This window comes from Panthera tigris, chromosome F3 (genome assembly GCF_018350195.1).
Source record: "Panthera tigris isolate Pti1 chromosome F3, P.tigris_Pti1_mat1.1, whole genome shotgun sequence".
NCBI lineage: Eukaryota > Metazoa > Chordata > Mammalia > Carnivora > Felidae > Panthera > Panthera tigris.
Window position 1 is genome coordinate 39821864 of NC_056678.1, and position 251362 is coordinate 40073225.

At 42.4% G+C, this 251362-nt stretch overlaps 4 protein-coding genes and 1 long non-coding RNA gene across 12 annotated transcripts; 4 read left to right on the forward strand and 1 right to left on the reverse strand.

The window, feature by feature from the left end:
* Positions 1–47148: 47148 nt before the first annotated feature.
* On the forward strand, positions 47149–159249 carry CAMSAP2 (calmodulin regulated spectrin associated protein family member 2). Of its 5 annotated transcripts, none has more exons than XM_042975498.1 (18): positions 47149–47581; positions 69153–69412; positions 107334–107495; positions 119402–119485; positions 128990–129022; positions 131822–131963; positions 132274–132413; positions 140090–140186; positions 142198–142291; positions 145627–145709; positions 146570–146639; positions 147036–149238; positions 150522–150658; positions 151008–151228; positions 152386–152458; positions 153231–153346; positions 155185–155303; positions 156058–159249. In XM_042975498.1, the coding sequence occupies exons 1-18, from the start codon at positions 47443–47445 to the stop codon at positions 156361–156363; spliced, it is 4479 nt and encodes a 1492-aa protein (XP_042831432.1). In that variant the 5' UTR covers positions 47149–47442; the 3' UTR covers positions 156364–159249. The 5 variants fall into 5 exon arrangements, with proteins under 5 accessions (XP_042831432.1, XP_042831433.1, XP_042831434.1 ...); XM_042975499.1 differs by having other exon boundaries at positions 47150–47581; positions 140090–140183; XM_042975500.1 differs by lacking the exon at positions 128990–129022 and having other exon boundaries at positions 47150–47581.
* On the reverse strand, positions 132446–153312 carry LOC122235734. Its single transcript, XR_006213750.1, has 3 exons — positions 153224–153312; positions 146538–146597; positions 132446–132853 (listed from the first exon to the last, which is right to left on the reverse strand). It is a non-coding gene; the product is annotated as an uncharacterized LOC122235734 (long non-coding RNA).
* A 12669-nt stretch (positions 159250–171918) lies between the features above and the next one.
* GPR25 (G protein-coupled receptor 25) lies at positions 171919–174036 on the forward strand. Its single transcript, XM_042975503.1, has one exon. It carries the CDS (start codon positions 172018–172020, stop codon positions 173119–173121), a length of 1104 nt encoding a protein of 367 aa, XP_042831437.1. The 5' UTR covers positions 171919–172017; the 3' UTR covers positions 173122–174036.
* Positions 174037–194502: 20466 nt separating this feature from the next.
* INAVA (innate immunity activator) lies at positions 194503–213563 on the forward strand. Of its 2 annotated transcripts, none has more exons than XM_042976120.1 (10): positions 194503–194678; positions 200911–201059; positions 201804–201928; positions 202440–202556; positions 203280–203502; positions 207958–208011; positions 208844–209054; positions 209278–209451; positions 211317–211974; positions 213302–213563. In XM_042976120.1, the coding sequence occupies exons 1-10, from the start codon at positions 194518–194520 to the stop codon at positions 213392–213394; spliced, it is 1965 nt and encodes a 654-aa protein (XP_042832054.1). In that variant the 5' UTR covers positions 194503–194517; the 3' UTR covers positions 213395–213563. The 2 variants fall into 2 exon arrangements, with proteins under 2 accessions (XP_042832054.1, XP_042832055.1); XM_042976121.1 differs by lacking the exon at positions 194503–194678 and adding an exon at positions 197818–197999.
* A 2310-nt stretch (positions 213564–215873) lies between these two features.
* On the forward strand, positions 215874–247156 carry LOC122236030 (maestro heat-like repeat-containing protein family member 7). 3 transcript variants are annotated; one of them, XM_042977040.1, is made up of 23 exons: positions 215874–215915; positions 217207–217322; positions 219137–219201; positions 219613–219735; positions 219857–219936; positions 220344–220473; positions 221132–221218; positions 225173–225280; positions 225761–225899; positions 226682–226770; positions 228289–228438; positions 230171–230325; positions 233654–233798; positions 234302–234474; positions 234986–235123; positions 235198–235312; positions 239096–239236; positions 239772–239948; positions 240295–240453; positions 241530–241631; positions 245050–245152; positions 245570–245629; positions 246954–247156. In XM_042977040.1, the coding sequence occupies exons 2-23, from the start codon at positions 217229–217231 to the stop codon at positions 247100–247102; spliced, it is 2682 nt and encodes an 893-aa protein (XP_042832974.1). In that variant the 5' UTR covers positions 215874–215915; positions 217207–217228; the 3' UTR covers positions 247103–247156. The 3 variants fall into 3 exon arrangements, with proteins under 3 accessions (XP_042832974.1, XP_042832976.1, XP_042832975.1); XM_042977042.1 differs by having other exon boundaries at positions 234398–234474; XM_042977041.1 differs by having other exon boundaries at positions 225764–225899.
* Positions 247157–251362: the final 4206 nt, after the last annotated feature.

The window sequence follows — 251362 nt, forward strand, 5'->3', positions numbered from 1 at the left end:
TCTTAAGGTCCTCATGACTAAGGTTTTACTAGACAGTAGTAAATGACCTTATCCTAACAGCAGCTAGCTCCTCAAGGTCCTGAAAACCTTGCTTCCAAATTCCTTAGAGATTTTCACTATCCCGAACCCCCTCCCAACTTGAAGGGATGTGATCAGTCAGCCCTCGCAACCCCAGTGCAGCTCTTTCTGCCCACAGGTCCTGTCCCTGTGCTTTAATAAAGTCACCTTTTTTGCACCAAAGACATCTCAAGAATTCTTTCTTGACCATTCACTCCTGAACCCCAACATTTCATATCAGATAGAAAAAACATTTCATGATGATAGAAAAAAAAAAAAAAGAAAAGACAAGAAAAATAGAAACCCCAATGAGTCATCTTTGGAAGATGCCAGAGAACTGTGACATAATAAGACATATGTACTGGGTCTGTGCACTGGGTTCCTGGCACAGAGCTCGAAATCCCTGGAAATTTCCTGAGTGATAGGAGAAAGAGAAGCATCTTTTGTTCTTTAAAACAAGCCCTTTTCAATGACACCTAAATTGATGTTAATGATGTGGCTTTGAAAAACCCTTACCTATGGGATTTCGGAGGACTGGTTGTCTGGGGAACCAACCACCTGATTAGAGGGTCATCCCCCTGGCCTAGGGGGATGAGAGAGAGGCTGGAGATGGGCTTAATTAGCAATGGTCATTTAATCAATTACACCCGCAGAATGAAACCATGATTAAAAATCTAAACAACAGGATTCAGAGAGCTTCTGGGTTGGTGAACACACCAAAATGCTGGGAAAGTGGTGTGCCCAGAGACGACATGGAAGGTCTACACGCCTTCTCCACACCCGTTCCATTTAGCTGATACTCAGTTGTATCCTTTATAATGAAACAGTAATAGTCAGTGCTTCCCCGAGGTCAGTGAGCCACTATAGCAAACTATCAGACCTGAGGGGAGGGTTGTGAAAATCCTTGATTTGTAGCCATTTGGTCAGAAGCACAGGAACTGTAGCCAAATAGCATGAGTTTCCTCCCTGGTGAGTCACAGATAGAAACTACACTAGGTGAGTTATCCCACAAAGGAAACTATTTGCAGCAAATAAGGAGATCACCAGAAATAACTTCCAAAGCTGCTGTGTCTCCCCAAACAGGGGTAAAGGGGTTCTTTGTATTTAGGGTTACGATGAATATCTATCTATCTATCTATTTATTTATGCATGCTTGAGAGAGAGAGAGACTGAGAGAGAGAACACAGTGGTAGAGGGACAGAGAGAGACAATCCCAAGCAGGCTTCATGCCTAGCATGGAGCTGGACACGGAGCTCGTTCCCACAATCCTGAGATCATGACCTGCACTAAATCAAGTGTCAGGTGTCCAACCAACTGACCCACCCAGGCACCCGTAGGATGAGTATTTAGATAAGGGAGCCTTGTCATCATATATAGAGGTGGGCTTAAGGTTGCACACGAGCCTTAAGGAAGCATGTCTATTACATACATTGTATGTTATGTAAATGAGGCTTGCGCTCTCCCTTGGGCAGAGATTTTAGTATTATGAGGAGCTAAAGGGAATTGTGGATCATTCCAGAGGTCACTGCTTGGCCCATCTGTGCAGACACAGGTTGGGGGCTTAGCTCAAACTAGTCTGGGAGGTCTGGGCCCCCAGAGCTCTTTCTTCGGGCAGTCATTATTGCTTGAGGGGAAGTTTCAGTTTCCATCATGGGACGTTGTGCCCATAGGGTCTTTTGCCTGAGTTAAGAGATAAGTGGGACAGAAGAGCTTAAGGAAAAATGTGGGACAAAGGCTGGTGGGTACATGCAGGTGAGCACAGATGTTGAGTCTTAGAGTCTAGCTGGTAATAGTACCTGAAATTTGCATTTAGTAGCTGAAGTTAGGGACAATCTTGTGGGACTGAGCCCCTAACCACCGTGTGCCAACTCTGGGTAGTTAGCGACAGAGTTCCCCCCCCTTCTCTCCCCACATTTAGCCTTGTTGAGAGTAGAAAGAGCAGTATTTTTCTTTTAGGAACCAACTTATAATTCTAAAACCTTATAAATAAGAAAAAAAATCAAACAATTGCCTGTCTTTCTTGTACAAACCATACATGAGGGCAACCATTCGTTGATGAAATAAAGTTTCCTTTCAATAAATGAAGCAGGCATAATCTAATTAGAATATCACGGTGTGGGGACCTCTAATGAAATAATGGACGTAAGAAAAGATCATCAACCGCTCCTAAAAGCATTAGGTGAAAACCTCACAGAGAACGTGATAGTGCATGATTCACTGGCTTTGCCTGAATCTGCTGATCAATCTTAGCACCACAGAGAGAGACAATCAAATACTTTGTGCTTTCTGAAGAAAGTACACAAACCGCTCACAAAATGTTCATGCCAACAAATCGAACCTAAATCTGATGGAGCCTCGAAATGTGTTAGTTTACAGAAAATATAAGAGACAGAAGTTCTTTGAACAACATTGGTAGGATGCAATTAGCAAAATTCAGATCTTAGGGGGGAAAAGGAAAAATGACAAGGAAAAGAAAGGGAGAACAAGAGAAACAGAGGAGGAACCCAGTCTAAAAGAGATGGATAAACCAGAAGGAACATGCAACCCTTAGTTGGTTCTTGATTTAAACAAACTGATTGTAAGAAACAAAAATTTTAAGAGCTGCCAAAATGGCTGTCCCTACTAAAGACAAAAACAAGATCACAAGCCCACCTACTCACGTTGACTTTTGCTGGTGTAAATCCTATCATCAAAAAAGGTGTACCTCTTGGTTAACCCTTCTTGTCCAGGGTAGAACACTCCCAAAAGTCAGCACTCCCAAAAGTTCTTAGGTTTAACTGAGTTTGTGAGCTCATTTTCCCAAGGACAGGCATCAGTAAAGGACCGAAGTCTTAAAGATGATGATCTTTTGCTTAAAGTGCCCAGAAAAGGGGGGTCATACAAAGAAAGGGAAAACTCCAAAATGAAATATCACCAGTTTCACAAATTTACTGTCGTCCTTGGGCTTTAGACATTTGATTTTTCATACAGTCAATTCCAGATAATAGGCTAGTAGAAGTGGACTGCAGCACAGCTTGGATTGAGATGGTGACATTTGGTTTTTTGTTTGTTTTGTCCTTGGGTTTTTTTTCCCCCCAGAGTGTTTTAATATGAATAACTGAGAGATTACAAGACCAAATATTTCAAACCAAACAAGGAAGCCATTTTGTGCAGTTTTAACTCCAAAGCAACAAGAGAGCCTCCTGGCCTCCCAGCTAGCCCCAGGGTCACTTTTCAAGTGGATATGAATCTTAAAATCCAAATTAGAGGTGGAAAGGCATAAGCCCCTTCGACAGCACCTCTCATAAATAATCATCCATTCTATTTAAACACCTCCCAAAATAGGAAATCTCAGCCATATTCCATTTTGGTGAGGTTTGTTATGAAGTTTTATTGTTGCACAAGAACAAGTCTGCCCATCTCCCGAAACAGCACTTTAATTCTTGAAGACAGCTTTCTCATCCCCCGCTAAGGCAGCAACTCTCACCTGGAGTCTAGCAAATGTGGAAGCAGAATGAGGAGAATGCCCTCCTTTCGGACAATATCAGCAACTTAGAGCAGAAAAGGCTAGTAGTTTTGAAAAGTGTTAATTCCTGTGATGCCTCGTTGAAGTTAAAAATTTATTTCAGTGGTTAAAAAGAGAGCATGCGTGCTAAAATCTTTTAAAAATGGTTGTAAAGCCATTATCTTAAGTCTTCCCCTGATTAAACATTTCTTGCTCTTTGAAATGTTGGCAACCTGTATTAATATATATTATTATAATATTTAATAAAGTATATTATTTAAAAATATATAATAAATAACATATATTATATATTATTAGCGTAACTATATATGTAACAAATATATATTGATATAAAAGAGTAAACTAATCCACTTTCCCTTTTAGGATTTGACATGGAAATTGCATACATCCCTTCTACTTGCATCTTATTGGTTAGAACTTTGTGACATGGCTACACATACCAGTAAGGGAACTGGGAAATGTAGTGTTATTCTGGGTAGCCATGGGCCTGGATAAAAATTCCCTTAAGAATTTGGAAGAAGAGGGGGCGCCTGGGTGGCTTAGTTGGCTAAGCATCTGGCTTTGGCTCCAGTCATGATCTCACGGTCCATGAGTTCGAGGCCCCTGTCAGGCTCTGAGCTCTCAGCACAGAGCCTGGAATCTGTGTCTCCCTCTGTCTCTCCTCCTCCCCTACTTGCACTCTGTCTCTGTCTCTCTCCCTCAAAAATTAATAAAACATAAAAAATTTAAAAAAAAAAGAATTTGGAAGAAGAGGAGAATGCATAGTAGGGAACTATTGACGGTCTTTGCTCCAGTAACTCTAAATAAAAGCCATATATCACACCATATATCACAATGATCGTGTGTCCTAAACTAAGAGTTTTAGTGAAATACCCAAATACAGGTAATATATATGTGATGGACACTTGTTCTTGGCTGCCTAACAGCACTCACTCTACTTCCCGTAACAATTCTGGTTTTTATTTGGGAATCCATTCTTCCTTTCAGTCCATGTAGTTCTATGGACATGCTTCCATTCTTGAATCCAGGGGTGTCTTCTGACTTAACTAGCCTAGCTAGTTAGAATATCACATTCCTTAGACAACAATGACTGGTTCAGGAATGGGCACATGATTTCATTTCAGCCACTAGAAAAGCAGACTCTCCTTTAAGTCTGCAGCCATCTTGCTACATGGAGTATGATGGTCAAAACCATTTTTTTTTTTTTTTTTAAGTCTAGGATCCAGCCATGTTTGGAGTCTGTTGTACACTGGGACTTCTAAGCTACGAGATCTAGCAAATCCTCTTTTCCATTTTTTTTCTTTTATTTCTATCCTTATACTAGTTTGTAGTGGGTTTTCTGTAACTTGCAATAAAAACAATCCTAACTGATGTAGGTGAGACAATTTCTAAATCTCCAAAATGTCAAATTATACAATAAAGAATTAAAATAATTTTTAGTTATTTAAAAAAATGTTTTAATGTTTATTTATTTTTGAGAGAGAGACAGAGTGTGAGCAGGGGAAGGGCAGAGAGAGAGGGAGACACAGAATCCAAAGCAGGCTTCAGGGTCTGAGCTGTCAGCACAGAGCCCGACGTGGGGCTTGAACTCACGGACTGTGAGATCATGATCTGAGCTGAAATAGGACGTCCAACCAGCTGAGCCACCCAGGTGCCCCTAAAATAATTTTTAAAAATCAAGTAAGATATCTGACCAGTTCATGTATTTCAATGAGTGAGCTATTATCACATAGCAAAGATGTCACAAAGCATCATTGTTCCACACCATACTTGCAGAATTTGAAGCACTAGTTTGATTACAGGCTTCAAGAATTCTTTCTCATACGTTACCAACCAACTCATATTCCTGCAGATTCAAGAGCTTAAAAAATTTGGTGATTATCAAGAATCATCCTTAAATCCTTCCGGAATGAGGTGGAAGTATAAATAAGTTTTCAGAGGTATCAAGCAATTTCTTTCTCTTTCTAGTAGCTTCTTTTCTAGGCAACCAACTCTCTTTTTATACAGACTCCGCAGTCTCATTCTGTGGTTCTTAAAAAGCACCAATAATACTTCATCTTACCACTTAAAGTGAATAAATAATTCAGAATAAGATAGTACCAAATGTAACATAGGACTAATCGCATTTCTTCCACATCCCTTGAGAAATGTCTTCAAAGGAAAATACTGAAGGACGATTTTATGTATTCCTGTATTGTTTCCAATAATGTCAAAATAATAAGAAGCACTCACACTTCTTTCTGTCTGTTTGGAGAAGTCCCATGTGATGAATGGGGTGGTGCTATAGTTCAGTAATGCGGTCTCAGCCTAGAGGGCTCCTGCAGTGTGCCAGACCAAAGAATACAGGCTGAAAGGTCTTCTAGGACATCTCCTCTAAGGTCTGATTGCATCAGAATTACCCTAGAAATAAGGGATTTTTTTTCTCATTTTAAAGATTGGCAGAGAAAGGACTTTCATTCTTTTTCAGTAACCCATGTCAGTACATAACAAGCTTCACAAGAAATTAATCAACTATATTTTATCCAAATCCTTTGAGCTGAAATTCTTCTGTTCTGGAAATAAGAAGCTGCTGATGGCTGTCATCAGCGTGAGAGCCCTTCATATATTTGGACACTATAATTAAAAGCCCTCCTTTTAATTATTTTTTTTTATTTTTAGAGAGACTGCATGAGCTGGGGAGAAGGGGAGGGGGGGGAGAGAGAGAGAGAGAGAGAGAGAATCTTGAGACCCTGGGTTCATGACCCAAGCTGAAATCAAGAGTCGGACGCTCAACTGTCCGAGCCACCCAGGCACCCCTAAAAGCCCTTCTTTATGCTGACTATTTTAACTCCTTCAACCCAGTCATTCTCAACTGAGAGTGATTTTACCCCCAGGGGACATTTGGCAATGTCTGCAGATTTCTTTGGTTGTCACAACTGGAGGGAAAATGCTACTGGCATCTAATGGGTAGAGGCCAGGCATGCTGCTAAATATCCTGCAATGCACAGGAGGGTTCTACACACATGCGCATACACATGTACACACACATGCACACACACGCACGCACACTCAGAAATACACTACACCCCAAAGAATGATCACAAAATGCTAACAGTATCAAGATTGATAAACTCTACCTTTTCTAACATAGTCTTCTTTTCCAGACCTTTATAATAATCATTAAAATTTTCTTTCGACCTCTGCTCAAACTTACATCATCCCACTTAGACTTGGAGCTGTTAATTACGTGTGACTATTACTGAAAAGTAAGAACAAATTCCTTCATAATTGCTTCAGTCTGTGATATATGTTGAGGAATAACCTGAAGTGACACGTCCTGTGTGACGATTATAAACACAGAACTTCGCTGGAGATGTAAAATGACCCGCCTCAAATGTCTGTAGACACTTGTATGGACTACAAGGGCCCATGAAAAGTTCTACTTAAATAAGATAATTGGAATATCTCAGCCTGATAGAAAAGGAAAGGAGCTGAGAGTGTGGGCAAGAAGAGGATGATCTTCCTGAGCTGTGGCCAAAGCAATAACACACAGTGATAGAAAATGGAAGAAGGAGGTCCGCGAGTCCTGCTCTTACAACTCTCAATGTAAGCAACCAAAGAGAGAGGCTAAGCAAGGCCTCCTAGCCACAGATACGTTTTACTGTGACCTAGGGACATGTATTTAAGATATCTTTCGGTAAATTCTTAAACTTCTGTAACTTTTCCAGTATCTGTTTATTTGTAATCCCCTGTTTCTCAATGTGTAGCAGTGAAAACCCTTAAAATGAAAAGACTAGTGTGTTTGCTTCAAAACTAGCTGGAGTACCCCCCTCTAACCTTGGCAAACCTTGGGAAAAAAAGATTTCTGGAAGAAAAACTAGACTGGTCATGGCTAAGAAGAGAAGCAATCTGGGGAAGTCCTGAGATCCACAAGAAGAAATTTGGGATGTATGCGGGACTAATGCTGGGGTTGGAAAAAGTTCTTCAGATTTTCAAAGATGGATGCTGAGTTCTGTTTTATATAGAGCCTCACTCACGTAATACATGGTTTTCTGATTTTGATTAGCATTTTGCTCCTAACTACTGCTCTTAAATTCAAATTATAGCTTTCCAGAGGATACAAAAAAGAAGAAGAGGAAGAAATGTGCTGAGGTTTGCACACAGATCAAATAACCATTCCATTCTAAAACCATAGATTCTGCCATTTGTCAAGATTTTCTGCCAGGTTTGACATTTCTCCTGCTTGATGTCTACATACAAATATTCACATTGGAAAGTCTAAACAAAAATCACTTGGTTGGCTTGAGTTCTCTGAGGGATATATAAAATGTTCCTTGAGGGGCGCCTGAGTGGCTCAGCTGGTTAAGCATCAAGCTCTTGGTTTCTGCTCAGGTCATGATCTCATGGTTCGTGAGTTCACTCAAGGTTCATGAGTTCAAGCCCTGCATCAGGCTTCACACTGACAACACAGAGCCTGCTTGGGATTCTCTCTGTTCCTCTCTCTCTCTGGCCCTCCCCTGCTCACTCGCTCTCTATCAAAATAAATAAATAAACTTAAAAACATTTTTTTAATGTTCCTTGAAATTATAGTTCCAAGTATGTTTTTATGTTTAGATAACTCACAAAGACTTTCTTTCTTTCTTTCTTTCTTTCTTTCTTTCTTTCTTTCTTTCTTTTCACAAAGACTATTTTCACACTATCCGTTTAACATGAAAGATGATCTGGATGAGTATGAAAAGCTAATTAATTTCAAATTTATGCGAGGGAAAGATAAAGCCTGATGTCTCTGACATTCCCTCTACTTCCAACTCTGCCTACATTCCAACTTCATCTGCTAGCCCACTTGGGAGGCAGGAGGGACCTGGGCAGTGGGAATCAGAGGCCTGAGGTGATGCTTTCTGGACTGTAGGCAGGAAAGAAGCTGGGGGGCAGAGTGGGGTAGTCCTGATGCAAAGACCTGAAGATGGTAGTCCAACTACCGAGGAGGGGTGGTTGGACTTCTTGATGGTGGTGTCATGATAGAGCTGGCCTACCAGCAGGTTGATTTCTGCCCTGCTTAATTGTGCATGTTCTCCATGACCCCAAGCAGCTGGGGAGGAACCAAACTGAGGCCAGGAGAAGTTGAAGAGATCAGAGAGCAGGGGGGCTTCTTTCGTTCCTGAGGACATGTCTGCCACTATGCCACCATTCGATCATTGACCGCTTCCCTTCCACGTTCTCAGGGCCACTGATACTTTAGCTGTTCCCAAGAAGCTAAATCCCAAAGAGAAAGCACAAATCGCACAACCAAATTAAGTCCCCTTACGTTATAGAGAACTGCTGGAGCAGACAGCAACTGCACGGCAAGAAAAAACTAATAAGGACCCTAAGGAGATCTAAGTGCAGCATAAAAGAGATGCTCGGAAGATAAATCAAACCATGATTGTCAGACTAAAAATTTAATAAAATGAAGGTCGTTGTTGGTATTCAGTGGAAAATTCAGTGGAAGAAATATCTCAAATGACAGAGCAAAAGTATAAAGAGATAGAAGTCATAATAAATCAATAAACTAAAAAGATAAGAGGTTTGGAGTATAGAGCCTAAAGGATTGCTTCCAGAAGGAGGAAAATAAGCACTTGGGGGAGAGGTAATAATAGGAGAACACATTTTTGTGTTAAAGAAAGACCAGTGTCTGCAAATTCAAGAGGCTTACTAAGTTCCAGGCATGATCAATGAGAAACATATCCTGGCATCTACTGGTAAAATTCTTGAACTTCAAGAGAAAGGGAAAATCTTGTACGTTTCCAGGGGAGAAAAAAGGTAAATTATAAAGAAGAATAATCATACAGGCGTGTGACTTATCTTCAACTTTGGAGGCTAAAAAACAGTGGAGTGAACTACAAAGTACTGAGAAAAATGTCCAGAAATTCAAGAGTTCTAGAGGCGCCTAACTGGCTTAGTCTGTTAACCGTCTGACTCCTGGTTTTGGCTCAGGTCACAATCTCCCAGTTATGGGGTGTGGAGCCTTCTTGGGATTCGCTCTCTCCCTCTCTCTGCCCCTCCCCCGTATCAAAATAAATGAACTTACTTTTTTCAATGTTTATTTATTTTTGAGAGAGAGAGAGTGTGTGTGCACGTACAAGCAAGGGAGGGGCAGAGATGTCAACACAGAGCCCGACCCAGGGTTTGAACTCACTAACTGAGAGATCATGACCTGAGCAGAAGTTGGCGCTTACCTGAGTGAGTCACACAGGTGCCCCTCGAAATAAATAAACTTAAAAAAAAAAAGGAATCCAAGAATTCTGGATCCAGGCAAGTTATCATTTACTTGTTAGTTTGGAACGGTATTTGTAACTACACAAGCATTCAGAAAATGTATCATAGACATACCACCGGTTGAGGAAAAGACCTGAGAAAGCACATGAACAAATTAATCTGAGGAGACCTCAGAAGCACAGTGTTAGTTATCTATGACTGCATAACAGATTACCCCAAAACGTGTGGCTTGAAACAACACTAAGCATTTATTATCTCTCACAGTTTTCATGGATCATGAGTGGCTTAGCTAGGGGGCTCTGGCTTAAAGTCCCTTAAATGTGAACTCATGATGTGGGCCAGGGATGCAGTCCTTTGAAGACTTAACTGGGGCTGCAGAATCTGCATGCAAACTGGGGGTCTCACATGGCCAGCAAATTGGTTGGCTATTGGCCGGATACCTCAGTTCCTTTGCACATCAGTTCTTCTAGGACTGCTTGAGTATCCTCATGATATTGACGCTGGCTTCCCCCAGAGCTACTTATCTTTTAGAGAGGCAGGTGGAGCCCCAGAAGTCACACAGCATTATTCTATTCATTAAAAACAAGTAACTAAATCCAGCCCGCATTCAAAGATAGGGGACTTCGGAGAATCGAGAAATGCGTGAACCACCACATAGATAAAATAAAAGCTAATGGAAACACAAGGAAAACCTCATAAAAATTCAATTATGTTGAGATATTTTAACATATCCTTTTCAGAATGGAACAAAATGAACAAAAATAAGGAACTTAGAGGAAATGAATCAATATACTATTTTGAATATACATACATAGACCCTTACATTCCTCAAAAAAAAAAAAAAAAAAGAGAGAGAGAGAGACATATATCTTTTTTTTTTAATTTTTTTTTTTTACATTTATTTATTTTTGAGACAGAGAGAGACAGAGCATGAACAGGGGAGGGTCAGAGAGAGGGAGACACAGAATCTGAAACAGGCTCCAGGCTCTGAGCTGTCAGCACAGAGCCTGATGCGGGGCTCGAACTCACGGACCGTGAGATCATGACCTGAGCCGAAGTCAGAAGCTTAACCGACTGAGCCACCCAGGCGCCCCAAGAGACATGTATCTTTAATGATGAAATAATTTTTTAAAAAAGTGACTCGGAGTAAAAATATCTAGCAATATATGTGCAGGCATTATTTAAAAATTCATTATGTCAGGAACTGTTCTAAGTACTTTACATGTAATAATTCATTTCATTCTCATAATAATTAATGAAGTAGAATTATATAACTACTTGGAAATGAACAAACACACCCCCACGCCCCTAGATTATCTTTGGTCCAAAGAAGGAATAAAAACTGAAATTATGAATGGGAGTGGATATTCATTCATGTGCACTGATAACGGCTCTATTGATGTTAATGGCTCTCATCCATCCTGATTGGTAGGTGCTCACAAATACTGGTTGTTCAATATTTTTAATATCACTCCCATCACAAACTACCTATTCTTTTTTTTTAATATTTATTTATTTATGAGAGAGAGAGAGGGCAGAAAGAGAGGGAGACAGAGAATCCTAAGCAGGCTCCACTCTGCCAGTGCAGAGCCCGATGTGGGGCTCGAATCCATGAACCGTGACAGCCTGACCTGAGCTGCAATCACGAGTCGGATGCTTAACTGACTGAGCCACCCAGGCGCCCCGTATCACAAACTTATCTAAAACGCTTTGAAAAGAACACTTCAGAACAAAAGCTAAGAAATTCAGCAGAACCTGAACTCAGAGGCAAACTGAATGTCCTTACTATTAAAGAAGAGAAGCAAAACTGAAAGAACAAAATTAGAATTAAGAAATTCTAATTAATGAGTTAATTTAAAAATGAACTAAGAAATTAGAATAGCGACTGAATATACCAAAGTACAAAGATGGAGTTAATGTGAAGATATTATAACTATAAAAAATAATATAAAGCTGAACATAGTGATTAGAAAGAGGACCAAGCAGTTCATTCGGCATCAGTCAGACAAACATATCAAAATTAGGTGCAACCGGAGGAAACCCAGAGGCACTGACAAGAGGGTGCACTGACAAGGGCCAGATCTTGAGGTCCAACATGGGTTATGGGAGCAGCAGGAAAACAAAGCACACACTGTCCAGGGACTTCTGCAAATCCCTAGCCCTCAACATCACTGAGCCTGAAGTGTTACTAATGTGCAACAAATCTTACTGTGGAGATTGCTCACCACGTCTCTCTCCTCCAAGAACCGCAGAACCGTGGTGCAAAGACCAGCCACCCAGCCCATCAGAGTCAGTAATCCCAAAGCCAGGCTGTGCAGTGAAGAACATGAATAGACAGCTTCAGTGCATGTCGTGTTTGTGTTAATAAAACCATAAAACTACAAAGAAAAAAAAACACAACTCCCTAGAACGCTTCAACAAAATCATAGGATGCATGATGACACTAAAACCAATCTCATTTCCACATGCTAGCAATGAACATGAAAATGAAATTTAGAACACAGTATCACTTGCAGTCACTCCAAAGAAAATGAAATACGTATGTATTTTATTTTATTTTTGAGAGAAAGAGAGAGGGAGCACAAGTGGGGGACGGGCAGAGAGAGAGAGAGAGGGAGACAAGAATCCGAAGTAGGCTCCAGGATGCAAGCTGTCAGCACAGAACCTGACGCGGGCTTTGAACCCACGAACCGTGAGATCATGACCTGAGCCAAAGCCGGACGCTTAACCAACTGAGCCACTCTGGTGCCCCATGAGGCATATGTTTTTTAAAAGTGTGAACAAAAATAAATAAATAAATAAAAATTAAAAATAAAAATAAAATAAAATAAATAAATTTAAAAAAAAGCGTGAACATGATCTGTGTTCTGAAAATTATGAAAAGTGGTAAAATTTTATAAATCAAAGAAGATCTAAATAAATGAAGTGGCATATGGTGTTTGTGCACAGAGAGACTAAACACTGTAGAGATGTCGCTTCTCCCCAAAGCTTCTCTACCTGATAGTAAGGCTTGCAAAATAGCTGTGGTAACTATGAGAGTGTGGTATGGATGGAGGGAAAGACACACAGTTTAGTGGTACAATGTAAAGAACTGGAAATAGACACACAAATATGCGCAAGTGAGTTTTGACAAAGATGCAAAAGAAATTCACTGGATGAAGAATAGCCTTTTTAATAAATGGTGTTGGAACACACAGATCTGCAAAGGAAAAAAAAAATCTGGACTTAAATCTCGAAACATGATACAAAAGTTACTTCAAAATGGATTTCATGCTTGAATGTAAAATGTAAAATTATAAAACTTTTTGAAAAAAAAAAACAGGGAAAAATCTTTGGGACTTAGGGGTAGGCAGGGTTCTCACACTTAACACCAAAAACATGAACCATAGAAGCAAAAATGAATGAAATTGACCTCATCAAAATTAAAAAAAAAATTTGCTCTCCCAAAGCCTGTGTGAAGAGGATGAAAAAGTCAACTACAGACTAGAGGGAAATGTTTCAAAACCACGTATCTAGTGAAGGATTCACATCTAGAATATATTAAGATCCCTTTGAACTCAGTAAGAAATCAAACAACCCAATTACAAAATGGGCAAAGATATGAATAAACATTTTACTAATGAGGCTCTATAAATATCAAATAAAGCACATGAAAAGATGTTCAACATCATTAAGCATCAGGAAAATAAAAATGAAATCTGCAATAAGGTTTCGCTACAGGCATCTCAATACTGCAAAAGTAAAAATTACTGGTAACACCAAATGCTGACAAGGATGTGAAGAAACAGGAACCCTCATGCATTGCTGGTGGGAATGTAAAATGTTGCAGCCACTCTGGGAGACAGTTTGGTAGTTTCTTATGAAACTAAACATGCAATTACCGTACAACCCAGCAACTGCACTCCTGGGCCTCTATCCCAGAGGAGTGAAGACTTATGCTCACACAAAAATTTGTATGTGAATGTTCAGAGCAGTTTTACTCCTGAGAGCCGAAACAACTGGAAGGAGCCCAGATGTCCTTCAGTAGGTGAACGGTTAAACACACTGTGGTACGTCTATACTATGGAATACTACTCAGCAATAACTAGGAATGAACTCTTGGTCTGTGCAAAACCACTTGGGTGAAACTCCAGGGAATTATGCTGAGGGGGAAAAAAACCAGTTCCAAAAGATTACATATTATATAAGCCCATGTGCATTCCATTTTTGAAATGACAAAATTACAGAAATAGAGAACAGTTTAGTGGCTCCAGAGGCCAGGGAAAAGGAGGTGGCTGTGGTTATAAAAGAGGAATATGAAGGATCTTTGTGGTAATAGACTTATTCAGTAACTTTTTTTTCCTTTTATTGAGTATCTTGACTATGATAGTGGCTGTAGGAACTCGTGTGTATAATAACATTGTATAGAACAAAATATACACACACACATAAATAAATAAAGGTAACACTGGGGAAATCTGAATACAATTGGTGGATTGTAGAATGTCAATACCCTGGTTTTAATACTGTGCTATATAGTTTTGTACTATGTTACCATGGGGGAAACTGGGTAAAAGGCATGCAGGATGTCTCTGTATTACAACTGCATGCAAGTCCATAATTATCTTAATTAAAATTTCAATATAAAATAACTTCAGATTTTGTTCAGTATCTCAAAGGGCACAAAAAATATGAGAGAAATAAATGTGTAGTTTTTTTTCCTCAAAACACAAAGGGTCTAAATGAAGAAAAGTAAAAATCTTACTGAAGGACTTAAAACAAGATCTGAACAAAAGGATAGATTTATCACATTCTTGGAATGGGAAGACATTTTTAAAATGGCAACTCTCTGAAAATTAAGATACATATTCAGTGCAATTCCAATTAGAATTCTAACTAGATTTTTTTAAATGAGTGTGAGAGAATGTTGGGTCAAAATATCTTAGAGCTCATATGGAAGAATAAAGCTCTATACACACAAAGAATAGTGACAGAGAACTTGCCTCATGAAATGTCAGAATGCCATCAAATTTCTGTGGCATTGGTGTGGGACCAATCAGGTCAGTAGACCATCAGAATCCAGAAAAAGTCCCCCAGACATGTGTGAACTTAATACAAGACAAAGGTGGTATTTCTATTTGGAGGAAAAGAATAGTTTATTACCATATGGTGTTAGCATGACTGGTTATCCATCTGGAAAAAAATACAGACATATCCTGTGTCAGACCACATGAATTATAAAACAATAAAAATTATACAAAAATAGCCAGGCAATGACGTATGAACTTAGAATAAAAGATCTTCTGAACTAGGATAGGAAATTCAGATTCCAGTTTTCTGGGTTTTTAAAAAAATTTTTTAATGTTTGTTTATTTTTGAGAGAGGGAGAGAGAGAGACAGAGACAGAGACAGAGCATGAGTGGGGGAGGGGCAGAGAGAGAGGGAGACACAGAATTGGAAGCAGGCTCCAGGCTCTGAGCTGTCAGCACAGAGCCTGACATGGGGCTCGAACCCCCAAACCGTGAGATCATAACCTGAGCTGAAGTTGGATGCAGTGGCTCCGACTAAGCCACTCAGATGCCCCCAGATTCCTGTTTTCAAAGACATATTTGGAAATATAAAAATTAAAAACTTTTTGAACTAGAGCAAATACCAATTTAACAAATAAATGATGGAGTGGGCAAACATACGTTGCTTATGACAAGAACAGGGCCAATGTCTATAACGTGCAAAGAACTATAACAAATTGATAAGGAAACCCTCCAACACACACACACACACACACACACACACCTGCCCCAAGTGGGCAGACAATGTTCATAGAAAAGAAAATGCACAATGCCAAAAAAATTCTCAGACTCACTAAGGCTCAGGGAAATGCAAATGAAAATAGCCATGAAATGCTCTCTTTATTAATTAGACTGTCAAAAGTTAAAAGGAGTGATAATACCTATTTTTGGCTGGGCCTGGGAGAAAGAATTACTCTCATACATTTATGGTGTGAATGTAAAGTCTTTTGGAAAGGAATCTGGCAATACTGATTAAAATTAAAACGACACACATCTTCAACCTGGCACTCCTTTTGGAAATCCATTTCTTAGAAATAAAAGTCCCCAGGCTATATGCACAATGGTGTTTACTGTAGCATCATTCATAGTTAAAAATATTGAAACAAAGTGAGAGAGGAATGGATGGGTATATTACACGCATTCAGACTGTGAAATATTATGCAGCCACGAAGAAGAACACATTCACATTCTGCCAGTCCACATAAAGAGATTTTTTTTTAAATGTTTATTTATTTTAGAGAGAGCGCACGCACTCAAGTCGGGTGGGGCAAAGAGAGACAGAGAAGGAACAGAGGATCCAAAGCATGTTCTGTGCTGTCAGCACAGCATGTGGGGCTCGAACTCACGAACCGAGAGATCATGACCTGAGCCAAAGTAAAACACTTAAACGACTGAGCTACCCAGTTGCCCCAAGATAAAGAGATTTTGGTAAGGTTTTATTGCATGATAAAACTAAAGTAGGAAAGCAGAACATATAATATAATATCATTATTGCAAAGCAAAAAATGATTTTTAGATCTACATAACTATGTACAGTTATATGAGTCTGGAGAAAACATAGAAAAATATGCATCATATTGTTCATACAAGTTCCCTGCAGGAGAAAGTGGTGAGACAGAGGAAAGGGGAGTAGGGGACGAGACAAGGAGAAAATGCAAATAAATAGATAAAATGGAAAGACTAAACAAAATTAACATACTTTAGTATATATGGAGTAAACTCTTCTGTGTAAAATAATGTGTGTGTAGGAAAGAGAGGTTATGCATAAATTAGAAAATATTGTCATAGATATATATCTACTAACTTGCAGAGAAATCTATGACAAGCTGTCAAATGAAAAAATAAGTTAGAACGCACAGACTGAGGGCACTTTAAAAAAATCAGGACACAGTATTAAATCTTTGAAAATCTGGAACTGTATGGATTTTGTTTATATTTGTAAATATATTTCTACATTTCTTTACAGGTAAAGAAATCCCAGTGTATCTGGATATATATTTGTATATGTGTTAACAAAATATTAAAGTTGGTTACCCCAGGGGAGTGGCAGTGAATAAATGGTATTTGGGCAGAGGTGGAAACAGAGGGGATAATTAGCTTTACCTTTTTTTTTTTAAGATTTTGTTTTTTTAAGTAATCTCTACACCCAACATGAGGCTCAAACTTACAACCCTGAGATCAAGGGTTGCATGGTCTACTGACTGAGCTAGCCAGTTCCCCAGCTTTATCTTTTATATATACGTTTGTTCCATGCTATTTCACTTGTTATTAGAACTATGGGCTACTGCTGTATATTCAAAAAATCAAATAAAGCATTTAAAACAAAATGTAAACCCCAAGTTTTCCCACATGATACCTCAAACGTATGCAATAATCTGCTTGGAGAACACATAGCAAAGAGGAATACACTAAATGTTCATTTTGGAGATAGTTGACAGGCATCATTGGCTTAAAATGGATTTACTTTAAGGAACATAAAACTCACAGGGTGAAAAGCCTAGCCAGAGGTGCCCTTGGAGTTGGAACAAGGAGAAAAGGCAGCAGTGGGAGCGTTCTGCTATTCTGGGGAAGGGGCATCCATTCTAGAGTAAGGATGTGCAATGTTTCCTATGGGCCAAGTGGATACCATGCAAAGATATCCTTGAAAGAACTCCATCGAACAGAACTGTCTGCCTGGGTTAGAAGAGGCTGTGGGTGACACACCAGAGGATGGAAATGATACAGGCCGGACAACAGTGCTGCGTCAGGACATCCAGTGGGAGTTCCAAAGACCTTACTAATGTGCTCTGCAAGAGCCAGCATTGGATGCCTGCCATGCATTAAGTAGCCAAAAAGAATTACAAACATCACCAGATGTGAGAAACAGCCTTTGCTTCTTTTCCTCTAATCCCTTCTGCACCACTGTCTCCAATCCTAAAGAAGTCAAGGGCAGTGGTGGGGAGGAGGTAGAACTAGAACAGACCAGACCTTCACCCACTATGGGTCTGGCCTGAGCTGAGGGCAAGAGAGGAATTCTAAATTGAATGAGGGATTGGAAGGTTTACTGAGATTTGGCAAAAGCCCTAAATTTGCCCTGAAAACTATGGACCCTGCTCAAAAAGTTACTTAAGGGGCGGAGAAGAGAAATCCTACTCTGAGTATGCTTTAAGGAAGTGCTGGTATGTAAAAATCATTTCCTAATTGCACCCATCCAAGTTCAGCCCATTGGATAGCCGGGTTATGCCCATGAAGTCCTATGTCCTTAGCCAGCATTCAAGACCCTCCATCACCTGTCCCTGACATATCTTCAAGTTTATATCTTAATTACTTATTCCCTCTATTCCAAACAACAATTACGTATAACTTCCCACATCCTTGTCATCTCTGCTTTTCTTGATATGCCTTCCTAACCTCCTTTCTGTTTGGTTATACTCCAGTGTTCTTTGAAAGCTTTCCCTTCAAGCCCCACTTCCTCCACAAAGTCTAACCAGCCCAGATTCTTAAGAGCCATTCCTTTCTCTGAGTTCCATATTGCTGATTGGCAATAAAATAAGTTCTTCTGCCCATAAGTACTCTTAGATCACACACCCCAGTTTTCTTTGGAAAATGTGTTCACCGTACACCTAGCCTCACTGCTTTATATTGTCATTTATTTTCATGTTTAGGCCCCACCTCTCATTACAGTCTCCTCAAGGGCTGTGTTTCTGTCATGATTATTTGTTTGGTTTATTTATTTTTGTCCCATTGGATCTCCAGACTTCGCAGGCGATAGATTCTTAGTGAGTGTTTGTTAGTGGGGTTTATGTTGCTGATGATTCAGTGGTTGCCCACCTCCTTTCTATGGTCCTTCCCCACTTCCTGGGGACCTCTCTCAAGAGCTTATTGCCCTTAAATATCTTCTGGACTTCCCAATACGAACCAGAAAACCGGATTAGTCACTTAACAACCACTTCCAAAATGCTAGAATGAGTAGACCTTATATCCAATTAAAAAAAAAAAAATTCCCAACTAAATGCAGCACAGAAAGAGAACCAGAAAATAGAAAACAAGGCATCTGGTCATTTCATGGGAAGCAGGGCAGAGATCTGTATAATTCAATGAACCATGAATCAAAACTGTGGACTCGTTTCCTATTTCACCAATGATCTATGGGCTAGGTTTCCAAAAGGGGCTTGTACCACTTTTTCTATTTTTGAAATGGGAACAACAATCTATTTTCCTCTACATAATCAATAAACATACTGAGGAGATGCCTGGTAGAGCACGCGACTCTTGACCTCAGGGTTGTAAGTTCAAGCCCCAGTTTGAGAACAGAGATCACTTAAAAATAAAATCTTAAAAAAAAAAATCAGTAAGCATACTAGTAGAACCAAATGAGATGATGTGACCTGCTTTGCCCTATATAGGTAATTATATATCATTAGCCCTTTGCAAGGTCATCTCTGGACAGATATAGAAATAATTGCTCTAAAAGCATACTGGTTTCTCAAAGGAAGACTTTTTATACTGTTGTCAATTTAGAAATCAAAATTTTAGTCTTTGAAGGAGCACCTGGCTGGCTCGGTCAGTAGAGCATGTGACTCTTGATCTTGGAGTTGAGAGTTGAAGCCCCATGTTGGGCATAGAGATTACTTAAAAATAAAATCTTAAGGGGTGCCTGGGTGGCTCCATTGGTTAAGCGTCAGACTTAGGCTCAGATCACGATCTCACAGTTCATGAGTTTGAGCCCGCTGTTGGGCTCTGTGCTGACAGCTCAGAGCTTGGAGCCTGCTTTGGATTCTATGCCTCCCTCTTTCTTTGCCCCTCCCTTGCTCACGCTCTGTCTCTGTCTCTGTCTCTCTCAAAAAAAATGAATAAAAAAATGTTTTAATGAAATAAAATAAAACAAAATCTTAAAAAAATTTCAGTCTTTCAGTAATAAAATAGCTGGACCATGAATCAACAGTGATTCATTTCAAAGACTTAAACAATGTAAAGAAATCCTTAACTCAAGGTCTTCTTCAAACTTTAGGTTGAAAATCATATCCTAACTTCCATTTTCTGACTTTTTTTCTCCACAAAGAACCTTGTGTGCCCTACGACAGCAGAAGGCAGTTTAAGCACAAAATCAACATTTGCTTCCAAAAGAAGCAAGTAGCCACAGTTTATGCTGAGAAACTACTACTGTATGGAGAAAAATGAAAGATGATGAGATAATCTAGATCATTCAAGAAGACAAGCCCAGAAACTGAATTGTCCAGATTATCTGCCATCATCTGAATCTGCATTGGCTTATTTCACGGATCAATCAGCCAACCCTTCATTTTTCCCCTTGGTTCTTGAAAACCAGTTTAGAGTGTCTAGAGCAATATATTTTTCACAGAAATAGAACACACAGTCTTAAAAATTTGTGTGGAACCCCAAAAGACTCTGACAAGACAAAGCAATCTTGAGAAAGAAGAACGAAGCCAGAGTCACCATGCTCCCTGATTTCAAACTGTGGTAATCAACACAGTACGGTATTGGCATAAAAGCAGACTCATTGATTAATGGAACAGAGTACGGAGCCCAGAAATAAACCTATGCATGTATGGTCAATTAATTTATGACAAAAGAGCCAAGAATTTACAATGGGGAAAGGCCAATCTCTCCAATAAATGGTGCAGGAAAACTGGACAACCAGATCACCACTTATCTCACAATATTTAATCCCTTTAGATACTTTCCAGTCCTGATTTCACTTGAGCCCTTTGCAGTGCTGAATACCACTGACTGAGCTCATTTTGAAATTTTCTCCTTGCTTGGCTTCTGGGGAGATAATACAGAGCTGTGGCTTAAAAGCACAGGCTCCGGAGCCAGACTACCTAATTGTGAATCTTGTCTACACCTTACCAGCTGTGCCACCTGTATCAAGATTATTGAAACGTTCTCTGCCTCCATTTCATTATCTTCACAATAGAGATAATAATAAGCGGCTCCCTCAAAGAGCTGTTGTGAGATGTCATGAATAAATACGTGTAAAACACCTAAAATAACCCTGGCACATACTAAAGAGCATGTGTTTGTTACGATTAGTCTATTCATATTTCTGGTTCATCTCTGAACCCCTCGTTGGGCCTCAGTTGTCCTTGAAGGTTCCGCCTTTTTCTCCCCAGTTCCCCAAGGTTTTTGTTTCCTATGATTCTCTGCTGTGCTTCTCCTCACTCTAGACACTCTCCCCAGGGCAATAGCATCCATGTCTCTAGATTAAGTGAGCATTTACATGGTGGAGGCTCCTTAGCTTTATTTATTTATTTATTTATTTAAAAAAAATTTTTTTAACATTTATTTATTTTTGAGACAGAGAGAGACAGAGCATGAACAGGGGAGGGGCAGAGAGAGAGGGAGACACAGAATCGGAAACAGGCTCCAGGCTCCGAGCTGTCAGCACAGAGCCCGACGCAGGGCTCGAACTCACGGACCGTGAGATCATGACCTGAGCCGAAGTTGGACACTTAACCGACCAAGCCACCCAGGCGCCCCGGCTCCTTAGCTTTATTAACCACCCTGATCTCTCCTGGGAGCTCCAGAATTACATTTTGTAACTGATTACTGAACAGCTACCTCTACAGGTACCACAGACACCTCAAACTCATGATATCGAAAAGTGAATTAATTCCCTTCTTGCCTCCAGCTTCCTAAACCCTCACAAATTTCCATAGTCAATGGAGAAACCTAGCAATTAGGGTAAGCACTCTTCATTGTTAATAGCAAAGGGTATTGCAATGTTTACCCAGTCCAGAAAGAAGGGCCAGGTGCCATTTAAAGTGTTTCAGTGGTAGTCATCCCTCATAGACCATATGAAGGGTTTTAGAACAAAATATGTGTGTCTTCAAGATAAATTTTGAGATACTTAGAGAAAAAGCATATGGCAGTCCAGGGCAGGGAAACTTCCTCTTTTGTCCTCCCACACTCATCTGAGCTAAAGCTCACTCCATCCCCTGTACCCAGCCGCAGAATACAGAGGAAGAGGAGGACTTGACCTGGAGCTTAGATCAAGGCTCTACAATTTAACAAACACATAAGAAGACTTGATTTTTTTAGGAAGAAGTGGCACATTCTAGAAAGTGGGAAGGAAGTAAAGACCATCAGGAGGGGAAAGAGTTAGGCCAGAGGGGGCTGAGGTGGGGAGAGAGCAGGGTAACCTCAGAGAAAGTGGGAGTTCTCAACTGGGGACACTGCGAGGATCTGAAGAGCAACGCCCCGTGCTCTTACTGCCTAAAAGGGGCTGAACAAAATGGGTCAGGGGCACAAAGTCTGTTTTTCAACCCACTCCAAACCCAATATGGTTTGGATTTATCACTAGTGGCTTTGTGTAAAGAACTATTTACAGGTTCTTCAGAGCTTAGTATTTGTTTATTTCAGGAAGCAATTTTCCAAAACAGAGTCTGGAATAACGGAAGGGACCACCTCCCTTTTGCCTGAGTCACCAGCAGCAGAGGTGTATTTACCATGAAGATAATGAAGCTTCAGCTGTGGGGACACCCTTGAGCCCTTTCCAAGGCCCTTGGAGAGGCAACATACGCACCTGGTCAAATGTTTTTGTAAAATTAAACAGGAACATATTTTTGTATTCTTTTTCCCTCTCCCAACTGCCTACTTCCTGTGCCTATAAAATTATAGAAGCTTCAAGCTTCAAGCAACGTAAAACCTGAGTTGTCTGACTCTCTCGCTGCCCAGCCCCCCCCCCCCCCGCAACAGACTTTGAAAATGACTCCAATATGGACTATGGAACTGTAAGGAATTAACAACTCCCCTAGAGAAACAATAACATTAATCACTAAAAATATTTCCCTTCTGAGAGAATGACTTATAGACACATCTGTTTGGGGCAAAAATAAAAAGCAGAACACCTGTTTATCACATGGGGTTCACTGATATGGGTTAATGGCCCCACATTCCAACCAATCTCCCTTAAAGGCCCCCTTCCTCACCTCATATCTGTCCAATTGTTCGCTAGGTTTTATCCATGCTACCCTAGAAATTTGCTCCCCTCTCTCCACCTCCATCAGGCTAAGAACAGTCAGAACTAATATCAGAGCTCATCATTTTTCCCTATGCCACTACCTTGGTCTCCACATGTATCTTCTTGCTTTCAGAATCAATACCTTGATACTCCATTCTCTAATATGATCTCTATGTCTAATATGATCTTTCCAGAAGCAACACCTGATTGTATTACTCACTTGCATAAATATGTTCAGTGACTACCATTAACCACAGGTCAACCTCAACGGCCACTCTGCCAAACGGTGTTACGTTTCAGCTAATGCCAAGATTTCCCAAGTGCATGTAGAGGATGTTAGGTTATTTTAATTATTTGTCACGTGGATGAATTATTTCATTTTAATAATCATTTTAATGTGTGCTAGGAAACTAAAACTAGCATATCAAAGCCATGATTTCATGGATATCATTGCTTACAAGGGAGTTAAAGCGGGCATCGCAATGGTAACCTGCCTGTTACAGAAGTTATAGACCTGGCACTCAAGTGCCAAGGAATAAAGCTTTTACACCAGAGGAAAATGAATGGATGTTCATTTTTTATATGTTTTATACTCATATCTGATTTACCAGAAGTCCCCCCACAAGATATGCGTGATGACCCAGGAGAAGTACATCGTGAAGCAGCTCAAGTTGTAACATTAGGATATAACGGCTGAGCACTTTCACTACCAAATAATGAAAGACATGAATCCTCAGATTTGGGCATCAAAAGAAGTACTAAGAAGGTTAAATAAAAATGCATAGAAACACACAACACACCCTACACATAGAAAAGATGTTCAGGGGTGCCTGGGTGGTTCAGTTGGTTAAACATCCAACTTCAGCTCAGGTCAGGATCTCACAGTCCGTGGGTTCAAGCCCCACGTTGGGCTCTGTGCTGACAGCTCAGAGCCTGGAGCCTACTTCCGGTTCTGTGTCTCCGTCTCTCTCTGCTGCTCCCCGCTCACGCTCTGTCTCTATCTCTCAAAAATAAACATGAAAAAAAGATATTTAAAAAAACGAAGGAAGTGGAAGAATACATAGAAAAAGCAGAGTAAATAGGGGGCACAAAGTAAGATGGTAGAAATAAATCTAAACATAAATGGAGATAATCTGCTCAAATAGCAGACATAGATTGTCCAGTGAGACTTCAAAAATCAATTTGATACAGCGTATAAGTGTTGGGCAAAGTAACATGGACACACGTGTTATAAACTGAATGCTGTGTCTCCCCCCCGCCCCCAACCCAAATCATACGTGGAAGTCCAACCTTTGGTGGAAAGAATAAGGTTAAATGAGGTCATAAAGGTGGGGCCCTGGTGTAATAGGATTAGTATCCTTAGAAGAAGAGATAGCAGAGAGCTTACCATCTCTCTTTCCCCGTGTTTGTGTGTGTGGGCACGCACACACCAGGGAAAGGTTGTGTGAAGAGACAGCAAGAAAGCTGCTGGCTGCAAGCCAGGAACAGAGCGCTCACCAGAAACTGAGTCAGCAGGAGCCCTGATGATGGATTAAAAAAAAATAAATACATAAAATAAAATGAAATAAAATAAAATAAAATAAATTTTTGTTGTTTAAGCCAGTCAGTCAAGTGTTTTGTTATGGCAGCCTGAGCAGACTAATTAGACCACTAGCTACACATGATGTAAAATTAAAGTATTGTTCATTGAGGAAACGTAGAGGCAGAGAGCAGCGGAGGGTACATGATCTTCCTGTCTTTCATTATCCCACAGAGACATGTGTGTAAGTGGGGGCATTGTAAATGTGTTGCTTAAAAAATCCAAAGACAGGGACTCCCTCTTTATCATTCATATCCTTTGTCCATTCTAGTTTTAAGTTGTCTTTATTCTACTTCGGATTTTCCTCTGTGGATTGTGCGTGACAGGCATGGAATTTTATTTTATTTTTCACATGACTGATCAGTTTTCCACCACCAATCATTGAAAAGTTCATGCTGGGGCGCCTGGGTGGCTCAGTTGGTTGAGCGTCTGACTCTTGGTTTCAGGTCAGGTCATGATCTCATGGCTTTGGTGGGTTTGAGCCTCACATCACTGCACTGGCAGCACGGAGCCTGCTTGGGATTCTCTCTCTCCCTCTCTCTCTCTCTCTGCTCCTCCCCGACTCTCACTGTCTCTGTCTCAAAATAAGCCTTAAAAATTTTTTTTAAAAATTAAAAAAAATCATTCTACATGTTTCCAGGGAAGCTGGAAGGAGAGACATTGAACATCTAGTTGACGATAAAACAATGGGGGCTTTTTTTAATGAAAAAACACTTTTAAAAAAAAAAAATTTTAACATTTATTTATTTTTGAGACAGAGAGAGAGAGAGCATGAACAGGGGAGGGTCAGAGAAAGAGGGAGACACAGAATCTGAAACAGGCTCCAGGCTCTGAGCTGTCAGCACAGAGCCCGACGCGGGGCTCGAACTCATGGGCCGTGAGATCATGACCTGAGCCGAAGTCGGACGCTTAACCGACTGAGCCACCCAGGTGCCCCAAAAAAACACTTTTTTAAAAGTAATTTCTACACCCAATGTGGGGCTCAAACTCACAACCCCCAGATCAAGAGTCACAAGAGCCAGCCAGGTCCCCTGGGATCTTCTTGATTGGACAAATGAATAGATGAGGAAGAGAAGCTGGCATTACTGAGGAGCCGGCATCAGCCTGAGCTCTCACTGAGCTGTTTCACTGAGCTGTCTTCACAGCAAGCTACCTCATGTAGGGAGGTAATGAGCCTCAAGGGTAGCCTCCTTGTCTCTTGTCAATAAGCAAGAAACTTAAAATATAAGGACACCAAGTTTGAAAAGGTAAGATGAGAAAAGATATGCCAGGTAAATGCTAACAAAAAGAAAGCTCCACAATCCAGCCAAAAAGCGTTATTGGGCACAAGGAGGATAATTATCCAATGTTAAAAGGAAATAATTTTCCAGAAAGACATAATAACTCTAACCTTGTGTGCGCCTAATAACATAGTCTCAGATTATGCAAAGCAAAAAGTGGTCCAAACTACAGGGAGAAACTGAGAAGTCAACAAACACAGAGGAGAAATTTTAATATTCTTCTCTCAGTAATTGATATATAAAGCAGACAACAATTAGAAAAACTACAGATATTTGAAAAACCCACACAGCAAACTTAATCAAATGGATATATGAAGAATTCGTCATCAGTTATTATGGGGCATCCCGACCGGGTGGAGGCCGGTGGCGTGGGTGGTGAAAGAATTCACTCAGGGCAGAACAAAAGAGAAGTTTATTGGATACAGTGAGGTGGGCAGGACAGCAGAGGAAAGACTGTCTGTGACAAGGTGGTGGTGAGGGGCCACAGTTATAGGGTGGCGTGAGGGAATATGGGAACATATAAATTTTCCCCTTTTTGGTAACCTTAGGAACTGTGCCTGGTTGTACCTGGTCAGTTCAGGCCTACAGTTATCTCCAGGTGGGTTGCTTAATGAGCCTGTTTGCATGCAGCTTGGTGGTCAGCTCAGGCCCTTCTGCCTCGATCAAGTTTCCATTGCTCAAGCCTGTTGCCTAAAAATGGCCTCTATGATAATTAGATAAATTTCATTCTTTCCAAGCATATGTGAAACGTATATAAAATACATCGCAGGGGCGCCTGGGTGGCGCAGTCGGTTAGGCGTCCGACTTCAGCCAGGTCACGATCTCGCGGTCTGTGAGTTCGAGCCCCGCGTCAGGCTCTGGGCTGATGGCTCAGAGCCTGGAGCCTGTTTCCGATTCTGTGTCTCCCTCTCTCTCTGCCCCTCCCCCGTTCATGCTCTGTCTCTCTCTGTCCCAAAAATAAATAAATGTTGAAAAAAAAAATTTTAAATACATCGCATAGGAGGCCACAAGAAAAATCTGAGCAAATATCAAATCATCAACATCATACATTGGATGTACTCTGAACACAATGCAGTTAAGCACACATTGTTAATAAAACGAACAACACCACAAAAGTACAAATCTCATACATTTGGAAATTAATTAATGTTAAGATTTTATTCTTTTTTTAAGAAACTTTTTTAAGGTTTATTTTTGAGAGAGAGAGAGAGAGTGCAGGACGGGGAGGGACAGAGAGAGAGGGAGACACAGAATCTCAAACAGGCTCCAGGCTCTGGGCTGTCAGTACAGAACCCGATGTGGGGCTTGAACTCAAGAACCGTGAGATCATGACCTGAGCCCAAGTCTGACGTGTAACCGACTAAGCCACCCAGGCGCCCTTTAAAGATTTTATTCTTAAGCAATCTCCACACCCAACATGGGGCTTGAACCCGCAACCCCGAGATCAAGAGTTACATGCTCCATGGACTGAGCCAGCCAGGCACCCTTACACTTGGAGATTTAAAAACACATACCTGTATGTTGGGCAAAATTTTGATAGACTTTAGATGTCATTGTTCATTGCATGTTAAAAATGTTTCTTAATAAAAACACCCTTCTAAATAATTCCAGGGTCAAAAAAGTAATAACATAAAAATACAATTCTTATAACTGAAAAATAATGAATATATTACACATTAGAATTTGTGGGCCAAAGACTAGGGAGTTCTTAGAAAAAAATTTATAACCTTAAATAGTCACATTAAAAAAGAAAAAAATTTAAAAGTGAATGAATTGGATTCAATGAATAAAGAGAACAATAGTGTAAATCCAAAGAAAGTAGAAGGAAGGAAAAAAAAAAAGAACAGAGATTAACAACACAGAAGACAAAGAGACAATAGATCAATAAAGACAGAAGTTGGTTCCTAAAAAGATTAATAAGATAGCTATGTTTCTGGCAAAATTGATTAGATAAATAAGAGAAAAAGCACAAAGAAGTGTTTTGGAAACAAGAAAAAAGACAAATACTGAGAAAGACTGAAATAATGAGAAAATGCTATGAGGAAGTCCATGCCAATAAATTTAGAAAACATACATGAAATGGAAAATTTTCCCAGAAAAACTTAACTGATCAAAACTGATTCAAGAGAAGTAGAAAGCCCGAGTAGACTTTCAACCTTTAAATAAATTGACTCGAAGGTTAAAATTCTTCCTGTAAAAACACTCAGTCATGGACAGTTTCACAGGAAAGTTTTACGAAATCTTCAACAAGAAGATAGTTCTATTTTACACAAACTATTTCGGTTACTAGGAAAAGACAGATGCATATGAACACAATTTATAAAGCTGAGATCACCTTCATGTCACATTCAGACAAAGAAAGAACAAACACAAGGAAAATGTATATAATCTCAATCATGAATATAAATGCAAAAATATGTAAAAGTAGCCCTTATAAAAACTGATAATGTTCAGTCATTCTTAATTAAAACAAATCTAAACTACAAGCTCTTGAAATAAAAAGGAACTTCCTCGATCTGATAAAAGTATCTAGCAAAATTCTATGCCAGCATGGTCCTTAGCTGTGCAGATAGAAACATTACTTTTAAAGTCAAGAACAAACCAAAGATACCAGCTATCACAGCTTACAGTCACCATTGTACTAGAAGTTCAAACCACAGTAGTAAAGCATGAAGAAAGAGACAGGTAAAAAATTTTTAAAAAAGAAACTAAACTGTAAAAGACTGCACGTGATTAATTATCACAGTTATAGAAAATTCAGAGCATCAGTAAGTTATGAGAACAATAGAGTTTTAAAAAAGTGAACTTTATTTCTCCGTAACAAAAAAAAATAGTACCCAAATCCCTGAGATTCTTAGGAGTAAACCTTGCAAAACATGTTAGGGACCTTTTAAGAAAATAATCTGAAACTAATTGAAAGAAGTAAAAGAAGACATGTGTAAATGTAGTGATATATTTTACTCATTAAAAGATTCAACATTGTAAAAAAAAAAAGTGTTCAATCGTTTCCAATTAATCTCTGAACTCACTGTCATTCCAACCAAAATCTCTATAGCGTTTCGACAAGTAAATCCTAAAACTTACATGAAGAGATGTTTTGAGGCCAAAGAACAAAATAAAGTAAGTTTCCCTCCCATGTAAGAAAGTGTATTATAAAGCTACGGTAAGAAAGATTGTGGCTATTAGAGTTAATGTTAGTTTAACGATAGGAAAATAGATAAATAGCAAGAAATAAAGACTTGCAAAATAGAACCATTCATAGATGAAAAACGTATAGGGCATTACACATGAGTACATGAGTAAAGAAAGCACAAACTTTTTTTTAAGTTTATTTATTTATTTTGAGAAAGACAGAGACAGTGCAAGTGGGGGAGGGGCAGAGACAGAGAGAGAGAGAGAGAGAGAGAGAGAAAATCCCAAGCAGGCTCTGCGCTACCAATGCAGAGCCCGATGCTGGGCTCAAACCCATAAAACCGCAAGATGAAGACTTGAGCCGAAACCAAGAGTCCGATGCTCCACCCACTGAGACACCCAGGTGCTCCAGCGTGAACTTTTCAATAATTGGTGGAGGAAAAATTGATCAGTCATATGAAAAATAAAATAAAATTCCATGCCTATCACACACAATCCACAGAGGAAAATTCCAAGTGGCATAAAGACAACTTAAAACTAAAATGGGCAAAGGATATGAATAGGGAAGTCAAAGGAGAAATTCAATTACGGTGAACCAAACACACAGAAAACTCACTTGTAATCAGAGAAATACAAATGGTACAAATGCAAATTATAACCAAGCTAGCATTTTTCACGTATTAGGTCAGAAAAAAAAAAAAAAAAAAGTGAAACCCTGTGCTGGTATGGATGTGGAACAGGAGACACATACACTGCCGGTGGGAGCCTGGATTCGCATACTTCTGAGAGCAATTTAGAAATGCATATTTAGGTTGAAGGGTGCACCTTCACAATCCTCAGCAGCTCTCATACACATGCCTGAGAAAATAGGCAGAAGAATATTTATTCTAACACCTTTTGCAACAGTGAACAATTAGAAATCACCTAGATATCCGCAAACAATAAAATGGATAAATAAATGGTGGTATATTCATACGAAAAAATGCCATACAACAATCAAAATGAATGAATGTGAGCTAAGCAAGTGAACATGGGCAACTCTCAGCATTGAAAGACGGCATGATATCATTTATATAAAATTAAAAAATGTATGTCAGTACTGTATTTTATTACATATTCATATGTAATAAAACTATAAAAAGACACAGAAGAAAAACAGTTGGTGTGTAACTGCATCCGTGGGAGGCAGAGGGTGAGGATGAAATGGGGATAGAATATATAGAAGGTTTTAACTGCATCTGTAACATTGTATTTTTAAAAAGTTGAATCATGACGTGACTGGCTGGCTCAGCCCAGGAAGCATGGGACTCTTGATCTCAGGATCCTGAGTTTGAGCCCCATGTTGGGCATGGAGCCTACTTAAGAACAAAAGTTTTGGGCGGTGCCTGGGTGGCTCAGTCTATTAAGGGTTCAACTTCAGCTCAGGTCAGGATCTCACAGTTCGTGGGTTCAAGCCCCACATCGGGCTCTATGCTGACAGCTTAGAGCCTGGAGCCTGCTTTGAGTTCTGGGTCTTCCTCTCTCTCTGCCCCTCCCCCACTCGTGCTCTCTGTCTCTCTGTCTCTGCCTCTCTGTCTCTCTCTCCGTCTCTCAGAAATAAACATTAAGAAAAAAATTTTTTCAAAATTTTAAGTTGAAGCAAATATGGCAAAATATTCAAATTTGACAAACATCAGTGGTCAGCACTTTATGGTATTATTTTCTGTAACTTTCTGTTATATTCGCTGTAACATATTCCTTAAAATCCAGTAGGAAAATATTTGGAAATAAGGAATTTTTTAATATAGTAAAACCAATGTTGCCTGATTTATAACTTTGAATTGTTATGTTAGTTACTTAATATGATAACTACATATTGCATGATGTTAGAAATATTATTCTAACATTTTGAACTTGAGTAACGATGCGTCTTATACATTGATTTCCTAACAGTGTTTTCTACTTACAGCAAATGAAGAAATCCTTTAAAATCAAACAGTGCCTTCTGAAATTGCTTCACTAGGGTAAAAGAGTGAAGACAGCAGTATTTAATGAAAATGAGGGAATGATAAAGGAAATTCAAACAGGCTGGTGTAGAAAATGGGGTTAGAGAAAGAGGAATCTGCTAAGGAAACAGGAGACACAAATAAGAGGAAAGAGGAAAAGAATTTAAAGACCAACAATAAAGGGAGTAAATTGAAAAGTAATGGAGTGGGTAATTCTTTATGTAATTATAGAAATTACTTGAACAGGCAAATGTAGATGCCAGATGTGATTTAATTTCACTGAGGCCACAGAATTTTACAGTTACTAATGTCTTCTTCAACACCCTTATTTCAAGATGGGGAGGGGTGCCTGGGTGGCTTAGTTGGTTAAGCTTCTGACTTCAGCTCAGGTCATGATCTTACGGTTTGTGGGTTCAAGCCCTGCATTGGGCTCTGTGCTCACAGCTCAGAGCCTGGAGCCTGCTTCAGATTCTGTGTCTGCCTCTCTCTCTGTCCCTTCCCCCCCCCCCACTCAAATATAAATAAAACATAAAAAAATAATAAAATGAGGCATGTTTCTTCTGCTTTAGGTATTTTAATAGATAAGTGACATGGGGAACATAAAAATGGAGAGTTGAGAACTATTGTATTAATCCATTCTTGTGCTATTTCTATTTCTGCTTTTCCAGCAGAACATTCTCTGTAACACATTCCTTAAAATCAAGTAGAGAAAGTATCAAAGAAGAATCTTCTCTAATTAGGCCCTAAAATAAGCTTGCAACCCACAAAGGAGGAACTTGCCTACACACAGTTCCATTGCGATTACTGTGATTTTTTTTTTTAATTTAAAGTGAATTATATCACAGTTAAACAGCAAACCATTTTTTTTTTTTTTTTAATGGTTGTTCGATTTGTCTAGTCAGGAGGTAGCTAAAGAAAACCAGCAAACAAAAGTCAGCTTGGTTGGGGGATACACTGAGCTTGAAGTTTCTTAGTTTTGCTGAACTGTAAATGCACCTTATTACCTAATGAAATAAAAGTGCCGAAGTCATGTTGGAGTTTTCCAGATAAACTTCACTAGCAGCTCCGGGAACCTTATGCTTAGCTGGTGACAGACTGGAACATTAAGTGGCTGACAAGACTCATGAATGCCTCTTTGTTTGCACAGAGTTGTGCCCTAGTGAGGACGCTGTCCTGCCCAACACTTGCCATTTAAACCTCCCTTTGCTGAGGTTTATAACTTGGCTGGAACGCTTTATTCATCATACAGCCTTCTGTCAAGGGATTAGGGTTTTTTTCTTTAAATATTTTTAAACAAATTCTGAAAGCAACACACACCAAGTAAAACAAACCACACATTTTATGTAGAAACTGATTTTCTTCCTTCACGAATTATGTTCTCACCTTTTATTCTAAGACTTTTGGGGAACGGATGCAATTGGAAAAGTAGGTGCTTCAGGAAGATCTTTGATCAAAAACCAATCATACTCTTGGCAAGTATTTGTTACATAGTGTAGTTTTAGTTCTAGATTTGGAACCTAGGAAGAGCTATGACATTCCCTTTGGGAAAGTGTCGTGATTTGTTTCCTTTTAGAGAGTTTTCTATAAGAAAAAGTATCTGGGATCCTAGAGAATCAGTTTAAAAAAAACACCTTGTAGTGAAAACTGCATAATGTTGTTCTGAAACTACAACTATTAATATATATGTTTTAAAAGTTGATGACAAAATAGTTTTTTAAAAGTTCCAGGAAATTGTGCATAATCACGGAAGTGTCACAGAACTCAAAGATTCGACAAGGCTTCTGAGGCCACTTGGCCCATCTTTCCTCCAGGCAGGACTGTTCCCTTCATTCTTTTACTCAGCACTTTCTCCAGTCCCTTTGGAATGTCTAAAGAAACACAATACAGTCCTTTGAATTACAATTGTTATTTTAGCATTTCATCAACTGGGGCAGCTTTGAGTAGAAATGATTTTTCTAAATTGAATGTTGCTTCTAATCTTCATTAGATTTAAATTTAAGGCGGTGACACTCTTTTTAATGTTGGAATTCTGTCTGGGGATGCTTATTAGCCTGGAAGGCAATTTATAGACTAAGTATTAGTTCCAACATTTACTGTGATTAGTTACCATGTTTCAGAAGAGACAGTTCTGTGTAGAGTCATGCTATAATGAGGTCATCATATTTTTGAGTTTTTATTGCTTTATCACATGCAATTATTCCACAAAATAATTTACTATCCATTTAGATGTTCAGCTGGAAGTGTCTGGTGAAAAAGAGTTTCTTGAAGGAAAGAAATCGAGGCACAAAACACGTTATAGCTGATGGATCCCCAAGAGTATTTGCCAAGAGAGCTATTTAAAAAAGTAAGAGGCACCATCACCTCAGATCAGCAGGCACTCAAACTGAGACTTTCCCTCTCAGATTCCAGCCCCTGTACTCAAATCTGTGCACAAAAGTGGGCACAATGATAACAGCAGAATGAAGCGACCCAAATGTCCATGAAGATGGTAACATTAACTCTGTGGAATATTATGCAGTGATAAAAGGAATGTGCTGGTCTGGGAACATTTCCAGCAAGCATATAAAGAACAGTACATGCAGCATGATTCCAATTACTAAACAAAATGAACCTCCACCACCCCCCGCCCCTCCCCCCACCAAAAGTAAGAGAGAGTTAAAATGTTTTATTTGTGAGCAACAGGAGTAAATAAACAAACTGAAAATCTTATTATCACTTAAACTACAAACTACATCTTCTGTCTTTTATAACTATTGCTCTTGGAGAGAGAATCCTCCACGTGAACCCTGCTGCCATGTTGTGAGGACACTCAAGCAGCCTTGGAGAGGCCCACCTGGTGAACAACTGAGGCCAAGAGAGTTCTAAGTAGAATGGACAACCCTATAAGCAATTTTACCAAAATCTCAAAATGCAAACTTTCTGAAAAGTGGGACAAATAGGCTTTACTTCTGTGTTTTCAGTGATTCATCCTGTTGCTGTCAGCAAATTTTCTTCTCGGAAAAAGACATTTAGGGCTGTGGATCCATTCTTTTAGTTCTATTCATCAGTAAAAACCAAGTATCTAATTAGACTATCTAGAATCACTGTTTTTATGTTGTAGTTGTTTTTATTATTTTTTTAATTAAAAATTTTTTTAGTGTTTATTTATTTTTGAAAGAGAGAGAGAGAGAGGGAGAGAGAATGAGGGAGGGAAGGACAGGAAGGAGGGAGACACAGAATCAGAAGCAGTCTCCAGGCTCTTAGCTGTCAGCACAGAGCCCGATGCTGGGCTTGAACTCACAAAACTTGAGATCATGACCTGAGCTGAAAAGTCAGACACTCAACCGACTGAGCCACCCAGGTGCCCCATATTGTAGTTGTTTTTAAATATTCCCTCAGCTATAAATAAAATAGCTATTTCCTAAAGAGTTCATTTGAAATTCTGTGGTGCCCATCCACAATGGGCACAAAATGAATAAACATTCTAGGAGGATTGGGAGGAGGGAGGAGAAGGAGTATCGGTCTATCACATATAAATCTGTGTTTATATAAGTCATATAAACCATGGAAATGAATATTTCTTAGAGGGAGTAAAATGTAATCCTCAAAGCTTTTTTCTTCTTACCAAAGATCCACAGTGGTTTATACAACCCTTCCCATTGCTATTTGGGAAGATAAAAGGAGAGGGAGGGAGAGAATGTGGAGGGGAAGAAGGATAAGGATAGGAGGGTAGAGAGGTTGAAAGTAGAAAGCGTGTAGAGGGGGTTGGAGAAGCAAAACAGAGAAGAACATTTGCTATAATGTCATTGGTGGAGAGCAAATCACTCCCCAGGTCCCATCTCCAGGAAGACTTTAGTGACCCCTCCCCCAATGCACTGTCATATCCTTTCACTATTGCTGCATAATTGATTAACCCAAAACTATCTCATGCAGTTTCTCAGGGTCAGAAGTCTAGGGAAAGTCTAGGAGTCACTATGGCTCAGCCTCCCACGAGGCTATTCACTTTCTCTGATGGCCTGCCAGGGACTGGTGGGTGAGCTTCTAAGATGGCTCACTCACATGACTGCTAGCAGGCAGCCTCAGCTGTTCACCAGGTAGACCTCTTTATAAGCTGCTTGAGTGTCCTTACAACATGGCAGCAGGATTTCCCCAGACCAAGAGATCCAAGAGAGAAGAAGCAGAAAGCTGCAATGCCTTTTATGACCTTGTCTCTCCAATGATTAGCTTATGGGCACTGTCCTTTGTGCTTTTTTCTTATTCTTTAGAATTGAGTCTCTTTTTTCCATCCCAAATTCAAGGGAAGGGGAATCAGGCTCTATCTTTTGAAGGGAAAATTAAAGAATTTTGAACATATTTTAAGCCACCATGTCACTTACTCTCCTTGGGCTGGCAAAGGCGTTCTACTCTCTGCTCTCTTGTGTTGTATGGTAGGTATTACATTTACATCACTGTGACCCCATCATTCTTTTATTCAATTCATAATGAAAATTACTAGTAGAAATAATAACACACACACACACACACACACACACACACACACACACACACAGACTATGGCCTGGACTGCACACAAAGTTGTAATGGATAAAAAATTCCTTAGAGAATCACATCTTTTTAACAAAATTATAGGTATAAAAATGTGACTCAGGGAAATTGAACCTGTTAAAAATAATGGCCACAGAAGAAAACTTACAGTAGCAAGTTGCTGTTAGAATTTGATATAAACAAGAGAGTCATACAAAAAAAAAATCTTGGTTGTAAATTTACATGGAAAAGAACTAATTCCGGTGAAAATAATCTCAGGAGAACATTAAAAAAAAAAAATCGAAACAAAATTGGGAATGGTTTAACTACAGAGCAGAGACAGTTGACCAAAGAACGAAATTAGTCTAATGACACTCTCTCTGAAAACACTATCTTCACAATCAGCATTGTTGGTATAATTCTGATTAAAATGTTTGTGTTGGTACATAGAGTAAAATGTTCTGAGATCAAAACAGTGGAGGCTCAATATTTCTGCAGACCAAACACCTGTGACAGGGGAGCTTGGCCGGCTCAGTCAGTAGAACGTGCAACCCTTGATCTTGAGGTCGTGGATTTGAGCCCCACATTGGGTGTGAAAATTACTTGAAAACAACAAAATGCCTATGACAGTTTATCTACATTAAATGTCCTTTCGGTGGGGTGGCAGTGGATGAATAGCTTTTTAAAGTTTAACATCTAAGGCAGAAACTGGAAATGAAAAGATTGACAGAATTCACTACAGAAAAACAAGTACATCCAAAAAATGCAGTAATTAACATTACATCAAAAGAGAAATGATCACTTGGAAAGATGACTGTATTTGACAGAAAAAGAGTTAATATGTTTAATGTCTATCTCTCACAAATCAATATGAGAAGAAGACAAACACCCTATAATAAATCTTTGGCACAATCTTTCTGAAGGGCAGTATAGCATATATATCAAAAGACATACAAAAATGACTTGGCAATTCACATTTAATTTATCCATACCTAAGAATAATCAGTGAAATAGGCAAAAGTATACTTTTGAGAGCATTCCTTATAGCAGTATTCCTAAAGACAAAAAATATAGAAATAACAAAAATATCCTATAATAGAGGCTTGGTTAAAACCTAAAAAGTAGAGGTGCCTGGATGGCTCAGTCCAAGTCATGATCTCATGCTTCCTGAGACTGAGTCTTGCATTGGGCTCTGCACTGACAGTGTGGAGCCTGCTTGGGATTCTCTCTCTCTCCTTCTTTCTCTGCCCCTCCCCCACGTGTGCTCATTCTCTCTCTCTCTCTCTCAAAACAAATAAAAAACCTAGAAAAAAGTTTTTAAAAATTAAAAACAATACACCCATATGATGAAATTCTATTATGCATTAAGTTGATGTTTTAGATGAGTATTTATTAATATCCCTTGATATTAATATCAGGGTGCTTGGGTGGCTCAGTCAGACTCTTGATTTCAGTTCAGGTCATGATCTCATGGTTCGTGAGTTCGAGCCGGCATCGTGCTCCAGGCTGGCATTGGGGAACCTGCTTGGGATTCTCTGTCTCTCCCTCTCTCTCTCTCTGTCCCACCCTCCCCCTCTCTTTCTCTTTCTCTCTCTCAAAATAAATAAACTTCAAAAAATAATAATATTAATATCAAGGTCTATTAACTATAGTATTACATAAAAGAAACAAGTTATAAGTGGGATGTACAATACAAGCTCGTTTTAGTAAAAAATGAATGAAAGGATAAACAAAGCCTGTCTCTAGGTGATGAAATTATAAGTGTTTATTTTTTCATTTGCTTTTTGTTTTCCTTTGTTTCGTTTCATTTTTTGAGAGAAAGAGTGCTCATGCACAGGAGAAAGAATATTAAGCAGGCTCGATACCCAATGCAGAGCCCACTGTAGGACTTGATCCCACGACTGTGAGCTGAGCTGAAATCAAGAGTCAGATGCTTAACCAACTGAGCTACCCAAATGCTCCAGCTTTTTTTGTACTTTTTGTATTTTTTAAATTAAATTTTTAAGAATGTTTATTCTTTGAGAGAGAGAAGAGAGAGAAAGAGAGAGAACACAAACAGGGGAGGGGCAGAGAGAGGGAGACACAGAATCTGAAGCAGGCTCCAGGCTTTGAGCTGTCAGCACAGAGCCTGACGCAGGGCTCGAACTCACAAACTCCAAAATCATGACCTGAGCCTAAGTCGGACGCTTAACCGACTAAGCCACCCAGGCGCCCCCATATTTTTTTTTTTTAAAGAAATGACTGGATTCCTTTTATCATGAGAGAAAAATTGTGTTTTAGGTATAAAAAATGCACTCACTTGCAATTAGAAGGATGTTTTCTAAATTTTTTTTGTATTGAGGTAGTGTTCCTTAAGTTATTTATGGTATTTTCCTGCTTTTAATGAAAAGAAAAAAACATACTTAAAAAAAAAAAGTGCTGGCCAGGATTTGGGAACAGGCTGTGGTTACATCCACCTTCTTCTGATCCCGCCCCCACATTTCTGCTCCCATTTCCCACTCCCACCCCAACTCTAAAAAGTTAACCACACTAGCTAAAGTGGCCCATGGAAGATAAACAATAACATTTATTTCCAGTGAAATAAAAACTTAAATGGTGTAAGGGTATCCAACCCGCTTGAACCAACCGCTCTATGTGGATATTCACAAAAACATACAAGACTCAGTGGGGGAGATAATTGTTTCTATTTGCACACATCCAGGTGGTTCCTAGTACTTCCAATTCCAAACAAATAAAATATTCCATTTTATTTACAAGTGGTCATTATTCTGAATTATGTCCACCAGTGTAATATAACAAGAAATGTTTTAAAATACAGTAAGAAATAGGTTTAAGCAGATTTTAAGTGGATCAGCGAAAGCACGAGAGTATTGCTTCTATTTTAAGGAAACCTCTTTTATTTCGGAATGGTGGACGACTTTCTCAGCACATTTGCTTTTCTTTCCTTTTCAATTCCAGCTTTCATTTTGAATCACCTAAAAGTGAAATGTTTAGGGCAAAAATAACATTTTGACTTCTCTAGCTTCCATAAAGAATACCATTCTGCATGCCACAAGCTTTTGCCTTTTCTAATTCCCAAGTCAAGCTGTAATTTTCCTCTTCTAGTTTTATCCAGAACCTTTAAATTAGCAACGTAAGAAACTAAACAGGAAGTTACATTTCTCTGATCTGGAAAGTTAGGAGGAAGATGGGCAACAGATGAGAAAACTAAAGTAGGAGAAGGAAGCCACCATATTTTGTTCCCGTTAATCAAAATCATACATTCAGAATTCTCCTATTATCCTGACTGAAAAGACCAAACATCAGAAAGAAGTACAGTATATTTTTTCAGCTGTCTGTAGATCATCATGAAAGGAATGATCATTGCCTGTGTCTACCAATAGTTCCAAATCTATTTTGAAAGAGGTCCACAAAAGTTTAAGCATAGCTAAGTAGTGCTTTAAAGGAAGATTTGATTTACATATTTAGTGGCCAAAAAAAATCCCACAACAACTTAGCCTTTAGGCCATGACTTGTTCAAATACCAACATGTTTGAAAATACCAACATATTTGAAATTACAATAATAACTGTTTCCATAGCAAATATGATACACAAAAACAACAGATTTTGGCTTTGTTTTTCTGAATGCTGTTTGGAGCCAGTTTTGTTTAAGAAGCTAATCTGGAAGTTCAGTTGACTAGAGCCGTGGCCTCCAGACTTTGGGGTTTCACAAAGCAGCCAAGTTTCCTAAATGAATGAATAAATAAATAAACTGGAGAGTAATGAACATAGGGTTATTAACCTTTTATTTTACCAATGAGGATACAATAAAACACCATCGTAATCAACGATCACCATTATTTCACAAGAGAAAGGACATTTTAACAGGAAAAAAAAAGCAAGAAGGGACTAACCTCATAATAAAAAAAATAAAATAATCCTTAAGAGGAAAAAATTAGTTTTATGAAAAAATTATTACATTTTCTCAGTACATATTTTAATAAAACATAATAGACTAGTATTCAGGAACCCCTGAGAACCACTACAGTATTAAGGAGATCAACTTTCCGTTTTTTATTCCCATATAAGCTAGTTACATTATATTGATCTGTTCCACGGGTCTAGAATGTGTGTTAATATATATATTTTTTTTGTCTGTTAATTTACTGATTCTTTCAACTATTCAACAAATACTATGTGTGCTCTATTATATATTAGGCACTGAAGGAGATTATAAAGCAGAATAAGATTGTCTCTTCTCTTACGGTACACAGAAAAAAATTTTAATTCGAGCCCAAACATACCATAACAGAGCACAAATAGATCAGGGAAACCTAGGGACAGAGGGCAGGGAAAGCGACACGGCACAGGTGGCATTTAAGGTTTAATTGTAAGATGAGATTTTGATGGCTTATGTTGGTCTGGTGGAGGGCATTACGGAGGAAGGTGAAAATTATCCCAACCAATAAGGCTTGGAAAGGATCAAATATGTTGAAGATCTTGAGAGTAATTTGGCTTGCTATGAATAGGAGAGTACTGGGGAAATACGGATAGGCTATTTTGCAGAGAATCTTCAAAGTCAAGGCAAAGGTTTAGACTACATCTAGTAAGCAAGGCATTGCCACCAAGCAGATGAACGGGGATGGAAAGACTACTGAACTTGAGATCAGGAGCTGTGACTTTCAGTGTTAGCTGTATTCTTCCCATGGAGGCTTGAGAAATTCTTTTAACTTCTCGGAGCCCCTATTTCCCATCTGTAAAATGAGATTAATCCCCATGTTACATGCTATTTTACATGCTAATGAAATTAAATATGATACAGTATTTGAAAGGTCTAGGACAGCACTGGACGTGCAGTCTGCAACCATTAAAGTGAATATTGTTGAATCATCAAAATTCAGGTTTAGGAAGATGATGAGTTTGAATGTGTGGGTTCAAGAAGAGAAACAACAGAACAAACTGATGGTTGCCAGAGGGGCGAGGGTGGGAGATGGCAAAATGGGAGAAGGAGAGTGGGAGGTACGGGTCTCCAGTTATGGAAAGAATAAGTCACAGGGATGAAAGTATAGCAGAGGGAATCTAGTCAAGGGTATTGTAGTGGTGATCAGTGGTGACATATGGTAGTTACACTTGTGGTGAGCACAGGGTAACATACAGACTTACTGAATCACTATGTGGTATGCCTGACATAATGTAACATTGTGTGTCATCTATGCTTCCATAAAAACAGTAAAGAGAGAGAGAGAGAGAGACACTGAATGGGAGTGAAAGAGAGGGGATGAGAAATTTGGGGGAAGAGAAATGAGTAAATGGAAGTGAGAGCTATTTGGATGGCTTGCATGGATGGGATGAGAGAGGAGAGCTTCAGGATGATGACGTTTAAGCATGGAATGGTGCTCTTTGCAGAATTTGGGAGACTGCGGCCAGAAGCCCTGTGAGAGGGCAGTGTGGGGAGTTTGGTTTTGATTGTTCAATTTGAGGTCCTAGGGCTGTATCTGGGTGGAAATGGCCAGCAGGTTTAGGAAGTTAGGAGAGGAGTGAGAAGTTGAGACATAGATTAGGGAGTCACCTGCATAAGGATGAGTGAGAATTGAAGCCATAAAGACACCATTGCAATGCCAAGAGCGGAGTGTCGAGGAAGGTGGGGACCAAGGACTGAGTTTTGAGTAGCTCCTCTACTGGCTGGGTGAGCAAACAGAGAAGGTGCGGAAGGCAGCAGAGAGGCGAATAGGAAAGAAAGACCAGGGTGAGAAAGGCCAGGTGTTCCCAGGAAGGCCATGGTGCCCGAGGGAAGGTAGATTTAAGAACAAAGGAGCACTCATAAGTGCCACTTGCCACGGAGGCCAAAGACACAAGAGCAGAAGGATCAAAACAAGGAGCTCATCAAGGACTTTTGTGAGAGCAGTTCAGTAGTGTGGTAGGAGCAGAAGTTACACTGCAGGAACAAGTGAAGAAGTTAGCTAAAAATATATGCTAATTTGTATTTTGAATAAGTAATAATGCTTATGAATCAAAAGCTACCAAAGCATAAAAAGAGAAAACTAGGTCTCTCGACTACTCCTCAGTTTCTTGTGCATTCTTCTAGGAATATCCAGGGTAATTCCATGAATACATATGACTTTTATTTTTTTATTAAAAATTTTTTAAATTTTTTTTTAATTTTTGAGAGAGAGATAGAGAGAGAGAGAGAGAGAGAGAGAGAGAGAGAGAGATGTCTTGGAAATCTCTCCATTTGTTGCAATGGATCCTTATGTGAAGGGTCGCTCCCTTCCTCTACTGATGGGCATTCACATTTTTTCCATCAAGAAGTTGATAACCCAACCCCAAATCTTCCTGGTTGACTAGGTGATACTCTACAACTCTAGATCTTGATGACTTAAGTGGTAGGACTCCTGTATTTACTAACAAACAGCTACATCCATCCTCTTCTCTCATCCCAGTGTTGATTTGGTTCTTGCCTTCATGGAAGGATTCCATTTCCTGCTCTGTAACCCCTCCTAGCTTTTCCCAATAGTCTCATCATAAAGCTTTCTGGAAATAAAAAAGTCACCCCTGCTCAAAAGATTTAAATCCTGAATTCGAGGCATCTGATTGATTTAGCCTTTAGTTATGATCTCGTAAAGTATATCGATGCCAGGCTCCCACTGAAGACTGTTGGCCCTGGAAGTATCTTAGAAGTTGCCCAAACCCACCTCTTTGTTTTACAGCAGCGGGAACCAGAGAGCAGAGAAGTGACATATGTTCCCCCAAATCATATGGCAGAACAGTAACGGAACCCAGGGTCTTTACTCCCAAACCAGTGTTTGACCCCGAGCCAGACCTTGGTTTAAGTAGGGGATACATAAAGGAAAAATGTCTTTGGGATCTGGGAAAATATAATGCTGTGCCTGGGAATGTGAGAGCCAGCGTTCACTTTCCAGTTTGGACTGATTCACAGCATTGATTTGGGGAAGTCATGAGTTTCAGTTGCTCAGTTACACATTTGGCCTCATACCACACAGGCCATGCAGAAACTGTTGTGAAGGTTGATGAGGTAATCCTTATAAAATTCTGTTAGCTATTCAGATGGAAGCCACAACTGTGTCCAGAAATGATAGAATGCTGGATATACAGCATAAACTTTTCAGTCCCATATTGGTTTATCAGATGCTGCAAAACTTCAGCCAACCAAACATCTTATTGTCATCAGCTTAATCTTTTCTCCCCCTCTATTTGGTCATTCATATATATATGTTTATTTACTTATTTTGAGAGAGAGATAGAGAAAGTGGGAGAGGGGCAGAGAGAGAGAGAGAGAGAGAGAGAGAGAGAGAGAACTCCAAGCAGGCTCTACACTGCCAGCTCAGAGCCCAATGCAGGGCTTGAACTCATGAACCATGAGATCATGACCTGAACCGAAGTCAGATGCTTAACCGACTGAGCCACCCAGGTGCCCCTCTTTGGTCATTAACCTGGTTGATTGCGCACCTGGATGCTAAGAATGCAATGTTGAACAAGACAGCCGAGGAAGCAAATTTTAAATGAGAAAATGTGGGGATCTCAGGGCCAAGCAGCCCAGCTCTCCTTCACTGTCCTGTCTCTATCTCTACAGGCTAGAAGCCTTGTTTCTTCACTTATTGAAATCTTCAGTGTGTCCCCTCAAAAACAAAGAAACAAAGTACTACAAAGTTATTATTATTATTTTTTACTTATTCTAGTTCCTTGAGTTTTGAAATCACACAAGGTCCTCACCATTTACTCAAATCCTCTGCATCTTGGTTTCTCCATTTGCCAAATGAAGATATGTAGATTGTGGTGAGGATTCCGCAAATGTAAAAGTGGGCCTGATACAAAGTACTCAGTAAGAGTTACCCTCTATCGCTGTAACCATTTGAAAGCGGATGATAGTATATGTAAACATGCATTCAATTAAAAAGTAACTTTGTAGTGCCTAATGGTTTCTTTGTTTCTTTGTTTTTGAGGGGACACACTGAAGATTTCTTTTTCTTCAAAAAAATTTTTTTTACATTTATTTATTTTTGAGAGACGGAGAGACAGAGCACACGTGGGGGAGGGGCAGAGGGAGAGGGAGAGAGAATCTGAAGCAGGTTCCAGGCTCTGAGCTGACAGCACAGAGCCCAACACAGGTCTCGAACTCACAAACCGTGAGATCATGACCTGAGCCGAAGCCGGACGCTCAACCGACGGAGCCACCCAGGCGCCCCTGAAGGTTTCTGTAAGTGAAGAAACAAGGCTTCTAGCCTATAGACATAGAGACAGGACAACGAAGGAGAGCTGGACTGCTTGGCCCTGAGATCCCCATGTTTTCTCATTAAAATTTTGCTTCCTCGGCTGTCTTGTTCAACATTGCTTTCTCAGCACCCAGGTATGCAATCAATATTAGCTAATGAATGAATGAATACATTTATGAAATCTGTCCAAAGCCAGAGAAACGGAGGATGGCCACAAAGAAGAAAGTCTGGCTCACATCATAGATTTTTCCAGGAGAAAGGAAATAGAAGGAGAAATATATATGTAGGAATAGTGTAACTGTTGCCTAATGGATAAAGAGTCAATTCCTGGAGATAAAAAAAAATAAATAGCTGTGCAGTTGGACATGCTGGCCCAAAGAATCATTGGGTTTGTTTTTGTTTTTAGTGAAGTCAGGTATCTTAAGAAGGTAGTGGAGAGCACTCGATTTTGACAGTGGTATTCTGCAGAGATTTCCAATTTTTAAAAGAGATCATTCTGCAGGTGTCACAAAGAACACCCTATTAGAGTGTCTGTCTCCCTGAGAATGAATCCTTCTTCTTTGTACTCAGGGTGTTTCTCTGTTAATAATAGCCTCCTACGATGACCCCAAGTTTCACAGCCTCCCTGAAAGTAAAAGCTGCTCTTTGTGTAGGCTGCCCTCCCCCCCCCCCCATTCCTAAACACACTCCTCCCCAACTGGGGTCATGGTAATGCCATTGCTACTAAATGTATCACCACTGAATCAAAGGACAAGTCAGAGCAACTGTCTTTGTTTCCTTCTCTACCTCATCATGTTTATTTAGGTTGAAATGGTTTTCAATAAAATTTGACAAGCATTTACCCAGCACCCATTGTGAACAAAGCACTGTGCTAGGTCACATATGCAACATAAAGTCAATTAGGCATGGTTTCTGGCCTTGAGAATCTTGTATTGACTTGCAGATTATTATGACTGGCAAAATGTTTCAGTATCTCTCTTCAACATGTCCAGGCTATAGGTTTCTCTTAATTTGATTTGTTGCTCTAGAATTCAGTTGAAGGTGAATTTGAGTACATTGGATTTAACAGAAGTCTTGAAAAAAACCTTCTTGATCCCTCAGCTAGATGTTCTCTCTGCACTTTATAACTCTTATAGCACTTAGCTCTTTTACATTGTATTATATTTATCTATGTACATGTCAGCCTTCATAATCTAGGGAGAGAACAGGAACCGGGAAAGGTGCCCAAGGAGTGGAGCCAGAAGACTGGTGCTTGTTTGGGAAGGCAGACCCAGATATGAATCAGCCATGAAATCTTAACCTCTATGACCCTCATTCCTGCATCTAGAATTGCAAGATAATAATAATTCCTATTTCACAGAATGGATATGAAAATTAAGGTAGTTAATGGGAATGTGCTTTGTAAACTAGTACTCACACGTTAATTTTCTTATCCCCTATGGGACCTAGCAAAAGGCCTTGCCTATGAGGAATATGTTTTTAACATTCATTAACTTATTACAAAATGACATCAACCACCTTATGGTGCATTCTCCTTCTTACATTCATTTCCTAGCCCACATTATTAGCAGGACTTATCGGTAGTGCTCTAGTAGGTTTAGGGTGGGGTAATTGCAGGGATTAAATGGGATCAAAAGGGCCTGCTTGCTGGTGGAGCTACCCTTTTGGATTGTGGGGTCCAACGCCCTTCCCCTCATACTTTATATGTCTTGTTTCTATCTTAAGGGCAGGTAATGTCAGGGAGGCCCTAGTAGTTAAAACACGGGCTTTGCAGAAGGACAGTCCTGGATTCAAATCTTGGATCTGCCAGTTTACTAGTTGTGCGTTATTGGCTAATTTTTAAATTTTTCTGAGCTTTGGTTTTCTCACCTGAAAAATGAAGAACGCAGGATTTTTCAGTAATTAAAATTAGATAATGTTTTAAATGCAAAATGAGGAGGCATTAGTGAGTCACATCACCTTAAGCGTTAACTGCAAAGACATCCATCCTTAGTCTCTAAATGTTAATTGAGCAACTACTATGGGGGCTGAGCAATGTACAGGTGCTGGCGAAAAACCCTGTCACCAGTAGGAAAGACAGCCCATGAGAGCAGGGTGCTCTGGGAACAGTAGGGGAACCTATGTGACAGCTCTGACTGGGATGTGTCAGGAGCTGTCCGGGAAGGCTTCTTGGAGGAAGTGATCACTGTGAAGAGGCTTGTCAAGTAGGAGTAAGCCAGGTGGACAGAGGGACCACACCGAGGACACGGAGACCTGAGAACACGTGCCCTTCTGGGAAAATGGAGAGCAGCTCTGACAAAATGAAGCCATACAGGTTTGTCGATGCCAGGTCACGGTGGGTGGCAGTTTGCTGTGTGAAAGAATTCATGCTTTATTTGGAGGAAACAGAGAGGCATTGGCAGACGCGCTCCCTCACCTAGAGAGAACGCTTAAACGGAGAGCATCGAGTCAAGAAGAATATCCTGATGTAATGAAATTAACACAGGTGTGGCGCCTCGCAGGTTCTCAATCCTGGCGAAGCCCCGTCCGTGTGTGACTGCATCAACGCAGTCAACGCCATTCATCTCTATAATTTCGTGGTCAACCAGCGAGGACACCTAACCCTGTAGGGTCACCTCGAGCTCCAAACGGGCTTCATGCACCTCAGCTTCGCAGCAGGCTGTGTGACCCATAACAAGCATTTTAACGAATGTCAGCGCCCTTTGCCTCACCACTGGGTCGCTAAAGTACGAGAGCTATTGCTAGGCCTTTCCCTCGCCTCCCTTCCTTCCCTTTCCTCTTTCAGCGGTGTAAGCAGCAGCCGCAGCAGCCAAACGCCAGGGACGAGGAGGATGTCCACTCAGGCGAGCGCTCCTAAGCGATGATTAAAAAACAGCCGCACCGAAGCCGGGGCGCGGGCGGGAGCGAGGCTGGGCATGCTCAGAGCGCCGGGCTGGCGCGCGGCCGGGATCTCCGCGGCCGGAGGGAAGCGGGGCGGGGGCGCAGGCCGGAGCGGCGCCGGCGCGCATGCTCAGTGCCCGCTTCTGCTCGCTCCATCCAGTGCGGCAGCCGGAAAACCGCAGCGGCGGCGGCGGCGGCGGCGGCTGACGGGGAGCGACCGAGCCGGGCGGCAGAAGGGGGGAAAAAAATACGAGGGGGCATAGCTGATAAGGCAGGACTGAGAGCCCGGGATTCACGGCCTCTCGCGGGCCGCCGCCTTCGCCGTCCGCAGGGAGGAAGGCCCGGGAGGCGGCGGCGGCGGCAGAGACGGCGGCCGGAGAAGGAGGAGACGGCGACGGGAGGGGAGCGCAGAGGAGGGGCCGCGCCGCCGGCGGCCTGGGAGCCGCAGTGATTTTGACGTTTTCCTCCGCTCGGTCTCCGGCGGCCCCCGACCGGGCTGCGCTGCGGGGGGGACGCCCACCCCGTCCCGCGCGCCCGGCTCGTCCCTCCGCCCGCCGGGGCCTGAGGGGGTCTCCGCGCTCCGCGGGAAGGGAAGGGGGAGGCGGGGGCGTGCGGGCACGGCGATGGCGGGGACATTTTCCACAACGTGATTGTTAAAGCCTCCCCCCCCCCTCCTTAAAATTCCGGGCCCTTCCAGCCTCCCCCCTCCCCCCCCCCAGCCCGTGTGACTAAACGGAGACAAAGGGGAGGCGGCCTCGCTCACACGCGCGCTCGCGGGGCGGGTGGCTCGGCGGGGCGCCGGCGCGGGGCGGGCGGACGGACCGACGGACGGACGCTGCGCCGTCACATTCCTATGCCCGGGAGGAGCGGCGGCGGCTCCCGCGGGAGGCGGCAGGCTCGCGGCGCGGACAGCTGAGCTTCTCCTCCCTCGTCGCCGCCCGGGCGGGCCTCGCCCCGGCCCCGATGGTTTGAGCCCTTCCCTCGTCCGCTCCCGACCCCCGCGGCGGCGCGGCCACACCATGTGAAGGTTAGAGCCCGGACCTGCCGACGAGCCGCCGTGAAAGATGGGGGATGCTGCAGACCCCAGGGAGATGAGAAAGACGTTCATTGTTCCAGCCATCAAGCCCTTTGACCACTATGATTTCTCCAGGGCCAAAATCGCCTGCAATCTGGCCTGGCTGGTGGCCAAAGCCTTTGGGACAGGTAAGTGGCGTCTTCCCTTCCGTCTTTCTCCTTAGGATGTACACATCCCGGTTTTTTTTTTTTTTCTTTCTTTTTTTTTTTTTTTTGGTTTCCGATCATCGGATGCCCCCTCGGTGCGTGTGTTCTCGCACAGGTTCAGGGAGATGATGGGGGACTGGGAAGACAAGAAAGAAAGGAGAAATTAGGCAGGTTTGGTCTTCAGCCAGGTGCTCCTGAATGGTCAGGCGGGATTTTACCCAGATTTCTTTTATTGGGTAGCAGAGGTGTTTTGTTGTGTCCAGTAAGCTGTTTTGTCTTGTTTTTACTTGGGGCGGTTTTGTGGTTATTTGCCTCGTCGTGCTGCGTACATTTTCCCCTCGGTCATAATTGTGATTACACCACCAAGAAATCCGAGCTCGTTTCTTTGATTATTGAAGGACGTGGACGGCACATAGTACTATATTGATTTTGACATTTGTAATGATGGCTGCTGTTCAGGCTTCCTAGAATGTAAGGTGGCCTGTGTCGAAGTGCAGTGTTGATTTTTGTTGTCATTCTTAAAGCCTGTATCATCCTTCCCTACACATTCCAGGCTCTATTAAACCAGTTATTTAAAACCAATATTCAGCTTGCTGATTGTGGGATGCTATTTTCATTTCCTATTATCAGTGAGATATATTCCTTTTACCAACGGTATCTTGGTTTCATAAATTAAGAGAAACAAACACTCCCTACTATGGGATTTTTTTTTTTTTTTAATAGTAGAGTTTCTTTGAGGGCATGTGCTGTTGACACAGATTGTACAGTGGGGTAGCAATTAAACATTCTCTCCGTTACCCAGTCTTTGCAAAATAACAGGAAAAGGGCCTCCTGTTGTAATTCCTTAGCTGTTGCTTCAGGAGCCCATGTTGTAGAGCCCTGAAAAAATCAGAGAGCTTTTCATAGGAAGATGCTCGTGTAAGGAAATTTCCTCTGATAACTTCAGGAATCATTTTGTAAGGTTTCTCTGCCCTAGTTTAAATAAAGTTTGGATGTGTAAAATATTGGTTGAAAAGTTTCTCAGTTTTTGCAGATATTTCTCCAGATGTTAAATAAATCTGTTTTTGTTTTTTTTTTTTTAATTTTTTGCGGGAGGAGAATGACTTATTTCCACTCTGAAGGCTGTGAAAATATGGGGGTTAATGCTCTCGTTCATTCTTCTTAAACATCATGCATAGCTGGATGTTTTCAGAGCTGCACATTTTAGTTAACTAGCAAAGGAATCTCAGTGTTTGGGAAATTATTTTAATTCATTTTGAAGGAAACTTTAACGTGATTTTATGTTTATGACAACTTTGTTTTATTTAAATTCTCATATTTTGATATTGAAGTAGAAAGATGTTAAGGTTTTAAAACTGGCATCAGGAGTAAGTGTAATTGAAACTCATCTTGAAATAGTTTACATTTTAAAGATTTATTTGGAACTAAATGTGTAGAGTAACACATAGGAAGGAAGAAGCACAAAGTGTCCGTGTATTTTTATTTTCTGGCACCATTGATATCAGCAATGAGAATAATAGATGTATTTTGGTTTTAACGTAAGCAGCATGCTGAAGCTGATATCCATTTGGAGGAGAAATGAAAGCTGTTTAAGTATTTTGGAAAGACAGAGGGAAATTTACGTGGCGACCTATGTGGAAAAGCAATGTGTATGAAATGGAAGGTAGGGGAATAACACGGATACTTTCTTTCCTTCTGAAACTGAGAGGATGCTTATAGTACAGATGTCAGAATGTTGCCCTCGATTCACAAAGGCTACTAACCAGAAAGTGGCCTACTTTCGGGATATATGTCAGGCAAGTTTGCCAGATTCTGGACCGCTTGAGGAACACATATTGAACACACTTAAAAAGAAAGGAAGTGAAAGGAATCTAATATCAATGGAATCTGTTGTGTGCCAGGCACTCTGTTAGATGCTTTGCATGAAATTATACATTAGGGATTCACAGCAAGTCTGTGATGTAGGTAGTTTGTTCCCCATTTTTAAAAAATGAGGATGCCAGTGCACAGGGAGGTTAAACAACTTTCCTATGATCACACTTTTAGTAAGGGTGGATATACGTTTTCATTTGACTGACTCCCAAGGGCATGGCATTGGTGGGGGCAGGGTATACCTGCAGTATGCCTAGTACTTTAAGTACATTGCTTCATTTACTCCTACAGCAACCCTCGAGGTAGATACTGTTCTCATTTTACAGATGAGGGAACAGGTTCAGAGCTTTTACTTTGTTTGAGATTAAACATCTGGCAGGTGGTGGATTTTGCATGCCAGCTCAGGTCTTTCTGACCCTGAAGTCTTTGCTCTTTATACCACTGTGCAGAGTGTGAAAGATGTGCACATAGTACATGTTAGAAGTCTTATTTATTTATTTTTTTATTTTCTTTAAAGAGTGGGCAGATCTTAACATACTCTCCGAAGGCTTAGATGAATATTATTGGTACTTGGTTACATTTGCCTTGGCAACAGTTGGAATGGATAAAAAGATCATACTCAAAATGGAATGAGAACCAAAGTTAGAAGACCTTAAGAGGGTGACTTAGTAACAGAACTTAATACGTTATTGAGAATGTTATGTTTGTACATTTTGTTTATTCTTTAATCAACAGACTTTCAAAGTATACATTTATATGGAGTGAACAGAAGAAAAGTCACTTCATTTTTTTTATGTAATTTTTTTTCTTCATTTTCTGCAAACATTTAAGTGGCAAATGTTAACAGACAACGTATTTCAAAAGTATTAGACCTAAGGGTATTCAGTTAATCTTTCAAAAATATTAGCCTGACTTGAAGTTGTGATTTACCAAATTGCTTCTTTAACGATGATATAAGAATCTTCAGTTATTAATTTAGTTTTTTTTTCCCTATGAGAAACTTTTTAACTTTTGATATATTAAAAAGTAGTCAATTTTAGAATCATATGTGTTGGAAAAGTCATTTAAAATGATAGCTAGAAATCAATGATGGACATAGAATGAAGTTATTGAACCATACAAAATAAATAAAGCACTAGTATTGTAATACCTAGAAAGCAGTTGGAGGTTTTACTTCATTTGAAGTCTTATTTCTGAAGCTTTGAATTATATTCTTCTCATTACATTGAAAATAGTCCAAAGAGCCCAAGTCTTAATAGCTTATTTTGTAGAATAACACAGATACAGTTTTGATCAAATGAAGAATAAGTTTGTTTAGATGAATTTTAATAAACAGATGCTCATTACTTGAAGCAAATTCCAAAAGGGCAAGTTAAGCTGTACTGTCTCTGCTGTATTTGAACAGCTTAACCCATTTAAGCAATGGTATTGCTGAGTTTGCTTTAAATGTTCTGCTCCTCTAAATCTTTTAGGGAAAATGATGGGTACAAAACCTCTTTATGAAATTCTTGAATTTGAAATTCTTAACATGGAATTTAAGGCCCACTTCCTAGTGTTAATATATCATTTCAACTTTATCAACTATCATTCTCCCTTTTTAAAAAAAATTTTTTAAATGTTTATTTGTTTTTGAGAGAGAGAGAGAGCGAGAGAGAGAGCGCACAAGCAGGGGAGGGGCAGAGAGAGAGGGAGACACAGAATCTGAAGCAGGCTCTAGGCTCTGAGCTGTCAGCACAGATCCGATGATGGGCTTGAACTCAGGAACCGCGAGGTCATGACCTGAGCTGAAGTTGGACACTTAACCAGCTGAGCCACCCAGGTGCCCCTTATTCTCTCTTTTTAAAAAAAAATCATTCTCCTTTTCATACTGTTTAGTTTAGTAGTATAAAATCATTTATCCAAACACATTTTGCTGTCAAAATCCTATGTAAGCTCTAATTTATATACATGTGTAGGTTGTGATGACAATGGGTGGCATTGTGGTTAAGAAAGACTAATAGCAGAGAGGCCAGTTAGGGAAGTTATTGCAGGAGTTAAGGCAAGATATCAAGAAAGCTTATAGTAGAGTGGAAATGATAAAGCTGCTAATGTTTATTAAGTACTTGCTGTGTATCAGGCACTTTGCATGTATTACATAATTTTAATTCTCATAACAGCTTTTAAGAGATGGAAACTATTAATCATTCCAATTTTACTGATGAGGAGAATGAAGCTCAGAGGTTTAGGGAACTCATCCAGAGCCATTCAGTTTATAGAGCTGGGGAGGGACACAGAGAGAGATGGAGACAGAGAATCTCAAGCAGGTTCCAGGCTGTCAGTGCAGAGCCCAACTTGGGGCTTGATCCCACGAACCATGAGATCATGACCTGAGCTGAAATCAAGAGTCTGGACAGACTGAGTCACCCAGGCAGCCCCATGTTGCCCAAATATCTTATCTGAGAAATCCAATAAAGTAGGTAGCTAATAATGTAGATATGGAGTATGATTGGTAAGTTGAGGATAGAAATAATAATTTCAGGGTCTTCTGTGCATAAAATGTAACTGAAATTGTAGTAGATGTGAGGGTGATGGAATGTAGGGTAGTGAACACTTTACTTTGAGAGGGGGTGCTGAAGAAAAGGAGGCAGAGTTAAAGCAATCAGAGAGTTAGAAAGAGAATTAAGAAAGTATAATAATACTGAGGCCCTGGAAGGAAAAATTTCAAGGGGGTGGTCTCATTAACAGTGTCAAATGCTGTAGGTTTTTATTTTGTTTTTATTTTTTTAAAGATTTTATTTTATTTTTATTTCTTATTTCTTTTTTCTTTTTTCTTTTTGTTAAGTACGCTTCATGCCCAGTGTGGAGCCCAATGCAGGACTTGAACTCATGACCCTGAGATCAAGGCCTGAGCTGAGATCGAGTCGGACGCTTAGCCGACTGAGCCCCCCAGGCACCCCTAAAGATTTTATTTTTTTAACTAATCTCTACACCCAGTGTGGGGCTTGAACTCACAGGCCCAAGATCAAGAGTCACATGCTCTACTGACTGAGCCAGCCAGGCGCGCCTATAGGTTTTTAAACCATGCATGCCGTTCTGATAAGGGAGATGTGATACAGGTTGTGACTGTAGTAGAGTTCAGGAAATATATAAGGGCCATGTAACTGGAATGGTGACATTCAGAGGGAGGGAGAGGTAAGGGAGGGGGAAAGGGTACCACCAGCTTCAGTGATCTGTGAAGGAAGACCTCTGAAGTGGAGGTGGTAGTTAGACTTGATCCTGAGGTGAGTCAGACTGAATGGAAAGTAGGCATTGTAGATGCGGAGATAGTTTGTGCAGGCATGGAGTTCTGAAACCAACATAGACCAGTAGGATTGGGGAGGTTTATGTAATGAAGTGTAGTAGGAGATCCAGCTTGAAAGGTAGATTGGAACAGAATTGTTTGAAGAGCCAGGTTAAGGAATTTGGTATTTATTTTGTAGATAAATTATTCTAAGCATATTGGATTGAAAAAGTGCTATGACTAATTTGTTAAACACATACTTTGTGCTAAGTACAATTTTGAACATTTTATATTTATTATTTCTTTTAATTCTGAGAATGACCCTATTAAGTGGAAACCATTTTATTTCTTCTATAACTCTAAAGCAAGGTTTCCCAACCACAGAACTATGGGATGGGTAATTCTTTTTTGTGGAGGGCCATCCTATGCATTGTAGGATTTTAGCAGCATCCTTGGCCTAGTTGATAGTAGTATTCTCCACTGTCATTTCCAGTTGTGACAACCAAAAATGTCTCCAGACTTTCTCAATGTCTCCTGGGAGGCCAAATGACCCCAGCTTGAGAACACTTGCCATAACAATTTTAAGATATACATGCAATTTAAAAAGGGTTTTTGTACATTAAAGTCCAAATTAATTGTAAGACATCCTGATTTCAGAAGTATTCAAATGGAACATAAGAATTTAGGAAATTGGATAGTTTGCCCTTTTTGTTAATGAGCAAACAGGTTTAGAGGGCTTAAATAACTTGCCTTTGATCAACTTGTAAGTGGTGGAACCTTTATGATACTAAAATTTGTATTTTAACCTCTATGTTATATATGCTTTCTGTAGTTCATCACAATTTTATTTTTTTAATGTTTATTTATTTTTGAGAGAGAGAGAGAGAGAGATTGAGTGCAAGCAGGGGAGGGGCAGAGAGAGAGGGAGACACAGAATGCGAAGCAGGCTCCAGGCTCTGAGCTGTCAACACAGAGCACGATGCGGGGCTCGAACCCATGAACCACCAGATCATGACCTGAGCCAAAGTCAGATGCTTAACTGACCAAGCCACCCAGGAACTCCAGTAGTTCATTACAATTGTATAGTATTGGAAGTGAAGGCATGAATGCATGAAAACCTTTCAAATATAAGTGTTAAATTTGTTTTGCAGAATTGAAAGTTTATTTAATCTGGGGCACCTTGGTGGCTCAGTCCCTGAAGCGTCCGACTTCGGCTCAGGTCATGATCTCGTGGTTTGTGGGTTTGAGCCCTGTGTTGGACTCTGTGCTGACAGCTCAGAGCCTGGAGCCTGTTTCGCATTCTGTGTCTCATTCTCTCTGCCCCTCCCCCACTGTGCTCTGTCTTTGTCTCTCAAAAATAAATAAATGTAAAAAAATTTTTTAAAGCTTATTTAATCTTAAACAAACCTGGTATTTGATAAATTAGTACAGAAATATAAAATATATTTAGTATTGGTCTGTCATTTCAGAGTCTCCTCCCCCTCCCTAAACCCTGGTGAATCTAGTTTTCCATGTATACTAGTTTATGGACCTTTTCCATTGGTACATTACAAATAATAATACTTTATTTTTAATTTTATTTTTTTAAATTTACATCCAAATTAGTTAGCGTATAGTGCAACAATGATTTCAGGAGTAGATTCCTTAATGCCCCTTACCCATTTAGCCCATCCCACCTCCCACATTCGCTCCAGTAACCCTCTGTTTGTTCTCCATATTTATGAGTCTCTTATGCTTTGTCCCCCTCCCTGTTTGTATATTTTTGTTTCCCTTTCCTTATGTTCATCTGTTTTGTCTCTTAAAGACCTCATATGATATTTGTCTTTCTCTGACTAATTTCACTTAGCAAAATACCCTCCAGTTCCATCCACATAGTTGCAAATGGCAAGATTTCATTCTTTTTGATTGCCAAATAATACTCCATTGTATATATATATACCACTTCTTCTTTATTCATCCATCGATGGGCAACAAATAATAATACTTAAATGTTACACATTTATTAGTAGTGACAAGCTTGGTGCTTTAGCTGAGATAAAAGTTGTTTTCATTTATGACATTGATCACTTTCCATCCTGTGCCTTGCACAGTTTTTCCTTTCCTTCTTTAACATTGATTCTTCATCAACATAACATTTTAGATTAAAGGCGTGTACAGTAGTATCTTTGCAGTTCTCATACTACCACTTATTCCCTTTTTTTTCTGGGGCATTTTCCTGAAGTACTCTTTGTCTTGGTTTCCCTACTTGCTGAATAGTCATGGTAATAAGCATGTGTATGCTGCTTTGAGTTCACTAGAAGAAAAAATTGAGAAGTGTTAGAATTTATCAGTCTCACACTTAGGCTACCTTTACATATTCTGTGAGCAGTGTGGAATGGGATTATATTTCTTATAGTAACTTCAAAGAATTATTTTTATTGAAAGTATTTTTCACTACAAACTAGACAAACTAGAGGCTGGGCATATAGCAGTAGGGAGGCCACTGAGCTCGTCCTGTAATCCTTACAGCTGTACTCTGCGGTATTATGCCTAGTAATGTTTGTGGAGTATTCTGTTTTCTTAAGACAAAGAGATGGAATTTCCGTTAACCGGAATAAGTGTTCATCTCTGCACTCCATATTTCATAAACATAGGTTCCTGGGAGTGTGTGTGTATGATCTTAAAAAGGTGTTTTGGAAGTGCCATATTCACCAATTCCCAGCTCTCTCCTTCACACCATTTTTCTTTTTTCTTTTTTAAAATGTTTATTTCTTTTTGAGAGAGAGAGAGAGAGAGAGAGAGAGAAAGAAAGAGGGAGTGAGCAGGAGAGGGGCAGAGAGAGAGGGGAACAGAGGATCTGAAGCAGGCTCTGTGCTGACAGCAACAAGCCTGATGCAGGGCTCAAACTCATGTGACCTGAGCTGAAGTTGGACGCCTAACTGACTGAGCCACCCAGGTGCCCCTTCTTTTTTTTCTTTTTCTTTTTCTTTCCTTCTTTCTTTTTTAAATTTTAGAGAGAGTGGAAGCAGGGGAGAGGGGCAGAGGGGAGGAGGGAGAGAGAAAGAGAATTTTAAGCAGGCTTCATTCACCCTCTTGTGTGGAGCCCAGTGTGGGACTCCTTCCCACAAGCTGGGATCATGACCTGAGCCACCCAGGTGCCCCCACACCATTTTTTGTCTCTAAAATGGGAATTGTCTCTCTCACTCTCTCTCTGCCTTTCCCCTGCTGTCTCTTTGTCTTTCAACATAAACAAATAAACTTAAAAAAAGTAAACATTAAAAAACACCCAAAAATCTTTTCAAATGGGAATTGCATGCAGATTCTGAGTACTTTAGGCTCTTGGATAAAAGACATTTGATGAAACATTTGAAATATTTTAAAAGACGTTTGTCCTCAACCACGCACGGTAAGTTTCAAAATACAGTTGACCCTTGAACAACATGGATTAGAGCTGCATGGATCCATGTATATATAGATTATTCTCAATAAACATATTGGAAAACTTTTTGGAGATTTGTGACAGTTTGAAAAAACTTGTAGATGAACTGCATAGTCTAGAAATACTGAAAAAAAATTAAGAAAAGTTAGGTATTATGAGAATACAGTATATAATACAACATGTAAAATGTGTTATTAACTGTTTATATTACTGGTGTGGCTTCTAGTTGACGGTAGGCTCTTAGTAATTAGTTTTTTGGGGAGTCAAAAGTGATATGCAGATTTTTGACTACATGGCGGGGGCGGGGGGTCGAGTTGGTACCCTTAACCCCCTGGGTTGTTCGAGGGTCAAATGTAGATGGTTTCATTTTTTTCTGCTGGCATTTTCTACTGCTCTCCAGATTCTCTTTTTCAGCTGTCTTCTTGTTTTCCCTTCTCTTTTTTGATGACATTCAAATAAAGGGGTTGCTGACCTTGTTAATTTTTCTCTAATTCATAGTTTTGTAGAACTTTGTAATGTAACAGATTTTGAAATAGCAGAAATTTGTCTTTTTTTCCAGCCACCTCCATTTTTAAAAAATACATACTAAAGATTGTGATGATATCTTGAAAATTTACTTTTTGACCCCAAAATATTTTTTGAACAGATGAGACAGGCACAGATTGAAAACTCAAAAGGTATTTTAGGGTAGTTCTAGTGAAAAGTCTCCTTCCCATCTGGACCCAGAGTCACTGCCATTTATTTAAAGCTAGGTGCCATCATCAGAAGTCTGCTTTTTAAAAGATCTCTTAAAGTACACTTAAAATGATTAAAATGATAAATTTTATGTTATGTGTATTTTACCACATTAAAAAAAAGATCTCTTAAAAACAGTAGAAAATGTATTGAAAAGAGACTAAGATTTGCAAAGGGGAAATAAGTAGGAAGTCATAGTCCAAGTGAGAGATGATGACAACTTGAATTTGGATTGCAGCAGTGGATATGGAAAGAAGTGGGTGAATGTAAAAGATAAGACTTGGTGATTGGGCATGTGGGAACAAAGATGAGATTGTGGGGAGTGTTACGATTGCTTCTGTTTACTGAGAAAGGGAATAATGGAAGAGAGCCAGGTTGTGTGTATGTGCAAAGAACAGCATGGAGTTTGAGGAATATCTAAAATGGTGGTGTGTGCATTAGGCCTTAAAAATTCATATGTGGAATTTAGAAGATCTTTGGGATGAGACACATACATGGTTATAAAAAGAGTAACTGCCAGTCACTTTGAAGGAAAGTACAGAGGAGAGACAAGGGGACCTAACACAGGAGAGCCAGCAAAGGAGCCAGACGCAGAGTAACCAGAGAAGAGGAAAACAAGGCAGGGAAGTATGGAATCTCAAGCATAGGGAAGAGAACACTGAAGATGAGGGAGGTGTAAGGTACTGCTGAGACAGATTAAGCAAGAAGTCTCATAAAATTCCATTGAGTTAACACCGATGAAGTTTTTTTTTTTATTTAAAAAAAAATTTTTTTTTTTTAATGTTTGTTTATTTTTGAGACAGGGAGAGACAGAGCATGAATGGGGGAGGGTCAGAGAGAGAGGGAGACACAGAATCTGAAACGGGCTCCAGGCTCTGAGCTGTCATCACAGAGCCCAACGCGGGGCTCGAACTCACGGACTGCAAGATCATGACCTGAGCTGAAGTCGGATGCTTAACCGACTGAGCCACCCAGGCGCCCCAACACTGATGAAGTTTTTGATGACTTGGCTGAGGACATGTTGAGGGCAATGTAGAAGCAAAACTGTGACCATAGTAGGTTGAAAGTTAATGAGAGTATCTTCACTTGTGGTAACAGAAAATCCAACTCAAATCGGCTTACAATACAGAGGACTTATTGGCTCATATAACCAAAAAAATTCTGAGATAAGTTGCACTTTTGATCTGATTTGATCAGGTCCCATTTCCATTTCTTTGTGATTCCCCTAGCTATGCCCTTCTTTATGTGTGAGTTTCATTCTCCAGCTGTCTTCTCTCATGGTAGCAAATGGCTGTAGTAGTTCCAGGCCTCACATCCATCCACGTCCATATATCACACTACTCAGAGCTCTTTCTTAATCATTGAAAGTTGTGTACTCTTCTTTTTTTTCTTTCTCTTGAAATAAACAAAGCCATTTGATTTTAGAAAATATCAAATATGTCCAGTAACAGTAAACTGTCATGTACTTTTCACCCAACCTCCATGATCATCAACTCATAGCCAATCTTGATTTATCATTTACATTGATCTTTCTGGCCACACTGATTATTTGAAGCAAATCCCAGACATTGTATCATTTCATCTATAAGTATATTAGTGTGTATCTCTAGTCAGGAATACTCTTTTTAAATATAACCATGGTACTGGCATCATCACAGCACTGTCTGTTATACCACTCCGTATCCTTAGTATTAAGATTTCTCTGATTGTCTCATAAATCGTCTTTATTTTTTTGTTTTGCACTTCATTTGTTCCAATCTATATCCAAATAAGGGTCATATTTTGCAATTTGTTGGTATGTCTCTTTAAGGGTTTTTTTTTGAAGGTTTTTTTTTTGAAATTTTTTTAATATATGGGCTCTTCCTCTGTGTCATTTTGTCTTGCTTCCATTTATTTACTGGAGGAACCAGAGTGTTTGCCCTTTAAAATTTCCCAATTCTGGGGGCGCCTGGGTGTCTCAGTTGGTTAAGCGTCTGACTTTGGCTCAGGTCATAATCCTACAGCTCGTGAGTTCAAGCCCTGTGTCAGGCTCTGTGCTAACGGCTTAGGCCTGGAGCCTGCTTCCAATTATGTGTCTTCCTTTCTGCCCCTTCCCCGTGTTTGCACTCGCGCGCACGCATGCTCTCTCTCTCTCTCTCAAAAATAAACATTCAAAAAAATTTTTTTTTAATTTCCCAAGTCTGGATCTCCATGGTATTGTTTAATAGGTTTCCATAAATTGGCAGTTAGATCTAAAGAATTCTGTAGATTCAAGTTTATTTTTTGGCATACTTCACAGGTGGTGTGTATTTTTACCAGGAGGTGCTTAATGTCTAGTTGTCTCTTTTTCTATCATGATTTCATTTATTAGTGAGAAAGGTCTTTTAAATAGAAACTTCTCTTGGGGCGCCTGAGTGGCTCAGTCGGTTAAACGCCTGACTCTTGATCTCAGGGTCGTGAATTCCATCTCCACATTGTGATCTGTGTGGGGCATGAAGATTACTTAAAAATAAATAAATAAATAAATAAATAAATAAATAAATAAATAAAAAGAAAAAGAAACTTTTAGTATATGGTTACCCTTTGTGGGAAATTACCTTCATAAATGATAGCCTCCAAGTAAATTACCAGGCAAACTACTCCAGAGGTCACAGAAAAGAAGAGCTCACAGACCTAATTAAAATGGTTAAATCCTATGGTTTGTTAAATCAATTTACAATGAGAAGCAAGGAGAAAGAGATCAGGTAAGTTAACACATTTTAGATAGAGTGCAAGCAGGGAGAAAGAACCATAGTCTGAATCCTGCAATATACAGTGTTTATATGTCCATCTCTTTCTGCTACGTTAGCCTTCCCTAATGATGATGGTATGGTCACAGGACCAGAGTTGAAGTTTCAACAAGGAGGCCCACAGTGACACATAGGCCAGTGATACACACTTGCTCTATCAGACAGACACAGGGAACAAGCATGCCGGGCACAGCTGTGGGTTACCAATAAGCCTGATGAATAGCCTTGGACTTTGTGTTACTTGGTCAGAGGACAAGCAGGCCAGAATGAGTGTTACCAGTAGGTGGCCATATTAAGGACTCATGGATATTAAGTATGCATGTATATTTAGTGTTCATCGTCTCTTGTTCGTTTGTCTCATGCATATTCAATATAGCATGAATATTTAGGGCTTTACGTATATGTTTAGTATATCATGAATATTTAGTGTCTAGATACCTCATGAATATTTGGTATCTTTTGGGTTTTTTTCATTCTTTTTTTCTTTTTAAACATACATGATACAATCCACTTACCTTTATTTAACATATTTGAATTCTATGTTTAACAAACTTTTTGCTTACTAGTGCTTATCTATACTTAAAAGCTTTCACCTATATTTTACAAACTACAAACATATTCTTTTGTAGAATTGAAGAGTCTAGAAAGTGAAAGTACATTACACTGAGGTACAGGGAAGGCAGAATAAATGCCACTTCCTTCCCTTAACTGGGGGGAATTTGCGCCAAACTGTGTGGGTCACTGGCCCCCAAGAATCTGAAAGGGTAAAGAATAGGGAGAAAGAGCATTCTAAATAGTGACCAGAATATGCAAAGGCAAAGGCTCTGAAGTGTAAGAAAGTGTGATTGTTGGGAACTGAATGTGGCTAGCAGGGATGCATAATACAAGGTGGTGGGTGGAGACAGGGATCTTCCTTCTAAGGTCAGAGGGAGGATTTTAATCCTTAAAGAAGTTGGAAATCATTGAAAACCCTAGAATTCGTGGTGGCGTGTGCGACATGATCAAATTTGCTTATTGCCTATAAGCAATGGGTGGAGAATGCTTTGACAAGAGTAGGGACAAGAGTAGATGTGTGAAGACAATTAGGAGTAAATGAAGTAATTCACATGAGAAGCACTGATTGCCTGGGCCCAAGAGATGTGAGTTGAGACTGTGAGAAGGGGATGGATTTTATTTGGGAGTTGAAGGAGAAGGAGGCATTAATGATGACTCCTAGGTTTCTGGCTTAGGCAACTAGATGGATTGTGGTATAGTTTGTCGATGTGGGGAATGCTGGAAGATGAACAAATGTGGAGGAAAAGACTGATTTGGGACATTCTGAGGTTTCATGGTGTTTTCAGTGTAATTTCAAACATGTAAGAATAGTACAAGGAACTCCTGAGTACCCTTTAGCCAGATTTATCAGTTGTGAACATTTTGTCCCATTTATCATTCTCTTTCTCCCTCCCACACAAACATGTGTGTATATATATACACATAATATTTTCTGAACTGTTTGAGAATGCATGAGAGACATTGTGTCCCCTACCCCCAAATACTTTAGTCTATCCCCTAAAATGAAGGATGTTTCTTATATATAATCTCAGTAAAATTATAACAATAATGAAACTTAACTTTGATACAATATTATTATCTAATCCACAGTCCAAATTCTAATTTGCCAATTATCTTAATGTCATTATTGCAATTTTTTTTTTCCATTCCAAGATCCAGTCCAGAATCATGCATTGCAGTTAGTTGACTTGTCTCTTTGGTCTCCTTTAACCTGAAATAGTTCTTCAGTTTGTCTTGGTCTTTCATGATGTTGACACTTTTATAGACTGAGCACCCTGAGCTGCATGCTGAGCTGGGGCTCAAGCCCCTTCCTTGGGCACTGTCTTAGCTCTTGCCAAACCTCCTTTGGCCTGTGGTACAGGCAGCCAGTTCTCTGCAAGGGCCACCTGGGCTGCCTCCCCTCTTTAGGTTCTTATACCCTCCTTTCGAGTGTGGGCCCCTATTTAGCAGATATCCCCTCTGCCTTTGGTCTGAATGACTGAGATGGTGGCTGCTGGTGCTGGCAGTGTCCCAAGAATACCCAGACAGTATGAAGAAAAACAAAGTGCACAGAGACGTACCTTCTCCCAGGCAAAAATTGATGGAGATCCAGGAACTAGACACCATTTCCCAATCCATTCCTCCTCCTGCCATCTTCTTTGGCTTTCTTTTTTCTTGTCCTTTTTTCTTCTCTCCCTTGGCTGACCTACCCTTGTACCCCCTCTCATCACTGCTGCCACCGCCACCTGTCTTTCCACCAACAGATGTACCCTCTTGCCCCCTTGCATGGAACCATCTCTGCACTGTCCATAGGATTTGGGCAAGAGTGCCCGGGAGGCACCCAGAAACCAGTTGGCATCTAGGTAGCCCCCAAGGACAGATGTTTAGCCAGAGGGACATTTCCTTAACCAAGATATAGGTGCTAGGCTGATTGCTACTGGAGTTTAGCAGACAGAGCTAGGAAACACACATATGCATACATAGCATAAAGTAAATATATTTCTTTTTCTGTATATAGATGGATGCATAACACCATGTGTTCAAACTGACACTTGGCATTTTAGTCCCAACACCACAGAGTTCGTTCTAGTCTTTCTAGTTCATTTCTAGTCCCTTCCTATATTTGTAGCTCCCCTTGTCAGTGAGAAACTTGGCACCCATTTTGAATTTGGGGTTTCTTTGTGACATCCAAGTGAAGAGTTGGGTAGGGTAGTTGGCTTGTAAGGATCTGGGGCTTGGAAGAGGTGCTTTAGTCTCACAGGGTAGTGGGAGGAGTGGAGGAGGTAATTTAAACTCAGGAATGCTGAACAGCACTTAACACATCATTTGGTAAGTGGAAGGGTAGAGGGAGTTCACTTTTAATTGGCATCTCATTTGAAGGCAAAGCTCAGTGTTTAGGTACTTGTCATTCTTTTAGTAAACATTTGAGTGCCTGCTGTGTTCCAGGCACTATTATTCTAGGCACTAGTGACACAGGACAAAGAAGTATCCTGCTCTCCTTGAGGTTACGTTGTAGTGGAAAGAGGCAGAAATAAACAAACATATATTATAGGATAGTAATAGCTGTTATATAGAGAATTAAAATAGGATGACTGATTGGGTGGTCAGGGAGGGTATATCTGAGGAGGTGACATTTAGCTGTCATCTGAATAGAATGAGCTATCTATGTGAAGGTTAGATTGAGGAATGTTAGAAGCAGAGGGAATAGCGAGCGCATAGACCAAAAGGCGTGAACTTGGCATGCTGTAGCAACAGAAAGACTTGGGTGTCTGGAGCATAGTGGGCTGGGGGAGGGAGAGGAAGTTGAAGCCGGAGGAGAAGGAGCTGGTATGTGTGCAAAATATGGAGAAACTTGAACTCAGAGAAGTTAATTAGTGCACTCAAAATCCCCTAGCAAGTAACTGCTAAAATTCAGACTCATCTTTTAAACTCCATTGCCCATACTTTTCCCAAAGCCCCAATTTTCCCCACTAATCATGCTGCCCCACCCCCCCCCCCTTTTTTTTTAAATTTCAAAGAGCAGGGGAAAAGAGCAAGGGGAGGAGAGAGAGAAAGAAAGAAAGAATCTTAAGCAGGCTCCATGCTCAGTGCGGAGCCCCAGATGGAGCCCCTGACATGGGGCTCAATCCCCACCCAGCCCTGGGATCATGACCTGAGCCGAAATTAAGAGTTGGTTGCTCAACCGACTGAGCGACCCAGGTACCCCATATCATGCTGCCTCCTAATGGTAGTGAATGTAGGTTAACTGAAAACAGGTTTGGTTTTGAGCGTTTTACTTCTTTGCAGAAGTAAAGCGTGGCCTAGGAGATAACTTTAAAGTTTTCCAAGCAGGTGCAAAGAATGAATTATGATTATTAGCACAGAATCTGGGAGTTTAGGGGAGTTTTGAAATATTAGAGTTGTTTTAGGACAAGACTAATGACTAATATTTTTTAAAGAATAACATTTTCATTCATTTATCAGGTATGTATTGAGTGCTTACCATGTACCAGGCATTAAGTTAGGTGCTGGGGATTTATATCCTGGTGAATAAGATAGACCTGGTCCTTGCCTTCTGGTCATGTATAAGGGTACTCATTTTAGCACATCTTTGTCAATAGTGGGTTTTAAAAATAATTTTCCATTTTTTTAGGTAAAAAAATGACTCATTGTAACTTTCTCTGATTACTGGTAGTGTTGGGTTTGTTTTTTTTTTTTCATGTTATTGATCATTTTTAGGTCTTGGTTAATTTCAAGTTCAAGGTCTATGGATTATTTTCAGTTGGAGTTTTTGAAACTCACTAGTTCTCTCTCAGTAATTGTTTTAGAAATAATTTTTTAGGTTTGGAAAATAAGGCAATATTCACATGACCGAGCATTATGATAATTTCTGAAATGCATTCCCCTCTTACCTCTCTACTCTTCATTGTTTTAAAGAAATCTGTATCATTTGCTGGCATATGTATGCAACTAGTAACTAGCCCATCTTTATAGAAAATTGCCTTGAGTAAATTACTGTCGACTCCCTTTACTTGTACTTCAAGCATTTCAGGTGATTGTTAATTTCAAAACTTAGATCTAGTTAAGATTTATGATACGATTAAGGTAAGTTCTGCTTAAGTCCTGGCACACAAGAAAAACTTGTCTCTTATCCTTTGCAATTCTAGGAGTGGTGATTCACTCATCCATTCCTTAAGCATTAATTTCTTACCTTTTGTGTTCTGGAGGTGAGGGAGAGGGTGAAACCTTTTATCTTTGATTTTGTCTGTTAACTAAAATGCTGTCTCAGTTCATTTGTTTCACAATGTGCTACCGTTCCAAACTTAAAAAAATTCGTTTTGTATAGTTAGCAAAATGATAGACATTTTTGAAGTCGTCTTTTAAGCATGTTTAGTTCTTTAAGACTTGTTTTTGAAAGTGACCTATTTTATATTACTCAGTATGCAGTTTTGCATTCTTTTGGGGGGGTGGGAAATCTGTTTTTGTAATATTCTTTGGCTTGCTGTGGATCTTTTCCCTTTTTCTTGTGTCGGGATCTTTTTAAACTCTTTTTTTTTTAAAGGTTTATTATTGATTTTGAGAGAGAGAGAGAGAGAGAGTGAGCACACATGTGCATGAGTGGGGAAGGGGCAGAGAGCGAGGGAGAGAGAGAGAATTCCAAGCAGGCTCTGCAACATCAGTGCAGAGCTTGTTGTGGGGGTCCAGCTCATGAATTGTGAGATCATGACCTGAGCTGAAGTTGGATGCTTAACCAACTGAGCCACCCAGGCACCCTGCCTTGGGATCTTTTTAAAACTTACACTTTCATAACTTGGGTTTGTGGGTATTCCATAATAAAATGGAAGTAGCCCCTAGCTGCACGTCTTCTACCTTCTAGCCTTGTGATGTTGGCCAACCATTGTTATTTAAAAAATATATATATATTTTGTGAGAGAGCGAGTGGAAGAGGGGCAGAGAGACAGAGGGAGACAGAGGATCTTAAAGCGGGCTCTTGATGGACAGCAGAGAGCCCATTGTGGGGCTTGAATTCATGAACCTCGAGTTCTTGACCTGAGCTGAAGTCTGACCCTTAACTGATTGAGCCACCCAGGCACCTAACCATTGTTACTTTTTAAGCTATTTAGCTAGATGGCTTAGAGCTAGGACTGCGTTTATCAGCTGTGTGCCCTTGGCAAGATAACCTTTCTTGGGTTCCTTATCTATAAAATAGGGGTAAGAGAATTGTTAATATTGAATGACAGAAGGCATGTTTAGGACAGTGTCTTGACACACAAAGGTCCTTAGTGTTACTATATTCTAAATATATATCTGCATATTGTCTGATTTGCCGCTTTCACCAAGTTGTTAGAAAGATTAGTGAAAGCAATAGATGAATGTTAGGTAGATGTACAGGTATGGTAGAGAAATTTGTAATCCTGATGATGTTAGTAGTCACTTTTCTTTGCACACCTAATGTTTAGATACCAAGTCACCTATATAAGTCATTTTCTTTATTGTCACAGTAAATAAAAATCTACTAGGCCTACATTTTATAATAATTACCTTAAATAAATTCTCTTTTAGAGTTGTACTACTAAATAGCTTCTTTTCAGTTCCTATGATGCTAAATTTAATTTACCAGTACTGTATTCTGTAGTTTATACCTAGGCTTATGTATCACGCTGAGGCAGCTATTAAGGCTGGCTCACTACTGGTTAATGTGGCTGTGAAGGAAGAAGTGTTTTCAATTATTAAATGAGGATGATATTTTTAGATGTCACCAAAATCCCAAATTGATACATCTACTCTTGACCTCTTTCCAGAGTCCTATATCCCCAGCTGCTTTTTGGATATTTTTGCTGTCGTTTCTAATCAGCATGTCTAAAACCAAGTTTATGATCTTGCTTCCAGAATTAGTGCTTCCTGATTTTCTTTTTTCTATTAATGATGCCACTGTTTCCCAGGTAACCCAGGCCTAATGGTTTTTGCCATCTTCACCCCCTCCCTTTGCTTTATTCCCGAGTCCTTTTTGGGTTTGTTTTATAAGCAGTCTTTAAAAAAAAAATTTTTTTTAACATTTATTTATTTTTGAGAGAGAGTGAGAAAGAGCCAAGAAGGAGCAGAGAGAGAGGGAGACACAGAATCTGAAGCAGGCTCCAGGCTCTGAGCTGTCAGCACAGAGCCTTGATGCGGTGCTCGAACCCAAGAACCATGAGCTGAGATCATGACGTGAGCCGAAGTCTGGTGCTCAACCGACTGAGCCACCCAGGCACACCCCTAAGCAGTCTTTTATGTCTTTTATTCTTGACTTCATTTCCTTATTTATGTCTGATATTTACCTCCATCAGTATTGAAGACCAGATTATTTGTCCCCAAACGTCATATCAGTCTTCTTCTTTAAAACTAAAAGTAATTTCTTGTTAGCTATTAAATAAATGTTTGGCTATTATATATGTGTTTAAAAGAGATATTACTTTTGTCTTATCTGAACCTCCCATTACAGCTTTCCTGCTTACTCCTATCCTACATGAATGCCTTTCTCCACCCAAATTGTTCAGTTTGGTATCTCTTCACATCATTTCTTTCTTTCCTTCTTTCTTTCTTCCTTCCTTCCTTCCTTCCTTCCTTCCTTCCTTCCTTCCTTCCTCTCTCTCCTTGCTCTTCCCTTTGTTTAGATAGACTTTTGTTTTTTGACTAAGCAAATTCTGCCTATTTTTCCTATCCGATTTCTTTAAGATGAAGTCAAGTCAGCCCAGTATGATGCTTCCTGCTTTGAACTTTAAGCACTTAATTATTCATTTAGAACAATTGTTCATTTAGCATTTAGTTTCTTTCAGTTGGTGCTCAATCATTCATTGTTTCTGAATTGCTTAACTTTATTTGTCTGTCTAGTCTTTTTGTACATTATTGGCTTCTTGAAGGTACAGATTATTTCTAATTCCTTGGATTTCCTCAGAACCATGCTGGTATATAAAATGAACATGCAATCATTACTATAATATTTGATGAAAATATTTTTCTTCTTTTCTTTTTTTATTTTAGAGAGAGAGAGTATGAGCAGGGTAGAGGGGCAGAGGGGAAGGGAGGGAGAGAGAGAGGGAGGGAGGGAGAGAGAATCTCAAGCAGGCTCCATGCTCAGTGTGGAGCCCAATGAGGGGCTCAATCCCATGACCCTGGTATTATGACCTGAGTTGAAACCAAGAGTCATATGCTCTACTGATTGAGCCACTCAGGCACCCCATGATGAAAATATTTTTCTAAATAATAGGAACTCTTCAAAAACTTTAGGATGAAAATTGCTAAGAAGTATACTAATACTTTGTGAATACATTTAAAAAATGTTCACTTTGATTAGTACTATGGCTTATTTTGAGCTTATATTAAAGCTGCCTATTCAGAAGACTCCTAAAATCAGTGATGGGGGATGGTTGGCCTCAAAACCTCACTTTTCAAAGAGAAGGCAGGCAAGGAAATGGCTAAGTGTCATGCCAGACTAGCCAGACCTATCAGGTTCTATGATTGTAGCTCCATGTTAACTTTTAACTTAGATGCCTGCCTTTACTTTTGGAAGACAAACCTCATTCTTGTGTTGGCTTTGATTAAGAGCACAGCTCACAGGTAAGGAGTGGGAAGAGGAAGGCAAGATACCTTGTTAAACACTAAGATGTTTAAGAAGTGCTTTGTTTGTCTTGCTTTTTTAGTGATCTGGCTGCCATCAGATGCAAAAGCAGCTCCTGAGGTTGATTTAGAAGTAGATGTTGGGAGAGTGGGACTTGACATTCTTCAAGGGAAATGGCTAGCAGAAAAGAAACTCAGACGAATTTGGTTTCCTTCTCATGTCCCATTTGTAGACTCTCCTTTCTGTGTCTCCACTGAATGTGTTAGTTGGGTGTCCAGGAGGGATTTTTGGGGTAAGATGGAGAGTGATAAGGCGGAGAGAACAGTGATTTACTAGGTTAAGGGATTTAAAAAAAAAAAAAAAAATGTTTGTTTATTTTTGAGAGTTGGGCAGGGGGGTGGGGGGAAGGGCAAAGAGAAGGGAGAGAGAATCCCAAGCAGACTCCACACTACCTGCCAGTGCAGAAGCTGACATGGGGCTCGAATTTGTGAACTGTGAGATCATGACCTGAGCTGAAGTCCAGAGTTGGACACTTAACTGACTGAGTCACCTAGGTGCCTCTAGGTTAAGGGATTTAAAAAAAAAGTTTTTTTTAACGTTTAAAATTTATTTTTGAGAGAGAAGGAGACAGAGCATGAGCCAGGGATGGGCAGAGAGAGGGAGACACAGAATCTGAAGCAGCTACAGTCTCTGAGCTGTTAGCACAGAGCCCAATGCAGGGCTCAAACCCACAAGCTATGAGATCATGACCTGAGTTGAAGTTGGACGCTTGACCAACTGAGCCACTCAGGTACCCTTAGTTTAAGGGATTTTTGAGAGTAGTTCTCCCCTAAACTATAGCTGTAACTGCCCCTCAATAGATTCATCAGGCTAAGCAAGAAGGGTGAGAGACCAGAGAGCCTGACATAGAGGGAGAGAATAAGTTAGGCAGCTTCTGTTTTGCAAGTGATTAGCTATACAACTTCAGTTAAGTGATTTTATGCTGTCAGTTGGCAAGGCCTAGCTTCCCCTGTAATAGCCGTTAGAGTGCGTTTTCTGGTTGACCGCTTGTATGTGAGAGTGTTCGCTGAAATTAGTTTTTAGGAATCTTTTATCACATTCTATGGATTTGAGTGTGCATGTGGGAATACTTTCCCCAGAGTCATTAGACTTAGAAAACTTTTTCTTTGCTTTGTAATCTTGTTTTAGAGTATACTCGGAACAATATCTTCTGTAAAGCAAATTTGTCTTTTCCATTCCAGATTAGCTGCCAAGCTCTAATAAATTACCTTTTCAGTTAAAGGGTATTGTTATTTTTGGAAGGAATCTTCTGTGACATAATAATTATTAAATTGTGTTTCTTTATAAACATATTGTAAGAATTTCCCCCCCTCCCCCCTTAATCTTTATAGAAAATGTGCCAGAGGAACTTCGAGAACCATTTTACACAGATCAGTATGACCAGGAACACATCAAACCACCCGTGGTTAATTTGCTTCTTTCGGCTGAACTATACTGTCGTGCTGGGAGTCTCATTCTCAAGAGTGATGCTGCGAAACCCCTTCTGGGCCATGATGCTGTAATCCAGGCTTTAGCGCAGAAAGGTCTTTATGTAACTGACCAAGAAAAACTGGTAACTGAACGAGATCTGCACAAGAAACCCATACAGATGGTGAGTCTTTGTATACCCAAGATTACTTAGTTTGAAGTGTATACTTTTGAGTGTGAATTGTATTGTAAAATGGAGGAAATTATGTTTTGAGATTGGATTGTCCTCTCTGCCTAGAGTTTAAAAACTTAACATTTTCTTATAAACCTCGTTTCCAAATGAAGGAAGATTTTAATAAACTATTTTGGAATGTTTGGTGTCATCCTGATACCCAGGAGAAACAAATTCTTTCCAGCTACTTTAAAGTGATTTTTATGTAATTTAAAAATTTAATTTTCCCATCATAGAGACTATTTAGAGGAGATAGAAAATGTATCCTTGATTTTATTCTCGTTAGGAAAGAGATGAGATTTGTGAGTGTTCATTTGCATGCTTGAATGACCTCTTGGTGAATTTCTGCATATCATATATATTTTAGTTTATTTAATGACTAGTAATACATTCTTGTGCACAACATACAGAATGACGCTCTCTAAGCTGGCCTGGGACAAGCATGCAGGAGCTTTGTCATGAGTCTCTGGAGACAAATTCAAAGTTTAGGTTCATTGTATGTTGCTTCAGTTTGGTGTGCTACTTTCACCTAAGTTCACAAAACGCTGAGCACCATCAAGCAGGGTATTAGAAGGAAAAACACATTTGATTAAATCATGCTCTTATATGAGACTAATAGAAAGGGAGAGATATATGTAGAAGAATATATTTAGAAATATATGAAATTATGAAGTTGAAGAAGGATGAACAAAAATTAGTTTACCAAATCTAGTACTAAATGAGGTGGTGACCTACTTTCTGCCTATTTTCCTTCTTTAAAAAAAAACAAAACTGTTTGTTACTTAAGAGGAATAGCAAATAATGTCCTAAGAAAAATTTAGTTAATAAATTTATGGATTCCTAATAGAATTATTAAGGATAACTAAGAATGTTTATTAGCTGATATGAGATTTTCAACTTGCATTGATGACTCTACATTCACCTCGTGGGTTACCCTCTGATTTTTATATTGTGCTTTGTGTCCATATCACATATGTGAATGGTTTGCCAGCACTAGGGGTGAGCAGAATTCCACTTAGTGTCCTCGCAGTACCTCACGTTTGACCTCTCCAGAATCACTGCACGGATTGGAAGCTCCTGCTGTGATTGTTTCCGCTTCCATTATTTCAAGGCCAAGTAGATCGTTTTAAAGCACATCAATGACTTTGTGAATCTGTGTTTGCTTAGTAGCTGCCCTTTCAGACACCATTTGATCTATCAGGTAACTTAGTTGTCCTTAGGATAGATTCTGTATTTTTTAGGTCCTCTTTAATGAGAAAGAAACAAACTTAACGTTTTCTACATTATTTTCTTAGTGCAGTTTGTGCATGTGAAGATAAAATATGAAGGTATTTGTACAGTCTATTAAAAATGAGGGGTTTGGAAGACTGCCAGTTGCATTACCATCAGGTTTATTTCACACTATATTGATCCTGGTGATAGCTATGAACACATTTAAATTTGATTGCAGGAAATAGTGTTTAAGGAATGTGACTTAAGTGATACAGAATTGCTGTTTGTCTGCTTTTAACTTCTCTCTGTGGGTTTTTAGGACACTTCATATTTGACTACATCATCTTGACTCTTTACAGTGTCACCTTTATTGACCTGTGTTTTAGGTGTATACTTTCAGCTTTTGTCACAATTTGATTTAAAGCTTCTCCGTTGCTGTGAAATTTTGATTGATGACAGTGTAATATTATATTACCATTTTTCTAAAATGTATGTGAGAAAATGTCTCTGAGTACTGCTAAAGACTGTTCTTTAAGAAACTGTTTTGTTTTGTTTTAGAGTGATGAGAGCAGTAAGTTTCAGTTTTCCTTCTTTGTCCTGCCTTTTGGGAAGTATAATGAAAAATGGTGTGTTTAATTGCACTGGGTGTATTGACTGCCAGTTCTGCCCCCCACTTTCATCTCCAAATTATCTTAGTGCTTTTGGGGTCTTTTTATCTCTGTATGTTGCTTTGCAGACTTTTGGGAAAAGAGTTGCATGGTGGTAGCAAAAGTATCAACGTAACTAGAAGGCAAGTTTGATTAAGCAGTTTTTATTAATTTTGGGTAGGTGAAGATTGAGAAAAATGCCTTTTTTTTTTTTTTTGAAAAATGAGAACACATGTTGGAGAACATGTTTTTTTTTTTTTCTTTTCTTTATCACAGTGCTTTTATAGACCTGTTTTGAGAGTATAACCTTTAAAGTGTTTTCTTCTATATTTACATCAATGGGAAAGTATTTCAGAACTGCTTTAAAGCCAGTTAATAATTATAATGTATTAAAATTCATTCAGCACATAATCATCATCTGTAGGATTGTTAGAAGGGATTGTAGTTATGATTTGCCTGTTGAATGTTATAAATATTGTAAGACACAAATGAAAAGAATATACACAGTGTTAGAATGCATACTGTTCTGAGAACTGACCTTAATGTGTGTTTGAATCAGCATAAAGTGTATGACTGAATGGTTACCAGAGGAGGAGTTGTATACACTAAAATCATAGGGGAATATCCTTCAACCAAAAGTATTGTAGCCCAAATCATGTTGTCTGTCAAATTATTTGTCAAAATAAGTACTGGTATTTAGGATAATGTGAAAATTGAGGGATTAGAGCAAATGGAGCCAAATGCTGAAAAAGACAAGAGTACAGAGAAGATTTTGAACTTTTCTTCCATAGCAAAATGAATTTGCATGTGAATTGCATTCAGTATCGTCAGGTTGGGCTGGGGGATTTGATCAGTGTCATAAAATCTTAAATTCACAGAATTTTATAGCCAGAAAGAATGTTAGAAATCAGAAACCAGTATATGTATAAAACTTCCCAATGATGAGGAACATGAGTACCTGGGAACTTTGACTAAGTTCTCCAGTCCTCTTGTCAGAACTGCGAAATTAGGACGTTTAGAAGACGATTTTGGATATGTATTTTTAAACAGGTGTTGTGGGTGATTGTTATGATCAAGAATGTATGTGAAATTTTATCTAACCCAGGGTCATTTTGTATATGTGATACTTAGAATTTAGAGAGGTTAAGTAATTTGCCTAAGGTAGAACTGTTATGTAGTAGTAAAACTAAACTTAGAATCTGTATGAACTAGAATTGTGACTTTCTAATTTACAGTGCTATAATCTGAAGTAAGTTTGTGCAATTAAGTATCTGAAGTCATGTTTACCTAGCTGTCTAGCCTGGTTACAAATCAAACTCTTGATTGTGAATCAGTTTTCCAACCATTTTTGCATATGTGGGAAATAAGAGTTGATATTTGCAAAAGTCAATTAAGTAAATCTGTATATATAGTATGTGTGGTATGAAATAATGAGATTGATTTTCGTATGACTTGCAAAATAACATTAGTCAAATCTTGTTTTGGAACAATCATTATATAAACAAAATTTATTTTGAACTGCTTTCTTTTAAATTTTTTTTTAATGTTTATTTATTTTTGAGACAGAGACAGAGCATGAACGGGGGAGGGGCAGAGAGAGAGGGAGACACAGAATCAGAAGCAGGCTCCAGGCCCTGAGCCTGATTCGGGGCTCGAATCCACGAACCGTGAGATCATGACCTGAGCCGAAGTTGGACGCTCAACCGACTGAGCCACCCAGGCGCCCCTGAACTGCTTTCTTTTAATGATTACCAAAAAAAGATTGAATATTTTATTTGCCTAATGGAGATTAGAGTGGGCTGTTAGGCCACTTGATAAGTAAGGCATAAAATGTTCTCTCATGAAGTGTCAGTATTGTTATAATGGATATTTTTGGATATTTAGAAAATATAAGCTAAAAAGTTGTACATTTGTGCTACTAGCCATTAAACTGCTTTATTGTAATGGGAAGGGCAGTGAAGCTGTGGTTAAAACATAGAAAGATGATAGAAATATTTTTTTACCCTAAAGAAGGATATTTCTGTATGTTAAGAGGTGTTATTTCATTTTACCACATTTTGTGGTCTGTATTCAGCTGACCATTAATGTCTCCCTTGAATGACATTGAGAAAGAAGCCTGCAGGAAAACTTCATTAGCATGAAGTAGGTGCTCTAAATGTAAGTTTAAGCAACAGGGAACTGAGAGGTGGATGTGATGACTTCTGCTAGGGAGGATCTGGGAGGGCATCTTGGGACAGAATGACTAATAGGGTTTCAGTGGGTAGGAAAAGGGATGGGGTAAGAATGGTAACTGGGTTGAAGGAGTTGTTTGACTCAAGTTTGAAGTGTGAGATTAGGTTCTGTATTGCAAGTTACAGTGTTGACTGCATGGAGACATAAAAGTGAGATGAGGCTAAAAAATAGGTTGGGGTTAGATCATGAAGAGGCTATGAGCTGAAGTTAAGGATTTTTAAATTTTCTTTTTGGTTACAAATCAGGATGTAAGTTTTCGTATTTTTTTCTTTGGTTTTTGTTGATGGTGGTGGTGATGGTAGTGGTGCTTTGTTGATTTGTTTTTTCTCTGCCTATAGTAAATAAATAAAACATTGCAAAACACTGTGGAATACTTTGTGAGCTCTTATAGTGTCAACTTAGTGTAAAATATTGCAGTTTATTAATTCTCAGATCTTTCTGATTTGCTTACATCTGTGTATACTTGTTCACTTCTCAGACTTTCTGGTGGTTCTTTTTATTTAGTTTATTGTGTCAGGCAGTGTGATTACACTTTATATACTGATCTCACATAATTTAATTCTTAGGATAACCCTAACAGGAAAATATATTGTCTCTGTTCTACTGATGAAGAAACTGAGGCTTTGAGAACCTAAGTAAGGTCACAGAGCAATCATAGTAACCAGTGAAGGCAGTCTTCAGACCATCTCTGTTTTAACTATAAATCCTAGTTCTTAAGTACTACATGTGGGGTGTGTGTGGGTGTGTGTGTGTGTGTGTGTGTGTGTGTGTGTGTGTGTGTGTGTGTATTTTATTGGTTGATTGTCTTTGCCTGGATAATGGGGAGGTAATTAGAATACGATAGTAGGAATAGGTAATAGGAAAGTAGAAAGTGGAGAGGAAGAAGGAAGTAGAAATGGTGTGCTACCAGGAAATCTGACTGGTGGTTTAAATCTTGGTTATTTGTCCATGCTTCTTTTCAAAGTAACTTACCCATTCTGTTCCTATCTTGAAGGTTATATTAATTTCCTCTGGTAGGGAGTAACTGTAGCCTTTGACTTGTTTGACTGTTAATAGATGATGAGGCAGAATTATGACAGAGCCTGTCTGGGTGGATATGAGTGTCTTGATTTTAAGAATGTGGAAGTTACCTAGTTACCATTATTTTTGCTGGACATATGAAAGGTGTTGAGAACAGAGAAGCTGGTCTCAGGAACATTGTGTTGTTCCTTTTTTCTTTGTCTTCCTTTCTGCCTTTCTCCCTTCCTCCCTTCCAACATATTGAACCTGTTTGGGAGCTATTGTTATGGATTTCCATGGTGGCATCATTTGTTGGAACCCAGTGTAATTTACTCACGTAGAGGCTTAAAAAAAATTTCTTCCTACTTAAGAAGATTAGAAATTGTGCTTTAGAGGAAGAGGATTATATAAATGTAACATTACAATAGTAGTTGAGATATTAATTTCCAGTCACCCTTGTATAATGCCTTGCAAAGTTATGAGCAGAACTTGTCTGTGAAAAATTATTTTAAATGCTCCTAGTTGTTGGTGAAAAGGGTTTTTAAAATTTACCTGTGGTGCTGGATCTCAATTTTCTCTTTCCCAAAAATCATGTACCTAATTTGGATTCCATTATTTCTAGGTAACATATTATATATACCGTAGTTACCAGTTCATGTTATCTTTTGATATTTTATAACCATGTTTATTATGTTTGAATTAGTGTTTATTTGTAGTAATTTATTTAGAACTCCAGGTTTACTTTCTTGTAGGAATAACTTGATGACTGGTGTTTATTTTGTCAGATGATCTCACAAAAACCTTTTATATTCATAATAAAACTAAAGTCATTCAGGCCTTTTATTAACTTATTTAGTTTATTTATGGAGCTTCTGCTATGTACTGTGTATTATCTACTGTGATTAAAAAGAGTTTCTGTCCTCTAGGGTCTTACTTTCTACTGGGAATTATAGAAAAATAATCAAATTATAATACATATATTTTAGGAGTATAGAGGCAGCAAACTTCGTCCTACTCTTATGCTGAGTTTTGAAGGAATTTACTAGGTAGGCACATGAAGGGCATGTTATAAGGTGGTATATATGAAAATATAACAGGATGTTAAAAGGAAATGTGAGAGCATCATGATATGCTTAGGGAAAAGCAAGGGGTTTGTTTGATTGTAGCTTTAGAAATTGGGTACGTATTAGAGAATGATGAGAAATGAGACCAGAGAGTTAGATGGGGACAGGGCATGAATGACCTTTTATGTCATGCCAAGTGTGTACTTTATCCTGGAAATGATAGGGAGCTACCAGTATAAGGTTTTAAACCAGAAGGGATACCATCAGATTTGTGTTACAGAATTTCACTCTGGTGGTATTGTGAAAGAGACAGCACTTACGAGGCTGTTAAAATAACCAGAGACCTGAACTAAAGCAGAGGCCTTTGAGATGCAGAAGACAGTTTGATTGGGAGAAGCATTTTTAAGGTAGAGAAGATTTTTGACTCATCAGAGCTGGGAAATGAAGGAAAAGAGAAGCCAGAATAGGACCAGCAGAAAGATTTTATCCTTTGTATCAACTCTAGTGGTGATTAACTACTAGAAGCTGAGAAAAAATAGCTTCTTGGTTTCACTCTCTTCTGGGAGGCTAAGGGTCTAGATGTTAGTTAGCTTCTCCATCCTCTGTTGCTCCTGGTGCTTTTGAACCCTGATATTTTCATATAATGATGGTAAAAACAAACAAACAAGTAAAGGGACAGCTTTGTAGTTTAGAAATCTTAAATCTCTTATTTTGATGAGAAAGATAGAGGTGACTCTGTTTTGTCCTGTTTCTTTTTTCTTCTTAGTGACCATTGGGGAAAAAAAAAGGTTGTACGTAAATGAAAGTGAGTCTTTGTATATACAGAAAATGAAATAAGATTGATCTGCATTTTGTTAGACTATCTTGCTGTTTTTTTAGTTTATGTTATATATTTACCATGAGGACAGATAGGAATTCATTTATTTAATAGATATTTAGTTCCTACTGTGTACACTAGGTTAGACACTGGTGAAGAAGTTGGATGATCTCTGCCCTAGGGGTTATGTGGGATTGAAAGAGCTGCAGTGTGGAACTGGGATGGGACCGAAGGTGCAGATTTGTGAGGATGGAATGAGGGATTAGCAGAATTGAGCATATTTGACAAATGTCAGTTGTTAATGCAACATGTGAGAGAAGTGGCTACAAGTTGTCTAGGTGAGGAAACTAACACCCCTAAAGGTGCATTAACTTGCCCAAGGCCAAATAGGTGATAAGGCATGATGGTAGGATTTAAACCTTGTGTCTGCTGCCTCCAAAGCCGTGTTTATAACATTTATACCACATGGCCTTTCAAAAAGTCCAGCCAGGCTAACACGTAGGAAAACAAGTGAGATTGTATGTAGAATCTAAAAAAACAAAAAGCAAAACAAAGAAGCTCATAGATACAGAGGACAGATTGGTGGTTACCAGAGGTGGCAGGTAGGGTGTAGGCAAAAGGGGCAAAGGGTATCAAAAGGTACAAATTTAGAGTTATAAAATAAGTAAGACATGGGGAAGTAATGCACAGCATGGTGTCTACAGTTAATAATATTATATTATGTATTTGAAAGTTGCTGAGTTAGTAAATCTTAAAAGTTCTCACTAGAAAAAAAAATTCCACATAACTATGTATGGTGACAGTTGTTAACTGAACTTATTGTGATCATTTCACAATATACACAGATACTGAGTCATTATGTTGTACACCTCACCTGAAACTAATATACTATTATATGTCACTTAGACCTCAGGTAAAAAAAGCTACTGTTTCTATGGTGCTTCATAGTTTATAATGCATTTACATTTTTGTTTTTTCTGTAATGGAAAAGATAGGGCAGTTACTATCATCTCCTTTTGACAAGTGAGGAAACTTTATGGATGGATTTGTTTAATAGATCTTTTTTTAAACAATTTTTGTAATGTTTATTTATTTTTGAGAGACAGAGAGAGACAGCATGAGCAGGGGAAGGGCAGAGAAAGAGGGAGACACAGAATCCAAAGCAGGCTCCAGGTTCTGAGCTTTCAGCACAGAGCCTGATGCGGGGCTTGAACTCACGAACCACGAGATCATGACCTGGGCTGAAGCCGGACACTTAACTGACTGAGCAACGCAGGCACCCCTAATCGATTCTTATTTAGTTCCTTCTGAAAGAGGTATAGAAAGAGGAAGTGAACAGATCATGATCAAATAGCTAGTTAGTGACAGAGCAGAGATAGTTCCCAGGTTTTCCTGACTCCTAACCCAATACTTGTTCTACAGATAAATTGTGCTGCCATATTTTTCCTTGTCCTTGTCGATTATAATGTGCACTTATTCTGGGGAGGTCTGCAGAGAATGTCAGCATGAAGTACAATGTCATAACAGTGAGAGACTGTGCAGCAATGAAGGGGAATCCCAAGAATAGGAGTAGTAGGGGGGAAAGGAGATTGTTTTGGTCACTAAGGGGACTGTCTTAGTCTGTTCAGGCTGCTGTAACAAAAATACCATAGATTGAGTAATTTAAAAACAAACTAATTTTTCTCAGTTCTGGAGGCTAGAGAGTCGAAGATCAAAGATCAGCAGGTTGGGTTCTGGTGAAGGCCTCCTGGGTTGTAGAGTGCCAATTTCTCATTGTGTCCTCACGTGGTGGAAAGGGCAGGGATTTCTCTGGGGCCTCTTTTATATGGGTATTAATCCCATTCATGAAGGCTCTGCCCTCATGACCTAATCACCTGCCAGAGGCCTTATCGCTTAATACCATTCCCGTGGGCATTAGGATCCAACTTAAGAATTTGGGGAGAATACAAACATCTAGACCACAGCAGGTACTCTTTTCTTATATAAGTGATGTATCTCATTTAGTGACCATTGGCATATAAAGTTACATATTTTAAGAAATAGAGTGATTCACTTTGCAAAATACTGTTTTTATTTTAAAAATATTTTAGGATTCGTTTTCATAACGCTGGTTTAGAAAAATAGAAGTTACAATATCTAAGTTTTTAAAAACACGTGAAATGAAAAATATTGTAACGTTCAGTATATTTTCATTATATTTCGAGTTTTGTTCTTATATCAAATCCATTTTCTTCTTTATATATTGAAACATATTTTGTAGTTCCCCTTTTTTATCTAGCTTTATTGACAAAAATTGCATATATTTAAGGTGCACAACTTAATGTTTTAGTATACATATTGTATATATTTATCATATTGACTCAAGTATTGTGTCAGGTTCATAAGGGCTCAATAAATGAAGTGCTAATTTCTGGCCACAAAGATCAGATGTTTTAGACGAATGGGATGGTGGACAACTTCTTAATTCTGCAGAGACCATGTATATACTTCTGACCCTGCTCCTGGCCGTTGCTGATTTATCTAAGGGTGAAGATACCTGATGTATGGTGGGCTGATTGGATTGTTTACTGAGAATCTCTGAAACCCTAAATGGAGAGCACATCACAGCACAGTGATAGTAGGTGGTTGGAACTACCCCGTCATACCAAGGCAGTGCCCTAGGCAGAGAAGTCTGTGAGCCCCTGCTGCTGAGTTCCTTGGAACTGCTCAGTGCCTGTCGTTCCTAGCTTAGTGGTTCAGCTCTTCTGTAGGTTCTATGAACTATTCCAGTGTCCTCTCAATAAGTCCCAATTTTTGTTTAAATTAGCATAGTTAATTCAACATTTATATTTGGTTGCTTGCTATTAGAACTGTAGCTATACGTTAAGTAAACAAAAAGCCATTAACTGATTTTTTTCCCCAGTTGAAGACTGATTTTAGCTATAGGGGTAAAATTGAATTTTTTTTTTTTTAATGTTTATTTTGAGAGAGAAGGAGAGACAGAGCGTAAGCAGGGGAGGGGCAGAGAAAGAGGGAGACACAGAATATGAAGCAGGCTCCAAGCTCTGAGCTGTTAGCACAGAGCCTGACGTGGGGCTTGAATTCATGAACAGTGAGATCATGACCTGAGCTGAAGTCAGATACTTAACCAACTGAGCCACCCAGTCGCCCCTAAAATTTTAGAGCCGAAAGACACTAGCAATCATTTGGTCTGGAGTTTTGAAATTGTTTTGGCTGTGACTCACAGAAGTACGTTTTACTGCAAATGTATTTACCATAGTCTACTTAGTTATATGTATATTACAGAAACAAAAGTATTTATACTTGTGACTTGATTTTTGTTCAGTTTAGTTGGAAAAAATATTAGTTGTGACTAACTGAATTGACTTCATGTTATGACCCATGAATAGATTATAAACCCACGTTAAAAAGCCAATTTAGGGGCACCTGGGCGGCTCAGTAGGTTGAGAGGCTGATTTCAGCTCAGGTCATGATCTCACCATTTTTGAGTTCTAGCCCGCATGGGGCTCTGTGCTGACAGCTCAGAGCCTGGATCCTGCTTCAGATTCTGTGTCTCCCTTTCTCTTTGCCCCTCCCCTGCTTGCCATCTGTCTCTCTCTCTCTCTCAAAAATAAACATTAAAAAAATTTTTTTTTAAATTAAAAAAAAAAACAACTCAGTAAATTCCTTTATTATTCTAGAGAAGAGCAATAAATGACAGTCTTGGTATTGAAAACTAAATAACATTCCCATGTTTTTCTTAAAAATGTATTTTGGGGCTCTTGGATGGCTCAGTCGGTTGAGCATCTGACTTCGGTGCATGTCGTGATATCACTGTTTGTGGGTTTGAACCCCTTGTCGGGCTCTGTGCTGACAGCTTGCTCAGAGCCTGAAGCCTGCTTTTGATTGTGTCTCCCTCTGTCTCTGTCCCTACCCCACTCATGCTCTGTCTCTCTCTGTCTCTCAAAAATAAATAAATGTAAACAAAATTTTTTAATTGTATTTTAATATGCCGTTGTCAATGGCTTCTGTTTTAATGAGAAAAAATATGGGAATAGAGTTTGTATCTAGACTTGCCTTCTTAAGATTTATTTTATCTAATCTCTATGGTATACTGCTGCCAGATTAATTTTCATGAAATGACACTTGATATCTGTCTTATTTCCCAATTCAAAAACTGTAATCATTCCCTTTTTTTTTTTTAATATGTTTGGCTTTTCATAGTTAGCCTCTAAAGATGATGGAAAACTTTTTAAAATATTTTTTGTTTTTTTTATTGAATTATTTATTACATAATTGATATGTAATATTAGTTTCGGTTGTGCAGCGTAATGATTTGATGTTTGTATGTATTGTGAGACAATCACAGTAAGTCTAGTTAACAGGCATTATCATACATTGTTACAAAATTTTCTTTTCCTTGTGATGAGGACTTTTAAGATTTACTCTCTTAGCGGGGCGTCTGGGTGGCTTAGTCTGTTGAGCACCTGGCTTTGGCTCAGGTCATGATCTCATGGTCTGTGGCCCACATCGGAATCTGTGCTGACAGCTCAGAGTCTGGAGCCTGTTTCGGGTTCTGTGTCTCCCTCTCTTTCTGCCCCTCCCCAGCTCACACTCTCTCTCTCTCAAAAATAAACAAACATAAAAAAAAAAAAGAAGATTTACTCTCAGCAACTTTTAAATATGCAATACAGTATTATTAACTGTAGATACCATGTTATACATTATGTCCTCATAACTTAAGTCATGTAAGTTTGTACATACGTTTTGACCCCCTTCACCCATTTTGCCCACTCCCCACCCTCCACCTCTGGTAACCACCAGTCTGTTATCTATATCTGTGAGCTTTTTTTTTGTTATTGTTGTTTTTTAGGTGTCACATACAAGTAAGATCATATGATATTTGTTCTCTGATTGACTGATTTCACTTAGCGTATGCCCTCTAAATCCATCCATGTTCTCACAGTTGGCAAGATTTCATTCTTTTTTATGGTTAAATAATATTGTGTGTGTGTGTGTGTGTGTGTGTGTGTGTGTGTTCACATTTCACATTTTCTTTATCCATTGATGGACATGTAGGTTGTTTCTGTATCTTGGTATTTACAATATTAATTCTGTAATAAACATGGGAGTACATATATCTTTTTCAGTTAATGTTTTGATAATTCACTCTGCAATAATGAAAGTTTTATATTCTTTTTGTTTGTAATTAATGCCATCTTCGTAACTCATTCAAAGTAGCAAAAGCTAAGATACTTAGGATGTTGTCTGATATTACAGACCTGCCAGCAATAATTTTTAATGTTTATTGAAGATTAATTAAACATATATTAGCTAGGACTTTTCATCTTTTTCTTTTTTTTTTTTAATTTTTTTTTTTTAACGTTTATTTATTTTTGAGACAGAGAGAGACAGAGCATGAACGGGGGAGGGGCAGAGAGAGAGGGAGACACAGAATCGGAAGCAGGCTCCAGGCTCTGAGCCATCAGCCCAGAGCCCGACGCGGGGCTCGAACTCACGGACTCACAGACCGTGAGATCGTGACCTGAGCTGAAGTCGGACGCTTAACCGACTGAGCCACCCAGGTGCCCCAAGGACTTTTCATCTTTTGAAACAAGAAGAAAGATAAGTATATATTCGCTGTTGGTTACTAAGCTTCAGTAGATGGTACAGTAGAAGATAGTTTATATATGATACATAATTATTACTATGTAATTATACATATACATATATAATTGGAGCACAGAGATTGAGATGTTTCAGCAGGTTTGATATAGAAATGTAGATTTTTCTAATTTGCACAATTATAGTCCATTGCTATAGAGCAGTGGGTGTTCATAGCAGTTGTCTGTAGGTGTCCCTCCCCCCGTTCCCCTGTGTGTTGAACAGAGGGATCTCCCACCTCAACCCTGTGATACCAATCCATTTTTGCAGCTTGGTGGATTATAGCAGTTTAACAAATTGTTTTTAATTCATGTCAGTGATGGGGATTTAAAAAGAATAGAAGATCATTAAAAAAAAAATAACTTTAACAACTGTGCCATTTGGACGCTTGCTTGTGTTCAGACACCTGGATAAATGAGCTTTTGTAATAAAAAAACAATCTTTATAATACTCAGATTCCTTCCGGAGTCTGTACTGTTTTGTGGCTGAAGAGGGTTACAGTGAACTATGTTACAAAGCTGTCCCAGAGATCTTTCTTTTCAGGAAGTTCTTCTGATAAACTTGCAGGAATGTAAGAATGCTGATTATTTTTTGCCTGAATCTGTACATTTTACTTTATGGTTAAGCTGTCAAACAAGTAAACAAAACAAGGTAACTTCAGAGAATGGTAAGGACTATGAAGAAAGTAAAAACAGGATAATGTGATCTGAGGGAATTGTATGCTATTCTCTTTAATTATAATAGTTAGGGGCATCCTTAAATGGAATGTATTCAAGCAGAGGTCTAGATGAGGATCCGGTTAGGCAAAAATAAGGGGAAAGAGCATTGCTGACAGAAGGAACAAATTCAAAGGCCCTGAATTGATAGGTTGTCCAAAAAATAAATAAACTTCATGTCTGGGTGATAAGATTCCTAACTAAGAATTTCCTGGAGGAAACATTTTCAGGAATTGAAGTTTTAGGGTTGCATTTATTTACCATAAGCTTATATAATTTGTATAATATGAAGTACATGTTTCAGTAAGCATTTGTTGAAAATTTCTCAGCGTGGGCAATGGGATGTAGTAATGAGAAGACAGACTAAGCTCTTGCTTTCACAGAGCTAATATTTTAGTAGCAAAGACAAGCAGTAAAAAGCTAAACAAATTGCAACAATTTCAGATAGTTAAAATGCCGTGAAGAAAATAAATCCAGAAGAAGTGGCTAGAAGAAGCGGAACATGATACTTTCATAGGAGGTGGTTAGGGAAGTCCTGTCTGGAAAGTTGACATTTGAACTGAGACCTAAATACCAGAGGGAATGGGCATGTGACAGTCTGGGAAAAGAACATTCCAGGCAAAAAGGAATAGAGTAAGGTTAATGGCCTTGATGTAGGAGTGAGTTTGGTATGTTTTAGAAACAGAAGGCCAGTGAGGTTAGTCATGAGCAGGATTGATAGGGAGAGTGGTATGAGACCTGGTTAAAGATTGTAGCCAAAGCAGGTAGAGCCCTGTAGACCACGATAAGAAGTTTGAATTTTATTCTGAGTGTACGTGGAAATCATTGGAGGATTTTAAGTAGGACGATGAGTTTGATCTTGTTTACTTTTTAAAAAGTGCTTTCAGGTTGCTTTGTAAACAATAGGTGTAGAAGGTGAGGTTGGGGGCAGCGAAGGGTGGGGTGAAGCATCTGGAGAATCAGGAATTGTATTTTAGACATGTTAAGTTCTCAGTGCCTTTTGGCTGTCAGTACTTGAATATGTGAGTCTGAAGTTCGGAAGTCCTGGGTGGAGATTTAAATTTGAGAGTCATGAGCATTAGAAGTCCATGGGACTGAATGAAAGCACTTAGGAAAAGAAGGTGAATAGAGAATCATTAAAAGCCATTATAGTAATTATAGCAGAGAAGCTTCCTTTCTCAGGATTGTCAGTATTTTAATATAGTAACATTATAGTAAGACAAAATAATTTGAGAAAAGACTGGAAAGAAAAGACGTGTGTGAGAACTTTAGTAAGTACATAGTACTATGTGCTCATATAAAATCACTATTTCTTATGTGGTGAACCAGTGAGTTAACAGGTAAGAACATTCAAAAGCTTCTTCCTCCTATCATAAAGTTCTCCCAAGCATATTCTTTTGAAAAAATTAGTCTTAAGTGTTGAAAATGCAAGGAGTTGGGTGCTGTTATCTTAGTATTTGGTCAGGGAGCTGAGGAACATTCATGTTGTCCTTTGAGTAAGACTTCAGATTGCTTTGTAGAGAAATACTTGAAAGAAAAGGCAGGAAAAGCAAAGCAAAGGCAGAGAAAACATTTAAAATGTGTTAGCTCAGGTTTGGTTCTGGCCCCCAGTACACAATTCTGGTGCTACACTGGCCCAAGTGAAAGGGCTCTTGTCCTTAGTTATGTTGGCCTAGAACCAAGTAATAATAAGATGTCCTTTATTTTCCTGTCACAACCAAACGTTGGACTGATTACTCCAGTAGGGCAGTGGCTATCCTGCCTGTTTCAGAGGAAAAAGAACCTGAGAATAAGAGAGAGAAGCCTGGGCAAGGGTGCAGGGAGGGCAGGAAAAAGTAGAGAACTGTTCAGTGGTGGAAGGAGTGGGAGAACTTGAGTGAGAAGCAGAAGGAGGGTAGGCAGTGAGGACTGAAGGTGGGGAAAGGAGCTGGAGTGGGGAGAAGATAGCATCCAGGCAGGTGCTGCCTCTGGCTCTCTTGGAAAATCTCTAAAGAAGAGGGAAAGAACTTGGTTTTTCTCACAGATCTTCTTCATATCTTACTGGTCATAGAGAAGAGAGAACAAGAGAAGGACGACTGGCCTTTCCTTTACAGGGAGCAGGTCCTGAGCTCATGAGCACTGCTGACACATGGGCAGCCAACAGAGAAGAGGCCGTGCATGACCTAGTGGTGACATTGATATTTAAATACACCATCCCTGCAAAATGTGGGGGCCTAGTCAGTGTTTTGGAGTGTATTTCTTACCAGTATTTCTCTTTCTTGGGTATGGAGTAAAGGAAAGGATGGGGTTGCTCAGAAGAGAAAGAATATTTCCTTCTCCTTAAGTCAACTTTATGATTAAAAGGATTCAGATTTTAAATTTTTTGTCTATATGATAAAGCTACTTCAAAAAAAACACTTAAAATTAGTTGGAGGAGACATGGTGAAACATCTTGTGTAATAATCTGAAAGGACATAGAATATTGCATTTATCTCCGCTTTTTCTTTTAGTGTCTTGTTTTTATTGAGATGTAATTGATATATACCACTGAATTAGTTTTAGGTATACAACATAATGATTTGATACATGTATATAAGCAAAACCTTGGGTTGCGAGTAATTTGTTCTGTGAGTGTTCTGCAAGACAAGCAAACATTTCTAATAAATTTTAACTTGACAAATGAGCGATGTCTTGCAACATGAGTAGTACGTGATGGCGAATGTCACATGATCACAACTGAGCCAGTGGTTATTCTCTCTCTCTTTCTCTCTGAGGGATTGTGGGTGATCCTCTCCCATGCTCGGATGCTTGGTCTCAGACTGCAGCGTTTGGCAGAAATCAGTGATTTTTCAGAGCATTGGAAGGTGCCCACAACTGGCAATAGTGTATTTTTTGTCACTTCAAAGCACCTACGGACAGTTATTTGTTTCACCATGCAAGAGTAAGCTTCATTCTAGGTCATTCTGGCTACCTGCAGACAGAGACCCTTTCCTCTGCGGCCTTATTGCCAGTTACATTAAATACAGTATATGACAAGAGTTTATTAATACTGTACTGTAGTCAACATCTGTGCAAGTGTATACAGTGGCCCCCATGCAGAAAAAGATTTCCATTGAACCAACAGATATCAGTGATTCTGTTAGTGATAGTGAAAGTTGTCCTACACAATAACCCCCTTCCCTCCTGTCTCTCTTACACCAGCCACGAAGGTTTACAAAGGTAAGTGCAGGCTAATTTGTTTATTTTTCTTTATATTTTGTATTTTCTTTATTATTTTGTGTTACATTACAGTATTGTAATCATTTTATATGAATATTTTTGGGTTGTGGAATGAATCATCTGAATTCCCATTATTTCCTGTGGGAAAATTTGCCTTGATATACAAGTGCTTTGGATTACAAGCATGTTCCCAGAATGAATTATGCTTGCAAACCAAGGTTTTACTATATTGTGAAATGATTACCACATTTGTTATTTCTCCATTATTGAGACTTTTATTTCTGTGATAAATGAAGAAAGATGGTACTGATACACTATAAGTACTAAAAAACTTTATCTGTTAAAGCCTGTTTTTGTAAACTTCTAGAAGTCATTTTTAGGAAAGGTGTATTATAGATTTCACTTTATTTATGTGTTCGAGCCAAGGTGCAATTCCTCAAATCAAGTTCTTAATAGGGAAAAATGTTTACTACTTTACAGTTGTTCCACCCAAGCAAGGCTAATAGAAAGTATGCTTTTTATACAGAATCAGCTTCACAAAGATAGGGCCATGTTGATCATTTTTTCCTATTTCCAGTACCTGGGCCATAGAAGATAACTGAATCAGTGAAGGAATAAGAGATGTTAGTGAACATTTAAATGAAGAGTTAAGTATATTTTGAAAGAGAAGTCATTTAGAATTACTACTAAGAGAGCAGTGGAGATTTGGTTTTGGTTTTCCTACAGATTTGAATAGAGTGAACTGTAATTATTTCTAAAGTGAGTATTTATTGAGTTTCCAGCATTAGGTGTTCTGGGGGAGGCTCCTGAACTCAGGGAGTTTATAATAGAATTTGATTAAGTAATTAGATTGTTAGCTGTCTACTTTATCGTTTTAACATAATAAGTGTCTATCCACTTTCAGATAATCATCGGTAAAAGAGTATAGACTTTTGGTTTCAGTTAGCTTACTTGCTGACTCCCCTCTCTACCTTTGCTTTTTGTGTTCAGCTGTGTTGTTAGAATATAACAATTAATATGGGTGTATCAAATCACCACAATGTACACTTTAAGTTTCTTACACTTTTATATGTCAGTTATTCTTCAATGAAGGTGAAATTAAAAAAAAAAATTTAACAATTCTGTTTCATATGTAACACCTGTATTTTTACCAATTTGTTTTCATGAAGTGAAGCATGCATGAGATATAATTAGGTCTACTAATACTAAGGATGTATTTTAGGAACTAAATCCAGTTACAATATAGTTTAAATTTTTGCTCATATTCTTTCATTATGTAGTTGCATTGTATTGATCTAGAAATATGTTAGTTATAAAAGCTGATACAGAGTTTTATTTTTTTGGCCAGAGCCATTTTTTGTAAGCATAGATAAAATTTAAAGAGTAGTAAGTGACCTGTGGCTTCTGCTCAGTTGCCCTGCATAAGATGATGAGTGCAGCGATCAGATTCTTTGCCTCAGAAATCTGAACAAATCATGGGAGGAATTTATTTGTTAGCAAATTAGGAAATTAAGCAGAGTCCTGAGGTAGAGTTAGGGCTGGAGGAGCCATGGCAAACCATGTTGTTAGGGATATAGGGAGAGTGCCTAGAAAGGCTTCATAACCATCTTTCCATATTGGTGAATATAGATTCGTACACTCATTTTTGAAGGCTTCCCAATACTCTGTGGCATGAAAATACCATAATTTAGTTGCCTAATCCTTTGTTGATGATGTTTTGGACTTCTTCACACCAAAAGGTTTTTAAGCAAAACAATGACATGATCAGAGTTCAATTTTTAAAAGATAGAAATAATGAGGCTCTGTTACCTAGCCTAAGCAGGCTGAGTATATATTGTAGTGACCTTTATTGAAATAGGGAAAAGAGGAGAGGAAGGAATTGAAATGGGGGAGATAGCTATGGTAGAGTGAATAATTGATCATGGATTTAGTTTTGGACAGATTTAAGTTTAAAATGCCTTCAGGACTTCCACTAAGAAGACATGCCCTATGAGGTGTGGGCTGAAGACAGAGATTTGGGAACCACCTGAGTAGTAATGGTTAGTTGAAGCCATGGGGTTAAAATTCCCAGGGAGGGGATATTTCAGAATGAAAAGAAGGCCATGGATAGAAGCACAAATATTTAAGTAATGCATAGAATAGAAGATACTGTGGAGAAGAGTCAAAAGTGTAGGATAAAGAATTGAACAACCCTGAGTTGTATCAGAGTCTTCTTGATCTATATGGTACCTACTTCTGATTTTTTCCCCCAGTTTGCTAATCATTTTTTGGTCTTTTTATCTCAGATAGGGAAAATATTTTAGCAGCCTGTTTAATAAATACAGAACATCAGGATATATGCATAGTAATCTTACAGATTTTTCTAAAGTAGTTTTGAAATAAAAACTAACAGTACCGTTTTTTTTTAATTAAAAATTTTTGCGGCACATAGGTTCAGAAATTTGGGGGATATTTTGACATTTTATCACCTGCAGTACTGTGTCTTGGTACCACTTGTGTATAATAAGCTTTTCCTTCTCATCTTTAACAAAGTTTATGTCATACCACTAGCTTCCCTATAGTTATAAGAAGAAGGCCTTGGAGAAGGCCTGAAAATGCAAGGAAAACTAATTTTTAATCTTTTATTAAATAACATTATTAAATAATAGCATCATTTGTTGAATTTTAATGATCTAAATTAGAATTTAAGTTTAATAATGTCAATATTTAATGATTCATTACAAATTAATGTTTTAATGGATTTATATATATCTTGGTCTACCCAAATTATGAAGGTGGCATTTTATATGGGCAGTACTTGTCCACTTTTTGAAGCCGTGCTAGTCACGTGTTGCCATCCAAGAGGGTAAAACAAAACTTGAGACTTTTGATCTCTTTGCATTTTTCTTCACCTTAGAGTTCACAGAGTAAAGATTTGACAGTTCTGTTGTAGGTAGGAGCATTTCTGGAGAATTATGTCATCAGGTTACTGGGGGGGGGGGCAAGGAAAATTGCTTTGTAGCTGACTAGCATCCATTTATTTTAAGCACACTGGTTCACATATTTGAACTTCTTTCAAGTGAGCATCCCTGCAACTTAGCTGGTGAGGTACCTCCCAGATCTATGGCTCTTTGATTTTTCTGACAGCTGTTGCTCTGTGGGGTCTGGTCAGTGTCTGTGTGTAGAGGCCATGAGACTGGCTTAGGTCAAATGTAATCATTTAGTCCCACCACTATGCCATGTTAGTCTGGGCACTGCTTGCCAACGGGCATTCATCTAGAAGGAAGTGGGTGACCTCTAGATACTTGGTAGGTTGGAGGAAAGGTATTTGTGCTTTTACTATGCTGTTTGAGTTTCTGCCAGAGCTATGTTCAAATGTGGTGAAACTTCCCCTGTTGTTTCTCTGTCTTAAATTGTCTTTGCATTTTCTTAAACCTAGGTTTGGTAGTTACCAAGGAAGACATCGTGACCTTCCTTTTTGTCTTTCTCATAGGTAGTGCTGGGAAATGCAGCCTGACTGGGTGGTAGGGCCAAAGTAGAGACAGCTATGATTGTGTTGTGTTTCTTTTTTTTCTGGTAAAGTGAGTACTGTCAGGAGCATTTTTCATACACTCCCAGCTGAAAGAAATCTGCTGACAGACTTCCTTTCAGGCAGTTTTTTCAGGGTTAAGTGGAGCTTTTATTGATGCTTATTTTCATATGATAAAGCATATTTCAGTGTATTTTATGTAGCTTGTTTTAGATTTGAGATTTGAAGCAGTTTTTGATTCAGCATCACATATGCCTGGGAAACTTTCAAATCTGGAAAGCTGTAAAGCACAAACATACTTTGAAGTACACCACATGTGACTGGTTAAAATATACTAGGAATGTCATCTTGGTTAGCAAATGAAAGAACATAGCTGTCATTTTACATTGTTGGCATAAGGTGGCAGTAATTATGTTGAGTGGTGGTGGACAGGCCTGAGCTGCCATATATAAACTATCATAAAAATAAATCTTGCCCAGGTCACTATGGTTAGGACATTTGGAAAATATATATATTCTGTACTTAAATCTGCATCTGTTGGATATAATAATCTATTCTAGTGTTTTTTTCATAAAGACAGGGGTTTATTATCTTGGTGCTGGTTGTTTCTTTCCTGCTTACATGTCTTTGATGGCTCATTGGCAACTCCTTTATTAATGGACTAGGCACGTGAAGGTGATGTTACAGAAATCTCCTAATTTAATTCCTTAAACTATTAATGGATAATACTGTTTGTTTGGGAAAACATAAAAATAAATGATTACAATGAAGTTAGAAGATTATCTTTAAATAATAGACTATTCTGTAGGTTAATTCCGTAGTCATATACTAACTAATACCTTAAGTAATAAAAACACGTAAATCTTTATATCACTTAGAACTTTTTTGACTACTTTGGTACACATCTGAAGTGATGTTGTGAGGGGATAAATCAGGTATTATCCACATTTAACAGAGGAAGGTGAAACTCCATGAGGTCTAAATGACTTCCTAAGGTCAGATCTTTCCTTTTAAAAACAAACCTTGTTGAAGCATTGTTTAAATAAAATAAACCTGTTTGAAGTAAATAGTTTTGAGTTTTCACAAATGTATGCGTTCATGTAACTACTATTCCAGTTAAGATATAAAATGTTTTTATCACCCTCTAAATTCCTTTGTGTCTCTTTGCCTTCGGACCATCACCCTACTCCAGGATCCCATGAATCTCCTTTCTGTCACTGTAGGTTATTTTTGCCTGTTCTAGAATATCACACAGATGAAAGCATAATGTATGAATTCTTTTAAAATTGGATTCTTTTGCTCATATTTTTGAAATTCATCCATATTATGTGTAGATTGTTCCTTTTATTGCTTAGTATTATTCCATTGTGTGAATATCACAATTTGTTTATTCACCTGTTGTTGTTGGACATTGATGTTTCCAGGTTTTTCACCTATTATAAGTAGGTGAACGAACATTTGTGTTTCTCTTAGGTAAATACCTGGGAGTTGAATTGGTGGGCCATATTTATGTAAGTGTATATTTAACTTTTAAGTAGCTGCTGAGCAGTTTTCCGAAGTGGTTATGCTTTTTATATTGCCACTAGCAGTGTATGAAAGTTCCATTTGCTCCAGATCCTTGCCAACAGTTTTGGTATCATCATTTTACTTTCAGCCAGTCTGGTTTGAATTAGTGTCTTCTTGTGAATTAATTTGCATTTCCCTGTTAACTAATGTAATTTAGTGTTTTTTTTTTTATGTGCTTGTTGGGTCATTCATAAATCTCCTTTGTGAAGTGTCTGTTTAAATCTTTTTCTGATTTTCTTATTGGGCTTTTTATTTTCTTATTACTCTGAGAGTTCTTTATATATTCTGACTACAAGTCTTCTGTCAAATACTGTACATCTATTGCAAATATTTTCTCCTAATCTGTGCTTTACCTTTTCATTTTCTTTAAAAAAATTTTTTTAAATGTTTATTTTTGAGAGAGAGAAAGAGAGACATGAGTGTGAGCAGGGTAGGGGCAGAGAGAGAGGGAGACACAGAATCTGAAGCAGGCTCCAGGCTCTGAGCTAAAACTCACAGACTGTGAGATTAAGACCTGAGCCGAAGTTGGATGCTCAACCAACTGAGCCACCCAGGCGCCCCTACCTTTTCATTTTCTTAATGGTGTCTTCTTTCAGGGAATTTTAAATTTTGATGGAGGCCAATTAATTTTTTCTTTTTTCTTTTTGTTGAGAGCGTATGTTCACATGCACATGTGGGGTGGGGAGAGGCAGAGAGGAAGGGGGGAGAGAGAGGGTTCCCACAAGGTGCAGAGAGCAGTGGGGGTGTGGGGGGGAAGCAGGGCTCACCCAAAGCGGGGTTTGTGCTCACCCAATACAGGGGCTCGAACTCACAAATCATGAGATCATGACCTGAGCTGAAGTCAGATGCTTTAACTGACTGAGCCATCCAGGAACCCCTCCGTTTTGTCCTTTGTATGAGATTTGTACAGGTTTTATAAACCTTAGAATATTTTTCTTTTTTGGCAAGAGTTTTAAAAAACTAGAGAAGCAAAATCTTTCATATTTGTGTGTATATAAACTTTTTTGGTGCCTTCATTTCTTTGATTAGATTTTAGTTTCCATCTGGTATTATTTTCCTTCAGCTTGAAGAACTTCCTTTAACATTTTTTGTAGTGCATATCTGCTGATGTCATCTTTTCTCAGTGTTTCCTTATCTAAAGATGTCTTTATTCTTCCTCCATTTTTGAAGGATATTTTTGCTAGTTATAGAATTTTAGGTTGGCAACTTTTTTCTTTTAGAACAATAAAGATGGCATTCTACTTCCTGGCTTGCCTTGTTTCTGAGAGAAGTCAGATGTTATTCTTACCACCATTCTTCTGTATGTATGTGCCATTTTCTTTAGCTACTTTTAGATTTCTTTCTTTATTATTATACAGTGTGGTTATGATATGCCTTAATGAGCTTTTCTGTTTGGGATTTTTTTTTTTTAACTACTTGAATCTGAGTTTGTAGTTTTCACCAAAATTGGAAGAATTTCAACCATTATTTCTTTGAATATATCTGTCTTCCCCCCCCTTTTTTGTACTACATTTACATAGCTGTTGTCCCCTGGGTCACTAAGGCTCTGTTCTTTTTTGTTATTTCATGCTTTTTTTTTTTTTCTTTTGGTGCTTTATTTGGGATAATTTCTCTTGATGTGTCTTCAAGTTTACTTCAGTGCTTCCTCTGCTGTTAAGCTCATCCAGGAATCTTTCATTTTTTGTACATTTTTTACACCTTCTTAAAGGTTTGTTTATTCTATTATGAGAGAGAGAACAAGCTAGCAGGGGAGGGACAGAGAAGGAGGAGAGAATCCCAAGCAGGCTCTGCACTGTCAGTGCAGAGTCCAACATGGGGCTCAATCCCACAACTGTGAGACCATGACCTGAGACAAAATCAAGAGTTGGACACTTAACTGACTGAGCCACCCAGGTGCCCCTCCTCTAAAGTTCTTAATGTTCCAGTCTACATGGTAAGTGAATGTTAGACTGAAAAATGACTTGGTTCTAGAGGATTTAGGTAGAGTGGTGTTTACTCTTTTTATAATAGTAATTATTTTTAAAGCATAGCATTATATCTTAAGGTGTCTGATTTAAAAATAATTAGTAATAGTCTCCAGCAAGGGGTGCCTGGGTGGCTCAGTCAGTTAAGCATCTGACTCTTGATTTGGTTCAGGTCATGATTTCGCAGTTGTGAGATCAAGCCCCATATTGGGCTCTGTGCTGGGCATGGAGTGTGCTTGGGATATTCTCTCTCTCTCTCTCTCTCTCTCTCTCTCTCTCTCCCCCCCCCCTCTCACTCTCTCTCTGCTCCTCCCCCACTTGTGCTCACATTCTCTCAAAATAAAGAAGTAAACATTAATATATATATATATATATATATATGTATGTATATGTATGTATATGTATGTATATGTATGTATGTATAAAATAATTGCCTTTGTCAAAATGGGTGCCATGGACAAGCACATTGTATTCAATGTCATGGAAGAACTAGTTTCTAAGTCTTCTAGTCATTACTATAATATGTGTTTCATGCATATTCATTCAGCAAATGTGATCACTAATGTGTGTTAAATATGGAGCTTCATCATGGGAACACATTCCTTGCTTTTAGGACACTTAGAATCTGGAAGGGGAAGCAGACAAGAAACTAGGCAGTTACTTTATGGAAACTGCTACTGTTAAGTGCTGTGGAACCTATCAGAGGGCACCTAATCCTAATCTAGTCAGAGGTAGGGATTAGTGGTGACAGGGAACTTTCTGGATACTGTGATATTTTGTCTAAAAACTAAAGAAATGCATAGAAATTAGCTTAAAATTTTCTCATGGGTAAAAGGGATAGTTGACTGATGATTCCATTTAAAAGCACAGAAAAGAAGATGTGTATTTTATTCATTGCCACATAAGTACTTGTGAAATTTTTAAATAACATTTTTAGACTTTTATGGTTTGGCAGTTCTGTGTGTGTGTGTGTGTGTGTGTGTGTGTGTGTACATGCATGCATGTGTATTTGTGCTTATATGAGTATCTCTGAGTAGGCTGCCTCATATTACTACTTCTTTGATAATTTGAAATATTACTGCAAGTTGAAAACAAGAAAGTCTTATATTTCTGGTCTTATTCCTGTGTTCTCCTTCAAAGGTATATTCTGGGGCAGCTGCCTTCTGTGATTATTTCCTTTCCTGAAAGACCCTCACAGGCGTTTACTTTGTGTATGAACTAGTTAGGTTAAAAATTAAATTAATACTGACCAAAAACAAACTATTTTAAGTAGGATCCACACCTGGTGTGGGGCTCGAACTCATGACCCTGCGATCAAGAGTCGCACGCTCCATGGATTGAGCCAGCCAGGTGCCCCACTATTTTTTTAATTTTAACTGTGCCTATAACTTGGGGCTCTTCTTTTTGAGAGTAAAAACTTTAATTCAGTTAAAACTTTAAACAAGAAAGGTAAATTGGGAAAATTGAGCTACCCATTATATTAAATAATTTAGTACTTCAGTTTACTATATTTAGCAGTCTTCTAAAGGTAAAAGTGAGATAGTTTGTGTTGCATGTTAATGTGTAGTTCAAGCTGATGTATTCACATTTATAAAAGTATTGATTATTGTAATCTCAAATCAGTGTTTTAAGAGGATTATTGGAATACTACTCAGCAGTAAAAAGGAATGAAACTGTGGATATATACAATAGCTTACATGAATCTCCATAGAATTATGCTGTTTTAAAAAGACACCCCAGAAATTTCATAGTGGATAATTCCATTTATGTAACATTCTTTAAATGACAAAACTGTAGAAGTGAAGAACAGATTAATGGTTGTTAGGGTTTAAGGAGAGGGAAGGGCAGGAGGGAAGTACATGTGGCTAGCAAAGGGCAGCAGGGAGAGATCCTGGTGACGGAAGGTTCTGTAGTTTCATTGTATCATTGTCAGTATCCTGATTGTGATACTGTACTATGGACTTGGAAGTTGTTACCATTGAGGAAGCTGGGTAAAGGGTCCATGGAATCTCTGTGTTGTTTCTTACAATTGCATGTTTTCTCAAAATAAAAAGTTAATCACAAAAATGTTTTTGAAGAATAGATGTTTAAGATTAAAAAGAAATGCCACAGTTTGGAGCAGAAATAATTTCGGTGACTTTTGGCAAATGCTTCACTGCCAGCGAGGCTGAATTGTAGTGATTGAGTATTTTGTTTCTAGAGTAGGGCAGACTAGGGTTTGCACAATTAGCTGTTTGACTTTGGACTAGTTCTAAAACTGGAAGCTATGGTTTTTTATTGGTATTGAAGAATGAAAATATTGTCTACCTTCTGTGACTGTGAAGATTAAATAGAATAGTGCTTGTGAAGCATCTAATGTACTTGACCTATAATAAGAGATCAGTAAACTTTAGTAATTATGATGGGTTTTTATTGCCCGACTTCTATTCCTAGGGTTTTTAAAAAGTTGAATTTATTTCTATACAAATTAATTCAAAATAACATAGTTAGCTTTGTATTGTTTTTAAGGTTATTTATTTTGAGAGAGAGAAAAAACGAGAGAGAGCATGTGCGTGAATGGGGGAGGAGCAGAAAGCAAGAGAGAGAATTGCAAGCAGGCTCCACAGAGCCTGTGGTGGGGCTCGATCCCATGAACCATGGGATCATGACCTGAGCCGAGATTAAGAGTCAGACACTTAACAGACTGAACCACCTGGGCACCCCTCTATGTATTGATATAAGAAATGGTTACTTATAACAAACAAAAGTCCAGGGTGAGATGGCTTTATAAGTGAATTCTATTGAACATTTAAAGAAGAGTTAATACCTATCCTTCTCAAACTGTTCCCAAAAAAAAAAAAAAAAAAGAAGTGGAAGAATTGCTTCCAAATTCATTCAATGAAGCCAGCATTACTCTGATACCAAAACCAAAGACACTACCAAAAAAAAAAAAAAAAATACAGACCCATATCCTTGATGAACATAGATGTTAAAATCCTCAACTAAATATCAGCAAAGTGAGTTAAAAAATACATTAAAAGGATCATTCACCATGATCAAGTGGGATTTATTCCCAGGAAGCAAGGATGGCTCAATATATGGAAATCAATCAATGTGATATATTACATTAACAAAATGGATAAAAATCATATAATTATCTCAATACATGCAAAAAAGCATTTGACAAAATTAAACATCCATTCATGATAAAAACTCTGGGGGCGCCTGGGTGGCGCAGTCGGTTAAGCGTCCGACTTCAGCCAGGTCACGATCTCGCGGTCTGTGAGTTCGAGCCCCGCGTCAGGCTCTGGGCTGATGGCTCGGAGCCTGGAGCCTGTTTCTGATTCTGTGTCTCCCTCTCTCTCTGCCCCTCCCCCGTTCATGCTCTGTCTCTCTCTGTCCCAAAAATAAATTAAAAAAAAAAAAAAAAAAAAAAACGTTGAAAAAAAAAACTCTGAACACAGTGGGCATAGAAGGAACATATCTCAGCATAGTGAAGGCCATATATGACAAACCCATAGCTAACATTATACTAATTTAATGTTCTATGTCAATTATACTTTAAAAAAATATTGTGTTTTATATTTGAAAGTTGCTGAGAGTAATTCTGTCTTCTCACAAAAAATGATTACTTGTATATGATGAAACAAAATAATAGCTAAAAGGAATACAATTTATTTTCACTTCAGATCTAAAATTGCGCAAGAATAAAATTGGTCTTGGAAGGATTCCTGCAAAGAAACCTGATTCATTTGGATGTTACTGATGCCAGGACAGTGTTGTGACCTAAAAACATTTGCGTCTTGCTTTCCATATTTATGGTATCAGTAAAGTGGCCTGAATTTTTTTTTTTAAGTTTTGAGATTATGAGAGAGGCGAGTGGGAGAGACGATCCCAAGCAGGCTCTGCATTGCCAGCGTGGAGCCCGATGTGGAGCTTGAACTCACAAACCGTGATTTCAAGACCCGAGCCGAAGTCAGATGCTTAATTCAGGTGCTGCAGTAAAGTGGCTTCTATTTGTTTTGAAACCCCAGTTGAAGGCATTTCATTCTTAAAGCTGTTTTTCTTGATTTTTTAATCTTTTTTTTCTTTTTTTTTTTTTGGCTTATTGAAACTTTCTCAGGTACTATATCTGATGGTAGCAACAAGACTGACAAGTATTGCTTAATTGGAACTACATTAAGGTTTTGTATTTTCCTGTACCCATCTAATGACTTCTTTTTTGAACAAATAAACATTTGAAATACATTCCTTATGAGGTATAATTTGGGAAGAAAGCCACCAATAACCTAGGAATTAAAAAAGTAAACAGAAACAACTTATTCTGTGGATGTATTAGCAGCTCCAGTGTTAGCCAGATATCACTCAGACAGAGCTTGCTCTATAAACATAATGTTTTGGGATAAGAATATCAGTACAAGATCTGTAAATTCATCTTTAGACCTTACCTGACTTAGGTATAGCATATATAAGGATGTATGTATAAAATGTACTTAACTGATTTCTGTGAAAAATGAATATGAGTTTTATGTTTAGCAAAACTTTTATGTTTTGCTAAAAAGTTAAAAAATATTTGACACTAACATTCTGTCATATTTGCTTTTATCTTCTCTTTCCTTCCCTTCCTCTCTCTTTCTAGAGTCTCTGCTAGTGTGTGTGTGTGTGTGTGTGTGTGTGTGTGTGTGTGTATGCACACACACACAATCATTCCAGAATCTTATGAAAACAACATTTTTCTGCATAATCACAGGGCCATAATTACACCAAGAAATTAAATGTTACAATAATATTATCTAACACATAGTCCATATTTTTATTTCTGCAATTATCGTGCCTAAAATGTTCTTTATAGCTTTTTCTTTTCCTTTTTCAAGCCAGGGACCAATCAAAGATCATCTGTTACTTTTTGCTGTCATGTTTTTGTTCTCTTTAAGTCTAGAACAGTTGTCTCCCCCCACCTTGTTTTATTATTTCATGACATTCATATTCCATAGAATGGAAGCAAGTTAGTTTGTAGACTATACCCTAATCCTGACTTGTCTGATTGTTTCCTCCTAATTAGATTCAGATTGAAATTTTTTGGCATGAATGCTACATAGGTCATGTTGTATACTTTCAGTTGAATCTCATCAGGAGGCATATCATGTCAGTCGGTCCCATTATTGGTGATACTAAGTTTGACCATATTTTCTTTTGTAATTGGGAAGCATTGTGTGGAGTTGATTGCATATTGTTCCTAGTAATGCTCCACCTAGTGGTTTCATAGTCTGTTGCTGATCTGTGCCAAATTAATTACAGCATTGGTGGTTGCAATATGGGGATTTTTAAAATACTGTCATTCCTTTTACATTTCTTACTTGGCATTATTCTGTAAAGAAGAGCTTTTTCTTTCTTTCTCCCTAAATGATTATCATCATGAACTCATGAATGCTTTTTGTTTTTAATTCCTTGTATTATAATTCATTATTGTCATTTATCTTTTATTTTAAATATTTATTTTTGAGAGAGAGAGAGCATGCGTCGGGTAGGGGCAGGGGGTGGGGGGAGACAGAGGATCCAAAGCGGGCTCTGCGCTGACAGCACAAAGCCCAGTGTGGGGCTCCAACCCACGAACTGTGAGATCGTGACCTCGCCGAAGTCCAATGCTCAACTGACTGAGCCACCCAGGTGCCTTTGTCATGAATCTTTTTTATACCCATGTGGGCCCATATTTGGCCAGTGGGAGCCCCATGCAAGCTGGCTTGTATAATCTTTTGACATCTCCCCATCAGTCTTTGAATATTTTTTCTTTTTGACATGACTATATTCCAAGCTCACTTTGTATTTTTGTTTTTTTTTGCCTCTGACTTGGAACCAGCCATTTTCTAAAGAGCTTTAGTTTCATTTTAATGGGGAAATGTTACTTAGATACCAAGATCTGGGCACAAATGTATTTATTGCTACTTTAGTAGTTATTGCTTCTAGGCCCTTTATTCAAGTTAAGGCTAGGAAAAATAGATGTATATAATCATGAGTTCTTTATTGGTTATAATTCAAAACTGAAACCATAGGGTTCTTCCATATTTGAATCTTACAATAACTACCTGACCCCAGGACTCCTTCCCAGAGAGGTGCATCCCCAGCCTGATGCAGCTCTTGCCTGGGGACAGTTGCATTGCCACCTGTGCCCACCTTAATACTGCTTTACCAGCTGAGATCTACCTCCATCAGCACTATCTCACCGTCCACCAGCCATGCTCTAGTTAGAGTGCCGGAAGCATTTCTACAGTTGTTTTTGTGCATTTTTCAATGTATACTGCAGCTACTTCCAGCCAGGATGAGCTGTCTGCTTGGACGATCCAGGTTACCTCCTGGTTACAAAATGGCAGGGCTTTTGAGTAGTCCACCCCAACCCTATTCTTAACATTAAAACCATGTTCTTTTTAGAGCATGAAATGCCTTGTACTATTATTATCATCTCATTTTCCAGATGAGGATATTGAAGCACAGAGAAATTGAGGACTTTGCCCCAAACCATATGGTAGGTGGCAGAGTCCAGGTTGAACCCAGGCACTCTACTTAAATAGCTCTTGCTCTTCTTAATTTATGCTATTAGACCATAGGGTTTAAATAAGATGTAGTAGAAGATGAGACCTGATGAGTGATTATTTTAAGATCAGGAAGAACTTCATCAATCAAATAATTTTGGACGTTTCTGCTAGGTTCTAGGAAGTCATGGAAGGCTTTTGCTTACAGAATGTTGTGATTAGAGATGCGCGGTAGAAGGTTAATTTCTTGTGGCTGTGGAGACTGTTGGAGGCAAGATTCCAGTTAGGATGCTGTTCTGGGCCTCTTTGGGGATCTAAAGAATCACCATCTCTAAGGTTTGGGCTAGGGAATTTGTAATTTTTTGATGATAAGCCAGATTTGGAACCACTGCTGTAAACTACTTCCTTTGTTTACCATATTTACTTGACTACTGGTATGCTGTTCCTTTATATGTCCACCCAGCGGAACCTCATTTAAAGTACACTTGCTGTTAGACGTTAAACATATTCCAGATGAAGTTGATGGAACTCCTCAGGACACATAATGTCTTTCATTGGTCAGGGGCTTTTAATAGATGTTTGGGCTGTACTGTTTTTTTGTATATATTCTTTTTCAGTAAAGATTATCAGTTTGCTTCAAGTGATCTTGAAAATAGTTCACCATTGGGTACTGTGATTGTCAAATTCACCAAATGTAAATGACAGAATATAAACCAGATGCTCATACTACCCTTATAGAAACAGATTAAAGAGAACTCTTAGCTGTTTTGTTGTGTGCTCTATTTGTTAAATTTGGGCAGAACTAATGTTGAATCTCCTGAGAGGGGTATTTTGAATCCCATGGACGTCGTCTCCTTTGGCATAGCTGCCGTTTTCACCATTCCATCTGGTGATAGCAGAGCAACAGTGGCACTTTTGGTCCTGACCATGTTTAATACAGCTTGGGTACAACATCAGTATGTCAGGAACAACAGTGCCCTAACTCTCCTGTAGGTTACAACTAAAATCTTTGTTGGTCAACGTATATTCCTGACTTTGTGTTTAAGGCTAGTGCTTTTTGCTCTTTGGATCAACTCACTTTTGATAGGCTGGATTTTTGATATGTGAAGATTTCCTTATACCAAAGGACAGACCTTATGATTAGAAGCATAAATTTTTGGGCGCCTCAGTCAGTTAAGCATCTGACTTCCGCTCAGGTCATGATCTCCAACGATTAGTGAGTTCAAGCTCCACATTGGGCTCTCTGCTGAGAGCTCAGAGCCTGGAACCTGTTTCAGATTCTGTGTCTCTCTTTCTGTCTCTGCCCCTCCCCCACTCATACTGTGTCTCTCTCTCTCCCAAGACTAAACATTAAAACAATTAAAAGGCATAATTTTTTTTGTTGAAAATTTCAATTTTCATATCAACTGTAGACATCTATCTCTAAGATTCTGGCTACTTCAAGGTTGAAGGGTGATTTATTTTTCTAAACAATGAGGTATTTTAGATATTATTAAAAATAACATTTGCTTATTTCCATAAGTTTGCATTCTGCATATCTTTAAGCAGGAAATATCTATATATTGATGATAAAAAGAAAAGTAAATAAATATGCTAAATTCTATTTTCCTTTTGCAGTTTTTTATTTTCAATTTCTTATGGCTCCCAACTAATCTAGATAAAATATATATAGTTTACTTTTAAAGATCATCATTTATGATCTTTCTTAGACATTCCTTAAAATACTAAAATACTTCACTACCTAGAAAAATAAATCACCTTTCACCTTGAAATATTTATAAAGATACTTTGCAAACATATGGAATGGATTACTTAAAGCCATAAATGGTGATTTATGGGGTATTTATACTGAAAGCGTGGGAGGAGAGCATCAGAAATTAATCTGATTTTTTATTTTGGCAATAGCTTGTGTTATATAATTGACGTACTATATAATTCACTCATTTGAAGTGTATAGTGCAGTGGGTTTTAGTATATTCAGATGTGTGCAGGCATTTCCACAATTTAAAAAAATTTGTGTCACCCTGAAAAGAGACCCAAGCATCTACTTAACACCCTTTACTGTCACCCATCCTATCTCCCCACCCACCCACCCCCAACCCTAAGTAAGCATCTACTTAACTACTTTCTATCTCTATATATTTGTCTATTCTGGACATTTCATATAAATGGAATAATATGATATGTATTTTTGTGTTTATGTGATTGGCATCTTTTACTTAGCATATTATTTTCAGGGTTCATCTGTGTTCTATATATCACTCTTTATTGCTGAATTGTATTCCATTGTATAGAATGTATATATTTTGTATATCCATTCATCAGTTGATGGACATTTGGGTTGTTTCTACTTTTTTGGCTATTGTGATATTTGTGAACAGTTTCTGTGTGGACACATAGTTTCATTTCTCTTGGATATATAGGCCTAAAAGAATAACAGGATCAAATGGTAACCTTTGTTTCACTTTTTGAAGAACTGCCAAACTGTTTGCACAGTGGCTACATCATTTACATTTTCACTAGCAGTGTATAGTTCTGATTTCTCCACATTCTTGCCAACAATTGTTATTATCTGATTTTTAAATTATAGCCTTCCTAATGGATATGTAGTGGTATCTCAGTAGGGTTGTAAGTGCTGTTTTACTTTTATCTCCATGTTAATTAAAGATAAATGAAGCTTACAGTAAACTTGTTTTATAAATAAATGATAAAGTATAATTTTCTGAATTGGAATTAACTCTGACAAACCCCAGTCTGATATGTATATGCTGTGCATATCACTTTAGCAGAACGATTCAAATACTTCATGTTCATGATTGATTTGTTAAGTCTTGGCTCCTTCTTATACCCTTCTAGGACTACTTGGACATGGGCACTTAGAGCTACTATACCACAGTAGGCCAAGACCTGGATTCTTCTTAGGAATTTTTTTTAAATTCCATGTCTAAATCTGATATAAGAATAATAAAAGACATGCAATACTAGGACTTATATCTTACTAATTTTTGAGACTAATAAATTTCTCACCTATAACACTTAAATGCTTCTCCTTATTTAATAGCTATTTTTATATTAAAAAAACTGTTTTCTGTCTCTCAAAAAGTAAATAAACGTTAAAAGAAATATATTTTTAAAAAACCTTTATTTTTGAGAGAGAGAGCAGGGAAGAAGCAGAGAGAGAGGGAGAGATAGAATCCCAAGCAGGCACTGTGCCTTCAGCACAGAGTCTGAGGCAGGGCTCAGTCTCCCCAAAATATGAAATCACAACCTGAGCTGCTATCAAGAGTTGGGTGCTTAACCGACTGAACCACCCAGGTGCCCCTTTAATTTTTTTTTTTTTAATTTTTTGAGAGAGTGAGAGAGCATGTGATGAGTAGGGAAGAGGGGCAGAGGGAGAGAGAGAGAATCCCAAGCAGGCTCCACACGGGTCTCCGTCTCATGACCTGGGACCATGACTGGAAGTGGAAATCAAGAGGTGGATGTTCAACCAAGTGAACCACCCAGATGCCTCTGTGTAATAGCATTAACTTTAATTTCTAATACATAAATGTAACTTGTTTTGTGTAGAGTCCACTGATTGGAGGTAACAAAAATAAAATTTTTGTAACACAGATACAGAACCTAATACTGGCCTTTGTTTGATACTTTAAGCTCTATTCAGTAAATTCAGTGGAATTCTGTAGCCTTTCCTTTTTCATTGGAACTGCTTTTTATTCCGTAAGCAGTCTTCATACTGCTGATCGTAGCATATTCTGCTCTGCCCCCCGGTGGCCTCAGTGCACAACTGTTGCTTCTGCCACGGCTGTTGGAACTGCAAGATTCTGTCTTGCCTCCTGCTGCAGTATGCAGCCCCATAGAGTGGGGCACTGGGAGGAGCCTGCAGTGTGGATGTGAGATGGTTATGGGCTCTAGAGCCAGACCTCTGGGTTTGAATCCCTACATCACTACCTCCTTGCTGAGTAACCCTGAACAGGTTACACAATTTTCTCATCCAGAAAACAGGTGTAGTATAATAGTCCCTCTCACAGGGTTGTTGTATTAAATGAGTTTAATACAAGTGCTGAAAACATTGCATGCTGAAAATATTACATGGCACATAGTATCTGTGTTAGCTGTAGTTGTTGTTATTCTGATCTTAACTCTTTAGGTAAGAAATTAAATATGTGTGCTTTATCTAGAGATATAAATTACTCTATATTGATTGTGACCTAGAGCTTATTATTTTTTTCTTAGTACTGATCTTTTCTAGATTCGTTATATACTTTCTGTTTTATATAATTTTTAATTTATCTGTACCTCATATTGTAAAATTAAAGGGTAAAAAAAGTCATATTAAAATTTGAAAGTTTAGTTTAAAGAAGTGGGTGATTATCATATAGACATAACTATAAGGACAATATGAGAAAATGTTTTTATTTTGAAAATGTATTACTAATCATACTTAGTGTTTAGCATCCTAATTTTTGAAGTAAACTATAGATTTTATATGTGTGTTTTGCATACTATAACAAGGTAATTTCTAAGTAAGTTTTTTCTTTGCACCTTTTCCTTTCCTCTTTTTATATATATTATATGTATATATCCATACCTGTATGTATATACATATATGTATGTGTATGTATAGGGGCGTGTGTGTGTGTGTGTGTGTGTGTGTGTGTGTGTGTGTATCTTGAACATTATTATAGTACGGTGTTTTTTCCACTCAGTATTGTATTGTGCATATCCCTATTGTTAAATAGTTCAGGATACCATAAATAGCTCATTATGGTTGTAACATTGTTTCCTTCCTTTTTGTTATATATAATACTGTAATGGTCACTTTCATTCACATAGCTGTTTTTTCCTCTCAAATTATGTCTGTAGAATAAATTGCCAAGAGAAAAAATCTTGGTAAAGAGTACATGAATAGTTTTGTGGCTCTTGAAATGTTTTCCCACCTTTTTGTTCAAATTATGCTTTTTAATGCTATCAAATACTGATTTCTGAGAACTTTCTTCCTTAAATCATTGTGCTAGGAACAAAGATGAGAAAGACAGTCTGCTCACTAGGGCCAGAAGAGTTGAATGGAGAGGACACATACAAATAAATGACTTGAGTGAAAGGAGGTGCTAGAAGTGATAACAGTGTGCCGCTTCGACTCTGAAGGAATAACCGGGCTACCTGGGCAGTAGCAGTCGGGAAAAGACTTACTGGGTAGAGTAGAACATGAAAATATCTGAATTTGAAACAATTATTTATGGCTATTTTTCTTTCGTGCATATGTTTATTTAGAATTTCCAAAACATATTTCTTGCCTAACTAAAGAACTTAATTTCTGCCAATGGCATGATACAATAGAAAGAGCCCATTAGATTTGGACAAACTATTTAATTGTCTGAACTTCAGCTTCCTCACATATAAAATGTGTAAGTAATATTTCCTTTAGAGAGTTGTGAGGGTTGTAGAAAGTATATGATCTCCGGCTTTATTTCAGAAGAGATTTGACATGAAAGAGCTAGTATATTAATGACATACTTAGCACAGTATCTGGTACCTAAGTTAGACTTAATAAGTAGGAGTCACCATTGGTTGTATGATTGTTGTTATTAAGATAAAGTATCTGCCTTTCTATAAGTAGTGCTAAATTTTTGATAGGCTAGTCTACCACCTCCTAGTCGAAACCACTTTCTTAAGCTCCAGTGTAAAGCTAGCTCCCCATTCCTTCTGGTGACCCCCCAGACTAGCTTCTTCCCTTCCAACTTTCTTCAGTTCTTGCTAGTTGCCAGGTACCATGTTAGGTGTAGGAAGTATGAATATAACTAAGATAATGTCCTTGCCTTCAAGAGTCTTACTGTCTAACGAGGGAAACAGGGTTGTATACAGGTAACTGTACTATGATGAGAGAAGTCAGTGATTCTCAGCCCTGGCTTCTGGGGAACTTTTTAAAAATACCAGTGCTCATGCCCTACTTGAGATAAGTCAGAATTTAATGCAGGTATAAACACTATTTTGTAGGAACCTGTACTCATTCTATAGGAAAAATGAGTCATTTTGATTGGAAAGTGAATTGGAAAAAGCCTTTAGAATGAAGATAACAATCAGGCCAATGTCAGGACTTAGTCTAGATTATAAGGAGGACAGCAACAGCAAGGGCATGGAAACTTGAAAATTGGCGACAGATTTGGGGAATGGCAGTCTTCTCTGGCTATTTTGAAAGGAGTGTGATTTGGTGGAAGGAAATGGTAAGTTAAAAGGCTAGAGTAATAGGTAGGGACCAGCTGTTAAAGTACTTTACCTCTGTTTAAGGAGTATAGACTTTAATATAAAGTAAATGAGGTAGACTTCATGAGAGAATGTGATATGATGAAATCTCTGATTTGGAAAAATAACTAGTCCCTAGTTTATAATATCTTCAAAAGCAAATTCTAGATAGATTTAAAGCAATAGAAAAAGAGGAAAATATTTCTGTATTTGTGGGGTGGGGAAACCTTTTGCAAACGTGAGATAAGTTCTGGGTCATAAAGGAGAATAGCAAGATTGACAGATTTTACCAAGTATCTATTTAGAACTTCTCTGTAGCTAACTATACTACAAATAAAGTTGAAAATCCAAAGGCACACTAGGAAGATGTATTTGCTATCTGAATGACACAGAGCTAATATACCTAATATATAAAGAGCTCTTACAAATCAAGAAATAAAAACAGATGAACATCTCAAAGAGAAAAATAGGCAAAAGATATAAACAGGCAGTTTTCCAAGGGAAAAAATACAAGTTGGTTGCTTAACATGTAAAAAGATGCTCATCGTTATTCAGCGTAATGCAAAGTCAAATGAGTGTGTGTGTGTGTTTCTTTTTTTTAAACTTTCAGACTGACACATATGATAAAAAGTGAATGGTACCAAATGTTGACAAAAAAAAAAATGTGGGGAAACAGGCACAGTGATAACATTCTTGGTGGGAGATAAAGGTTGCTGCAGACTTTCTAGGGAGCAGATTAATGGTTATTTATGAAATACATTATTTAATTATTAATTATTAATTATTTATGAAAACTTAAAATGTGTAATGTAATTAATGTAAATGTTTATCTATTTGGTGTGCATTAAATTTTTTTTGTAAGAATACTTACCAAACTGTTCACATTGCTAGGGGAGGAGGACCGGGAGGGGTAGTTTCTACTTTATGTATTTTGTAATGTTTGGAACTTTTAAGCGTCAGGGTGTAACAACACTTTTGTATTTAAAAACAAGCAAACACGCACAACACAAAAAGGCAAAGGAAAGACTGGGGGTCCTGGGTTGCTGGACGAATAGGATAAGGAAAAAGCTGGAGCCAGGAGAATCAGAGAGTCCTTTGCCTTGTTCAAGTGTGAGAAATGTTGATGGTCTGCGTGGGAACTGTGGCAGTCAGAAAGAGGAAGACGGCAGATTTGAGAGACATTTTAGAAGTAGGATCTATAAACTTTTTCTACTATGTGGTTATGAAGCTTGAGGAAAGAGCATAGTCAAAGATGCTCTGAAGTTTGTAAATTGTATTGCTGGGTAAATGATTACATTATCAAAAATAGGAAAAACAGGAAAAGGAACATTCCCTGAATAGAAGAGAATGAGTGTCTTAAAGATCCTCACTAATTATTTCAGTGATAAGTTTGTTTGGTTCAGTTAGCTTATCTCTCATTTGTGATTTCTTATTAAGGCTTATCTTCTGTAGTCTTTAGTTCTGTTACTTTTTGTTAGGAATTGTTACTAATATTGTAAAATATATCAATAGCAGTTTCTAAGTGTAATTTTTAAACTCTGTTCTTGTTTTATATTTTCAGAGTGCTCATTTGGCCATGATAGATACCCTAATGATGGCTTATACCGTAGAAATGGTCAGTATAGAGAAAGTAATTGCCTGTGCTCAACAGTACTCAGCTTTTTTTCAAGCCACGGATTTGCCCTATGATATTGAGGATGCTGTCATGTACTGGATAAACAAGGTAGGAATATGCTCACTTGAGTAAAAATGAGTCTCCTAACCAGGAAAAGTACAATCTTTAATCATATATTGCCACTCTGCTGTAGATTGCAGGTTTTGTCTGCTCCAAATTCTTATTCTGAAATATATTTTTTAATGTTTATTCATTTTTGAGAGAGAGAATGTGAGCGGGGGAGGGATGGGAAGGGGGGACAGAGGGTCTGAAGTGGGCTCTGCACTGACAGCCCCAGGCGTGATATGCGGCTCGAACTCATGAACCATGAGATCATGACCTGAGCCGAAGTTGGATGCTCAACTGACTGAGCCACCGAGACACCCCTCTTATGTTGAAATCAACCCCTGATGTGATGGTGTTAGGAAGTGGGGTTCTGGGAGGTGATTAGGTCATAGCCCTCATTAATGGGATTAATGCCCACATGAAAGAGGCCCCAGCAAGCTCCCTTGCTCCTTCTGCCATGTGAGGTCACAGCAAGAAGATGGCCGGGAAGCAGGCCCTCCCCAAGCACCAGACCTGCTCGTCCCTTGATCTTGGAATTGCCTGCATCTAGAACTATGAGAAATACATTTCTGTTTATAAGCCACCTATTCTGTGATTATTGCTGTTACAGCAGTCTGAACAGACTAAGGCACACTCCATTGTTGTTTTTGTTTTAAATCAAAATGAAAGCTAAAGTTGTTTAAGTTACTTAAAATTTCCCATTACCTTTTGATTAAAAAAAAATCTGTTAAAATGATGAAAATAGATTTCTGTATATTCTACAATATCTGTAATTACATTTAATAATGATTTAGTTCATATCAGATTATTAGAAAATTTCCAGCACTCAGAGTAGGGTGTTGTATACACTGTGGGTGTTCAGTGAGTATTTTTTGAATCTAATAATGAAGTAATTCCTATTTCCTATTCTCTGATTCTTAGGTTTGCTTGACTGAGTTGCATAAGACTGTAATGATTGTAGATTTCTCTTGGAAATTTTTATGGAACTGTGATTAGTTATTTATGCTCTGAAGACGCTTAAATTGTCAGCTTATTACTCCCTTTGCCAAATTGAGTAGTTAATTCCTCCTGATTTGCATTTGTTTGTAACTATCACTCCAGAAAAAAATGAAACCTTACCCATGAGCAAGACCAGAGCAGATCTAAAAGAAATTGTACCTTTAGGTATCCTTCCTTGAATGCTTGCATAACGAGAAGCTAAATGTAAAAAACTTCATTTATCATTGTTATCAGTATCAATGTAGAAAGCCCATTTAATACTCTGCTCCTGGAGTTCCTTGATTTCTTCCTCCTTAGCTCTGGACAATCATCAGGATGTAACCTTCACATCTTATTGCAAACATCTCATTCTTTCTTTTTTTTTTTTTTTAATTATTTTTTTTTTTTAATTTTAGAGTGTGAGCAGGGGAGGGGGGCAGAGAGAGAGAATCTTAAGCAGGCTCTGCATTGAGCATGGAGGGGCCTGATCTAATGGCCGTGAGATCAAGACCTGAGCTGAAATTAAGAGTTGAACACTCAACTGACTGAGCCACCCAGGCACCCCACAAACATCTCATTCTTAAATAATTCCTTCACTTACTCAAATACCCCTACCGTTAACAGTGTTCAGCTTCATCATGAGTTCCAAACCATTGTGGCTGTTAATTCTTACAGTCTCAGTTAAGATTTCTTTTTTGAACTAGATTCTTGCAAGTACTGTCAGTTACTTTGCCTCCTTTTCTCTCCCTGTGATTTATGTGACACAACCCTGGTTGAGCTCAGTTACCTGCTTTCTCTCTAGGGTGCAGCTATGGATATAAAGGAGAAATTTACACAAGGAAGCTAGTTTCGCTTTAAATTTATAAGCACAGACTTCAAATAAACACTCAGTGCTTACTGCCAGGCCAACAAGTGTGTCCCTAAGAAGTTCACTTTCCCACACTTGAAAATTATTTCATCCTTTCTTCTCTAATCTCAGACCTTCCATAGCCCATCCCTTGTTAACTGTCAGTTGAGGACCTTGCCTCATCCTTTTTTTGAGACCAGAGATGGGAAGTCATCAGGTGGGAATTTTCTTTTTGCTACCAAATCTGTAAACCTTTCCACATCAGTATTCATTGTCTTTCTGTCTTTCCTGCTTTTAAAGTGGAGAAAGTGACCCCTCCCCCTTCCTGTCAAAGACCAGTTTCTCATTACTTATTACTCTAGAACTCTGCTTTCTTCCCTTGTCTTTGTCATTGGTCCTCTGTTCAGTTCTTGTCATGCTTCCATGTGTGTTAGAGTCCCCAGGGAACTTGTTAAAATGCAGGGTCTGACTTTATGGGGTTGGGGTTGGGGTTGGGGTTGGGGTGGAGAGTCTGCATTTCTAAGAAGCTCCAGTGATGCTAATGCTACTGGTCTGTGGACCACACTGTGATCCCCTCACTCTCCTGCATCATCCAGTTCTCCCTCCCTATTGGACCATTCTTACAAGAATACAGACTTACACTAGTGTTTCCCATTCTGATAAAACTTCCCCAACCCAATTCCTCCATACACAGAACTTCTCCAAAGAGTTATTTCCTCATTCACCGGCCTTCTCTGCATTCTCTCCCATCCCTACCCCTATACTGAGTTGGTTTGGGAGTTGGCTTTCATCTTGACAAATCGAGTGAAAACTTCTCTGTACTTCTTTTAAATTCAGCCTTTACTTCTAAATCATGTGTGACCCTTCTAAAGTTTTGGTGGAGAACCCAAGGTGTTTACCTTGGTATTGGACTCGAGTGCCACACCAGCTCCCCCGTAGCAGGCAGCTTCTTCAGCCTCTCAGCAGTTGTTCCCCCCTCCCCCTCCCTCCCCCCTCCTCCCTCCCCCCCTCCTCCCTCCCCCACCGCCCCCTTGACTCTTTTGAGTCTTTCCTACACGTGCATAGTTCAGGGCTCAGCCAAGGATTTGAGGGCAGTTTAGATGTGCAACTGGGGTGTCCCTCCACAGTGATTCCTTCTTTTCCAGGATCTTCCTCAACATCCAGCCATTCTGACAGTCTCCGATTTCTCCCTCAGTTCTTCAATCCAACACAACTAGTTTTCTGCTTGGTTCTATCCACTGTGCATTGTGTGAATTGAGGAGAAAGCCCTTGAAAAACATAGATTTCACTCAGCATATTGCCTCCTTTCAAAGGTCACATCCTTTCCCATTTCTGTCTGCTTTTGATTGCTCTCCAATACCTTCGGCAGTTGCTTTTTTTGTACTTCGTCCAGTTTATAACTGCTGTTCTGGGGAGCTTAGTGTGATACATGCTATTCCACTGTTATCAGAACAAAATCTCAGAATATCTTTTTAACAGTGTAACTTGAATCATGTCATTCCTTTATTAAAACTTTTAGGGGCTTCATTTTACACTTAAAATGCAGAATGCACCATGGCCTACATCCTGTGCATTTCTCCATTCTCAGCTTGGGGCCACTGTTCTCCTCTCACACTTCACTCACTTCATTCTAGCTGTCTGCCTCCCCACAGGGCCTTTGATCATGATGTGTCCCGTTCCTGGGCAGCTCATCTCCCGGTTTTTGCACGGCTTCCATTCCATTGTTTCTTTCTTTGTTGATAAATATTTTTTTATTTATTTTGAGAGAGAGAGAGAGAGAGAGAGAGAGCGAGCGAGCAGTGGAGGGGTAGAGAGGGAAGGAGAGAGAATCCCAAGCAGGCTCCACACTGTCAGCACAGAGCCCAGTGTGGGGCTCAAACTCACAAACTGTAAGATCATGACCTGAGCCAAAATCAGGAGTCAGACACTTAACTGACCGAGCCACCCAGATGCCCCATCTCAGTGTATTTATGTTTTTAATGTTTATTTATTTTGAGAGAGAGAGAGAGTAAGCAGGGGAGGGGCAGAGAGAGAGGGAGAGAGAGAATCCCAAGCAGGCTGCATGCTCTCCACGCAGAGCCCGATGTGGGGCTCGGTCTCTCAAACCTTGACATCATAACCTGAGCCAAAATCAGGAGTCAGACACTTCACTAACTGAGCCACCCAGGCACCCCACATCATTTCTCAATTTAGACAGCACTTTTTCCTCACAACCTTGTCTGAAGTGGGCACCTGTCAAGTCTTATTTTCTGCTGCAACACGTCTTCTTTACATCATAGCACTTCCGAGAGTTTGTAATTATTTTGCTTAATTGCTTAAACAAACTAGGATGATCTTGGGGCACCTGGGTGGCTCAGTTGGTTAAGTGTCCGACTTCGGCTCAGGTCATGATCTCACGTTCATAGGTTCAGGCCCCACTTCGGGCTCTGTGCTGACAGCTTGGAGCCTGGAGCTTACTTCAGATTCTGTGTCTCCCTCACTGTCTGCCCCTCCCCTGCTTGTGCGCACACAATGTCTCTGTCTCTCTCTATCTCTATCTCTTTCTCTCTCTCTCTCTCTCTCTCTCACCCCAGAATGAATAAATACACATTTAAAAAAGAGAACACTAAAAAGAAATCTAAGTAGAGTAATCTTTGTGAGGATAGGTACAATGCCCATCTTTCTTTTTTTAGTCTTGGTGCCTAGACTAGTGCAGTGTTTGGCAGAGAGATGATGTGTAATAAATAAAAGAGGTAGGTACAGCTACAGAATTAAGCTAGGCCTTTTAGAACTTTGGGAATTTATAGAAGGATAAAGAAATCACTTAAAATTAAGAATGTTCAGCACCTTTATGCGGCCATATCCATCCTATTCAGTTTTTAGATAGAGGTTGAAAACATTTGATTCAACCTGAACCTCCTAGTGTACTTTTTCTTGCTCCAATCTACGAACACCAGCTTTGTTACTTATTTTCTCATCATGACTTCACTCTGGCCTCTCAGATTTAGTATGTCCTTGTTCCTTTTGACTCTTATTTTGGGTTACCCTAACCCAGTTGCCATTTTTTCTGGATAATACACCCATAGGTATAAAAAACCTACCATAGAAAAGTGAGAATAACATGGCTAAAATAGCATGATTGGCAGAAAATGAATTTGAATTTAAAAATAAGCAAAATCACAGAAGACAAGATTGTACTAAATGACTGACTCATGCAGGGGTACCCACAAGTTAAGAATACATGAACCTTAACATCATTTGGTTCTACCTCTCTTTCCGGTTTCATCTTGTAACCCCTCCTTTCCTCACCATGTTTCAGCCATACTGTTTTTTCAGTTCCTCAAACATACCAGATTTTCCCCTACCACAACGCCTTTGCTTATATTGTTTATTCTTTGTCTGGAATACTCTTTTTTCTATTTTTATCATGGCCAGCCTCTCATTTTTAGGTCTCAGCTTAAGTTACCTCTCATGAGGCCTTCTCCGACACACCCAGCCTTCCTACAATAGGTCCTCCCTCTCACCCCCATTATTTTCTTCTTATCTCTCTATTTACAGCTCTCCTAATAAATTGCCTTTTTGGCGGGGTGGAGTTGGGGGTCTCTTGCCCTTTTTTTTTTTTTTTTGGTTCTATGAGGATAGGGACCATTCTGGATTTATATATATCACTGTATCCCTAGCCTCTTAATACAATGTCTGTTACATAACTAGCATTCAGTAAATAGCTGTTGAATGTGTGAATAAATGAATGAATAATGGTTTAAAGTATCAATGTATGACCGATTTGCTTTTTGAACAGAATTTAGATAAAAACTTTTTAAAAAATCATGAAGACATTTCCAAACTGATAGATCAGTTGCGACTACATAGCAGTGAATTAGAAAGTATTTCCTTTTTAACCTAAAAAAAAAAAAAAGAAGACACACACACCACCACCCCCCAAAAAACAACAGAATAACTTATAAACTTTCCCAGGTTTTAGTCCCATCACCTCTTTCTGCCTAACTCTCCCCACCACACAATTGGTAAATTGATCAAAATATGTCAAGATGCATGTGAATTATAAAGCTGCTTTGTAGCACATAAATTACCAAGACAGAAAATGTTAGTGATTTTGGCAACATGTTGGATTAAGACTACAACCTCCTGCTTATAAACACCTAGACATATGTCTGATAAACTGTAATTAGAAAAGTTTATATTACAGAGGTGAGCTTTAAAGAAGGAAAAGGAAGTTCTCAGGTGCCAGGAAAAGTGGGGCCTGGAAGTTTTGGTGGCTCTCCCACTGGGCTGTCAAGCATATGCTAGAATTTTAAAGTCATTTGGACACAAGGAAAGGCCTTGGTTTTGCCTGCTGTGGGAAGTAGGAACTGCAACCTCTATTTAGACCCACAAAAGATGCACAGAAAGCTGGACCCTCAGTGAAAGGGAGCACATCAGCCATGCTTTAAGTGCCAGAAGACCCAAATACAAGTAGCTTAAAGGATTTATTATCTCACATAGCAACATCACTGAAGGTGGGACATATCCAGGGTTAGTTAATTTAGGGACTCAACAGCAGCAACAAGAATATAGGGGCTTTCCTTCTTTTCTATTCTGTTATTCTTTTTTTTAATCGTTTTTATTTTGTTTTTTGAGAGACAGAGACAGAGTGCTAGTTGGGGAGGGGCAGAGAGAGAGGGGGACACAGAATCCGAAGCAGGCTCCAGGCTCTGAGCTGTGAGCACAGAGCCTGATGCAGGGCTCGAACCCACAGACTGCGAGATCATGACCTGAGCTGAAGTCAGACCCTTAACCGACTGAGCCACCCAGGCGCCCCTCTATTCTGTTATTCTTAATTCTATACAATGTTTCCATTTGTGGTTGTATAATGGCACCAGTGATTGCAGGGATCATACCCAGTCACAATAATGTCTAGCAAAGATGAGAGGGTCTTCTGGACTCTTCTGTTTACAAAGAAAACTTGCCCTCAGATTGTCTTCCCACCAGGAGGTCCTGTTGTCTAAGATAGATTCTTTTGCCTGTACCTAAACCATCTTTTAGCAAGAAGAATGAGGCTATCATGATTTTCTTAGGCTGATTATGAGTTTCCCTCTAGGTCTGGGAAAGAGGCCTCCTTAACTGAACATGCAGGAAGATGAGCACTCAGCTGATGATCAAGGAAAATGGGAGAAGGCAACAAAGTAACAAAATACTAGTACTAGGCCAGTAATAATCTTTCTGGCACCTGTCAGAGAAGCAAATTTAAAAATACTCTGAAAGTTCACTTCCACACCCAAAGGCAGCGGGGGAGGGAGAGTCTTTGCTGCAAATTCAAAAGTACTGACAATCAAAAATTATGAAACACATGGAGAAGTGAGGGTTACATTGCAAGAACCTCAGAGAGTAAGGTTCTGAGACTATAAAAATAAATGTGTGGGTTTTTTTTTTTTTTTACATTTTATTTATTTATGTTTGAGAGAGAGAGAGCGAGCGAGCACAAGTGGGGGAGAGGCAGAGAAAGTGGGAGACACAGAATCCGAAGCAGGCTCCAGGCTCTGAGCTGTCAGCACAGAGCCCGACGCGGGGCTTGAACTCACAAACTGTGAGATCATGACCTGAGCCGAAGTCGGCCGCTTAACTGACTGAGCCACCCAGGGGCCCCAAAAATAAATGTTTAAATGACTGGAAATAAAACATGGAATAAAAACTATAGGAAAGAATAAGGCCCCATGGGGACATAATGGAAAAATAACCAAAATAACTTCAGAAATCAAAAATGTTGTTCATTAAAAATCAAAAGTTTAAAATAGAAGATTAGATGTAAAGAGGGAATTACTTGCCGAAAGGAAGTTACCCAGAATGAAGCCCAGAGAGATGAGATGGAATATATGAAATCAAGATTAATGGAATTCCTAATTGGAATTCCAAAAAGAGATTACCAGAGAGAAGCGGGGAAGAGAGAATATATTTGAAGAAATACACAATTTTCTACAACCATTGAAAGATACAAACTTTCAAATTCAGGAATCACAATGAGTTCCAACCAGGATAAATTAATACAGATCCATACCGACACATATCATAAATCTGCAGAACTCCAAAAATTCAAGACAGAGCCTCTGAAAAGAATGGCAGTTAGACTGTAGTAGCCTTCTCAGTAGTAATATTTGCGCACAGAAGACAATGTAGCAAAGTCTTCAAAGTGCTGAAGAAAAATAATGAACCTAGGGTTCTAGACCTTTTATTCAAGATTAAAGGTGATACTAAGATTTGTTCAAAGAAAGGCAGTTCATTACTCACCTTTGCAGAACTACTGAAAGATTGTACTTCAGTAGGAAAGAAATTGAACCTAGAAAAAAGAGGTGTGATGTAGGAAGCGATGATAAAAAGCAGAATTGTTACACATTTGTGTAAATCTAAATAAGTATTATAAAAAATCATAATATCTCATTTTGAGGCCCATAAGAAGCAAACTATAATTCTGAATGAAAAAGCATGGAGATGAAAGGGTATGATTTGATTTAAAGGCTTTCTGAGGTTTTTGTATTATTCACGAGGAAGGTAAAATACTGAATAACTTTAGACTTATACTAAGGCAAGGATACACATTACTATTTGTATTTTAAATTAAAAAAAATGTTTAAAGTAATCTATACACCCATCGTGGGGGTGGATCTCACAATGCCCAGATCAAGAGTCACATGCTGTATAGATTGAGTCAGTCAGGCTTCCCGACAGAACAAACTGAGGGTTGCTAGAGGGGAGATGGGTGGGGGATGGGTTAAATGGGTGATGGGCATTATTAAAGAGGGCACTTTTTGGGATGAGCACTGGGTGTCATATGTAAGAGATGAATCACTGGGTTCTACCTCTGAAGCCAAGACTACACTGTATATTAACTCACTTGAAATAAAATTAAAAAAAAAAAAATAAATAAATAAATAAAATGAAAAAATTAAAAGCTAATGTATATTTTTAAATTAATAGATATTTTAAATCTAATATATCATTTTAACAAATTTATTTTTACCTAATTCATACTACTAAAGCCAAATATTGTTTTTTGTTGTCTAGTTCACTAGTCCTCAGCACTTGTTCAGATGGTGACCTCCCTCTGAGTCATGATGAGCTCTCTAATACATCACATCCCTTTAATTTTTTTCCTTGAGATGTACAAAAAAATATCATGATTCAACTTCAGTAGTAGAACTTTCTAACCAGCATTTGGGAACTAATTATTAATTATTAATAAGCCGATTATTATATTCATAAAGCTAATTATTATAATAATAAGCTAATTATTTCACTTCACTGTTTTGGGTACCCAAGTAGGTTAAGTAGCATGTCATGTCTTGTCATGTCTGCAACATGTCTTGTAGTTTTCTTTTTTTCTATTATGAAAGTTAATGAATTATCAACATGTAAAATTTTCTTATTATCATGATTTTGGTATTTAGGATGACTTATACCATTACATCACCTTAAAGTATTTTATTAAGGTTTGTTAAAGCCCCTATAGAGATTTAACTATCTGGTATAACTTTGAGGATATATTGTTTATAAGAATCTATGGAACATGTGCTATGTATCATGTACTTTACTTGGTATATTTTGTATATTATTTCTGTTGTCCTCTGTGTTTTCTCAGTTGCTTATTTATTTAATCACCTGTTTATTATAATAATTCCAGTATTATCAGTTTCTGTGGGTCACAGATCCAGGCCCTGCTTCCTTGCATCCTCTCTGAGTCCGGCCAGGTTGCAGTCAAGGCATTGGCCAGACCTGTAGTGTTATCTCAACGTATGACTACAGAATGATCCACTTCCAAGTTCATGTGGTTGTTGGCAGTGTCCATTGCAGGCAGTTGGACCGAGGGCCCCAGTTTCTTACTGTCTCTGGGCTGAAGGCAAGGTTGGCAGGTTCTTGCCATGTGGGCCTCTCCACAGGGCAGCTAACAGTTTGGCAGCGTGCTTCATCAAAGCCAGCCAGAGTTGGCTAGCAAGATGGAAATTAGAATGTTATGTAACTTGATCTCTGAAGTGATATCACCTTAGTTGTCACCTTAGTTGTCACCTTAGTTGTGTCCTGTTGGTTAGAAATATAGGTCCAGCCCACACTCCAGGGGTTCAGTGGGGACCATTTTAGAGCCATAATATCCCAACTGCTTTATGAAATAGCTTTTATTAAAAAGTATCTAAGGCTCAGAAGTATCAAGAAATTATTGAGGTCACAGCTTGTAAGTACAGGTTTTGAATCTAACCTAGGTCTTTTCTAATTCTGCTGTCTCTTCTATTTTGTTTAACCAAACCGATGATCGAAGTAAGAGAGCAACTAGGAAATCTTAGAACGCTGCAGATTCACGTACCAAAATAAATTTGTTGATTAAATTCCTTACAACCCCTTAGAAATATCATGAGTATAGAAGACTCTTAGTGACTATTGTTCATTGAATTTATCATAAATTAAAATTCTCTATTTGTTTTTAGCCACTGAACTGAATTTTAGGCAATAGAAGAGTTCAGAAAATTATTGATTTAGTTTAGAGTTATAGTGGTTGATAATGGCATAATGTTTTCCAGAGTGCCAGAATTAATAAATTTGAACTTTATTATTATTAGAGTGACCTTAAAATTATTAGCTCAAAATCCAGAATTGTTTAAACTATTCTTAAGAAATATTTTATGCAGTACATAGACTGTTTCTTAACCTTTTTGGATTATGGACTGTTTGAATAATCTTTGGGAGATAAATTAAACCTTCTCCCAGAAAAGTTCTCATACAGAAATTTTTTTCATCTAATTTAGCTGTGGCATTATGACCGCACTAAAACCCGCTCATGGTTCAAGGACACATCTATGAAATTACAGATTAAGAACTTGATTCAAAGGGTTTTCTATACATATATATATATACACACACACACACAATAAAATATTATTCAGTCACTAAAAAAAAGGAAATCTTGCCATTCGCAACAGCATGGATAGATCTAGAGAGTATAATGCTAAGTGAAATAAGTCAGAGAAAATACCGTATGATTTCACTCACATGTGGAATTTAAGAAACAGAATAAACAAAGGAAAAAAGGAGACAAACCAAAAAACAGACTCTTAACTATAGAGAACAAACAGATTATTATTGGGGGGAGAAGAGAATGGGTGAAATAAGTGAAGGGGATTAAGAATATACTTATCTTAGGGTGCCTGGGTGGCTCATTCAGTTAAATGACTCTTGATTTCGGCTCAGGTCATGATCTCATGGTTCTGAGCCTTGGCTCTGTGCTCACTGTGCAGACCCTGCTTGGGATTCTCCCTCCCTCCCCCCCCCCCCAAAAAAAAAAGTTTGTCTTGATGAGCACAGAGTAATGTATAGAATTGGTGAATCACTGTATTGTACACCTGAAACTTGTATAACTATAATGCTGTATGTTAACTATACTGGAGTTGAAAATAAAATAAAATAATGCTTTGTGCCATTTGAAAAAAAACCCTAAAGTGTTTTTTTTCTTTTCTTTTCTTTTTTTCTTTCTTAGTGCAAGTGGGGGAGAGGGGCAGAAGGAGAAAGAGAGGGGGCGGGGGGAAAGAGAAGATCTTAAAGAGACTCCATGCTGTCCGTGCAGAGCCCGGTACGGGACTTGATCCCGAGACCCTGGGATCATGACCTGAGCTGAAATCAAGAGTTGGACACTCAACTGACTGAGCCACCCAGGCGCCCCTCCTAAAGTGTTTTCTAAAGATAAGAAAACATTAATTCTAGGGAAAATAATTTTTTTTGCTAATCTCTTTTATAAGAGATTAGAAAAAATTTATTAAAAAAATAAAGTATTATTGTTTCCTAAGCATTAAAATTAGAAGTTGTTGACTACCCTTTTTTCTCTAGCACTCTAAGCAATTCTTGACATATAGTAGGTACTCAACAAATATTTAATAAATTAATGAATTAATTTCAGAATATCAAATGAAACACTTGTAAAATACTTTTTTCTGGTTGGGAAAATGAAACTTTCTCATTTGAATAGTACTGATATTTGACATCAGAGATCTGACCACAGGCCTTTCAAGGTGCATGTTATTTTATCATCATATTTGAATATAAATTCAAATTAGTGTTTTTATATTTTAAGGTAAATGAGCATTTGAAAGACATTATGGAACAAGAACAGAAATTGAAAGAACATCACACAGTTGAAGCTCCAGGAGGTCAAAAGGTATATATTTCAAAGAAAATAAGGTGTCTTTATGAGACTATGTATGTTCACATGTATGTGTTGTTTGGGAAATACATATATTAATTAATAGATATGTTCATTAAATTGTTTTTTGGTGGTGTTGTGTGCCCTAGAAAGCAGGTCATAAATACCAAGTGAGTAGAAGTGCAAAATGAAGGTTAATCGGGTGGAGGTATTTAGGAAAAATTGTTAATGATTAGAACTCAATTTGTGGAGTACTTGGCAGAAACAATGACTTTGCCTTTGGCAAAGTGTATGAAACAACAGAAAACATTTTCAGTGTACCAGCCTTACAATGACTTCTCTTAAGACCAGCCTTTTAAATATATTCCAGTAGTTGTAAGTTGTACATATGGTTATTCTGTGAAGAAAGAAGCAACATTAATATGGATTCATTCTTTAAAAATTCGTGTGGCTTTTAGAGTTTCCTTCTTTGAAAATTTGTGTTTTTGTTATAATGAGAGCTCTTTAATCATGTTGTGTAGCATTTGAATTGAGGTGTAAGAAATTATAATTATTCAGCGACCTTATTTTCCAATTTGGATTATTTAAAGTTTATTATTATACAGTTTTTCTATTCATTTTGGGCTAATGCTCCTGGTCACTGATACCTCTGTAAGAAGAGAAAGAGAAAAAAGAAAGGAAGGGGAAAGCTGTTTTGTGTATTATCAACTGCAACAGAAAACTTTGTGGGAGACCACCTAAAATTTTGTCAGAACTTGATGTTTCGGCATCACAGTGAATTCCCTCATTTAGCTTACTGACTAGCTCCTGAAAATACTATCCATACTTGATTCTTCATCCTAACTTTGTTGATGTCCTTTCCCCTAAAGGTACATGAGAATGGAAATCTTTTTTTTCCATCACCCAGATCACATACTCCATTTCCCTGCCTTCTACCAGCTTCTGCCTCTCTCTTCCCTCCTGCTTCCTCACCCTCCCCCACCTCCCACCATTGCCGTCCTTTCCTATTAGTTTCCCTCCTTTTCTCTTTCTCATCCCGTAGGAGTTGAAACCTCTGCCCCCAGTTTTGTGCCTGGAACTAATTGGGAGTAAGTTAGATGGCATCATCCTAAATTATAAAACTAATGGCCTTTTTCCATGATATTTAAATGATTAAATCCTATAGTATTGCATACACATCATGAACTAAATAGGGATTTTATATGCTGGCATAGGACCCAATAAACATTATTTCTGTTGGGGGAAAAATGCCATTTATATTCCGAACAGAGTAAGTAAGCCTTACTTTTCTTAAAAGCTATATGGAATCTGGACACTACTTGTATTATACCTCTTTGACTTTTTTAAAACTATTTTTTAAGTTTATTTATTTATTTTGAGAGAGAGAGAGAGCATGAGTAGGGGAGGGGCAGAGAGATGGAGAGAGAGAGAGAGAGAGAGAGAGAATGAGAATCCCAAGCAGGCTCTGCACTGTCAGCACAGAGCCCGACGAGGGGCTTGAACCCACTAACCATGAGATTGTGACCTGAGCCGAAACCAAGAGTTGGATGCTCAACCAACTGAGCCACCCAGACGCCACTACCACTTTGTGTTATAATAGCACTTCCCCATGCAATTTCACATATTAACCTCACAACCAGTATTTGTTAAGTGAATGACTGAGTAAATGAAGGAATGAATGTGATTCATTTTTAAATATGTGGATTAATACATATTTTTATCTTAGCACAACACATGTTTTTATTTTCAAATGAATTTTCTTTTTTTTCCCATTGATAGAATCTCTGTGAAATCTATGTGAAATTGACAATGTCAATTTTACATTACATAGTCTTACTGCAAAGTAGGTATCATCATCATGAAGAATCACTCTGTGACAGCATAAACTAGGGAAAGCAGTCTCTATTACCTAGCAGTGAGATTTTTGGCATTCGAACTAGTTGATTTGGCTGGAAATTTAATCATTTCATTCTTGATTTTTATTCCTACAAAAGCAACATTCTTGACCCTGTCCTCTTTTTAGGGATGAGAGAATGACTTGCTCTTCCTTATTGCTATGCGATTGGTAGGAAGTTGGCCATGCCTTCCACCTACTTAAGCTAGCTTGCCTAGTGACCCAGATGCTAGCCATGTTTTCTATGATTTATCCAGCTATAGACAGAGCCCATGGTGTTGGATGATATTTCTTACTTTTTGTCCTTGCCCACCTATTCCCAACTTAGATGTTCAATAAAATCTATTTTATGAAACTTTTTTTTTACAACCATCTTCTTGGTAAAATACATACATACGTTGAGGGATACTTGCACTGTATATTGTTAATGCTGGATGAAAAGTAGCATTCCAAAGCTATTTTCTTTAGATTGTTAAATCTGCTAATGGTGTATTTCTGACTGTTGGATTGGTTGGTGTCCTTAAAAGGAAGGCATTTTAAGTAGTGCCATGTTTTAGGAAAATGTTTTGTTTAAAAAGTTTACTAATGTTATTTTCTGTTTGTTTTTTTTCTTCAAGTTGCTCTTTTGCTTCTAATATTCATTTTTATTCTAAAGAGGATGCCTAGTTAAATGTGAATTTCAGATAAACACCAAAAATTTTTTGGTGTAGTTGCATGAACATCTCATATTTTTATTTGCTAAATCTGGCAACCCTACGTAAAAGATCTCTAAAGTTTATAGCCATGACATGAAGCCCAACATTCATTCTCTTAAGGGGTTTGTACAGAGTGCTATGGCAAAATGAGTATAGACAAAGTAGAATAGTTCTGCCACTGATTAAATTCATGACTTTCACCAAGGCACTTGACCTCTCTGGGCCTCATTTTCTTTATCTGCAAAAATTTTAAAGTTGAATTAAATGGCTTCTAAATTCTGTGACTAAAATGATTTTCAAATTTTTCCTTCTCAATATGTTAGTAAAAGTAAGGAATTCAAAGCAAAAGGTTAGTGAAAATATTAAGCAGTCGGTTATCATAAAGTTTCATATGTGTATATGTTACTTGTAGTTTTATGATAACTGTGGAATACCTAAGAAGGTTTTCTAGAAGATGTGGGACTTGAACATGGCCTTAGTAGGTTTTATGATATTTGCAAAGGAGGACACTAGGTCATAGGGAATAACATAAGTTACAAGTAAAATGTATATTTAGGAATTGGTAAGTAGACCATTTGGATATTCATGGGTTTATATTCCTAAATTTACAGTAGTAGCTCTATAGAGAGTAAAGTTTGTTTCTCACAGTATTAAAAGATACATGTCTACTCGGTGCAACATTCTTCACTTTTAAAACAGAAATACTGGTGAGATATTTTATAGAAGGGTGGGAATTGGATTAAGGAATTGCCTTTGGAGAAAAGAAATTAACTGAGTTCTAGTTGCTTTTCATTTAAAGGTATAGTCTTAAAATAGACCACACTTTCCCCAGTGAGACAGTAGGTGAATGCTTCTACATCTTTGCTTGATTACCTCAGCCTATGTGAATTTCCACTTTGACCCGAGTTCCTTAGCAATTAAAAACTATGACCAACTTTTAAAATTCTTTTTATTCAAACAGTACTTTAGATACTATTGGAAAGAGATTTTTTAAAATAACATCAACTTTTTAAAAGTTTTGTTAAATCCAGTTGTTTTTGTTGTTTGTTTTTTAAGTAAGCTCTAAAGCTCTGTGTCCAATGTGGGGCTTGAACTCACAACCCCAAGATCAAGAGTCACATGCTTTACTGACTGAGCCAGCCAGGCACCCCAGAAGAAAGAGTCTAAAGTCAAATACATTTGGGAAATGCTGCCTTGTCTGTGCCCCTTTAAAAATGTTACAACCCATTTTAGTACATTGAAGGCCTATATAAGAAGCCTGTTTCTCAAATATATTTAATCTTTGACCTCTTCTGTGAATGACTTCTATTAACATCCTGTGGAATTACTGTTATTTGCAGCATGCTTTGGGGAACATTGATTTGTAACCTATAATTTTGTAATTGATGAAGTTGCCTATTTCATATATAAATATATAAAACATTTAAAGTTCTAATATAGTACATCATTCTCAGATACATCATTTGATTTGATTCTTAGACTTATTTACCTGGTTTCTTTTTCATACCATTATTTCAGTCAAATAATTTTGAAGACTTCACCTGCCTAAATTAGATCATTTTTAAGGAATTCTACCCCTAAGATTCTATTCTATAATCATAGTTTATTCTTGTGTGGACTTCTGTGGTCAATGCTGATTCTTTCTTTATACCTATTGCCAATATACTATTTTTCTTTCATAGTCATTTACTTGCGGTTACTGGTAAAGCAACTTCCCAATCTAGAATATGCCTGTGTTGTATTATCAACCTATTTAGTATAGTTAAATGAGGAACTTAGCATTTTAAACATATTTAAAATTCAGAGATGGTACCATGATATTTTTTTCTCCAAGCAATATTTTACAAAGATGGCTTGCCCTAGAGAGATGTAAATATGAGTTAGGTATGCTAGCACTATGATTTTCATCTTTGCCTAAGAACATTGTAGAACAGATTTCTTTAACAGATATATAGGTGTTGTTGGATACAGACTCAACAAAGATTTGGACTGGTATAGACTTAATATAACATTTTTTTTAATGTTTATTTTTGAGAGAGAGAGAGAGAGAGAGAGAGAGAGAGAGAGATGAGTGTGGGCAGAGGAGGGACAGAAAGAGAGAGGAGACACAGAATCCAAAGCAGACTTCAGGCTGTCTGCGCAGAGCTTGACATGGAGCTCAAACTCTCGAACCGTGAGATCATGACCTGAGCCGAACTTAGGTGCTTAACTGACTGAGCCACCCGGGTGCCCCCTTAATGTAGCTTTTTAAGAACATTTATTTTGAAATATTTCAGACTTCTGAAAGGTTTCAAGATAGAAAAGAACCCTGTATACTCTTGACCCAGATTCATCAGTCTAACATTTTGCTGCATTAATTTTCTCTATATATTTATGTGTGTGTATACAGGTATGTATGTGTGTATATACACACACACACACACACACATATACATCATACACAAACACATATGTATGTAAATGTTTCTGAAACATTTGAAAGAGGGTTGCACACATCATATCCCATTACCCCTTCGTACTTCAAGGTGTATTTCTTAAGAACAAGGCTGTTTGTTTATATAATCAAAGTACAAGTGATTTAATGTTAGTATCATACTTTGATCAGACTTAGAGCCTATATTCCACTTTTGTCACTTGTCCCAGTTGCATTCAATTGTACATTATAATTTTTTTTCAGTACAAGATCATGTCATGTATTTAGTTGTCATATCTATAGTGTTTAAACAGGACTAGTTCTTTAGCTATTCTTTTTTGCTCGTGACCTTGACGTTTTTAAAGAAATCCCTCCATTTGTTTTCTTCTGATATTTCCTCATAATTAAGTTGAGGGGTTGTTTTTTTTAGACTGGAATGCTATATAAGTTGTGTCCTTCTCACAGTATTATATCAAGAGGCACATGATACCCATTTGCCCCTACTGGGTGATGTTGATTTTCATTAGTTGGTTAAGATATTGTCTGGTTTCTTAACTTCATGGTTATTATTTTTACTTTTACAGTAAGTAATTTGAGATGACATACTTTGATATTTACATTTGACCCTTGAAAAATGCAGGATCTTAGGGGTGCCAACCACCCATGCAGTCAGAAATCTGATTATAACTTTTGACTCCCCAGAAATTTGGCCACTAATAGCCTACTCTTGACTGGAAGCCTTACTGATAACATGAACAGTTCATTAACAAAATATTTTGTATGTTATATGTGTTTTATACTGAATACTTATGATAAAGTAAGCTAGAGAAAAAAATGTTATTAAGAAAATCATAAGGAAGAGAAAATACATTTCCAAGATGGTACTGTATTTATTAGAAAAACCCATGTGTAAGTGACCTGTGCAGTTTCAAGCCTGTATTGTTCAAGGTCAACTGTACTAATTTTAATTTGCTCAGTACTACAATATGTATATAATAGTTTCAGAGTCTCTATGTGTATACCAATGTGAAAAAGAAACCCACTAAGGAGTTTAAGATTTGTTTGCAATTCTTTTTTCTTCTTCTTTTTTGGTTTGTTTTACCCTTATAATGCTTTTATATGTTTCCCAGTTTTATTGAGATATAATTGACATATGGCACTGTATATTGGTTAACATCCATCATCTCATGTAGTACAATATAATTCTTCTTTGCTTGGGTTATTCCTTTGAAATATATTTGGGTTTATTGGTTTCTGCTTTCATTTAGTTGTAGTGACTTTTTTGCACCATCCTTGTTGATTTAATTTTGTTTTTTTGAATATATAGAACATTATATGATTTCCAAATTATATTAATTCCAAAAGTCAAAACTCGACAAAAGTGATAATCAGAAAGGTATTACTCCCTCCCTGTATCTCTTCTACCTCTTTCCTTCCCCTCACTCCCTGCTAACCCTTGTAGGTAACCAGTTGGTTTATCCTTTTTGATTATATATATATATATATATATATATATGTGTGTGTGTGTGTATATATATATATATATATATATATATATATACACACACATATATATATATATATATCACAGTATTATATACTGTTTTATATATAGGTAACAGATATATAACAGATATATATACTGTTTTATATATATATATATGTTTTTTCTCCTCTAACAAAATATATTTAATCTTTTGCAATTTGTGTTGTTCATTAACAGTATATCCTGGAAATTACTCCATACAGTCCCTAGATACCTTCCTCATCCTTTTTTTGCAGCAGCACAGTACTCTGTTGTGTGTATGTACCATAGTTTATTCTACCACTTTCCTATGGGCATTTAAGTGTTTTCTAGTATCTTGCAATTACAAATAATACTACAAAGAATAATGTCCTTCTGTATTCTTGGATTTTCAGGGTAAATACCCTAGGACTTGGATTGCTAGATTGGAAGGTAAATGCATTTGTAGTCTTGGTAGCTAGTGCCAAAGTCTCCAAGGGGTTTGTAACATTTTACACTCCTGTTGGCAGTGCAGCATAGCTCTCAGACCTACAAAAGAGAAGACATTTCGGTCTCACGAGTCGTGAGGTGACAGGTCACAGCTCTGACTAACTCCTTAAAGAATTCCAACTTTGTGAGGTCTCCAGGAAAGGCCCAGTCAAACCAGCATCCTCCCAAAGTGGCTTGAGAACACCTAGAAGAAGTTCAGGAATTATCCCAAATCCCAGAGAGGTTATAGATACCCGGAGGATGACATAGAGCTATTTGGGGAGTATTAATGGCAAGTCCTAAAACAACTAACCAGAATTTACGATGAGTCATACATATGTGTGTTGAAGACAGTGCAAAGGAATGCTGGAAATGGGAACTATTCCAGAAAATCTGAACTGCCCCGGTTGGCCCCTGTCATCAGTAAGGACTTAATAAAAATAAGAAATTTTTCACTTGTTGTCTGTGGCCTTTTAAAATGTTTTGGTCTCATAATTACATCTTAAAACAGGATTTGAAGTTGCTGTTTGCCTAGTTCTCTGAAAAGTAAAAGGAGGGGAAGTTGCTATTCACTTCAGAAATACAGTTGTCCTTCAGCAAGGAAATTTTGCTGTATATTTGAACTTATTGAAGTATGAGTTTACAATCATGAATAGCATAGATATTTATTTGTTCTTTTAGTATATTTACTTTTTTTTTTAGTCATATTTCCTTCAAATAGCCAATCTATATGGTTTTCCTGTTCCCTTGAATAGGATTGCTATCACTAAATTAGGTCAGTGGAGAGGTGGGAAGAAGGCCAGAGCAGTCTGAATTAGTGAAAAGTCACATTGAATATTTTACAAGATATATGGAGTAACTTGAACCTTCACACCTCTCCTGTTTTGAATAATTGGCAATAAATTGCTTTTTATCAGTTTCCATATAATGGATTTTTCTAGTCTCAAAAAGAAGAAAACCCGTTTTTGAAGTTTCTGTTATCCGTTGGAATCCTGACACATTCTCAGTGGCTTCCTTCTTTTTGCTTCTGCTCTTATACTTTTTATGGTTATCATAACTGCAGTTGCCAAAGACTTCTGGTTAAATGACAGATTAAAATATATGCAACAAAATTGTTAAGGTTATTCTTCCTGACGCAATAAGAAAAACTTACTGGACATGTTCTCTCTTTATGGAAAGTTGGAATTTTTCTGAGTCTTGAGATGACATTTTTTCTGATTCTTGAAGTTCTTGAAAATACTTTATTCATATTATTTTCCAAATAGTCTTATTTTTACAGTTAATTTTATGTAGGAAAAACTTTTTTTTTTAATTTTATTTTTAAGTAATCTCTACATCTAGTGTGGGGCCTGAACTCACAATCCCGAGATCAAGAGTCACACTGACTGAGCCAGCCAGGAGCCCCTGTAGGATAAACTTTCTACATAAAAGTTGAATATGAATTTTAATTCAGACCCCATTTAGTTTGGTTCATTCAACAAATGTTTATTCAGGGCTGTTAGAAATTGTGCTAGGAAATACAGAGTTAAACAATCACAAATTATTAATTCATATTAACTGAAATTATGAGTTTATTGTATTTATCATTTTGAAGAAATAAAATTATATTCTTTGGGATACCTCCAGATAGTAAAATTAATAACATTTATATTCTCTTTATGTAAGTAGCTACTTGCCCTAGAGACTCTGTAAAAATCTTAGTAAGAATTGCCAACTAGTCTTCTGTCCATTAATTAAATGAAATTGTCATATAGTTGAAAGAAATTATTATGTTTTTCAAGTCTGCAATGCGGTTTGCTTTATTCGTATATTTACTGATACAGTCTTCTTTTCCCTTGGGAAAGAAACACTGCCTGATCAGACTTGCTTTACTAATGTTTAAGAATGATAATGATTGCAAATCTAGCTCTAGAATCTTTCTACTTCCCTTTTTGTGATACAGTTTTATTTTTTATTTTTATTTTATTTTTAATGTTTATTTACTGAGAGAGAGAGAGAGAGAGAGAGAGAGAGAGAAGGAGGAGGAGGAGGAGGAGGAGGAGGAGGAGGAGGAGGAGGAGGAGGAGGAGGGAGAATCCCAAGCAGACTCTGCACTGTCAGTACAGAGGCTGATGCAGGGCTCAAACTCATGAACTGTGAGATCATGACCTAAGCCAAAATCAGAAGTCAGATGCTTAACTGACTGAGCCACCCACGTGCCCCTGGATTTATTTTTTAATATGATGTGTGATTCTAGAACTCAGAAATAAAATTCTTTGCTGCCAAAGTATACAGAATATCCTGAATATCTGAAAAATGAATTTTTGTATTGGGAGAGGAGATGAGGGGAGGAGAAGGTGGAGGTCTTTATTAGTAGGAACCTGTATATTTAAAGTATTAATTAACATTTAAAAAATACTATGAGAACTATAACTTGGAACTCCACTTTCAGAAACTTGACTGTCACTTGTTAATTAAAAACCATTCTGATGAATTTTCCCTTTACCTTTTGCTTTCCCTTTTTTCCCTGCTGCTTCCTCTGAAGTCTCCTTCCAAATGGTTTTGGAAACTGGTTCCAGTAAGTTTGCCCAACTACTTCAACTTGCTCTCCAGAAGTGTAATTACAGAATGGTATTGTTTGTGTCTTGCTGGTATAATCATTTCCTATAATTCTGTTAGTTGCTGCATAGAGATTGGATTTTATGGTATTTGATCATAATGTAAAATAAAGAGATAAAAAAAATCTGGCCAAAATTTGGATTAGAAGCTTTAAAAATAGTTTAAGGTAACCATTATTTTGCTAGTCCTACTGATATTTACAGACTGTCGGTAAATAGGTGTAAAAAAAATGTATGGATAGAGATTCTCATTAGTTTTAATAACTTTAGGAGAAAAGTCAGTATGAATTGTATATGTAAATTTTTTGTATTTTAAAATATTTTTGAAGGAATCATTTCCTTTCAGCCTGAGTTGTAGGGTACATTTTTTGTTTGATAAAAAGTGACATATTCCCTGTGGTCGTACCAGTATTGGACCTAAACTGTATTCAGTTCTGATTTGACCTGAGGGGTGATTCTTTCAGGATTAAATCTGGGTGGATAGACCACGTAAGAAGTATTTTATGCCCTCAGAAATAAAAATATAACTTAGAAATACAATATAATGTTGAAAGAGAAAATATGATGCCCTTTTAAATGCTAAATTTCTCAGTTTGTAGAAAGAATACAGAATGTCTCCATGCAGTAACTTCATAAAGCCATATAGTAAGATAAAGTGCAAAAGACTCTATAATTCTCATGAACTGCAAATGGGAGTTGTACAGGACTTGAGGATTAAGTTGATTTACCTGATACATCTTCTAGGATATAAGCTGCAGGAAAATGTTTTAGCATACCACTCATAAATCCCTGATAGTCTATTCTAAACCATTGGCATTTAGTGCTAAAGCCTCACAAGGCTTTGTGTGTGTGCCTTGTACAGAAGTGCTACTTGGCAGCAAGCAGTAGGACAAGTTACACAATTCAGTTCTTTGTTTCATGACCCTGAGCGCTCGACTCAGTCCGGTTCAGACTGTAGGCTGAAAACAAGCTACTCCTAGAGATCTGGGAAGTTTGGGAATGAGCCCAGCCAGTTTGGAGGATTTCTGAGAGGGAGACTATTTTGTTTCTAGCTGGCCAGAGAAAGGGGTGTAAGGATCTGGAACTGTGGCTTACTTACCAAATGTGAGAAGGGTAGCCTAAGGCTAGAAGATGCTATTGGTTGATTTCTTCTTTCTTTCTCTCCTCTCCCTTCGCCTCCTCTCTCCTCTTTTTTCATGGTTGAATTTTAAACTGTCTACTAGCAGCAAAGTAAGGGAGTTTTCTAAGGATATTAAAATCAATAATCCATTGAAGAATTTATATAATGCATGTATGTAAATTTTTTCTGAATATAGGTACTCTGAGTTTGGAACATACCATTCAGTGTGGATGCCTGGTGTGCACTGATTAAAAAGAACAAGCTCTCTGAAAATCTTCAAAAGGAAAAAATGTTCCATGAATCTTGGGTAGACAGAAATAGGAATAAATAATTCTTCATTAATGCATATACTTTGCTGAGGGATATCACTTCACCACCTAATAGTAAATATTCTTTTTCAGTAAATTATTTTTCTGTTCTTATTCTCACAAAAGTATTTTATTTCATAATTATATTTGAATTATAAAATGTAGAGATGACCAGTTCAGATGGAGTTAGAAGAAAAATTAGTTTTGGTTACTTTTTAAGAAACTTAAAATGTCAGTAACCAATATAATCATACGTTTTCCTAATAAAGCACTTCGGTATGCATCTTCCTTAAGTCATCAGCATTATTCTCTTGGCTTTAGGAGAGCTAATAGCTAGTAGCAGGCCAGCCTTTAGTTGTTGCTGGCTGTGTGCCCAGCAGTGTGCATGGCACTTTACGGGCGTCACCTTACTTCATCCTTCAGTGATCCTGTGAAATAGGTACTATTATTATCCCCATTTTACCTATGGGGAAACTGAGAAATGAGAGTTTAAATGATTTGTCCAAGATCACAGAGCCAGTAAATGTCAGAAACAGGGTTTGAACCTAGGTCATCTGACTCAAGGGCTTGTTCTTGTCACCACTGAGTTCTACAGCACATCTCGGTTTTTAGAAAACTCTTGTAAAGTTGTGTCTGGTCACACCAGGCAGTCTTTGGAAAACAAAGATTTCTTCTGTTTTTCTGAGGGGGAACAGAAATCCTTACATTTGCTCTGTCCTTGAAGAAAACCTCACTTGGGAGGGTTTTTTCAGTTCCACAGTTACTACACTTCATTTATGTTATCTTAACATTCAGATACCAAGCCAGAATATCTTGGTGATATTCCAGTTCCTCAAAGTGATATTTCTTATTGCCAAATTTCCTGTAGGAATAGTATCATATTCTTAGACCTGCTCCCCAATTTTGAAAATTCTTACAATTCTGCTCAAGTGGCACTCTTGCTCTTCCCATAAAATAACTTGTGGTCTAAATTCTAGCATTAAAATAAATGCATTTTATTATCTGCAAAAGGACAGAACTGACAATTTGGATACAAAGTGTCCAGAATCTATATTGTGATGCTTTTATATTTAAATGTTTAGGCTAAATGTCATTTCATATAAATTGGCAATATCATGTTATATTAAGTACTTTGGAACTATAATGCTGTTGCTCTGTATTTTACTTTGGTAATATTTGGTATTATTTAGAAAAGAAGGATGTTGGTGAGTAGTTTTTATTTCTCTTGATTTGTATTACTGATATAATCTACAATACTGGTTTTTTTCCCTGTATGTTGGCTGCTAGTTACTTATTTTCATCTCTCTCTTTTTTTCTTTTTTTTATTGTAGGCTCGTTATAGGAAGGAGCAAACATTGCTCAAGCAATTGCCTTGCATTCCATTGGTAGAAAATTTGTTGAAAGATGGTACAGATGGCTGTGCTTTAGCTGCTCTTATTCATTTTTATTGTCCCGGTGTGGTCAGATTAGAGGGTAAGTGTTCCAGTGAAATATTGCTGGACTACAGAAAGATGGTAACAGGTATTAAGACAACAGTAGCAGTATTTAGTAAGTAATGAAGGCTCTTTAAAGAACCTTCTTACGTATCATCCTGAGGAAGATAGTTGAGTAGGGGTGGTAGTGCTAAGTCTTTTTGTGGAGTGACCACTATGTTTGTATGAGTCTGTAAACCAGATTCCACATAATTGGGTGTTTGTTCTAAGCCACTAGTTACAAAATGAATATGAAATGCATATTATCAAATTAGCCCCAAGTCATCACCTTGCTCTTTTCCTATTTGAAGATATTTGTTTGAAAGAAACCATGTCTTTGGCCGATAGCCTGTATAATCTGCAGCTGATTCAAGAATTTTGCCAAGAATATTTGAACCAGTGTTGCCATTTTACCCTGGAAGACATGCTGTATGCTGCTTCATCCATAAAGGTAATTTGTTCTTGGGTTTTTTGGGTGTTTTGCTTTAAGTTTTTGGAAAAAAGTATAACTAGATATATAAATGGCATAGTAAGGTTAGAAATTAACTGTAATACTAGTCAAAAGAGCTTTTGAAAAAAGTTTTATTTTTCTGCTTATTTTATGTCTCTGTGTGTGTGTGTGTGTGTGTGTGTGTGTTAAATACACTGTAAGCTATAGGTTTCTTTTACAATATAAAGCTAAACTTAAAGTTATAGTACAAAATTGATCTATTGCCCTAATGTTAGCACAACGGAGGATAAGCCACTACATGTTTCTGAGTCTTAGGTAGATGCTAATACAGCATAAAGGAGGGAGCATAAAGGAGGTTCTGGTCACTTTCACCGCTCAACAGGTCTATGGAATATGTCCAGAAGAAGGAATCGTTCAGGTCCCAGGACTTGAGACAAAACCTAGGGAAAGAAAGAAGGGAAGGAAATGTGAAAATAGTCTGGAAATGAACCTTTTAAAAAGGACTTCAATTTCATGAGTGTGTGCTTTGCTTCAGAATATCATACACACACTGCCTGTGAGTCTTAGGCCACTGCGCACGGCCATTCTTTCAAGAACTATTTAGTGAGCACCTAGTAGTATTCTGGGTGCTTGGGATAATTAAGTGGACAAAACAAAGATCCCTGTTCCAGTGGAACTTGCTTTGTAGTAGTGAAGAGAGATGTGTGTCAGGCATAACTGCTTCTGAGTGAGTTAAAAAGCAGCCACTTGTCCCAGAATTTCATGATGTGACACAATACCTCATTATTCCCAGCAGCCCACAGCTACAAAGTTCTTTTATGTCTTTTATAGACCTAAATTGACCACTTCTGTTTCAGGATTTTAGGAATAAATCATCTGATAATAGATTTTTTTAAGTCTGGCTGAGAGGAACAGCTTTTTTATCATTCCAATCACAGTGTCAGCCTTAACAGAAACTGCTAATGGACCCCTCTTACCATAAGATTAGTGCCTTGGGGTTCTTTAAATTCTTATTCTCTGATACCTATTTTTTCTTTCACTCATTTCTGGATCACCACAGGTAGAAGATAGAGCCAATGGTAAAGGCATTTCCAAAATAAGCCACTGTTTGTATTGACCAAAAGTAGTGCCCACTCCCCACTATCTGATGCATCAGAATAAAAACGTTAATTTATTTTGATCAAAATGGAAGTTGGGGAATAACTATTTCCATATATATTTTGTTAATGCCTTTTCTTAAACTTGTCTGTTAAAAAATTTAAATACTACCTCTGTAATCACAAAGAAAAGAAATCATCTCATTAAATACATGGTGACATAAGATCAAGTACATTTGTTTAAGTTGTTTACCTTGGACTGCCGACACATAACATGTAGCCCTGATGTTTAAATCAACTTGGGCATGATCCAGATATAAAGACATTTTCTTACATCAGGCATATTTAAAATATATAACTGACAGATACACCTGGCTAGAATCAAAAAGACAAGAAATAAGTGTTGGAGAGAATGTGGAGGAAATGGAACCCTTGTGCACTGTCGGTGGGAATGCAAATTGCAGCCACAGTGGAAAACAGTATAGAGGTTCCTCAAACAATAGATCTACCATACGATTCAGTAATTCCACTACTGGGTATTTACCCAAAGAAAATGAAAACACTCTGGGGCGCCTGGGTGGCTCAGTCGGTTGAGCATCCGACTTCAGCTCAGGTCATTATCTCACGGTTCATGGGTTTGAGCCCCACATCAGGCTCTGTGCTGACAGCCCAGGGCCTGGAGTCTGCTTCAGATTCTGTGTCTCCCCCTCTCTCTGCCCCTCCCCAGCTCACGTTCTGTCTCTCTCTGTCTCTCGAAAATAAACATTAAAAAAAAATTGTTAAGGGGCACCTGGGTGGCTCAGTCGGTTGAGCGTCCAACTTCAGCTCAGGTCATGATCTCACAGTTCGTCAGTTCGAGCCCTGTGTCGGGCTCTGTGCTGACAGCTCAGAGCCTGGAGCCTGCTTCGGATTCTGTGTCTCCCTCCCTCTCTGCCCCATCCCCACTCACGCTTTGTCTCTCTCTGTCTTAAAAAAAATTGTTAAAAAAGAAAATGAAAACCCTAATACAAAAAGAAATAAGCACCTTATATTTATTGCAGCATTATTTACAATAGGCAAGATATGGAAGCAGCCCAAATGTCTGTCGATAGACAAATGGATAAAGATGAGGTGTGTACACACACACACACACACACACACACGTTACTCAGCCATAAAAATTAATGAGATCTTGCCATGTGCAACAACATGGATAGACCCAGAGGGTATAGTGCTAAATGAAATAAAAAAGAGAAAGACAAGTACCGTATGGCCTCACTCATATGTGGAAGTTAAGAAACAAAACAAATGAACAAAGAAAAAAAGAGACAAAAAACCCCCAGACTCTTAGATACAGAGAACAAACTAGTGGTTGCCAGAGGGAAGGTAGGTGGAAGGATGGGTAAAATAAAGGGGCTTAAAAAAAAAAAAAAAAAAGTAACTGCAGAGAAGGCTTTGGTCACTTTCCGTATTCTTTGCTAAATTATTAGAATCACAACTTTGACTTCCATTGAATATTTGAAGACTTCAAACCTTTAAGGGATTGCTTGGTCTGTGATACTGGGCACCTTGTTACTTGGTTAACTTTAATAACAAGTGTTTATGAGAATAAAGGGAGTGAGCACTCTCTTCCCCTCTTGGTGGATGTATAAACTGGTATGGTCCTTTTAGACACCAGTGTGCCATTGTCTAATCAAATTTGAAATGCACAGAAGTCATGTATGAGGATTGTTTATGGTGAATAGTTAGAAACAATTCATCTTAGGAAGGACATAATTAAAATATTTTGTCATATAGCCGAGCTGGTTGAAAGGAAGGAGGTGTAGGTATTTTTTATTGATTCAGAGAGCCCTCCAAGATGTTATTAAAGTACCAAACATAGTATGATGTAATTTATATATTAAAAACAATTTTTTTTGTATTTGTATGCAAATCAATGCATGGAAAAAGGTCAATTAGAAAGATAAACACAAAACTGTTAACAGTGATTTCTTCTGAGTGTGATTAGAATTTAGGGGAGAGTAGTTAAAGCATACTTTAAATTCTGTGTTTTTTGTATCTTAATTTTTTAGCATTGTTTACATTGTTTAAGAATGTTAATATACAGTTGTCTTTTTTTTTTATTTTTTTTTAACGTTTATTTTACTTTTGAGACAGAGAGAGACAGAGCATGAACGGGAGAGGGTCAGGGAGAGGGAAACACAGAATCTGAAACAGGCTCCAGGCTCTGAGCTGTCAGCACAGAGCCCGACGCGGGGCCCGAACTCACGGGCCATGAGATCATGACCCGAGCCAAAGTTGGCCGCTTAACCGACTGAGCCACCCAGGCGCCCCTACAGTTGTCTGTCTTAACTAAAAGGAAAGAAAAGCTTTTAAGTGAAATTAATTTGGTATCATGCCTGGAATATGGTAACAGATTTATTGCTGTTTAATTATCATAAATCCAGAAAGAAATGATTTTTTTTAAGCTTTAGTTACTGGGAAAACTGTCTCTTACTATGCTGACATCTTGTGGTCAAACATGGTATCTTCCAAAAAAAATACCAAAGTATTTTTTCCCCTGAGCTTTATTGAATATAATTGACATACAATATTGTATAAGTTTAAAGTGTGCAAAATGATTACCGCTGAAGATTAGTTAACACCTCCACCACGTAACATAATTACCATTTCTTTTTTGTGGTGATCTACTCTTTCAGCAACTTTTGAGTATACAATATAGTATCATTAACTATAATCATTAGATTCCCAGTTATTCACTTAGAGTTGGAAGTTTTTACCCTTTGACCAAAATTTCCCCATTTCCCCAACCGCCCAGTCCCTGGTAAATACCACTCTACTCTCTGTTTCTGAGTTCAGGTTTTTTAGATTCTACAGATAAGTGAAATCATACAGAATTTGTCTTTCTTTGTCTGACTTATTTACTTAGCATAATGCCCTCACGGTACATCAGTGTTGTTGCAAATGGCAGGATTTCCTTCTTTCTCATGGCTGAATAATATCCCACTGTATATATGCATCACATTCTCTCTACCCATTGATCTGATATTGACAGACATTTAGGCTGTTTCCATATATATATATATATATATATATATATATATATATATATGTATATATATATATGTATATATACGTATATATATATATATGTATGTATGTATGTATGTATCTTGGCTATTGTGAATAATGCTGCAGTGAACACAGGAATACAGATTTTCTCTTCAAGATCCTGGTTTCCGTTTCTTCAGATAAATACTCAAAAGTAGAATGGCTAGACCCATATGGTAGTTCTATTTTTAATTTTTTGAGGAATTGCCACACTGCATCCCATAGTGGCTCTACCAGTTTACATTCCCACCAACAATGTACAAGGGTTCCCTCTCCTCCACATCCTTGCCAACACATCCTTGCCAAGATAAGATTATTCTTATCTTTTTGATGATAGCCATTCTAACAAGTGTGAGGTAGTTATCTCCTTGTGGCTTTGATTTACATTTCTCCCATGTCTAGTGATACTGAACACCAGAGTCCTTAAAATACTAATTTCTTATCAATTGACAATTTAGTTGAACACTTAGTGTTTTTCCAAAAGATCTAGACAGCTTTCAGTTAACTATACACTAGTAGAGTGGAACCTAGGACCAATACTTTAAATATAATTATGTACTTTGGCTTTAGAAAATACCCTGTGGATATAAGTGTAAAGAAAAACTGTAAATCATGGTGATCTTATTCCCAGAGATATTGCCTGTCAATAGTTTGGTATTTTGCCAGGTGACCTTTTGTTATATATTTATTCATTCAATAAATATTTATTGGCCATCTATTATGTACCAGGCACTGGTTTTGTTTGTTTGTTGGTTTTTATTTGTTTTGTTTTGTTTTGTCTTGTTTTGTTTTGGGGAGAGAGAGCACATGATCAGGGGAAGGGCATGGAGAGAATCCCGAGCAGGCTTCATGCTCAGAGTGAAGCCTGATGTGGGGCTCCATCTCACAACCATGAGATCATGACCTGAGCCAAAATCAAGAGTCCTAAGCCCAACTAGCTGAGCCCCCAGGCGCCCCCCAGGCACTGAACTGAAGATGTAATGATGAACACGAGCTTTGTCCTTCTAGACTTTATAGTCTGATAGTCTGAGGAACCCTGGAAAATACGGTATTAGATGAAGCTGGAGAAATTAAAAAGGGACCCAATCAAGTACCTTCTTAAAGCCCATAACCAGTTTCCCAAGAGCAGTGGAAGTAGAGGAAGGGGTGTTATACTTTGAAAAGTTTGTTTGGCTTAATAGTCAGAAAGCTAGTGTGTTCTAAACAAGAGGTGGAAACAGTTTGAATCAGAGTAATTATGATTAATATGGAGAGGAGTAGGTGGATTCCAAAAATATTTAGGATATGCAAAATTTGCAGGCTTTGGTGATGAACTGGATATGTGGAGGGAGAAAGAAGGAGGCATCAAGGAGGACTCCTAGATTTCTGGCTTGCATACTGGGATAGTGATGCCATTCAGTGAGATAAGACTGGAATAAGGTCAGATTTGTGGGGAAGATCACTAGTTCAGTTCTGGACATTTGAGGTGCCTTTGGAATATCCAAGAGAATGCTCTGTAGACCACTGCATATGTAAGTACAGATGGGAGTTATTTGGTAGCTGACGGGCATGGATGGCAGTTTACAAAGAGGGGAGACATCAGGAATATCAGATGCTGCTGAGAGGTCAAGTAAGATGAAGACTGAAAAATCTGTTTGATTTAGCGACATATGTAAAGCATTGGTGACTTGAGCAAATGCTGTTTTGGAGGAATGATGCACCTGAAGGCCAGACTGGAGTGGATTAGGGAGCAGGAAGGATGAAAGGAGATCGTTAGCACAGGCCTACCATAGAGAAGTGTGTGAAGAGGTAAGAAGGTGGGAGTAAGGAAAAACCAGAGAATGGGGAGTTACTGAGTGAAGGTTTTCTTTTGTTTTTCATGTGGGAGATTTGAGCATGTTTAAAAGCCAAGTAGGAAGGATTCAGTTGAAGGGAAGAATAAATATATAGAAGAAAGAAATATAATTAAGAATGTAAGGTTTCTGAGGCGGTAAGCAGGGATGGGATCCAACTCATAGCCTTAGGGATTATGAGCATTCTCATTTCCTTTCTAAAAATATCAAATTTTAATGACTGCTTAAAATAGTATATATTGTATATGTTTGAATATTCTGGGAATTTATAGTTCAAAGCAAATGCTGAAAGTAGGAAACTTACCAAATTCTCTTCACCAATCATGCCTGATATTGTATAACACTCCAAACTCCTGCATTCAACCACCTACCTGACAAGACCACTTAAATGTCTAATGAACATCTAAGAGTATTAACTCAGAATTCCTTCCACTAGCTATTTATCCCAATCTTTCCCATTTCATTAAATGGGAAACTATAAGTTACTGAAGACAAAAACCTAAGTCACCCTTGACTCTTCTCTTTCTCTCACTTCCTACACACATAGTAGCCTTCTGGAACTGTCAGGTAAGAGATGAATATTTGAAAGTCACCAGCTTAAATATGAGAAAACAGAGAATGGATGAACTCTAAATGACAGTATATAGAACTCTGAGGATTATTCATAATTAACAGGTAGGAGAAGGGCAAGGCATTGGAAAACACTGATATTTCCAATGATAATTTTGAAAACTGAAATTTAATATGAAATAAGATCTCATTAAATATTAATCAGTAGTAACAATAAGATGCCAAATACCCACAATTTAAAGGCATACTATTTTAAGTATTATAAAAACAGATTTTGTATAGTGCTATATTTTAAACTTGCCAGATGCCTACAATTAAAATAACTTTTCATGGTTTATAGCTTTCAGGATATATACATCTTAAAATATAAGCTTGTAGTAGAAATGTGCTTTTGAGGACCCTCTTAGTCTTTTCTTGTATTTCTTATAATTTTAAGCTATTTTAAAAATTATTCACGTTTTCAAATATAAATCATAAGAGGCAAATGACCTTGTTAACTTACTATTACCTTTTCAAAGTTAGGTAGATATATTATATAAATAATGTATTTCAAAATGAATAATTTTAACAATCTAGAATCTTTTTGTTATTTAGTACCTGAATTACTGTTGAGTTTAGCATCATCAAGCCAATAGATACCTGATGAAGGTCTGGAGAAATTTCTAGGGATCTGGAAAGAGCTTAATTTTTTTTTTTTTTTTTTTTTTTTTTTTTTTTTTTTTTTTTTTAAATGATAGACCCTCTTTGGTGTCAAAGGCTGTTTTTCTTTTTACCGACTTTGGATGAAGAGTATCTTACATATTAAAAGTTCTACACAGAGGTATCAATGCCTGCCACATAAATTGGACTGCAATCCTGGAAATGTAGAGAAAAGCAGCAAAGAGGTTTTGAATAGCTGTGATAAATTTTACCTAAAAGTGTTAATACTCTGTCCCAGATTTAATAACCTAGGGTAAATATAGTCCAATGATGAATGAGATTTAAACCTGTGTTTTAATAAGTAAAACAGAATAAATTATATTTATCGTTACTTTCTTGGTCAAGTTTTACTTATTTTTTTTCTGATTTTCTTAACTCTCTTATGTAGAGTAATTATTTGGTGTTCATGGCAGAACTCTTCTGGTGGTTTGAAGTTGTGAAGCCATCATTTGTTCAGCCTCGTGTTGTTCGTCCACAAGGAGGTAGTAAGTGTTGCTGTAAACAAACAAAGTTTATATAACCTCACCTGGTTATTCTATTTGAGAGAATCCTATTATTGTTATAAAACAGCTAAATTCTCTGAGATACAGGTGATTTAGGAGAGAACGGCTCTGAATTTGAAGCCTTGTGTGGTGGAACTTTTAACTTCAGCTGTTTGCCTACTTCTTGTTGTATCTTTTATCGCCATCTCTAGCTTTTATTCCCCGTTAGATTCTGAATTTTTAATATTGTTCCCTAGAATCCACTTAAATGATGGCTTGGTTTTAATCTAGAATTTGAATTTACCATTAAACCATAAAAAGGTTTATATATATATTATATATAAAGCCTGGTATGTTTTATGATTATTACAGTATCACGATGTATTGATTGCACATAAGGAAACTAATACGGAATAAGAGGGTCACTGTAAAGATCCCTAGAAATAAAGAACAAAAAAAATCATTTTTCTAAACAAACAGATTTTCCATTGGCTTCTATTATGAAACCAGAGGTTTATTTCTATTGGGAAAAAAGAATCCTAAATTATAAGTTTAGTTCCACTAAAGAATTTTCTTCCAGGGATGCCTGGGTGGTGTCTGACTTCAGTTCAGGTCATGATCTTCCAATTCATGAATTCGAGCCCCCTGTCAGGCTCTGTGCTCACAGCTCAGAGCCTAGAGCCTGCTTCACATTCTGTCTCCCTCTCTCTCTCTGCCCTTCCCCCTGCTTGTGCTCGTCTCTCTGTCTCTCAAAAATACATAAACAAAAAACAAATAAACAAAAAGAACTTTCTTCCAGCATAACTATGGGACCAGTTCTTTCTGCTGCCAGTGGGTGTCCTGCCAAACACAAAACATGATTACTGTGCATCCCAGCTACCTAGCTGCTTTCCTTGGCTCCAGATTTTGGTATTTTTCTCGCCATTACCTTGTTTTCTTCCCTGTCTCCTCCCTTCTAAGAAAATTAAAAGAAGGAGATCAAGAAGAAGGAAAAAAGATGTAGTCAAAGGAGAGGCATGTAACTCTAGTGAATAGAATGAGCTTGCTTCCAGCTTTCCATCTCAGGCAAAATTCTGTGAAATACGCAATAAAAAGAGTATTTCATCTGTTCCATCTCTAAGCTGCTTAAGGCAGACTCTGAATATTAAGCCATCCTGTATCAAAGAATACCTACAGATAAGCTGAGATCTTCCCTAAGGCCATGAAGTGAAGTCAGGTGTCTTTAGTAATTATCATAACCAATATTTGTACAACTTTTTACAATTAATATAGAATTTTCACATACACTGCTTTCTGTGATTTTTTTTTTAATGTTTTTTTTATTTTTGAGAGAGCACGCACAAGCAGGGGAGGGTCAGAGAGAGAGAGGGAGACACAGAATCCAAAGCCGGCTCCAGGCTTTAGGCAGTTGGTGCAGAGCCCAATGTGGGGCTCGAACTCACGAAATGTGAGATCATGACATTAAAGTGAACCGAAGTCAGATACTCAACCAACTGAGCCACCCAGGCCTGCGCCCCTGCTTTCTGTGATTTTTTATCTGTGAAGCCCACTATTCAAAATACTCAACAGCTATTACATTAGGTTTCAAAGGCAAAAAGTAAATGGAGTCTTCCCCCGAGTTATTTACAAAAATGTAAACTCTACCAATGGGTTTAATTATTGACCAGTGAAATTCTGTCTCCTGATTACCAAAATACCAGCTATTTCATAAAGGGACAAAAATGACTGTATGTAACAGATTCTATAAGAGCTTCGGCAAAATTAGACATTCAGATTTATTTTTTAAATATCTGTATTTATTTTATGTTAGGCCTCTTCCCTGCCCTACCCCCATCAGTTAGCCTTAATCAAGTGAATTTTTTTAAGCCAGAACAGTTTAGGAAGAGTTTTAAAATTTACCTTTGAAAATTATTTAAGAAGAAAATTTTAAATAAAGAAAAATTGGGATTAATTCATGAAATAATGTTGGAACATGCTAAGTACATAATTTTGAGGCTTTTATCTTTCGTTGTAGCTGAACCTGTGAACGATATGCCTTCAGTTCCTGTCTTGAATGCTGCCAAAACAAACATTGTGGACGGTTCGTGTAGTTCTGACTTCACTTCAAGGTAGATTCCAGAGTGACTTTATTTTCACTATTTCCATTCTACTTGCTAATGAAATAAAAATAAAATTTTGTTACTTTTTAAAATTTCAGTTGCACTTTGAAATAAGTTTTAATTAACTTACGGTATTATAGCCTGTTTTAACTTAAATGTAATTGAAATTTACACAGAAATGGGTGTTTCTTAAATAGGTTTTTATGAATCACACTGAAAAGTGGGAGAATACATTCTGAGTTCAGATAACCAGCTTAAAACCATACTTTCGCTGTAGAACTTGTTTATAATTGAGAACTGCTTAAATGTAGGCAACTTTTAGGCCTCGGGGAAATTTTAAAATTCTGTTTGTATTTAAAACTTTTTAATGATTTTTAAAAATCTTTGACATTAATTTTCTCTCTTGTTTTCTTTGCTGGTTACTATAGCTAATCAAAGATCACAATAAAATGTTTACTGTATTACTATCAGGATAATCCTGATTTCTGACCCAAACATGTGGTAAAGACATTAGTTTGTTTAAAAATGTTTTTCAGCAGATCCTGTAAGTAGCTTTTTATGTGTATTTATCAGAACCTAACATTTATATTGACTTTGGACTCCCTAATTTATCTGATTTTTTAAAGTTTTAAATCGATGTATTTTGTGGTGTTTTAGAAATTCAAGCAAATCCATTAAAATACATTTTAAAAATGATGAGTAAGACATTGAAAATACTTTATGAATTCTTGGCTTAATGTAAAAATATGAGCTTGTACTGAGCTGTCACCTACTGCTCACACTTAACACTCTCTCAAGTGGGTGTAAATGAGTGTGAAACTGGGACCTGGACAGAACCCTCAGAACACCCTCATCCCTTTGTGAGGGCTTCTTACCTCTGAACTGGCTGATGTCTGTGAAGTACTTCCTACAAATTAAGAAAGCATTTTCCTTCCCTTACCCTCTGATTTACTACTATGAATTGTCTTACTACTCCCATTAAGTTTTCTATTCTGCAACTATGCCTGAGATTTTCCAGAAAGAGGTTAAGATATTGCTGATCTAGGAGCTTCTCTATGTTTTTTCCCATGGGAAACATTTTTCTACGCATTAATTTCCTCATTGTTTTCCTGGGTTGGTTACATAGTGACATTTCCTTTCTTTGAAAATTTAGAAGGCATTCAGTATTCTAGGTTCTAACTCTTGTACTGTTAAATCTTTAAAATCTTTACGGGGTGCCTGGGTGGCTCAGTCAGTTGAGCATCTGACTTCGGCTTAGGTCATGATCTCACGGTTTGTGAGTTTGAGCCCCGTGTCAGGCTTCATGCTGACGGCACCAAGCCTGCTTGGGATTCATTCACTCACTCATTTTCTCTCTCTCTCTCTCTCTCTCCCTCTGTTCCTGCCCCTTTCCTACTCTCTCTCTCTCTCTCTCTCAAAAAAAAATAAACATTAAAAAAATAAAATCTCTAAAACTTACCACTTCAAGACTCAATTACCCCATAATTATTATTTCTAGGAATCTGAGTTGGACACTTTTCACATTTCTGACATGTCTTAAGGCCCTCTGGAAAATTCTCTTTTCTGTTTCTCGGATTAGCTGAGTGGCTACCCTTACTCATTTTTCCTACAGATGGATATCTAAATTCTTTTCCTTGAAGTGATACTGTGTAGCTGTCAGTCTAGGATCCTAGTAATCCTCTCATTTCCGAAAGTCTCCATGTGGTCCACTGGAGTTCTCCCATTGTAGAATTTTTCAGGAAGGAGGGGCGCCTGGGTGGCTCAGTTGGTTGAGTGTTTGACTCTTGATTTCAGCTCAGGTCATGATCCCAGAGTCGTGGCATAGAACCCATGTTGCTTAAGATCCTCCCTCTCTCTCTCTCTCTCTCTCTCTCTCTCTCTCTCTCTCTCTCATTCACTCACTCAACTCACTCTGCCCCTCTCCCCTGCCTGTACGCTCGCTCACTGTCTCTCTAAAAAAAATAAAAATAAACCGCTTTTCAGGAAGGAGTCAAGTTTCGACACTTTCTGAGAATAATGCAGTCACATGTACAAACACGATTACCTCTAAATAATGAAGTTATGAGGGGAAAAAAAAAAACAAAGGAAGACGGAAAGAGCAAAAGACATTTGTAGCAGCTACTCCACACACTTGGCTACTAAGTTGCTCAGCAGTTACACCAGATCAAAATTCTCTATGCAGATGTGGAAGTGAAACAATTAATAGGAATTTAAAACGCTTTAGCCATTATTTGGAGACGAGAGTGAATATATTTTAATTACTAACTTGTATATTCAGGATTAGCCTCCCATCATAGATGTAAGGGAGAGTAGAAACTGGGTGATTTTAGAGGCAGGGTTAACAAACAAACATGACAGGGGGCAATTGAGTATTCCCTGATAGTCCCTAACAAACGATCACAGACAAAACTGAGAGAAAATATGGTCTGCAGTTCAGGGAGGAAAGGCACAGGGAAGCAGATAAACATCTGCTTTGGAGAGAACAAAGGCACGCAAGTTCGTCAGGTGTTGTTGCCTTTGGTGAGCTTTTGCTCATTTGAGCATTCATTGTTGTTTACTTTTGAACTTTTTGGTTGACTAGTGCGTCTTCTTAGTTTACAGTAGCCAAAAGATAATGTGATTTGAGGGATCTACAGAGTCACTACATACAACCTGTTCCCCAATTTATTCTCAACTCATTGGGGGTGGGGATGCTTGTGCACTTGACTACATGGTAGGCTACGACACACTTGAAACTTGGCGAAAAATTCAGGCCAAATTTCATTATTAATTGGAGAACTAGACTACCTAATCCCCTGCGTTAGTTTGAATAGGGTGGAAATAAATAGGAAGAAATAACAGGAAAGCTTCATATCTTTATAGGAATTGAAGTCTTCAAGGTGCAGCTCACGATATTGATTTTGATGTAATTGTTAGAGATGTACAGACAGAGGTATGTGAGCAGGGAGGCTTCCAGGATCTTTTGCAAGGGTTTTTATTACACCTGTATTTTCAAGAGATTTAAATTTGACCAAGATATTTCAAACTGATGGATGACTTTCATTTAACTTCTTCATTTCTCAGTTTTTCTATTTGTAAAATGAAAATAATATGCCATATTTCACCTCACAAGGACACTGAGGTGTGTATGAAAATATTTCAGGCTCTTTGACTAAAAGACATAAAATATAGATACATATATGCACTGCTATTTTTGGTTTAAACAATATATGGTTTTCTTAATTTTTTAAATTTAGGATAAAGAATCAGAGGTGATAATGTTTCTAATTTCAGCCATTTTATGCAAAGTTTATATAAAAGAACTAAAACATGTTAAAACATTTTTAATTTATTTTACATTGCAGTGGGGAAGGAGCTGCATTTACACACTCTCATCATCATTTGCCTTCTAGACATTCACACCCCCAAGCTCATTCTTCAGCCTCAGGTAATATTTTTGAAAAAGCCTTGGTTAACTGGGAAATGATTGAGAATAAATGTAAATAAAAATATCCAGTCTTTTTTTTTTTTTTGAAGTGTTACATACACACAAATAGGTTGATCTGTTTCTCTGTACTTGCTTTTCTTTTTTTTATTTTTTTTTAATTTACATCCAAATTACTTAGCATATACTGTAACAATGATTTCAGGAGTATATTCCTTAGTGCCCCTTACCCATTTAGCCCATCCCCCCTCCCACACCCCCTCCAGTAACCCTCAGTTTGTTCTCCATATTTATGAGTCTCTTATGCTTTGTCCCCCTCCCTGTTTTTATATTATTTTTGTTTCCCTTTCCTTATGTTCATCTGTTTTGTCTCTTAAAGTCCTCATATGAGTGAAGTCATATGATATTTGTCTTTCTCTGACTAATTTTACTTAGCATAATACCATCCAGTTCCATCCACGTAGTTGCAAATGGCAAGATTTCATTCTTTTTGATTGCCAAGTAATACTCCATTGTGTATATATGTGTGTGTGTGTGTGTGTGTGTGTGTGTGTGTGTGTGTATACACACATACCACATCTTCTTTATCCGTTCATCCATCGATGGACATTTGGACTCTTTCCATACTTTGGCTATTGTTGATAGTGCTGCTATAAACATGGGGGTGCATGTGTCCCTTCAAAACAGCACACCTGTATCCCTTGGATGTACTTGCTTTTCTTAATAAAATGATATCTGCTTCTCCATATATAACTACTTACTTTTTAGTGCTATTAATCTGAAAATATTTGAAATCTGTTAAGTTGCTGTAAGTTAAAATTTTTTACATACTTTCAATGACTTTTTCTTTTTTGCATTTGAAGGCGGAATTAGGAGGTCTTCATCTATGTCCTATGTTGATGGTTTCATAGGGACGTGGCCCAAAGAGAAAAGGTAAACAGAGGGAATTATTTTTAGTATATTCACATTATCAACAAGTGCAGTTTTTTGAATTGCTATATTGTATACCTGCAACTAATGTAACATTGTCAACTATACTTCAGTAATTAAAAAAAGAGAGAAAGAAATGCTAATTCTGTTGATAGCTGTTGTTGATAGCCAAGTTGCAGTAGACTTTTAATTAATTAGTACCTAACTTTGAAAAGGGCAATACAGGCAAATGGGGCTAAATTTGTTAAAGGTCGCCTGGTAGCCCTATGCTTACCTTGAGGACAATAGGATTATGAGAAATGGGAAAAGAAAGGAAGTATCATTTCAAATAATTATTAAAGGATTATCAAATCATTTCCGGGAGTGTTTAAGGATTTTCTCTTTCAATGTTTTTTTTAGATCATCAGTGCATGGAGTTTCGTTTGATATTTCTTTTGATAAAGAAAATACTGTACACAGATCCACTCCAAACCGAGGAATCACTCGTTCTATTAGTAATGAAGGACTTACTCTGAACAATAATCGTGTATCTAAAAATATTAGGAAAAATTTGTCCTTCAAGCCAGTAAATGGAGAAGAGGAAGCAGAAAGCATTGAAGAAGAACTTAATACAGACTCTCACAGTGACCTCAAATCTTACATGCCCTTTAATACAAATGAACTAAATTCTAATGAGAATATTCATTATAAGCTTCCAAATGGAGCTTTACAAAACAGAGTACTTCTGGATGAGTTTGGCAATCAGATTGAGACACCAAGCATTGAAGAAGCATTACAAATAATTCATGATACTGAAAAATCTCCCCATACATCTCAGCCAGATCAGATTGCTAATGGCTTCTTTCTTCATAACCAGGAAATGAGTATCCTAAATTCAAACATCAAGCTAAATCAGTCTAGTCCTGATAACATAACTGATACAAAAGGTGCCTTGAGTCCCATAACTGACAATACTGAAGTAGACACTGGAATTCATGTTCCTTCAGAAGACATCCCTGAAACTATGGATGAAGATTCTTCTTTGAGAGATTATACTGTAAGCTTAGACTCTGACATGGACGATGCCTCTAAATTTCTTCAGGATTATGATATTCGAACCTGCAACCCCAGAGAAGCTTTGAGTCCTTGTCCAAGTACTGTAAGTACCAAGTCTCAGCCAGGGAGCAGTGCTTCTTCTAGTTCTGGAGTTAAAATGACCAGCTTTGCAGAACAGAAATTCAGGAAACTGAACCATACTGATGGGAAAAGTAGCGGAAGCAGTTCTCAGAAAACTACACCAGAGGGCTCTGAACTTAATATCCCTCACGTGGTTGCTTGGGGACAAATTCCAGAAGAAACAGGCCTTCCACAAGGACGGGACACTACCCAGCTGTTGGCCTCTGAAATGGTGCATCTCAGGATGAAACTTGAAGAAAAGAGACGTGCTATAGAAGCCCAGAAGAAGAAAATGGAAGCCGCTTTTACTAAACAGAGGCAGAAAATGGGAAGGACAGCATTTCTTACTGTTGTGAAAAAGAAAGGGGAAGGGATTTCCCCTCTTCGAGAGGAAGCAGCCGGTGCAGAAGATGAGAAAGTATATACTGATCGAGCAAAAGAAAAGGATTTGCAAAAGGCTAATGGACAGAGGAGTAAGTCTCTGGCAGATATCAAAGAAAGCATGGAGAATCCTCAAGCCAAATGGCTAAAGTCTCCAACCACACCCGTTGATCCAGAGAAGCAGTGGAACCTGGCAAGCCCCTCAGAGGAAACTTTAAACGAAGGAGAGATCTTAGAATATACAAAGTCCATTGAAAAGTTAAATTCATCTCTGCATTTCCTACAACAAGAAATGCAGCGCTTGTCCCTTCAGCAGGAGATGTTAATGCAGATGAGGGAGCAACAGTCCTGGGTGATTTCACCTCCTCAACCCTCTCCACAAAAACAGATTCGAGATTTTAAACCCTCCAGGCAGGCAGGCCTGTCGTCAACCATCGCACCCTTTTCGTCAGACTCCCCCCGTCCTACCCACCCATCTCCACAGTCTTCCAACAGGAAGAGCACATCTTTTTCTGTTAAGAATCAAAGGACTCCTAGGCCAAATGAATTAAAAATAACACCTTTGAATCGAACACTGACGCCCCCTCGGTCTGTGGATAGTCTTCCTCGGTTACGGAGGTTTTCACCAAGTCAAGTTCCTATTCAGACTAGGTCGTTTGTGTGTTTTGGGGATGATGGAGAACCTCAGTTAAAGGAATCCAAACCTAAGGAAGAAGTTAAAAAGGAGGAATTGGAACCCAGGGGGACTTTGGGAGAGCATGTACATAACCCAGAAGAAAAGGAGATCAAGCCTCTTGAGTCCACAGTTTCTGAAGTCCTGTCGCAGCCTATCACAGAGACAGTACGTCTGACACCAAATGAGGACCAGCTGAACCAACCCTCAGAGCCTCCTCCTAAACCTGTCTTCCCACCTGCTGCTCCGAAAAATGTTAATCTGATTGAAGTTTCCCTCTCAGATCTGAAACCTCCCGAAAAGACTGATGTATCCGTTGAAAAATATGATGGAGAAAGTGATAAGGAACAATTTGATGATGACCAGAAAGTATGCTGTGGGTTCTTTTTTAAGGTAATACTAATCTTCCCAGTTTTAGGCATTATCATTAGATGGGTGTAGCTTTTTTAGTTGTAGCCCCTTTTGTTACAAGCTGCCATTAACCCTGAAATACACTTTGGTGCTCCCCTTGGTGGCCCATAGTAACATTAAAGCACAGCGAACAGGCCTCCTTTCACCACAGCCACCAAACGTGTGTAGATACACTGTTCTTGCTCCACTGCCTCTCTTGCTCACTTTCACAAAAGCCTTTTAAAAAATGCTCAGCTATTTGGATTTCTTCAAAGACTGCCAGTTTGTGAGAAGCACATAACTTGGCATTGTATGTAAGCGTGTTTTCGGTTTTGTTTTTTTCTTAATTTTCAACATCTTTCCTTATGTTTGTTTCTTAAAAATCTAAAAAAAAAAAAAAAAAAAAAAAAGATTTTAAATTGAAACAGCAAATCCTACTGGAATAAGAACCCAAGAATATTGAAGTGATTACAACTGCCAATTCTACTTTTGGTTATTTAATATTGGAAATTGATAACTTATTTTAAAGTTGATCTCAGGGTGATTGCCCTTTATGCCTCTTTTAATGTTTAGAAATTTGAACATGAGTCATATTTTGTCTCTTAACCATGTAAAATGACTATTTTTTAGTAGAATACGACTATAGACATGATTGGATACAGTTTACTAATTTTGGAGACCCTTGTTACCTATGTTCCTTGCAGAGAAAGGAACACAGAGGGGAGGAAATGCTTTAGTGTCCAACGGGCAAGCACATCTACACCTTCATTTCCATTCCATCATTTATGTGATAGAACTGTGTAGGTAATTTTTTGGTGCTTTTACTTGAGTTTTCTTTGTTGAGTATATATTTTAAGCAAAATTTTAATGCAGTTTTTTTTTTAAAGATTTTTAAGTAATCACACCCAACGTGGGACTGCTCAGACTCACTACCCTGAGATCAAGAGTCACATGCCCTTCTGACTGAGCCAGCCAGGCGCCCCAATTTTAATGCAATTTTTAAAACTGAGGGGAAACTCCCTACTTTTAAGTTATTTATTAGGGTCCAAAAAAATCTTGTCTTTACTTCCTTTTTATGGTTGTTCTTTGTGAACTTAATAGGTTTTGAAAACATGTAATTAAGTAAGTTTAATTCATTTCTTCCTCCATAATTTCTGCAATGTGTCCATGTATGGTGGGGTTGGAATAGGAATAGTTCATATTTTCAGTTATAAATGTGACCACAATTGAAAATAAGAATACAGGTGCCTACAACATTTCATGTTTTTCAATGAATTCCTACTTAGGATGATCAAAAAGCAGAAAATGATATGGCAATGAAACGGGCAGCTTTGTTGGAGAAGCGACTACGGAGGGAGAAGGAGACTCAGCTTCGGAAGCAGCAGCTGGAAGCAGAAATGGAGCATAAGAAAGAAGAGACGAGGTAATAGACAACTGAATTAATGCTGATTTCTGGTGCTTTCTTTTCCCGAAGTATTGGTTGCTTGTACATTTTTATCCTCAGTTTGAGGCATTTCAAAGTAAAGTTCTCCAGAAACGTTGGTTTAAAATAACTTCACTGGTTTTTACACACAAACATATTTTTTTTAAAGCAGTCATTTACTAATGGTATGTTTATTTTAACATTCTAAATGATCTCAAGCATATTTTAACCAAACCATTTTTTCCCAAGGTGCTGAAATATAATAATTCTCCCTTCTCACACCACATACTCTCCAGTGTCTGGTTTCTTTAGTATGCAGAATAAGAAGTTTAACCATTTGGTTTCTTAGGCGTAAAACTGAGGAAGAGCGCCAGAAGAAGGAAGACGAGAGAGCACGCAGGGAATTTATCAGACAAGAATATATGAGGCGAAAACAACTGAAGCTGATGGAAGACATGGATACAGTAATTAAACCCCGTCCTCAAATAGCAAAACAAAAAAAACAGCGTCCCAAATCTATTCACAGAGACCATATCGAATCTCCCAAAACACCAATAAAAGGTCCTCCAGGTAACACGGCTTACCATGAAGAGTCTGTTCATAAAAAAAACACCAGCCTGCTCTGTCATACTAACTCAACTGTGCCTTGGTATGCTAAATTGGATCCGTTATTTGAGATGATGCATGCTCCTTATTTGGAAAACCAAAATGAGCAAAGCAAATGAGCACATTGATGACTTGATGTGTTATGTGTGCATGCATATATTCACTAGAACACATGTGAATGCTGAAACATGCAATTTAAATACTAACCTAGTAGGGAACTCTGCCCTCAGATATAATCTCTCTGAATTATTAACTACCCTCTCTATACTCGTACATTTAAGGATCAACATTGTGTGCATGGAAATATGTAGAAACACACTGGTATAATAAGGAATATAAAAACAAGAGTTCATGAGTCCCTCCTTTAAGACAGAAATGGTCAAACGTCCAAATCTATGATTTTTGAAACTTAGAGAATGTGTCTTTTCTTAAAATTTAACATGCATAGACATTTTAAAAAATTTGCATTAAAACTAAACACCGTGGAGAATTTTAGAGTATTCCCATAGTGATTCTAAAACTGAGGGAAAATAACAACATAACATTGACTGTTTAAAGAGACCTCTTTTGTTAACTTTTTTCTTATGATTAAAGTATCAATGTATATTACCACTTTCCTTGTGGAATAAATCCTAACAACAGTTAGTTTTACTGTTATTTCTTAAAAGCTAATTTTATTTATTGCTAATTTTATTTATTTTTTAATGTTTATTTATTTATTTTGAGAGAGAGTGCATGTGCACATAAGCAGGAGGGTTGGGCAGAGAGAGAATCCCAAGCAGGCTCCTCATGGTCAGCTCAGAGCCCAAGGCAGGGCTCGATCTCACAAACTGGGAGATCACGACCTGAGCTGAAATCAAGAGTCAGATGCTTAACTGACTGAGCCACCCAGGCGCCCCAGTTCATTGCTAATTTTAATTGTGTGTGTGCTAATTTAATATAAATTGTGTATATATGCATGCAAGCATATTATGTGTTTAGATTAAAAGAGAAAAAAAAACTATAGAAGCTCAATTTTCATATGCTGGTGTTCTCTAATGAACAGACTCTTTTCTAGCTGCTCCTTTTAAATTTCTAATTTTGTTTTTATTCAGGATCACGAATTTATCGTGTTTTTTCAGTCTCTAGCCTTTCTTTGGCATCACTGAACACAGGTGATAACGAGAGTGTGCATTCAGGCAAGAGGACACCAAGGTAAATCCATAATGTGAACATTTTTCATAGAAAGAATATGTTCCCCACAGTTATGTTGTATTTTATAATGAATGAATCATAGCACAAATTTTTATAGTTTTGCTGACTGGGACTATTTGTGTTTCCGTTAAAAGAAATTTACATATAAAGAGGTCTATTCATATTTGACTGTTTTTTATCTTTTAGAATTCTAGTTCCTGACATTGATAAGGTACTTTTTATAAACTGTAAAACATTAACAGTAATTGCTGATATGGTTGTGATAAAATCAGTGTGCAGAAATAGTACATGTTTTATGTAAGTGCCAGCCTCTCTAGTTTATTTCCCATGCAATATAGTTTTTTCCCCTTAGAATATTTCCGAAGTAGGTTGCCTGACTTAGGAAAGATCTCTTTTGTATTACTGTCTCTGTCGGATATAGATTAGAAACTAAAGGTCATATCTTACTACGTTATACTATAATACCCATATATAAAGAGAGTGTTTGTAGTGACAGGCATCAGCGTTGAGTTTTAATCTTTGCATTACCATCCTAAGCCAGTAACTGCCAATTTTCATACGGAAAACACTCATCCTTTCCGTCAGCAAGGACTTACAGAGTGCCTGCTGTGTCCAGACACTTGGATGTATAGCTATGAGTAAGACAGTTACAGCATCTTTTGACTTGTAAGCTTCCAGGGTGATTTGGGTTGGCACTGTCACATATACCCTTCTGGCCCCCAAATGTTCTTCTTTTGTTTGAGACATAAAAAATATTTTACTTACCATTTAGATCCGAGTCTGTAGAAGGCTTCTTGTCTCCAAGTCGTTGTGGCAGTCGAAATGGGGAAAAGGACTGGGAAAATGCATCAACAACTTCTTCAGTGGCTTCTGGAACAGAATACACAGGTTAGTGTTTGTCCATTTTTAGGGAGACATTTTAATTTAACACAGTCATGAGAATAAATACAGGCTATACTACCGTTTCATGGGCACATCTCTTGGTCTAGACATGGGAAAGTATGATCAAGAACACTGAGTGCAGATGGTCCCTTTCAGGGAGTTCAGTTTCAATGATACAGTTGCACTTAGGGAGGTAGTGACTTGTCCCAGATGAATTGAGATCAATTTCTAAACAAAATTAGCAATAACATTTACACCTCATCCGTCTACTTCTTTAAAATGCTGGCCATTTCTGTGTTGTGGTTTGGGTCTGAAGAAGTTTGAGAGAGGTTCTATTCAGCAACACATAGGTCCTAAGTACCAAGAAAAGGCTAGAATCCACAAAGGCCTCTCTAACATCGGGATTTCAGGTATCTAGAGTTGTGCATCTTTAAAACATATTAAGGGGGGGTGGGGCACCTGGCTGGCTCAGTCGGTAGAGCATGTGACTCTTGATCTAGGGGTTGTGAGTTTGAGCCCCAAATTGGGCGTAGAGCCTACTAAAAACAAAAAGTACTAAGGGGCTCTAAAAGATAAGAAGAATGCATTGGATCCAGGAGATCATCCAGCCTCACATACCTCTATCAGGTCCTCTTCCAGCCTTTGTTTGGGTAGGCGTTATTGAAGCAAAAGCAAGTTGAAGAACAGAATGTAGGTAAGATGCTTTTAAAGAAGTGCAGCAGGAGGGAAAACGAGAAGAAATGTGAGCAGCCCTTGAGATCTGAAGTGTTAAAGGCACAGAAGGACATGCAGGGGTGGAGCAGGGGGCAGTGGAGAGTGCCTCCATCTGCTGGTGACCCACTGGAAATGGAAGCCCCATGAAGGTCTAAGGAGGCTAGAACTTGCCAACTTTCCATGTGTACTTCACTCTGTTACTTCCCCCCTCCCTATTCAGTGGCTTTTAATAGCCTCCTCCTGTGGCCAGTTTGACAGCCTTTAATGCTTGGAATTGGACAGTATTTCCTTGGTTTTCCCCTCTGCTTCTATGTTAGGTTCACTTAACAATCATGTTTACCAGGTATGCTGTTCCAAACTTAGAGCTACAGAGTAGCAGTGATGTGCCTGACCAGCTCCTGCTGTAGGGCTAAACTGCTAAATTTTCAGGAATTATGCAAGCTGTAAAACCATTGGCAGCTTGATATTAGCCATGGTAGGAGTAATTTATATCCCAGAAATAGGTAAATGCTAATTCCCCCCCCCCCCCGCCAAAAAAAAAAAAACCTGGTTTCTCAGCTCACTACTGAGCGTAAGGCACAGTCCCTGCCTTCCAGGATAGAGTTTAGTTAGTATGAAGCGAGGAGACTTCATAGTAGAAAGTTCCCTTCATAGTAGGAATGTTCCAGGAAAATGGCAAAAAGTGCTTCTGTGCTTTCCAGACCAAGGAGTATCATTGGTTAAAGAAAGCAAATGCTTAAAAAACTAATATATGTGGAAGAAGAAAAAGATGTAGCTTTTTCTTGTCTTTTTAAAAGGTGTATTTGTTCATGGATCCATTCTGCTTGAAGTTCACCAGTAACCTTATCATATCTGAGAAAGGTGACGCAGACAGTGTGACAATCCTAGCGATGTCTAATTTGCAGCACTACTCTCCCAGAGCAGCTTTGGGAATATCCTCAAGATACATCCCTGTGTGAATAAGACTTTCCTAATGGAGTATACAGCCAGTCAGGAGAGGCCTTCAAACACAGAATTTGACTTCTTGTTATAGTGTTTCCTCAGTATAGAAACAATTGTATCATTTAAACATCGTAGTATTTCTCACTTAGGAATGGTATTTTTATTTTGCTTCTAAATTCTTACTGCAGGACCAAAGCTCTACAAAGAACCCAGTGCAAAATCCAATAAGCACATAATACAAAATGCTTTAGCTCATTGCTGTTTGGCTGGAAAAGTAAATGAAGGTCAGAAGAAAAAAATACTGGAGGTAAGCATGTTTGCATAAAAATTAAATTTGGCAACAACTGTAAAATTGTAATTAAGAATCTTTCCTATCAATCCAAGAGAAAATGCTCTTCATCCCCTGCTGGGATTTCAACAGCATATAAAAGATCTGTAACTACGTTTTAATTTTAGATTGAATTAGTTCACTTTTCTAGAAGACTGCAGGCTTCATTAAGACTGGGATAGACTTGGATGATAATGTAAAATTATAAATTCTTTTTTTTGTCCAGAGTCACTCATTCATGTTTCGTAAATGTAAATAACATAATTTTCCTTTTTTAAAATGAGGCTGTATTGCAAAGGAGATCATCAGTGCCTGGTTTGTTCATGCTTGTTTGACTAAGATCAAGATTTGGCAGCTATTTCTACACCAGGGGTACCTGGGTGGCTGTCGGTTAAGCATCTGACTCTTGATATCAGCTCAGGTCATGAGCTCATGGGTCATAATTTCAAGCCCCGCACCAGACTCCGCACAGACAGTGCAGAGCCTGCTCAGGATTCTCACTCGCTCTGCCTCAAAATAAACAAAGAAACAAACAAAAAGTTTCCTACATGATAATATTCACAGAAAGCCAACCGAACCTCAGTAGTAAATGTTCACATACATTTTTAATTAGAATGTAGTTTGCTTTTATAATATACATTTTATCTTGCCTATTCAGAATTAGTTATATAAATTTTATACAGCAAAATGTTTAAGAGTTTTTATTGTTGTTTTGTTTTGTTTCGTTCTAAAGGAAATGGAGAAGTCAGATGCCAACAACTTTCTAATCTTGTTCCGGGATTCAGGCTGCCAATTCAGGTCTTTGTATACTTACTGCCCAGAAACTGAAGAAATTAATAAACTGACTGGGATAGGCCCTAAATCCATCACTAAAAAAATGATTGAGGGACTTTACAAATATAATTCTGACAGGAAACAGTTTAGCCACATACCTGCTAAAACTTTATCTGCCAGTGTCGATGCCATTACCATTCATAGTCATCTATGGCAGACCAAGAGACCAGTAACACCCAAAAAACTCCTACCCACTAAAGCATAGGACTTGGGAAATATCTGCTTCAGAACATTTACGGTAAATTTGCACTTCATCTTTCCTGCCTATAGAGAATCTTTCTAATTGCCAACAAGACTTTTATTAATTGAAACTGAACACTGAGCTCTGTTGTCATGAACAACTGGAATGTAAACCACAGTATTTTGGAGCGCAGAAGGTGCTGACGTAGGTGGTACGTCCAAGTCCAGGTGATGAAGGACACGTTCTGATTCACAAATGGAGATTTGTGTCATCGGGTTTACCTGCTTGATATCAGACACACTGAAGCACTGAATTCTCACGGACACTAGTTGGACTTAGGGTTGAGATGTGGCTAAGATTACAAACTGTATGTTTTGTTTGTTCCTTTTTTTTTTTTTAAACCTTTTAATGTACATGCTTGTCTTCAGATAGTTGATTTTGCTTTTTTTTCTCTCCTGGAGGTTTATTCTAAGATACCTTTGTATTTTGTTTCATGTGGAGACCATGAGCGTAGGAAATGCGCCTTCAGAGGTAACTTGCACCTTTCTTACGATGCTAAGAGAAACACTAGTGTTTAGTTTCACAATAACCCTCATGTTTTAATGGTGTTAGAGCATTTGCAAGAATTATTCTAAGTATTTACAATTCTGTATTTATTACTCACGCAAGTATTAACATTTCTCTGTTAAATAAGAGGAGGTTTTGTCAAGAGCTGCTAGTAGGTTCGCTTTAAACCACATGAGCTTAACCAAGAACGTGTATAAGAAATTGCTGATTAAATCAGTGCTGTTTTTACACCACTTCTGGCCAACTCAGAATAATTTAGATCGTCCTTTTAACAAAAAAGGCTTTCTATCTCTTTTAAAGTAAGTCACTTTATAAGCTGGCAGAAGTAAATGACACTTTGAGAGTAGTCTTTCAATCTGAAGATGTAGGGCCTCTGTCACAAGTTCTCGAGAGGTCTTTCCCTTATATTTATAACTGACATAAAAATTATATTTAGGATTTTTAAACATGTACAAAGGGCTACATTTTAATTTTAAAATAGCTTCACATTATTTTACTTATATGGGTTTTTCTTTTTTTATTCTCTTCAAGTGGAACGGCCTAAAGTACACACTTGAAATCTTCTCTTCATGATCTTTGTTCCTTTAACAATGTATATCAGAGGGTTAGTTGGGGAAAAACTTCATTCTCAGGAAAAGACTTGAATGATCATGTGACCCTGTTATGTTTCAGTGTTGTGATAACTGTGTAAACGTAGAGGGGAGAGACAGTATTGTATCATAAATGAGATGCGGGGTTTGTTTTCTTTTGTGGGAAGTAGAGACTAAAATATATACATTTCTCTAATCGAGGTGTTTAGAGAAATAACTAATATCTCATATGATGTATTTACTTATTTTAAAAGAGAATAGGAATGAGATGTCCCTGAACTGTACTTTTCTATTATTATAAGGCCTTTAGGCATCAGTGCATCTGGGTTATCAACATTTTCTCAAACGCTGTCAATATTTTACTGTAATTTATGTTCTTATATTTATGTATATTTGTTAAAACTGTAAAGAAAATTTCAGATTTTTTTCCAATACCTGTGCAAGATATATGTGTAGCTCAAAACTATTTGTGATCTACTGTTTGCATGTAAGAGACCAGGATATGTAACTCTTATATTTTAAGTGTATACATATTGTGTATATAATATATGAATATTAAGAATGGGGAATTGCACATTTTACCTTTCAGACAACAGTTTCTATCACAGAAGGAAATGATTGTCAGATACATGTTTAGATTAAGACTAGTTTAAAAAATAGTAAATCTAATCAAAATATGGTAAATAATAGTCAAAAGGAGAATAAGCACTTTACATTACTAAATTTGTTCTTTTCAATCAAATTTCCCTTATCAAGTCCATCTTCTTTGTGATATTACCTGGCCATTAAATTTTTAAAAATTGGATGCAAGACAGTGGAGGGACTGTTTAAAACTAAGTAGGACCACCCTTTCTTAAATTTATGTGTGTTCAACAATGACTGTCCATAATGTCTAAAGGTAGAATGTGAACATTGCTACAAAAGTTCATTGCTCTCAGTATAATATTTTACTTTATTAATACAGAAGGAATATGGATATATTTCTTTAAGTCTGCAGATTTTTTTTTATTATGGTGCAGCTTTTTAAAAAAAAATTATGTTTTAAAAATTATACAAAGGAAAATCATGCCATTTCATGAAGTCTGGAGATTTCCATCAACCTTGTTGAAACACACTGGTGCTTTCATCATTAGAGGTCAAATTACTATGACGATTATTCACTTAGGTTTTGCCAAACACTTGTCATGGTTTCCAGTGCAGCCTGTCAAATTCCGCTATTTGACACAGCTTTGGAAAGCTTTTCATTCCTCCTGACTTTTCAGTTTTGTTTTAGAATGACTGTTACAGTTTTTATTTGGCTGTTTAAAGCCAAATTCAGCTTTTTAATTATGGTTTCACGGACACTGTTGGGCAATGTACGGCGTATGGTGTGCTTACCTGTCCACTCTAGAGCATTGCTTACAGGTTTTTTTAAGATGCTGTGCTGTAAAATACTGTCCTATTTGCTATTTCCTGGTACAGTGTAGTTTTTCCCCTTTCATTTGAATAAAAAGCATGGCACCAAATGACTCCTTTTCTGTTTCTTGAATAAACTGTGGGTTTTTTTCCCTAATGTTTGAACTTGGGTGAACTCATCATGTTTTTTTTTTTTATCTCTTAACCTATGTTTAAACGTAACAGTTTGAAGAGGCAACTTTTAATGATATTAGGCACTATCTGAATACTGACTTACGCAGTGTTAAAGAGTCTATAAGTTTCTGTGCTAGTGGTGTATAAATGCTTCTGTTCATCTTACGTTAACTCCGTCCATGTTAAATCACTTTCCTTTGGTGAATCATTAAATTGTACCACAGTTAACACTGTGTACCTTTGAAATTGAATGGCTGATGAACTCACCGTAGCCAAAACAGTTCCTGATTTACTCTGTAAGTTTCACTTTGATTTTGAGGATTCTATTCATTCAGACCGGAGCAATTAAAAAAAAAAAAAGACCTGATAACAAAACGACAAAATCTTCATTAATAATTACATACCTGAAGAAATATCTGCCATCGCTAAACAGAAGCATGGCTCTCTACCTTTGATCCTTTGACAGGGTACTCAAAGCTCAGAACAGAGCCGTGCTTCCACAATACTTTCTAATGTAATTTTCAGAAATAAAAATACTTAACCATAAGACTCAGGCAGTATTGGAGAAGGACATAGAAACCGAGGTGCCTTAGAACCCACACATAATTTAAGAGTGTGCTCCACGATCTGGCTACTCGATAGTTCCTAACTAGGCAGAGGAAAATGTTCTGCAGTGCAGAGGAGCGTTTTTATTTTGTAACCTGTCCACACAGAGGTAATAAAGAATAACATCCAGTGAAAGAAACGTAGTTGTGATACTCTGACCTAAGAGTCAGGCATTGGAAAAGCACACGTATAAAATGAGTGTGAAGTTCTGTCATCCCTTGGAAGTGTATAAATGCTTAAAATACAAATCTGTGTCTCGTTCAAGGACAGTTTTGCTTTCAAAAGAAGCAAATGAAAACTTCCGAGTCCTTTTGGGGAGGGAGCGGTGTGTGTGTCTGGGCTGGGGCATCCCAGCTGCTCTTCCCGTGAGGCTATCTAGCCTCTAGCTTCGGTCGTGTGCTTCTGGCCTGTGTGGTGTGCGGGCCTGCGAGCACCTCGGGATTCCAAGTCCAGACGCTCAGACACCAAGAATTAGTCTGTGCTTCTGTCCATGTCACTGTGGTGTTTGCAACTAAACTCCTCTATCCACAGTGGCTTATATTTATGTCAGAAAAAGGAAAAAAAATGACTTCTTTCACTTTCCATTGAAGAAGATACAAGCAAACAAGTTGACAAAAAAATGTTTTAAGACCCACTGAGGCTTTTTTTTTTTTTTTAGCCATGTTAAGCAAAGTCACCACGGCAGTTAAAAGCACTGATGTATTTTATTCTGTTTAACCTCAATCCGTTATTTTAGGTGGCTATCTGTTCCTTTCTTCAGTAGCCTCTGTTGGCATCAGAAGCATCACAGGGCTCAACGACACACAGGATGGCATGTGTCGTTTGCTGTGCCACAAGTTTACGATTCTATTCAGCTGCAGTGATTCCTGACTCCACCCAGTTATTCATACTTTACGGTTTGCATGTTTACATGAGAAAGGAAGTGCGGCTCTCAAGACTGAAGTAAATCGAAACTCTTCACGTTAATACTGCTTTAGGATTTAAAGTTTCTTATTATTTACTTTATTTCTTTTGCTTTCTGTGAAGAGCCATTAACATCTCTATTTCACAGATGAGGCTGATGAGGCTTAAAAGGTCAGGAACTAGCAGGGACCCGGAGCTAGGAGGTGGCAGCATCACAGCTAGAGCCTAAATTCAATTTCACGTCCCCTTCACTGTGCCACACACTGCACGTTTTCCACTGCTGTAATAAAACTACTTAGAAGTCTGGGGGCGCCTGGGTGGCTCCGTCGGTGAAGCGTCCGACTTCGGCTCAGGTCATGATCTCGCGGTCCGTGGGTTCGAGCCCCGCGTCGGGCTCTGGGCTGACAGCTCAGAGCCTGGAGCCTGTTTCGGATTCTGTGTCTCCCTCTCTCTCTGCCCCTCCCCCGCTTGTGCTCACTCGCTCACTCTCTCTCTCAAAGATAAGTAAACGTTAAAAATTTCTAAGAAAAAAATACTTAAAAGCGTGACGGTTGCACTGGTCAGTAACGTATTTACCATTGGAGGAAAACTGAGAACTCGCCTAATAACTGTAACCAGCATCCACACAACAGCAGCCAATACCAGACTAGTGTCCCTGTGCTCTCAAACATCTCGACTTCTAAGGACAGGAGAATGGAGAAATTACAGGTGTGGTGGAAATAAATGAATGCTGCCAGCAGGCTGATCAGATGTATCCAGAAAACAGTAATTAGGTGCAAGAGACCGGGTCACAAAGACACGGGGGCTCCTCCATCAAGGAGCCCGCTGTCTGGGGGCGGATGCGGTTAGACCTTTACAAACATCTGATAAACTCTATGCGCTAATAGAGTGTGGACCCAAAGTAAAGGGCAGGTAAGCCAGTAAGACGCCACATCCTAGTGTTCTTTCAACTTGAGTTTTGAACTGCAGAGACCTCGGTTCTGGCAGCTGAGCCTTAGAGGCCTACTTTATGATCATCATCGCTTGACAAAACTAGCTGATTGTCAACTGCGTCCTCTTTACTTCCTTAGCCAGAGGCACCTGTGTTGCACTGTTTTCGCTCCTCTGTTGTCCCCTCCCACCAGACACAGAAAGGCTGGCTGTGCAGTCCCCTCAGAGGGCTGACCTTGAACACTTGAGAGAACCACAGACACATCTGCACGTGAGGCAGTTCATGCTTAGCTTCTTTTTCCTTACGGTCGGTGCCTAAACACAACAGGTGTTCCGAAGTTATTTGTCAAATGAATAAATGAAAGAAGGCTGCCTCGTACTGTCTGGGTCAACTTCAAAATCACGCCCAAAATTTAGTTTGATTTCTGCTAGGCCCCCACGAATTTCCTGCTATAGATACTCCTGCCCTAAAAATGGAAATTTGACGTTGACTTCCCTGCTCTGACTCCCTGTGGTTCACACATACCATTTCAGGGGACCCAAGTGCAGCTTGAAAATTCAAACCACTGGTGGCTGTGACAGCGACGTTCCGATTCCCTACTTTCTCTCTTAGCTCCTCGTACTCTGCCCCTGCCCGAATTACGGCTCAGTTCTCCTCCGTGCCCTGCTCGTCCTCCTAGTCTCCGTCCAAGAAGGCCGCCAGTACCAGCTCCACTGACCCCTCGGCCCGCAATCTCCATTTCCAGCCCCGAAAGCGGCCTGTGGCCCCACTCGTGCATCCAGCTTCCATCTTGGCCTTTCACCTGGAAATTCCGTTGTCCTCAACCTCAAAAAACTGGTATCAACCTCCTAGTAAAACCGACTCCTTCCTGGCGTACAGGTAGCCACCGTGGCCGGAACCTTTCACATTTTCTCTTACTCCTTCCTCTTTCCCACACGGAAGGCGCCTTATGCCCAGACAACCACCAAATCCCATCAGTCTTCACACTTTTAAACTGTTCCTCATTTTCACTGCCACCAGTCTTGCGTCCAGGCACTTCCACTTTGCAAGAGCGTCCAAGTAGTCCTTCCCTAGTTCTGTTGCCCGCCCCCCCCCCCCCAAACAGTCCCGCCAACCGGTACTCAATTTTCCTCAAACACTGCTTTCACTTTGTCATCCCCACTGGTCAAAAACTCCCACAGGGCCTTATGTTCACAGTACAGAACTCAGACTCCTGAGAGCAGCATATAAAGCCCCCACAGGCTTGCCCCAACTTGGCTTTTCAGCGACATCAGAACATCTCATAGACACCCAAGAGGCACACTAAAACTCAGAAAAAAATTGACATTTCAAGGTAACTCATCCAAAGTAATCACGAGAAGTATCATGATGGGGGTGAGAGAGGAGGGGGCTGGGTTGTTGTGAACTGTAACCCTTTGGCACTTGGGAATACTAACGGTCTCACTCGCCGTGTTGTAAGTACTCCTTCCTATACACACACCTCTTCTCCAGAGAGGCTGACCTGCTCTGACCTTGATAGAAGGCAGGATATCACAGTCAGCCTCACGTCAAACATGTATAGTTCATTTTCTCGGGTAGTGTGTGAGCTGCTTGAGAGGAAGCACCATGTCAAAATCTTGGTATCCATAATGCTGCCTGACAGACAGTCAGTCCTTGGGGCGCCTGGGTGGCTCAGTTGATGAAGCAGCCGACTCTTTTTTCGGCTCAGGTCATGGTCTGGCAGTTGCTGGGTTGGTGCCCTGCACTGGGCTCTGTGCTGACACTGTGGAGCCTGCTTGGGATTCTCTCTCTCTCTCTCTCTCTCTTTCTCACAAATAAATTTTAAAAAATTTAAAAAAAGAAAGAAGGTGCTTGCCCCGTGGTAGGAAGGGGCTGTTTACAGTCAGTCTGAATTGAAGGTGACCTTAGAAACTGGTTTCCCGGGTCAGTGGTGGAATCACAGCACTGGGGTGGGGCATCCCTATCCACGCACAGGGAACACTGCTGAATTCCTGCTGCGAATGACTGGAAATGCACACTAACGTTCCCACTCCAGCTTTCTGTGAAGTCACTGAAAAGTTAATGGCAAGTCCCAGTTTAGAAGCTTCTGTGGGCAGAATCATTGCAAAGAGAAAATGTTACTTCCTTTCCAAACAAATTCTGGGTCCATTTTTATATTGAGGGACTTCCCTGCTGCCGGTCTTTTAAGTTTCTGATGGGTTGGTTTTTTTGCCTTGAACCTTTGAGCTGTGGAAACCTGCGAGGGAGGGCAGATAAATGGGAGCCTTACTTTCCTTGAAAGCCACACTCTTCCCCTCACCCTCCGCTTCCACCCTAACTCCTCCCCCAGGCCTCCTAAGGACCAACAATGAAGTCTGGGGGGTATCAGGCCGGGGGACCATTACACAGCTGTGGGCCACAAGGCTTTCACACTGAGTCACCCCTCAGCAGCGTGGGCTGGAACCCAAACACTCATGTCTAACTCAGACGCTGTCTTTTCCCGGCCACCCCAGATTTAGTATCTGAAAGTTTCGGAAAGAAACATCTGAAACATTCTGTGTGGCCTCTGGCATCCAGGGTGGGGTCCCTTCCCTGGTGTGTGCCCGCCATCCCTCAGGTGGTTAGGCTGCAGGGCAGGGGCAAGGACTGTCCTTGCCTTTTTTAATCTACTACTCCTGCTTGACATGCGCGCGCGCGCACACACACACGCACACGCGCACGCACACACACACACACACAAGCTTCTCCTGTGGGGCTCAAGGGGATGTGGTCTATGGGAAACCTCATCTTGGCAACCAGTCAGGAACAGTGAGTAAAACAGAGGACTCCCCATTCCCAATTCAATAACTCAGCAAGAGAGGGCGTGGACGCCCAAGGAGACATGGCTTTCAAGGTCGCCCTCCCACTCAGCACGCGGAGTCGTCACCGTTAACCTCCCTGTCGGCCACAGCTGCGCTGGCGTAATGCCATCTGTCTGCGCTTTGGTCCTGTCAGCAGTTTGTCTGCAGCATTCTGTCACTCTGTGAAGTTCACCATCGGTGACGCCAGGCCCAGGGAGCTCTGGTTGTCTAAGGCTTGAAGACACACCCCCCCCCCCATGGGGATTATCTCCTGGATTCCCAGTGCAATCCCAAAATGATTTGCTGATCACCCACTGTGTGCAAAGAAAGCATCATGTCCTGGAGGGGAGGAGAAGCGGCGTGAGGAGGCGAGTCTGGCATCAAGACAGGTGAACACAAGGGCAGTCTTCCGTGACGCGGCGCAGGCTGGAACACAGTGTGCTGGGGGTGCAGGTGCAGAGCCCATAGGGAGGGGAGGGCCTCTACCGGATCCCCCACTCGGGGTCAGGGCCTTCATTCCGCTGGAGCTAGTATGACCTTCACGACACCCAATCAGGTACAGAGAATCACACCCATTTGAAGATGTAGAAACTGGAGCCCAAGATCGCCCCGCTGGCACGTTATGAAGTGATGCAGAAGCCAGACTCGTGCCGCTAATAATCTGACCTGTTCTGTTTGCTCACTGACCACAAGCAGACACAATGACATATAAGATACGTATTTAATAAGTTTGACATCACAACACCGCAGGGTTTAAAACAGTATTTTTAATTCAACAGTGTTGGGAAAATTGGACAGAAATCTAAAAAAAAAATTACACGTTAGGTAGATTAAAAAAGATGCTAGAGAATTATTTTTAACAAGAATACAATCGAATGTTTTCAGATCAAAGAAAAAGTAACATTCTAAACTCTGAAGTTGCTAAGAGCAACACATTTGACCTTAAGAAAATGTAAAACCAAAAAAAAGAAAAAAGAAAAACAGCTAAGAAAAAAGTCTGGAAAAATATTGGAATTAAATGGGATAATGCTTGGGGCGCCTGGGTGGCTCAGTCGGTTAAGCGTCCGACATCAGCTCAGGTCATGATCTCACGGTCTGTGAGTTTGAGCCCCACGTCGGGCTCTGTGCTGTCAGCTCAGAGCCTGGAGCCTGCTTCGGATTCTGTGTCTCCCTCTCTCTCTGCCCCTCCCTCACTTGTGCTCTCTCTCTCTCTCAAAAATAAACAAACATTATTGAGAACACAAGCTGGTGCAGCCACTCTGGAAAACAGTATGGAGGTTTCTCAAAAAACTAAAAATAGAACTACCCTACGACCCAGCAATTGCACTACTAGGTATTTATCCAAGGAATACAGGGATGCTGTTCCAAAGGGACACATGCACCCCCATGTTTATAGCAGCACTATCAACAATAGCCAAAGTGTGGAAAGAGCCCAAATGCCCATCGATGGATGAATGGGCAAAGAAGATGTGGTATATATATACAATGGAGTATTACTCGGCAATCAAAAAGAATGAAATCTTGCCATTTGCAACTACGTGGATGGAATTATGCTAAGTGAAATTAGAGAAAGACAAATATCATATGACTCCACTCATAGGAGGACTTTAAGAGACAAAACAGATGAACGTAAGGGAAGGGAAACAGAAATAATATAAAAAACAGGGAGGGGGCCAAAACAGAAGAGACTCATAAATATGGAGAACAAACTGAGGGTTACTGGAGAGGTTGTGGGCAGGGGGATGGGCTAAATGGGTAAGGGGTATTAAGGAATCTACTCCTGAAACGTTGCACCATATGCTAACTAATTTGGATGTAAATTAAAAAAAATTAAAATTAAAAACAACAGGGGGCGCCTGGGTGGCTCAGTCGATTAAGCATCTGACAGCTCAGGTCATGATCTCACAGTTTGTGAATTTGAGCCCCGCGTCGGGCTCTGTGCTGACAGCTCAGAGCCTGGAGCCTGCTTCGGATTCTGTGTCTCCCTCTCTCTGCCCACCCCCCACTTGTGCTCTGTCTCTCTCTGTCTCTCAAAAATGAATAAATGTAAAAAAATTTTTTTAATAAAAAATAATAAAAATAAAATGAATAAACATTAAAAAATAAATGGGATAATGCTTAACACTAAATAGTTCATATAAATAAAAAATATAAGATTATAGTAGATAAATGTATGAGGGACATGATTAGACAGTTCACATAAGAGGAATTAAGTACAGAAAGACTTTGAATCTTATTTATATTCAAGGGAATGTAAATTAAAATGAGGAACCACTTTTACCCCATTACCTATTAAAGTGGAAAAAGTATATTTTGCTGACGAATATTTCTGACACGACTATGTTGAACCTGTTACCCTTGCACAATGCCATGCAATGACTGTCACTATAAGCATCTATATCAAGCCATTTTCAGACTTTTACCTTATATCATGAGAACGATGTGAAAGAAAAAGTTTGTAAGTGCAACTATTTGTTACAAATTTCTAGAACAGCAAAAAAAAAAAAAAAAAAAAAAAAACACTAGAAAAATCCAAAATATTCAAAATCAAAGTATTAGAAGCAGCCGAGAAAAATGCAGATTTATATGGCATTAATCGAAAAAAGCAGCCTATAAAAGTATGTACATTCTAATTACAAATGACTCTGAAGTAGCTGTGTAAAAAAATATGTGGAGAACCTCTGAAATGGAATGTGAAAAAAAAAATCTAAGAATACGGGATTACAAATAAATTCTCTCCTTCTCTGGTCGGAAAGAAATTCACCAAAGTGCAGTACCAGGCCTGAGTGGACTTGGCTTGTTTTATATTCTGCAATCTAGTTATATGGCTTTTACCATGAAAAAGGCAAATATAACGTTCAAAATTTTCCCTAAAGGTTAAAATTCTGTGTACGGAAAAATTAAAATTGGCGGGGGAGAAGATGTAAGAGCTTACACATATAGCTCATAAAAGGGCAGAAATTAAAGGAACCTACTCTTGAAAGTAACCTAGTTCAAAGCAATGGGTATTTTGTTACGTAGCTTGTTCTCAGGCTCGTACCAATCATGGTGATGGACAGAGAGAAGCTTTATGTGCAAGGCGAGGCTGACCCACATAACAAAGTCGGTCCAGAGAGAGGAAGGCCCATAAGGTACGGAGGCCAGAGAAGGCTCCTGAGGGCAAGACGGAGAACGAGGGAAGACCACTTCTGCTTTGCTTTGTTGACACCTGTCAGAGACTGGCCAAGATTCTCAGCTAAGCAGGAAGAATATTCTATTCGTTGGCTTGTTTCTAATCCTGTGGGGAGTCCCCCTGAGGAGGAGAAGAGAGAGAGTATCGTGGAGTTAGTTAGCCTTGGTCACTGCAAGTTGGATAGAAATCTATCCGGTCTTTGATGCCTCCTCCCCTCCAGACAGGTCCACAAAGGCCCACAGGACTTGGCCATGGCACAGAGAATCCACCACGTGGCTCTAGGCCACGACTTCCCTCGGGTATGAGACCATAGCCCCAGGAAGCCAGAATCTCTGTGTTTTTGCTAAACAACCTACTTCTCCTTCCCCCTCAATCCCCTGCCTAGGCTTCCCTCTCAGTCCCCTGCCCCATTCTTCTTTCTCACCTGGTGGTTTCCTGGCCCATTCATCTCTAGCTTTCACGGTCACTCATGCCTTCTCTGCCCCAGACTGACTGTGCCTGAGGGGAGGTGAAGTCCAGCAGCACCGGGCCCGTCCCCGATTGTCCCCAGGCTCTGGCAAGCAAGCGCTGTCCTTGCCAGCCTTGTAGGGGAGGAGGCTGAGGCCCCCTAGGCCACCCAGCCTCAGTGCCACTCACCAGCAACCGTGTGACCAGACATTAGAAAAACTGCTCTGAGTCTCCAGCAGCCCACAGGTTCTCACCCTTTCTGGGTGGTCTTCAGAGGAAACTCAAGCCTGAGGTTTGGGATGCCCATGGAGGGACGGGCCAGAAACCAACGACTCCCTGGCCTCTTCTCCTGCGTGCCTGTCCCCCTCTTGTAATTGGCCGGGCAGAAACAGTCTTGACAAGAACAGCCTAGACACAGACATGCCCAACTCTCCGTAATTTTTCCCACTCCCTGGGCATTCCCATGGGCCACAGGGACCTCAAGCTAGGGTGACCGTATGTCCCGGTTTGCCCAGAACAGTCCTGGTTTGTGGCCTGAGTTAATTACCATAGATCCTTTTTCACTCTCAGAAGTGCTCCGGTTTGATCATACATGATTTCATCACCCGACCTCAAATCAACAAGAAACAGAATCCATACACACACAAGCCTCTCTGTATTCCCGGGCCCAATGAACAGCATTCAGACAGTTCCCAAACACAGCCACCCAGACCCATCTTTTGACTCCTCTCTGCTGAGATCCACAATGTTACGATGATCTCTTGAACAGATCCTCGTTTTTCTGTCCCCACTGCCAGTAATCTATTTCATATGCTCCCTATCCCCACACAAATAATCACAATAGTCCACTCTGGGGCCTGGGCCTCCACCCTGTCCAATCCATAGTTCTGCCAGTGATCCTTTCAAAACAGATGGATGTCATGCCCTACTCTCAAAGCTCCAGTGGCTCTCCACTACCTACAGAATAAAATCAAGATCACCCTGTGATCTGCTCCCTGCTTCCTCTCCTGCCACCCTCCTCCCACCTTGGGCTCTGGTCACACTGGGCCATGTACTGCTGCTCTGTTCACCCTTCAGCTCCTTCCTGGACCTAAACTCAAGGGCCGTCTCCTGGAAGACCTTTTCTGATACCCCCTCCCTTCAGAAGTAACTGTTCTTTCCTCTAAGCTCCAAGAGAACTTTGCTTTTCACATTTACCAGTTTGACTTCTGGCAGGTTGGCCCCTGCACATACTGTATATGTATCTATCTCCCCTGCCTAAACAACGAACTTCCAAGGTCAAGGTGGCATCTCTGTCTCAATGCCTGAAAACAGTGCCTGCCACACGAAGGAGCTCACTGTTAAGTGAACTGAATCAAATAAAACTGATAATCCACCCAATGGGTCAGTCACTCGCTCCTAGTGACAGTGTGGTGGGGTCTGGGAGAGCACACATATTGAAACATGGGTTCCAGCACAGCATCTCATGGGAGGGATGTCTGCTAGGAAGAATTCGGACCCAGAACTAAAGCAAAGATAAACAAGCAGGACCATACCAAAATAAAGAGCTTTTTGCACAGCAAAGGAAGCCATCAACAAAATGAAAACGCAACCTACTGAATGGGAGCAGGTATTTGCAACTGATGTACCTGATATGGAGTTAATACCCGATATACATAAATAACTTACAGCTCAACACCAGAAAACACAAATAATCCAATTTAAAAAAATTTTTTAACATTTATTTATGAGAAACAGAGCATGAGCTGGGGCGTGGGGGGGGGGGCGCAGGGGCAGATACTGAATCTGAAGCAGGCTCCAGGCTCTGAGCTGTTTGTTAGCACAGAACCTGGGGCGGGGCTCGAACTCATGAACCATGAGACCATGACCTGAGCTGAAGTCAGACACTCAACCAACTGAGCCACCCAGGCGCTCCAAAGAATCCAATCTAAAAAATGGGCAGAGGACATGAGCAAACATTTTTCTAAAGAAGACATACAGATGACTAACAGACACATAAAAAGATACTCAACATCACTAATCGTCAAGGAATTGCAAATTAAAAACACCACGAGAGATCACCTCACACCAGTCAAAGCGGCTAATACCAAAAAGACAAGAAATAACAAGTGTTGGCAAGGATGTGGAGGAAAGAGAACCTCCATGCACTGCCGGTGGTAATGCGAACAGGTGCAATCACTATGGAAAACAGTATGAAGTTTCCTCAATAAAAACAGAAATACCACACATTTGGGAATCTACCCAGAAAAAATGAAAGCACTAATTAAAAAAGATACTTACACTCCTATGCTCATTACAGCATTATTTACAATAGTCCAGATATGGAAGCAACTTGTGTCTATTGGTAGACAAATCAACAAAGGAAATGTGGTGTGTGTGTATATATACATATATATGTAAGTATATATACACACGCACTGTCTATTCTATGTATACGCTAATTCTATGTAATGAAATATTAATCAGCCATAAAAAAAGACCAAGATCCTGCCAAGTAAAATATTCAGAGAAAAGCAAATGCCATTTGATTTCACTTATATGTGGAATCCAAAACAAAACAAAAAAACCCCACAAATAAACAACAGAAATAGACTCACAAATACAAAGAACTCGTGGTCGCCAGAGAGGAGGAAGGTTGGAGGGTGGGCAAATTAGGTAGGGGATTAAGAAGTACAAACTTCCAGTTATAAAACAAGTCACAGGCATGCAAAGTACCGCATAGGGAATATAGTCAGTAATATTGTCATAATGTTGCACGGTGACGTGATAACTACACTCGTGGTGAGCACTATGCAATTGTCAAATCACTATGTTGTGCACCCGAAATTCATCTAATATTGTATGTCAACTATACTTTAAACACAAAACACAAATAATCCAATTAAAAATAATTTTTAAAATTATAAAAACTTTTTGAAAAGATAAAAAAGGATCCCGACCTAACTGGAGTTGCCCCAAATCCCTGATGTAGAAAGGGCACACCATAATAGAAGGCTTCTGCGCAACCAAGGAAATCATCAACAAAACAAAATGGGGAGAAGAAAGGGCACCTTCTGGAGTAAGGGTGAGCTTTCTCTCACCCATCCTCTCCTGGGGCCACCATTCCTTTCAAAGTCAGGCATCATTCCCACCCTTTCATGAATCTTCCCCTGACTCCCTCAGTAGGTAAGGGATTTCATCCTCCTCTAAACTCCTGACTCCTAATTAAAGACAACTAATGTGCAGCGAAATTGGGTACCATCTTGAGTCATCTTTTGTACTGAGCTTACTTCTGTGTTTGGCTTAATAGGGACGTTTGGCCAGATGAGGGCAGATAGAGAAGAGCTGCGATTAAAATCCCAGGCTCTGATCCTTTCTAGCTGGGTAGCTCTCCCTCTCTAGCTGAAAACCTTCCCACGTGGCTCCATGAAGACTTGATTTGGTCAGAAAAGCCACTGTTTGAGTTAAGACATTGAACCTACAACAGCTGAAGAGCTCTGATGGCCGATGCCTGCTTAGGAGGCAGGCCCCGAAGCCACAGGCTCCCCGGTTCACCCCGACCCCGTTGCACACCAGATAGCAGAACCCCTCTTTCCTAGAGGACGGGGGGCCCGCAGCAGGCTGAGGCACCAGCCTTACAAAACCCTCAGCTGGGGTTCTAGGCCCTCGCCCCTAATAAAACTAGAGAAAGCAGCAGCGCGGAGCATGGGAAGGAGCGAAGTGGGGGACGAGAAGGGAGGAAGGCTCTCGGGCACCCGCCACCTGTTGCATCCTGACATCAGACTCCCCCTGGGGGGGCAGAGCGGGTCTCCCAGCCCCGAGGCCTTGTCCTCGGAGGATCCAGCTGTGAAGCCCCCCTCCGCCAGGTCCCCGTCTTTCCCCTGGGGCCAGCCCCAAATCTTAGGCCTCTACCCCCACGAGCCTGCCCCTCCCACTCCACCCCCTCCTCCCCCACCTTCCTGCCCACGCATTTGCCTGGGTCGAGGGTGGCAGGAAGGGAGGTGCTGGGCACCGGCCGTGAAGAGCAACCCCCCACCTCTCCCTGGGAGAGCCCGCACCCAGGCTGCGTCCGGCACAGGCCCGACGGCCCCCGCCATGCACCCCACCGAGCCCAGGAGCCCCAGCCCCGGGACGGCGTCCTGGGACTACTCGGGGTCCGGCGCCCTGGAGGAGCTGGAGCCTTGCCTGGCCCCGGACCTGCCGTACGGCTACGCCTACATCCCCGCGCTCTACCTGGCGGCCTTCGTGGTGGGCCTGCTGGGCAACGCCTTCGTGGTGTGGCTGCTGGCCGCGCGGCCTGGCCCGCGGCGCCTCGTGGACACCTTCGTGCTGCACCTGGCCGCCGCCGACCTGGGCTTCGTGCTCACGCTGCCGCTGTGGGCGGCGGCGGCGGCGAGCGGCGGCCGCTGGCCCTTCGGCGAGGGCCTCTGCAAGCTCAGCGGCTTCGCGCTGGCCGGCACGCGCTGCGCAGGCGCGCTGCTGCTGGCGGGCCTGAGCGTGGACCGCTACCTGGCGGTGGTGAAGCTGCTCGACGCGCGGCCCCTGCGCACCCCGCGCTGCGCGCTGGCCGTCTGCTGCGGCGTGTGGGCCGTGGCGCTCCTGGCCGGCCTGCCCTCCCTGGCCTACCGGGGGCTGCAGCCCCTCCCCGGCGGCGGGGGCAGCCAGTGCGGGGAGGAGCCCTCCGACGCCTTCCAGGGCCTGAGCCTGCTGGTGCTGCTGCTCACCTGCGTGCTGCCCCTGGGCGTCACCCTGGTCTGCTACTGCCGCATCTCCTGCCGCCTGCGCCGGCCGCCGCACCTGGGCCGGGCCCGGAGGAACTCGCTGCGCATCATCTTCGCCGTCGAGAGCGCGTTCGTGGGCTCCTGGCTGCCCTTCGGCGCCCTGCGGGCCGTCTTCCACCTGGCGCGCCTGGGGGCGGTGCCGCTGCCCTGCGGCCTGCTGCTGGCGCTGCGCTGGGGCCTCAGCATCGCCACCTGCCTGGCCTTCGTCAACAGCTGCGCCAACCCGCTCATCTACCTGCTGCTGGACCGTTCGTTCCGCGCCCGGGCCTGGCGCGGAGTCTGCTTGCGCGCCGACCGCCCGGCGCGCAGGGGCAGCTCGGTGTCCTCGCTCTGCAGGGACGACAGCTCAGTGTTCCGGAGTCCGGCCGGCAGCTGGGAGCGAGCCCGGACGGCGAACGCTGGCTCGGCAGTGCCGTAGCCGCCCCGGCCCGGTGGAGGTGGCGGCCCCGGAGCCCGCGGGGGGGGACGAGACCCGCGGGAGTGCGTGGGGGGTGGGGGTGGTGCCGGCTTCCCCAGACATGCCTTCTCTGCTGGCTGCGGGCCGCCCCAGCCGGCGCTGCCTGGACTCCCAGGGTCTCCTTCATTAGCTTTCTCAGAACCTCAGCGCCTTTTGAACTCTCTCCCACCCCCGCCCCCAAACCAGTCGGCTGAGACCAGCTGTTCTCTCAGCCCAGTGGGCTTGGGGGGGGGGGGGGTAATTTTCTCCAGTCCCATAAAGGTCCTATGAGACCGTGCAGACAGCAATCTGGACGCCCACATACATGTTCGCCAAGTAGAAGGAGAAGTGGGTTTCCTCCTCTGCCCCATCGGGAATAACACTGGCCAGAATACCAAACCCAGACTCCCCCAAGAGTGACTGTTGTCTCCGGCTATGCTTTCTCTGAACCCCTACAAATAGCTACTACCTTCTGAGAAATACCTTCTCGAAGTCGGACTCTCTGGCCCGCTCATTCTCCAAAATTTCTATAGAATGTGGGAATCGACAGCCCTTTCGTACTTAGTCATCTTTGTAGCTGTCTTTGCTGTATCATTAGTCACTATCAGTTCAGACTTTCGTTTTCAAAGCTCACCAAAGCCATGGGAACCAGCCCCAGCGTGAGCTGCCCAGTTTATCCCTCCGGACAATTTCCCTACATGTGCTTGGCCTGCCCTGGTTTTGTATCTTCTCCCCATTCCCACGAAGCTGAAGGACTCACGCTGGAAAGTATCTCGGCCCTTCCCTCTGGACAGAAGATTCTGAAATCGTTCACCAGAGTCTCTGTCACTTGGCCAGGGACACCAGAATCTCTTGCATCAGTTCACCTTTCTCAATAAACACTGTTGCTAGCCTGAATCTGACAACCGTGTCTTTTTTTACTTGAGCAATGGGAGTGAAATGAGCATCAGGAGGCAAATCCAATACTGCGCCAGACAAAATTCGAGCCAGTAGCTGAGGCTGCCCTCAGGATGATCAGCATTTGGTGTGAGGTCAAAGACCTGTACCACCTGTGGGTGCAGTGATCCTACAGAAAGGCAGCAAATCACTTACTCTTATTATTTCAATTTGTTTTAAATTTTTACATTTATTTATTTTTGAGAGACAGAGAGCACAAGATGGGGAGGGGCAGAGAGAGACGGAGACACAGAATCTGAAGCAGGCTTCAGGCCCCGAGCTGACAGCACAGAGCCTGACGCGGGGCTCGAACTCACAAACTGTGAGACCTGAGCCGAAGTCAGACGCCCAACCGGCTGAGCCACCCGGGCGCCCATTTACTCTTATTATTTTAAAGGACGTTTCACATTTTGAAGGTTACGGGGAGAATAAAAACAGATTTAAGAGCGTCTGCCAGCCAGGTGTCACTTGAAAAAGGGTATCTGTCAATGTGATATTTTAAGTATGTATTGGGCATTTTTTCCTATCCTTTTTGGGCCCATCTATCCATTTTCTGACTATAACTTACCCCTTAAGGTTTCTGGAGGGTTTGGAAATTCGGTGTGTGTACTTTTGATTTAAGGGGATTTGGCCTAAAGAAATGTTAGTCGGGGCAGGGAAAGGAATGTAATTCTTGAAAACCACCTCCCAGCCAGATCCCCACCAGGCCAATCATAAAGTTGTAGGCTCTGGGGGCAGTGTCCACTCAGATCAGCACGGCAATGTGAGGTTGGGTCTGTATCCTGGGCATTCGTTCTCAAGCTGCTTAACCCCCTACCTAATACCTGCATTTGCGTTCAGCATTTGGGGCTGTTGGATTAGAGCGCATTGAATGTCACACTCCACCTTGACCCCACCTGTCAGCTGCCCCTAGCAGGTGAGGCTGTTAAGAAACGTTAACCACATTCCTCCCACATACCCAGAGAGTCACAAGCCTTGCAGCCTGTGGGGTTGCTGGTGCCAGTGGGACAAATTTCAGACACACTAAGGTTTAAGAACTCAAGTATATCATGGCTCTTGTCATCCTCACCGTTCCTCTCTGGGCAAGAAATTATTCTGTGTCATATGGTGGGGCTGCAGGACGGGGGAGCCGGCTCTCGTCTGGGTCTGCATGTGGCAAAACGTCCAACGACGAGGCTGTTCTGAGTGAGTCCCCGCCTCCACTCCTGCCAATTTACTTCTCCTGATTTACCAGTTGGGCTCCCTGAAGGCAGGCAGGAAGAAGGCTTCTCCATGCCTGAGTTTTCATAGCCCCCCCTGCAGGAATTATTGAAACTCAGCGTTTCTCTCCCACTGCAGAACTATGGCTGATGGGGAGAGAAAGTTCTCTTCCGTCGTTTGGGTAGGTCACTGAATTCGTCTGCCATGTGTCCCTTGGCAATTTTCTTTTATACTCAGGAATGAAAGGGGACCAGTAAACTTCCAGTTGCCACTGAGGCAGATGAGGCACAGGTTCAGGAAAGAACGGGTTAAATAAGTACTCCCACACAGATTGCTGGGAGGTGTGTAAGTGGCAGATTCTTTTAGAAAGTAATTTGTCAGTTGGGGGGCCTGGATGGCTCAGTCAGTTAAGACTCTGATTCTTAATTTTGGCTCCGATCACGAACTCTGGGTTCGTGAGATCGAGTCCCCGGATGGCTTCCACGCTAAGCGTGGAACCTGCTTGGGATTCTCTCTGTCTCCCTCTCTCTCCGCTCCTCCCACACTTAGGTGCACGGACACACTCTCTCAAAAAAAAAAAAAAAAAAAATTAAGGGTAGTCCTACTTAAAAAAAGAAGTAAGCAATTTGTCAATCAATATCCACAGCTTTAAAAATATTCATATCCCATCCCCCCAAAATGTTCATTCCTTTTACCCTGTGCTTTCTTGTCTGCCACTCTCTTCTAAGCCAGTACTCCTGAATAAAACAAGTTTGATGCACTGAGTTCTAAGACATTCTGAAAGACTTACGCCTGAAAGAAACAACCTGAATGTTCAACGGTAGTGTAATGCCCTCGTTAGTATATGGGACTGTTGTTATGCAAATTTTAAGATGTTGCTTTAATGTCAGATTGGAAAACGTTGACAGTAAATGAAAAGAAGGTAACAGGTACCTGGGTGGCTCAGTCAGTTGAACGTCCAGCTTCGTCGTCATCATATGGTTCTCGGGGGTTTGAGCCCCGCTTCAGACTCACTGCTGTCAGCGCAGAGCCCTCTTCAGATCCTCTGTCCCCATCTTTCTGCCCCTCTCCCTACCCCCCTCTCAAAAATAAATAAACATTAAAAAAAAAAGAAATTTAGGGGCACCTGGGTGGCTTAGTCACTTAAGCATCCAACTTGAGTTCAGGTCATGATCTCGTGGCCCATGAGTTCAAGCCCCACGTCGGGCTCTGTGCTGACAGCTCAGAGCCTGGAGCCTGCTTCAGATTCTGTGTCTCCCTCTCTCTCTGCCCCTCCCCTGCTCGCGCTCTATCTCTCCTTCTCAAAAATAAATAAAAACATTAAAAAAAAATTTTAAAAAGGTGACAAAATTACTTGCATTAAATATCCCCACACTTCAAGCTAAATAATTGTTAGCATTGGTTTTGTTGAAGCAAGACATTATATGCCACAAAGTCCTCTGGATAAAAATTATCTTTTGCTCTTTTCTTTCTTTAGCACAAGTTTCAAGCATCCTAGGTATGTTTCTTTCCTCTTGGTGCTAAGGTAAGAAATGCCATCTATTTTACTTTTTGGTTCATTGTTTGTCTCTGCCATCAGAATATGGGCTCCATAGTGAAAGGAGTTTGCCTGCTTTATTTAGTGCTGTATCCCCAGTGCCCGGAACACTGCCGGGCATGCGGTAGGCGCTCATGAACTGCCTGTCGAAGGAATGCTCATCAGAACCACATCGCAGTATAAAATAATATGATGCTCTGTGAAGAGGAAGAGGAAGGTTATTGCATTTTATGTATGTTTGAGAAAAGGGTACACAAGAAAGTCTAGAGAATTCAATAAATGTTAGCAGTGATTGTGTCAAAGTAAGGGAACTACAGATTCTTTCTCTCCTCCCTCTCTTCATTCTTGAAATTTTCTAGAACCTTTTTTTTAAGGGCAGTTGTCAAAGGGCTGTGAAACCGCTGATGCGCTGGGGCTAAAATCAGCCTGGGTCCGGTCTCCCACTGTCCCAGCTGGCCGCCCACCCGTCCTGAGGTATCTCTCCACCTCAGGAGCCTCACTTTCTTCATCTGAAGGATGGAGATGATCATGTCTGCTTGGGCTGCCTGGTAGATCAAAGGAAATCATGTCCTTGAAAGTACTTTGCAAGCTGTGGTGTTTTAGACAAACAAACCACAGGAGCCCCGCCCTTGGGATTGTCTTGTTCCAGGCCCGGCTGCCCCCTTCCCGTCCCCATCACCACCACCCCCACCCAGGCCCTCGCCCTCGCCCTCTCTGTGGAGACAAGAAGGGTGGAGCTGCTCTGGGTTTTTAAAAGGTCAGCATCAACTATACTCAAATTTAAAAAAATATATTAAAAAAAAAAAAAAAGGTCAGTACCTGGTCAAAGCCTGGGCACATGGGCTGTGTGTGATTCTGATTTCATTCTTGTGACTAATTCTGGGCTTTTTTTTTTTTTTTTTTTTGGTACCTCCTTTGACCCCAGGGTTCTTTCTCAGGGCACAGTGTGGGAACCCAGGGCCTCCCGGGGTGATGAGTGATCTGGGGAGTTCAGAAGAATGGCAGAGTTGGCAAAGCTGTACTTGGTGATATGACTCACCCCCGTGTCACCCCCCCCCCCCCCATGTCACTCTGGGGGTAAAGAGAGGGCTCTGGACACTTGTGAGGACATCTCAGGTGGCAGAGTTTATCAGATCTAAATCCCTCCCTTACCCAGGCTGAGTGGCCGGCAGGAAGCTCCCTACCACCCCTGCTGGGCATCGAGCCCTCCAGCCTCAGTCCAGTGGGGAGAATGACGGAAAGACCCACAGCCAAAGGAGCAGGGAATGTTTGGTAAGTGAGAGGAAAAGAGGAAGCAAAGATGTGAAATCACTCTTCCTCGTCATTATCATCAAAGTCAAAAAGTGTTTATTGGGTGTGTAATTAATCACATCTTCCACGAGAGTGGACTGTGCCTGAGATTCACATTTACTCCATCGCAGTAACTTAGAGCTAGAGACCCATTTTCTCCGTTCTAAGAAGACACTGAGGATCAGAGGTGAAAGTCACTTGCTTAAGGTAATAATAACACCACTTAGGTCTCTGTAACACATCACAAATTTTTAAAAAGCACATACACATGATTTCATCAATTATTGTGACCCCGAAGCAAGCGGGAACGATTAGCTCCATTGTATTGATGATGAAACTGACAAGTAAAGAGGCTTGGTCAAGGTCACAGAGAAGCAAACATCGCAGCTCAAACCTTTGTTTAACTCTCCTACCCTCTCTTCCCCTGCCATCCCGCCCGTGTGAGACCCAAAGAGATGATCTCTCCATTCTGAACCCAGTCATACTCAGTGACTCCCTGACCCAGGCTCTCTCTTAAAAATTTTAAGAGTTTCCAAGACAAACACCGTTTGATTTCACTTAGATGGGGGATCGAAAAAATAAGGCAAATGAATAAGCAAACAAAAAGCAGACTCACGCCTAGAAATACACAGAACAAAATGGTGATTGCTCGAAGGATGGGGGGATGCACAAAACAGGTGAAGGGGAGTGCGAGATACAGGCTTCCAGTTACAGAATGAATAAGTCACGAGAATAAAAAGTACAGTATAGGAAATATAGTCAATGATATTGTAATAGTGTTGTATGGTGACAGACGGTAGCTATACACTTGGTGAGCACAGCATAACCTATAGTTTTTGAATCACTGTTGTGCACCCGAAATTAATGTAACATTGTGCATCAGCTATACTCAAATTTTTTTTTTAATTTTTAAGAGTTTTCCTCTAATCGTTAAGTTTTCCCCTAATTTCCCTTGATTATTAATCACAGGTCCTTTATTAATAAAAATGGATATTATGGAACACATAAAGGAAAAAATGAAAAACACCCATTATTACACCATGAAGAGACACCTTAGAATATTTTTCTATGTAGATGATAATACAGACGTGCCCTTTTTTTTTTTTTCAGCTAAATTGGGGACAATCTACATGAGACCAAAGACTACCGTGTTCCCAAGTGTATAATCAGTGCCTGGCACAAAATTGGGACTCAGTAACTATATGTGGAATGTATATCATATACATTATTTTGGTGTCAAAATAATGTATATGATATACATTTTTTTATTTATAATATAAAGTTTATAATATAATTTTTTTAATTGAGTAGGCTCTACACCCAATGTGGGGCTTAAACTTACCACCCTGAGATTAAGAGTCACAAGCTCTACCAACTGAGCCAGCCAAGCACCAATGTATACATTATTTTGTAGCCTGCTTTCTTCACTTAGCAATATGCTATATTTTATACCATTAGATATTTTTCTAAAACATGTTTTTAAGGTAACATTACATCAATATATGAAATAAAACCTCATTCATGTAACCAAGCCCCTAATCTTTTTTTATTACGTTTATTTTTTTAGTAGTCTCTATACCCAACTTGGGGTTTGAACCCACGACCCCAAGATCAAGAATCACATGCTCTTCTTACTGAGTCAGCCGGGAGTCCCTAAGCCCCTAATCTTGTTTCAAGTTTTCACCCTTATAAATAATTCTATGATGAACATCCTTGTACAAAGATTTTTATAACAAACTTTTATTCATTTCTTAGGACAAATTCCTAGAAGTGAAAGTATTCATCAAAGATTATAAACAATTTGAGATTTTTGGTACGTTGTGCCAAATTGTTGAAAAATTTATATTCTCTCCAGAGGTGTAGGCATTATTATTTCAACAAACATTTTGTCAGTTTGGTTTCCACCAAACTTTGAAAGAATATGCCACCTTATTGTATTATTCCAAAGACTTTTTATACATAATGTGTGATCACAACATCCCTCTGAAGGAGATGTTAAAATGACAGCTAATATTTACTGAGCACATACTATATGAGAGGCATCGAGCTAAAGGTTATATATATTGTCTTATTTATCCTCACAACAACTTTATGAGGTATAGAATTTATTGTCCCTGTTCTACAGACTAAAGAGTTGAGTCTCGTTGAGTTTATGTAACTTGCGCAAGTATCTTCTCTAAAGAGCTTGTATTATTATCCCCATTTTACAGATGGAGGAACTAAAGTCCCAAGAGGTTTGATGACTTGCCGGGGTCACACACACACAGCAGCACACAAATCCCATGCATCCTGGACCACAGCTCAAGTCGGTTTCCATCTTCCACTACTCCTCCAGCACCTGCCTTGCCCTATTTATCACTAATCAGTACTAAACCAAGGGCACACTGAGGTCAAGGCCACCATTACTGGCCCTGCAGAGAAATCACCCTGCTTCTGTTATCAAAAGATCAGTGGTTAATTGATGGTTAATTTAATGTGTCAACTTGACTGGGCCACGAGGTGCCCAGACATTTGGTCAAATATTATTCTGAGTGTGTCCCTAGGTGTGTATGAGATTAATATTTGAATCAACAGACTCAGTACGGTGGGTTGCCCTCCCCGAGGTGGGGTGGGGGGGGCCCCATCCAATCCATCGAAGGCCTGAAGAGAACAAAAAACACTGAGTAAGAGGGAATTTATTCTCTGCCGTCTGAGCTGCGACATCAGTCTTCTTCCTGCGGACTCAGACTGGGTTTGAACTTACATTATCGACTCTCTCGGGTCTCCGGCTTGCCAGCTGCAGATCTTGGGACTTCTCAGCCTCCACAGGGGTGTGGGCCAATTTCTTATAATAAATGTCTTTAGAGATAGATGGGTGGATTTAGATATAGATCTATAAATAGGTATAGAACTACATCTCTTCCGTTGGTTCTGTCTCTTTGGAGAATCCAGACTAATATAATCAGGGTCCTCTCACTAAGGAGAACTTGGGCATCTGACTGAGAGGGTGAATGGGGCTCTTCACAGATGTGCTGAGGTAAGGGGTCCAAATGGGAGAAACAGTGCGAACACCCACCATGTTGCCTGCATAGTCCTAACTGGCAAGCGAAAAGTGGAGGGGCTTGGCCTTGGTGGGCAGCAAAGCCTGAAGTGCAGACCCGAGACAACGGCTGCCAGCGTCTGGTAGAGGCTGTGGTTTGCCCCAGGGAGATGTGCTAGACACAGGGTGATTAATCTCAGTCACCCTGCTCTGAAAATGACTGTCTTCATGATGTGCATGCTCACATCCCCTCTCTAATCCGATATGTCTCTTCACTGCAGCCCCCAAACCCCCCAAAGCGAGAAGGTCATGCCTTATACTAGCCCCATACTGGGCCCTATGCACACAAAGACACAACATGCTATGTAGGTCACAAGGCTTGCTGAATTTCTATCTTTTTAAACAAAATCTTGGGTGTTTTTTTTTTTTTATAACCTATAGCTCCAAATCTTCTCACGTTTCATTTTTTAAGTTCTTATTAGCATAAAGAGAGAAAATGTCATATTAAGAGTAAAATAACTCCAGACCCTCCACCCTAATCGCAGTAATTTTCTTGTTTGCACATTCTCTTCCCGAGCCCTTCTCTATCATGGTCACATTTTACATTGCTGTACTCATGAGACATTCTGGTGTTTGGGGGTTGTTGTCACTGTTGGGTGTTTTTTGTGTTTTGTTTTGTTTTTGCAGAATATACTGTAAACGTTTTTCTCTGCCCCTATGTAGATTTCATAATGGTCATTTTTGAAGGTTTCCCTCTGTGGGTAAACCACCATGTAACGCAACAATCCTCCATATTAGACATTCAACTTGCTCAAGAGCTTTCGCTTTGATAAATACATTGCAGTGAGCAGCTTTCCCATCTAGCTCAGGACTGGTTTTGAACGTCTGTTCCAAACCGAACGAAACTCCCTGACACCTGCTCCCCCCTCCTTTAGCCTCTCTCCTTCGCTGCCTTCGTGGGATTCTATCACCTCTTCTGGTCTGTGAGGAGCAGAAACAGGGAAACCCCCTCACCTCAAGAACAGCGGCCATGGACTCATGAACAATGCATTTTGGAAGCACTTTGAAAAGTAGCACTACACATTAGTGGAATGAAGGGCATGTCAGTAGTTGTTTATTGTTATTTAGACCCTAATGAACCAACGGTGAAAACCAATATAACGTAGGGCTTTAGTCCGTAAACTAGTGCCACTGCCCGCGTTCAAGTTCCAGCTCTGCTTCTCACTTTCTTTGTTACCTGGGTAAGTTATTCAACCCTTTCCACTTCAAAATCCTCATCTGGAAAATGGGAACAATGCTTCTTATGTCAGTGGGCATGTGAAGGAGTTAAATGTGTTCAAATAGGAAGCGCTTAGAACTATGTGACACATATTAAGCATCGTATGTTTGCTACAATTATTGGGAGTAAAACAAACAACACAAACTATTGTTGTGTTGTGTTGTGTTGTGTTGTGTTGTGTTGTGTTGGAACTGCACTATACCATGGCTTTGGATTTCTCTTCTCAAATTCATGGATTCAACACATTTTTATTTTGCATTTATGATGCGCCAGTTAGTAAGCGAGGCCATGGGGCTACAGAAGTTAAAGACTTCCAGTCCCTCTACAGAACAACCACCGAAGCTCGAGTCTCTGTCCTCCACACACAAATAAGACAGGAAATGTGGGCTTACTGGCGTAAAAGAAGGAAATAAAAGCCATGTGGACCGTTAATTGGGGGCAAAATGTTATCTTTCTTCTTTCCTTTTTCTTGAAACTAAAAAGTACACAAAGACTTCTGTCCTATGAATAAGTCACTTTTGTAGATCATTGATTTCCAGAGAATTGGTTGATCACAGTGTCTCTTGAGTGAAAACCTGTGTATAGACCCAGGTTATTCTGTCTTTCAGGGCTGGGAATTTCCTGCTGAGCCCAAAGCATTCCCTGAAATGAGTGGGACTCAGAGACTTATACACAGCAACAGCCTTGCTGAACAACTGTGTCCAGCGGTGGACGGTCAGCCCTGGGTGGGGGTAGGATGAGGGACCTCTCTGGTCCCTGTCAGACCAAAGATTCCATAGTCCCATGAATACAGGTCCAATCTGTTTTCCAGAGATATATCGAATTTATTACTTTCAAAAATATTTTAAATATTTTAAATATTTTATAAAATGCACTCATCAAAAGGCTGGAAACACATATCCATCATTTAAAAATTAAACAATCAGGGCGCCTGGGTGGATCAGTCGGTTAAGGGTCCGACTCCGGCTCAGGTCATGATCTCATGGTTTGTGGATTCGAGCCCCATGTTAGCTGTGTTAACAGCTCGGAGCCTGGAGCCTGCTTCAGATTCTGTGTCTGCTTCTCTCTCTGCCCCTTCCCTACTCGTGCTCTCTCTGCCTCTCTCTCTTAAAAATAAATAAACATTAAAAAAAAATTTTTAATTAAACAATCAAAGCAAAACAATCCATACACACACACACACACACACACACACACAAAGGCAACAATTCGACCATGCCATCCATTACCACAACCAATCCCATCAAAAGGAGATCAAGGCAAGACAAACAACTTACATTAGGTCTGAATGTAAAATTCACTTATCAGCCCACTTAATAAACGCTTTTTGACACTTGAAAACCTGTTTCTCTGTGGTGCTACACTGAGAGAAATCCATGCATACATACTCTGGGTACTCTCAGAGGTTCAAGACCTGAAAGACTCCTGACCAGAGCCTGCCAGGGGCTCCCCAGCAGACTGCATGAATAGGGAAGTTATTTTAAAATATAATATAATAAATCAATACAGGCGTCTTTTGGGGGTTTTCTTATATCACAATCTGAATTTGGAAGGTAGTTCAATAAGAAGGTGATTGCTCACATCATAATGCAGTCTATTGCTTTTTAAGAAAAAAATTATTTTATTTATTTCTTTTATTTTGTGTATTAAAAAAATTTTTTAATGTTTTTATTTATTTTTGAGAGAAAGAGAGAGAGAGAGAGAGAACGAGTAGGGGAGGGCCAGAGAGAGGGAGACACAGAATCTGAAGCAGGCTCCAGGCTCTAAGCTGTCAGCACAGAGCCCGATGCAGGGCTCGAACCCATGAGCTGCGAGACTGTGACCTGGGCCAAAGTCGTATGTTCAACCTACTGAGCCACCCAGGTGCCCCAGAAAAAATTATTTTAAATAGAAACAGAAATCACCTTGTGCAACCTCTAAGAAAATGGTTCAGGCAACAATCATCGGTGGGTGCTAAAACCACGAGGCGAGAGCTGGACTATTACAAGATGCTGACGTGTCACCTCAGGGATTAGTTCTCAGTGATAAGAGAGACAACACGATGTGACAACCGAGGATGGTGAGGGTGAGGGTGGAGGATGACGAGGCGGATGGGATGCCCAGCACCACTTGTGAGGTGTTCTTGCCACAAATGATGAGCCGAAATCTATTTAAGCCTTTGCCGCTAATGTCCAGGTTACAGGAAACATGGGGGTCAGGAGTAAGTTAAATGACAATGTGAGGAGGCAAGCAGATAAAACACAGCATGTAGGGCATGAGACAACTGACCTGATTTCAACAAGACACTGACATGATAAGAAAAAAATCGGGTGGGGGAAGGGGACCGACACAGGATTAAAAGAGCCAAATGCAAAGTGTAGACCTTACTTGGATCCAGATACAAACGGACCAACTTGAAAAGACCGTGTTGGGACAACTGGGGAGCTTTGAATGTGACTCGGTGTCAGGTGATATTAAGGAGTTATTGTGATAACATTCATGTGATTATGTAAGAAAAGTGTCCAATTTTTTTCACAGATGCGTTCTGAAACATCTACAAGTGATATGTCACCATGATTAGGATTTTCTTTAAAATATTTTGCTAAAGGGGCCCCTGGGTGGCTCGGTCGGTTAAGCATCGGACTTCGGCTCAGGTCATGGGTTTGAGCCCCACATCGGCCTCTGTGCTGACAGCTCAGAGCCTGAAGCCTGCTTCAGATTCCGTGTCTCCCTCTCTCTCTGCCCCTCCCTTGCTCATGCTCTGTGTGTGTGTCTCTCTCTCAAAAATAAATAAACATTAAATTAAAAAAAAAATAAAACAAAATATTTTGCTAAAGAAAAGGTAAACTGAGGAAATATAGGGAAATGTTGATATCAGTAAGTCTAGGTGATAGATAAATGAGAGTTCATTATACTAGACTCTCTGCTTTCACTTACGTTGGAAGGTATTCATAATAAAAAGTTTTAAACTATTAATTTTAATTACAGAAATTACACATGAATAAGGACTACATTTTCACAGCAAAAAGTCCACACAGAAATGATAAGTAAAGCTCAACTCCTCTTTGCCCCCCAGTCCCTAGGCCAGACTCCACCCCAGCGTTTGGGTGTATGGAGACTGATTTTCAATTTCTTAGCTGCTCCTGCTAGAATCCCAGCTCTCAGCAGTGGGCAAGGATATAAAATAGACATCACCTACTTTCCAGCATCCAAGGCATTTTCGAAGCTTCTTGGACAAACTAACTGGTTTCTCCTCCCTGGTTTCAGCTTTAGGGGGCTTTTTGTCCATCATGAGCACCTAGCTACCCCTGGCTTCAGGATCCTCCATCAGACCCAGCATGGCGTCTTTCAACCATTCCATAGGACCAGCTCAGCCCTCTCTCTCCACCAACCTCCCACAGAGCTATCGAAGCACTGAGAACACATCAGTGCATGTGTTTATGAACAAATAGATGGAAATGCACTGACCAGGTGCAGAGGGGTTGGGACAAGAGCTTTGGGGTGGGAGGTGTGAAGAGGTCACACATCACCGGGTTTATGGACCATTTCAATTGATTTCAACAGCATCGTACCTCAAATTAAACCATCCTCCCTTTAAAACACACCCTTTTCTCTTCCTTTCTCATCATGTGGAGTATTTTAAGAGGAGACAGAGGCGTGAGGTACTAATTTGTTTCTAGTTAATCCATGCCAAGGCCCCAGGCCCGGGCCTGGTCACAGGAGGAAGGTGCCCTTTGAAGCCTCGAGCTGCAAAACCACAGGAAGTGAAACTTGGTCACCAGTAAACAGGTTTGGACCACTGAAGATGTAATTATCATGCAGAAGTTACTTGCTTTCTTTTTTTTCCCTGAGAGTTGGGTGTGAGGACGAGGAACTTATTTTTCTTTTAAGACGAAGAATGTGGAAAAAAATGTCTCTTAAAAAAATCACTACCTTTCCTTAGGTGCCTACTATGGGCAAAGCATAATGCTAAAAAGCATCTTTAAAAAAATGTTTATTACTTAAAAAAAAAATCTTTAATGAGCCCCAGAGAGAGAAAGAGAGAGAGAGAGGGTGAGGGGCAGAGAGAGGGAGACAGAGGGTCCGAAGAAGGCTCCACGCTGTCAGGGCAAAGCTCGATGTGGGGCTCGAACCCACGATCTGTGAGATCATGACCTGAGCTGAAGTCAGACGTTCAACCAACTGAGCCACCCAAGCGCTCTAAAAGGCATCTGATCTACACCCCCATTTTATATATGAAGAAACTGAGGCTGTCTGACTCCAAAACATACTTTTTATGTCTCTCCTAAACTAGGTACCTGAGCTGGTTAATAACCACCTACCAGGCAAAGTGAGGAAAAGGCCCCATGTAGGTCGAGTGCTATTTTGGAGGGCACCTCTATCTCTAGGCCTTTGAGAAAAGCAACCGGTTATTAGAATTCTGATAATAATCCAGCCCCAATGAGAGCCGCAGGCACCGCCACCCCACCCTCCACCTTTCCCGCCACGTCTCCTGTCAGCTGCCCAGTCTTCAGCCTTCCTGAGGTGCAGCTCAGACAGGGGCTGGGCGGCCAGGGGTCTGCTCCCAGGGGCCTGGGAATTCTCTACCACACATAACCCTGCCAGGGAAGAAATGCAGTGGGGACCAGACTGACAAAGTGTCTTTACTACGTGCCTTCTGACTACAAGCAAACATGAGCTTTCTTTGTGGGAACTGGAAGGGGGGGCCGGTGTGGAGAGCTTGAAGCAGAGGCGCCCTTGGGACCCAGGTGTCCTGTCTATCTGGATGCTGCCACATTTGAAAGCCCCCCAAAAGTCACTGCTCTCTCAGCTCTGGTATTTAGCTTTGTATCTTTGCAGTGGTGCTGTTTTTAACATAACTCACTATCTTTTCTTAGTTTCACGTTCTCTGTGGGTCTCTAGAAACAGAAGAGGGAATGGCTAGAGCCCAGGGCCTTCGGGCCGGCTGGGCAGTGGTCCCAGAAGGAAGGGAAGGTAGGCTGGGGACTTGGGGCTTGCAGTGAAGGAGGGGCCAGTCCTGCCCTCCGGAGAGGAAGGGTCCACGTCCTGCACCAGCTGGACCGTAAGAAGCATGGAAGAGTCTCAGGCCAGATTAGAGCCTACAGGCAACTCCACTCTGCCCTCCGTCACTTTTGCTCTCAGGATTTTTTTCTCCAGGGCGCAGGGAAGAAAGACCAGAACGTAGTTGGTCCAGACCCAAGAGCGCTCAACTCCCGCCCCCTGGTGGTCCCACCGGGGAGAGCAAGTTACAACAGGGGCTTGCAGAGTAAGGGACGGGCGAGGAAGGCGGCTCAGAGGCCAGTGCTCTGTACAGGTGCTCAGACATAATCCTGCGGTCCCTGGAATCCTGTGGAAGCCCTCGTGGCTAGGATGGAGAAGCTGGAGAGGAAGGGGTAGAAGGAACGAGAGAAGGCAGAGGAAAGATGAAAGAGAAGAGAGAGAGGAGGCGGGGAGGGTAAGGGGCAGGACCCTGAACACTGTGGAGAGGACCAGGCCGCGTTCAGAAACCAGCTGAGAATTGCTGGCCTGGAGGATGCTGGTGTGGCTTGGGGAAGTGGGTCCTTTCCCATCTCATGCAACTTGGGAGTCTGAGTCCCAGTGATAGGTCTGCCCTGCACTCCAAGCAGCTCCCTAGACTCCGTGTCCCCCAGCCCCAGTTTCTTAAGGGGGTGCTCTTCCCTTGAGGCAGTTAAGTACAGCTGCCTGGCTTGACCCCCGAAGTTGGTCATATGCATTTCCCATAGCTACTCACCTGCCTGCAGCCAGCCTGCGCCCCGTCGAGCGGGTTGTGGCCCACAGAGGCAGAGGCAGACGGGCACTGCCCCTCCTGCACCTGCCCCCAGCTGCGAGCTGCAGGATGCGGTCAGGAGAGGAAACAGGGCCTCCGGCTCCGAGTCATTCTGGGGTTTCCAAAGAGCTCCTTGCTGAGGGCATCGACGGGGCACTGTCTGGGCCGCTGAGAATCGACTCATTCTCCTCATCCAGCCCATAGAGGAAGGAGAGGGGGAGGGGAGGATGGACAAGGTGAGCCTCATCCTCTGCCGGGCAGGCCCCGAGGCTGCCTGAGTCAGCAGCACCCGTGGGCAGGGAGAGGTCTGGGGCGAGTCCCCATCCCAGTGTGTGTGGGAGGGCTGTGTGCAGTGCAGAAAGGCAGCCGCCCAGCCCCCGGGAGGCTTTTAGAAGCTACGCCACGGAGATCCCAGCTTGTTCCTCTTTCTCCTTTCCAGCAAGAGCTCAGAGAGCTTTTCCCAAGACCCCTCCTCTACCATTTCTCAGGAATAACCACCTGACAGAGATGAACGGTTGCTCCTTCAGTCAAAGTGAGGAGAGGAACGTACTGGGGACTTGATAACCTCTCCCAACTTGCACCCCTTCCCTTCCTTCCATAGGGTGAACCAGTCCGTTCCCAGTGACGGCTCTGGTTTCTGCTTCCAGGACACTTGCTTCCCAAGCCCCGGCTTCAGCAGACCCCGTTCAAATCAGCCCCAGGCCCTGTGCTCAGAGCTGTGCAGCAGCAACTCAAACTTCAGCCCAAGGAGGGCAGACATATTTTTCTTGACTCCTTCTGAATAAAAAAATTTTTTAAACGTTTATTTATACGTGAGAGAGACATAGAGACAGAGCAGGAGCAGGGGAGGGGGCGGTAGTGAGAGAGGGAGGCACAGGATGCGAAGCAGGCTCCAGGTTCCAAGCTGTCAGCACAGAGCCCGACGCGGGGCTCGAACCCACATACTGGGAGATCATGACCTGAGCCGAAGTTGGACGCTTAACCGACTGAGCCACCCAGACGCCCCTTGACTCCTTTTGATTTTTTAATAAAAAAGTCAAATGTGTACAAATCAGATTTCACGTAAACATTTGGATTTCCAGCATTTGTTTTTAAAATAGAAGCCCTTTGCTTGTGACATTTGCAGTGACAACCACCTTTGAGACAGAACCTCAGTGTTGGAATGTGCCATAGTCTCTACCACGCCTTTCCATGCTCCCCTCCAGCCACAACACATGCCAAGGCCAAGGTACAAGTTGTAGTGGGACAAACTAAATACGGCCATGTTGGAATGCCAGAATTCTTCTACCTGACATATTTCATTCCTTCACTTTATCTGATAGGCCCTTTAGGTGTTTGATGTTTTCCAACAACTGGTTTAGGGCTATGGAATTAGAAAGATCTGTCTTCCAATCCTGCATCAGTCATTTACTGGTTGTGTGACTTCAGGGTGTGTGGGTGGCTCAGTCAGTAAGGCATACGACTTCTGCTCAGGTCATGATCTCACGGTTCACGGGTTTGGGTCCTGTGTCAGGCTCTGTGCTGACAGCTCGGAGCCTGGAGCCTTCTTCAGATTCTGTGTCTTCCTCTCTCTCTCTTCCTCCCCTGCTCATGCTCTGTCTTTCTCTCTCTCAAAAATAAAATAAAAATTTTAAATGTAAGACAGGAAGCCATCAAAATCCTAGAGGAGGAAGCAGGCAAAAACCTCTTAGACCTCAGGCACAGCAACTTCTTACTCAACATGTCTCCAGAGGCAAGGGAAACAAAAGCCAAAATGAACTACTGGGACCTCATCAAAATAAAAATCTTCTGCACAGCGAAGGAAACAATCAGCAAAATTAAAAGGCAACCGAAAGAATGGGAGAAGATATTTGCAAATGACATATCAGATAAAGGGTTAGTATCCAAAATCTATAAAGAACTTATCAAACTAAACACCCAAAAAACCAAATAATCCAGTGAAGAAATGGGCAAAAAACATGAATAGACACTTCTCCGAAGAAGATATCCAGATGGCCAACCGACACATGAAAAAATGCTCAACATCACTCATCATCAGGGAAATACAAATCAAAACCACAATGAGATACTACCTCACACCTGTCAGAATGGCAACATTAACAACTCAGGAAACGACAGATGCTGGTGAGGATGCGGAGAGAGAGGATCTCTTTCGCGATGCTGGTGGGAATGCAAACTGGTGCAACCACTATGGAAAACAGTATGGAGGTTCCTCAAAAAACTAAAAATAGAACTACCCTACGACCCAGCAATTGCACTACTAGGCATTTATCCAAGGGATAGAGGTGTGCTGTTTCAAAGGGGCACATGCACCCCCATGTTTATAGCAACGCTATCAACAATAGCCAAAGTATGCAAAGAGCCCAAAGGTCCATCGATGGATGAATGGATAATGAAGATGTGGTATATTTATACAACGGAGTATTACTTGGCAATCAAAAAGAATGAAATCTTGCCCTTTGCAACTACGGGGATGGAACTAGAGTGTATTATGCTAAGTGAAATTGGTCAGAGAAAGACAAATATCATATGTCTCCACTCATATGTCGAATTTAAGATACAAAACAGATGAGTGTAAGAGAAGGGAAGCAAAAATAGTATGAAAACAGGGAGGGGAACAAAACATAAGAGACTCTTAAATACAGAGAACAAACTGAGGGTTGCTGGAGGGGTTCTGGGTGGGGGGATGGGCTGAATGGGCAAGGGGCATTAAGGAGGACACTTGTCGGGATGAGCACTGGGTGTTATATGTAGGAGAGGAATCACTGGAGTCTACTCCTGAAATCATTATTGCAGTATAGGCTAACTAACTTGGATGTAAATTAAAAAATAATAATAATAAACAAATTAATTAATTAAATTTAATTTAAATTAAAAAAAAGAGAGAGAGAGAGACTTAACTGGTTGTGTCGCTTTACCGCAATTACTTAGCTTCTCTAGGCCTCAGTTCCCTCATCTCTAAATGAAGGTAATAGTACTGCTACAAATCCCAAGCTACAAACTCAGGTTTGCAAGGCACACAGGTCGTTTCTTTTCTTTTAAATCAATTTGATTCTGTTCCGGGCCTGCTGGGATGGCAAAAACCGGCTACTTTCTCCAGCAGAATCCTGAAGGTTTAGGGGGATGCCAGAAAGCTGGGTAAGGGCGGACATCTAGATGCTGTAGCCCCCAGGGACCTCTTGTAGCCTGGGCTCCTGCTTCCTGGATGTGTGTGGTGCAAGAGTCTGTCGAGGTTAGAAACTCGGGGCCCAGCATCCCACCTCCCAGCCCTGCTGAGGTCTTGCCGCCTCTGAAGGGCATTGCATGAAGGTCCTTGCTGCTCAGGACACACACCGTTTTCTTTCGCACTCCCAGGCCATCGCACCTCTTTTTCCTGGCTCTCAAAAGCCACCTCGCTGCCCTTGTCCCTGGGGACCCCTGCCATTGTCTCAGCAGGCTTAGGGCTAAGGCCTTTGGGAAGCTTCCACTTTCCACCCAGACAAAAGAGAGGGGTGAATGGGAAGGGAAAAGGAATGCAAATCAATATTTCAGCAAATTGTCCCATTGCATGAGTAATAAGAATAATGTTTACCTTCATTTTTTTTTTTTTAATGTTTGTTTATTTTTGAGAGAGACAGAGACAGAATGTGAGTGGGTTAGGGTGAGAGAGTGAGGGAGACACAGAACCAGAAGCAGGCTCCAGGCTCCGAGCTGTCTGTCAGCACAGAGCCCGACGCGGGGCTTGAACTCACAAGCTGTGAGATCATGACCTGAGCCGAAGTCGGACGCCGACTGAGCCACCCAGGTGCCCCAATAATGTTTACCTTCAAAGGCACTTTCCCCTCTGTCTACCCCCTAAACGTTCCCAGGATCCCACCCCCTTCCCTGTCCTGTTCTCATTGTCTACACCCTTCCTGCGTGATTTCACCTACTCCCAGAGCTGCAGCTCTGTAGTGGCTCTCAAGCCCCCTTCTCCAAACTTCCTGGGGCTTTAGAACCCCCAGCCAGGCTGCTCACTGGACATCACCTTCAATGTCCTCAGGTGAACACATCTTACGCTGAACCCTCAAGCTAAAAACCTGGGAACCCTTAGACTCTTCCCTCTTTTTCCCTGCCACGGTCTGTAGCCGGTCAACTGTGAAGTCAGGCCAGGTCTACCTCCTAAAAAGCTGTTTCTGAATGCTCCCCACTCCATTCGCTCATTCATCAAAGTGATCTAAAACGGAGTCTGCCTAGGTTCCGGATCGACAGTTTTCAGTAGTGTGATGGATCATTTTATGTGTCAACTTGGCTAGGCCCGTGGTACCCAGATATCTGGTCAACCATTATTCTAGATGTTTCTGTGAAGGTATATTTATTTTTATATATTTTTTAAAGATTTTATTTTTAGGTAATCTCTACACCCAATGTGGGGCTTGAATTTACAAGCCCGAGATCAAGAGTTGCACACTCATCTATCAAACGAACCAGCCAGGTGCCCCTCTGTGAAAGTATTTTTAATTTTAGTTTTTTTAATGTATTTATTTTAAGAGAGAGATAGAGAGAGAGGCAGAGAGAGCTAGCACAAGTGGGGGAGGGGCAGAGAGAAGGAGAGACAGAATCCCAAGCCAACTCTACACCATCAGTGCAGAGCCGGATGCGGGGCTCCACTCAACTCTTGAACCGAGAGATCACGACCTGAGCCAAGATCAAAAGTCTGATGCTTAACCAACTGCGCGCCACCCAGGTGCCCCTGTGAGGGTACTTTTAAATGAGATTAATATTTAAACCAACAGTAGACTGAGTAAAACAGATTATCCTCCATAGTGTAGGTGGGCCTCATCCAATCAGTTGAAGGTCTTAACAGAAAAAAGACTGACCTCTGATGAAGAAGGAATTCTGCAAGCAGACTGCCTCTGGACTCGAACTGCTATCTTCTCTGGGTCTCCAGCATGTCAGGCCACCCTGTAGATTTTGGACTCGACGGCATTTCCAACGGAATGAAACAATTCCTTAAAATAAATCTCTCTCTCCATTTCTCTCTCTCTCTCTCATATGTATTATATACATATATCCTATTGATTCTGTGTCTCTAGAGAACCTTGACTAATACAATTAGCTTCTCTTCAGTTTCAGGATAAAAACCTTAAATCCTTACTTAGCCCACGAGGCTCTTCAGTCAATTTAGCTCATATAGTGCCTTTGGACAAATGAGAAAAAGTCACCACCTCTAGGCAGGGCACACAGCTTGGTGGGTGGAACACGGGTGAGTCCTCCCTCTTAGTATGGTGGAAACCTGGACGACCAGACAGAGCTGCCCTGCTTCCTGATGAACCTCTGCCTGGCACTTTAGCCTTGTCTTTGTTTTCATTCTTTTCCTTCCTCCTCATCCGACACCCTAAGGTCCGCGCAGCTCCTAGGTCCCCGTGCTTCTTTGCCACCATGCGTTTGTATATCCCGTCATAGCTGCCTCAAGATCCTTCTTGCGTTCTCCCGCCTGTTCCCCGGGCACATGCCTTCTCCCGCCAGACTTTGCGACCCTCAGCCTGGCCCAGCCGCGCGCACGGCCCCTCTCTCTCTCGCTGCTCTGAGTTTCAGCCCTTGCTTCATTGATGCTATTGCTACTTGATTACTGGCCTAGGTTGGGGAATCATCCAGGGAAGAATTTGAACTTTGATCCACCGTGCTGGGCACTCGTAGGTGCTCCATAAACTTCTCGCACAAATGAAAACAGGGACGTGTGAGTGAGAGAGTGAGTGAACGGATGGAGGGAGGGAGGGCACCAGGCTAGCGGTAACAGCAGGAGGCGCTCACCGGGAGTGGGCTCCTTTCCTTGCGCGGCGGAGCCCGGCCAGCCGGCGCCCAGGAGGAGGACTGGGCTCGGGCCGGGGGAGGGGGAGGCGGTTGCGGCTGCGCCAGCGCGCGGTGGCTCGGCAGCACCGCGGTGCCCAGCGAGGGGGAAGCGGACTCGCGGGGAGGGGGGACGGGGCCTGCGGGGGAGGGGCGCGGCGCCCTCTTGCCGGCTCCTCTCATTCTTTCACCCCGGGGTCTCCAGGAATGGAAACGGCCCCCGGCCAGGCCGGAGCGCGCGGATGAAAGGCGGCCCTCGGACGGAGAGAGGAGCCTCCTCCCGCCCGGGCGGAGGAAACTGGTAGTGCCGGGGGTGTCCCGCCGCACCGGCGTCCCAAAGCGGGAGAAGGGGGCAGTCTCGCCCCCCCGGGCCGGGGTCCCCAAAGGGTACCCATTCTCGCTGGCATCTTACCACCCCGCCATGGGGTCCCGCCCCGACTCTTGGATCGGAATCTCGAATCCCTTCTTGCGTCTTTCCCCTCTTTCCTCTGGGCCTTGGTATGCCCCAGGGGACAGATGTCTTGGGATCTTTAACATTTGGGATGCTGCAAATGCCGAAGTTAAATGAAATACCTCCCGGGAGGGAAGGCCGGGAGGAGGGTCGGGGAGAGAGAAGATGGCCTGGACAAACAGGTCCTGAAGCTTCGAGGCAGAAACGGGGGGCGCGGGGACAGGCGGGCGGCGCCAGAGCTCCATGGGACAGGTAAGGGGGAAAACTTAGGGGGACGCAGCGCGGGTGAACTGGGGGGCTCAAGCTCCTGAACCCGTGGTCCGTGGCCTGAGCGGAGCTGGCCCTACCAGGAACGGAGTGATTTACAAAGGGGGTGGGAATTTCAAGTTCCTACCCAAAGTGCACATTTCCGACTCCTCAACCCTTCTCCTTCGACCTTCCCCACGCCTGTGGATCCCCTGGCCAGGTTCCGGGAAGCCAGAAAGCAGCCAAACAAAAGGAGCAAAGTCTCGGGCCGCCTGGATGCGGAGGGGCGCGGTGGGGGAGGGGAGCAGGGTGGACCGGACAAAGGGGCTTTTTAAGGAAAGCCGAGAGGTCTGATTTCAGGGCGCATTCCTGGCTAGAACCCACTCCACCATCGCCTGCTGGAGGCGAACACCTTTCCCAGTGGGGACGGAGAAGAGTGGAGAAAGAAACCAGTTAAGGGACCCTCTTCCACCCTCCTTCGCCTTGAGGGTCCCGGGCTATTCCCCTTCTTTCTGCACTGCTGGCTCCGGCGGCTGACCATTGATCTGTTAATTCATTAAGTGGGATCTTAGGAGTGCCTGAGACTGTTCTTTGCTGGGTGCTGGAGGCAATGTGATGACGGTAGATGAGGCTCTTGCTTTCAAGAACTTCTAATCTCGTGTAGCAGAAGAAACTTAAAGGAACTTTTTGAAACTGTGGGAGTGGATGGCCACAGAGTGTGGAAGTTTCCTGATGCAGCACTTCTCCTTGGGAAGTGAAAATCCTAAAGAGATGCAGTTTTTCTCCTTTGAACAATCAGATTCCAAGTAGTCTGACTTTATTCAAGGACACTCCACGTCCTCACCAACTTGTGTTCTGGGTGTTGATGCTCTGGGGGTTGGGGCAGGGCACTGATCTGAGAACCCTGATCCCTTAGGCCAGCGGGCAGCAGGGCACTGAACCCCAGCCAGCTCCTGGGGGTACTACCCACCTCCCTTTTGGTATTTTGCGTTGAGTGGCCTGGCAGACAGTGAGATCCAACCCATTGGATCTAGGGTTCTTGGGAGAATTGGTTGGCTCGTCGCATTCCAGACCTCACGTTCTGCTGGGTCAGGAAATGCTGCATGTGAGTTTGAGGGAGCAGGGGGTTTACAAAAATTCCAGAGGATCAATGCGGTGAGTTGATTATCTGTATTTCTCTCCTCTGAACTCAGAGAGGGGGGATTACCTGAAAGTGGGGTTCTTCACTGGGTCCCGGGCACCAAAGCATCTGTGGATAGAATTCAGAGCGTTTGTGAACTTAGGTGGGAAGAAATATCTTTATTTCACACCAACCTTTAACAAAAATTTAGCATTGCCTTCAATCATGAAGGCAAGAAACCATTGGCAGTAGCTGTGGCTTTGCCGTTGATAGAATTCACAGATAGTTTACGGTCACGTCGCAGTTGTTCTGTCTCGAAGCACCGTTTACATTCATCGCTTCTATGAAACTATCCACTGCCACATCCCATTTAACATTAATAAAGAAGCATTATATATTACTATGTGTTTGTTTTTAGAACTGTATTTTAATATAATTCGTTCTCCTGGTGATTCTCTTCATTTCTTTTTTGTGCATTAAAAAACATGCCATGGGCTGGTTCCAGAGATTTCCAACACCCCCCACCTGGAGCTGGGGGATGGGCAAGGTGGAAGAAGGGGACTAGTTCCACTCAGAGTCAATCTCTCTGTGTTTGTCTTCTTTGGAAGAATGTGACAAGCCAATAGGGGGAGGGGAGGGCTGCAGGCTCTTTGGGACACCCAAAGCTGGCTCCACATCATGGGAGGGGTCTGCCCCCGGTTGGGGGGGGGGCCGTAGCCTCAGCCTGGGGAGAGGAGGAAGTGGTCAGCCTGGAGGACTCTGGGACTAGCATTGTTTGGAAAGAGGGTGTGTATAGGATGCGAAGGTGAGCTGGGTATGTGTGTAGGGACTGTGGGGGATGCAGGTGAAGGGAAGAAGGCAGACAGGAACTCCGTCGGTGACACAGCTCTGCTCTACAGGGGACACTTGGTGGAGCACACTTCTACCTGCCCAGCCACGGGGAAGGGGAGGGCGTTTGGAGATGGGGCTGGGGGAGGGGAGCAATCCAGAGAGATGCTGAGGTGCTGATACCCCAGCATGAAGGGACACAGTGGGAACATCAGAGTGGGAGAAAGGGAGGTGGTGCGATGTAAGCCTTGAGGGATGTAGTCCTTAATCTGTATCACGTCTATGTGTTTTCCATGTGGAGCCACAGGTAGCCTTAGCCCTTGCTTCGCCCAATGAAGTGGGCTGAATTCTAAACAGTTTTGGGTTTGTCTGAGGACCAGTGGGGTGGGAGACCTGGAGGCTTGTTTTCTGTAGAAAACAAGTTCCGTTTCGGTCCCTGGTCCCTCATGTTTGGGGAGTGGATTTAGAGCCTGGGGTCCAGTGGCTCTCCTGTGGCGTAGGGGCTAGGACTGGGGTTCAGCTTAGTGCGCCGTGGACCCTGTTGAGGGATGGATGTAAGAAATAAATAGGCCTTGATGATCCTGGGAGGAAATGAGTAGGATGAAAAGAGAGACCACTCTTGCTTTCTTAGGGACCCTAGAGCCTTCCCATACGGACTTCCATAGTTACTGCCTTGCCTGAAATTTCCTTAAACCTGATTTGGGAGAGACAAAACCCAGGCCTTGCTTTCCATGACTGTGTATGGAAAGAGTCATGACCTATTCTTGTCATTCTGTCAACTTCTTGTTGGTATTCCCCATGGACAGTGGCCTTTCACCCTGCTTCTGGGGGTCTCGAATGCCTTGACCTCTCTCCTTGCTAGGGAGACTAAGGGTTAGGAGAGCAATTGTGCGCCCTAACCATTCACCACTTTTGCATTGGAGTCCCTTGAGGCCATGAAGACATGACCCCCGTTGCCTTCTTCTGGGGTTCCTCCACGGGGAGCCCCTCTCTCCCTCCTCACCCCACCCCCGGAAGCGTAGAGGCCCAGGAGCTGCCTGCTGGCAACAGCCACGGCAGGATTAGTTCAGGGAAGGACTTGCTCACCTGCTCCTCCCCTCTGACTCAAGTCGTAACAAGTAACCTGGTTCCCCTGGCCCGGCAGGCAGCCTAGGAGGAAAGGCAGCCTACAAGGAAAGGCAGGCAGGCCAGCAGGCGGGACCAGAGGGAGGGGCGGCCATCGGCAGCGGCAAGTAGAGAGCTGGAGCCAGGTCAGAGGAGAGCACAAGGGAGACTGGCCAGTGGCCTGGGACACCCTGAGGCGACATGCGACACCCCTCGGCCCCCTGACCTGGGAACGGGGGTGTTTCCTGGAATCCTGGACTAAACCCCAGAAGCAGGTGAGAGCAGGGCAGGGTGGAACAGGTCTTTGGGGCTGGGGGGCAGGCCGGCCCGGGAGTGGGGGGAGCCCCTGTAGTAGCCCTCGTCACCACCTCCTCCTCCGCCTTGTGTCTGGGGCATGGGATGATAGGGGGGTGCTGGTGGGCCCAGATGAGGAGCCCCTTGCTGTGGGTTTGCTACAGTTTTGCTGTAGTCCCCAGGCCTCCGTCTCCACAGGAAGAAGCGAGAGGCCCAGGACCTGGTTTTGGGGGCACACGGGTGATCGAGGAGGGTCCTCAGTGGCTCAGCCTGAGGGACACAGCATTGGTGTTTCCCTTCCTTCCTCTATGCCTCTTCTTTCCTGTCTGCCTTTTCCTGGGGACACTGTTCAGTCAGGTGGACTGCTTCTTAGGACCCAGCCCTGGGGCTTGCCGCTTAGAGCTGAGGGTCTAGAGGGCAGGGAGAGATTCCTGCGTTGGGAAGGGGTTGGGCATGTTCCCTGAACTGCCTTTATCTGAAAGCAATGCCTTAAATATCTAAGGCTCAAGGGACTCCTGTGGTGCTGGTGGAGGCGGGAGCTGAGCAGATCCCTTGGGCTCCCGGGGCAGGGTCCCCACGGCCAGGAGGGCTGCCTTGGCAGGGCACATGAAGGCGACTGCTACATGGCTGTTTGGGGTTCCTGCTCAGCCCGGCATTGTCCAAGAGGTCCAGATTCTGAGCGGGGAGCTGGAAAGGGCCTTCCCTGGACACTGTCTAGTCTTTGTGTCCACGAGGAAAGGAGGCTGGCCGGGCCAGGTAACTTTCTCAGGACAACACAGGCAGTAGCCGAACTACAGCTTGAAGCTCTCAACTTTGGGTCCTGTGTTCTTTGCTTCGCTTGGAGCCGTGAGTTAGCCCAGAGTGTGCCCGGCATCAGACCCTGGCAGCGTGTGCCCTTGACCCTGGCGGTGAACACTGGAGGAGAGGGGGTGTGCCAAGGGGGCTCTCCTCTCATACCCACCCCTCTGTCCGCGTAACCCTACACACCGCACCAGTCAAGGAGGAAAGCAGGGGCTGAGTTATCGTAACTTGCCAAGGCAACTCCTTCGTGGTTAATAATTAATTAGCAAGTGTGACTAATTCATGGCTTTTCTCCCACATTACCTCCTCCCTTGTGCAAAGCAGAACGCTCACCGTGCTAGCTGAGACACCCTCGCTTCCTAGTTCTGGCTGGGCCCGGGCCCTGGCCCTGGCTTCTGGGGAAGGTCAGAGGCTGCCTGCGGCGGGTGGGAGGTGGGTGAGCCGCCTGCCCCTCTGTCCTGCTCTCATCTCCAGGGGGCATGAAGGTTTGGGAGGGATGGGCCATGCAGAGGTAACTCTCACACTAATTACCCTGTTCTGGGTTTCTAGAACACGGGCTGGTCTCTCTCTTTGGCATGTTTACAAAGGCCCTACGTAAACATTTTTCTCTTTCTTTCTTTCTTTCTTTCTTTCATCCTATCATCTATTCTCTGGACTTTCTGGGAAAAATGAAATTTCACAGTGCAGGTACATATTGTTATCAGGGCCACCTTTTTATTGCTATTGCCCACGGTACTTCGCTGGGCTGTGCCATTTATGGAGGTCTATAAAAGCGTTCCATCGGTCCTGCTCTTCCAGTCTCGAGAGGCAGAGGTCCTACTGGGGGCCTGGCTGTGCGAAGTCCCTTCTCCCTCTCCTGGCCTTGCGCTGTGATCGGCTTTCCCAGGGCTGACTTGCCTCTGCTGTTGGCTGGTGGCAGAGGGGTGGAGCCCACCTCCTCCACCCCGTGGCCCTGTGCCGTGGGGAGGCAGGATAAGCTCCAGACAGAAACTCGGAAGGACTTTTGGACTGTTGCTCAATGGGCTGACTCAGTGAGGAGGTGGCTGGGCTCCCCTTCCGGACGGCCTGCCTGGGCTCCTCCCGCCCCTCCCTACCCCTGCTCCAGCCAACAGCTACCAGGCCGCGGCCAGCTGAGACCCTGACCCAGGGATGTGGGCTCGGTGAGGAGCAGGTGTTGTTTTGGAGACTGGTACCCCTAGCTGGGCCGACACACGCCGAGACTGTACCTGTGCCACCCAAGTGCTCCAGGGAGATAGAGGAGTGGGTGGACTTCTTGTCCTCGGGCGGCTTCCACTCTAGTCACACAGCCCCTCCCCCTCCCCCGTGACCCTGACACACACACACACACACACACACACACGCCGGGTCTCCTCTGGCTGTGGGGGATAGGGGATCTCAGCTGACTCCTCCTTGAGGGGTCTCCTAGACATAGTGGCTTGGGAATTATTTCAGAACTTTGGGACAGCTCTCTGGCACCTGCCTTTGGATGCATACCCTGGTCCAGAGGGCAGGGCAGCCTGGGCTTTGAGGACGCGAGAGCACAGGCTTGGGTGGGTACCCAGTGCCCAGCCAGTTTTGAAGTGTTGTCACCCACTGGGGCAGCGGGATGGGTCTCATGCCTCCTGGGTTCTCGGGCTGAGGACAGTCAGCCCCATGGCGATCGAGGGCTGTGCCCCAAGAAGACATCTTCCCCTTCCTGCTTTCCTTTCCTCCTTGCTTTGTCCTCCCACCCATTTTTTCTTATCTTTTTCCTTTTCATTCTCTTTCTTGCTCTTTTCCTTGTCCTTGTCCCCAGTCTCGGTGGTCCCTGTGGCCACCACTGCTGTTGACTCTCTTGGGCTGAGAGGCCCCTCTCAGAAGGAGGAGGCAGGAGGCTAGGGTGGGCCCAGAGAGCCCCCGAGAGCGGCTTTGCTGGTGAGGCCCACAGAGCCTTCTCGGTAGCACCCCCAGAGCTGAGAACACCCCAGGCCAGACTGTTCCAGAAATATGGCCCTCACTTCCACTCCCCGTGCCCTCAGATATCTGATCCTTAGGCTCTGTTTGGAACTAAGGGGTTTCACATCTATCTTTTTGTTGTTGTTCTCTTAAAAGCTGGGGAAACTGCAGGCCACTGACACATCCTGGCTCAGCTTGGGAACGGTGTCACCCCTCCCTACTCTGTGCCCCCTCCTCCCAGAAATCCACCATGGAGAGTAAGGATGAGGTCAGCGACACTGACAGCGGCATCATCCTGCAGTCTGGTGAGTGGTTTGGGGAATCCCGCCACGTGGGCCCCCTTGCCCTGCCTCTCTGAGGCCCCAGGCCCCAGGCCCCAGGGCCGGCCAGGCTGAGAAGCTGGAAGACTGGAGTAGGGGGAGGGCAGGAGGGGTGGGAGAGGCCTCTGCTGGGGGCTAAATACGAGAGGGACTGCAGTTTTCCTGGATGGTCTGGCCTGGAGGTGTGATCCTATCTGGAACAGGTCTCTGCAACTCTGGCCCTAGTGATTACTAAGAAGTAGAAAAATCTTATCTGGCTGATGGGAAAGGTCCTGTCTCTTTGGTTGGCCTGAGTCTGTGGGCCTGGTCTGGTCCTGACAGAAGAGAAGAAAGAAGCATGTGTGTGAATGAGAGAGAGAAAAAGAGAGAGAGAGAGGGAGAGGGAGAAAGGAGAAGGAGGAGGAGGCAGCAGTGAATTGTGTGGGTGGAGGGTGGGAAGGGTGAGAACGGAGCCCTGACCGGGTAGCCCTCCCACCACCTGCAGATGGCCTGGTGAGGCGGCCCTTCCTTTTGAGCTGTCATGTTGCCACCTCGGACAGCCAGGAGATGTGGCGTTTGTGGTCATGACACAGGCCGCAGCACCTGAGATCTGCGATCAGCGGGCAGGCATGAGGCTGTGTGTGTGTGTGTGTGTGTGTGTACACGTGCGGGCCTGGGATAGTTAACGAGTGTCTGAGAGGGGCTTACCCACCTCGGCTTCCCTGAGCCAGTGCCCTGCGGCCCCCTTAGGCCCTGACAGCCCGGTGTCCCCGGTGAAGGAGCTGACCCACGCGGTGCGCAAGCAGCAGAGGGCCCTGGAAGAGCGGCTGGAGGCACACCTAGAGGAGCTGAAGAGACTCTGCCTCAGGGAGGCGGTGAGAGCCTCGGCCGGCCCCCGGTTCCTCCCAATAACTTGGGGTTAACCGGAGGAGCCCTAGAGCCACATCTGGGGATGTTTGGGCTGAGGGAAGGGAACCCCGTTTGTGAGAGAGTTCTGGAAATCAGGTGGGGGTGTGGTGCCTGGAGTCCCTGACCTGGGCCCTGAGCCGCCCTGAGCGAAGGAAGTAGCCAAGGTGGGGCCCCCAGACACGGGAGGGAAAGACAGAGGGGCTACAGGGGGAGTTGACAGAGGTGCCTGTGGGAATGTAACCAGGGCCAGAGTAGATCTCTGGCGGGGGTGAGCAGAAGGTAGAAGGGAAAGAGGAGGGAATGTGGAGGGTGCCCTGAAGAGGCCAGTGAGACAGGCCTGGGGGACGGGATGGGGTGGGGAGTGGGCAGGGGCCTCTGGGGAAGGGTGGGCACAGGCAAAGGGGGTACCGGCTATGCTTGGTTGGCCAAGGGCTGGGCAGTTGGAGCGGGGCCTGGCTGACGTTGCTTCCACTGCAGGAGCTGACGGGTGTCTTGCCGGCCGAGTATCCCCTCAAACCAGGGGAAAAGGCCCCCAAGGTCCGCCGCAGGATTGGAGCAGCTTATAAACTGGACGAGCGGGCCTTGCACAGAGAGGTGAGGCACCTCAGGGGGCTGTCTCTCACCCCCCCCCCCAAATGTTGATCCCTGAGCCAAGGCCTCACCGTCTGGAGGGGCAGCTTCTGAGGCACAGGGCCCTCTCCTGGTTTTTGGCAATCTCCACCACCCCCCGCCCCCCGCCATCACACCCAGTCAGGGTGCTCGGCTCCATGTCGATGAGGGGCACCCACTCACATGTAGCCCAGTGGCCATGAGGAAGGTGTGTCAGAGCTGGGGACTCACGAGAGGACCCTGGGTTTGTTTGGGCCAGTAGGCAGAAGATCAGTTAAGAGCTCAACCACCAGCCCAGGGAGGCAATGGCCCATTTAAACAGGTTATTCTGGCCCCTAGGGCTGTCCTCTTTCTCAGCGGGGGAAGGCAGGTGGTGAGGGGGCGGCTCGGGCCCCGGGATCCCTTCCCCATGGTGCGAAAGGTGGCAAGTGTCCCCTGGGCTCACCTGCCCAGCCCTTGGGGTCAGGAGGGAGAGAGGCCCACGTTGGTGCCCGCTCTGCCCGGCTCAGTGGGCAGGTTGGCGGGTGGGTCCCCAGGCCGGCTTTTCGGGCCCACAAGTTTGCTCTCGGGCACCTCCCACCGCTCCACCTTCCACCCCAGGGCCCCAGGGCCGCCCGTGCTGCCGTCTGCTTCCCGGGCTGGGGGTCCGTCGGGGCCCTTCCCTGGGTCCCCACGGCCACTGAGCCCCCTGCCTCTCCCACTCCTCAGGACCCCCTGAGCGGCCTGGAGCGGGAGCTAGCCCTGCAGCTGCAGATCGCCGAAGCGGCCCGCCGCCTGTGCCGGGAGGGGAACCTCAGCAGGCAGGCCCGCCGGCAGCGGAAGCATGCCATGCTGCAGGAGGAGAAGAAGCTGAGGGAGCTGGAGCGCTGCCTGGGCGAGCAGCGGCGCACCAGTGGGCCCCCTCCCGCCGCTGCCCTGCCCCTGGGCCGAGGTGAGCCGGTCGCCCTGAGAGTCCCGTCCCGGGCCACGCGGGCCTCGTGTGAGCTTAGGTGGGATGGCAGGTGGCATGGCCCCAGGGCCACTGCATTCGCCTTCATGCCCAGCACTGTGTTTAATAGTCCAGATTGGCTTTAGCTGGGAAACCTGCTTCCTCGGTCCACCTCTACCCCATCCTGACCCTCTGCAACCCCGACAAGCTGTGGCCCAGGGCTTCTCCATCCCGTGAGGCCCTCTCCCCCAATCTCCTTAGGAAGCGTCCCATTCCTTCCACGTCCACCTCAAAGCCCACGGCCCTCAAGAAGGCCTTCTAGGCAGAAAGGTGCTCCCCAGGCTGACTTCGAGCTTCTTCCCAGGGTCTATGCAGCCGCCAGGTCCACCCTCCTGCCCTCCAGGCCCCAGGGGCTGGCTTATATGGTCAGGAAGCGTGAGGCTGACGTGAGCCTGAGGCTTGAGCTGACGTGCTGTCCCCCGGCCTGAGCGAGGCTGCTCAGGGACCCAGGGCTACTCGTGGGATGTTTAGGTTGAAATCCAGCACCACCAGTGCCACACCCCACCATCCCTTAAGCATCTAGAACCACCCTGGTCAAGGGGAATCCCTCCACTTCTGCTCTTTGCTCTTACTGTGCCTCTAGTCTTGTCCCTGAGCCCCGTGGCCCAGAGACCTGGGGCTGTGGGGCACCTAGAAAGTCGTCCCTGCCCAGGACCTGCCATTATTGGACACCGGTGCACCCAGCCCGGGTTACCTTCCAACAAGTGTTCTGAGCCCTCGGTTGTGCCGGCTTTGCCCTCTCCTGACGCAAACCCAGCTTGTCAAGTCCACTCGCAGCCCTACCTTCTACTTCTCAGGGCATCATGCCCGTCGCTTGCCTCAACCCCTGGCCTCTCATGGGGCCCAGTTGTAGGGGAGGGACCTGGGGTGAAGAAGGGAGGGGTGACCTGGGGCCATCCTTGGAACTGGAGACCAAGGCCTTGGTCTGGGCTTGGGGAATTGTTTACTTCTCCCACACCCTCTGGCTCCTACCCCTGCACCTTGGGTTGGCTTTTCACAGAGGCTGCTCTCCTCTTCTGGTTGGGGATGCTCGTATTTAGAACCCCCCGTGCCCAGTGGCCCATGCTGTGGGCAAGGGGACGCTCCTAGTACAGGTCTCCAGAGTCCCCGCTGCCGCACGTCGTCTCTGATGTAGGTGAGAAAGGGTGTGACCAGACACCTCCCAGGTCACCTCCAGCAGAAGCAGAGAATGAGGGAGGAGGTACCTCTGTGTGACAGTTGACCCAGTAAACCCAGGAGACCGTGCACCTGACCCAGGCTCAGATGGCCAGACTTCTCTGGGTCGACTGGCTCTGGCCTGGCTGCAAGACAATACTCGTGGTCTCCCAGGCTCAGATGGAAAAGAAGTTCTCCATCCTCCCTCCACTCTGACAGGATCCCCAGGACTTGAGCCCCCCCCTTGAAAGGCAGACACTGACTTGGGTGTGGAAGTCCCTAAGGGGCTTACCTGCGCTGTGCTGGTAGGGAGCCGGCGGGGGAGTGAGAAGTGCCCCTGTCCCAGTTTGCCTCAGCCCCTCCTGTGTCTTCTCCAGCCCCGTACTGCTCGGCAGCCTGCAGATGTTGGGGTGGCAGAGGGTGTGGGGGGATATCACACTGCTGCTGCCATTGTGACCAGTGATGCTTCTCGTTGGGGGTATGAGCGGGTCAGGACGTGCCTGGGGCTTTCGTTAACCTTCCATGGGAGACAGGCGGTTCTGAAACCTCGGTGCACTCAGCTGTAGAGAAGAAACCTGGGGTAGCGGGCACCTTTCACCCTCCAGATCAGAGAAAAAGACGCGGCACCCTCCACCTTCAAACCCTGTCTTGCCGGTGGGCCTGAGGTCCTGGGTTCTAATGTCCTGCCTTGGGAGCGCAGGAGGAAGCAGCTCTAGACAAGTGATTCCTTCTCTGGCTCCTCAGCCCAGCTGTGCTTTCCCCAGAAGGAGGAAGTAGAAAGGGATTAATAATTAGTTAGTAGCTGAGAGGTGTTTTGAATTAAAAAGGAAAAAAAAGCAAACAGAAAAAAAAAAGAAAAGGAAAAGCCACCCTGCCCCCTTGGTCTCCACACAAGGCTTATTCAATTTAGGATAATTACTAATTATGCCAAGTGGGGGTAATTAGCTAGTACCTTGCAGGTGGCAGGGAGCAGTCAGGTGTTAAACTAATTCACCACAGTGAATTTGATGAGAAATCCCCCCACGCCCCCATGACACACACCTCTAATTTTAGTAGGTGCTCGGAATGCGTTTGTGGACTGACAGTACCTTCCTTTAGCAATGCTGTCTATTGGAATTTCTGCGGTGATGGAAATGTTCCATATCTGTGCTGTCTATAGTAGCCGCTAGAGTATACGAAATGTGCCTGGTTTGACCGAGGAACTGAATTTTTAATTTAATTTTATTTTAATTAACATAACCCCCATGCAGCTAGTGGCGACCCGTTGAACAGTGCGGCCTTTGAGAATGTGCAGAGTTGGTGGGTGTGACCTCTGTAGTTACCTCCTCACCTGGGGGGTCCAGCTGCCAGTGCTGCACTGAGGGCAGGGTGAGGTTGATCCGGGGCTGGGTTGGGGCAGTGTGGCTGAGACCGTGAGCGGCCCTCGGGAACCGCTGTGTTTGGCTGGCAGATAGATGTGCTCCCTCCATGTCTTAACTCTACAAAAGCAGCGGGTCTCCAGATCACCCTCTTTGCATTGCATTTGTTTGGCCAATGAGTCTCTGACATGCTTGTTTTTATGAAGATTAGGGATGATGGGAGATGATGTCTCTCTTCCCAGATCATATAGTCAAACCAAAACACATGACACTAACCCCAGCTGCATCACGGGACCACGATAGTAACAGTCCCACAAATTCTTCAACTTGACAGATCTGTAAAAAAGAACACTCTTTATTCTCCGAGGTTTTGTAAAAGATCAGAGGCAGAGAACCAGAATTCAGTAAAAGGGTGTAGCCTCACTTGAACCCCAAAGCAAAGGCTAGTATGAGCCAAGCACAGCATGGCCTAGCTGGCTACTTGGGAGTCGGCCCAGCTTCTTGGGCAGTATGCCCTACGTGGTTTAAGAACTACCCTGGGTAGAATTTTTTAATTCATTTAAGTTGTGGAGCAAAGGTTGACAAACTTCTGTAGAGGCTCAGTAGATATTTTAGGCCTCGTGGGCTATAAGGTCTCTGTCACAACTACTCAACTCTGCCATTGTGGTGCAAAAGCAGCCAGACCTTATGTAAATAAATCTGTAGCTGTGTTTCGATAAAACTTTATTTATAAAAACAGTTAGTTAACTGTATTCAGCCCAAGGGCCCATAGTTTACCAGTCCTGGTACAAAGGATTTTAAGATGGCTGGAATTGTTTAACTGTCTTAGAACTTTCTGGATAATGACTTATGCATTAGATGCTAGCTAACAGGAGAACCCATAAATGGTAGGTAGCGGTGACAAGCCAGACTCTGGTCAGACTGTCTGGGTATGAATTCTGACTCAATCCACCTTTTGGTGGATTGGCCTAAGCCATGTTACTCAGTTCCTGCAAGCTTTGGTTTTCTTACCTGTTACATGATGATAATAGTGTTTACCTTACACGGTGGTTATGATGACATAAATTAATATACATAAAGTACTTAGAAAACTACTGGTACAACAGAAATATTGGCTATTGTTAATTTCCCCTCATCATTGTTATCAAACATAGTTGAAAATACTTTGTGAATTCCATCCAGGTCAGTAGAGTATTCTCAGGGTCTAAATGTTTCAGTTTGTTCAAGGGCAATGGCAAATGTAAGTTCCCTCTGATTTCCTGGGTCACAGCTGCTGTTGCGCCATGCAGAAATGTCACACTCCCATTTCATGCAAGTGACTTGCCATATCACCAATTGAAGAATCAGATCGCTGTGAATTGATCCCACAACTCCACAACTCAAACTGCCACTTTGCGCTGCTCTTGGTACTGGTAATGCAGGGCTTCTCAGATTTGGGGTCTTTGAGTTGAGTTGTATTCATGATCTCAGAAGACTATAGAAACATTAGGCAAATTATTTCCATCCCAAAGGCCTTCCAGAATGACACTTCGCCTTTCCCTTCCACTGCTGGGAAACCCTGTCAGAAAAAGCCCTGGCTTTTTTTTTTTTTTTTTTTTTTCTTACAGACAGGGAAACTGAGGCCTAGAGCATTGCAATGGCTTATTCAAGGTTGTGTAGCTAATGGAAGAGCTAGGATTGAAATCAGGCTTCCCGTTTCCTCCTAGCTTCTGATTTTTTTTTCCACTTCCGAGTAATAAATTCATATCTAACATAGTATTTAGTACACAGTTGGTATTTCCTGATACGGGATGCTATCGGGAAGGGGGTGGGGTCAATACTGCCGGATAAGCCAGATCTAGGAGTTGATTTCCTCACCTCTTTCTCTCCTCTTTGACTTTTCCAGAGCTCAGCGCCTCAGATGACAGCTCTCTATCAGATGGGCTGCTCCTGGAGGAAGGTGAGAGGGGTAGTTTAGGGCCTATTGTCAGGATTGGGCTCATAACGGAAGACAGTGGGGCTTTGGCAGAGTTCACTGCTGAGGACTTCAAATGGGGAGTGGAGATTTATTGAACTAGTGAAGGCAGGAGTGCCGGGCTGGGCTCCAGGTCTCTGCTCCTACTTGATGCTAATTTCTATGTGCCCTTGCACACGTTCATTTGAGGGTGGGGATGTGCTGACCCTTTGCCATTCTAGAAGTTCAATCATTTTGACAGGGAAGGAAAAGGTGAATTCTAGCAGAGCCTATGGGCTCTGGGGTCCCTGCCTTTGCCCTGGGACCCTAAGAGCCATCTGGCCACAATCCTTGCCCTCTTTGAATAGAGGATGGCACTGGGGAAGGAAACGCTGTCCATCGATTAAGAACCCTGTTTATAAACTTAAGGATGCTGGGGGTCAAGGTGGACCAAGAGGGTAGCGCAGTCCTATGTAGGGGAGTGTCCAGGTCAATAAGGAAATAATGCACCTGGGCACAGCATGAACAAGAAAATTAGGTAAGCGGAAAGGTAGCTGCAGATATAATACTAGGAGCAAAGGTTAGAAGGTGGAATGATGTGAACTAAAGGCAGTCAATCTGGGGAGGTTTCCTGAAGGAGGCAGGTGTAAAATAGAGCTATGGGTGAGGAAGTCCCAAAGGAGAACAAAACATTTTTGAGCATCTGGGCCTGGAGCCACAGCCCGGAACAGCCAGATAAGCAGCCGTGGGAGGGAGAGCAAGGCGTGGGCCACGGAGGTTCTTGTTGGGCCGATTTCCTAGCCACTGCCTTCACCAGGTTTCTTTTCACTCCCCGCAGAGGAATCCCAAGTGCCAAAACCTCCCCCAGAGTCCCCAGCTCCACCTTCCCGGCCTCTCCCACCCCAGAGCCTGGAGGGGCTGAAGCCAGCAGGACCTGAGACTGGGGGCCTGGAGCGGGCCCCCATCCAGAACAGTCCCTGGAAGGAGACCAGCCTGGACCACCCCTACGAGAAGCCCAGAAAATCTTCTGAACCCAACAGCGAGTCCAGGTCAGGACAGGGAGGAAGGGGAGGGCTGGAAGTGGTGGGAGCTGTGCTTGGCCAGGGGGGTACAGGCAGGGCAAGGCGTGGGAGACTGCCCCTCTCCTTAACTGTGTGATGGTGAGAGGTGTGAGTTTTGGGGCCCCCTTCCACTGTGCCCCCTTCCTCTGCACAGCTTGAGACCCTGAATGGAGGCATTCTTGCCGCTGACCTGTCCCTAATTCTTTTGCAGCAGCCCAGCCACCACGCCACAGGACGGGCCTGGTGCCTCCAGCCTATGGCTGCTGGAGCCTGCCTCCTACCATGTGGTTCCCATCCGCAGCGTTCCTGGCCAGCGGCAGGGCCGCACCAGTGCCCCAGCCACCCCTGAGATGCAGGGGAGGAGGGGCCAGGCGCAGTCTCTGAGGTAAGAGACAGGTCACCCCAGAGATGCAGGGGGAGGCGAGACCCACTATTGAGAGCTTACATTTGGAGGGTGGTGGCTTCTAGGATACAGGTGGGACTGGGTGACACATGGCTAGTGCTGTGGCTTCTCCATCCCTTCTTGGGGCACCTCTCAATAGAGGCTTTGCCACAATCAGCAAAACCAGAGGCAAGTCACTTGTGAAGCAAGCTGTTTTCTGCACAACCCAATCAAGTTCCGCCCCCCCCCCCCAACCTATATTCTCCTATGGCACAAGAATATGTGCCTTGGTAGATACTTTTGCAACCGTTTAAGATTGTTGTATTACTGGTCGCTGACAGTGGATGATTCACTCTCTCAATTGATGTGCAGTCGATTCTCATTATTTGTGGGAGTCTGGCATCCTATAAAGTCACCGCAGACAGTAAAGTAGCAATACTGAACCATTGCTCCTAGGGAAAGCACAGGGTGAGGCTCTCGAGAGCTTCTGGTCACAACATTTTTGTCAGTCGATCAGTCCATAACCTTGTTTTATGTGTGTTTCTGTTGAAAGACACCTTATTTAATATATGCTGTTGACCCATTAACATTGAACTGGCCAATGGCACTGTCACTCATGCCCGAATAAAACTCATCTCCTATGTATATTCTACTGAAGGCACCTTCATAGCCTTCCTGCCATTAGGATCACCAGACAGCACTTCAGCACTATGCTTAGGGCCATTTTAAACAGTGAAGTCACCAAGAAAAAGTACAAGAATATGAAACGCGTGACACTAAATAGACTGTGGCAAGAATACTCGTTTATGGTACGAAAGCCGAAACGAGAAGTCAGAGCATTGCCTTGTTCGGTCTCGGCTGGGAATGTGCCTACTGAGCATGTCAAAGTCTTCACCATTCTGTGTGTGCGTCCACAAATGACCGCAAAAGTATTGTGCGTGTTGACTTTGAGGCTACAAATGCATTTTGACTATGGGGGGGATTGGCAAATACAGAATCTGCAAATAATGAGAGTCAGTTGTATGTTATTTTCCAAGTGCTTTATCAGTATTCTTGGTGATAGTTTCAGTGACAGCGTTATGAAAGGCACTGTTAGCTACACCCCACGGAAAGCCCTGGGCACCAGTGCTGGGCTCTTCTGTCAGTTTAAATTCACTCATCAGGCAGCACTGGACTGGGTGCAGCCTGGGACAACTGCTCTCAAGTCAGGCCATGAATTTTATATTTGACATACTCCCAGGGCTATTTTACAAACAGTGCCTTTGTGCAAACTGGGAAAAGGGGCTGGGTTTCAGCCCCTGAGGGTCTTGGGCTGCCCCCTTGTGGAGGGTCGACCTGCGTGCAGTCCCCCTATGGTAGTTTGGTGGCGCCGCCAGAACAGCATGCCACAGAGTGGGTGGCTTAATGACAGGGATTTATGGTCTCACCGTTTGGGAGGCTGGAAGTTCAAGATCAGGGTGGGGTTGGTTTCTTCTAAGGCTTCTCCTTGGCTTGTGCATGGCCATCTACTTCCTTCACACAGTCTCTACCACATGACAGCTTTACAGGTCCAGCTTAGATACCTGACCACGGATTTTGTGGGTGTCATGTGGCTGAACACAGGGTCCCTAAAGCAGCTGAAAATAGCCCACGTGGCCGTGGCACGCTTTGCACAAAGCACAGAAGTGTGAATGCAGCAGGAGGGATACGTTGAATGGCACACCAGGCCAGGAGGGCGTCTGGATGCTTCCTGGAGGGGGGTGGGGGAGGTTTGTAGAGCGTCTGCCTCACCTGTTTATCTTCACCCCCCCTCCCCCCCCCCCCCCCCAAGGCCCAAAGGACTAGATTCGGCCTCCCCAACTCAGTGCGTCTCCCCTTCCCCCCCTCAGGATGGATTCCTTCCGGGCGGGTCCCGAGGGCCGAGGCCGCAGCGCCTTCCCCCGCCGCCGCCCCACTCACTACACGGTGACGGTGCCCGACTCCTGCTTCCCCCCGACCAAGCCCCCGCTGCCCCACCCCGCCTACCACTCCTGCTCCGAGGACAGCGGCTCCGACGTCTCCAGCATCTCGCACCCCACGTCGCCGGGCAGCAGCAGCCCCGATATCTCCTTCCTGCGGCCCCTGTCCCCGCCCGAGCCGCCCCGTCCCCGCGGGGCCTGGGTCCCGGCCGGCGCGCACTACCCCAAGCTGCTGCCGCCGCCCGGGCGCTACGTGCTGGTGGCCGAGAGCCACCTGCCGCCGCCAGGCGAGTGGGAGCTGGGCCGCGCCGCCCTGGGCCCCGCCTACGAGGAGGACGCGGCCGCTCTGCGCTGGCAGCGGCTGGTGGCCTCCCGCGGCCGCCTGGTGCGGACGCCCTCCCTGAAGGACAGCCCCGCGGGCCGCGCGCTCAGCAAGGCGGCCGTGTCCGAGGAGCTCAAGTCGTGGCACGAGCGCGCGCGCCTCCGGAGCGGCCGCCCGCACTCGCTGGACCGCCAGGGGGCTTTCCGCGTCCGGAGCCTGCCCGCCGGGAGAGAGGGCTTCGCTCGAGCCCCGGCTCCCCGGACACAGGTACAGGTACGGGCGGCCCCGGGGTCACGGGGCCTTCCAGCTGGGGGCGGACTGCGATTCTAGCGGGCCCCAGAGTAGAGAGGTTTGATGCCACTAGGCTGGTGGCCGCGCCGTCCCCAGCTGGGAAGGAAAAGCCACAGAACCTTTCCTCTTGGCTTTGGAAGGCACTCGTGACCCCCCCCTCCCCCACGCACCTCCCAATTTTGCCTCTGGCTCAAGAGCGCTCACTCACGTGCACTGGTGGAGGTAATCCTGGAAGAGAGCGGGGACTCTTTTCCTTACGGGCTCCACAGATGATCCGCAAAGCAGATAAGCCTGTATTCAGAAGCAGAAGTCCAATCCGAATTACCCCCCAAGTTTCCTGATGTGAAGGCCCAGGACAAAGGGAGAGTCTGGACACGTGTTTGCAGAAGCCAGGACCTGTGATTGCCTGTGGGTCCACGTCCCCTCCGGCGGCCCTCCTGGCCGCAGGGCTGAGAAGCAGGGTGGCTAATGGTTAAGCACACAGGCTTATCAGCCTCTCAAGCCAGGCCACGGGGGGGGGGGGTTCAAATCTCAGCCCTGCTCCCTGGAAGGGATATTAATGTTTGGACAACTATGTCAGAGGGCCATGAACTTTAAATGAGTTATTATGTGTAAAATGATCAGAACAGTGTAGAGTAAGTATAAGTAAGCGGGATTCTTATTCGCCAAGGACCAGATTGGTAAGGTAGACGTGAGGTAAGGCTGCCCACTCTGGTTTCAGTGACCCAGTTTCTTCATTCTGGAAGTAGGGATAACACATATGCGTCTTGTCTTCTTTCTCCCTGGCATGGAGGGCTCTGCAGCCTCCAGAAGTTACCAACAGGCTGCTTCTTTGAGACCCAAGATCCCTACCAGGCCCAGCTGCACATCCCTCCCCCACCCACTGGTCTCTGGGCTGCAGCTGGCATCCTGGCCTGGCAGCGGCCTGGCCTGGGTCCCAGGCCGCACCCTCCAGCTGACGTGCTTTTGCTTTTCCCTTCCTGCCAGCTTGGACCTGTCCTCAGCCCAGGCCCAGCCTATCCCAACCTGCCAGACAGGGAGGGTGACAAGAAGTGAGCCCAGGAAATGCGGGGAGGAGGAGGGCAGGGCGCCTGGCACACCCCAAAGAAAGTGGAGTGGAAAATGGATAAAGGGTGATCACTGGGGGACATAGAACCTCCTGGAAAGGCAGGGGCTGAGTGCCTGGGCCCCTGTAGCTGCCAGTCAGTGTCCTTAAGGGAAAGGGATGGTGTACCTGTGTTTGCTGTTTGACATTTCTACCTGGTTTGCTTACAGATCTCTCCTTTCTTCCTGACCCCGGCAGGTGACCACAGTGTATGTGCCCCGGAGATCGCCCGAAGGGGCCCCTGTGCAAGTCTTTGTGCCTGAGAATGGCGAGATCATCAGCCAGGTGTAACCAAGGCCGGGTGTCACCGTGTGCCCTGAATGCCTTGACCTGGCTGCCGGAAAAGACTGTTCCACAGCAGAGCTGGAGCCGAGACCTCCCTGCCTCGAGTGCCTTCTTCGGCTCCTTTACCCCATCGCGGGTCGATGACCTGGAGCTGAGCCTTTTTTTTTTTTTTTTTTTTTTTAATGTCTTTTGTTCAGAAACCCTGGCCTTAGGATTTATATTGTGATTTGTCCTCAAGATCCCAATAATATGATGATGCTTTATTCCCCAGAGCTTGGTCTACTGGACTTGAGGCATTGCCTGTCTGACTGACAGCATTTGTCTCCTTCTGCAAGACAAGTGGCAGGGGACACGTGGAGCAGAGAGGGCCACGTCGGGATTCCTCACAGACTATTCTCTGGCTCAGAGCACGTCCCCGGAGAACAGCTCCTGTCTCACTGCAGCTGGAGGCACACTAGTGCGCCTCACCACCCCCATTTCCCAGCTCTCTGGGTACTGTAGGGGTGCCTGACAGGGGGAGAATCTTCTTCCCCCTTTATAATGTGCTCTGTGATGCACACACGAAGTGGTAGGTTAAAGACCACACATCCTGGTGGAGTATTGTCTCCCGGGCCCTATTTTCCTCACCCCATAACCCCCTCTGGAGGGCCCCCAGTCACTCACCATATGCTCTCTGTGCCGTGTGGGCTCCCACATCTACCCAGACCTCTGAGCCTTACGTTTGAGGCTTCACCAGACCGTAGCATTAGGAGGCCCGGGCTGGGGGCTGGCCCGTGGTGGTGTTTGGGGGAGAGCAGCCCACGCTTTGACCACCGTCTCCGGGCATCGTGAGAGCTTGCAACCCCACCCATTTCTCTGTCATCTTTTCATTATCGTCCTAAAAACGAAAACCTTCCAGATATCTTTGGAGAGGCACACTGTTGTGGCATGTTCTCCTAGGAGGGGGTAGGGGTCCCTGCCCTTTTTACCCCTCACCCAGCTGTGCTTCTGCTTTTGAGACTGGATTTCCTTGAAAGAGGGCAAGTCCTTGTTTTTACCAATATGGGAATACTCACTCTTAAGGGTGTTCCTTAATCATCCCATCTGCTAAGACTTGAGCAGGCCTGGACACTTCCTGTGCTAAGACCATCCGATAGTCTCTGGGTTCTCGTCCCAGGGCCTTTTTGCTGCCTGGTCACATACTCAGATCTCCTGCCTCAAGGAGAAAGCACAGAGTTGAAGCTTGGTGGTGTTAGGAAGAACGGAGTTCTGATTCTGCCCATGCAGACCCCTTTCCCCTCTGGGTGGCCTGGACTTGGACAGAAACTACAAATACAGCTTAAACCCCCAATCACTTTGATGCCTGACCCCAAAGAAACACAGTTCTCCCCACTGGACAGAAAGCAGTGTAGCCAACTGCACAAGGGTGCCGAGGGAGGAACTTAGGTGGCCTGTCAGGAATCCGGGGGAGGAGAGGAGAGCCTGAGGGGAAGCACCCGCATTTCTGTCACTGCCCTCTTACCACATCCTGCAGCTCCCTCCTTTTTGGGTGGACTCTGGCCCCATTATGTTAGAATGTCCTAGTTCGGATGCTGTTCTCTTCCATTTTATCTCTGAGTGCCTGTCCCTGGTGTAAAGCTATCTCCCCTCCCCGTGTCCTGGGAGCCCAGAGCTCCTAGGCTGAGCCAGGAGACATCCCAGCACCGCCCCCCCCCCACCCCCCACATGAGGATCCTTTATGTTAACTTATTGGTCCTGTGTAATGCCTGGTGCAGTTGCGAAGTGGCTGCATACTTGGCTGCGGGGCTGGAACTGTGTGGGTTTTAGTGCCAAATATGTCAATAAAGTCTGTTCTTTGTGATTGGCCTGAGCTGATGAAAGGTTCTTTTGTGCCAAGTTTTCTGAGCAGAGGTTTTGCCCAGCCCTCAAGATGCCTGCCCAGGGAGGCAGAGTCGCCTGGTCTCCAGCGGGTCTGGCCTGGTCCCTGGGGAGCAGGGGGATGGCCGGGGTGGTAGAGGTTCTCTGCTCCCTGGCAGGATGGAATGAGGAACAGTCCCTGCCAGAGCTCCTTAGGTCTCCAGGGCCTGAGGAGATGGGCTCTGGGAGCCACTTTCTCAACGGCAGGGACTTCCGCTCCAGGAAGTCTGAAGGCTTCCCCCAGGCCAGGCTAGGCAGTGGATGGCGATGAGTGGGGCTGAGTCTCCTGTTCCTTGAAGCGGTTCTAGGAGCTCTGGCCTGCCCAGAGTGGAGGTTTCCATGAGAAATAGGAGCTTCTCCAAAGCTCTACAATGCAGGAGTTTCCTTGGGGTGGTGGGGGAGGTGCTTTCCACAAGGTCTCCTCCCCCACATCTGGGCAGGGTTGCCCACAGCCCCTCCCACCTGGGGACCTGCGCGGGGAGGGGGAGGGGAGGGGGAGGAAAGCTCCAATTCAGCCCACTTCCCTGCCGGCCCTGCAGGGGCCGCTATAGGACCCGGGGCACAGCGCCCCCTGGAGCCACGATGCCCAGGAGAAGCGCGTGCCCTGGATCTGAGGTGCCCGGTGTGTCAGGTAAAGGGGTCCCTGCCTGCCTGTCCCTCTCCACAGCACACAGAGGGCCGATGGCTACGGGTAGGGGTGACTCCAGCCTGGCCCTGGGTGCTGAGCCCTGGGGACCGGGGGAATCTGTGGGCTTCAGGGGCTTGGCTTTCTCAGGCTTGGGGGAGACTCCATTCTGGGTAGAGGTGCGTGGGTGGAGCAGGTCTCTAGGGGTCTCTGGAGGAGTGAGCGTCCTAATTGTGGACCTAAGGATCTTCAACTTAACCGAACTGCTCATAACAGGGCGCTTGATTCTGTATTGTAGACAATTGGGATGAGTTAGGCCCAGGGAAAGCGACCAAGTGCTGGGGAGTTCCGAGGGGGCAACCAGTCAGAGGAGGAAGCTCCCCAGCCACAGGACTGACAGAGACCAGCTAACACATGGGGACACAAAAGAAGGCAGGGGCAGGCCCTCTGTCAAGGCTCTTCTAAGAACAGCCCATAATGGGATACACAAGTTTGGGGACCCCAAGGGCAGGGCAGTGAGAGAACTGGCTCAGGCAGCGGTCTCTTGGTCCAGGAGAAGATTTTCCTGAGCAGTGTCTGGGGGCGGGGAAAGATATTTAGGGCTCTTAGCTCCCCTACCACAGGGCAGAATGGGATTGATGAATTGGGGAAGGGGGGCAGAAGTCTCTGGTATAAGGGAGCTTTAGGATTTTATTCTATTCTATTTTATTTTTTTAATGTTCATTTTTGAGAGAGAGCGAGAGGGGGAGGGGCAGAGAGAGGGGGAGACCAAAAACCCTGGGCAGGCTCTGCAAAGTCAGTGCAGAGCCCAAGGTGGGGCTCGAACTCACAAACTGAACCTGTGAGATCATGACCTGAGCTGAAAACAGGAGTTGGATGCTTGACCCACTGAGCCACCCAGGCACCCTGGGAGCTTTAGGATTTTAGCAACAAGACTCCCAGAGTCAATTTGACCCAGAGGCAGAGGGACAGACATCATTGGTGCCTGATTCTGTATTTTAGACAGTAGTGATGAGGCCCCCAGGAGACCACGTCTGCAGCTGAAATTTGCCCTTGCAGGTCACGCCCTGAATGGAAGACTCGTACACAAGTCGGGATGAGTCAGGGCCCTTTCCGAGGGTCGCATATCTTCCCATGGGGGAGGGAAAGGGAGCTGACGGTGAGAAGCTGGCACTGGCATTGCTCAGCCAGTTCTTTTCTTGTAAATGTCCTACCTCGCACAGCTTCACCCCTCGGTGGAGAAGCTGTATCCCTAGGAAGGAGCGTCTAACGCCTGACCTGGCTACTGTCCTCACAGGCTGCAGGCTGCTGCCCCAAGGATGCAGATGAATCCATATCCTCGCAAGCACCAATTAGGCAGAGTCACCTTTTTGCAATCAACTCACCAAGTCTCTTGGAATCCTGACTTAACGGGTGAGCAGTTGGCCCCAGACCGGGCTGTGTTTCAACTCATTGCAGTTCCAGAGGTGAAGGTGATAGGCCCAGCCTTTGCTCGAGATGTCACCTGGTGGGCACGAACCTACCCACTTCCGGCTGCCTCCTTCACAGCTCTGGGCTCGTGTCCGTCTTCAGAACTGCCTCCGTGAGGAGCCTGGAGCCAGGCGGGGAACAGGATGCTGGGGCTTTGAATTAAAGCTCACCCAGCTCACAGCTGTTCAGGGAGCCAACTCCCATGCCCCCCGGCCTTGTGCATCTCTATGCCTGTCTCAGCTGAACAGCCAGACTGATCTTGTTAAACAAAAGTCAGACCATACCACTCTTTTACTCAAAGCCTATCCAGGGCTTCTGTCCCATTCAGGGCCAAAGCCCGAGTCCTTACAGTAGCCCTTTCCATAGGCCTTGAAAGGCCTTTGTGACGTGTCCCGTTACCATTCCACTTCTGTCACCTACCATTCTCCTTGCTCCCTCCACTCCAGGCACACGGTCCTTGCTTTCCATGAGCATGCCAGGCATGATCCTGCCTCTGGGCCTTTGCATTTGCTGTTCCTTGGGCCTAGAATGCTCTTTCCCTAGATATCTGTATGGTTTGGTCCTCATGTAAAGGACCAGCCCTTCAAGACTGCTCAAATTGAGTCAGTGAGCTTTTCTCTGTATAAAAACCTATATGAGCAAATACAAAAAGAATACCTTTAAAACAATAGTAACCAGAGTTTCCGTGAAGGAGCCATTTGGCCTGTAAGCTCTACTTTAGAAGAGGGCCTTTTCCCTAGAAGATGCTCAATAAACAGATGCCAAAGAATGAATTTATTGATTTCCCTGCTATGTGCCAGGGATTCTCCTGATATTTTACATGAATGAATGAATTCAGACCTCACCACAATAATACTTACTGTGATTATCATCCCCATGTGAAGATGACAGAACTGAAGCTGGGGACATTCAATTTGCTCTTTACATGCATTCATCCATTTAAGCCTTACAACGGTAATAGTTAACCATCATCTTTGCCATCGTATGGATGGGGACATACAAGTTGAGAGGGTTTTTTTTTGCGGAAGCTCATGGAGCCAATAAAGTAGAAGAGCTGAGCTTTGAACTCAGGCAGTTTAGGGTTTGACGGCTGTGCTATGGCTTTAAGCCCCACCCTCAGTGCGCTCTGCTGGCCGGGGAACGTGACTTGGCCTGAACCCAGGTCTGGTTGCTTCTGTTGCTTCTCGCTCTAGAACTGCTACCATCTCCAGCCTCTTGATTCACCCCTCCTGACACCCTGGGGGTGCTCAGTCTGCATTCTTAGCGTGGCCCCCCCTCCCCCCCAGCCTCTGGGGCCCTCCTCGGGGAGGCTTTCCCAGAAGGCTCTACCAGCCCAATTGACAAGGGAGGTTCCAAGGCTCATTTGAGATTTCAAGTCCATTCACAGGATTTCAAAGCCTGTCTAGGAGAGCTCCAGTAATTCGTGGCCACTGGGGGTGACTTGAAGATCTCTCTCTTCATAATTACCCTTCTATATCTGGCCATTCGTGATGCAGACATCTGTCCATTGTCAGACCTGCCTCTGTGAGAAGCCAGGAGTCTTACCTGATTCCCCACATGATTGCTTTTCCACTTAGTCTTCAGAGATCCATACCAGGCCCTGGATCTGGAGAAGCTGGTTCTTGGAGCTGAGATACCCGCCCAGGCCCTGATGGTTTTGAACCTTCTTGGCAGACGATAGGGGGATAGGATGGCCCTGCTTTCTTGTTCCATCTGAGGTAATCAGCCAGCCTCCTCCCAACCACATCCCTTTGCAGGACTGCGCCAGTCAGAAAGAGAAGCTTGTGAGTTCATCGACGAATTTCTAGAAGAAGGACAACTGGTAAGGAAATTGTCTGGACCTTTTGAGAGCTGAGGAGAAAGTAGAAAAAAATGAGAACTCACGTTTCCTTGGGTTTTGGATACTAGCCCTGGTTTGAAAAGCACCTGAAATTCGGCCCATTTTTGCCTTCTGACCTGGACAATCTGACCTGAAAGAATCTTCCATGGGGACCCCTAGCTCCACTGTCCCCAGAGGGCTGTGAGGGGACCGGGACATTGATGAGTGTCAGTCTAGGGGATGGGGGAACTGTGTTGAGGAAATCAAGTGAGCTATCCATCCTGGCTGCTCTGAGGTCTGGGCTGGGTGTGTGGGGCAGGGTCTGGGGTACAGGTTTTGGGTGCAGCCTGTAGGAGAAGTGAAGGGCTGAGGCCTGGTTCACAGGCAAGAAATTTCTGTGGTTTTTTCCCCTAGTCAGAGTCGGAAAAACTGAAGTTCCTGAGGGCTGTGGAAACCTTGAGTGCCGCCGTTCAGGCCCAGGCAAATGGCAATATGAATGATTACTTTCCCAAAACCATTCTGGCCAAGAAAATTGAGGTGAGAAAGACCCAAGCTCTTCTGGGAGTTGGTCATCCAGGGATGAGGATGACCAAGTCCCAGAGCCAAGGGCTGGCATCTCTCCCTGAGGGAGATTCTTGTTTCTTCCCGGCCCTTCTAGGTATTAATCCTCGAAGAATCCACCGAGGTCTTGGTCAGCAGTGTGCATCAGCGAGCCATGCTCTGCATCGTGGCCCTGAGGTTCCTTCCTTGCTGTTACCTCCTCTGAGCCCCTGGGCCTTTGATGCTGTGAACATTTGGGTTGGGAGGAAGGGCAAGGTCTGGGGACTTGAGTTTTGCGCTGTGGGTGGCAGGGCCCCATGATTGCTGCCTCATCTACCAGCATTCTGGGGTGGTGGACGCACCCCCAGTTTCACTATCAGAAGCCTATTAGGACATCCAGTGTAGGGAAGGCTCCCCAAGAGGCCAGGACCTCTTTTCCTGGCAAGGAGGTCATCGGAAGGTGTTTGGGAGCCCAGGTCCTTACTGTTTGCTGTGCCTCAGAAGGGGCAGCAGAGAAGGTTCTGCCACAGGGTCCTGGAAACATATCCGACCCTGCCACTGATATCCTCCAAAGCTCTCTTGTCATTCCTCCCCTCTCACCCCAGCCAGGTGAATCCACCATTCTACTTATCCCAGAAACTGGATCTGGTGAATGCTGGCATCTCTAGCATATTCTCTCTGCCTCTCATCATGCCTAGTCTAGACAGAAAAGAGAGTGCTAGTCTCTACCTCCAGGTAATCCCCACCATCGCCTCCTGGTGGAGGTCTCCACAGGAGAGGATTTATCTTCAGAGGCTTCCTGGGTCCTCTTAGCTCCCAGACCCCCTTCCCCTCCTCTCTGACCTTCGGGAGCTCATAGCTCCATGGCCCTTGTGCTGCTCGAAGTAACCCCTCTGCCTCATCATCACCTGTCTCCCCGAGGACTGGCCCATGCTGCCACACTACCTGTGTCCTCTCTCACTAAGTCTCCTATTTCTCTAGGAAGAGACAGTCTAATGATAAAACCCACAAATTTTATGGAATAACTTAACCGGCCAATGGACTGCCAAATCTTCTCAAGAGTTTTCAGTTTTAAAAATAGAACTTTCCTTAATCTACCAGAATGAATCTCTAAGGGTGAGAATATCATGGGGGCTATATTTGTTGGGGAGAACTGCCCAATGCCTACATTTTGCTACTTGGTTTGCAATTTGGGCTGGCCTTGGCCCAGCCTTCAGTGAGGTCAAGAAAGGTCAGCACTTGGGAAGATGGGAGTGTGGCAGCAGGGCTAGCCCAGCCCCTACTTTCCTTCCTCCTGAGGTGGGATCTGAGGGACAGGGGGGAGTGCCCCAGGGAGCCAAGCTAGCACAGCGGCTGTCGGTCCACCTACACTCCATGCTTCCTCACTTGTCAGACGGTCCAGGCCTTAGATGACATGTTACAAGCTCTTGTAATGGAGGATATGGACCCCGACATGTCCCTGCTGCAGAACTTCCTGGAGGTAAGTGGCTGGAGAAATCGGGGAAACGGAAGCCCTATTTTAAGTCTGATCTTTGGGAGGAAAGATAAGGAGTATGGGGATAGTCTGGGGGTCTTTTCAGCACAGAGGCCATCAGTTCTCAAACCTCAGAGAGCAATCACAATGACTTGGAGACCACTTCCTGTCTCCTTCTCACTGTCTTTAGAGCTTTTCAAATATTCTTAGTTATGATACGTTGTCATCTCTCGGGGTTGAATTTGAATTGGGGAAGTAGCCCAGAGTCGCATGAAACCTACTTTCATCAACAAGATGGTAATTAATGAGGATAATATAATTTTGGATAAAACATTACGTGTGACTACAAATGCAGAGACAGGATCGCCTGGATATCTTTAAAAAACTTTTTTGTGGGTGCTTGGAGGGCTCAATCGGTTAAGTGTCTGACTTTGGCTTAGGTCATGATCTCACAGTTCATGAGTTCGAATCCCACGTCGGACTCTGTGCTGACAGCTCAGAGCCTGGATGGAGCCTGCTTCGGATTCTGTGTCTCCCTCTCTCTCTGCCCCTCCACCTGCTCGTGCTCACTCTGTCTCTCGCTCTCTCTCAAGAATAAATAAACATTATAAGAAATAATAAAAACAACTTTGATGAGGGCTGTGTCTAGAGAGGAAACATATCCTATTGGGATTAGTGACGTGATTTTTTTTGAAATGTATCCTTTCTGGTACGTTTGTTGAGATGTGTTTCTGTGCTTTGTGGGTACCTTCACTGTAAGCAAACTAGTAAATGCACTGTTATAATTTGAGTTTATGGGGAATGGAGATGCTGAACTTTGGTTCTCCATCGGGGTGGAGTCCTCAGGAAATCCATTACTGGGGTCCTCATTATCCAAAGATAAATGGTGCCCCCAAAGGCACCGCTTATAGTTTCCAAAATTTCATTTATTGATTTATCTTGATAAATGAAATTTAAATGAGAAAAATAGATATTATTATATGCAACAACATTTGGATTATATTTGCTACTTCGAGGTAATTCTGAAAACAAAAAAAATCAAGTGTGGCTATTTTAAGATTTTTTTTTTTTTAACATTTTATTTATTTTTGAGACAGAGAGAGACAGAGCATGAACAGGGGAGGGTCAGAGAGAGGCAGACACAGAATCGGAAACAGGCTCCAGGCTCTGAGCCGGCAGCACAGAGCCCGACGCGGGGCTCGAACCCACAAACCATGAGATCATGACCTGAGCCAAAGTCGGCCGCCCAACCGACTGAGCCACCCAGGCGCCCCAAGTGTGGCTATTTTAGACATAATTTTTCCTACAAAATTATATGATTGCATAACACTTCACCTATTTCATGTTTGACTTTGCACAGCAGGATCAGAAAGAGTTTTAATTTTGAAAACAAAAACAAAAACATTTAAGGCCTATTTAGTTTTCCAAAGGGCTCCTCTCTCTTTTTGTCTTTGTTTTATTTTTCATATTTTTGTTAAGGTATAATTTACATATAGTATAATGCACCCTTCCTAGTGCATATAGTTCTACGGGTTTTGACAAACGCAGTCATGTAACCACAACGATAATCAAGCTACCGAGTAGACCTACCAACGCCAAAAATCCCCCCATGACTCAGTAGTCAACCCCTCTGCCCACCCTGGCAATAGATGATCTGTTTTCTGTCCCTATTGTTTTGCCTTTTCCAAAATGCCATATAAACAGAATCATATAGCCTCTTATGTCTGTCTTCTTTCATATAGCACAGTGTATCTGAGACTCACCCATGTTGTTATATATATATCACTAATCCATTCCTTTCTATTTTGTCATTGTCCCGATGGATCACAGCTGTGTACCCCTTCTCTAGTTGAGGAACATTTGGCTTGTTTCCAGTTGGGGGTGATTATGAATAAAGCCGCAATAAATATGTGCATTCAGGCTTTTGTACATACATAGATTTTTTTTTTTACTGTTCATATTTTAGAAGATTTTAATACATTTTTATTTTATTTTATTTTATTTTATTTTATTTTATTTTATTTTATTTTTATTTACATCCAAATTAGTTCACATATAGTGCAATGGTGATTTCAGGCGTAGATTCCTTAATGCCCCTTACCCATTTAACCCCTCTGTTTACCTCCCACAACCCTTCCAGTAAACCTCTGCTTGTTCTCCATATTTAAGAGTCTCTTATGTTTTGTCCCCCTCCCTGTTTATTATTTTTGCTTTCCTTACGTTCATCTGTTCTGTGTCTTAAAGTCCTCATATGAGTGAAGTCATATGATATTTGTCTTTCTCTGACTAATTTTGCTTAGCATAATACCCTCCAGTTCCATCCACGTAGTTGCAAATGGGTACATACATAGATTCTTCATTTCACTTGGGCAGATACCTAGGAGCGGGATTGCCGAATTGTATGTGCATATTTTACTGTTATAGGGAACTTCCAGAGTTTTTGCCAGAGTAGCTGTATAATTTTGTGATCCCAGCCACAATGTACCAGAACTGTAGCCAGCCTGCATCCCTGCCAGCACGTGGTATTGTTAGTGTGTTTTATTAAAGATGGTCATTCTTATGGGTGCGTAGTGGTATCTCCTTGTGGTTTAACTCACATTTCCTAATGACTAATGATGTCGAGCACCTTGCGTGGGTTTATTTTTTCTCTGTATATCTGCTTTGGTCAAGTGTCTATTCATATCTTTTGCCCATTTTTAAGAATTGGGGTATTATTGGGGCACCTGGGTGGCTCAGTTGGCTAAGCATCTGACTTGTGGCTTTGACTCAGGTCAGGTCATGATCTCACAGTTCATGGGTTTGAGCCCTGTGTCAGGCTTTGAGCTGACAGAGCAGAGCCTGCTTGGGATCTCTCTCTCCTTCTTTCTCTGCCCCTTCCCAGCTTGCTATCTCTCTCTCTCAAAAATAAATAAACATTACAAAATAAAAATTTGGTTTATTATCTTATTTTTGAGTTTTGAGAGTTCTTTATTCTGGATATAAGGCTTTTGTCAGATATGTGAATTGCAGATGTTTTCTCCCATTCTGTGGCTTGTCTTTTATTCTCTTAACAGGGTCTTTCGAAAAGTAGGTATGCATTTTGATGAAGCCCAAATATTAAGTTTTCCTCTTATGGTTATACTTTTATTGTCTTACCTAAGAATTGTTTGCTTAACCTAAGATCTCAAATATTTTCTCCTATTTTCCCCTAGAAGTTTATAGTTGTAGGTTTTAGATTTATGCCTGTGATCAATTCTGAATTAATATTTGGATTGGGTGTCAGATACGTATGGGTGGTGGTTCATTCGTTTTTATTTTTATTTGTTTTTTGCCTCTGAATGTTCACGATAGGATTTAATGTTCTGGCAGAAAGGCCACCCTGAAGGGCATCTGTCCAGCTCCTATGCAAGCAGGACACACTTTTCCAAAGGTTTGTGCCGAACAGGACACAGGTCTCTCCCACCTGATGGTGTCTCAACCTGTCTCATAGGGTTGTTGGGAGGATAAAGTGAATTATTATACACAGACAACTTATATGTTTGGTCACCAGGAGTATTACTACTAGTAATAGAAGTTAATGCTTCCAAATCTCATCTCTCGGAGACTATTTCCACCTTGGCCTGGGCTTAGCGGGGAAGAGTTTGTGCATTTATGATGTGAACAGAACCCCTGCTCTCCACGGCATCTCGTCCCTCCCAGCTCTTCTGCTTTGCAATTCCTCCTCCAAGTGCATCACTGTCTTTAACCGTTTCTATAGGAAGAGTCTCAGAAGGTAATAGGTGAAGGGCCAAAGACACCCTTGCTTTGCCAAGTTCATGGAGCTGTCACCTGCTGCGACTCCCTCCTGTTTGTCTTTTTGGTTATATGCGCTGCCAGAGCGAGCAGCTGTTTGTCTTTTCGGCAGTTAGAGATGTAGACTCAAAACAAGGAGGGATGTTTCCCATCGGAGGCGTTGTTGGTGTCTCTATGCTGCCTTTCCAGATCATCTTGCCTTGGCTAACACTGTCAGAGAAAGTGCATCAACAGATCCGGGCCTTGGGCACCATTTCCCGGATGCTGAGATTTATTTGCAATTTCCCTAGACTGTCGGTGAGTGCCTGGGGTGGCAGGAAAGGCTGACCCGATGGGCCTTGCCTCTCTGGGGTGCCTGATTGAGCCTGAGGCTCTGCAAGGGTTAACCAGAGCACCTTATTTATTTATTTGTTTATTTAGCCTTCGTGCCTTTTCTGCTTCCATGGGATATTGCCCTCAGACTAGTTAACTGGCCAGACACATCTCAGTCTTGGTGGGGCAACTTGTCCTAGAGAGCTGGGATGGGTCCACAGCTTTGCATCGGCTAACGTATTTCAGGTGCCTGGCTGTCCCATTTCCCTAGGTGTCAGTTTGGAAGGTTCCCCACGCCAGGACAGAACATGGCACTGGCGGCGGGGGGGGGGGGGGGTGAGAGGCCACACACAAGCAAATAATTTAGTGATGTGGGAAGAAAGGGAAGGTTGGAGGTGGATGATGGTCATGGTGGGGAGGAGCTCCTTTGGGGACAGTGAGGAGGTAATGGTTTCCTCTTCCCAGCAGCACATGACGGAGTTCTCGATGACTGGGAAGATGATGGGCATTTTAGGTCTCTCCTGCATGAACGCCAACCATGAGATCAGCGTAGAGGCATCGGAGGCATTGCATTACTTTTTCAAAATCCTTGTGCTTCATAGAAGTAAGTGATATGAGCCTGGACCATCATGTGGCTGCAGTTGGGGGACCCGCTGAGTAGCAGGAGCATACAAGCACCAGTCACTGAGTGCCTGCCTTGTGACAGGCACACCAAAGGGCAGTTCTCTCGTGTGGGGGTGCTGGAATAAATCTGCTTTATCTAAATGAACTCCAAACCCATTGCTGATGAAATGCCCTGTTATAAAAGATTCTAGGAAATCCCTGGCAAAAAGGGAGACCTAGATTTGCAGCCGCTTATGAGATCAGCTTGCATCTCCAAAACTTCCCGCTGTCCTGTCGCTACTGCTTGGGTGTAGGACTGAGAAAATGAGCATTGTTTCTCAGGGAACAAACTTGGGAATCTTTGGTCTAGACCTTCTCTGTCCCAGAAAAACCAAAGATACAGACAGCCACACACACTTACAGAGGTGCTAGAGGAATTTGCAAATGTGCCCTAGAGGGAGTTTCAGAAACCTTAGCTTTTTATGATTCAGTAGGATGTACTTCCTGTTTTGCTAGCTGTGGGGGTGGGGAGTGGGAACAGTTCTCACTGTGGCATGGGTACGGGGACAGCAGGGGTCAGGGGACCAGACCACCTTGCCAACTACAATCTCCCTCCACCCATCAACCTGGCACTAGGGAACTCTCCCCATTCTGCTGGGCAAACATTACTCCACCTGTTGAACCTTGTTGATCTTCTCTGAGGTTTGGAGGGGAAGTGAGGGAGGGTGTGTTCCTTTCTCCCAGTGAAGGCCCTGCCCCTTAATTGTTGTTTTTGGATCGGAGGTATGAAACAGAAGACAGAGATCATCCTGAAGGATTTGCAGAAGAATTTCCGCGGAGGATGGTTTGCCAACATACAGAATCTCGCAATGGTAACCCTCGCTCTCCATGGGTGTATGGGATGCCCAGATGGGGAGCGTTCACAGGGGAGAAAGATGGCCGAGTAGAGATTACAGAGAGCCTGGCTGGGGTCACAGAGGAGCACTCCCCCACACAGGGAACTGCCCCCAAATCAAGGTCTCATGGACAGCATGCTGGAGGGGTAAGGCCCATTCCCCTAGCTGCACTTGAGTTGATTGAAGTTTGAGGTTATTGAGAGAGTTTTAAAATAGGGGCATAGCCGACCCTATCCTCCACTCACTGATTGTGTTCATGTACCTTTATTTGTGGACTAGCTTTAACCCTATTCAATCAGCAAGGGTGTATTGCTTGTCCTAACAATGGTGTCCTCAAGCTTAATCTACTTCAGACATGCCAGCCAGAAATCCAAGAGTCGTCCTTCCCTCTTTTCCTCACTTTCCACATCCAATTTAATCCCATGTCTGTCCACCCTCACCCTGAGTGGCTCTTGAATCCATCCACTCTGCTCTGGCCCCACCACAGCGATTCCACCATCAATCTCTTGCCTGGGTTATTGCAACAGCCTCCTGTCGATTGCCTTGCTTCCAACCATGCTTCTTGTCACACCATTTTCTGTACTGTCATCAGAGAATTAGTTCTAAAATGCACATATCATCATATTATTCCTCTTTGGACTTTGCACTGACTCTCCATTATTCTTATCCTAAAGGCCAGACTTCATATAGCCAATGAGGTCCTGCACGATCTGGCTCCTGTCTGACTCCCTTGCCTCATCTTGTCTTGATTCCCCTTTCCCACCTGGCCCAGGTCCCTTGCAGGACACAGTGACCACACAAAACTCCTCCCTAGGCCTTTGCAGAGTCTGTTCCCTGCCTGGAACTCTTTCCCCCACTTTCACCAAGTATGGATTTCGGAGATATTTCCTCCAGGAAGCCTTGTCTAATCTTGCAAGTCTAGCTTTGTCCACACTGTGTCCCTCACTGGCATTTCTCACATGGCACCACGACTGCCTATTTCCCTGCCCTGCCCTGACAGTAAGTTCCTTGAGGGCAAAGTCAGACAGTGCCTTGTGTGTGGGCTTCCCCAGCTCCCAGCGTAGAACCAGGTACAGAGTTGAGACTCTCTTTCTTGTGTGAGTGCATGAGCTTCACTGAGGTGTGTACATTTAGAGACAGGAGGCACATCTGTTTTAGACCCTGGCAGTCACTGCTTGCTTTGGAATGCTGCAAATTCACTAAACATCAGAACTTATTTCCAAATGGAATCACCTAATTATGTTCCAAATTCAAAATAGAAATGCCTTATTGCATTTTTCTTAGTATCATGTTGTGTGGACCATTGTTGTTACCTGAGGACTTAAGAGCTAATGACACTCGGGAGCCTGGCCTCACACCATGGAACAGCCAGATAGTAGCCAGGGGCTGCCTCCACTGGACCCTGGTTGACTGGTCTCTTTGGAGTCCAGAGGCTTCGGGCACTCCCAGAGTGGGATGCTGACATTGCAGAGACAACTGTTGTTCTCTCTTCAGTTCTTCAGGAAATACCTGACCCCCGAAGAGCGAGCAGATGTGATAATGGTGCCAATGGAGGCCCTGACCAATGCCAGCAGGCATGATGTCTGTGCAGCTTCCAAGATGTTAAAGATGATCCTGAAGCACCCTATGCCAGAGATTGGGAAGGTACCAGCTCTGAGGGACTTAATGGTTCAAGGTCAACTTAAGGATTCTTCCACTCTGTTTTGGATCTTTTTCTGTTTGATTTGCTCTGGTTGGGTTTCAAGGAATTGCAATCCTTTAGCCCAGAGGAGAAAAAGTTAAAGGAGGAGTTGTTTGCAATTGTGTGGAAGGCCATTCCATTGGAAAAGGTGACCTCCCAGTCTCCACTTCTACCAGAAAGGGAAGAATAAAGTTGTAGCAGGAGGCTACTTGTGGGGGCGTAGGACCAGAAGAGAACTCAGTTATCTCTTCTGCTTCCAGACAGTATGTTAGGTCTGTGGGCCCCTTCATCTTCATTCAGGTGGGAGAATACAAAGTGAAGACAGAGGTCTGTTTATCGATCGATCGATCGATCTCATATATCTATATTATATGTATATGAATTTATGAGACACTGACCTGAATCAGAAATGGAATACAGAGACTCTTTTGTCAGAGGTGGGATTGTTTCTTAGTAAAATTAAGACAGCATAGTTTATCTTTGTCTTTTTGTTATGCCATTTTTAAAGGTCTCATGGATTGATAGATTCACTCTCATTTTAATGGCCTAACCCACTCCTCTATGATGCTAATGACACCTCCATGATAGGTCCAATTAGCAACCTGAGTCTTACCCTTGCCACTCTCTCTGGCCTGAACACTCATCCGAATGCCTCAGATAGACTAGGAATACGCTCTTCGAGCTGAATGCCACCCCAGAGGTCAGCCACTGCAACCTCCCACTCGATGCCTGTAACCCCTTCCAGAACACCCCTGAGCAGCCAGCCTCTGCTGAAAGCACTTTTGGGAAGCTCACTACCTTAAACCATAGCTCATTCTAATTTGTGGATCTTTCATTATAAGAAAGTTCCACTTTGTGGATTGAAATCTGCATCCCCATAGTTTCCAGACTCTGGCCCTAGTTTACTTTTTGGAGTTATGCGGAAATCAATTAATATTCACACTTTACTAAAACCAGGTGCCATGTGTGGTCCTAGCCTCATCCACATGTTATTTTGTTGAATTCTTACGACAGGTCTGCGAGGAAGTAATGGTTTTCTTTTTAGAAATGGGGGAAAGGCTCAAGAAGGCTATGAGCCTTAGTAGCTGAAGTTTCTTGAGCACTTATTATGTGACAGACCTGTTCCAGCCAATGTAGATGTATTAGCTCAGAACCATGGAGGTGGGTAAAGTTGTTCTCATTTTCTATATGAGGAAATAATGCATCGAGAGGATGAAAACTTGCCCAAGGTCACACAACTGGTAGGTAAGGAAGTGAGGCTCAAATTCAGGCAGTGTGACTCCAGGGCCCATGCTGTTCGCCACTAGGCACACTGCTGAGTCCATGTAGCCAATAAATGGTGAGACCTGAGCCCTCCCCTTACTGCTACAATAGGCCTTATGTCTCCCGTCCTCCCTTCTCCGAGTTGCTCATCCCAGACACTTGCTTCATTCTTCATGACATGCTTTCCAGACATGACTTGAGTCACCCTTCCCTGATGCTCTCCATTTTGCCCCTCTTAACATATGGGGACAGGACAGCCCCCAGCCACACAGGTGTGGCCTAACCAGAACGGGACAGCGACTGCTGGGGACAGGTTTAGATCTGTGTGCATCCACAGACTTTACGTGGGTGCTAGGTTACATGCCTCCCAATGAGCTGGCATTGAGTGTCCAGAAAGAACCTTGCTCCTCCTTGGCCCCCCTCCAACTTCAGGTGCCAGAAATCATCCAGTACATTTACCACAATATGAACAGAATTACTGAAACCACAGCCCAAGAGACCATAAAGAAGATCCTCTACCTGCTGGCTCAGACCTACACGGAAGAGGTTATCCTGACACTACTCAACATGGAAGACGGGTCACAGAGGTAGGTGACCCTATCAATTCCCCGGACAAGCCCCCAACACTCTCTTAATTTGCTTATTCTTAAAATGTACCCAGTTTTCAATACAAGTCAGTTCCTTATATATTTTATTTGGGAGCAGGGTGATTGTAAAAGTCATATGGACTTCTTGCAGCATATTTGAAAGCCTGTAAAATTTTTTGAAAAAGAAAAAAAAATAAATCTTTTATCACCTAAGTATAATTTATAATTGGTCTACCTTTTAAACATGGTTTATAGAGGGCGCCTGGGTGGCTCAGTTGGTTAAGTGTCTGACTTTGGCTCAGGTCATGATCTCACGGTTCGTGAGTTTGAGTCCCTCCTCAGGTGAGCTCAGGCTCTGCTTTAGGTGAACATGAGGCCCTCTTCCGGTGAGCCTCACTTCTCTCTCTCTCTCTCTCTCTCTGCCCCTTGTGGGACTCTCTTTCTCTCTCCCTCTCTCTCTCTCTCCCTGCCCTCTCTCAATAAAAAAATTTTAAAAATGGTTTTTAAAAACGGATTATCAAGCCCATATTGTACATGCCAATTTGCATATTTTTCATTTAACATCTTAATCATAGAATTTTCCTAAGTTAAAACCTTTTTGTAAACATAATTTTAGTGGATAATATTATATGGTATGAATCTACTACACTATAATTTCCTTTATAATTTTTTTAAAAAGTTTATTTATTTTGAGAGAGAGACAGAGAGCACAAGCGGGGGCGGGGGGGAGCAGAGAGAGAGGGAGAGAGAGAATCCCAAGCAGGCTCCGCACTGTCAGCATGAAGCCCAATGTGGGGCTTGAACTTATGAACTGTGAGATCATGACCTGAACTGAAGCCAAGAGTTGGGTGCTTAACTGACTGAGCCACCCAAGTGCCCTATAATTTCCTTTTCTAAACTTAAACAGTTTTGTAAAATATCAACTCTATGTAGACTATGAAAAGTTAGGTATGTAAAGAATCCTAAGACCCACTGAAATCCTAAAACATTGGAACAAAAACAGAGGAGACAAACAGAAAACAGATCATTAAACGGTAGATTTAAATCCAACCATACCTATCGATCTATCTATCTATCTATATACAATGGAATATTCTTTTGCCATAAAAAATGAGAAAATCCCGTCATTTGTGACAGCAGAGTGGACTCTGAGGGCATTATGCTAAGTGAAATAAGTCAGACAAAGAAAGACAAATAGTGTATGGACTCACTTATATGTGGACTCTTAAACAACAACAACAAACTCATAGAAAAAAAGATCACATTGATGGTTGTCAGAGGCGGTGGGGTGAGGGTGGGATTGGAGAAAGGTGGCCAAAAGGTATACACTTCCAGTGACAAGATAAAAAAATACTAGGGATCTAACAATATACATGATGACTGTAGCTAATACTGCTATATAATATATGTGAAAGTCATTAAAAGAGTAAATCCTGAGTTCTCATCACAAGGGGAAACTTTTTTCTTTTCTTTCTCTTTTTATTTTATCTATATGAGGTGCTGGATGCTAACCACACTTATTGCAGTAATCATTTCACAATATGTGTAGGTCAAACCATTATGTTATACACCTGAAATTTACACAGTGTCTTTATCAACTGCTAATTTCAGCATCTGGGTGATCTCAGGATTGGCCTCTGCTGATTTTTTGTTTGCCTTGAGAATTGATTACATTATCCTGCTTCTTTGTGTGTCAAGTAAATTTGGATTGTAGTCTGGACATTTTTAATATGATGTTGTGAGGCTCTTAGTCTTGTTAAATTTTCCTGGAGAACGTTGATTCTTTTTTAAGCAGTCAGTCTGGTGTATGGTTTAGACGGCAAGTTCTGTCTCACCTTCTGTTGGACGTAGTTTCAGTGTCTGTTATATTTTTAAAGTCTTTGCTATACTGCTTTGGGTCTGTCTTACGCATGTGCTTCTCAGGGGTTGTTGGGTCTGTCCCATACGTGCAGCTCTGGAGTGATCCCAGGACTTACAGGAATTTCTCTCTCTCTCTCTCTTCTCTTGGAGACTTCTCCTATTTTCTGGCTTTCAGAAATGTATTTTCCGGCTTTCAGAAATGCATTTTCCAGGTCCTCTGTCTAGAAAGTTGGGCTTTCTCTTAGAATTTTACCGCTTGTGCTACTACAACTGCATGGGGGCACCTGAGTGGCTCAGTCGGTTAAGCATCCAACTTTGGCTCAGGTCATGATGTCGTGGTTCATGAGTTCAAGCCCCACATCAGGCTCTGTGCTGACAGCCCAGAGCCTGGAGCCTGCTTTGGATTCTGTGTCTCCCTCTCTCTCTTTGCCCCTACTCTGCTTGCACTCTGTCTCTCTCTCTCAAAAATAAACATTTAAAAAAATACAACTGCACAACTGGGTCCACATTTAAGGCAGTAAAATTAGAAAAGAGAGAGAGCAAATATGGATCCCCTGCCATACACACATACTCTTTAGGTCATTAGTCCCTTTTGTTGCTGTGGCCGCCTCCATTTCCACTACACAGCTCTGCATCTGGAACCATCCCCAGGACAGGGACAAAGAAAGAAAGATTCCACCCATCCTCTCATAGAGTCACAACTCCTAGGTTCCCATTTTACCAGATCTTCTGCAGAATGACAGGGTTTTACTCAGAGATTTTGTTTCATGTGCCTGCTGCAAAGTTTAACACTGCGGCCAGCTTCCGGTCAAAGTTGGGAGATAAAAGAGAAAGAAGAAAATCTGGGACACTCATCCAGTAAGGGTTCCTTTTCAAATTGTGGCTTTCATCACCCAGTCCCCTTGCTATGAATCATTTTCAAAATCTTCAAGTAGTTGCTTTCGTACTTGACCAGCACTTTTAGCGTTAATCAGAGGAAGAGATCAAATGCAATGTGCTTGCTCTGTCTTGGCCAGCGCAGCCCTGAAAGGACATAATTTCTTTGCAAAGAAATTAAGGAAATTGAGAGACTCTTAATCTTGGGGAAATTAAGGTTGCCTGTTAACGTCTAATGAGTACTGAGTAGGAAACAAAAGCTTGGACAAGGCAATAGAGAGGACACCACAGGGGACTCTTCTGACTGATCTGCAACATCGAAGTGTGGCCTGAGATGCTTTCTCATTTTAGGCTCCTAGGCCAAGGGAACATCTTCAGATTTACCTATGTGTGAGACGATAGAGAACAGGGAGGTGTGGAGGTGAAGAAGAAGGAAAATTAGGAGTGAAAGGAGAAAAAGAAAATGAAGACAGAGGAAAGGAAGAAGAAGGGAGAAAGAGGGGGGCTGGAAACACTGGGCAAAGGAGTCTAGAGTCCCTTCCAGGGGGAATCTGTGGAGAGTGACCACATTGGTGGGGTTCTGCCTCTACAGAGGGGTTTGCAAGCCCTGGGAAATCCTGGCATCGTTCCCCAAAGGCTATGAAGTCATCATGGAATTTCTGCTGCAGAAGCTGACTCCATACCAGAAATCGAAGGGCCAGGAGCCCAGCCACAGTACAGAGATCTCTCCGTTGATTGTATGGAGGGACCCTCGGAGGGGGCTGGGGGCTGGGTGGGGGACATCCCAGTGCCCTGTCCCAGGCTGTCCTGAGCTCTTGGAGCCTCTCCCTTTTACATATCCGTGTTTGGTTGAACATTTTAATGGCAGAGTCTTGGGGGTGCTTGGAGGGAGGGTTTTCTAGTTGCCTCTGCCTTGTAGGGAGACAGAAAAACTAGCTTCTCGTTCTCCCCCGGTGAGCTTAGGTAAGACACACCCCCCCAACCCCTCCTTAACTCTCAAGGATGATAAGAGAATGAAACAGCCACCACGATGATGAGAGCACTTTAAAGTAGTAACATTCTGGAAATTTCCCCTTATTTTCTTGGATCACACTAATTTAGTCTTGACCTGCCCTGGCAGTATGGGCTTTTCGGGGCCAGCCCTTCATGGTGATAGGTTATGGGCAGGGATTTCATGATGACAGGACGCAAGAGTTGGAATATAAAATGATAATGCCCCTGCTCTCCTCCCCACCCGCAGGCCACCAGGGCCATCCAGGAACTCCTTCTGGAACCGAGTCGGCGGACGGAGGTGCAGACCTTCTTCCCCTCCCTGTGTATGGCCCTGTTGTTCCAGATCTCCTTTCTCGTGGTTGAAGGGGACACTGACTTTCAGGATCAGCAGCATGCAACCGAACGGATGGACCCTGTCAGGTATCCTTGGCCTCTGGGCCAGAGTTCTAGCCACTGTGCCCCAGGGCCCATCTGCTCAGCTCCCATGTGTGTCCAGGTATCTCCCTGCCACTTGCCTGGCCTGGTCCCAGGCTGCTGGTTCTGGACACCCTTCTTGCACCTCCTGGGCAGGGCACTGCGTGTGCTCCCCACACATCATTTCCACAAGTCTTACTGGACTTTTTAGAGAGGACTGTCTCCTTCTGACTCACTGGCCTGACACAGAGATTCTGTTCCAAAGTAAAATCAGTATAATGGATAAGAAGTGCACCTGCGCTCCACTCTCTACCCTTCTGGCTTCCTGCAGCACCACGGGAACCCCGCATCTCTCTCGGCCTCGGTTCTCATTTGTAAAATGTTATCCTGGGTCTGTCTCTACAGGCTGCCCCACCTCTATCAGTTCACTGTTCTAAGGGAGGCTCCCGTAGACGGGAGAGGAGCCCAGATGGTGGGGGATGGCTTCCTGTCTGCTTTCTGCCCCGCCCCCACCCAGTTCCTCCGTGGAGGCCCTGAAGACGCTGATGCAAAGTACCGGGTATGGGGACTATGTGTCTTACATTCAGAAACTTGGAGGCTGGGAGCTGCTCACCAGTCCTGAAAGACACTACGAGGGTGTCACTCTACTGGCCAGGTAGGTCTGTGCCATCCTGTTGGCTCTCTCTTGGGGCCCGGGCCCGATCCTGAGCGTTCCGCTCTCCTCGGCAGGGCCATGGTCATCAAGAACTGTTGGCACAACCGCCCCCTCTTCAGCTTCCTCATCAGGATTCTCCGAGAACGAGACCACAAAAATCGCTTAACGGCCTTCATGTTCTTGACTGAAGTGAGCAGTTCTTGGTGGGAGGTGGGCAGGTGAGGGTTAGTTCCTCTGGAAAGCAGAGGTGTCCCAGGGGACACCTCCAGGGATGGCCAGTGGAGGAGGAGGAGGCCTAATTTCCTGTGGCTCCCCGCCTCACAGAAGGGTTGAGGGACATTGTTAACGACGGTGAGGTTACCTTGAGTCACAGGCTTTGAGTGTATGTGGTGTGATTCCTCCTTGAATCTTAAGGCAACTCAACTCTGTCCCAACTTCATGGGAAAACATAGCTCTTTCCTTCAGCCACCTCAGCTCTCATCAGTCTTCTCAAATTTTGTGGGGTGCCAGGGTGGCTCAGTCGGTTAAGCATCCGACTTCGACTCAGGTCATGATCTCATGGTTTGTGAGTTCGAGCCCTGCGTCGGGCTCTGTGCTGACAGCTCGGAGCCTGGAGCCTGCTTCAGATTCTGTGTCTCCCTCTCACTCTGCCCCTCCCCTGCTTGAGCTCTGCCTCTTTGTGTCTCTCAAAATAATAAATAAACGTTTAAAAATGAAAAAAATACATAAACATTAAGAAAAAAGCCTAATTTTTGCTAAGCACCGCTGATTGAGTCAGTATGTTCCAGCCATTTGACAGAAAAAAGGTGTAGAAAATTTAGAAAATATGAAAACTAAGTCAAAAAATTATAAAGCCCTTACTAATCACAATACCCAGGGGAAAGCACTTTCAGGTTTTGGCCTGAATGGAGGGGGGCATGTGTGTGTGTTCCCATGTGTGTGTTTCTTTATCAGGGTTGACATCATTTCCTATTAATATTCTGTATCCTGCTCTCTTCAAGCATCTTCAGACAAATTTTATTTTATTTTTGAGAGAGAGAGAATGTGCATGCATGTGAGCAGGGGAGGGGCAGAGAGAGAGGGAGAGAGAGAATCCTGACTCAGGGCTCCATCTCACCGACCCCAAGGTCATGACCTGAGCCAAGATCAAGACCCGGACACTTAACCGACTGAGCCACCCAGGCATGCCTCAAACCAGAATTTAATGGTGATGTAATATTTCATCACAAAGCTGTTCTATAATTTATTGGACATTTTGTTTCTAATTTTATACTATTATAAGTATCACTGTAATGGACATCTCTGTGCAAAAGACTCTGCCCATACTCTAGATTATTTCTTTAAATATTGAATGTAAGTACAAGTGTTGGCTCAGAAAATACGAATGTCTTCTATGATTTTGGCATGAGTGCCAAATTACTTTCCAGTAAAGTTGGGCCAAATCACACTTCCACCAGCAGTGTTTGGGGAAGGTTTTGGGATTTCTGGCTCACAATATTTTTAAATAGGCTCCTTTTAAAATTCAAGCCACCTGACTTTTTTTTTTTTTACAGGAGCAGGATTACATTTCAACATAACTGAAGATACTACAGTGCTAATACTGGAATATAAGCAGATGTTCTCCTAGTGTGTCATAATGTGTCCTTACTTAGGTTGGGGGACATTGTCCTGCTGGAAGGTGCCCACTGCCATGAGCTGATATGTGCACAGTGGCAGGAGTGCTGATATATGCATTCAAGGATGTATGTCATGTTGGCAGAACTCTTGCTAGGGATGTGGGGATGTGGGAATGTGCATGCAAGGTGCAGAACTCTGCACGGAAGAGAGTGACTTAGCTCAGTGGGTGTCCAACATTAGTGGACCTCATGTCACTAGGGAAGCTGTTTAAATGCAGATTCCTGAGCCGCATCCCCAGAGACCTGGGTTCAGTGGCTCTGGAGTAAGGCCTGGAAGTCTTAGTTTTCTGTAAACACTCCCGGGGTTGATGCAGTACAGGTGGTCCTTGGCCCCAGCTTTGAGGAACAGTACGAGGTGCAAGCCTGGGTGGGACACCGGAAGGTGGACGGCACTCTCTGCAGAGCAGTCGTTCTGACCTCCGGCTGCATGTTAGAATCCTCTGGAGAGCTTTAAAAAGGCTAATGCCAAACCACAACTCCACTCCCTCGTCTTACTCCCTGCCTTGATATTCTGTTTGAATTTCTCTGGGATGAAGTCCAGGCATTGGTTTATTTTAGAAGTTCCCGAATTTAAAGCTCTATTCTAGAAATACAGTATTGAGAACCACTCTAGAAGTTCCCCCAAATATATAACACCCAACTAAACAAGCGGACACGTGAATGGCAGTTATTCACCTGCCACCCTTACTGGAATTTCGGGCTGAGAAGAGGGGAGGGAGGCGTCAGTAGGCTGGGGAGAAGGCTCCCAACTGCCCCTGAGTAAGGAGCTAGGTGAAACTCACTCTTGGACATTTAAACAGAGACCCAGTTTTAAAGTGGGGACCCGGGGCACTTGGTGGCTCTCAGTCGGTTAAGAATCCGACTCTTGGTTTTGGCTCAGGTCATGATCTCACGGTTTCGTGAGTTCGAGCCCTGCATCAGGCTCTATGCTGACAGCAGGGAGCCTGCTTGGGATTCTGTCTCCCTGGATCTCTGCCCCTCCCCCACTCCCGCTGTGCCTCTCTCAAAATAAATAAATAAACTAAAAAAAAAAAAAAAAAAGGTGGAGAGCCAACAGGATTTGATGTACCAGCTAAAAAAGCTGATCAAACTCTATAAACAAGAGACCACAGCTGTGAAAGCTTTCTAATATTTCACAGCCTTTTGCAACGCCCTTGTTTGTTTTGTTACCCTCGGCCATTTCCCTGGGAGGATCGTTAAGTAGAAACATCGAAAACAGACAGGGCTGTGTACTTGTCTTCAGGGTACTTAGGGAACAGGGGAGACCTCAGTTATTTTGATTTCATTGTAAGTCTGTGAAAAAGGTGTTATTATCTCTATTTTGTAGAGGATGAAACTGAAACTCAGAGAATTTAAGAAACTTGCTCAGGTAGTAGGTAAATTAGTGGGTCTGCCTGGCAGCCGGCCAAAGACTGCGCTGTCCATGACAACTTTTTTTGCCAGTAGGATCACACTGTGAACATAGATAGATACACATACATTTGTGCATGTGTGCATACACACAAAACAAGTTCCCCTCGTTTAAATGTATCTGATTAGCTTTTGTCTTTTAAAATTCTATTTCAAATAACGTATAGACCCATATAATTTTACATAAATATACAAAGGAAGTCATGCATGCTATTTTTTTATTGTAGCCTTTTTGTTCTTTCCCAATTTTTAAATCTTTATTCATTATTGAGAGACAGAGGGACACAGAGCATGAGCAGGGCAGGGGCAGAGAGAGAGATACACAGAATCCGAAGCAGGCTCCAGGTTCTAAGCTCTCAGCACAGAGCCTGACGCAGGGCTTGAACTCACAAACCACGAGATCATGATCTGAGCCAAGGGCGGATGCTTAACCGACTGAGCCACCGAGGTGCCCCTGTTCTTTCCCATCTTGCCTCCTCCCTTCTGCTATATCAGTTTCACATGCCGCCTCTTCGTTTCCTGAGTATTTCATATGCAAGCAACCAAATATGTATCCTTCCATATTTTTCTCCGTGCTCAAATAATTACACACACATGCATGCGTGCACACACACACACACACACTCACACACGGGTACACTTCTTACTTTATCCCCAACAGCTCCCCTCATCAAAGATGCCTAAGGGAAAACCTGCAGAATGGGTGAATGCCTTCTCACATGGAGTGCGACGTTACCTTTCAACTAAGCTTTGGCTTCTTTACCTGTCTTTCCAAATCCTTAAGAACATTTCTTTATGAATAATAGGAACCCAGATTCAGAAAAATCACTGGAGAGTTTTGTTCTCCTTGCCCACCATTCCAGTCTTTCTTGGTCTCCTTTTGCAGCTGCTTCGGTGCCCAGATGTGGTAGCCACCGTGGATGAAGTCACTGTGCACATCCTGGCAAACTGGTTCCAGTGTGAGGAGCCGGCCATAGTAAAGCTATTGCTGCGGGTGGTGGAGACCTTCGCAAAGCACGGGAACATGGTGAGATGAGGCAGAGGCCAAGGGCATGCTCTCAAGAGATGGCACCCAGGGAAGCAATAGAGAGGTCCAGAGGTCCGGTGTGTCATTACATAGAGGGTGGACCAAACTCTCAGGATCAGACAGAGAGAACCTTCGTGAAGCCAGGCCACTGAATACAGGGGTCAAGGACCTGAGCCATTCGTGCTTTCTCTCTCCCAGGAAAGGAAAGAGAAGGGTTTTCCATGGGTCATTTCTGGGTAGAGACCAAGCCAATTCCAAGATCCCAGACCATCCTGGTGTCCTGGAGATGTCATCACCAGGGATGATAAAGGCCATGGAGATGGGTGCTTATGGGCCTAGTGGGAAGAAGGGTCTCCTCTGCCTTCTCCCCTTTTTCCATGAGGACAAAGGACTGCCGCCCCTTTACCGGCCCGGTCCCAGTCCCAGAGCGCGTCAGCACTGGCTCTTGTGGGTCAGCCTGAGTGGAAATGCAAGTCCCTTGATGTAGCAGGAATTGTTCTGACTCCTCGTTTCCTGAGCAGCTCTCCCTCGGCAGGTGCAACAGTTCCGCATCCTGGAGCCCTACGTGCTGGGCTGCTGCTACTCGCTGGACGATGACATTGTGATGGAGACTTTCACGGTGCTCAAGTGTCTCGTCGAGCACCTCACCTGGAAGCATTCCTCCTCATTCCTTACTCAGCTCACCTTCATGCTGGGGCCCGTCTTTGAGGAGGTGAAGCCCTTTGGGGGGCCATTTCCCGTCTCTGGGCATCCAAGGGAGTTGGGCAGAATTATCTTGAAAGGCCCTTCTGGCCTTTCTGCGAGGCCATTCTGCAATGGTCTGATTGTGTACGTCCTCTTGGGTAATGGCTGTAAAAGGGGTGAACGGCAGCGAGAGCAGACGGCAGTGACAGGGGAAGATCGGGATGCTGCACAGTCAAAGCAGACCCCTGGGGAGACAGGAGGGTGCATAGGGGCATGTGGTGGGAGGGGCGAGCTCGGGGGCCACCTGTCCCTCCTGGGTGAACAGAGGTGGTGGGTGAACAGAGGTGGGTGAACGTGTGTGTCTTCTCACCCAGGAGTCAGAGCATCTGCGCTTGATGGCCTTTGAGATCTACGGGGCTCTCTTGGCTAAGGTCAAGAGGACAGTGCTTGTCTTCCCCTTGAAGCACCAGGTCCTCAACTTGATAGTCCTCCTTGTGCTCCACCTGGAGGATGCGAATGTCAACGTGGCTCAGGTGAGAGGGCCAGGCCACGGAGCCTGGTCTTCCATCCCCCGTTGTCGCAGGAGGTAAATGCTAACCGGTGTTAGATGCTAAGGAAGGGGCTGTAGCAAGATTGGAAGGTGCTGCTGAAGGAGTTGCTTTGTCTCTGACCTTGGAGAGTTGCAGTGAGAGGCCCGATGTGACCAGATGCTTGCGCCGGGGTTTTCTCCAGCTCCTGGCTCTCTCCAGCTGGCCCGCAGCACACAGTGGGATGTGAAGTGTGTGTAAAGACTCCAGGGAGGAAAATCCTACCGTCAGGCACAGGGCCTCCCCCTGGTTCTCTGCCCTTGGCGTCAGCGGCCTTCCCTCCACGCTGTTCCCCGCACCCTCCTTCGCGCTGAACTGAGAGGGGCCTCCCTGAGCAGAGAGGCTCCCGTGAGGTAGCATGGTGGGCGGGACAGAGCGAGCCCGGAACTGGCCCGTGTTCTGGGGGGCCAGGGCTGTGGGCTGCCGCTGGGGAAAGCTGCAAAGTGGCCGATGCGGTTGGTAACAGGACGCTGAGTTTCCAGATGGGGCTACTTTGCCAGGGCGAGGCCCCTGATGGGCACATGTGACGAAGCTGCTGGAACCAGCGATGACGTTGGGATGTTACCTTTGTGGGGTGGAGCCCCTCCCAGGGAACCCAGTTCTGACAGCACCCACCCTGATTCAGAGGAGCGACCACGCCAGTGGAGGGATCAACACTTGGGGAGATCTGTTTCAGAGAGACTATTTTGGGGGGGGTGGGAAGCCGTGTGGTGGGTGCATGAGGCTAGGAGGTGGACAGGTTCATTGTGCCGGCTCTCGGGGCAGCACCATAGCAACTGGGAGAATCATTGCAACCACATGTTTTGACCTGCTCGTTAGTGGGAAACAGGTGTAAGCAAAGCCAAACTTTCTAGAAGACCCAGCCTTCCTCCTCACCCCTGGGTCCCTCTGGGTTCACTGGAGACTTCCATCCCTCCAGGGCTGGGCTCACTGCTTGTTTGTCTCCCCTCTTTGTGTCCCTCCGTGTCCCCTCCCAGCCCCACCCCCGTAACTCCTCACGCGGCGCCTTCCTGTCCCTCCAGCTCTGCCGGCCTGCCCTCTGCCACACGGCCACGATACTGGGCTGGTCGAGACTCAAAGCGATATTTGCCGAGAAAGACGTGTGGACTATCCTCAGAGCCCTGGTAAGGCGGCAGCTTACTCACCGTTCTGCGGCTGCGGGGTGGTCAGCAAGTCTGCGCTGTTCCCTGAGGCGTCTGGGATTTGCAGCAGCTGTAGTTCAATAACGAGATGGCCACGGAGCATCTAGTTGATCCCAGCACCTAAACCTGGTTCCCGCCCTCCCGTTGCTCCTTATCGAAGTTGGGGAGCGAGGCACACCACTGGACGATTTCAGTGGTGAGGACTAAAAGAGAGGAAGGTACTTCATAGTACAAAGGAGGGGTGCCCAGCCCAGTCTGGGAGTTGAAGGCTTCCTGGAGGAGGTGTCATCTGGGAAGAGGGGGAAATGGAAAGCAGGATCTCACTTAGGCAAAGAGAAGCAATCAGTCGTGCAGGCCAAAGTGCTGCCATACACAGGGATGTGGAGCAAAGCACTCACTCTGTTCCGGGGAGTTTGCATATGTCACCTTATATAATTTGATCCTGGGAAATAAGGGTAGAGGAGCCTGGTCTGCGGGGCGGCTATCAGGGACTTGGAATAATGAGAGCAGGGGCAGAAAACTCAAAGGCCTACAAGGCTGTGCAGGGAACACTAATGAGGGAAGCCAACTGGGTGGGCCTGGAGGAGAATCGAAGGTCCTGGGGTCCAGCAAAGGCAGTGCCTTGTAGAATGGTCAGACACCGCACAACCTTGTTCTAGTACGTCCTCAGTAACGCCTCCCTTGCTATCCTAAAACGAAGTTCATAGGTGATACCGTCTACCTATATGGATTTCCAAAATCGATATAATGCCCTAACTCCAATGGAGAAAGTAATTTTAAATGAAATAATGTGTACGTATGTAACACAATGTAACATAAATGATGCAACTACATGACATGATAGGATATAACATAACATAAGGTCGAGCAATGGAATGGAACATAAATAGTATATGCTCCCCCGGAAGACACGATGAAGAGTTGGCTCCTTGTCCCTCTGTGTGGAACCTCTGTGACTTGACCTATTACAAATGCAGAATGGTACCGGACTGTTGTGCTGGGGACTCAAATGCCGTAAGAAGTGCTGTCGCTGGTGACATGACTTTCAAAGAGAGGGACAATGTTTGGTGAAGATCTACATGCAATGAAGTATAGTCTTTCTTTGCTTCATATTGTAGGTGCATCCCTAGGAAATCCAGTGTGTATCTGAACTGTGAAAAAATATTGCGTTTATATAAAAGACAGGGTTGGGTTTTAGGCACAGATAATTAGAAACAGATCTTTGAGACAAATATGCAGTGGGGAATTGGAAATCAGTGTACCCCCTTTCATCATTTTGACAACCAAAAACATGCCCCCCCCCAAGTCCTGAATTCCCCTGGGGACAGTACAGTCCCCATTTGAGAGGGTTGAGAACCAACTAATTGATTCTATGACATAGAGTGAGTTTAGTGTTGCTAGATTTTCCACTTTCTTAAGACAAGCAGGAAATCCTGACTTTAGGTGATATTTACTACATTTTATTGGCAAATAATTTACGATGTTTAAAACATTGTGTGGAGCAAGAGACAGAAAAAATCTGCAAGCTGGATTTAGCTCATGAACTGGCAGTGTGCGGGCTTGGTATGGGAAGCAGGAAGCAGGCGTCGGGGCTGTACCGTGTAGTGGGGGTTTGGGCACAATAAGGAACAGGATTTGATGCTGTAGGCAATGGGGAGCCACCGAACTGCTCTAAGCAAGGGGATAACATGGTTAGATAGCTGCGTGTTTTAGACAGACCACCTGGTTGCAGATTGGAGGATAAGTTCACAAGGGACAGGATTGGGGTCTGTAGTTGAGAGGGTCCAGGGAGAGAAGATGAGGTCATGAAGACAAAGACATGGAGTGAGTGGCCGGTGCTGGAGAGCTATCTGATGTGGAGTGTGTGAAGGTAAAGGTCACCTCTTGGGTTTCTGACTCGAGCAGATGCTGGTGTCATGGACTGAGGTCAGGAATACAGAGGGAAGAGCAGGTGTGGAGGCGAAGATGAGAGTGGCTTGATTTGGCACGGGTTGAGTTTACAGAGCTTGTGAGATCTATCCCCCTGGAAGTAGATGCGCTCACTGAACCACGGAGGCTTGGAGAACAGAGCTGTGCTAAAGATACAGATTTGTGGACACTGAGCACACGGCTGAATTGTAGATGGGGGCTGCAACCACGAGCCTGGCTGCACCCATCTAGGGAAATGGCATAGAGGGAGATGCATATGGTTCAATATTGGGATCCCAGGAAGCATCAATTCCAAGGATCCCATGCAGGAGACTAGGAAAGGAAACCAGGCTAGGAGAGGAGGGTGGCGGTCACTTAGGAAGGAGATAGTTTCAGGAAGCAGTGAGTGGTTAACAGTGCAGTGACAATAGCACACGTCCAGGGAGATAAAGACTGGATGTGCCTGTTGGATTGGGACCATGGAAGCCAGACCTGGATCAGTGGGAGGGTAGATGGAGACCAGCACACAAAGAACCCAAGGGTTTCTCAGGGTAACTTCGAACCTGGGGAAGATGAGAAGTGGGTGGGGCTCCGCCCACACCACCTTGGACCAGAACAGGCCCTCTTCTGCTGGGTTGGAATATTACGTTTCCAGTTAGGATTTTTATTTGAAGAAAAGTTTTTTTTGTTTTTGTTTTTGTTTTTTTACCAAAAAAGTCCGACACACCATGGATAGAGCCTCCCATTTAAGAACTGGGGCTCCAGTGCAAAGGGGGAGGAGAAGAGTCGCTAGGAAGGACACACAGGGGATGGGGTTACCGTTCGTGGTCTTTGCAAAAGACAGGACACGTCCATCCCCCAGAACCTTCAAGGGAGAGAGTCTGGATGCACGCAGAAGTAGGTGCATGCCTAGGCAGGGGAAGGTCTTAAAACACTTAATTATATGTGGCCCTGCTAGGCTGTGTTTAAACAGAAAGGTTTCTGTTACATGATTGTTTCTGTTGCAGCTTAACGTGGATGACGGTGAGATTGCAGATTTTAAGCCAAGCCGTAAATAAACAATATTGCAACAACTGAGTTCAATCCTCTATGGTTGGGAGTAGGAGAAAAAAAAAAAATGCGGGAGCAAAAGACTGGGGTAAATCTATTCAGGTTTCACGCCTCCCACAGGGAAAGCGATCCCCATATCAATCCAGGAAGGCTTCATAGAGGAAACAAGACTTCAGGAGCTGGGGTGGGAGGAGACGGAGATGTAGAATTTTTTAAAATATAATTTATTTATGTTTTGAAAGTAATCTCTATACCCAACGGGAGGCTCAAACTCATGACCCCAAGATCAAGAGTTGCACGCTCTGAACCATCCAGGCACCCCTAGAATGCTGTGATGGGCTTTGGCACTGAGAAGATGTCTCCAGATTGTCGGGGCGGGGGAGGGGCAGGCAGAAGACCTGGCCATGAGTTCTTTACTTAAACGCAGTTCCTGTTCTTACAGCTGAAGCAGGAGGGAAACAGAGCCCTCTGGTTTCTGAAGCAGTGCTTGGCTCTCTTCAAGAGCCCGCAGGCCCCCATTCGCCAGACAGCTGTACGATTTGCAGGTACCACTTTCCGTGTGTCCTAGTTCCTTCAAACAGCCTGAGGACCTTTCCCAGTGGAACAGGCCAGGTCCTGGCAGGCCAGGCCAGACCAGCAAAGCTCCCAAGGGGCGGGACGTCAGGGTGTGGGTGCTGCTCTGTTACAAAACTCAGAGACTGGTGAGGACTGCTTCATGTCACCCCAAGGGAAGGCGTCTTTAGTGCAGAGGGATACCCTCCCCCTGCCCCAGCTCCATTCGCTGATGACAGAAGAAGGGGAAGTAATTTCTACTTGCGGAAAAAGTCCAGGCAAGGCCAGTTAGGGGGAGGGAAATATAGACCAAAGGAAGTGTGTGTTTTGGGAAGGGACAAAAGAGCAGGTGCAGCCAGGGTCCTGTGGGTCTTTGTGGGGCCCCTGAGGTGCTGTGTGTGCCCCTGTAGGCCAGATCATCCAAACCCTGGATGCGGAAGAGGCCAATGAAATTGCGGAAGTATATACAGGTGAGTAGCAATCCGCTTGCTATTTCTTGAATCTTTTAAGGGTAGTGGTGTTGGTGGGGAAGTCTCAGAAATGAGGGAGAATGGGCAGATAGTTCATGAAAAGTATCACTGGGAAGAATGAAGAGGTAGGCTCATCTTTAAAAAAATTTTTTTAGATGCTTATTCATTTTTGAGAGAGAGAAAGAGACAGAGCCTGAGAGGGGGAGGGGCAGAGAGAGAGGGAGACACAGAATCCAAAGCAGGCTCCAGGCTCTGAGCTGTCAGCACAGAGCCCGATGTGGGGCTCGAACTCACGAACCCACAAACCATGAGATCATGACCTGAGCTGAAGCCAGACGCTTAACCAACTGAAACCACCCAGGCGCCCCCGAGGTAGGTTCATCTTAAAGGCGTTTAGCTTTGGGGCATTGGCCAGAGTCGTCCTCCTTTTCATGTCCACTCACTGACCCGCACCTGCATTGAACTCCAGGCCATTCATCAGCCAGGACAGTTCCTTGAACTCTTTCATTTCTTCTTCTTCTTCTTCTTCTTCTTCTTCTTCATGTTTATTTTGAGAGAGAGAGACAGGCAAGCAGGGGGGAAGGGCAGAGAGAGGGGGAGAGAGAGAATCCCAAGCAGGCTCCATGCTGTCAGTGCAGAACCTAACTCGGGGCCCAATCATGACCTGAACTGAAATCAAGAGCTGGACGCTTGACCGACTGAGCCACCCAGGCGCCCCAGTTCCTTCAACTCTTGATAAAAAGGGCCATCATTGGATGATGATGATTTTCTCACTTAGGGATGTAGGGGTTTCCAGCCCCTCCCTTGTGGAGCCCCCAGGACTGCTCCAGTTATGGTCCACGTATTCTCCACCCATGCCTCTGAGACACGACCCCTCCCCCCCACCCCACCCCATGCTCTTCTCTTTTCCTCTGCCTTGTTTCTCTCAAGTCCCATATCTCATCCACCGCTGGGTTCCCTGGTACTGCCCGAAGTCCTTTGAAGTCAGAGGACTTCACTCGGAGGTACTCTCTGGAAAAGAGGACAGCACAGCTGGGCAGGAGGGGGTGGCGGAGGGGGCCAAATAGGTCGGTTGTGGATGCAGGACAAGCAGTGGTCGGCTCCCTGAGCCCGGGGCGGGCATGGCATCCTGCTTGTGACTGAGCAGTGTGGACTCCCTCCCAGCGGGAATTCTTCTCGGATTTTAAAACCTGCCAGTTCCCACCCCCCTGTGCTGCCCCTCTCTGCACAGCCGTCCTGGTGAGCCCACCGGCCGGGCCCAGACCTTGTGTCCAGCCCCACGGCATTACTTTTTCCAAGCACCTTAGCGGTCTCCGTGTTACAGCCCTAAAGTACTTGCGGGAAGACCCCGACTCCATGGTCAGCTGCCTCGCCGCTCAGACCCTCTACATCCTGGAAGCCAAGGAGAAGCTGCTGGTCAACCCCCCTACCTCTTGCTTCTGCAGCAGGAGGCCACGAAAGACCTACTCCTGAGCCTGCGTCCTTGGGTCCTGGCCAGGGCGATCGAGACTGTGACAACGGTGACAGTGGGGCCAGGCTCCTGAGCCCTGTCCTAGAAGTGGGTATGTGTCCCTGCAGGACCTCTGTAATAAAAGGAAGACACATGAATTTCTGTGGAGTGTTTCCTGGCCTTTCCAGTTGGTTCTCTGGGGGCAGAGCCCTTCATTGTGAGCTGTCTCCTCTGCCTGAACACCTGGTGCAGGCTGGCCTCTCCCAGCCCCGCCCCTCCTGCCCCTCTCCCACGTAGCCCGGCGATCGGAGGCCGGAGCATGGGACGTTCCTGTAACATCAGCCTGAACTACAAAGTGGGAGGAAAGTGATACTGGGACACGTGAGGTATTCTAGGCTCTGGTTGCACCGGGCAGGGTTCCCGGCGGCAGGCCACAGGGTCCACTCTGGCAGGTTTAAGCAGGGCAGTGATTTATTAAAGGGCATTAGTCAGCTCATAAAATATCCCCGGAGATCAGAGAGTTTGGAGACTACCCATCAGGAACAGGGCGGCTCTATAAAAACACCAGTGGGGCTGCCCCCTTGCGCAGCCCAAACCACAGCCCAGGTGACAACACTCAGGACCGGCTCTCAGAAGCTCCGCCACCATTTGTGCAAAGAGCCGGATGTTTCCTCCTCCCGCTCCCAGGGCTGAACTGGGTGAGCGCGATCTCCCGGGGCTCCTGTTAGAATCCGTCTTAACCCAGCGCCGTCTCACGGTCCCTGGAGTTTATCTTTAGGTTTACACAGGGTCATTGGATGCTCCCCTGCCACCTCCAACCCCCCATTGCCCACTCCCACCTCTGAGCCAGGCGTCACCTGTTGTGCCTGACCTTCAGTCAGCCGGGTCCCAAAGCTCTGGGCACAAGGACAGTAACCCAGTGTCCTAAAATGTGGGCTCCCCCTTGGCCATACCTGCTCTGACTCGAAAGGAGCTCGGGCCACAGTGAAGCAGATTCCTAGGCTCTCGTCCTGCAGTGCTCAGCTACTGTCACCTGCATCCAAGCCCCCAGGAACATGTGGCATTCTGCCCTCGTTCACCCTCTCCACCCCGACGGGCCTCCTTCTGGGTGGTGGCCATGCGCCTCATAGCATTCTCTCAGCCCCGGTGCAGCCACTGGAGTCGCTTGGGTCTGCTGGCAAACAAACCTCAGAGGGAGGCAGCATTAAAGCCCACACAAAGGTCTGCGTTGGCCGGAGGGCTCTTCTCACGTACTACCCTTGGCCTGGTCTCTGGTTCTCACATCAGCAGCCGCCGGCTGATGCTGGGGGCCTTATCAGCTGCACCTTTTATAGACGGAGGTGAGCAGAGAATAGCACAAGACAGTGGTACACTCACGTTCCCTTCCCTGACCTCCGAAGCACAATCAGGTCAAGTGTGTCTGTACGGGACCCACTTCAGAGACTGTTCTGACGCCCCCCCTCCCCAAGTCACCCCCTCACGTTGGTCAAGCCAAGTTAACAGGCACGACGGGAAGAGACCACATGGGGGAAGTAATGGAAGTCCATCAGGCCATCTCTGTCCTGGTAGGATTGGGGCCAACTCTGTTGGCTTCTCTGGGCCTCAATCCCTCTCATCTGTAAATCGAGAGCGTTGGAAAAAACCCTCTTTTGATGATGCCACCAGGCCTGACAATGAATGGCTCCTATCAAATTCTGAGAAGTGCTATTACATCCTAAATAGTATTTCTCTGCTTCACACTCTCCTTTCCAAATTTTCTATAATAAGCAGATATTACTGTTACAGTTTGGCGGGGGAGGGAAGCAAATCCCACATTAAAAGAATAAAAGAACAATGTCCCTTCACCTGGTGTTCCTGCCTCCCTACCCCTAAGTGCTTTGGCATCTTCAAGACACAGGCTGACCTGAGTTTGAAAAAAACCACCTTCGGAGGCAAAGCCTCTGCAGGGTGAGGGGAGCGGCACAGTCACAAGGTAGAACCAGTTGGTTGGAGTCCGTTCCAGGGCCCTGCTCCTGACAAGTTCAGCAGCTCCTGGGCCTCCATTTTCTGGTTTCACCCACACCCCCCAGGCTTGCAGCTGGCCACACCCAATCGTCACCTCCCACAGTCAACAGTGGGCTCTGTCCCATAGGGTGGGATCTTCTGTAAAAGAAGGGCCTGTGGGGAGCAAGGGTGGGACAAGACCAGGTGGGAGGGTGGGGCAGGGCGGGTGGCATGGGGAAAGCTTGGTCAGCCGGCCAAAAACAATCATCCTTAGAAGCTACCCTTGCTTCCCAGGGTGGCCAGGCTCCTGTGCCTGCTGGACGGCCTTGGGAAATCAGGGCAACTCTGCTCACCTGGGTCCCCCTCTGTGGTTCGGGGTCCCCTTTTGCTTGCCAAGACCCTTCTGAGGACCAGGAGCCTCTTGGGTGGATCTCTCCCCCACCCCCCGTCCCCCCTCAGGGAGCCTCCCACCTCCAACCCACGATAACTTCTGCCTCCCACGGACCCACAGAACTCACCAGCTGGATCACCTGTCAACAGCCATAGGTCTAGATAAGCAGCACGGACTGTGTAGGTTGACAGGACAAACTTGGTTTTACATTCGGAAAACACAGCAGAGAGAGACCCTATTGTCTTCACAATGCAAGAATCAGAAAGTAAAGCTTTCAGAATAGTCTTGGCTGGTGACGAAGATGCAGATCGTCCCCCAGGGGCCACCATGCCCAGGGGATGGGCCAGAATCTCCAGGAGTTGGTGGCATGATCTGTGGTTATCGAAAGGGAAGGTGACCGTTAAGCAAAGGAAAACTTCGGGGAAGGTATTTCATGACACTCCATAACTCAGCGCTCCCAAATATGCCACTTCTGCCCTTCCTTCGTTCACTGGCTCACCCACTCGTCCAAGGCCTGTTTGGCATCTGTCGCCGCGAGGCACTGACAGGGAATATGGAAGTAACCGGAATAAAATCATTAGCCTCAAACAGAAAAGAGGGTGAGTTTTATGGTGTGGGAATTATATCTCAATAAAACTTGTATTAAAAATATTTTCTTGAGAACTGAGCCTGGCAAACTGGATAATTGCACACAGAGCGAACATAGGGCCACCGGTGCCATATAATTTTAGTGAGTGAAGCGCAATCTAAAATTATATGGGGGCCCTGGGCTCCTGAAAATCAGTGGTAACGGGCGAATGCATGGAGTTATAAGCACACGAGTATCTCGGGTGCACAGCAGCGACCCTGCATCTCCCGGGGGGAAGAGCCCATCACAGGTTTGCTTGGCATCTTCTCACACTCCTTTTTATGTTGAAAATAATGAGGCTAATAGGCAGAGGCAGGATTTTAGGACCTTAGGAAAAAAAGGAAACATTAGTTTTTAAAAATTGAAGAGCACTGATCTAGAAACAAAAATCAAGACCACTGTGGAGCTGTTTTCTTATACGAGCTTTGAATATTTGTCTTCCCTTCGTAAGTGGCAAGGGAAGGAAAGATGTCTTGTATGTGTCACGCACGGCGGCCTCCAGGCTCTAGGAAAGGCACTCGATGCGTGCGTGAAAGGAAAACGGGTGCTGTGGTCGGGAAGGTCTGGGTTCCAATCCTGGCGCTGTCTTTCCTAGCTCAGATCCTGGACAAGTCACTTCCTCTCGGAGACTTTCCCATTTCAGAAAATGAGAACACTACCTGTCACCCAGGGGAGCGAAGATCTAAGGAAAAATGCCCGAAATAGTGCCTGGAGTACAGCGGGTGCTCATTAAATGCTGGTGCCCCCTTTGCAGCTAATGTACCCATCCCAGGAGACAACATACGGAGTCTGCAGGCAATGCAACACCCTCAACACCGTTTTTTAATTAAGCCCCACATTCACAGCCCAGGAATTCTCACCCAGAGGCCTGCCCCACCTGCCTAGCACCAACCTCCCACCCCAGAGAAGGGCCGCCAGCTAAAAGCGGGCAGTTCTCGGGGGCCACATCACGACAGATGATGGTCATTCGGGTTTTATTGAGGACAACTTCTTTGAACACACACATCCAGTCTGGGAACAGAAATGTACAGCATGAGGCTTAAATAACTTTCATACACTATGTACAGTCGTCGGCAGAGGTACAAAACATATATACATCTTGTGCTAGCCACATAGCGAGGAGGGCCGGAGCCAAATGAAACCCTGCAGCCTGGGCAGGGGGTGATCACTAGAAAAGAGCTGGTGGGCAGGGCAGGGCCCTGATTCACTTCAGGGGTCTTCTCTGACCCTTGGCTCTTCTTGGAGTAGTTCCCACTTCCCTGCAAAGCTCTCGGGACAAGG

Bases quoted from the DNA above. Each gene is read 5' to 3' on its own strand.
- CAMSAP2 (XM_042975498.1), top strand. From the start codon at position 47,443: ATGGGGGATGCTGCAGACCCCAGGGAGATGAGAAAGACGTTCATTGTT. The intron at 131,964-132,273 runs GTAAGTGTTCCA...TCCTATTTGAAG, and splicing joins CGGTGTGGTCAGATTAGAGG to ATATTTGTTTGAAAGAAACC. The intron at 152,459-153,230 runs GTAAATCCATAA...CTTACCATTTAG, and splicing joins TCAGGCAAGAGGACACCAAG to ATCCGAGTCTGTAGAAGGCT.
- GPR25 (XM_042975503.1), top strand. From the start codon at position 172,018: ATGCACCCCACCGAGCCCAGGAGCCCCAGCCCCGGGACGGCGTCCTGG.
- INAVA (XM_042976120.1), top strand. From the start codon at position 194,518: ATGCTGCAAATGCCGAAGTTAAATGAAATACCTCCCGGGAGGGAAGGC. The intron at 208,012-208,843 runs GTGAGAGGGGTA...CACTCCCCGCAG, and splicing joins TGGGCTGCTCCTGGAGGAAG to AGGAATCCCAAGTGCCAAAA. The intron at 209,452-211,316 runs GTAAGAGACAGG...TCCCCCCCTCAG, and splicing joins GGCCAGGCGCAGTCTCTGAG to GATGGATTCCTTCCGGGCGG.
- LOC122236030 (XM_042977040.1), top strand. From the start codon at position 217,229: ATGCAGATGAATCCATATCCTCGCAAGCACCAATTAGGCAGAGTCACC. The intron at 219,736-219,856 runs GTGAGAAAGACC...CGGCCCTTCTAG, and splicing joins TTCTGGCCAAGAAAATTGAG to GTATTAATCCTCGAAGAATC. The intron at 233,799-234,301 runs GTATGGAGGGAC...CCCCACCCGCAG, and splicing joins CAGAGATCTCTCCGTTGATT to GCCACCAGGGCCATCCAGGA.